The sequence below is a fragment of the Marmota monax genome, unplaced genomic scaffold (assembly GCF_021218885.2).
Source record: "Marmota monax isolate L192 unplaced genomic scaffold, Marmota_monax_Labrador192_F-V1.1 WCK01_AAM20220418_F8-fsc00004, whole genome shotgun sequence".
Lineage (NCBI taxonomy): Eukaryota > Metazoa > Chordata > Mammalia > Rodentia > Sciuridae > Marmota > Marmota monax.
In genome coordinates this window covers 23,049,191-23,337,548 of record NW_026692881.1, presented here as the reverse complement: position 1 = coordinate 23,337,548, position 288,358 = coordinate 23,049,191, and the positions used below count along the sequence as shown (strand labels likewise).

Sequence of the window (288,358 nt, the reverse complement as noted above, 5' to 3'; positions counted from 1 at the left end):
ATGCATTTCTTCTTGCATGGTGTCTATACTTTCCATCAAATCCCTTAGCATATTCATCATAGGTTTTTTTTTTTTTTAATTATAGTTGTTTTCAATTGCAGTGTGATTATTCCAATATTTCTGACATGTCTGACTGTGATACTGGCACTTGTTCACTGTCTGCTAACATATGATTTGTGTTTCATGTGCTTTGTACATTTTGGTTGAAAGGTAGACATAAAGTACTGAGTAAAGGAACTATTATAAATAGGTTTTTTAGTGATGTGTTGGTAAAATGTAGAGGAGGGTTGTGTTCCTGCCCTGTGGCTATGTATTACTATACAGATAAGCCTGTGCCTCTGGACTGTGGACTTCACCAGTGCTTCTCAGTGGGTGATTTGTTGTTTTTGCTGTTGTTGGTTTTACTGGTAGTGAGACAGGACAGCTAAAGTGCTGGAGTTGGGTATTTCCCTCCCTCCACAGAGCCCACTAGCCAAAGGATTGAGTGTCTTTCTTCTCCCATGGATAAAACTGTAGCAAACTCTGGCCTGGTAATAATTTCTTATTGATCTGACATATTTCAAAATGGTTACTTTCCCCCTCACTACTGAGAATAAAACCAAAGAAAATGAAATCAGCGTATTGAAGAGTTACTTGCACTCCTAATCTCATTAAAGCACTATTCACAATAGCCAAGGTATGGACTCAACCAATGGGTCTATCAAAGGGTGAATGGATTAAGAAAATGTGCTACATATACATAGTGGAATACTATGCAGTGGTAAAAAGAATGGAGTCCTATCATCTGTGGGAACATGGGTAGAATTGGAGAACTTGTTATGGGTAAAAAGTCAGGAATAGACAAACAAATAACACACATTCTCACTCTTATGTGGAAGATGAAAATAGAGAGTAGAGTAGCGGTTTCTATAGGCTTGGAAGGATAGGGAAAGAAAAGTAGAGAGAGTCCTGATAATGGTTACCACAATACACTTAGGAGGAATATGTTCTAGTATTGTAAGATAGGGTAGGGTGACTCTTGCTTACAATTTGTTATATATTTTATAATGAACTAGAAACAAGGAGTCCAAATTTTTCCAGCACAAAGAAATTATTATTGTTTAAGGAGAAAAAAATGCTAGTTACCATGATTAGATCATTACATATTTTATATCCATCCATCCACCCATCCATCTATTGAATTATCACTATACCCCATAAATGTACAAGTATTATGCATTCATTAAAAAAGCAAAAAATGGTTCTTATTTTCTATCACTCTGCTGGAAGCACAGTTTTCTAAAGTATTTACTGTCAGCACTTGGTTTAGTTCCTGGAGGTAAAACTCCCAAAAGTGCCCCCCACCCCATGACTGATTCCTCTTGGAGATTTTAACTCTCAGAGTTGTACACAATGGGTCTCTAGCCACTTGTCAATTAGAGGTTCAATTTTCCTACCCCAGTATTGTATCCGTGGAGGTGTCTAGTACCAGGTTTCTCATCAGGCATATTGTGACTCTTGAAATGTGCTCAACTGTCTCTAATTTTGGATGCAGTGATTTGTCCTGGGACCCCACTTCTCTGACAGACATGTTTGTGTAGCATTTTGTTTGCTGTTGAAATAGAATGACAGCTTCTTCACTCCTTATGTGTTGGACTAGGAACCATAAGTCTTTAGTACTTTAATTTTATAAAGAATTTAAAATTTGTTCAAAGCATTTTCAGTTGGAATGATCTTCATCAATTATATACCCATTAAAAATGTTTTTACTTCAAATATTCTTGTTAAAAGTGTAGCCACGTTACATGACTTGGAAAATCCTTGGAAGGGAAGGCAAACAATTTTTGAAGGCTAAATAAAGATCTTATTAGAATTAAAGGCTTACTTGCTTATGGTGACTGTAATAAATTTTTGCTGTAGTGAAAAGAAGCTGAAACCCATTTTGGTGTTTTCATTGGGCTTCAAACTTTGCTTTTTTTTCTGTAGTGTAACATAGCTGCCATAAGCCATCCCTAAATGTGCAGAATACACTTAATTCCCTTCATTATTTAGCCAAACAAGTGACTGAATTATACCTTAAAACTATATTTTAATTCAAATATCTATTTAAACATAGCTTTTTTATTGGTACTTATTAGTTCCACATGAGTGTAGAGTCCATTTTGATATAATTATATAAGCATGGGATATATATTATTCTAATTAGGATCCCAGTCTTGTGGATGTATATGATGATGAGATTCACTGTGGTGTATTTAAAAAATTCCATCTTCTCACTAGTTAAACAAAGTGGTTTCATTTCCAAAGCAATAGCAAATTTTAAAAATTAGTTTAAATGCTATTAGTCTTTAAATTGTCTACTTTTACTATATATAAGCTCATTTAATTACATTGTAATGTTTTGGAGTTTTAGAATAATGGAGTATGGGATGTCGTTGCACATTATCCAGGCCTCATTTCCATGCACATTATCAAAAGATTTTGTGAACTAACAGATTTATTTCCAGAGGAAAGACCTTCAAGGGGCCATACACTGAAAATCCAGCATATACAAACATCTGAAAATTAAGGGACACAAGGGTAAATTTAGTCATATGTAAGTAACTGGAAGGTGTGGATTGAAGCAAAAGATGAGAACTTCTAATTTATAAGCAGTACATCAGAGAAAAATAAATCTGCTGAAACTTAATACAAGCTTCTAATTTTTGTATTCAAGGTAAATGTCATTCCGATGAATTCATCTGAAGGACTGAGCAGTGTACTATCGAAGACGCAAAAGAATTATTTTCTGGGTACAAACTATATCAATGAAGCATCAGATTTATTGATTTATATTATCCCCAGGAAAAGAAAACTAATTAATTTCTCCAAATTCTGTGCTTAGCAAGGATGTAACCAATTTTACCTGGGGAAACAAATCTCTCATCTATGCATCACTCAGTGAGAATTTAAACCTGCGTAAAATCAGAGTAACATTCAAACTCAGAGTGTGACCCTGGAAAGAGAACAGGAATATTGTCTACAAGGAAGGACATGATAAATCAAGAGAATTAATGTCGATTCTGTTGGGCCTAGAAAAGAAAATGAGTAAAGTTAGTGAAAATCAGATAATATCCTATGCTTAAAAAGCAATTACTGCCATTGACTATTGTATGCGTTTCACACACATAATAGCTCAGTCAGAAGGGTACTCTTACCATCCTTCTAAAAGAAAATGAGGGAATTGAGGTGCCTGGAGTTAGTGGCTTGTTCATGCCACAGCGCTAATAAACAATGAACCCAGACAGTCTGGCTTCAGAATGGAGGCCCTCAACCACCATGAAATACTATCCCCTCTGTTAGGTGGTAGGAGTCAAGTAATTTGATATAAAAACATTGTTCTTAAAGTTTTTCTTTCTACTTTGTTTATAACTGAGTAATATTGCTCTATTGGCTCTATGATGCATAATCAGAAAAGAGTACAGAGTATAGATATCAAACAAACTCCAAGCCCTTATTAAATATTGTCTAGTCGGCAGCATAGGAATATACACCGAGAGAAGGGGAAACAAATAAGTTAGTCCTATGGTAATTCTCCTCTCTGAGGACATTTACTAAACTTTGATGCAAGCAGTCAGGTAAGAGAAACCAAATCTAAAATAAAGGTTTCTCTAAACTGAAGATATGGAAGTCAAAGAGTGACTTGGAACTAGTAGGATGAAGTTTGGGAAAAATGGGAACTATTGGGGAAAAGAATTTCAGAAGACAGTACAGGAATTTCATGTGTATGGCTTAATAGTGCTATGAGGATGCAAGCATAAGATACGGTAATGGTGCCACTTGAAAATTAGGGGCCCCACTTTGATGATAAATTGTTTTTCTGCCCTTGAGTTTCCTCATGTTGAAAACAGAAACAGGAACTGTCTCCCAAGCCTGGGTTGGCACCAGCAAAGGTTAAAATGAAGAATCATAACATATTCTCTGGCTAGCACAACTGAGCTAAATCCACATTTGTATAATTCCTGGCTTTTGTTTTCTAAAGTAAAAAAGACTTCTATAGGGCTAACATGGATCCATTAGCTGCTTTCCCAGTTTTGGATGAACTACGATTAAATTCATTTTTCCTTTTATATAATTTTCTCCTATTTGTGATGTGGGTAGAGTGACTAGATCTAGACCTTTACAACCCCAGCAGAACCTCTGGCCTCCAGTGCTGGTAACAGGAGATTCATAGGAGTCAGTGTGCGGGAAGCAGATGAAGAAGCAAACTAGGGCTAAGGGGTTGGAACCCAACAGTTACAGGCCTACAGAAGTTTAAACCACTGACTTATTAACATCAGGAGTGCTGAGACCTTTGTGAGCACCTAGAACATTCAATGGAGAACCTCAAAATCCCTTGCTTTATATCTCAGGAACAAAATCATCCTAGAATAAGTCTTTTCTATATTCACTCTAATGAAGATTAAAAAGTCTCAAAAGGATTAAGCTAATCCACAAATAAATTAACCACTAGCAAAATAAAATTCAATTTCCTTAAAAGCATATAACAAAATCTAGACATTCAACAACATACCAAAATCCTATGCATATCAAAATTCTAACAGAATTACTAGATGTTCAATGGAAAGGAAAATATAACCCAAAATCAGGATTAAAAGCAAACAATTGCAAACAGGAAAAGGAATAACAGTGGTGATCAAATCAGCAGACAAGAAATTTTTATGTCTGGTGTATGTGTGTATATGCATGCAAACTTATAGATATGCACATGTATACAATTCATACACAAATAAATTTTTCAACTACATATATATATATATGTATCTACATATATACACACACATAAATTTGAAGTAAAGGATGAATGTTATGTCAAGATGGCAATAATTATATATAAAAAAGAAAAACCTAATTTCTAGAACTGAACCATATAATAAATGAAAACAAATTATCAATAGGATTAATGGCAAGTTCAGTTGCAGAAGAAATGTTAATCATTTTAAATGAATAGAAAGTATCCAAACTAAAGAATACAATAAAGGGAATAGAGTGTTGACAATCTTGAAGACAACATGAAGCATCCTAAGGAACAAATAATTGAAGTCATAGAAGAAAAGAGGGGAAGCAAGATAAATAATTGATTAAGTAATGGCCAAACTTTAAAAAATATTCCATATGGTTAAAGAATCTCAAACAGACGTTAATTGCAAACAGAATAAAAAGAAAAGAAAGCACATCAAGCATATGACAAGTGACTTTCTGAAAAGCAGCACTAATGGGGGAAAAAAAAAAACACCTTTAAAGCAGTAAGAGAAAAAAGAAACAATGAGTGCAAGAGAGCACAGATAAGGTTTTCCATTCAGTTCACATCAGAAAGTAATGTATTTATATCTTTGAAGTAATTGGAAGAGGGAGGCAAAGGCCAAACTAGAATTTTGCATCTGTTGAAAATATCCTTTGGAAATAAAAGCAAAATGAAGACACTCTCGGGGAAACAAAAGATGAGAGAATTGCCACAGAGCAAAACTGTCCTATAGAAAATTGCAAAGGAAGTTCTGCAGGCTACAGAGGAAACATCCCACTTAGAAACAGAGCTACCCATAGCAGTGAAGAGAATCAGCAAGGTTAAATATGCATGCAGATAGGTAAAACAATCGTCATGTTAAAAATCTCAGTCATAATTTATCATTTAAAGTAAAATAATACAGCAAGTTTTGAAAAACACATAGATATTAACATATACTTGAACAAAAGCACAAACCAGAGGTGTTACAAAACATTTACATTAGTTGAGAGTGATCTTATTCGAAACAGATTGATAGAAATTAAAGATTCATCAGAATGTAAATATGCATACTTTAGAGCAATCAATAAACCTCTATAACACAAAACAAAGAACTACAGCTAGTAAGACAGCAAAGGAGAAAGGGAGATAAAGTGGAATTCTAAATACTGTTGTTTATCCAAAGGAAGGAATGAAACATCTGAAGTTAAGAGGAAAAATAAAACTTTTTTAAAAAAATGATTCTGGAACAAGCAGATATCCATCCAGGGGATAAAAGAGAAAAGAAAAAGGAAAAAAAAATCTTCACTCCTACCTCGCACTATACACAAAATTTAATCCAATATGATCAGTAAAAGTGTGCACATTGAAACCAGAAGATTATTGGAAAAAGACATGGAAGAAAATATGAGTGATGCATGGATAGACTTTGTCAGGATACAGAAAAAGAAAAAGCAACTATAAAAGTAATAAATCAGATTTTGTCAAAGTGTAAAACCTTACCTTAAAAACGATGTTAAGAAATTAATAGGAGGGGCTGGATTTGTAGCTCGGTTGGTAAAGCATTTGCCTTGCACATGTGAGGCACTGGTTCAGTCCTCAGCACCACATAAAAACAAATAAATAAAATAAAGATATTGTGTCTGTATACAACTAAAAATAATTTTAAAAAGAGTGGAGGTTTAAAAAAATTAATAGGAAAGGTGCAAGCTTGGAAAAATATGTGTAAAATATTTAATAAGACCACTATTATTATATATATTTTTAAAAAGGTGATAGGGGATGATTATGTTGAAATCCAAAACAACTGTGGAAGGATTTTTTTTTCTTTTTGCAAGTCACAATATAGTATCTTAATTTTGAGATCAATCAACATTCTTACTAAGTGAGTGAGTTGTCATTTTTAAAAACTTAATGTTTTTCAAACTTTGCCTCCAGGAAGATTCCAGTACACCTTGCACATTGCCTATGCCTCTATTCTATTCTTGTTTTTAAAGTTATGGAGGGATAACTGATGTGTAAGAACTTCTCCTATTTAATGTGTGCTATTTGATGAGTTTTAACAAGTGTATATCCCAACAAGATAATAAGCATATCTATCATCTATCATCTCTTACCTTTTCTATTGTCTTTTGTAATCCATCCCTCCTTGCCCTCTCCTTTTCTGGGAAAGCACATATCTCCTGTCACTGTAAAGTAGTTTGAGCTTTAAGATTTTATATGAATGAAATTGTTAGACAAACTTGATCTGACACTGTCTCTGTACCTTGTGTTCCTGAATAACAAAAAGCAGTGGAACTTAGTAGGGAAACAAACCAAAATCTAATTTTGGAGTAGCCATTTATTAAAAGATAGTTGAATCTCAGTTAATCACTAGCAGCTGAGCTTCTGCTAATCATAGCCACCCAACTGTTCAGACCCTGTCCAAATCAGGCAAATCCCTAGCTGAAACCAATCAAACAATTTCTGAAGTTCATTTCCATGTTCTGTACGTAAATCCTCACTGACCACATTTCATATCAGAGCTCTCTGAACCTTGTCCAATTCTGAGTGCTGCCCAATTAGTGAATCATTTTTGTTTTTATTTTTGCTCAATTTAACTCTGTTAAATTTAAGTTGTTTAAACTTTTTAAGATAATTATATTAGGTGCACTCTTTTTATTTGACTTATTTCACTTATAATTATTTTGGCATTCCTAGATGTTGGATATGTCAACTTTTTTATTTTTTACATTTTTATGCTTCATGGTATTCTATCATTTGTATATAATGCAATTTGTATGCTTTCCCTGTCGAAAGACATTTGGTTTATTTTCAGTTTGGTGCCATGAGAGACAAAATTGCTATGGACATTCATAAAACACCTTTGTGTGAACATATTTTTTATTTCTCTTGAATAAATACCTAGTAGGGCAATCACAGTGTCAAATAATGAGCATTTGTTATCTTTTTTAAGAAACTGTGAAGTTGCTTTCCAAAGGGTATAATAGTTTAATACCTACAATTGGTGTGAGAGTTTTAGCTGCTCTGTATCCTTATCCATACTTTCTATGTCCATCCTTTTGGTCTTAGCCCTTGTAATGAAGGTGTAGTGTATTCCATGATGGTTTAAATTTGTATTCCCTTAATGAGTAATGATTCTGAGCATTTTTATGTGCTCATTGACCCTTCACATGTCTTTAGTAAAATATGTTTGTAGGTATTTTGTCAATTTTTTTTGGACATCTGTTTTATTGTAGGTTTTGTTACTATTTTAGGTATGTATCCTTTATCAGATACTTATAAATATTTTTTACACTCTAGGAATTTCCATTTATTTAGTACTATCTTTTGAGGAATAAGGGATTTTAATTATTACTAAGGCCAATTTTGATTTGCTCTATTGCTGGTTACATACATCTGATTTAAGAAAATTTTGTCTAATTTAAGGTCATTGTTATTTTATCTTGTATGTTTTCAAAAAATTTCCTAGCTATATCTCTTACAGTTAGGTAATGTAAATACATTTAGATAAATGATAAATGGCAAATCTCTTACATTTAGGTAAATGGTAAATACAATTTCTTTTCTTATTTTTTTGTATATGATGTAATAAACAGTATTTATGTGAAATTTTTAAAAATATATAGCTATCCAAGTGTCCCAGAATAATTTTTGAGATAAAAATTACTATATATTGAATTATCTTGACATCTCTATTGTGTATCAATTTTACACATATGTGTGAGTCTATTTCTGAACTCTCATTCTATTCCTCTGATTTTTCAATCTAACTTATGTCAATATTTTCTTCATTATAGAGCATAAAACCCCTTATATTCAATTAGTTCAACATCTATTTTTTTTTCTCTTTCAAACTGTTGCTGTGCTATATTTTCCTTATAAAAAGAAAGTTTAGTCTCATTTCCTTCTGCCAAAAACAGTCTGGACATTCAAATCTGGATAAAGCTGTGGCCCTGAAGACGGAATAACAATTCATTACTTTTGAACATCTATCCTTCCCAAGACCAGATGGCAAGGTACCCACCAATGTTCTTCCACACTTCAAGGAGACAGAATACAAGAGATGGCTGAAGGAAACATGTTCCTGTAGTACTAATAAGACCACTTATTTACCTGTGTTGATGGTTGTAGCCAGACACAGAAGCAATTAAAAGAATAATCAAGAAGTGTTGTTCCAATATATTTAAAGCAAAAAGAATCTAGGGTGTGAGAAGAGCAACTTTTATCTCATTAGATATTAGTGTGCATTTTTCTACTTTTCTCTAAACATGGAATCTTAAAACATTACTTATGTGGAGGATAGAATTGCTGGATTGGATAAGGCAGCTCTCAGTTCTCAGTTACAAATAAGACTCAAGAAAGATGTCAGTAAATCTAGGAATAGACAATAGGTTTCTCTAAACAGAAAATAGGTATTCTGAAAATAGCAACAGGAAGGTTCCAGGTATTTCATGAAAATGCTTTTTTTTTTAACCCACTCTTAATGTCCCCTAGCATAGAAGTATATATTGGCATGTATATGAGACAAAAGTGGGCATGATCATAGGTCACAAATTACACATAGGTTGTTTCTCTTTGGAAAAAAAAATGAGAAATACATTCGTGAGAGTTTTATGTCACAAAGGTTTTGAGTTTTTCTCATCACTCTGCATGAAAGAGCTTTTTGGAAGTATAATGATTTCTTACATGGGTAACACCTAGGAGTGATATATATTTTCCATTCACATCATAAGTTGTTTTTATATCTTTAGTTATTTTTCCCCTTTCCTCGTTCTTAAAATCTTCATCCTGCATTCTTGATGTTAAACTGCAGATCATTTCATGATGTAGGTAGAATCCATCTCCCCCCAAATTGTCAATGGGCCTAAATTACCCAGCTTTCTCTTAGCCCACACAGCATCTTCTGTGTCTGTTTTTAAATCATGGCGAGTCTCCCAGCTCCTCAGTGAGTGGCCTTTCTTTCATAGTACAAGTTGTTCTTATACCACAGCAATTTTAGAAAATCACTGGAAATTATGAAGTTCCACTGAAGCTCATACCACTTGGGATCTGAATCATTTAGTATTACGGTGTTATGAATGCCTCTTCCCTCTCTCTGGTACAATACAAATTAGAGTAGTTCTCTGTGTGGGGACAGAGAGAGCCTTCTGAACAGATGCTCAGTGGATGAAAGAAATAAGATAATCATCAGGGCTCCTCGGAGACAAATAGTTCAAGATCTTTAACTGTCTTGAACTTCTGCCTTCAAACTTGCCCAAGTATTCACTAAATGGAAGTTTTTCTCCTGAGGAAAGAGTAGGACGAAAGAAGCAGGAATTCCCTGTGGATCTGGTGAGGGAACCAACTCTATGTTCTCCAGAATCATTATTACTGATTTCCAATATCACCAGCCCAGTATTGCCTCATTGTTCTGCTGATTTGTTCCAGAATCTAGTGGTATTCATAGTCACCCCGTCTCTGTGTTTCCTCTCCATAATGGTGATGGCTAGTGAAGATCCGGGCCCTCAGTCTAACTTTGGAACCATCAGGAAACATTGCTTCCTTTTCTGGAACAGGCACAATGAGTGATTGGAGAAGGTGTAAGAATCGCTCTGTGCTTTATGATCTGTGGATTAATGAAGGTATTAAACCATTCTAATGATAGATAAGGAAATTATATTCACTGTTGCTGAAAGAAATAAAATTTGTTTCATCATAAATTAAAGAGGTCTAAAACGTTGCAAGCTCATCACTAGTGCATGGGCTACAAAGAGGTACAATTTTATAACCCATTATGAAGCATCTTAATTTATTAGCATCCATCATCTTTTCCTATTTCATCACTGTTGGTACCATTCTCAAAAAATATATTTGCGGAAAAACTCCCAATTTTTTTCAGGAAATGAGAACAAATTTGGATCAGGCTATTATCCATATTTAGAAGGAATTCCCCTATTTTATTAACATGTCGCACTGTTAATTTTCATTTCATTGACATTCTCACCTAGAGAGTAGCTGTGCCCTATGCTCAAATGACATGATTTACTGCTCAAGGATTAAATGTGGATTTGTAATAAATGGTTAGAGTGTGGTTCTGAGGAGTATAATTCTTAAAATGTCATAGCAAGAGCAAAGAGTACCACTCTCATGTTGATAGAACCAGTGGAATTTGTTGATTCATCAGCTCAGGCTGCTAGAGAGTACAGTGTCATAAACAGTGGGTATGGAGGCTGGGATAAAGCCCAGTTGGTGCACTGCTTGCTTTGCATGCACAAGGCCCTGGGTTTAATCCCCAGCACCACAGGAAAAAAAAAAAAAGTGGGTGTGGAATGTCTTCACCGGGGCATCTCTTGTCTACCCCCTCATGTCATGTCCTCTGCACCAGTGATCACTGCTGTCCCCCGCTTTCTGCTGGTATGACTGGATCATTCCTTGCCATGGACCTTGCACCGTGGACCTTTTACTCTTTGCCCTGGTGCTTCTCTAGTGCCAGGATGGAAATGCCCACAGAGAGCTGCTCAACACCCACACACGTCCAACCTGGAAATGCAATCAGGGAATGGAAAAGAGTTGGCACCTACATCTACTCTTGATAAGTCTGTGATGAGAATAATTATTCCCCACTTCACCACATGACTATCCCCTTCTCCCCCCTTTTCCAGAAATACCAAGAAGAAAGCTTCTCTGCTCATCTTTCGTATTCTCTTATCTATTGTTGAAGTAATATTAGAGCTTTTTCTTGACTACTAGCCTGAGATATTTATGTGAACAATTTTCTAGGCAGGTGTTATCAACTGACTGAAGGCCTTGTCAATCGACTGAGGTTGGTATCCTTGCCCTAGCTCACTGCTCGATGCTCCAGTGAGGATTATTTTCATAGATAACCATGGATTTTGACTTTTTTTCTATAATCACTCATTCCTGTGAATCAGGAAGGTTTACCTGAGGGATCAAGCGGCGCATACACTGTAGGCAGTACATTCATGCCGTGATGTGACTCAGGAGGGTAGCCTGGGCTTGCCCATGGATTTACAAACAATGCTTAAATTAATCTGGAGAAACAATGAGAATAATTTTATGCTTCAGTATAATTGTAATCATTACTTGAAAACACAAACGTTGGTTGTGCAAATCACACAAATCTACCATTGAGAGGTACTCAGGAACAGCATGGGCACCATCAGATCTGACACTGTGTTTTTGCACCCTCAATAGACCTGACTGTTGAATTCAGAATAATTCTGGAACTTTAGCTACTGCATCCCTCTGTTTTCATAATTTTTTAAGAAAGATCTAGTAGTGGTGAATCCAGATCTACCAAATATATTATAGTCCATATATTTGTGGCTGGCTATCCTCCTCCTTTGGGCGGGGGCAAGTGGTACTGGGGACTTGAACTCAGGGGCACTTGTCACGTGAGCCATTATCCCAGCCCTATTTTGTATTATATTTAGAGACAGGGTCTCATTGTGTTGCTTAGTGCCTTGCTTTTGCTGAGGTTGGCTTTGAACTCACGCTCCTCCTGCCTCAGCCTCCTGAGCTGCTGGATTACAGGCATGTACCACCATTCCTGGCTTATTTTCCTCTTTTATTCCTTCCATAAGCAATATGTCCCTAGTGGTATCAGTCCTCAGTGATCCACAGTAGTGATAAACCTGATATCAACCCTAGCCTGGCTTTCTCTATTACCCTTTTACTACCCAGTCCCCACACTCATTTATTTATTGGTATAATTTCTTAAAATTGACTAGCTACATAAAACGTTGCATCAAGCTCCACATTTTAAGACAAATTAGGTAATACTGACACTTAATGATTTGCATGGTTTGCAACTATTTGGAGGAGTACCAGGATTGGAATTTTAACTGAAACCAATTTAAAGCAAAAAAAAAAAAAAGTTATTTGCTCATACACATGAATAATTTGGACAAAACTGGATTCAGACAAGCTTAGCAGTAAAATGTTCCTTGTCATCTTTCAGATCTGTTTTGTGTGTATGTGTATTGACTTATTTCAAAATAGATCCCTCAACTAAATACAACCTCCTCTGGCCATAGGCTCATACCTTACTAAATTCTGAATCTAGCAGAAACATGTTTCCTTCCCAATATTTTCAACAGAAGATGCAAAATTGAGCTTCTTTTTCTCAGGTTTCCCTGACTCTTTACATGTAACTATATGGCCAGGAAGATGGGGTTTCCTCTTCAAATATTTTGGAGTGAAATGTCAGCTAAAGAGGACTAATGCCTCTCCATCTTTACCACATGGTTCCAGAGTGCAAAGTTGTTCAACAAATAAAATCAGAAGGTTATTACCATAGGAAGTGAAGATGAATATTGGACAGAAAAAAAAGCACTGAATGACACTAATGGGTTTGCACACATGCCCTTTATGAAGACTCCCACAAACCTCCTTAGTGCCTTGCCTATTTACTCTTCTGTTTCTGGATAATTCACATCATGTTACCAGGAGCCTATATATTTTTTATGTTTGGATCAGGATTTGGGTATGTTTGAAAGGTCTCTCCGATGTCTGATATCTTCTTCCATGTGCTAAGTGTAGAGTTTCTCTTGTGTATAGGGCCGTCACTCTTAAAATACATACACATTATCAATATTTTTTTTTCAAATCTTGTCTTTGTGTATATTGAAGCTGTGAAGGGAGCTTACTGAGGACACTGGAATCTCTTTGATGTATTTCACCTACAAGGGAGAGTTCATGATAACCAAAGCGCACCATGTGGCACTCTGACAACTCAGTTCTTCAAGACTTAAGATAGATATGGTGGGATAATGGAGGAGACATTGTGGTGAGAAGAAAGGAACATGTTGTTGAATATGCAGAGCTTAATCTCGTACTTATTAACTCCATGAAAGAACACCAAGTCCTCTTTAGGAACTTGTTTCAGTTTAGACTTAAAACCTAAATAAATACATAAAACATGACGGGCCCATTGGGTAGCTCTGTAACTGAACAACAGTTGTACTTTCATTTATCTTAGATTATCTCAGATAATTCTCCCCTGACACATGGCAAAGGAATTGCAAAATTATGTGTCAAAAGTACTATTAAAATTAGATTGACCACCACTACTTAACAGCACGCATTCTATAGGGAAGAATTCAGTTCATGGGTAGCATAATTAACTTTAGCATGTTCCAAAGCCCCAGAGTTTATCACAAACACTTGCCATTTACTTTTCAGTTGGATATAAGGTTGTCAACACAAAAAAGGGAAGAATGGAACCCATTTGGTTCATGGTGGAAAAACTGGGAGAGGATGCTTTATTGAAGATAAACTAGAGAAACATGTTTAAATATTATACATTCATATATATGCACACATACACATAAATACAAACATATATATCTCACACAGATACACACACACATATGCATACACACATACAAATATATACAGAGAGAGAAAGAGAGAGAGAGAGAGAAAATATTAGCGCTCAGTATGGGCAAGTGATCAGACAAAACTAAGTCCTAGAAGTTGGTCAAAATCTTTCATCCTCTATTGCTGCCACAGCTGAAAACCAGAATCCTAAAGGATTTAGATGATTTTTAATTTTTTCTTTGTATCTACTATTTAGTCTTCTGCACACTCATCAAATGGACCACAGCACCTTTTTATGAACACTACTGAAAAAAATGTGTGAATGTTCTATGTCATAAATCCCTGAATAGTATAATGCATAAGAGTGGAATATAATATGTAAAATCAATCCTTCCAACCATCCAAAGAAGTAGGCACATTTTTGCTGTATGCCTAGATATGCCCTCCACAGAAATGATACAAAATTTTCTAAAGTAAGTGCTGTTAGAAAAGGATTGTCAGGGGCCTAATGTCAGGAAGCAATGTGTCTAGAGTTTGGTTGAGCTGTGGGGAGGAAAGGCACTATCTTCCGTCACCCAGAGAGAGAGAGCCAACCAAACTGGTCAGAGTCTTTCACATAGTGCTGTTTTCTTCTGCACTCTCACTGTTTCTCACATGCTGGATTTTTCTGCATTCCATTGGGATTAACTGTATTAAATACGTTGTTCAGAAGTTAAGAATAAGGCAAAACAGAGAAGTTGCAGTTTTCAGTAAGGTGCAGTTCAAACAAAAGTGTTTGGGAAATCTAGAATCAAGAATGTTGGTTACCAGCTCCGTGACCCTCAATTTCACCACCTTTACTGTGTTATCTCTGGTTTGTTTCAGGAGATTTCTGCCTCTTATCAAATTTGTTTATGCTCACCAAAATTTCCTAGACGAGGAGAGGCCATATTGAGAATACCGTGCCTGGCATTGTGATTATCATGAACATTTTTCAACAAATTTAATTAGAGATTTTTATGTGACAGACACAATCCTCAAGGCTTTATATTCATTATCTCATTTTGCTTTTTGATAATCTAATAAGATAGCTTTTATGAATGTCTTAGTTTTATATATTGTTTTTAAATGAAGCATAGGGATAGACTTTTACCAGTTTTACCAAGCTGGGAAGAGACGGAACCAGTTTTCAATATCAGATTTTTGGGATTTCCAAATCTATACTCCTTAGCAATACAACATTCTCACTTACATATGAGCACATTAAGCATCATAATGACCAAGCCATTTTATAGCTCTTTCTAAAAATATGGTCCTATTTCAAATTTTTGCCTCTCCCACTCCCCCTGTATGCACTCACAATACTCATTAAAAGTAACCTTTTATATCCTACCCACCCTATGAAATAAGCATAGCAAACTATGAAAGCTAAGATTTCCATATTCAGTATTTAAAAGTTCAAAATGTTTTCCTAAGTTGTGCATATGCTTTGGACTTCTCTCATTAAAGAGCTTAGAACTGTGCATTTCCTTTCTGTGGACCTTGCAGGATTCTGAATGTTCCTGGATTCATAAGACTCCTAAAATAGATCCAGAAATCTATTCATAGAAAGCACAAACACAGTACAAACCCATGAGCTCATGCCTATAATTGGAAGACAAATAATAAAAATCTTTAAGACAAATACATTTAATGATGAACTTAATACAACACTTCTTTTGCATTTTTTTTAACCAAAAGGTTGACCTGGTCATTTGTTCACAGTCACCACCCAGGAAGAAGGAAAGAAAATTAACCTTCAGACACTTTCCTGGAGGCCTCTCACCCATGACCACATATCTGCTGTCCAACACCCTCCTTTGCTCTAAAAGATTTTCATAGATCAGAATTATAACAAACTGCTAGAAATATTTTCTTTATTCTCTGTATTGATACATATATTTATTTGTTTCCTAACATTTCTCTATGAACTTAGGCCTATGCACTTAAAAAATTGGAACAGAAACCTTTATATTTCTGTTCATTCTGAGTAAAGAAGTGCTGAAAAGATGCTTTTAAGATAGCAGTGGCGCTGATTATCATTGAAATGGTGAAATGGTAAAAGGAGTGAAACTGAGTGTCAGAATCAACTGGACTGGCAGAGGTACTTATGCAGAGTCAGCTGCATGCCAGCTTGGGTATTACAAACCCAATCAGAGTGATAGTAAAGAAAGGATAGTACATGCACTCTTGTGAAGAAAAGAATCACCAAAATGTGGCTTACGTGTGTGGGCATACACACACACACACACACACACACATACACATACACATATACACATACTTCACATAATGCCTACCTCATCTATAAATTTCTACTATTTAATATTTTGTATTCTTTTAGCTTAAGGTTTTATTAGTTAAGTTTTTGTTGCATGTAGACAAGATATTCACAACTGACAGTCTCCAAGAGAGAAGCATGGTTATGGGTGTGGTTGAAGCAAGAGTCTCATCAGCAGAGAGATTGCAGGGAAGATTGACAAGGAGTGCCCTTTATTCCCTTTTGACCTTAATTTCCTTATCAAGAAAATAGAGTCCAAACTTGTACCTCTATGAAGGATGCCTTATAAAGTTCTAACTAAGGAAAATAATTTGACATTTTGGGTTGAAATTTAAAGTGGGCAAAGACTAATATTTATAATGAGACTTCCAGAATGAATGTGTTCCACTTTGTTTTATTTAGCGATATTAAAGTCTGGTGGAAGCTGGGGGAAGATGTGTATATGTGCCTTTTTTTAATAATAAAATATTATTTATTTAACTTGCAATGGCTTCTTTATGATCTCTTTTATAGACATCATTTCACATATTGCTGCTTTCAAGATAGCAGCTATTTCTCTCCTCCCTGTTTCTTCTCTTTCTCCTTCCTTAGTGAATTACTCAGTCAGTACCTCTTGTTTCAATTTTTTACTTTTCCTCCATCCCCACTTTTCTTTTCTAAGAGAAAGTACTCTTACCCTGAATGGATATGTTAACCATTGACAGTGACCTAAACAATTATTCTTAAATGAATATAATGCATTCTTAATATATTCATTTACTGGTGCTTCCTCCAGTCTTTTTTTCACACTGGAGCTAGCAACAATGACTCACCTGTTTCACATCTTACATAAAATTAAACCTTTCCTCATTAGCTCTGGTTTCTGATGATCATAATATATGCTAATAAAGGCAGCGTAATTGGTATAAAGCATGTGAAATTGAGTTTATAATAAGGGTGATCAACAGGTTTCCAACCCTGCATAGGCAGTAATGAAAAAGAGGTTACCAGACACAAGCACATAGTAGGTGTCCTAGTAATAGATCCTTGGTGTTTCCAGATGGAGACAACCCAGTAGGGTTTCTTGTTCAGTAGCTGTTCTTAAATTTATAAAGAGGAAATGTATGTTGGGTGAAGAAAGATGGCGCCCTTGCCATGGGCACCCCGTCCTCAGCATCCTTAAAAATGTAAGGAAAGATTGAAAAAAGTCTCATCATTATTAAACAGTTGGGAAAGTGGATCTCCAGGAAAGGTATTCAACTATAGAGTTGTTCACATAAGTGACAGAATTGGAGTGAAGTACAATTGAGAAAATGACTCCATGTGTAGGGCTTTTTTGCAAGACAAAAAAAAAAAAAAAAAAAGCACCAACTATTTCCTGAGATGACTGTGCCTAGACTTTCCTGAGATGTCTAGTGCCTAGACTTTGATTTGTCCCCAAGGAAATCCCTCTGATCAGGTAAATCAAAAGCTATAGAATGAGTAAAAGAAGCTTGTTAATGAAATTTCTTCTCTCAATGTCTTACAGAAATTCTTCTCTAGTTGGGGTTAAAAATCAACAATATTTTCATAAGATGTCTTCTAAGCACATAGAACAGGCCTTGAGGTATGTTTTTCACAGAAAGGTACAAAATGAATCACATCTATTTCTGTTGACTTACTTAATTCAGACAGGCAATCGTCACCATGTGGACATTTATCTCATGAACAGTTAAGCACAATATTGTAGAAAGGCACTTCTATAAATTGACAGACTTGGTGAGGAAAGGTTTAAAAAAAAGTCAGCTTTTCCCCTGCTGTGGCCAAAAGACCTGATAAGAACACATTTAGAGGAGGGGAAGTTTGTTTGGCACTCAGGGTTTCAGAGGTCTCAGTCCATAGATAGCCAATTCTATTGGTCTAGGCCCAAAGTAAGGCAGAACATCATGGTGGGTACAGGAACATTCAGGAGGAAAGCAGCTCAGGATATGGCAAAGAAAAAGCAGAGAGCGCTCCCCTCATCAGGTACGAAATATAAACCCCAAGACACACTCCTAGTGACTCACTTCCTCTAATCACTCCCCACCTGCCTGGAGTTACAACCTAGTAGATCCACATCAGTAGATTTACACTTTGATTACGCTGAAGCTCACAACCCAACTATTTCATCTCTAAACTTTCTTGCATTATCTTATACGTGAGCTTTTAGGGGATACCTCATATCTAAACTACAATATTAGGTAACATTACTTAAAGCTTATTAAGCACTTTTTATGTACCTGTTGCTATCCTGCACACTTTACACATATTCTCAACACCACACACATTCTCTTATTTAAGCTCCATAACGATTTTACAGCATAACCATGATTTTCCCCTTTAACCTTTGCTTTTATAGCATCTAAAAATATTTAAAACTGTACATCCATAAATAGCAATGAAGTATTGTGGTACCAACTGTCTTTCATCAATATACTTGTAGATTAGGTAAACTCTTCAGTATGTAACAATAAAGACAAGTAGGCAAGATGATTATCATTTTCAATGACAGAAATTTTTAATAAAAAAAGTAAAGAGAAAGGGGTCAAGGTAAAGAGAATGTCAAGGTATGATCAAGAGCTACATTTATTTTTCTTTATGCTCAGAGAGTACCATGTTCCATTTTACTGTTCATCATTTATGTTTGCAATAGATTTGTTATTTAATTTCTGTTCTGGAAATTATTTATTGCTCATTTTAAAAGGGGCATGTTATCAAACAAAGGAAAAGCCATGAAGAATTTTTAAATTTGACCAAAGGGTCAAGAAAAATATCCAGATCTGGATCCATTATATGGCACCAGGGATTGGGTCAGGTCTTCTCAAAATAGAAAAAAATATTGATATATTTGTGAAACAGTCACTTGTTCCTTCAAGCTGCAATGGGAGATGATATTTAAGCTAGAAAATAAGGGAAGTGGATTGCTTCAGGGAAATTAATATTTAATTTTAAGGTTTAAATTATCTCTACCTTAATAGAGTTGTCTGATTCATAATTCAAATATTGAACTCAGCCAGCTTTGAATTTGTAATTGAATGTGGCTCAGCATAATTCCTCCATTGCTACATTCTAAGAGATTTAAACATTAGCATGTGTTTGTTTATGATATTCTTTTTCTTCTGGTTTTTGCATTTTTTCTTCTTTGAGAGAGAAGGTAGGGCAAAATAAATTTAAAATCAGGTAGTAAGCTTATAGTCCTGCATTATCATCTTTTTGTTTTATGATCTGGGAGATTTACTCAGGTTATTGGGTTTTTTTATCTCAATACGAACAAAAAAGACGAATAAAACACTCCCTCTTGTCTTTGTGAGGGAGATCATGTGATTGTATGCACATGCATGTATACGTATCCATACACATATGTGTTAATTAGGCACTGTAAACATTTTATGAGATGATGAGGTGATTTCTCTGTTCTGAATTCACACAGCTCATACTTTTCCTTCTTTTTTTGGACACAAGCACAGCCCATCTGTATGTTCCTTTAGGGTAGGAGAAAATTTTTCCCAAGTACTCTCAGCAGTGTTTGTCACAAAATAGGTTCTGGATAAATGTACTTGGAAGGGGTAGGGAAAGATAAGAAAGTAAAGGTACTATATTAACTTATTTTCTCATTCACTTCTTCACCCTATTATATATATTCAATTCATACTTGTGTGTATATGTACACATATGTGAAAAAGCCATGTCATATTTTTTAAAAAGTCTCTTAACTTCCTCTTTTCCTGCTTTTCTTTTGAGTCCACACAGTTCAACCATCTAATACTTTGGGCCTGGGTCTCCCCTCCCAACTTAGGGGCCATTGCTTCTCAGATGGCCCTCCTTCCTCTAGTCATTTGATTTCTTCAGTCTTTTCATACTACTTAACCCCCAGTCCCACCATAAACACACACTCCTACTCACATACTTTTAAGTTGTCCTTCTTGACTTAGGCTATAAACAAGTCTAAGCCCCTTTCATCCTGAAAACAGAACAAAGAAAAACTCCCCATTCAGAGATTCCATATCCCCACCGAGAAATAACCTCACCTCTTGACTTTCCTTCTCAGCCTAACTTCATAGGCTACCATATGGGTACCCCCACACACTTGCTATTGAGCCTTGGCTGTGACGATAAAACTTCCCAGGCAGAGACCACTCTGGACCTGGAAGGACATTCTGCGACTTGTCCTTTTCATAGGCTGGAATAGAGTTGACAGTCCTTTCCCTTGATGTGCTTCTTGTTATCTAGCTTCCTTTTGAAACAACCTTTCAAATGTCAACACCACTGGGAAATGGTCTTTGGTTCTGTGAATAGACCATTTTCTCTTTTGTCTACAATCTGTGTTAAATGTAATCAAGTATTTAAGAAAGAGGAATATTATAAACTTCATTAGCATTCAACCCTTCCTCTATTATATATTAATCTCTTTAATATTACTTCAGTTCTTTTGTATAAGTTTACTTGGGAAAGAAATTATTATTATCCTTATTTGTCTTATGAAGATACAAAAGCAAAGATGTATAAGGGGTGAATTATTTAAGGTCTCAACTAACACATGCTGGAAATGTGAATTAAATTCCTTTTTTCTTCACTATCACACACTATATCAGGTTCCCTACAGACACCTATTAAAGGAATGGAAAGAGGTTTGGCCAATATTTAATGATTATAATAATATTCATGATAATAATTATTCATATTGAACCCATACCATCTTCTAGACAGTTTGTTAAAATCTTTAACATCTTGTATATTATATCACAGTATACCTTTAAAATAATTTCTTGTATTTTCCCCATTTTATACTGGAGGGCAAGTGGTTTTAGTAAATTTCAAACCTATGCCTGATTCCTACATCTCTGTTCTTACCACCTGTTTTCTAACTCATTATCTCCCCATAGTATAGTACACTAGTTAAGAACAATATAAAAGATTTTAGGAATTCTAAACCCACACTCCCATTGTCTAAAACACAATGCTAATCTTCTTTTCCTATCATTATCATAAAATAAAAGTTTCCGGAACCATATTATAGAAACTTTTCTCTAGTTGCAAAATAGGATTTTATTGTGGTCACATTGCTTTTATTATTTTAGATTTTGTTCTTTGGCTGTAGTCTTAAAGTTTACCTATATTAAGGCTATCTGACATTAGACTATGCAACATCAGTCTGATATAAAGGTTGCAATTCTGCAAAGAATATTAAGAATCAAGAAGATGGGTTTTCAGCATTATTCACAAATGTCAAAAGGTAAAAACAAATAAAATGTCCATCAACAGATGAGAATGAAAAAATGTAGCACACTCATGCTGTGAAATATTATTCAGTCTTAAATAGGAATGAAACCATAATACATACTACAACATGAATACTCTTTAAAAATATTTTGTTAAGGGAATAAACCAGACACAAAAGGAAAAATACTGTATGATCACAATAAAATGAGGTACCTAGAAGATTCAAACTCATAGATAAAGAGAACATGGAATATTGGTTGCCAGGAGCTGGGGGAGAGGAGAAGGGAGACGTTGTTTAATGAGTACAGAGCTTCAATTTGGAATGATGAAAAATTTCTGGAAATGGATAGTGGTGATGATTGCACAACCAAAGGAAAGTACTCAAAGCCATCAAATGGTACATTTTAAAAAGGTTAAAATTGTAATTTTTATCTAATATATGTTTTTCCATAATAAGTTTTTTTTTTTTTTAAGGGAGGTTAAATTTCTCAAACCCATATCCAACCAGGCGATTGAGTGAAAATAATCATATCTAAAAGATAAGATCCTGATCAGAGATACAGGCTGAGGTTTTCATGGGCTACGAAGGCCTGTCCTCTACCCACATCTGCAACTCACCCAGTCTTCCCTGGGCTAATGGGTTCCAGCATACATACTTTGTCTCTATTCTTCACACAGGCCCATGATATTTACCTCCTTAGACTCCAGTTCCTATTTTCTCTGACAGAATCACCATCTCTCAAGATTTTCGAATGGCTCGGTCTTTCTTATAATTCTGGTCTTCAGTCAAAAGTCATTCAAAATTCAATTGGTCATCAGTTCTTCCTTAACCATGGTTTTTAAAAATGAGATGCCATTCCTCTCATCTTTACTATCTTGGAGAATATCAGCCATCTGCCTTTCTATAACCATATTACCATGATGTTTAATTGCCTATGTGTGTATCGACATGCATGTAGAATCTCTGTACCTCTTCACATTAAAATCTAAGCACCTCCAGGAAAGCAACTTTCTCTATCAAGTTCATTTTCGATTCTGGACACCTAGAGTGGTGTCTCACATAGATCAGATGCACAACAGATCTTAAAAGAATTGAAAGAGAGAAGAGAGAAAAAAGAAGGAAGGAAAGTAAGAAGGAAGGAGAGAAGAGTAGGTTTTGATGTTTCTGTACAGTAAGAACAATATTCCAATATTCCATAACTAGTAGACCAAACATCTAGGACTCAATGCTGAGAATACCACACAGGTGAACATTTGCTTTAGAAAAATTAGACATATAAAAACTGGATTTATCAAGGAAATGCATTAGACAATCAAAGTCAAATTTCAAAACAATTGTTGTTCTGTCAGTGAGATCTAACAGAGACACCCTTTGAATGGCAGATTTCATTCTGTATATAGGGTTTGTTTATAGGCCATACACTAGGAAAACATATGAGGGAAGTTGGAAGAGTTTAGAGCTACAGTAAAATGGTATTTCATACTGAAATCTGTCTAAAGAATGATGTAGTATTGCTCAAATGTCTGACAAACTTCAGAGGTAGCAAATGCTCTTGAATATTGAAAATCAGCATATGGGGACCCTGTAATAAATAGATACAAACAAAATAAACTAAATGTCAGCCGAATAAGGTTGTGTTTCATAATGGAATTAAAAATGTCCAGGATGTTTTTTATCCTCATGTGTGGCTGGACTCGAGAGTCTACTGAGAGTGCTCATCAAGTTTCTCTCTCTCTCTGGACTCCGTTTTTCTCATTGTGCTGGTTCCCTTCTCAAACATGCCCTTCTTCTCCATATAGGATTAAATCAAGGAAGAAAGGGAAAATGTTTCCCCTGATCAACTCAGAATAATTATCTCAAAGTAGCTCCAATGTGATTGCATAAGTACTCTTGTGTGAATATTTGTAGTCAGGAATGCAATGTGTTATTGCCTGTCTCTGGAACTGGGGTGGGATTAGCCCCATTCCACACACACAGTGCAAGAGTTTCAGAGGAAAATTAAATATTTCTTAACAAATGCAGGAAAAAGTTGTTTAAGAATATATGTCCACTGTACTCATCTATATGCATGATATCTTACTTACATCACTTACAGCAGTGATGCTTAGGCCAGCATTGAGATACAAGGTGACAATACCTTTCATTTCTGATAGAAATAAGGCCTTACCATAAGAAGTTGTCAGAGTATGGTTATGAGTAGCCACTTACCACCAAAGATCCTAGTAACTTCTTCTGCAGATAAACCTGCACGTGTGTCCCGATAGCAGTATCTCACACATCATTTCTCCACTGATTACAGTTCCACAGCAGTATGAATGAGCAATACTGACCTAAGTAGAAGATGAAAAGAAAGGCAAAGACATTGTTTCTTTGGTTTTATACACAGAAGAACCCAAAGCACAAATTAATTTTGTACTGGTCTTTCAAGCTATCTAAAACTATTAAAAGAATCAAAAATCTTGAAAAACCATGTGATTCTGAATTTTAGATTTAATTAAGATGAGTGAGGTTTCTGGTTTCTACTTCAACAACAACATTTTCTGATGGTAAGCTTTGTGGGTTGATCCATGTACACACTATGGATTTCCACAGAGGTGATCCTTCATTTTCTGGAATGGGAAATTAGCCCTGCAAGATCCAGCAGGAGAGACCCACAGAGGTGGTAGCACCCTCCCATCATCATCTTTCCCTTTCTTTCATTTTGTCCTTCCCTCAGTGGAGATCTTGCCTGCCATCTCAGGGACTTCAGTCTTTCTGTTTCTCACCACATTGGGCTCATAACTTCAAAGCTCTCTCATGTCTCCATCATGGCAAGATCTGCTAGTGAAATGGTTCCAAGAGTTTTCTTAAATCTCTAACAGTTATGAGGCTGTTACGTACTCCATTCCTTTATTGATCACTTGGCTCAGGAATTCTCATAGCTCTGTGAGCCTCAGCGTTAATCAGAGTGCATCTTGTAAAGATAGACTCTAAGGCTCTTTCCCCCAGATACTCTGAAGTTTTAGAATGAGCTTGAAATATTTCTTTTATTTTTTATTGTCCTCTCTCCCTTTTTCATTGTTTTGTTTTTTGGTGTTCTGTTTTGCCATTTTTTTTTTTTTAATTACAACAGGTAATTCTGAAGCCAAGAACCAATTTCTGAAAAAACACTGCCCCGCAAACCCTAAACACTGTTCTCTCTGAAGCTCCCAAGGTGTAGGAAATACTATCTCAAAAATAACTCTGATCCCTGAGCCTAAATTATGTAGGCAATATTTGATCATACAACTGATAAGATATATTCAAAGATTTGGGGTTCAATGCCTGAAAGTAGACAAGTAAGAAGGAATATGGAGAATGCAAAGGTTGGCCACCCTTACTCATGGACTTCAGTTGTCTGGTTGTGAGGCCCAGGAAACTCCTGCAAATCATTGTTTTAACAGAGGGAAAGCTATCCACGTAGGTGGTCAATAAATTGTACAAGGTTCTTAATGGCATTCAAAAAGGAGATTGGCTGTACTTCCATAGCCATTGATTTACCTAGTGAAGCATGAAATTTGATTATCCTCTTTCTTTATACTTTAACAGTCATGGCTAATTGGACATAAAACCATCTAGTCCTATTCAGGATCAAACTGAATATATGACTCAGTGAATCTCTGCCCACGCAGGGCAACCTTCAGATTTCCCATATAAAACTCCTTGGGGGTGGATTTGGTTGGAACGGAATGTTGAAAATGTTCCATTGCTCATTAAGTGCTTAGATATGAGACCTTTCCAAATCTCCCCACCACAGAAACCTTTCACATGCAAAAGAGACTAGGAGCTAAGGTGACATTTAAGAGATTGTGGGTGTGAAAGAGTAGTATAATGGGAAACTCTGCACTCAAATCAGGAGCCTTTGGATCCGGTTACCAGACTGCAAGAAATTTCAATAAAAATTTCCTTTTAGTTTCTTTAATTTTCCCCCCAATACTGTCATATTCATTTTGCAAATGAAGAAACCACATTCCGGAAGTTCCAGAGACTTTCTCAAAACTATAGAGCTAACAAAAGTGGTAAAACAGAGATCCATTGCAGGTTGACTAAGATCCTCTAAACCACTGTGCTTCTCTGACTCTACTTGAATCACATAATAACCTCAGATAACTTACTCTGTGTATGTGCATTCATCGTTATGCAAACATTTTTGCACGTGTATATTTCAGTTCCATATCCCTTTAGTTGTCCTTTAGTGTATACAAAATTGTTCATAAAAGTTTATGTATGATACTACAACAAGGTTGCCTTACAAGCATAACTGCCTATAGCAGGCAGGATGTATGGAGAGTTTTCTGACATAAAACTCTGACATAAAGGCAACAGGTACCCTGAGATGTTGACAGGAACCCAAAGTGACAGCCTTTTGTTGGAACACAGGGCTAAAATTAGCAGGGTGTTTCAGTTCCTTCTAAATAGCTTTATGTGAAACATTATGGTTTTAACATATTCTGTCAGAAAAAGAAAGTAAACAAGAAAATGTTGACCACTTGAAATTCTGCAACCTGCTGGCCTAATTTTGTAGCAATACACAAAATGAAATGCATTATGAAAATGTTATTCTTTAAAAAGAGCCCTTGTATAGGAGGCAGGAGAATGAGATTGTTTATATGAACTTGGAATGTGTCATACCACCTAGCACAAACTCCATTGTCTTATGTATAAAATGAATCTGAAAACAGGTTGCTCTTAATGTTTTTAACTGGTCCCCAAATCTACAAATTTATATTTACATAATCAAAGGGAAGGCCTTGAGCTTGATTAGCTTGCATACGACCCAGGAGATGGGAAATTTATAGACAAAAAAAGGAGAGGAACATTTTGTAGCAATACACACACAAATATCTGTTGTCCTCAGTGTTCAAGGGAAGGAGAGATTAGAAAAAGCAATACAAAAATCCAAAAGGTGACCAGATCTCAGAAAAAAGGAAGTCTGAATAACCAGATAACCAGTATTCTAGCAGTGGCAATACATTTAACAAACACTAGGTAAGCATTAGGTTGGGATGTCAGTGTAGAATAATTTATCTTAGAGAAAGAATAATCAAGAGAAGCTGTATGTGTTTTCAAGTAACCACAAGTCTTTCCAGTTAGAATAGAGGTTGAATTTATTCCTCAGAGACCCAGGGAACATTGCTGAATGATAGGTATAAGAGATAGCTTGTTCAGGTAGTATGAAAGGGGTTATAGGTTAGCTCCAAATGGGGGCTGACTGTGATGGACTCATTTAGACTATTGAGGTAGTTACCTTCATTGGGTTGGTGTTCTTTTATTCCTTTGCATGTATTCCAGTTTAATTTCAGCATTAAGGACTACTTTTCATATTTTGTGTATTTCATATGAATGGGTTCAGTTGCTGACTGAGACCCACCTTAATTTCACTTTCATTTCTGAGAGAGTTTTGCTGGATACAGACTTCTTGTTTACAATCCTTTTTTATTCCTTATTGTGAAAATGTGATCAGTCATCTCTGTTTTTTACAGATTCTAATGGGAACTATTTGTTTATAATGTATCTAAATGAGGATCTCTTTGAATTTCTCCTACTTGGAATTTATTGAACTTTGTGGTTGTATATAATGACATTTTTCATCAAATTTGGAAATATTTTGGCCACCGGGTATTTAAATATTTTTCTGAATTTTTCTTTCTTTCCTGTCCTCCTGCAATGCCCTTGTATAGATGTTGGTATGCTTGGAAATGCCCTGTAGGATGCAGAAGTCCTTTTAATTTTTCTTTACTTTTTTACTTTCTTGAACTAGATAGTCTCAATTGAACTAATTCAAGTTCATTAATTTTTTTTTCTGACAGCTCAAACCTGGATTTATGCCCTTCTAGTGATTTTTTTTAATCTCATTTTTTATTTTTCTACTCCAAAAATTTCTATTTGGTTCACTTTTACAGTTCTTCCTCCTTGATGCTAGTCTCTATGTGGCAAGACCACTTTCTTTAGTCCTTTACATATGGCTTCCTTTAGTTCTGTGAACCTATTTAAAGTAACTGATTTATGTAGTGAATCCAGTGTCTCTGATTCCAAAGGAATAGCTTCTGTTGAATGCATCTGATTTTCTCTGTATGGGTCATACTTTCTATTTTATTTGCATATCTCCATTTTCTGCTGGAAACAGGACATTATACCTAACACAACAAGGCCACCCTGGAAATCAGATGCCCTCCCCTTGTGGGATGTGTCCTTTGCTATTCTTTGCCATACTTTTCTGTTTAGTGGCTTCTCAATACAAATGCGAAAAGTCTGTGTTGTTGTGTAGCCACTGAAGTCTGTATTGGGTTACCTTAGCTAATGACTGGACAAGGATCCTCTGAAATGTCAATAAGTCTCTCTAGTGCTGGGCGTTTCCATTTCATAGAAGTACAAGGATGCAGAGCTCAGCTCTGTTCGCCTATAGAGTTTATTTATTTCTCCAGGATACACAAACAGAAATATGAAAGCCATCCTCATTTTTACATCAAGGACATAAAATTTTGCTAAATGAAAATGGCTCTGGATATGTAGGGATCAGCCTGGTCTTGGCACTTTTTCTTCATTATCAACAAATAACATAAAACCCTTGTTGATTCAATACTTTTCCTAAACAGAGAGGAGAGGCTTGGCAGTGCCATCAGAAAGGGTCAATGATGAATATATCATGTTATAGATTTGTGTAGGGCCAACGAAAAGGCCAATTATGTAATTCTCACAGATCATGTATATAAGGTGGCACAGTGAATATACTTTAATATATCGTACCATTAACCCACAAGACAAAATAGTTCTGGAAAGAAGATTGGAATGTTGTGTTATGCAGTTCTGATTACTCAGATATTTTGAGCCAGTCAGCTCTAGGTAAATTAAAAACAAAGTAAATCAGGCGGTGACTAAGGCAAGGTGTGGAGCTGTGGAACTTATCTCTTTACCATGGTCCTAGGCTATCTTTCTTTTTTTTTTTTTTTGGGGGGGGGGTTGTAGATGGGCACAATACCTTTATTTCATTTATTCATTTCATGTGGTGCTGAGGATTGAAACCAGTGCCTCACCTATGCGAAGCAAGCACTCTGCCACTGAGCCACCACCCCAACCCCCTCCTGGGCTATCTTGATAACTTCTGTCACACATTTTACATAGACTTTCTAGAGATAACTGCTTAGAATACAGACAAAAATATAACTTTTATGTGAAATTTGTCTTGGTACTAGGATTTGTGTCTAGCAATATTAAAAGCATTCCAAAATTTTTGTTGAACTGAATTGAGTTTGGCAACTAATTTAATAAGTGAGAAGTTTAAAAGGGCAGGCTATCCATGAAAAGGCACAGGTTTGGGGGAGGTCAAAACTGGTGAGTTTGGCTTAAAGTTATTAGCTTTGCCAGTAGTACAGATCAATGTAAATTAAAGGGGGAAAATGATGTGATGTGAAAGCAAAAAAAAAGCTGTAAAATGTGAGTTTCAGAGTATCATCAAAAGAACATCTCTGCATTTGAAAAATATAGAAAATATTTTAAAAAATTATATCTACTACTTTAAAAAGCAAAGTACTGAGTGATTCAGAGGTTCAAGATTTTAAGTTTATTCTCAGTCCATCCAGATGTCCCTTTTCCAAGACTGAGCCTTCTGCTTTCCAATGTCCTAGCCCAGGAGGGGGTTGGGGTGGTGGCTCAGTGGCAGAGTGCTTGCCTCGCAAAGGTGAGGCACTAGTTTCAATCCTCAGCACCACATGAAATGAATAAATGAAATAAAGGTGTTGTGTCCATCTACAACCAAAAAAAAAAATAGCCCAGGACCATGATAAAGAAATAAGTTCCACATGTCCTAATGTCCTAATAGTCACAGAAGGTATTCTGCATTTGTCAATCATATTTATCTTGTCACACAGTTAAATTTGGACTTATGTTTTCAAAGATGTTAGTTTCAGGCTACCACTGGAACTTTCTGTAACTTAGACATTGAGTTGATTAAAGACCAGGTTTATTGTTTCATTCTGAAAACATTCCAACAGAGGGAACATTGACCATATTACTGGCTTTATAGTTTTCATTATCCCCATAACAGTGAAACACAGTTGGCACTTAGTGCCCAAGGCACTTGCTCTTCTAAAAACTGTATCACAATCAACCACAGGTGATATTATGATGGAACTGCTTGCCATAGATTGCCAGTCTTCCATTTTCCTTTATTGCTGTGTTGAGTGACAAGTGACCAAACCATTCCTCTAAATGTGCTCAGCGGGTTCTGCTGCCTTTGAGGAGGCCCAGAAAGGACAGTTTGGGGAGTAACAAAGGACACTGGAACCAGTTGCACTGCTGCTTCTAGAGGAAAGCTGGTCCTTGATAGAAATCACAAATGCAAGTCTAAGGAGCAATTCCTTCTCCTCTCCTCTATCTTCCTGTATTCCTACTGTGCCTCTCTTAATGGGACCTAAAGGAAGTTATCTAATGAAGGAGAAAGATTGTTTGCATGATCTCAGTTCAGCATGATGAAGCTGAATAAGGACAGATAAATTTTGGGTGGACAATGAATGATTTGATATTGGCATAGATTTGTTGGCAAAAAAAAAAAAAAAAACTTTTCAAGTTTTCAACATAATTGTGTATAAACTTTGGAGTTAATCCTGAGTTTAAGTACCAATATGATGTACACTGTGTTGATATGCACATTGGGAGATGAAGAGAACTAATGTGGACATAGTAGAGTTGAAGTCAGAAGCTTAGTTACCCATGAAGTGGTTAAGAAAAATGCAATGTGTGTGTTTGTGTGTGGTGGTGATAGTGGGTTCTGAGCTCTTCAATGTAGAATTAAACTTGCCTATATAGTTACAAATTTTATCCCTGTTTGAGGCAGGGGAAATATTTTATTGACCATTGCAATATAACAAGTCATTACACATAATAGAGGTAAAAAGAAAATAGTGGGAGATGGTGTGAATTCTTAGGTCAAAGATGAAAAAATAATTTTCTCATATTTGTAGGTTTTGGAATAGAAGGAAAAAAGTAGACTCAATAAAGGTGAGAGTTTTACACTGTCATTAGGATTTTGATGAAGGCATCATCTTATATTTAAAATATTGGATACTTTATTGTAAATATTTTCATAATTAATTAGTATTGGCCCTTTGTGTGTGTGTGTGTGTGTGTGTGTGTATCCGTCCATGTGGGATTTATTGAGCTACAATGGATTTGCAACTAGAAAAACAGACTATAACAAAATGCCTCACTACTGAAGAAACATGAAACTTGGCTGGACCATTGTTGTTTAGACCCACCATTCTCACAGGAAAGCTGAATCAGACTTTGAGGATCAGGATTACACCTCCAACAATCATTTTTTACATTGAGTGAACAGCCTTCACCCCGTCAAAGAAAAAATTCCCTTAGAGATTGCCCTTTCTGGGATCAGTGGTAGGGCCCTTGCTTAGCACGTGTGAGGCCCTGGCCCAAGGTTGGATCCCCTTTAGCACCTGAAACAAAACAAAACAAAAAGGAAAAAAGTGCCCTCCCCTTCTCTGTCTTTAAAAATGTGAATGGAAAAAGGCGGTTGGGGATTAGGAAGATGGCGGCGAGGGGAGTGCATTGCCCCTGTGTGCTACTTCACTGTGTGGGAGTATGACAAGTCAGGACGGCTAAAGGCTATCTTGTTAGGAATTTCCAGCAATAGTGGGGTGCTCTGGAACCTGGAGGAAGGATTTCCATCGCACGAGGATCGGCTACGGGGACTCAAACGCGAGAGGTTTGTCGCATGGAGGGTAACACTGCTTATTCAGCAAATCGCCCCGCGGCTAGAGTCTGCAGCACACGCTGGGAAACAAGGAGATAGCGACGCAGGAATACAGCGCTGCAGTTTCTGCCAGCTGTGCAAGCACCGTACTCAGGGCTGAACTCTGGGTTCGAGACGGGGGAAGGAAGCGGTCCTTCTCGGTTCTCCACACCGGTCAGACCACAGAGGAGGCCAGCGGACACCATGTTGGAAAGCTGATGTCACCATCCCTGTTTTCAACTGACCGCAGCTCATTCAGCCATAGAACAGGTAATTTCAGGCTGCCATTTGCCTGCGGCTTGCAGACAGATGGCTCGGGCTCAGTGCCTGGGTGCTTATTAGAACCTGCTCTTATCGGAGCGAACACCGAGCTCGGGGCGGCCGAGTTCCGGCTCCCGGAACCGCCCTGGCCCAGGGCTGGGGAGCCTGTGGAGGCTGCTTCTTGGACCCTGCTCCTATCAGAGCATACACCAAGCACTAAGCGGCCGAGTTCCAGCTCCCAGAACTGAGCCCGCGAGGGCTGCTTCTTGGAGCCTACTCTTATCGGAGCATACACCGAGCACGGAGCGGCCGAGTTCCGGCTCCCGGAACTGCCCTGGCCCAGGGCTAGGAGCCCGCGGAAACTGCTTCTCGGTCCGGGTCCTGCTGAGGGCCGGTCAGGACTCACCCGTTGCTTTGGTTGCCCGGCAAGGGGAACGAAATGCTGCCATTTGCATAGGATACCAACATGGCAGAGATCTGATGTCATCAGAAAGCGGCGGAAGAGAGAACTTCATCAATACCAGCGGCGACAGCAACAGTTGGTCTCCTGGTAGGGGGGTGAGGCACAGACACCTGAGTCTCCTCGATTTGTCGTCGAGCCAGAGGGGAGGAGCGGGCCGCCGCCAGCGCCCGGAGCAGGCCCAGCGGCTCGCCAGCGTGGTGTCCGCGTGACTCCAATTGGAGAGGGGGTGGAGCGGAGCCGCCACTCGCGCCCGCAAGGTGGGCAGACCCGCGACCCAGTGGTACATGGGCGTGGTAGGAGGGGCAGGGCAGAGCCGCCGCCCGCACTTGCAAGGTAAACAGACCTCTGACAGACTGGCGGGTCAGGCCCAGTGGCCTGCCAGTGTGGTACACACGTCACCCCAACTGGAGTAGGGGCAGAGCAGATCCTTCGCCCACGCCCAGATCAGGCCCTGCCGGTGTGGTGGTCACATGAACCCAATTGGAGTGGGGGCGGAGCGGAACTGCCACCCGTGCCAGCAGGGTGAGAAGACCTGTGACCAACCTGCAGATCAGGCCCAGGGGTCCGCAGGCGTGGTAGGAGGGGCAGGGCAGATCCGCCGCCCGCGCCTGCAAGGTAGGCAGACCTGTGACAGACCGGCGGATCAGGCCCAGGAGCCTGCAGGCGTGGTACACACACCACCCTAATTGGAGTAGGGGCAGAGCAGAGTCGCCGCCCGTGCCAGGAACAGGCCCAGCGACCTGCAGGCGGGGTAGTCACGACACCCCAATTGGAGTAGGGGCAGAGTAGAGCCGCCGCCCGCGCCTGCAAGGTAGGCAAACCTGCAACCGACCGGTGGATCAGGCCTGGTGGCCTGCCAGCGTGGTACACTCGTCACCCCAATTGGAGTAGGGGCAGAACAGAGCCGCCGCCAGCGCCCAGAACAGGCCCAGTGACCTGCCGGCGTGGTAGTCACGACACCCCAATTGGAATAAGGAGAGAGCAGAGCCGCCGCCCGCGCCTGCAGGAAAGATACGCAAGCAGTATGAAAAGACAAGGAAAGAAAGGACCACAAGCAATGCAGGTCAACGCAACTTTAGAAGAGGTAACAGCTGCAGCAGATGGAATGTAAGATAAAGAATTCAGGATATACATGCTTCAGATGATCTGGAGTATCAAGGAAGACATCAGACAGCAAAATCAGACAATGAAAGATCACTTCAACAATGAATTACATAAACAAATCCAAGAAGCAAAAGATCAAATATACAGGGAGATAGAGGTTATAAAAAACAAACAGAAATCCTAGAAATGCAGGAAGCAATAAACCAACTTAAAAACTCAATGGAGAATACTACCAGCAGAGTAGAACACTTAGAAGATAGAACATCAGACAATGAAGACAAAGTACTTCAACTTGAAAAGAACATAGACAGCTCAGCAAGACTGTTAAGAAACCATGAGCAGAACATACAAGAAATATGGGATAACATCAAGAGACCAAATTTAAGAGTCATTGGGATACAGGAAGGGACAGAGTTTCAAACCAAAGGAATGAGCAATCTATTCAATGAAATAATATGAGAAAACTTCCCAGACTTGAAGAATGAGACAGAATCCCAAATCCTAGAAGCCTACAGGACGCCGAATGTGCAAAATCATAAGAGATCCACACCTAGACACATTATAATGAAGATGCCCAACATACAGAATAAGGAGAGAATTTTAAAAGCTACAAGAGAAAGGAAGCAGATTACATTTAGGGGTAAGCCAATCAGGATAACAGCTGATCTTTCAACACAGACTCTGAAAGCTAGAAGATCCTGGAATAACATATTTCAAACACTGAAAGAAAATGGGTACCAACCAAGAATTGTGTATCCAGCGAAATTAAGCTTCAGGATGGAAGATGAAATTAAAACCTTCCACGATAAACAAAAGTTTAAAGAATTCGCAGCTAGAAAACCATCTCTTCAAAACATCCTTGGCAAAACATTACAGGAAGAGGAAATGGAAAATAACAATGAAAACCAACAGTGGGCGGTAGGACAGTAAAGGGGGGGAAAATAATCAAAGAGGAAAACAAACCATGTTTAGTAACAGAAATAAACAAATATGGCTGGAAGAACAACCCATATCTCAATAATAACCCTAAATGTTAATGGCTTAAACTCACCAATTAAGAGACACAGGCTAGTAGAATGGATCACAAAACAAGACCCAACAATATGCTGCCTACATGAGACGCATTTGATAGGAAAAGACATACATATGCTGAAGGTGAAAGGTTGGGAAAAATCATATCACTCATATGGACTTCGGAAACAAGCAGGAGTGTCCATACTCATATCAAATAAAATAGATTTCAAGCCAAAGTTAATCAAAAGGGATAAAGAGGGACACTACATACTGCTTAAGGGAACCATACACCAACAAGACATAACAATCATAAATATTTATGCCCCAAACAATGGTGCAGCTATGTTTGTCAAACAAACTCTTCTCAAGTTCAAGAGTCTAATAGACCACCATACAATAATCATGGGAGACTTCAACACACCTCTCTCACCAATGGACAGATCTTCCAAACAAAAGTTGAATAAGGAAACTATAGAACTCAATAACACAATTAATAACCTAGACCTAATTGACATATATAGAATATACCACCCAACATCAAGCAGTTACACTTTTTTCTCAGCAGCACATGGATCCTTCTCAAAAATAGATCATATATTATGTCACAGGGCAACTCTTAGACAATATAAAGGAGTAGAGATAATACCATGCATCTTATCTGATCATAATGGAATGAAACTGAAAATCAACGATAAAAGAAGGAAGGAAAAAGCATACATCACTTGGAGAATGAACAGTAGGTTACTGAATGATCAATGGGTTATAGAAGACATCAAGGAGGAAATTAAAAAATTCTTAGAGATAAATGAAAACACAGACACAACATATCGGAATCTATGGGACACATTGAAAGCAGTTCTAAGAGGAAAATTCATTGCTTGGAGTTCATTCCTTAAAAAAAGAAAAAACCAACAAATAAATGATCTCATACTTCATCTCAAAATCCTTGAAAAAGAAGAGCAAAACAACAGCAAAAGAAGTAGAAGGCAAGAAATAATTAAAATCAGAGCTGAAATTAATGAAATCGAAACAAAAGAAACAATTGAAAAAATTGACAAAACTAAAAGTTGGTTCTTTGAAAAAATAAACAAAATCGACAGACCCTTAGCCATGGTAGCGAAGAGAAGAAGAGAGAGAACTCAAATTACTAGCATACGGGATGAAAAAGGCAATATCACAACAGACACTTCAGAAATACAGAAGATAATCAAAAACTATTTTGAATCCTTATACTCCAATAAATTAGAACATAGTGAAGGCATAGATAAATTTCTTAAGTCATATGATCTGCCCAGATTGAGTCAGGAGGATATAGACAACCTAAACAGACCAATATCAATTGAGGAAATAGAAGAAACCATAAAAAGACTACCAACTAAGAAAAGCCCAGGACCGGATGGGTATACAGCAGAATTTTACAAAACCTTTAAAGAAGAACTAATACCAATACTTTTCAAGCTACTTCAGGAAATAGAAAAAGAGGGAGAACTTCCAAATTCATTCTGATACATCACCCTGATACCTAAACCAGACAAAGACACTTCAAAGAAAGAAAACTACAGACCAATATCTCTAATGAACCTAGATGCAAAAATCCTCAATAAAATTCTGGCGAATCGGATACAAAAACATATCAAAAAAATTGTGCACCATGATCAAGTAGGATTCATCCCTGGGATGCAAGGCTGGTTCAATATACGGAAATCAATAAATGTTATTCACCACATCAATAGACTTAAAAATAAGAACCATATGATCATCTCGATAGATGCGGAAAAAGCATTCTACAAAGTACAGCATCCCTTTATGTTCAAAACTCTAGAAAAACTAGGGATAACAGGAACATACCTCAATATTGTAAAAGCAATCTATGCTAAGCCTCAGGCTAGCATCATTCTGAATGGAGAAAAACTGAAGGCATTCCCTCTAAAATCTGGAACAAGACAGGGATGCCCTCTCTCTCCACTTCTGTTCAACATAGTTCTCGAAACACTGGCCAGAGCAATTAGACAGATGAAAGAAATTAAAGGCATAAAAATAGGAAAAGAAGAACTTAAATTATCACTATTTGCAGATGATATGATTCTATACCTAGCAGACCCAAAAGGCTCTACAAAGAAACTATTAGAGCTAATAAATGAATTCAGCAAAGTGGCAGGATATAAAATCAACACGCATAAATCAAAGGCATTCCTGTATATCAGCGACAAATCCTCTGAAATGGAAATGAGGACAACTACTCCATTCACAATATCTTCAAAAAAAATAAAATACTTGGGAATCAACCTAACAAAAGAGGTGAAAGACTTATACAATGAAAACTACAGAACCCTAAAGAGAGAAATAGAAGAAGATCTTAGAAGATGGAAAAATATACCCTGTTCATGGATAGGCAGAACTAACATCATCAAAATGGCGATATTACCAAAAGTTCTCTATAGGTTTAATGCAATGCCAATCAAAATCCCAACGGCATTTCTTGTAGAAATAGAGAAAGCAATCATGAAATTCATATGGAAAAATAAAAGACCCAGAATAGCAAAAACAATGCTAAGCAGGAAGTGTGAATCAGGAGGTATAGCGATACCAGACTTCAAACTATACTACAGAGCAATAGTAACAAAAACGGCATGGTACTGGTACCAAAACAGGTGAGTGGACCAATGGTACAGAATAGAGGACACAGAAACCAATCCACAAAACTACAACTATCTTATATTTGATAAAGGGGCTAAAAGCATGCAATGGTGGAAGGATAGCATCTTCAACAAATGGTGCTGGGAAAACTGGAAATCCATATGCAACAAAATGAAACTGAATCCCTTTCTCTTGCCATGCACAAAAGTTAACTCAAAATGGATCAAGGAGCTTGATATCAAATCAGAGACACGCCGTCTGATAGAAGAAAAAGTTGGCTACGATCTACATTCGTTGGGGTCGGGCTCCAAATTCCTCAATAGGACACCCATAGCACAAAAGTTAATAACTAGAATCAACAAATGGGACTTACTTAAACTAAAAAGTTTTTTTCTCAGCAAAAGAAACAATAAGAGAGGTAAATAGGAAGCCTACACCCTGGGAAAAAATCTTTACTCCTCACACTTCAGATAGAGCCCTAATATCCAGAGTATACAAAGAACTCAAAAAATTAGACAATAAAATAACAAACAACCCAATCAACAAATGGGCCAAGGACCTGAACAGACACTTCTCAGAGGAGGACATACAGTCAATCAACAAGTACATGAAAAAATGCTCACCATCTCTAGCAGTCAGAGAAATGCAAATCAAAACCACCCTAAGATACCATCTCACTCCAGTAAGATTGGCAGCCATTATGAAGTCAAACAACAACAAGTGCTGGCGAGGATGTGGGAAAAAGGGTACACTTGTACATTGCTGGTGGGACTGCAGATTGTTGTAGCCAATTTGGAAAGCAGTATGGAGATTTCTTGGAAAGCTGGGAATGGAGCCACCATTTGACCCAGCTATTCCCCTTCTCGGTCTATTCCCTAAAGACCTAAAAAGAGCATGCTACAGGGACACTGCTACATCGATGTTCATAGCAGCACAATTCACAATAGCAAGACTGTGGAACCAACCTAGATGCCCTTCAATAGACGAATGGATAAAAAAAATGTGGCATTTATACACAATGGAGTATTACTCTGCATTAAAAAATGACAAAATCATAGAATTTGCAGGGAAATGGATGGCATTAGAGCAGATTATGCTAAGTGAAGCTAGCCAATCCCTAAAAAAATGCCAAATGTCTTCTTTGATATAAGGAGAGTAACTAAGATCAGAGTAGGGACGAAGAGCAGGAGAAGAAGATTAACATTTAACAGGGATGAGAGGTGGGAGGGAAAGGGAGAGAGAAGGGAAATTGCATGGAAATGGAAGGAGACCCTCAGGGTTATACAGTGGAGGGGGTAGAGAGAGAGGAGGGGAGGGGAGGGGAGAGGTGGGGAGGGGGGATGGTGGAGGATGGGAAAGGCAGCGGAGCACAACAGACACTAGTATGGCAATATGTAAATCAATGGATGTGTAACTGATGTGATTCTGCAATCTGTGTATGGGGTGAAGGTGGAAGTTCATAACACACTTGAATCAAAGTGTGGAATATGATATGTCAAGAAATTTGTTATGTTTTGTACAACCAACAATAAAAAATTTTAAAAAATAAAATAAAATGAAATAAAAATGTGAATGTTGGTCACAGTAAATTGGTTTTATATTCAAATGAAAAAAAAATCAAACAAAATAGAGCTGTGAAAAATCCTAGTTAGTTTTAAATACAGGTACAATTTCCAAACAGGTGCCTGCAGTTTGCAGTCATTATTATGCAAATTAATATGTATATAATCCATGTTCAAACAGCTAGGGGGTTTGACTCCAGTGGAAGAGCAATGTCATTCTTGGTTTCACAAAATGTTGGACTAAAAAAAAACAGATGTTTTTGGAACCGGAAGTTCTTGTCACTTAAGAAAAAATGATGGCTGGTCAGAGAACTGGAGGTGACAGTTGCAGGTTGAGGAGAGGCTCTGTGTGTCCCGCTTTTATTTCCATGTTGTCTTTCTTCTTTCCTTTCATGAGGTGGCAGGCTTTTATCCCACTCTTCTTTTATTGAACATACTACTATGAAAATACAAAAAAGAGATCAGCGTTGACCTTCTTAAGAAAATAGACCAAAAGCTCTTCTATGTTGCCCCCCTCCAGATCCATCACCGGTTCTCCCTATAACCTTAAGTAAGGTTCCTGGCCCAAGGGGCTTCTTCATCGAGCACCCAGGAATATCTTTGTGGAGGAGTCCGACAGCTAGCACTTTAGATTGTAGCTCCTGGGAAGCTCCCATAGCCTGTGGTTCAAAAATATGCTCCTCAAATCTTATTGATAGAAATGATGGAAAACTGAGTTGTCTTGGTTGATACTTTGTAATCAGGCTTTCAAACCATAAAGGTCTATTAGATGATATATGTGGATGAAGTCCATTCCAATTCCTGTGAAAGGATATTAGAGAAGGAAATGAGAAAAATGTAAAATCAAGGCTTCAACCTCCAATAGCTACATGGAGAACCATCAGGCAGAGCAGAGCATTTGAATGATCTGTGCCTTCATTGCTACCACTCAACACCAATCTTAGCCTGTAAGCATCCTTAGATCCCAAAATGGTCATGAATTCCTGATATAGCATATTTGGCTTCCCTCTGGAGGCTGGCTCTGACATAATCCCGGCCTGTAATCTCAGCTTTCCTGACCAGGAATTCAGGGCTCAGTGATGACCAGCTGCTCAGCTCTTAACCCTTATCTTTGGCAGGGTTCAGATTACCTTTGGAATTCTTGTTGGTTGACAGAATCTACCCTGACAGTTCTAGGACTGTGTGGTAGACAGGCTTCTAAAATAGCCTTCATTGATTTTTGTCTACCGGCCATTCATGGTATTTGTAATCTCCTGAAGTACTTTGGGTATAATGAAAACCTATAATAACATTAAGGGATGGCATTCTGTGATTAGGTTATAAGATATTGTGACATTTGTCTTGCTACTATAGTCTCTTTGTTGTCCTCTGTACAGACAGCATGCTTTGATAAAGCCAGCTCCCATTTTGAAGAGGACTATGTAGCAGGAAACTTCTGAAAGCAGCCCTCATCCAACAGCCACTTAGAAACCAAGGCCCTTAATCTAAAAGCCTTTGAGGTACTGATTCAGCAAACAAGCGCAGGAGCTTAGAAGTGAACTATTCCCCAGGTTAGAGCATCAGGCTTAAGCTTAATGATCAATTCAGGTGGCAGGGGTAGCTTCAAACGTACCAGCCAGCTAACAGCTTGTAGCCTTACTGAACAGAATAAAGTCTCTTGCCTTGAGATCTCATTATTCCCTTGCAGCAGAAGATATGAACCATTCAAGAGGAAAAACAAAAATAACAAAAAAGCACACTATCAAGGGTTCATATGCAACCACCTCTAATGTCAACTACCTACAACTTCTTCCTCTTATATGTAGCTTCAATGTACCTGGGGTTTACTGTATCTTCATAACGAGAATTTTTCTAGATCATATATTACTATTTTGTTTGTTCCATTATTTTGTTATTAAGCAGATAGTCTATTCTATTTTGTTCAGTCTTTTTTTTAATATTTATTTTTTAGTTGTAGTTGGATATAATACCTTTATTTTGTTTACTTATTTTTATGTGGTGCTGAGAATCGAACCCAGGCCTCTCACGTGCTAGGCAAGCGCACTACCACTGAGCCACAACCCCAGCTCCTTGTTCAGTCTTAATTAACAGATGCTAATCTTAGTATCCATGAGAGCAATTATCTAGAAAGACTCAGTTTTGTTGTTTAGTTGCATGTGAAAACTAAGGGTTTAAATGTATGACATAGTTTTTAATCTCTTGATCATACTTGCAATGTTCACTAATGTCATATCGGTCTTGAGCATTTAGAGGTGGAATATCAAATATATAACTTTGATGTCCAAGAGGGTAGCCATAGAGAGCCTTTTTTGGCTTAGGTATTAAAATACTTCACCTCTGAAGTTTCAATAATTATGATTAATAATTTTAAAATGTATCGAGCTAAATCCCTTAATTGATGGCAGTTAAAGTGCACAATAAAGATAAATTCAAATATTTGACTTCTACCTTGAAATTTGCTTTACACATATTTTTGATTCTAGATGTATCTGCAATAAGTGAAAATTATAGTTCTCCTGAAAGGTTTTCTGTTTATCTTCTTTTCACAAGAAATAAGTAAAGAAATAGACAAGCACATTTATTAAGAAAAATAAATTTTGCAATTCACTTGGCACAGTTAGTTGGGATTCTGTACTCTGATGCCATCCCCAACCCCCTGCCCCAGAGGCGGAAGCAACCTTGTCTTCAGAGCTAGGACTGCGTTGTTTGAAATGCCCTGATTAGAAAAGTTTTGAATCTCTGCTTTTCTTTCCCCCTGCTGTCAGGCTAACTCCAGTGCTAATTGGCTACATGATTTGGAACAGTTTGTTTTTTATATCCTATATTTAGCATGAAAATATTAGAGATGACAAACTCAGGAACTGATTCAAGGGAAAAAAAAGAAGACATATACCACAAAATGAAATTAGTACTCAACTGAACAATCTCCATAAATAATGATGAGTAGAACTGAACTAAAAGTAATTCTACAGCAGTATAAAATTTATGTACAAACAACCAATTAACAGTTTTGAGACTTTTCACTGGGTAAACACAATATTTGAATTCCTGTAGGATTTAGTATATGGTAAGTTAAATTTTGAGTGACCCTAATGCATTACAAATGAAATTGTTTGTAAATTCTAACCTGACTAGACAGGAATGAGTTGTTACTCTGGGAAAGGGTATACAGAATTCTAGGTAGGCTAGAAAGGACTCTTTGCTAAGACAAAATAGTCCATAAGTCTTTTAAGTAATACTTATGCTCCTTCACTAGTTATCAAATACAAGCCTAGGCCAAGAAGTTTCACTATGAGTACCAACATGGAAATCAACTTAATATATTAGATATTCTACATTTAAAGGTCAAAATAGGATTATTGAATGGCACAAGTACAATCAAGTGGCAAGAGGGAAAGTGTATTTGTGCATTTTTTTTTCTTCTTTTCCTTCTCTCTTGCAATGTGTTTTCTGTAACTGTCTAGGACTAATTTTTCTTGCTTTGCTATCATTTCATGAAAATGATGGTGGTCATTACTCATCAAATATTGAGATCCTTCAGAGAATGTCTTATCACTCAGGAAAAGACAGTCTGACCATACAGAGGGAGCCAATTGAAGAAGGAAATTGGGATACATAGAATTTTTCCATAACCCAACCAGATGTAGTGCATGGAACTACACCACATCCTAAATTGATGGCAGTTAAAATACACAATAAAGAAATTGTCTTTCAACCTCTGTATCTGAAGATCCACCTTCTTATCTCTGCAGAAAACAAAAGGAAAGTAAAAGAAGAACAAATCTTTCCTTCTGAATTTCCAAGGAAAGTTTGGCTTTAGTTAATAAAGAATTAGAAAGCAGATCTTGACTATATGTTTACTTTATTGTAAAGCTGTCCAATTTGCTTTAATAGCATAGTCATTTAGGTGTGTCTTATGTTGGGTTATGGGAAACACAGAATACAAGGGGACTGTGTGGCCAAGTTAACCTTTCTACCCATCAGTGAGTAAATTCTCTCTGCCCTAGATTATCTATTATTGTTTCTCCTCTGACATCAAGGATTTGACTGCCTTGGTCATTGGCTTTCTGTCTGATCCACTCAAGCATTAGACCATAGTATTGTGTTCCAGTTAAAGTTTACTTAGAATCATAAATCTCTATTTGCTCTTCCAAAGAGTGAGTTTATAGTCTATATTGGGAGAATACATACATACACACACATTCCTAATATAGACTTATAACTCCCCTATATCTATGTCTATAGCCTCTATATATGAAGGAGTTAGTGTAAAAAAAAATGTAAAAAATTTTAAAGAAATAGAGTGGATTTGGTCAATGCATGCTTTTTTCATGTATAGAAATATCACACTGAGCTTCATTAATATGTAAAATCAATACATGTAAATTAAAAAATTAAAAATGCATGTAGTGGTTTTAGTGTATAAAGCTGAATTCAAAACTAGACCAAACTAGTGGATGATACAGAATAGGACTCGTTACTTTGCAAATTTTAAGTTTTTTATTCTGAAAAGTGTGAAAATGGGAAATGTTTGTTTTGTAATTTCCTCTATTCAAACTTTCAGAGAATCAGAGTATTACTTAAAATACATATTCCCAAATGGAAGAGTCCCATAGAGGGTAAGATTTAGGCCTGCATATATAAATCTCAATAACAAAAGAGAAATTTCTTTGATGCAGTGCCCTAGTTATTGGCATAACAATGAGTGGTCTCCTAAGATATGTATCCAACTTATCCGTTTGAGCATCAGCCATGATATGTTAGGGAATATGATGAAGAGGAAAATCACATGTTGTTTTGGCTATCATGAAGTTTACCTTATTAAAGCTGGTACTCTGAGGGATGATAGTCAAATACACAAACACAGAAGCCCACATAACCCAAATTAAAATTATAACTGCAGCAGTACATTATGTCAGGAGACAATAAAATACAATGGGTTGACTTTGGGAGGATATGCAAATGACCTGCAACCTTGAGAGTGAGTCGGGGTTAGTAAGGATGATGAGGTAGAGGCATTTGAGAGGATCTAGTAGGAATGCAAGGAGTTTAAGGGGCAAAAATGGGTGTGGCCAGTTTGATTGGATAAAAGAGAGAAAGGGGAGTCTGAAGTATGAGAGGAGGAGAGAAAGATAGGCAGTGACTGAGCCATGCATGCTACTGCAGGTCATGCAATTGTCCTAAGAATGTTCATCCTACCCATCCTAGGAACAATTATTTGAAGAAGTGGTATAAGCTAGGGAATGGCATGATCAGAGATAATTATTTTAGTAAATTTCCTTTAGGTGTAATGTGGGAAATTGATGAGTTTGGAAGGTAATATGAATAAGGAAGACCAATGTGGACATTTCTGAAACATTTCTAGAAATAAACCATGGCAGCATGGACTAAGGTGCTGTGGACAGGGTGGATTACTTTCCTATGGCTGCTGTAACAAATTACCGTACATTTAGTGGCTTAAACAATAGGAATATATATTTTGTCACAGTTCTGGAAGCCAAGTCACCTTTACTGGGCCCAACACAATCTCTGTCGACAGGGATGCACTCCTTCTGAGGACTCTAAGGGAGAATTCCTTCCTCTCTTCTTCCAACTGCTAGAGAGTGATGGTGCTCTCAGCTTGAGGCTATATCACTTGTGTCTCCTTTGTCTCTGCCTTCGTGGTACCAATGCCCCAATGCTTTCTTCTCTTTGGTGCCTGTTAAATATTCCTCTACATTTGTTTCATAAGGATATATTTATCTGAATTTAGGCACCTGGATATTGCATGGTAATATCCCCATCTCAAACCTATTTATTTATTTATTTTGGAACTAAGTATTAGACCCAGGGTCTCTTTACCACTGAGTTACATGCCAGCCCTTTTCTTCTTCTTTTGTTTTCAGTCTCTTAACATCTTTTAAAATTTTATTTATTTATTTGTTCTAATCAGTTGTACGTGATAGCAGAATTCTCTTTGATTCATTGAACACTAATGGAACACAATTTTTCACTTCTCTGGTTGTACAGAAAGTAAGATCTCACCATTCGTGCAGTCATACATGTACCTAGGGTAATGATGTGCATCTCATTCCACCATCTTTCCTATCCTTATGCCCCCTTTTCTCTCCTCCCTCCCCTTTGGCCAATCTAAAGTGAGAAGAAGGTGTTAATGCTTAATCCCAAGTTTCTGGCTTTGAAAAAGGAACAGAAATGAGTAGTGGAAAGGATCCAGGTTTGAGGAGAAAGAGCTTATATTTTATCCTGGACAGGTCAAGTTTATGGTTCTTTGAGATGTTTAAATAGCAATTTTCACTTTATAAGAGAATTCTAAACTCAGTAGAGCTGTCTAGGTTGATATGTCCTACATCAATGTCCACCCAATATTCCTCCTCTGTAATAATAGAGATGGACCCTGTAGTCTTTCACAGGTAGATTTATATTGAGTTTGCCAGTTTAGTGTTCTGGAGAAGAACCTGATGAAGGAGAAGTTGCTCTCCTAGCTCTGCCACTCTCTCCAAGAGTTCCTACAGTGAGCAGTTCTTGCACTTCCATTCTGTAGTACGAGGTGTCTGGAAATACCAGTGGCTACAGTACCATTGACTTCCCCTGGTAGCTTTTGGAACAATTTTTCAATGAGACCTGATGAGGACATGTCCAACCATAGGTTGGCCCCTATGATACTGTGAATAGATGTCTAGCAGGGTTTCTCAGCAAGTGTTTATATTGCAATATCCCAGAAAACTATTCCATTCAGTAAGTCATAGCTGAGTGTCTCCAACAAATTCTAGGTCTTAGTTTTGGGGAAATTACATCTAAAAGTCAAGTATGAAAAAGGCTAAAACTACTTATGCCTTTAATTATCGGGAGAGCATCAATGATTTTTAAGGTGATTTCTTTGGTAGAGAAATGGAAACCAGCTTAGAGGCAACTGAAGAGGGGGACAGAGAGAAAGTTGAAAACATTTGAGAGAGTTCTATAAATCATTTTGATTTTGCAAGGAGGGAAGACAAAGAGAAGCTGAATGCTTTTTCTACCAATCATGCATCTTTACTTTGGCTCTGCAATTTTAAGATTTCTTCCTCTCAATTCCCTATTCTGTAGAATCTCCCCAGATTAAAGTCTAGAAGTGACACAGGGGTAAGCCTGGTGTACACCTTAAGGGACTCAGGCTGTTTCTGAGATGCAGTTAAGCTCCTACAGGAGGCAACACATCAGATTGTCACAGGGACCAAGTACCCAGCATTCTCTCATTTCATAGTCAAAATAGTATTGGAAGGGTTTCATGAACAGGGAGATAACCTCTGACAATTCAGAAAGGTTTTTAATCTTTATTAACTAAAGTGCTGGCCCTGGGGAACACCTCATTATGAACAAATGATCTTTCTGTTAAAGAAACTAGCATTCAACATTAACAAGTCCATTCTTTAATGTGGCAAACAACAGTGACAGTCCTGTTATCAGAGGTAATCAGTTTCATTAACAGAAGCTCTTTACTTCCTTAGCAGTAACACATTTTATATTCTGACTTGCATAAGTTCAAACTGCTTGAAACTGTATATATATTTTGATATTCCTTCTGATCTCCAAACTCTGTTTTCTGTGCTTTTTGTTTGTTTTCATAGAGTGAAGTTTATAATGATAAAAAGATTGCAAACTGTCGCTTGCACTTTCTCATGACGGTAATTTAGCATCTAATGGCAAAAAATCACAAGTGGGGGAAATGCGGAAATGCAGATGCTTGGCATCTGATGCAGAGGACACAAATAGGAGAGATTTGAGGAAGAGACCAAATGCAGCTTGGGAATGGGAATCATACTGTAGAAACATCCATGTGTGGAAGGAAGGGAAATTTACAGGTGTGTTATTGATGGAAGCCGACTCTATTAAAGAGAGGCAACAGTATCATGATTTAGTTCACATGGCTTGAATGTGTCCCCTCTGAAACTCAGTGTTGCCAATGTGATTGTGTTAAAATACAGAGCCTTTAGCAGGTTACCAGGTCATGGGGGTTCCTCCCCTGTTAATAGGATTAAGTCCCTTTATTTATTTATTTTTTAATGACTTCTCACAGTGTTCAACCCTCTTGCCCTTCCACCTCTTGCATGAGAGGATGCAGCATTCCTCCCCTTTGGGGGATTCAGTGACAAGGTACCATTTTGGAAGTAGATGGCTGAACTTGTTAGCATCTTGATAATGAACATCCCAGAGTCTAGAAGTAAGGAAAAAATAAATTCTGTTCTTTATATATTATCCATTCTGTGGTATCTGTTACAGCCGCACAAAATGGGCTCTGATAAGTAGCAATAATAATAATTCTACTAATGTTGATATTAGCCCACTTTTATCCAGCACCATGCATTGTGTCAAGGGCTTTGCAAGATAATCTCATTTGAGTACTTAGATTCACATTGATTTTATAGAGTACATTCTAGGGACTGGGAAAATTACCTTCCCTGAGTTTAGTTTATAAATATCTAAAATGTAACTGAGGTCACTAAGCTGCTTTATATCGGCAGACACTTATTTTAAATCTAAGTTCAGCAGACTCTTAAGAGTAAACTGTTAGCCACTTTGTAGGATTTGGGTTGATGATAAGGGCATCTGTGAGCTCTCTTCATATGACCATGAATGAACTTGTATGACTCAGAACCAGAAAGTTAAAACAACTTTCCACAAGTTTTCCCATGTGTAAAATGAAGTGTTTGAAACAGGCGGCTTCTCTGGATTTAACATTTTTGCATTCTCTTTACTAAAAACTTTTGTAAAGAGCTTTCTTAATTTCTTTCTGCTATCATTAGGGAATGCAAACCCTAAATAGTCTTTCTTAAGTGTGGACCAGGATAAATCCATGAGAGAATGAATGTCAGAATTACTTCTCACAGCCATGGTTTCAGATGCTGTGAGGAATACAGGATTATGGTGAATATGTGAGATACAGAGCGACAGTCAAACTTTCTTTAACATCCCTGAATGCTGAGGCATCTGTTTAACCAAAGAACATCTAGGTTGCAAAGAATCCACAGATATCAGACATAATCAGTATCCAAATATTGTTGCTGAAACAACCCTTTGATTTGTTCTTCCCAATATGTAAAACTTACAGACCAGAAAAAACCACCAAGTCATGCTCAGGGTAATCAACTAGCAAAGTGAAAATGGAGGGTGCTATCAGACTCCCTATACCCCTCCTATCTGTGGCCTTGGCCTTTCCAGGTACAGTGAGCTGGATAAAGCAGTGAACTGTGACGGGTTCTACAATGCATTTTCATCTAACAACTACAGCCAACGGGCAGACTGAATTATTTCCCAAACACACAGTTATTGCAAGAACACTGAATGACATATGGGGGGAGAGCAATGGGAATCTGCATGCACTGATTTATTTACAGTAGACTGCAACTAGAGCAGGTCATGAAATAACCCAAGCAATTCTCAAACTCGCATATATGAATTTACATACTTATAGAAAACCTCATCTCCCTTCCTGTTTTCCACACAGTACATCTCTGAAACCAATCTGTACCACCACCTAGGTGGTCCACTCAGGGATGTTCTTTTTCTTTAACAAATTAAGCCTGTGTCTCCAGCTCCTTCTATCACCCCATATTATTAAGATATGAGAATGGCTTGGAGTCTTAGATGATCCTTATTCTTGGTTTCCTTTCAAATATGCTTTGACATTTATGACTGACTTTGAAAACTGAGAAGAATGAGTGGCCCAGCCAGGTTACAAGATTTCCTTTGTGGGTTCCAGTAGGGACCAGGCTGTGTGAAGTAGGGGATACGAATGCCTGGTTCCAACCAGAATAAGACCTCAAAGTGCAGAAAGAGATTACCTGATGGAAGACAACTGCTGTCCTAAGTAGGTGATATCATATACACATCCTGATATACTTCCATAGCTCTATAAGATTATACAATTATTATCTCCAAGACTTTACATTTTAGATAACTCTTCACAATATTTTTAAGTGGCTCTAACACTGATGTAAGTCTTGGCCACTGTGTTTATTTTTATCTCATCCTCTGTGTAAGTTCTGTGAGGCCATGGTTTGGGTGTCTACTTTAGAAAATGACTCAAATGGTAACTGACAAAGGTGGTTTTAACCAGAGGTTTTACTGTTCCATTTATTATATGAGTGTATTTCTATTGCCACCCCATTCTTCCTAAAGAATGCAGTTTAATCACAATCAACACAGACTGAATCAGCACAGATTACAAATCAGCAGAGTCCCAGGCAATGAGTTTCGCCAGATACACATTTGTGCTCAACTAATCACATGTCTCTGTGTGTTTTAAAACAGAGCAGGCCCTTCCATTGAAATCTTGCCTTTACATTTCCCTCAATGATGATAATAGCCAGCATTTGCACAAAAGTCTATATTCCATTGTCCTTATGAAAAAAAAAGAAACAAAGGTTAAAGAGGGTTACTTACTTGTCCATGAACCAGTCTTATAGTTATGAAATGCTAATCCTATTTTCTCCCTAGTTCAATCTCTTTTCCTGTCTCATTCCTTCAGCCGTCTCCACCTTCAGCCCTCACAGTCTGGCAGAGCAGGCAGTCTTTTTGAGGAAAGAACTTAGTAGCTCTCTCAAGCTCTGAACTTGTCACATAACCAACACATAATCCATCTACCATTGCATATCATAAAACCTCCCCCCCATAACAGAGTCCAACAGAGTTGTTTGGGCCATATGCCCACTGCTTGCTCAATGTGTTCAGAGTATTTAAATTTACTAATTCTGGCAGTACTCACTGTATGAGTATAATGTTCCATACTCTGCAAGAAACTAGGGGTACAGACCCCAGATCACAGAATGTATTCAGGGATGTTGTGAAGGTAGTAAGTAGTTGATTAAAGAATGATGATATAGATAATGAACTGGTGGAACTGCAGGCTACTCTAAAAGCATGTCCTAATAGAAATCATGTAGTGAGCCAAAAAATCCTATCTTCTCAGATGTTATTGGCAGCCAACTGTGACCAAGTAGACAAAGTTCTGGCCAGTAGGATGTAAGTAGAAGTGAAAAACATGGTGATCAATTTCTTTAAGGGAAGACAAAGGTCTTGTTATGGTTTGGATATGAGGTTCCCCGGAAACCTTATGTGCAAGACAGAAATGTTCAGAGGTGAGTTGATTAGATTATGAGAGTTCTAACCTATTCGGTGGGTTCATCTGTTTGATGAATTTGTAATTTGAAGACTACTGTACTTGGTGGCAAGTGTAGGCAGGTTGGGCATGGCTAGAGGAAGCATGTTGCTGGAGGCATGTGTTTGAGATTTAGATTTTGTCCCTGGCAACACAATATCTATCTATGTCTGTCTGTCTGTCTGTCTGTCTGTCTGTCTCTCTCTCTCCCCCACCCCCCCCCCCGCCCTTCCTGGCTGTCATAAGTTGAGCATGTCCTTCTTCCATGATGCTCTACCTTATGTAAGGCCCACAGCAATGGAGCTGATAAACTATGAACTGAATCTCTGATAACATGAACCCAAAATAAACTTTTCATCCCCTGAGTTGCTCTGGTCAGGAATTTTGGTCATAGTGATGAAAACCTAACCAACACAAACCTTTCCTTCTGTTTCCCATGCTTCCTGCTGGTTGGAATACAGATGTGATAAGCCAATTTGAACAATGCAAATGAGGGAAAGTCTCTAGAGATTGTGGAAAAACAAGATAGAAACTGAGTCTCTGAAACTGGGTCTTCCATCCTAGGCTTGAAAGATCCTCCTTCTACTGGAAAGGTTTGCAACCTTATTTCCCTTTCTCTCTCTCCCTCATCCATTCCCCATTCTGCTTTGTCTTCCAAATTTACTTTCTTTTCCCCTCATTAGTCCTACCTTTGTTCTCTGCTGGCCATGCCTGGTTCTTTTCATGTCAGTGAATACAGGGCTATTGGACTGCAGGTCCCTAGAATGAGCTGTGTGTTTTCCTGTATCTTTCCAGCCCATAAGGCTTAGAGTGTCCTCAGATCTTGTTTATATTTCTCAGATTCTAATTAGTCTTCAAGACTCAGCAGAACTCCAGTTTTCTAGTTGGCATATGCCTTGGCTTCTGAAAAGTCTATGCCACTGAGAACCTGCACCTCCTACTGGCTGGAATTTATACAAAATTTACATTCTAATAAACACAGCTGATAGCTGGTATAGAACACTTGATAAAGGCATGATAAACAGAGGCTCAATAAATGTTAATTCAATAATTCTAGGAGTTTTCAATGGAAAGAAAGAAAAGGACTTAACAGGACCACCCTAATGAGGAAACTCTACTATTTTATTTATTTGTTTGTTTGTTTGGGGGTGAGGTACCAAGTATTGTACTCAGGGACACTCAACCACTGAACCACACCCCCAGCCCTATTTTGTATGTTTGTATATTTGTATATTTTATTTAGAGACAGGGTCTCACTGAGTTGCATAGCACCTGGCTTTTGCTGAGGTTGGCTTTGAACTCATGATCCTCCTTCCTCAGCCTCCCAAGCTGCTGGGATTATAGATATGCACCACCATGCTTGGCTTTATTTATTTATTTATTTATTTATTTGTTTGTTTGTTTGTTTTTGGTGCCAGAGATGGAACTCAGGGGCACTAGACCACTGAGTCACATCCCCCGCCCTATTTTGTATTTTATCAAGAGACAGGGTCTCACTGAGTTGCTTATGTGTTGCTTTTTGCTGAGGCTGGCTTGATTGAACTCATGATCCTTTTGCCTCAGCCTCCAGAGCTATTGGGATTACAGGCATGTGCCACCACTTGGGCCATTTTTTTAAAAATCATTTTCTCATTTCTTGTTCTTTCTTGGCTCCTCATTTGGTCTTTGGCTTACTGCGAGTATCTCCCATGTGTTCTCTCCTCCAACCTCTGATAACACTCTGGCTTTGTTGGAAAGGCTCACTTTTCTCCTTAAGTTTTCCCTGTCCCTCTCTCACTCCTTTCCCTCCAAGTTTCCTTCCTCTTTCTCACCCATCCTCTGAGTTCCTCAGTTAGAAAGCAAGCAATAATAAAATGGCTTCAGAACTCAATGTCGACAAGCTCTGTCTTTTGAAAAATTTTATAGCTGAATGATAAATAGGACTTATTATGGGGGGCTTGGCAGCCTGGTAGCTAATGCATCATTAGGGATGTTTTTACAAGAGGTTCTGAACATGGGAGAGTAAAAGCTTCAGGGCCTACATAGTAAAAATAATCCAGCAGACGGGGTTATTGTGGTCAGTTAGGGAGGGACCTTTGGAATAAAGTACGTCCATTAGATCCAACTCTCAGCTGATTCAGAGATAGGACCTCCACATGGGACAGAGACTGGGAGTCCACAATTGGTACTCAGCTGTCCAGTGTTAGACAATGGTCCCTTGACTGGGGATTGTCAGGAATGGTCAGGGAGTCAGTGGCTTCTTTATCAGTTGCCAATTTCCTGCCATAAGGTACTGGTTAATAGGACTAGATTATAATATTTTACGAAGTAAACAGGGAGAAACCAGTTATTGTTTGGGGGCCCAGGAGTCAGTGTAGAGACCTTTACCAAACCATTTAATTCCTCTGCTACATTTCCTAGCTCCTCCATGATTCTGCACAATGTAGAAGGAAATAGTTTTTGAGTCTGTAAAATCAATCACAAATGAGTGTACAGTGTGTTTCCTGCTGGATGTAAAACTATTTGAGACTTTTGGAAGATATTAACCTTCCACAAAAACCATGACTTTAGGAAAAAGTAGTTTGGGTTGGTTAGTCCCTGTTAAGAAATAATTGTTCTTTACTTCATATAGCATTCAAATTGACAACTTTGGGACATTCACATATTTGTCTATTCATTTATTTATCACTCTTTACTAATCTACCTTATGACATTCACTGTTCTAGGACAACATGACCTCATTCGTACCAGAAGGAAAAACGTGCTATAAGCCATTGCAGTCAGGGTGAGGGTGGAGGTATAATGATTCTTGAGAGGAAGAGAAAGAATAAGTCATGAAGGGAAGAACTCACTGAAAGGTCATAAAAGGACACAAGAGGTATGGAGAAGAGGAAGGTGTTTATTTTGCCTTAAATGTTAAGTAGAGTTGGGGAGTATTTAGAGAAAGGGATAAAGTTGGATTTACATCTTGCAGGATAAAAATCATGAGAGAAAGTCATGGATAATACTGGTGGTGATGAGGTAGTGATGCAAAAGATGACAAAAGATGGTTAAATAATTTGAGAGTTTGTTTTTCCTGCTGTGTACCCAGGATAGATCCATATGCATCTTCTCTTTTTTAATCTTAACATTAGCACAGCCTGAAACAACATAAAAGGCAATTAGTTTCACAAGAATAAACTCATTCAATCCGTGCATGAAAATCAGACATGGAAGTCAGGATCAAACATGGAGTGGAAGATCTGCCCAAGGTCAGAGGCTAAGAGGAAAGAAATAGGGTAGAGTCCAGAAATCATCTCATTTTCCCCTCATTTACATCCCAGTATACTTTCCTCAGCTCCATGGCAGTCATGCGTAGAATCACAGCACAGTATTATGAGAAGGAATATCAGACATTTTTTTTACCTATCTCTGTAGCACTTTCTGTGCTGCCAGGCTCTCTCTTTTTCTATAACACTGTACTAAAATCTCAAGGACATAAACACAAGTTATAATTCTTCAACTCAATTAAAGGCTCTTGAGGAACGGGACACATAGGATGACTGCTTACTGCTTTCAGAACCTTGCACAAAAATGAGATATTAGTCTCATATATTCTGAATCTCTTTCAATGCATGATTTAAAATAGAAATGGTCTTTGCAGAGTTAGAACAAATGTGGACAAATTATGCTGGTATATGACAGGGTTGCTGATTCAAAGAGGGATGCAAATTTTAAATTGTTCCCCTTATCCTCTGTTCTAGATTGTTATCTGTCTCTGTATTATTTATGTGTTAAAAAGTGAGATGCCTCAGAATAGTTGAAAAAACAATAAAGTTTACATTTGGTGGGCAATTATTTTGAACTTCAATTCAGGGGAAAACTTTGGAAGATGCTATGTCTGTCTTCCTGCCCAAAACAGTTCATCATTCTTACCTAGGTAACCACATCTGATGAACACAATGGGACCTTAATGCCAGTTGTTCTCAAGTTTTCTTGGGAAGCATACCAGGATCTTAATTGTACATTAGAAAATGCTTAAATGATGACATGGATTCTGCACCCTTATAAAAAGCAAGTACCACATACACATTTTCCATCAAATAGCTGTCATGGTGCAATTAAAGGAAAAATAAATCTGACCATCTTGATGACAGCCTGAGAAACCAAAACCCTGCAATAGAGATTTCTCTGAGAAAATGGAAACTTGTATTCCTTGACAGTGTAATTATTATGCTCTGTCAAATTACTTGGCTCTTCTTCTTTAAAATCACTTAATACTTCATGTAGATATTACTTTTGCCATCAAATATCACTTTAGGGAAAGTTAATAATTTAGAAACTTTTACATTTAAAAATGGCAAATCCAGTAGATGCATGAGATGCCATAGCCAGATAGCTTTCCCATCCTGAAAGTTTTGTGTAATTGATTCAGCCTCAAAGTTGGGCTCTAGACAGAGCGATTGGGATTACATATTAAAGACTGTTTGGGATGTGGAAGTCAGAATGTCAACAATGCTTTTGCAAATATTTTGAGAACATGTTGTGACTTTTATTTAGAAGAGAGTCATTCCATTCCTGGAATAATCTTCTCTTTTACTTTATATTTTAACATAAAGATCTCATTTTTGCAAAGGCTAACATCTCCAGGCTGGCATTTACTGATGGGAAAAATGCATTTTTATCTTTATCATAGAATTTATACAGTAATTACAATCTTATCTGACACTCACTAAAAGATCCACATGTATCTTTCACAGATTTAGGTATGATTTTACATGTACTATCTTGTTTAATTTCCTTAACAAATTGAGAACATTTTTATCATTATCCCATTTTACAGAGGCAAAAATAGAAGCTCAGTGATATTATATAATTTTCTAAGGTCACACAATAAGAATCCTACTGTAATTTTGTAGCCAGACAATTGGATTTAGAGCTAAACACTCCAGCCAACACTTTTTATTGCTTTCTTATAATGGCTACCAATTACTGAATATTTGCTATTGAACACATAACCAGCATATTTTTTTTCTTTTAAAATCTAAAACAAAGGGCATACATCTTTTGATTTTCATTTTATAGATGAGGAGACTGAGGCTTATAAAAACTAATCTACCTACCCATTGTCACTCTATTAATATTACCTGATTTTGAGATACATCTTGAAATTTCAGTCTCACCCTGTAGGGTGTTTAATTTTGCTTTTTTTAATATCATCAATACTCCATTTTGTGTGTGTGTGTGTGTGTGTGTAATTCGTAACCATCTCAGCAAGCCCATAGATTTCAAAAACAGTTCATTGGACAGTCATAGAGAGTTTTCCACATTTCAAGATAATTACTAGATAATAAGATACATTTTGTAGTAAAGAGATCTTGTCTCTATCTTGATTTTATTCTGTCTTTTATTTTAGATATTGCATAAATGTACTTTTAAAGCTAAGTACATGGATTTGACATGTAGAGGACAATTTTATATACATGTCAACGTTGCCACTTGAGCACACATTTTTGTCAAGAAGATGAACATCTTAGCATTAAAAATGGTAAAGTTAGACTGCTTGTATTAGTGCCTTTTGTTATAACTGTAGAATTAGAAACATCCATTACCTAGGAGAGAGGTATAAAAGGAGATTCCTTTAGTTCTCAAGTATATTTGTGGTAATTATATTGTGTTTGGCTCTTACGACTTCAGTAAAAACTTGATATGTTTCATGTAAGTATTTTAATTTACCCACACTCTACTCAGGACTTAGATATGTCATTTTTACTGAGGCTTAGAATGTGGGAAGCAAATGTGAGGCATTAATGCCAGATCCATTGCCTGATGGAAATGAATGCTGATTCATTGTGGTAAAGGTGGGTCTCTGAGAAAGTGCAATAGGAAACGAGACCCAGGACACCCTAATGTCTGCCGTTCTCCTAGAAGTAACTAACCATACATCCTTCTGGTTCTTGGATAGTAAAATTCTCAATATATGTACACATAGAAAAATATCCACATTCCTTTCTCTGTCTTCTTTTCTGGGTTGAAGTATAGGTTTGACACGGAGGAGGGGATGTGATGAGGAATGAGGAAGTTATCTTTTTTTAAATGACCCTAAAAACTTTAGTCAAATTTGAAACCACTCTCAGTGGGCTCTTAGGCACCCTTAGGTAGATTCTCCATGTTATTGAACAGCACAGGAGCCTGGCCAGGTGGAGACTTTCTCAGAACAATGCTGTATTTTGGAACCGTTCCTTTCAGTCCTCCTTCCACGCATCTCTCCATTTAGAGGTTTCAGAACCTAAGTATGATCTGAAGATTCTTCCCATTTACTCCTCTTCTCTCGCCTTTTATCTTTCCTAATCTTTTTTCTATAAATCACTTGTACATTTTACCCATATTACTATCTGCTTCACAAAAGACCCAAACAAACCTAATCAGATATGCAAGCAATTAAAGTTTTCTATTGATAAATATGAATATTTTGCTATAAATTTTTCTGTTAATGATATACATAATGTTCCTCAAGAATTAGTGAGACTGATGTCAAAATCTATCACTCATTTAGACTTTGAAAATGGAGCATTTGGGGTCATAGTAGAGCAAGTGCTTAGCATGTGTAAGGCCCTCTGTTCAATCTCTATCACCAAAAAATTAAAAATAAAAATAAAAAATTGCTGAGTCTATTTATATGTACTCCATCTTCTATTGAAGAATCGGGAGGTTTTCTCTCTGGGTCTTTAACTCAGAACTAGTTTATGACACTGGAATTTGCTAAATAAATAAAATATTCTTTCTATGCCTTAGTTTCGTCCTGTCTAAAATATGGTATTGAGTGACTGTTATGAAAAAAGTATACTTAAAATTTGATGAAAGTAAATTTTAAGTATTCTCACCACAATAAAAGGTAGCTGTAAAGCGATGGATATGTTAATTAGCTTGATTGTAGTTGTAATTTCACAATTTATACACATATCAAAACATCATTTTGTACACCTTAACTATATAAAATTTTTTTGTGTCAGTTATATCTCAGTAAAGCTGGGGGAAAAGACTGTGATCAGCTATATAAAATACTTAGCACTATGACAGCAATTTTAAAGAGCTCAATGTGTATTGCTATTACTAATATTAAGGCAATTGTGGCTTTCAACATATAGACCTTGAAAATCTCATAACCATAGAATCATAGAGTTGGTTGAAATGCCTCATAATTATCATCTCTCTGAACTCCTCAATTACGAATGAAGCTCTTTCAGGCCACCTCACAATTCAACACAATTCACCATTATCCCAGAGAGATAATCAATTGGATGTTCAGAATTCCTTTCACTTTTTGTGTGTGTTGGTTTTCTTAAGATAGTTTATCCCTTGACTCAGCCTCTTTAGGAGAGTCTCAGAAGAGTTTTGGGTCAATATGATGACTTCTTTCCTACTCTTTTCATTAGTCCTTAGTGTGACATTATTTGACTAGATAGATTTTCAGAGTCAGGAAAAAGGAACTGGGTTGGCATTGCTGAATTAATCATTGTTAATACCTGTTTATGTGCCCAGAAAATCCCCTATCAAATCATGCTTCATAATAATTGGAAGAGAAAACTAGATTTTGGCAATAGGATCCAGGAGTACTAGTGCCAACTCTGCTCTTTGGTTGTAGCCAAAAGCAAGTCACTGAATCACTTGGACCCTCAGGGCTGTATTCTAAAATGAAAGAACCAAATTTCCCCTAATGATCCTTAGTGGTAAATATTTCTCTGTTCATTCATGCAGTTGACCTCTACTTCTTTGTTTTAATTATTTTGCTTGCAGAAGAAGGATTTTGAGGTGGTAACTGTCAAGATGTAATATGAAATGAACATAATCTGAAAGATATAATTGGAGCATGAGAGCATGGGCAGAGAATTGAAAAATAAATAAAAGACTATTTATTAGTAAATGTGATGCCCAGAGCAAAGACCTCAGTGAGTGCTGGAGAAACATTAAATACTCAAGAAAAGATAGTATTTCAAAGGTGCATAGGTATTTTTCTCTAGTTTGTGAAGGGCAATTTATCTATCTATCTAGCTATCTACCCATCAATCTACCTATAGATTATTTCAGTGTCTGGGGAGCCTTGGGCTTACATGTATGTGTGAGAAGATGGCACAGGTGATGAGTGAGTGAGCCACACATGGTTTTATTGAGCATCCTCTAAACAATTCTTGTGAAGGATGAAGCTGGAGATAGGAGATGGAAGATAAAATCACCAAATTATATAATGTGGTCCCATCTGCAGGAAATTCAGACGACTGATTTAAAGTAAAATGATTTAGAGGACTAAGAATCTGTTTAAGACATTTTTGCCTGCCCCTGTTAGACCACGGGCTCCTTCTAGATGGAAACTGGCATTGATTTATCCTGGCTTTTGTCATAGCCAGCACAGTATTTGGCACATCTGAAGGGTTATTAAAGTGAATCTGTTTAGGTTGAAATGGAATAATTCACCACACTATTAAGCTGAGTTTGTGCAAGTGTCGGGGGAGAGGGTGGGGGAATGGTGAATTTTCAAATCTGGCTGAGTTGTCCTGAGCTAAGGGAAGGCCAGGGACTTAAAAGTTTGTGTTGCTTCCTGGGGAAAAGTAGGGACCGATGTCCTGAGGCATGTACTCCTAGTGGACAATTTCCAAAGAGAAGAGTAAGGAAGTTTAATTGTAAGTTTGATTTATCACTATGTGCCCAGAAAATGGAGAAGGGACGGGTTGCATTTGAGAACTAAAGCACAGCATCTCATTAGGAGACAGAGCATAAGCATCACAAGGAAGGCCATCCTTATTGTATTGGGAAGAATGGTTTCTTCCAAGGTACAAGAGGTACAAGAGCAGAAATAGGAGACCAGCTAGCCAACTACTCCAGTCAAGACGAATGGGGCTTTGATAGGGTAGTGGCAAAGGTGAGCAGAGGCAAGCACTTGATGGCAAACCAAGAGTTGAGCTTGATATAGTAAGTGGGGGAGTAGAAAGGACACACATGACCTTTACGTTTGTCCAATCATAGCTCAGCATTGCACAAATATGTTAGTGAGAATTCAGTCAGATCAGATTTTCTTCCCAAATTCATTATGCGCTCCATTGAAAATAAGCGTGTAGACCCATTAAACCAATTCTTATTAGTCTTTTTATTCTTTGCTAATGAAACTTCCATTTGATCCAATAAAACTTTTAATAACCTTTCTTTAGAAATCCATTTTTATATGTTCTAAGTAAAATAATTACTGAATAGTGAAAAATATATTCTCAATTCCACTATTCCTTTATTAAAAATTACCTGCTTAAAAATGCTTGAAGTCGGAGATTTGCCTAGGAAATAAATTATTTAAATGTAGTGTAATTTTCTCTAGGGATTGTGGGTAAAAGGAATTAGACTAATAAAACCCAGAGTATGGTTTGAATCCTGATCTCCTGGGCACAAATTAGATGTCACTAATTGGTATGATAGTTCATATTTTGGTGGACTGGTAAGACACCCACATGCATTTGAGGTATTGCTCCTATGCAAAAATCTTTCATAATAAGATTCTTTGGATACCCAAAGAGAAAATAAAACTTTGAGAGATGCACCCCCAACCAGGGCAGCATTTCCCAGACATGGGCCCCCCTGGTGCTATTACCTTTAATGTAGATAAGGCCCCAGAACATCATTAAATGACACAATCTGGGACCATCTCTCAAATCCTCTTTCTCCTCCAACTTCTCAAGATATTATAATTTATTGATTAAGATATAAGTGTGGTGTTGTGGTTGAGCTGTTTCAGCTTGAAACCAAAAACATTCAGCAGATGCTCTTCAGGACTTGCAGTGATCTCTGGGACTAGATTCTTCCAGCCTCCCATAAAATATTTCACCTTTTTGGAGTGTGTGATGAGACTCTTCTACCTGTCTTTCAGTAACAGGAACTGTACCAATCTGGCCAACACTGTCTGATTCTAAGGACAGTAGGCCTTCACTGTGCCGAGGCTCTGGCTGCCAAGGCCCTTGCCCCTTTGTGGTAAGGGTTGGCTCTGCAGCTCCCTCTTCTCTCATGGTGCCAGGTTCTTCTTGGGCCTCCTCCTGTGAAACCCTCAGGGATTGAGGATGGATATTATGGCCACCAGCCTTCTGCTTCTCAGCCCAAGTGACCAGGAGACCCCTGCTTTAGGGTTTCTGCACCATGTTTTCAAAGAGGCAAGTGTAAATTACAAACACAAGAAGAGATATGTGAGTTGCAGCTTGAACCCCAGTGGAGAGGTTGGATGGTTAAGGGGTCAGTGAGAGGAGGAATAAGAACCATAACACAGAGGCTTTGTGGCTGCTGTGCCACACTGCAAAGCTGTTCTGCTTTATTTGGTTATATATTAGCTGCCCTAATGGACATTATCTCACTGCCCTTTGATTAACATTTCCCTAATAATCAGTGATCCTGGTCATCTTTTCATATGCTACTGACGTTTGTACCTTTTTTTAAGAGCAATATCTGTGCAAGTCTTTTGTACATTTTGCATTGTTTTTGGTAGTGGTGTTAATGTTTTGAAAGTTCCCTAAATATTCTGAATATTAATATTTTAGCAGAAATGTGATTTCATAAGTAATTTCTCCCAGAGGTGTTTCCTTTTTCTCTTTAGATAGTGTCTTTTAAAAATCTGTGGAGGGGCTGGGGATGTGGCTCAAGAGGTAGCGTGTTCGCCTGGCATGCGTGTGGCCTAATTTTTTATAAGAGTTTTATAGTTTAGGGTCTTATAATTAAGTCTTCGATTCATTTTAAGCTAATCTTTCTACTGAATGTTAACTAATCAGAATAGACTAAAAGTTTATATCCACCAAAATATATATATATTTGAACCCTATACCCTGATGTGAGGTTTCTTTAAGGAGAGGCCTGACAGAGGTAATTAGGCCATAAGAATAAAGGCCTCATGAATAAGAGTAGTGTGTTCATAAAGAAAAAAAACAGAGAGTTAGTTAGCTTTCTCTCTACCATACTTGGATACAATGGGAGGTTGGTACCCTGCAACCTGGAAGAGGGCTCCTTCTAAAACAAGACCATGCTGTCACCCCAATCTCACATTTCTGGCCTCCAGTACCATGATAAATACATTTTTTTTATTATTATATACACGCAGTATGTGTATTTTGTTACAATAGCCTAAACTAACAAAAGCACTATGGGGTGCAACTTCAAACTTTTGCATGTGGAGAACCACTTTTTCCAGCACTATTTGTTGAGAGGACTGTCTTTCAAATGTCTTGTAACCCTTGTTGAAATTCCTATGCTTGTATATGTAAGGATTTCTTTTTAGAACATATTTCATTAGGTTGTACAGATCTTTATAGAAGTACCACACTTTTAATTACTGTGTACCTCTCTATATACTATGTTTTGAAATCAGATAGGATAAGTTCTCAAGATGTTTTGTTTTCAAGATTATTTTTGCTTTCATGATTCCTTAGTGTTCCACATGAATTTTAAGATTTTTTTACTATTTCCACAAGATAATATCACATGGATTTTGATAGATTAAATATCTTGGCAGTCTAAAGTCTTCCAATTGATGAACATGGGTTATCTTTTATTGAAATCTTCGTTAATTTCTTTCAGCAATCTTTTGTAGATTTCATTTTCTTCCCTATCCTTGGTTAAGTTGAATGCCTGAGTATTTTATGCTTTTTAATGATAATAAATAGATTTTTTTCTTACATTTCCTCTTCAATTGTTCATTGTTTATGTATAGAAATGCATCTAACTGTCATGTGTTGACTTTTTATCCTATTATTTTACTGAATCCATATATTAGATATACCAGTTTTTATTTTGAATATTTAGTCTTTTCTATATGTAAGATCACATTGTCTGTAAACAGAGATAATTTTACTTCTTTCTTTCCAGTTTGGATATTGCTTATTTATTTTGTCTTACCTCCTTCCTCCAACTGAATTTCTACTATTATACTGAGTAGAAGTGTTTCAAGTGAGCATATTTACTTGTTTCTGAGCTTACAGGGAACATTTTCAGTCTTTTAGTATTGAGTATGATGTTCACTGGGTTTTTTTCATATGTGGTTTATTTTATTGAAGTAGTTTCCTTCTATTTTTAATTTGCCATGTAGGTTTTTTTGAATCACGAAAGGCTAATAAATTTTTCAAAAAAAAATTTTTTTGCATCAACTAAGATGTTCACATGCCCCTTTCGTTTTCCCTTTTGTTCTGTTCATTTGGCATATTACATTGACATATTTTCATGTATTGAGGTATTCTATTCTATAAATATACTCCACTTGGTCATAGTGTATAATTCTTTTAACATACTATCAAATTCATTTGCTGCTATTTGGTTGAAGATAGTGCAACTATGTTCATAAAGGATTTGGTCTGTGGGTTTCTATTCTGGTGGTATCTTTGGTTTTGGTTTGTTTCCGTGGTGCTGGAGATCATACCCAGGGCCTCTCACCTGCCAGGGAGCTGCTATACCACTGAGCCACATCCCAGCCCTGATGGTATCTTTGGTTTGGTGTCAGGAAAATGCTGCCACTCACTAGGATGAGTGGTGGAGTATCTCTGCTTTTTACTCTTTTTGGAAAATATTGAGAAGGATTGATTATTTCCAGAGTTTTCCTGTAATGTTTTCATATTGCAATTGACTAAGGGTGACTAAAACCACGGAAAGTGAAACTTCAGATGAGGGGGAACTCCCAGATATATAAAATGTTATATTTATACAATGTATTAGAATCTAAGTGAATAACTGCAAGCCACAGAAAGAAAAAAATAATAATGTATTTTGGAAATAAAAACAATGCTATCTATCCTTTAGGGATCTATATGTAATAGTAAATATGAGATGGCCATGAATGATAATGTGAAGTTCAGCATGGCAATTACCTTTAGAAAAGTATTAATTAAAAAAAAAAACTACCATCTAGTCCATTTATCTTTACATCTATTTTCTCATGTTGTCAATGAATAGAGATTCTTTACTCTGAATATCCCTTGGTCTAGGGGCTAAGAGATGAGAAAAGAAGGAAGTAAGATTATAACACAGGAGTTACAGTCTAAGTGGAAGATACACCAAAGAGTTTAGACTACAGTGTGAACATTTAATAGTAGAGAAAACTGTCAGAAATGATGATACTTCTTGTAGCAAAAGTCCATACAAAGCCTGACTCCTGGGACATGGCTGTGGTGGTAAGGTACCATGCATGAGACAGAGCCAGCTCTGCAGCACAAGACAGGACACCTCTTGTTGGACTCTTCACTCTTCTTTCCAAGAAGCAGTGAAATCCATGACTTGAAGATGCTCCCATTTCATGTCTGGTGATTTCAAGCATTTCTTACAATATCTGATGTACTGCACAAAGGGTTTTGTTCTAGGTAATGTGTACTTTTTTGTGATATGTAAATATTCCTTATGATGTGACATCAGTGATAGGTGTCATATAACTTAGTTACTTTTCATTTGGAAAGCATATTATTCTCCACATAATCACTGATGTAAACACAGAGTACACCAGATTGGGTGATATTCTTTTTTTAACTCAACAAGGAATGTGTTATAGCAGAGATGTATTTTCATTCTTGAAAACTTTGTGTGGTATCATACAGGGGACTTAGGGGACAGCTATACTAGCTTACCTGGAGACCTCTTCTTCAGCCCTGAGAGTCTCTAAGTTTAGCTTGCAAAAGTGAGAAATGTTTTCACAGATTGCTATATAACTAAGAATCTTCTGTAGTGGAGTGTCATTGTCAGTGTCTCCAATCCCTTGTTTAAGTTGTATTTTCATTAATTTTACTTTAGTTACTGCTTGGATGATTTTAAAAATAACAACCTTCATGCAATTACTTCATTTATTTCTGTCTTAAAATTATCGCTTCTGAAATTCAAAGAAGACTCACTAGGTCTTTCATTTCAGAAATTAGTTTTTAAATAAAGTTCTTCTCATCTGGGTTTTCCATAATTTTTATAGCTTTAAATCCAACTGCCATTCTTAATGACTTCATTTCTCTAGTATGAGAAGTCATTTCTTTTCAAGTCCAATTTTACACATTTTGGTTTCAACCTCCTCATAATAAGGTGGGAAGACCGCCTTGAATCCATTTTCCAAATGAAGAAACTAATGCAGACAATTCCCTTTTCCTAGAGTATCAGGATGACAAGACAAAACCCTGGGGAGGTCAGCTGCCTACCCCATGGTCTCTGCTACTAAGCCTGAAATGTGGGAAAGTTTTATACAAACACCTGCATGTTCATACATGCACATACCAACACACACACACACCATGTGAATTTCTGAGAATACACAAAGGGAAATAAGTTGTGAACTCATTATTGTACCTGTTTTTTTTTTCCTTAAATATGGAAAGAGTAAGGAAGGGATAATTCTAATAAGGATTTCTACATCCTGCTGTGCAATTGGGTGGTCCACATAGCATGTATACCAGAGTATTAATCCACACAAAGAACCCAAGAAACCTTGGGTATTATATACCTTCAGGTATCCTCAGTATGGGTCCAGAGATCACGGTATCTGATGAGCTGTATGAATTGGAGCTCAGAAAGGAAGGATATCATAGTCAATTAAGTCTTAGATAAACTGGGAGAAACGAAGTGGAGCAAGTTTGTGACCTGCCATACCTCAGAGCTTTTAATATGTTAACATGAAGGCTGATTTTGTAACGAGCACAGAATGCAATATTTTCCAAACATTCAAATGCAGAATTGTATATTTTATGTTACATCTTGCAAAAACCGTTTTTCTTTAATCTCTATTATTTTATTTTACCAAAGGAGAAACTAAGGAGTAGAGAGAGAGGATGATTACCCAAAGATTAATAAGGAAACTAATTTTATTTAATTATGCTATGTATGTATATATATGTATGTGTATATACTTTATTCTATATTTTGAAAGATGTTCATCATCATTACATAGTAAACATCTGGGATATTAATAAAAGCACAATAGCACATTGTGACAATAATATGCTAAAATGCATCAATATATACTTATATGTCCATAGATGTTCAAGGTGTTCACTTAGGTGACTCAGAATGCTCTTCTCATTTTGAGTAATCTGAGGCCCAGGTTGAGTTTTGGCAGATGGTGGCCTATTCCCACAATGCACTGCTTCAGTCTTATATGAGCATGTATAGCCAGACCAGCTTTTCAGAGATGAATCAGAAGACGCCCTATTCCATATTCATTTAAACTTCCTCTTGGGTTTGCAGAATAGAGGACATTTATGAAAAAAGATGACTTGCTATCTCTGAGTGCACAATTCTCCTGTTCACACAAAACAAAATAAAAGCACTTTTTTTTTTCTCTAGTGATACTGAAGGGTGGGAGTAGCTGCTTGCTTCATGCAGAATTGATGATTAAGAAATATCTGCTTTATTTACAAATTTGCTCTGTCTTCAAGGAGAATAGCCTTTGTTTCTTGTCTATGAATGTCATGTGTGCTGCAAAGCATACATAAGGGCAGAAAATGCAAGAAAGATGATTATTTCTCAGACTAAAAGAAAAAATGAATAAGCAGCACTTTAACTTCCCTGGAAATAGATGATGGAAAGAATCAGCTTGTGGTTCTCTTGTTGTTTTTTGTCTGTTGTCCCCAGGCAGAATCAGTGTTACTGTAAATGCTTTGTCATCTCACTGTTCACTTCAGAAACAGGCATTTATTCTTTCTCTTTAGGCTTGGGCAATGAATGTCTGGCTGATCTTGATTCCCAGTTCAAAAAACTCCCACCTGGTGATAGAAATGCCCAACAGTTGAATATCTAACTCCAAATTCTTCTCTGTGTGGGGTTCTTCTTAAGACTTTGCATTTATGTCTTGCCCCACCAGTTAATTAGGTTCACTTGCTAGCTTCTGACTGCCTGTCAGACTCCAAGAACAGACAGTAATCTTCAAGTTTGATCGACAGCCTGTGACATGGGCATGAGTTTGACCTGAGTGCTTTGCTTGACTAGTGAGTGGTTCCTATCCTGATACAGAAATCATCAAGCTTTGGACCATCCTGTCTAGAAGACCAGGACAGACCTGTAACATTCTTAGTTTAATCTCCATTCTCAGATACCTGCATCTGTTTCTTATGGTCTCTAGAAGCTTCTGGATTTTGTTAGGAGACTTATAGTACATTCCAAGCATCTGATTGTTGTACATAATTTCAGCTGATTTGAAACAACACTGCACAACATAAGTAATAAATAAATATCAAAGACAACACTTTTACCAAGATTACTTTATCCTGACAGCACAGGTATTCCCAAGAACTAGTTCTGCCAAACCACATCTTAAAAGTGAGTTTTTTTTTTTTTTTTTTTTTTTTTTAATAACAGTACCTCTTGAGAAATGGAAGCAACATTTGATGAACATCAGTATCAAAGCTGTGACAACATCAGAAATGTGTGAATTTCTGGTCCACAATTTCACAGCATCTCTGCTACTATTGATTTTTCCATTCCCTTCAAGGAGAAAAGCAGAATCATTTATCAGAATCCAACTCCATCTGGACTGCGTCTGAATTTTGTACTCCTAGTTAGATCATTTTGGTCCTTAGATATTAAAACATAGTGTAGGCCCAGGGCACATGAAAATCATAATCATGAAGGGAAAACAAAAAAAATGATGTGGCTTCATGTTTTGGAAAATATATCACATACTGTTGTACTTTCAGTTTTTCTTTTTATTGACTAGATAAATAAAAAGGAGGAGCTATGTGTCTGACTTTGGCTTCCATTAAAAATCCAAAGGAAAGCAGAATATCATGGCTTCACTCTCTGGGCCAGGCAATGATGATGCTTTGGATCCTCAGATAGTCTTATACATCTTGTTGGTCTCACCTGTTACACTGATGTACAGGGAACATCTTAATCTCAGGATGATGAATGGAGTCCTCTGTTCCCTGATATAAGGAACAAACTCTTCAATACTAAGAATTACAATGGAGACCCATAAAATGGGTCCTCTGGGAGTTTCTCAGCCTTACCAAGGAACTTGAGGACTCCAGAATACAAAAGCAGACAGGGTGGAACAGAGCTAACTACTGGTCCCAGGATCTCAAGCGTTCCTGGGTTTTACTATTTTTCTCATTAGCTACATACCTTTCACAATTCTATGAGCCTCAGATCCATCATTTATAAGAGGAGAATGATGAAGTTCATCCTAGCCTAGTGAGGATTAATTAAGATAACACACATACTGCATTATTCAATGTGGTGTCTGGACACAGCAAGCTTCACATAAATAGGTAGATCACACCTATTGACAGAGTAAACAGGCCATGTTCCAGACAGTAGCTCCAGTAGCAGTGAGGAACAGGAACTCTTCTTTAGCCAGCTACTCCACATAAGCTAAGTCCACAGCAAAATTTAAGACGAATGGCAAATTTTGCTGAAGTAACTGTCTCCCACTCTCCTATAAATCTGAACTTTAGAGATTAGAAATGTAGTCTTCTTAATTACTAAGTATCCTTATTTAACATAAAAGTTGATGGCACAATGGGAAAAAGGAAAACGATACAGAGTGTCACTAATGTGACTTCACACCAGGCCTTTCTGACTATCTAGAGACACATTACCCAGCTTTAAAAAGCTGTGTGCCTTGAATGTAAATGAAAAGTGATCTCATCTCTCATTCAGAGTTATTCCTAGATTAGTTACAGTCAAGCATATCATTGTTTAGAATAGGCCCTTGTTCTGCGATCTCTCTTATACAACACTCATGACAACTAAACAGAAGAGCAGTGTCTAGGTTTTCTGCCGCTATAGATTGTACATCACGGGAAATATATGTTCATTCTTCCCTCCAAAGAAAGGAGTCAGGAGTAGTGAGGCAGCCAGGTAAATAAACTGAATAAAAATGTTGAAATAAGAGGAGGAGGACAAGTTTATTCAGGCCTTAGGAACAGGACAAGAATTTAAGCCAATGTCAGACATATGCGACAGGTGCCCTGGGCTCTTTGCTGACTTTGTGAACCAAAGCCACTTTAAGCCCAGATAGTTTGGAGGTAAAGGACCAGCAAGTCCTCAGGCCCATAACTGATGGCACCTGCCTTGTCACTACACAGTGACTATGTCTCTAAAGAGAGCAAAGTGGTAGAGAGCAGCACCCCATATATTCAGTTCTGACCATAGGACATGGTGACTTTTCTCAAGGCATTGATATTAGGTTATCTTTGTACAAATGCGAATGACTGTATTTAGTCACATCTCCGTACTATAGACAGTTACTGCATACTTACAATGTGCCTGGATCTTTACTAAATTCTTCATTGTCTGACTTAATCCTCCTGATAACTTCATGCTGTAAGTACCTAGTATTACCAAAGATTCATGAGCATAATAAGTATATTACAAAAGGAAGACAACTGTAGCTAATTGAAAACCCAGGGGATCTACTTTACTGTTTGACTGGGATTAGCTCAATCACATGCCGTACAACTTCCAGTGAGCCAGCTGGGGAATCTAACTGACCTGACCTGAAAGACCACCGGGATGACCAGCAGGGACCCTGAACTGCTATTCACAAGGTTACATGCTGTGAAGAACTGAACAGTTTTATATGGAAATGAGCCTGGTCCCATAGAACTTGAGGTCTTCAGAATAGGAAGGCATCCAGGGTGTAAGAGAGCCAAGTGCTGATCCCAAGTCCTGAGCCTTCAGGGTTCTTGCAATGTCTTTCACTTAGTTAGCATAGTCCCATAATTTCTCTGAACCTCAGATCTATCATGTGTAAAGGAGAATGATGAAGTCCATCCTAGCTCAGTGAGGATTAATTAAGATAACACATACAATGCATTATTCAGTGTGGCATCTGGACAAAATGAGCTTCAAATAAATGATCATTAACTCTCAGAATATAATAATAATTAATATTTATGATACCATTGATATTATTATTGTTACTATCAAAGCATGCAAACTTACCTGCATCTATTAGATCCAGAAGTGTTTGTGGAAGGATGCTAGATTTTTCAAACCTTTCATTTTATATCCTTACAAGAATAGAGGAAATAGATATCATCGTAAATATGAGTCTTTTTTTTTTTTACTTAAATTTTCTCTGCTGCTCCCAGTTCTTTCTATCATATGGAAACCAGCTTAGGTATTCTAAGATTTGATAATTGAACATTTCTGTGACACTGAACATGTTGGCATGGCTTGTCTCCTACATCCTTACAACTTCTCAGTGTCATGGTCAAAACAAGAATCACCTCTGCTTTGTTAATGTGTCTGTCTAACCAGAAAAGAAGGCAGTCCCCAGATGGTCTCATTACTCACTATGAGCTGTCACCAATCTTACAAACTGTGTCTCTGATATTGTGACTACCCAGAAACCTGTGATCCAACTGAGCAAAAGAAGTAATTCCTCTGTAACTGCTTTCATTGTTACAAGCCAATCTTGAGCAAAGCCATTCTTTAGGGCATTAAGCACCAACTATTTGCAATGTCAAGGAAATGCTAGGAGATAGAGGCATTTGTGAAGCACAGTAAAGACCCCATTTTGCCTACCTTCCTGCTTCTCTGGAAAAACATAGGATTCCTGAAGGAAGCAGCACATGAAAAGCTTAATTTGCCTCCATCATGATAAGGAAGGAATATTGGATATATCTGGCTCTTGTGGTGGCAGCTGGTTTTTTGTGACTCTGATCCAATTTGGCTTCTGAGTTTCAAGTTCCTCATAGAAATCTTTGGTTTGTTCGTTAGACCTAAAAACAAATTAAGAATGTATGATGGGATGGGTTTGCCTGCTTAAATCTTGTTCCAACTTAGAAGAAGAGAGCTTCATTGTGAGACAAATGAAAGCAAGCCAATGGATACATAGAGTGAATAAAAAATATATAAGAAAAGGAAAACTGGATTGGAGGTGCTATTAAGTTCAAAATACTGCAATGCTTTTTAATTTATTTATAAATTTTAGAAATTTTTTTATGGCCAAAACCAATTAGAAGGGTCCATACCTGCTTGGGGCTGGAATGTGAGACTTATTTGGAATGGAACTAGAAGGTGTGACGTATTTCCTGTCACCCCAGAATGTTTGGATAAGCTGTCTTCATTCCCTCACTGTGCCTGGGACATGTTGAGGGTAAAAGGAGATGAACCTTTGAGAAAATACTGGCAAAAAGTGTTTGTGAGTTGACATCACACCCTGAAAATTCTTACACTGAAGTTGTAGCCTCCAAGACCTCAAAATGTGACCTTATTTGTCAATAGGGTTGTTATAGATGCCATTAGCTAAGATGAGGTCATACTGGAGTAGGGTGGACCCCTCGATGAGTATGATGGAGTCTTTATAAAAGGGGAAACTTGGGCACAGGCACACACAACAAGAGCACCATGTGAGGATGAAGGGTAATGCTTCTCCCAGCAAAAGAATGCTCTGCAGCCTACTAGAAGCTGGAGGAGAGGCATGGCACTGCCTCTATCACTGCTCTCAACAAGAACTACCAACATCTTGATTTTGAATTTTTCTAGCCTCCAAAACTGCAAGATAATAATTTTTGTTCTTTACTTCACCAAGTTTGTAATACTTTATTATAGCAACCCTAGGAAAATAACACAAAGGGGAATTTGCCAAAAATCATTGAAAGCCACTCACATGAGTGGATTCATTTACAAGGTAAATTGTTGTGTGTATAAGAAAGGTGTTTGGAATCAAAAGCTCCTCAAAAGTGGAAAGTCCTAAGTATATTCATAGCTGTCTCATCAAGGTTTAGATTTTGCTTTAGAAAAAGTTTCAGAGTTTTATTTCAATTGAATGCCTTTACCCAATCTGTGTTGTATTAAGATTCCAGCAGGTAGAACTCATTGGGGAAAATTGCTTTCTGCAAAGATGCATGACTCATTCATTTATATGTCTGAGCTACTTAGAGGAAATTATCCTTGAGTTTTTATGCTGAGTTTAAAAACTACTGCAATTGTGTGTGTGTGTGTGTGTGTGTGTGTGTGTGTAATTTTCCACTGTAAGAGCATTAGTTGGAAAAATATGTTTGAAAAGTGACCAACACATTCCATTTTGCTAAACGTGATTCAACGATCATCTGCTTCTCCTCTTTGTGACCGACTGCATGATGGGGTTGAAAACAGAGCCATCCCTCTTTCACCTTTGGCAAGGCTATGATTCTAGTTTTTTTCCTCCCTAAGAAACTGTTGTCTAGTAAATAGGAAATGTCATTCTGAACCAAGCTTGGCTTGTATGTGCTGAGAAGCAATTGAGGCACTTTCCTGATAACTGCTCTGAAAGTGACCTTGTGAGAGTTGAGTCTTGGAGTTCCATGTGCATCTAGGGAAGTGTCTCCAGATTCCATAGAGACCACACCTCATTCCTCTAAGTTACATGAGAAATTGTTTCTTCTTTCTCTAATGAAGGAGCTAGGATTCTGTAGTCATGTGAGCTTCCTTTAATGAATGAGAAAGTGTAACTATATCTAAAACCTCATAAACCTGAAATGTCCAAAAAGTCATTATGATAAGGTCAGAACATAAGAAAGATAGATCATGGAAGAACAGTCAAGAGAGATGCTCACACATCAAATCAAAGGAAAGGACACACTTTGCTTCAGATAAATATAATTTTTTTTTCCAATTTTTTGGTTGTGGTCAAATACACATAACACAAACTTCACCATCTAAACATTTTAAGTGTGAAGTTTAGAGTTACTAAGTGCATTGATACTGTTGTCCAGCCATCCTTCATTAACTCTTATTATCTTGTGAAACTGAAACTCTTATCCCCATAAGACAATGGCTCCCATTCCCTGGGCTCCCAGCCCTTGGCAACTATCACTTTAGTTTCTACTTTCTAGAATGTTGACTCCTCTGAGGTTCTTAGATATGTGGAGTCTTACAGTATTTACCTCTTTGTCATGGATTTATTTCACTCAGTGAAATGACTTTGAGGTTCATCCAAGTGGTGGCTTGTCAGAATTTCCTTCCTTTTTAGCTAAATCATATTTAATCAAGTGGATTTACTTATCCATTTGTTCAGTGATAGACACTTGTGTTGCTTCTAAATTTTAGCTATTGTGAATAATTCTAGCATGAGCATGGGTAAATAAATGTTTCTTTGAGACCCTGTTTTTGATTTCTTTGAATTATTTGAGAAATGAACTTTCCAGATCACCTGACAATTCTATCTTTAATTTTTTGAAGAGACACAGTAATGATTCATATAGTAGTTATGCCATTTTTATATTACCATTAAAAGTTCACAGGCTTCCAATTTTTCTTCATGATGTCAACACACATTATTTTCTGCTTTTTAAAAAATGTGTCTAGTAGCCAACATAATAGACATGAGATGCTATCTCATTGTAATTTTGATTTCTTTTTCTCTATTGATTAGTGATATTTCTTTTGTAATTATTGACTACTTGTATATCTTTGGAGAAAAATCTCAAATATTTTGCCATTTTGTAAAAGCCAACAAATGATCTTTTTTAACAACTGATAAAAAAGACAAATAAATATAAATGTGAGTGAGTTCTCTCTGACTCCTTAATTGCAAAGACATTTTTCACTATATAACATATTGAAATACTTTTCCCAAGATATCCTTATATTTTTCACATAAACAAATTTCATGTTACTTAGGTGTTTGCTGTACAAATCTATCATTATTGATTTAAAATTATTAAAAGATATACGTATTTTGATTAAATAAAACTAGGGCTATAATGTACATCTTTCTAGAAACCTTTGATGTACGTCTGTACATGAATTTAGTAAAATAAATTTTTAAAAGAAATATCATTAGGTCAAATACTTTAGATACATTTAGGATTCTTGATGTGAATACATGACTTGCTTTTCAGGAATATGATACTGATTTGTATTCGTATCAAATGTGCATAGAAGGACAAACACTAGATATTTTCATTACAAATAATCTCAAAAATATCACTATCGATCCAATAAATGAACTAATCTTATGATCCGTGAGAAGATTACAGAGGATTAAAATATAAAATGTGTTCATAAGCATTGGCATCACATTTTTGAATTTTGGTGTATGTGTTTTGGACATTTATACAGTGAGAAAGTATACATGTTTGATATTTTAAGGGTAACTATTGTGTTTCACATATATTTAAAATATTTTTCCAAATTTCTTTTCACATTGGTGATTGGTGATTGGTGGGTTGTGTCTATTTAAGTATTTATTATATATATATATATATATATATATATATATATATATATATATATATATACACATACACACACACATACACACACACGTATATATTTGTAATTAATATGGAATGGAATGTTTTCCAAAATAAATATTTGTGATACTGAAAGTCAATGGTCACATGCCCACATTGCCAAAATCTTTATAGAAAGATAAAATATAAATAAAAAGACAAAATAATATCTTTGCAGACAGTGCAGGTGTGTGATTCCTTATCTTCACAACATTTTCTACAAATCGGGTACTTCAGTTTGTTTCTGCTCAGCATTTGTAGAGGAAGATTTTAAAGAATAATCTCACAGTAAAACTGCCTAAACATCTTCTTAGCGATTCCTAGAATTAGGGAAGAGTGTAACATTCATGTATTAATTCTGAGCCTTTGACTTGATCTCTCTGAAGTTTTCTTATGAAAATTCTAATAAGCTGCCTCTGGGTCAAGTACATGAAGTGTTTTTTTCTAGGTATGTGATCTCCTGCCCCCTGGAGCTAGGTTCTTTCTTCTTGAACTTGTAGACATTAGCTGCGTGAAAGAAGTAGGACAGGAATATCAGGCTCAAAACAAAATGAAACGAAGCAAACACACAAAGTCCTCATCTATGAAAACTCTACTTTAATTCTAGTTCTTAGCTATTTTCAAAGGTCTTTGTAGTTTTGGGTTTTTTGTTTGTTTGTTTGTTTTTTGCTTATATCCCTGAACTGTGGGTAGCTAAATTTCCTGTACAAATAAGAAAGCAACATTAATGTGGGTTTTATAATCAGTACTGCGCCTTCCAATTTAATGTCTATATTTCAAAATGAGATTGAACCTAACATCTCCACCGAATCTTTCCCACACATCATGGACTAATCATTAAAATCATGGGCTCCCAGAGCCAGAAGGCACTCATCAGTCCTCTGAATTAAAGTGAAATTTAAGCAAGTTTAATAATTAGAAACACCTGAAAGATGTAGATTTCCCTCTAAAATACAGGAGCCTGAACCTCAAGCAAAATGAATCACAAAGGCTGTAGTTGGAACCTGAACTAATAATGTAAGGAAATAATCCATATCATTTACCTGAACATTCTAAAATAATGAAGCACTGATCAATTTTTATGTTTTGTCAATAATAATACAAAATAAAACACATTTATTTAATGTTAATAATGTGCCCCAGGGTATGCTAAATGCTTTCTCTGAGTTAGTTTTCATCACAACTATGTAAGATTAGAAATTTAGGTCGGTTTATTCACGTAGTAAATTCAACCAGCCTCTCAACACTTAAAGCCTGGATCTCCACACTTAACCATTACAGTATTCAGCTACATTGTTACATAATTCACCCAATAAGTGACAGAGCAGAACATAAAATCGACCCTCTTGACTTTTCATTGAAAAGTCTATTAATTATTTTCTAAAGGGATAAATGTTTTAAGATAAGAATATAAGACTTGCTTTAATACTTTTGTTTTTTTTATGTTTAAACTTTTAATAATAAGATATTTTTCTTGGTGCATTATAATTATACCTAATGGTGGGATTCATTGTTTCATATTCATACTTGAATTTTGAATGGAAATGTAGATGCTTGATTTTCTGATTATATTACCTAAATATAGTTTTTAACTTGAGAACTTTCCTTCCTGCCTGTGATTGTAATTAACTAGGGTCATTTGGGTATTAATGACATAGCATGCATAAAGTTCCCAGCTTGCAAAGCACCTGCAGGCACACAGTAGGCCTTTAGTTCCCTTTGCCTTCCTTTTTGTTCCCACACTCCCTTATCATGCTCAGCAACAGTGAGCATAATAAGGGAGTGTGGGAACAAAAGTGTGGACAGGCTATTAAAGTGAGTCAGTGGCTCTGTTGACCAAGACATACATTGCTGTAGCTCCCTAACCATGTGGTTAACTATGCAGATTAGCATACTTCATATTCATGCAACTCCACTGGGATCAAAATGACCCACATACACTGGCTCCTGTACAACACACCACAAGTAAGAGGCTCAAGACAAAATCAAAGAAAACTCATGAGCCATGAAATAATTCTTTCTTTTGCAAATGTAATTGTCTAAGCTGTTGAATACCAATAGAGCATTTAGAAAGGACAAACAATGGATAAAACTAAGAATAATTTGGGGGCAAACATAAATGTCTTAAAATTATAAAAAAGGTTTGCATCTCTGATCCAAAACTCCAAAATCTGAAATGTTCCAAATATGAAATTCATGGAGTGGCAGATTATTGCCCCTGGTGAAAAATCCAACACTTGACCTCATAGATTCAGTTATAGTCAAAATTCAGTCACACTGGCTGACCTGAAGGGAAGCCCAAGCCCAGGGTAGACCATGGTCCGCCCACTCCCAACCCCACCTGGGAGCCCAGGCCTAACCAATTCCATGTTGGGACACTGCAGCAATCGCCATAGCCCTCCCCATGGAGTAGCCTCTTCCTTGCAACAACAGACAGGGCCTAGAAGCAGCTGCATCTCATAGCAGGCATCCCCAAACCAGGGTAAAGCCCACCTTTCAGCCCCATCTCTGAAAAACATTGCATCCATTTTGGAACACCTCCACTGCTGCGGCAGTCTGGCTGGGCAAAAATCACGAGCCACTCAAGCAGGAACAAACTTTATTTCTGAACTACCCCGAACGCCACCCATGCGGCCTTCTCCGGGATATACCACACCAACCAGAACTCCCCCTGAACACCACTGGGCTGCGCGCACGCACTCACTCTCAGAACTCAATGTGAACTCCAAAGTAGCGGTGCCTGAGGCGGACAGCAGGGGTCTATATACAATTGAATCAATCCAGCATCATCTTAATGGCTGGCCTCTCAACCATTACTTCTGGCAAAATGCCAGGGGTCATTCCGACTCAGCTGTGGCTCTCAACACACTGCTATGTCGAGTTACCTCCACTATTGCCACCACCACCTTTAGTTGCAGTAGCATCCATCCGTGGAATACCAGCAAGGTCTGGAAGCCCAATACCAAGGTGAGGTACAGATAATCTGCATGAATGCTATAAGATTATGTGGTAGAAACTGTAATATCTCAGATCCACACTGCAAGAAAGGAAGTCACATAGACAGCATGAAAAAACAGGGGAGGAAAATGCCCCCCCCCAAAACCAGGACACTACAATAACAGAACCCATGGACAGTGAAGTTGATGAAATGTCAGTAAAGGAGTTCAGAATATTCATAATTAAAATGATCTGTGAATTAAAGAATGACCAAAATGAGCAAATATAGGCAAAATTGATCACTCCAGCAAAGAGATAAGAGAGCAAATATGGGCATTCACTGATCATACCAACAAAGAGATAAGGGAGAAAATACAGGTAGCCAAAGATTTCTTCAAGAAAGAGAGAGAGACTCTGGAAAAAAAAATCAGAAATCCTTGAAATGAACAAAACAATAAAACAAAGAAAAAACTCAATAGAAAGCATCATCAACAGACTAGATCACTTGGAAAACAGAGTGTCAGATAATGAAGGAAGAGTATACAATTTGTAAAATAAAGTTTAACATACAGTAAACATGGTAAGAAATCATGAACAGAATATCCAAGAATTATGGGACAGCATCAAAAGACCAAATCTAAAAGTTATTGGGATAGAGGAAGGCACAGAGTTTCAAACCAAAGGAATGCAGAATCTCTTCAATGAGATAATATCAGAAAATTTCCCAAGCATGAAGAATGAATTGAAATATCAAACATAAGAGGCTTAGAGAACATCACATGTACAAAATCACAACAGATCTACACCAAGGCACATTATAATGAAAATGCTTGGCATACAGAATAAGGACAGAGTCTTAAAGGCCACAAGAGAGCAGAATCAGATCACATATATGGGAGACCAATTCGTATCTCAGCAGATTTTTAGTCCAGACCCTCAAAGCCAGGAGATCCTGGAACAACATTTACTAAACTCTGAAAGAAAATGGATGTCAACCAAAAATCTTATACCCAGCAAAATTAAGCTTTACATTTGATGATGAAATAAAAACCTTCCATGAAAAACAAAAGTTACAAGAATTTACAACAAGAAAGCCTGGACTGGAGAACATCCTCAACAAAATATTTCATGAAGAGGAAAAGAAAAACAACAATGAAAATCAGCAAAGGGAGGTATTACACTAAATGAAAAACTAATCAAAGGAGAAACTAAGTCAAGTTAAATACCAAAAATAAACAAAAATGGCTGGGAATACAAATCATGTCTCAATAATAACATTGAATATTAATGGCCTAAACTCACCAATCAAAAGACATACACTAAAATATTGGATTAAAAAAAAAAGGACCCAACAATATTCTGCCTCCAAGAGACTCATCTCCTAAGAAAAGACATTCAAAGGTTGGGAAAAATCATACCACTCACATGGACTACGGAAGCAAGCAGGGGTTTCCATCCTCATATCAAATAAAGTAGAGTCCAAGCTAAAGTTAATAAAAGGAATGAAGAAGGAAACTTCATACTGCTCAAAGGAACCATATACCAAAGGAACCATATACCAATAAGACATAACAATTATAAATATATATGCCGCAATCAATGGAACAGCTATGTTCATCAAACAAACTCTTCTCAAGTTCAAGAGTCAAATGGACCATAACACAATAATTCTGTGTGATTTCAAAACACCTTTTTCACTACTGGATAGATTTTCCAAACAAAAGCTGAACAACAACAACAACAACAAAAAAAAAAAAAAACTATAGAATTCAATAATTAATCAGTAACTTTGACTGAACTGACATATATAAAATATTTCATTTTTTAACAAGCGAATACACTTTTTTCTCATCAGTACATGACTCCTTCTCTAAAATAGACCATATATCATGCCACAAAGCAACTCTTAGCAAATACAAAAAAGTAGAGATATTACCCTGTATTCTATCAGATCATAATGGAATGAAATTAGAAATTAATGATAAAATAAAAAATAAAAGCTACTTTAACACTTGGAGACTAAATAACATGCTACCAAATTAACAATGGGTTACAAAAGACATCAAGGAGGAGATTCGAAAATTCTTAGAGGTAAATGAGAACACTGACATAACATATCAAAATCTCTGTGACACTATGAAGGCAGTACTAAGAGGAAAATTCATTGCAGAGAGTACATTGCTTACAAGAAGAAAAAGTCAACAAATAAATGACCTAACAATACATCTCAAAGCCCTAGGGGGACAAAAAACCACCCAAATTAGTAGAAGACAAGAAATAATTAAATCAGAGATGAAATCAATAAAATTGAAACAAAAGAAACAATTGAAAAAATTGACAAACAAAAAGTTGATTCTTTGAAAAAATAAATAAAATTGACAAACCCTTAGCCATGCTAATTAAGAGAAGGAGAGAGAGAATACAAATTACTAACATACGTGATGAAAAAGGAAATATCAGAACAGACAATACAGAAATACAGAAGATAATTTTAATTAGAAATTATTTTGAAAACGTGAACTCCAATAAATAGAAAATATCAAAGGCATTGACAAATTTCTAGTATCACATGATTTGCCCAAATTAAATCAGGATGATATACACAATTTAAACAGATCAATTTCAAACAGTGAAATAGAAGAAGCCATCAGAAGCCTACCAACCAAGAAAAGCCCAGGACCAGATGAATACACAGCTGAGTTCTAGAAGACCTTTAAGGAAGAACTAATACCAATACTTCTCAAATTATTTCATGAAATAGAAAAAGAAGGAACACTTCCAAACTCATTCTATGAGGCCAATATCACCCTGATCCCAAAACCAGGCAAAGACACATCCAAAAAAGAAAACTTCAGACCAATATCTCTAATGAACATAGATGCAAAAATTCTCAATAAAATTCTGGCAAATTGAATACAAAAATATTAAAAAGATCGTGCACCATGATCAAGTGCAAATCAGTAAATGTAATTCATCACATCAATACACTTAAAGATAAAAATCATATGATCATCTCAATAGATGCAGAAAAGGCATTCAACAAAATACTACAGCCCTCCATGTTCAAAACACTAGAAAAACTAGGGATAACAGGAACATATCTCAATATTGTAAAAGCTATCTATGCTAAACCCCAGGCCAACATCATTCTAGATGGAGAAAAATTGAATGCAGACCCTCCAAAAACTGGTACAAGAGAGAGATGCCCTTTTTCACCACTTCTCTTTAACATAGTTCTTGAAACACTGGCCAGAGCAATTAGACAAACAAAAGAAATTAAAAGGATACAGATAGGAAAAGAAAAACTCAAATTAGCACTATTTGCTGATGATATGATTCTATACCTAGAAGACCCCAAAAATTCCACCCGAAAACTTCTAGAACTAGTAATGAATTCAGCAAAGTAGCATGATACAAAATCAATACCCATAAATCAAAGGCATTTCTGTATATTAGTGACAAATCCTCTGAAAAGGAAATGAGAAAAACTAACCCATTTACAATAGCTTTAAAAATAATAATAAATAAATTAAATACTTGGGAATTAACTTAATGAAAGAGGTGAAAGACCTCTACAATGAAAACTACAAAACACTAAAGAAAAAAGTTAATAAAGACCTTAGAAGTTGGAAAGATCTCCCTTGTTCTTCATTAGGCAGAATTAATATTATCAAAATGACCATACTACCGTAAGCACTATACAGATTTAATGGGAATTCCAATCAAAATCCCAATGACATTCCTTATAGAAAAAGAAGTCATGAAAAATAAGAGAACCAGAATAGCTAAAGCATTCCTTAGCAAGAAGAGTGAAGTAAGTGGCATCACTATACCAGACCTTAAACTATATTATAGAGCAATAGTAACAAAACAGCATGGTATTGGCACCAAAATAGACTTGTAGACCAATGGTACACAATAGAGGACACAGAGACAAACCCACATTACAGTTATCTTATATTAGACAAAGGCACCAAAAACATACACTGGAGAAAAGATATCCTCTTCAACAAATGGCGCTGGGAAAACTGGGAATCCATATGCAACAAAATGAAATTAAACCCTTCTCTCTCACCATGCACATAACTCAGCTCAAACTGGATCAAGGACCTAGAAATTAATCCAGAGACATTGTGTCTATTAGAAGAAAAAGTAGGCCCAAATCTCAATCATGTCAGATTAGGCCCCTACTTCCTTACTAAGACTCCTATAGCGGAAGAATTAAAATCAAGAAAATGGGATTCAAACTATAAAGCTTCTTCTCAGAAAAAAAAAAAATTAGTGAGGTGAATAGACAACCAACATTTTGGGAGCAAATTTTTACATCATGCACATCAGATAGAGCACTAATCTCTAGGATATGTAAAGAACTCAAAAATCTTAACACCAATAAAACAAATAACCCAATCAATAAATGGACCAAGGAACTGAACATACACTTCCGAAAAGATGATATACAATCAATCAACAAATATATGAAAAAATGTTCATCATCTCTAGCAATCAGAGAGATGCAAATCAAAACTACTCCAAGACTTCATCTCACTCCAGTCAGAATGGCAGCTATTATGCATATAAACAACAATAAGTGTTGGTGACGATGTGGGAAAAAGGCACTTTCATATGGTAGGACTGCAAATTGGTGCAGCCAATATGGAAAGCAGTATGGAGAATCCTTAGAAAACTGGGAATGGAACCACTATTTGACCCAGTTATCCCACTCCTCAGTGTATACCCAAAGGACATAACAACAGCATACTTCAGGAACAAAGCCACATTAATGTTTATAGCAGCACAATTCACAATAGCTAAACTGTAGAACCAGCCTAGGTGCCCTTCAGTAGATGAATGGATGAAGAAAATGTGGCAGATATACACAATGGAATATTACTCAGCAATAAAAGAGAATAAAATCATGGTATTTGCAGGTAACTGGATGGAGTTGGAGAATATAATTTTAAGTGAAGTTAGCCAATCCCAAAACACCAAATGCTGAATGTTTTCTCTGATATAAGAATGCTAATTCATAATGAGGTTTGGGGAAGGGAGCCTGGGAGGATTAGATGAACTTTAGATAGAGCAAAGGGGTGGGAGGGAAAGGGAGGGGGCAAAGGGAAAGGAAAGAAAATGGAATGAGGTGGACATCATTACCCTAAGTACATGTATGAAGACATGAATAGTGTGCCTCTACTTTGTGTACAACCAGAGATATGAAAAATTGTGTTCTATATGTGTACTATGAATTATAATACATTCTGCTGTCATTTATAACAAACTAGAATAAAAAAATTTAAAAAATTAAAAAAAAAACATAGATACAATCCAGAACTGTAAAAAAAAAAAAAAAACAGGCACACTAAAATTATTGTATAAGATTACCTCAGGCTATGTGTATATGGTGTATTTGAATCATAAATGGTTTTAGTGTTTAAACTTAGTTCCCAGCCTCAAGATCTCTCATTATGTATATACAAATATTCCAGCATCTTAAAAGCTGAAATCTGAAACACTTTTTTTCCTAAGCATCTTGAATAAGGGATACTTAACTTTTGTTAGTTATAATATTAAAATCATAATTAGTTTCAATATTAGTTGAAAGTGAGAGGTCCTCACAGGCACTTTCCTTCTGATATTTATAACTTAACAGCTCTGGAAAATGAAACTTCAAATATACAAACTATCTTTGTCCTCTTGAGCTGCTATTATAAAATACCTTTGGCTGGGTAGCTTCAAACAAATATGAACGTATTTGGTGTAGTTCTGGGGGCTGGGAAGCCAGCATATTTGGTGCCTGAGGCTCATTCCTCCTAGATGATGCCTTCTCCCCTTGTCCTCTCCTGGTGAAAAGGGCAAGCCACTGTTCAGAGCCTCTTTTAGAGAGGCAGTAATCCATTCATGCAGTCTCTGCCCTCATGAGTTAATTACTTCCCCCAAAGCCTGAACCTGCTAATCCAATCTTTTCCAGGTTTAGGATTTCAACATGCAAATTGGAGGTGTGTGGGGGGAAATGTCGGGGGGGGGGGGGGGGCATAAACATTCAGATCATGGTATAAGTTCTCTGAAAAGTAAACAAAACCAAGTGGATGGTGAGAAGAGTGAATACGTGGAGCACATATCTTGAGGGACACACTACCTTGTTACTTTTGTTTTTATTTATTCTGAAGGCTTTTCCAAATTCAGGGCCCAATGGAGAAAGGAGACGACTCCAACAGGCAAGAATTTGAAGGAGAAATCTCAGAGAAGAGACACAGAGAAAAGAATTCTCAATTCCATGTATGATACACAGATCTCTCAGCTGAACCTCTGATTCCCCCAAAAGGCCTACTGAACTGGGAACCAGGACCATGAGCAGTGGACGACTAAACCAGGCAGATGCAGAACAGACTCAGTCCAACAAACATGGGCAAGACATTGAGAACTGAGTTAAGATTTAAACAATTCTCATTTATATCCAATAAACACCTTGATTATGCCTGCATAGCACAGACCCAAGCCCAAAGAGCAAAGGCTCTGAGAACCGAATCAAATTTGGACACACCTCCAACTCAGTTTCACCTATGAAACACACATACACTGGACAGCAACAAAGCAGAGTAGTGAAGTCTCTTGAGAGCTGAATTCAGGCATGAACAACACATATGGGAGGTGAGATAGAACTTGTCTGAATTTCTATCAATGGTCTGGTAAACCGTCATTATTCAGCAAAAGATTATAAAGGACTTAAAGAACTGCAGAAAGAGACTTTCATAGTATCTGCAATGTAATATAAAATTAACACTGAGCAAGGAAAATATGATGTGGTCTTAAGATAAAAAAAAAAACAAAACAAAACAAAAAAAAACTAAGGCCATCCTTGAGATGATAAAAATTATACAACTGAGTCAGAATTTTTGACAGTAATTCCAGGAACTAAAGGAAAATATCCAGAAAATGAATGAACTAATAGGAAATCTCGCCCGAGAAGTAATAAAAACCAAAATACAAATTGTAGAACTAATTCTTTTGAAAGGAGTCCAAAGCCGAATGAAAGCAGCAGTGAAATTCAGAGTTCAACCAATGGTGGTAACAAACTGTGTGTTTTGAATTCTGAAGGTTAGGGAAACCCTCTTGGGACATTCCACCAAAGTTTTGCCATGTTGCCCTTAGAATGAGGTCATGTTCAGTTCTCTAATGGAAGTTGGGCCATATTGCTATATGGGACTGGGGCTCTGCTTAATTGAAGAAAAATAGTTCTGAAATAAAGAAATTGATGTTAACAGAATAATTGATCATTTTGATCATTCATGTGTCTTATCCATTTTATACAAAGGAATGTTTTTTTGGTTTCATAGCTATGGTTAATCCCATTTTATGCATAAGAAATTTGAAGTTATGAGGTCTTCTGGCCAAGGTCACAAAGTGGGTGAATTAGGGTTTAAATTCAGGGAATTTGATTCAAGGTTCTATCTAGTACCCACTGTGCTGTTTAGGCCTATCTACCCGATAGAACATAAGGAATGGTAAGAGCAGATAGACAATGCAGAGGGAGAACATGACAAAGATAAACTTATGAAGCCACCCGAGTGCCCTCCCTTCCCTACCAGAATCTAAGAGTATCTGCCAAGGACTGAATTAGATATGCAAGTGGCACTTAACTATAGAACCCTTTGAACAGTTCATATGTCCTAGAATTAATCATGATTCCCTGGCAAAAGGTCACCAACCTTCTCTAAAACAACAGTTGCCCTCTTGCAAGAATAAGAAAACATTTTTATAACATATTTATATTTATAACTTGAATTCTGAAAGAAGGAAAATTTGCAAATGATATTTTTATATTCCTTTTTTATAACATTGCCATCTTTGAGAGCAGAGACACAGTATTTAAGATTGTTGTAATTAATGCATATGTGTAATGTCTTATTTTATTCCATATATAGTTATTAAGCTCCTGCCAAGATGCAATAAAAGAAAATTAAAATGGCCATGGAGGCATAATATATGACATTTCCCCTCCTGGAGCATGCTTTGAAATAACATTCAGTCAGTGCAATGTTATCTAGAGCCTTTGGGGATTACACATTGTATTATTAATGAATTGTTTGGCTGAGATGAATTGAGCAAGTGAAGGTGGTACAAATTTGGTATATTTTCAAAGAGCTTGAAGAAACTGATGTATGTGGAAGGATGTGGGAATTCATATTACTTGAGGACAAATTAACCCAAAGGAATATGCTGGGTGAGGAATATGCTGGTCATCCTTGATGGGAAAAAGATGATTATTAGGAAATAACTCCTCCCTGCACCTATTTCCCATTACCCTCTGTATACATGGACAACTTGTCTTCAAGGCACATTTCTTGAAGGCAGTACCCAAAGATGGTGGGGTGCTTTGTCTAGGCACCCCACCATCTTTGGATACTGCCTTCATAGGGTCATAGGGTTCTACCACTACCAGAACCATCCAGGTCATGAGCTCAAAAAATCCATGGTTGTAAATTAAGCCTCTGATCCTATTGACAACCCTTGCTCTTGCGTATTTCTTTATAAATTTCTGAAAACATGGCTAGGGTCCAATTTTTTTTCTTGCATGTGAAGCCCTGTTTCCTTTTGAGAAAATATAGAGTAGAAAACATTATATATGAAGAAACAAGGTGTTACAGGAATCATGCATTTTCTTTCAGTATTTGCTAAAATGAGGAGAGGCGCCATGAGAGATTCAGGAAAGGAGCTACAGAAGGTCAGTGCTAAAAAGAAAAAGAAAAAGAAAAAGGCAATGTCTCCTACAGAGAGCAGAGGACATGAATAGCAGAGGAAAATGTGGCCTGTAGAGGGATTGTGTAAGGGTGAAAGCAACAGGACCAAACATCAGGAGGCTTTGCAAACTTTTCTGAAGTTAGAATATACATATGAAAGAGTGTGCATATTGTAGATTTACAACACAAAGGATGGTAGAAATTGGATGTGCATATCTAACCAGAATGGAGTTCAGAAACTAAATATCACAATTTTTCTCAGAAACTCATAACTTGCTTAATAATCATCTTTATCCAACCAAGGATAACTGTTATTCTGATAGTTAAGATCACAGATTGATTTTGCCTGTATTTTTTTTACTTCATTTCTTGATTGTACTTAGGAATTTTATTCATATTATTACATGTTGAAAGTCATCAATTTGTATTGTTGTACAGTCAAGTCCTCTCTTAGCATCTGTGGGGAATTGATTCCAAGACCACCTGCAGATACCAAAATCCAAGGATGCTCAAATCACTTAAATAAAATGGCATAGTATTTGCATATAACCTCTTCTATACTTTAAATCATCTCTAGATTAGGAATAATACCTAACAAATGTAAATGATATGTAAATCGTAGTTATACTATATTGTTTAGAGAATAATGACAAGGAAAATGTCTATACATATTCAGTACAGAATCATTTTTTACATAGTTTTGATTCAGAGTTGGGTGAATTCTCCCATGCAGAACCCATGAATCAAGAAGGCTATTTTATTGGTCGAGATTACGACACTACATTTTTTCATCTTTCTGCTAATGGAAATTTGGGTGATTACTTCTAAAGGATTTTAAAAATCATGCTTTTATGAAAATTCTAACACAATGAAGATATGCATTTATTGCTGCGAGAAGAAAGGCTGACCCACCTAGTATTGGGAGATCACAGGTGACAACCATAAAGAAATATACCCACATAGCAAAATGACTGCAGTACTCAGCATCCTGACTAGTAATATCTGAGAACTGTCAATGTGCCACACTGTTGCTGGCATTTTCATTTACACCATGTGTTTTGTAGTGACACTCATAGATGTTTAGTTCAGCTGATTATAATTTTATTTGCTTTTTCCTGATGACTTAAGAGATTGTGATTTTTTACCATATTTTATTGGACATTTAGATAATTTACAAAATGTTTGCTCAAGTTTTTTTTTTTAATTGAATTGCCTGTTTTAATGTAACCCATTGATTTGCAGTTATTATTTGTAGGTTTTGAAGGCAGTCAGATAAATGTATCTGAAAATGTCATTTTTCAAACCACCAGTTGCCATTTCAGACTCTATTTGTATCCTTTCATGAACAGAAGCTATTTTTTTAACATGTAATATAATTTATATTATTTTCTTTTGAACTTAAGGTTTTTGTGGCATTTTGAAAGAACATTTATCTAGTCAAATGTGGCAAAATCTTCTAAATCACTTACAAGAAATAATAAGCTATGCTGTTTTAAACCATTACTCATTTGAACAATAAATATGAGAATATTTATGTGTGTTTATGTGTGTGTATATGTATGTGTGTTAATGCATGAGGTGCATTCAAATATGTTTTCCAATAGGTTAATCTAATTAACCCAGCACTATCTATTTTTTTAAAAGCCTTTTCTCAGTCGCCCAGGAGGGTGTCATATAAAGTACCTCCACATATTTGGATCCAGTTCTAATGTCTCCATTCTGCCACAGTGATTGATTTGTCTGTTCTCTTTACTGAAAGTACAGTATTTTAATTACTATTTTTTTTGTAACAAATCTTCATTTCTGGTAAGGTGAGCTCTACAGATTTCTTTTTCATATTTATCTTAGCAATTCTGGGCTGTGTATGATTTCACATGAATTTTTAAATCACCAATTAAAACTTTGTTTTAAAAACTAAATTAAAAGCTTTAAAAAATGAAACATTTAAAAAATCTAACTTCATTAATGAATGCCAACAACATTTTGTACTTATCAGTTCAGTGGTCTTATGTGTCTTTCTTTAAATTTATTATTGGACACTCATTTGTGAAACTATTACTAGTTGTATTTTTTAAATTGTACCTTTGATTTATTTTATTGTATTGCAGAAATCCAATATTTTTATCTATTAGCCTTATACCCAACTAACCTGTTAAGATTGCATTTGACCAGGTGTGATGGCACATGCCTGTAATCCAAGGGGCTCGGGAGGCTAAGGTTGAAGGATTGTGAGTTCAAGCCAGCCTCAGCAAAATTGAGGAACCAAGTATCTCTGAGAACCTTTCTCTAAATAAAAATACAATAGAGGGCTGGGGATGTGGCTCAGTGGTCGAGTGCCCCTGAGTTCAATCCCTGGTATACACTCCCAAAAAGAGATTACACTGATTTATATTCTTGGTAGACAAGCAACCCATGAATGATAATAGCTTTTATTTCCCTTTACATTCTTGATTTCTCTCTCTCTCTCTCTCTCTCTCTCTCTCTCTCTCTCTCTCTCTCTCTTTCTCCATATATATAATTTTTTAACCTTGATTTTTAAACTTCAATAATTTTAAATTTTAAGAATTGTTTTAATATTTTAAGTATGTTTAAAATTTAATAATTTTAATTTAAAGAATTTTTTCCTTTTATTTTGTAGATACCATTGTGTGTGTATACACACACACACACACACACACATATTTATCTTCCTGAGCTGACTAGCCTTAGCTATCTATTGGAATGTTGTATAAAAATAGTGTTAATAGACATTTTCTCTCATTAACATTACAAAGAAATCCAATGAGTACAACATTTACTATACATATTTTACATTTTTCGTAATTTTTAAATTTGAATATCTTTTGACAGCCAGAGACTAGTAATAAGAAGAAATTTGGTTTTCAAGTCCAGGAGTTCTTAGCTTATTTGCATTTTGTATAAATTTTTGTAAAAACTGAAGAAGTTTTTGTTTTCTGGTTTTTTTTGCTATGCATTTTATCTCATTTCTCTATATACATATCTTGTTTTACAAAGAAACCTTTCTGTATGTATATGGAACAATGAATTCCATTGTTATGTTTAATTATATGCACCAATAAAAATTAATAAGCAAGCAAAATAAAATTGGAGAAATAGTGAAAACAAATCAAAATATTAAAAGAAACCTTGCTAAGAATTTCCTTTTTCAGATCCAAGAGTGATTAGGTTCATGCTCTCTTTTTCATGTTACTGTAGATGATAGTTTGGTTAAGCATTGTGCAATGACCTAATGAGTATCTGGTTCCTGGAAACAGCAGGCTTGTCTTTCTTATGAGGAGAGGTTGAGTACACAGTAATAATTGATAAACTAGGAATGCCTAGTTTATTATTTGGTTGGTTACGCCAAATCATAAAAAAAAAAGAGTTGCAGCTTTAGATGAAATCTACATATATTTTAATTTTCAAGAACTTGAAATTGAAGTAAATCAAGATGTTTCAGTTGAGAAAGTCCCACTATCTAGTTAACTCTTCATATCCCCTGCATTTAATTGTAGTTGTGGTTTGGTAAGCTCGTTTTGTGGGTCTCCCTAATAAAATGTAATATTCAATACTTTGGTTATCATTATTCAAACCATAGTGAATGACCAGAAACGATGCTGGAAAGGAAGATGCATAGCTTCTGATATTTCTTCCATTTTATTTATTTTATATTACCTTGCATGAAAATATTTACATGCAACAGTACTGTTTCTGTGGGAATAAAAGAAATATTTTCTATGAAGTCTTGGCCTCATTCATACTCTCCATTGCATCATTTTGTATGGATATACAGTAAGCACGATGATTACATGTACATAAATTCATATATATGAATATATACATATGTAATCAGCTCTGCATCTCTGGCAGTCTCTAACACAAGTGTTTTATAATAGCTGTCATTTATCTGAGAAGGCACAGAAAAACATACATGAAAATGTTAAACAACATTGCAAGAGATACATAAAAATTTAAAATAGCAATGTAAAAGGACTCTAAGATAATTCATGCTGAACAAATTTTTATTGAATTGAACTGAGTAGAATTTTTAAGGGTGATAAAGGAAATAGGATGCTTTCTTCCTCTTCACATAGATTTTTCAAAGTAATTCAAAGTGTGGCAAATAAGCCCTTCTAAAAAATTCTAGAACATCTATGTGGAAAATTGATAGCACATGTAAATGCAAAGAACAGGTTGTGGAAATTGTCTAGTTACCTGCTCTTTATCCAGATATTTGCAATTTTATTATTTATACATAGGCAGTTCACACCCTGATGAATTCTTAAGGAGTCAATAAGTTTTGCTGGGTTTATGTCAGAGGCAGGAGTAAATCTAGTCTACAACATGTATCTTCTTAGAATTAATTCATATTCCTGAACATCCTGAAATATTTTTGAATGATTCTGTTTCAGTATTTAATAGTCAAACCTTGTCATGGGGAGGAAGATATCAGGAGCTTCTCTCCTCTTGCTTCATTCCTTCACTTAAAATTTATTTTGAGTTATTAAAATAAGTTTTAATAGATAGCTAGTTATTTAGTCAGCTAAATATATTTAATAGATAGATACTAGGTAGATTTTTTTTTTTTTTACCATCATATGTCATTTCAAATTTGACTGTGTGTCAGCTGTTCATTCTGAATTGCTTTTGTAGATAGCAAAAGAACAAAATCTGTGATTTTCGTTTTTGGTAATGACTAAGAAAAAAAAGTCAGTAATGTAGTCATTGTTTTGTTTTACTCTTCATTTAAAATATTCCTGGTCTTCTTGGATTTTAAATTATCTACTCTTTTGAAACCTACTTTTCTAAAAACAATTTTTCTACTTAACTTCTTCCATAGGGTTAGGGTCCAATGACTATGCAAACTTCAGGGTATTGCTAAAATATCTTTACCTACTTCTCACAGAATTGTTTCATCAGTGATTCTGTGCCATCCTATAAGCAAAATTCAATAGTTTTAGTTTGGCAAACCAAATTTTTCAATTTGGTTGACTGATTTTTCTTTGATGACTGCTACTTTATCTTCCCAAGAATATTCAGGAGAGTTTGGAAGTTTGAAAGTGGAAAGAAGGGCTGGGGATGTGGCTCAAGCGGTCATGTGCTCGCCTGGTATGTGTGCGGCCCAGGTTCGATCCTCAGCACCACCTAGAAACAAAAGATGTGTCCGCCTAAAAAATAAAAGTTAAAAATTCTCTCTCTTTCTCTTAAAAAAAAAAAAAGAAAGAAAAGAAAGTGGAAAGAAGGTATGGAAATGGGTGAGGAAATGATATAATATTTATAAGGTCTTAATCATAGCAATTTGGGAGACCTCTTTAAAGAGAAAGTACAAACTGAATACTACACTTAGTTAAAAATGAAAAAAAAACAAAAAACATTTCTTTAGAATAAGGAAATAATGACATGAAAGGGGCTGTTAGAAATTGGAGACCCTGAAGCTTACTATATATTAGTTCACACTGAAACCTTTTAAGGATGAGATGTGTAGGTCATGGATTTGAAAAGGTATCAGCATATTCTCTTCTCTTGAATCTGCAGAAATAAATCAGCTTAGATTTGAGTCTAAATGTGATTTGATGGCAATAATTTTATTTACTATGAAGCTAAAAATAAATCATAAAAATGAATCTTAGAATAAATGAATCTGAGCAAAGGTCTATAACTTGGAATAAGCCACATGATCTGAGCACTTTGAAAGATCATAGTTTCTTTTACTGTGAGACAGAAATGTGAGTGTATCCTGAGAGCAATGGTGAAAAAGATGAACTAGATGAGGAATTTAAAAGGAGGCAAGATAAAGATGCTAAGAAGGAACTTAGTTCTGTCCTGGATGAGTCAGATTAAAGGTCCCTGATCAGGAGCTGGTCCATGGGTCTATGAGGCAGAGATAGAGGGACACTAACTTTTGTGCCCTCAACCCCTGCCTCTTTTGATAGATGTGACATGTGTTTCTCACCCAGCCCCTGCAGTTCAGGCTCATTCCCAACTGTATTGCTCAATAATTCCTTAAATTTGCTTTTTTTCTGCTTTCTTTTTACCATTGTTCCAGCCAAGAAGAGACTGTGTTATAGTTTCATGAAGAGCATAATGTACATAAAGTATCTAGTGATTAGACATGAAACTGTAAGAAGTGGAGAGAAAAATTATCCTTCCTCTATTTAACACTAGAGCATTCCTTTCATGTTCCATTAGCCCCATTTTATGGAAGGAAATGAGAACTCACAATGTACATACATTGCCAATGCATGTTAGACCAGAGCCTGTACATACCTCTGTATCCAAGTCCAACTCCTCCTCTTTGCCTGCTTACCCCTCAGCCCCTTTCTTTACCCAGAGAAAATGCATCTCTTACTTGCACTGAAATTTGAACACTACAATCCATCTGGTCAGAGGGCTGAATCCAAAGAGGTCCATGAGTATCAAAGTATGCAGAGCCTTAGGATTGTCTAAATCACAAAGGGTGAGCTTCCTGGAAGCAGTACACAAGTGCAGAGCAGTCGGGAAGTCCTTTTGTGAGCAACCTGAAAATATTAAGCATTAATATGATTCGTTTGTCTTCACAAATTTTATGATCAGAAGAAGAAAAGAGAATTGCATTTCCTTTGCTTTGCATGTTGGTGATCAGAACTCACTGTTTAAAGCCTTCTTTAGTGTACACAACAATTTTCACCAACTTAATTGAATAATGAGTCATCCTGTCTTCCCTGTCATGGAACAAACTCCTTCCTGACACCTTTTAACTTAATCACAATGTTTTCTGCCATATCTATTTGGACCTAATAGAAACAGGATTCACACAAAGGGACAACGGAGGAAATACAAGGTTGCCATGAATTGGAATCCAGTTGAGGCACAGTGTCCCAGATTTCAGAGAGCAGAGCAGACATAAAATAAGCTTTGAGAAAGGAGCACATCTGCAAAAAAGTCTGTAAGTAAGCTCTTTATTTGTAGTCTAATGGCTAATTGCAGTTCGAAGTTACCATTTTATTTGCATGTAAGATTTTAAAATAAACTTTATTTTGTATATTTAAGGTATAAAGCATTGTGTTATGAAATACACACACATAAAGTGGCTACGATTGTGAAACAAGTTGATAGCTATCTCTTACTTCGATATGTAGGATCTTAAAAACCTGAATTATTTTATATTTTCACAGTTAAAGTCTATTCTTTATACCCAAAGTTACAACTGTATTTTCAGATATGCCCCTCTATATTTGATGTGTATTAGGCTTCTGTAAGGCCAAACTGATTCTAAGGAAGCCAGAATTAGACAGGCAGTCAGTATAGATAGGTAAATCAAGTCAGGTCAGATCAACAGGCCAATTTTGAGTGAGTTCAGCAAATTGGAGACTGTTCCCTAAAGAATTGAAACATTAATTCCTTCAGAACCCTTCCTCCACCCTCACCAAGAACCTCCCCCGATCCAACCTGTTGCTAAGGTAACCTGTTCCAGGAATTGCCCTTCCCTACAAGAAGCTAAAAGGTTGTTAATTAATGTGTCCTTGGCTGCTCCATCCTGCCCTTCCTCTTCAGCCCACCTGTTTCCCACCTTTTAGCCATCTCACCAGCATTTCCTAGGCCTGGTCAAATGCCTAGTCAAGTGTGCAGGTAGGAGAAAGATAAGGGGAAGGGGGCAGGAGAACAATGGAATCCTAGGACATATAAAAAGGGCAGAGCACATCTCGCTTCTGGGGATACCAGGACACCACCTATGGCCCCCTTCTCCCTCCTGGGAGAAGTCTATGTTACCCCTCTTTAATAAAACCTGCTGTATATGCTTGCCTCCGTGTGCTTCTCTAATGCTCAAACTCCAACATGTGAGGGAGCAGGACTGTCAAGGATAATCAGTGGTATCACTAAGACCCAGCAGGGTTCTTTTGTTCCTCTAAAGAGATTCACAAGATGCCACCTTATTACTTTCAGAGATATTAGTATTTGACAGCCATACCCTTGATGAGGTCTTTGTCTTGATATTGTGTCTTGACAGCAATGTTCTGGTTTTTTGTTGATGTTGTTGCTTTTTATGTGCCTGTTTTTAGCAGATTAAAAATATCACAGATTTATTATCCTCCACTTTTATGAGTTAGGAGTCTGGATACTGCTTATCTGGATCCTCTTGCTTCAGAATCACTCATGAGGGTGCAGTGAAAGTATTACCCAAGGCTGGAGTCCCATCTGGAAGTTTGAATGGGGTCAATCTACTTCCAAATTCACTAGGTTATTAGTGAAACTCAGAATTTTAAGGTCATTGGATTAAGAGCCTCATCTCCTACTGGCTGTTGGCAGGAGCCCACCTCCAGTCTCTAACAATGCGGATTTTTGCAGTGTCAAAGCTTATATATAACCCAGGCAGGCAATAGAGATTCTGATCACACAGGGGAAGCTACAGTCTGTGTAGGCCAATCACAGACATGATACGTCACCTTTGTCATACTCTAATAACTATAAGCAAGTTAAGGATAGTCTACACTGCAGAGAAGAGGATTATGTAAGAATACAAACACTAGGAAGTGGGATAGAGTGCTCCAACCTAAAGTCCACCTGCCATAATAATTGTGCTTTAGTATTTTAATATATAGTTAAATTACCATTGTAAGCCATTGATTTAAAAGTGAAATTGAATGCTTGGTCCCTGTCCCCAATGCCAACCAATGCCAATTTAATAATGAGGACACAGTTTTGAGAAAAAGGAAAATTGCAAAGGAGAAACACAGGGGACTCCTGTCCCAAAGGATGTGACTCTCTGTAGGGACAGGGAGCTTTTAAAGGAACTTCAAGGATTATATTCCAGGTGTGCTCTAATAGGGAGCCCAGGGGGCCTGGAGGTCTGTTAGAATTCACTTGTTAATTTGGGAGATACTCATTTCCCAGATCCTCAGCAGGCATCTCCTTCCAGTGGTGGGTGTGTGCAAGGGCAAATAACTAGGGGAGGAAAAGATAACACAGTCTCCCTCATCTTGTTAGGGAGGGGAAGAGGGAAGAGAGAGAAAAAAACATATATATATATATATATATTTTTTTTTTTTTTAAATAAATCTTAGAACAATGAGGGCTTTATTCAGAAGGTGAAGGGACCACTGTCACAAAAGTATGAAAAGAAGGTTGTTCACATAAAAACTGCCATAAAATTTAGAAAGATGATAAAAAGAATTCGCTTAAGATAAAGGTATTGATTATGTATGGGCTAGACTACTTTAAAAATCAATAATAATCTGTAATTAGGCCTGGAAAGTTTTTCCTGTGTCCAAGTTTTTCTTCTACTCTAAAGTAATGGGAATTAGAATTATAGATGATTGATTATGGATGTGTTGTTATGCAACAAACACAATGTGGAAATTCCATCTGCCATCCTCACAAAGGCATGAAACTGCATCAAAAACATAAGTAGCACCAAATGTTTTCACCAAATTGATTTTTATGTGGATATGAAAAAAAAAAATCGTGGGGTTTACATAGCAAATGCTAATTAGGGAAAGTTACCAACTGAGATAAATCCTCCTCAGAGATTTACATAAGAGTTAAAGACATTTGTAAGTACACAAAAATTAGATTAAATAGTAAGTCTGCAAATATAAGGAATAACATAACATGCACTTACAAACAATATTACATGTACTTACAAAAATACAATGTCATAAAAGCAAGCAGAATCTAGATTCAGAAAACCAAAGTCAGCAAGAGGTAGAATAAGCCTCAGTCCCCACCCCACACACATTGCACAGACCAGCATGTCCTTTCAAAAACCCTGACAACTAGAAAAAAAGTCTGAGACACACATGTGGTCTGTGGAACTGATTGCAGTCTGAATGACAGGGTTAGAAGAAATCTTACTTAGCCACTGTTCCCTCTCCCTTAACTTGTCACAACTTCCGAAGGTTTTCTTGGATCTGTGTTTCTATGAGGGTAAATGGTAAAACTGGTAGAAGAAAACATGGGGAAACTGCACAACACTGGTCTGGGCAATAAGTTTTAAATATGACCCGAAAGCATAGACAACAAAAGCAAAATCAGACAAATGGGACTGCATTAAACTATGAGTATCTGCACATTAATTCAAATACTTAACCATGTTCAGAGACACCTATGGAATGGGAGAATGTATTTCCAAGTGTGAGGAACTCATTCAAAATATATAAGGTGCTAAAATATCTTAATAGCTAGAAAACAAACAACAAAATTATAAAATGGGCAAGGCATCTGAATCTATAATTCTCAAAAGAAGACATAAAATGGCCAACAGATAAGTGAAAAAAAATGCGTAACATTTTTAATCATAACCACAATGAGATACTGAAAAGTCAGCCTCTACCTCAGAGCAAAGCCTGTCCAAGGAAGCGGGCGGGACCTTTGTCCTTGGAAAGACCCCACAGAGCACTCCTAGGCCCATACCCACCCTGCTGAGTTGTTTATCTACAAATACCAGGAGAGATCTGCTGTGCCAGGTGTTTCTGACTCAGTCAGGCTAGGTGGGGATCCATAGCAACCCCCTAGCAGCCACCATAAAGCATGAGACAGGGAAATACCTGGGATGCCAAATGACCCTCCCAGTAGTTTATGGTGGTTGATAACATGTTGGGAAACCATGTAGTTTAGCACGTACACCCCTCGTGGCCTAAACCAATCAGTTCAAGCGAATCCCCGTCTTGTACTAACCAATCACCCCTACCCAACTTGTTCCTGCCAGTGAATGTGCTAATCATGTTTTAGAGTTGTTTTATGATTTTCCCTTGGTGTGTGATGATTTGCTAAGAGATGCTATGATGTATGTGAAGTCCCTGCCTTCCCCAAAGAGTGTATAAAACTGCTGCAAACCCTGGGCTTGGGGACCCAGCTAGCTGGCAATAAACACCTCTTTGCTGCTTATATGGATCTTGGTCTCTGGTGGTCTTTTGGGGGTCCCGAATTCAAGCATAACAATATCAATTTACTTCCCAGAATGGCTATTATCAAAAAGATGAAAGGAAACAAGTCTTTGTGAAGATGAGAAAAAAACACCCATAGACTATTGTGGAAATGTAAATTAATACAGCCAGTATGGAAAACTGCATGGAGGCTCCTCAAAAATGTTTTAAATAGAATTACCAGATGATCCTGCAATCCTGCCTCTGGGTGTTTACTCAAAAGATTTGAAATCAGTTTTTCAAAGAAATGTCTGCACTCTCAAGTTCTTCCCAGCACTATTCACAACTACCTAGTAACCACCTAGTTTTAATCAAACTTAATGTCCACTAAGGGATGAACGGATGAAGAAAATGCAGTATACTTCCCTAAGACGACACTGGTCAGCTCTGAAGTAGAAATTCTGTCACTTGTGAGAACATGGATAGAATTAGATTATTAAGTGAAGTCAGATGAGCACAGAAAGACAAATACTGTCTGTTCTCATGTATCCATGGAATCTAAGTCAAACTGGCAGAATCAGAGATAAATGGTGGTTACAGAGTGTTGAAGGTGGGAGAAATGAAACATGATGGTCAAAGGTACAAACTCTCATTTAAACCCAAAGAATATGTGTGTTTGGCTGACTTATTGAATCTTCTGCATGGTGAGGTGAATATAGTTAATAATAAATTGTTATATATTGCAGGAAGCCACCCATGAAATGTGTGAGGACCTTTTCTGCACTGAAACCAGTGAGGGGGTAGCTCTAGTATTTGGGAATGTACAGTGGCAATCCCACTATAAGATCGCCCTTTACATGTGAGCTCCCCCTCAGCTCTGCCAGAGACCCCATGCAGCACTGGAGATGGGCATGACACGTTAGGAACCCAACAGCCTACCTGCTGCTACTTCTATCTTATTTTGGTGAAAAACTTTCTATTGAATCTCTTTGATCTGTTCTGATATAAATTAACTGGGCACTGGCTCCATTTGTTGCTAGAAGCTATACCCATCTGGTCAGCTTGGCCCTTCACTGCCCCCACTCTGAAACTATATTTCTGTGTCCTGTGGCTATTTCCTAGTACTAGTTTTCTTAGCTTTTATTTTTCAGCCAGCCCATCCCTCTGGAGGGGAACCTTAACCCTTGCCCACAAGGGACATGGTGGGAATATATTGGAAAATTGCTAAAAGAGGGCTGGGGTTGTGGCTCAGCAGTAGAGCGCTCACCTCACACATGTGAGGCCCCTGGGTTCGATCCTCAGCACCACATAAAACTAAATAAACAAAATAAAGATATTGTGTCCATGTATAACTAAAAAAATTTTTTTAATTGCTAAAAGAGTAAATTTCAAATATTATTAACACAAAATAATGTTAAGTGAGATAAAATGTATGATATAGCTTGATTTAATTATTCAAAATTTTATATTAATAAATCCTAACATCACTTTATACACCATAAATATAGACAAATATAAGTTGTCGATTTAAAATAAATATCACAAATTTCTTGTTGGTCCTAAAAGTTAAATGATTTTAAATATTTGGAAACAGTTTTATTTCACAACATTGAAACTCCCAGATTTGTAAGTTCTTTATATTTCATCTCTATTCTGGTTTTGTAAACCAGAGATGCTTTTCTTTCTTATCTCATCTCTTTTTTAATGAACCTATGATATTCAGCTGTTCATGTGCAGGACTAGCTTTCCTTTTCAATATTCTACTTTAAAATACAATTTTTTATTGTTGTTGTTGTTATTATTTTGTACCATGGATTGACCCCAGGGGCATTTAACCATTGTGCCACATCCCCAGCCCTTTCTATATTTACTTTATTTTGAGACAAGGTCTGGCTAAGTTGCTAAGATAGTTTCACTAAGTTGCTGAGGCTGCCCTTAAACCTAGGATTCTCCTGCCTCAGCCTCCTAAGTTGCTGGGATGATAGGCATATGCTACTGTAACTGGCTCATTATTCAATTCTTTATGTTCACAAGGAACATTTTATGTCTTCACCTTTTGCAAATTTACTGATATTTTTCTAGCTTGCTGTAATAGTTGTCTTATACTTGTTTATTCATTCTCAGGTTCAATGCCACATATTTTAAGTTTTGTTATGGCAGCAGCTCATTTCTGTATTATAAGTTGACTAGAGTTTAGCTCATCTAGACTGGTCTCAGCTTCAGGACACAACTTCAGTTCATATTTGCCCAAGATCGTTTTTGTTTGGGGGATGGGGTTGGGGGCAGCTAAAGGTACAGTAGCTACCTGGAATATGTTCTCACAATAGATCATCCGAAGACAAGAAGCCCACACATTCAAAACCATTTCAATTCTCTACCCGTGTCATGCCTGCAAGTATTCCATTGGCAAAACCAAATCGTAGGACAAATCCTGAACTCCAAAGGGGGAGGGCTATATATTTTACTAGTCATGTGGCCATAACAATAATGTGAGATTGTAAATCCATTACATGTAGCAATAAAATTGACCAAACAATTAATCTATCATAGTGTTTGATACAACTTTCCTCAATTAGAATCCTTTTTTTGGAAATGGAGACTAGTAAACCTGCACTAGTTGACAGATATAGTATACCACATTTTGCCTTAAGATTTAGGCAAAGTGACCCAATCTGAAGAGAATATTTGGAGTTTTTTTTTTTTTTTTGCCTCTGAAATATCTACAACTTTGTCATATTTTTTTTTAAATCTTAAACTAGTTCAAGTAATCTAGTATAGTTCAAAATGAAATATGCCAAACTAGTGTAGGAAGGCAGAGTGTTACTGGGGCTGTGTGGCAATTAGATTTAGATCCCCACGGAGGGAAGTTTTCCTGCCCTAAATAGTCAGAATCTAGATTACATAGATCTTTGGTCTCCTTTATTTCTAAAATTCTATGGAGGGAGCCACTAAGTTGACACCACCGTCCTGAGGACATCCATGTCTTCTATCAGTAGCATGTTAGGAAAGAGTGACTTATTATTTAAAGACACCACAACTCCATTACTGCAGAAGCAACGAATTGTGCACACTATAGCAGAGCACAAATGAACAAATGTTCAGCATTTGCTGAGTGCATTCTTTCCAGTTCCCTGATCACAACACTGACTTCAGATTAGTGAGCACTTCTTCTTTATGTGGAAAAAAAAAAAAGAGTAAGCCATACAGTGAACAGAAAGCAAATTGGCATTACTTTATACATTATATAGACTTCACAAGTAGCAGTGACTGTGAGTAAACACTGCCCCTGAGGTTGGATTACTGAGTCCTATTGTGATATATGTGATGCTTTCAGTCCTTCCTGTGGTAGCTGGATTAGGGAGTCATCCAGGGTGCATCTGTCCCATTAAACTCAATCACTTACTGCAATACTTAAGAGTGGCCCTGAAAAACATTTCCTGTCAAGAGGTAGTGGTTCTACTTGACCTTGGATTGGATAAAGCACCTTGTGCACTCTCTGCAGTAACATACCCTATGCAGGAGTTCTGGATTCAGGGCCAGCCCTAAGAGTACCTACTAGTGAATCTGCTGTGTGTTCCTATGTGTATGAGGTAGGGAAATGTAGTCTCCTGTCTACTGAATCCCAGCAGCCAGACTATAGACAATGCCTTTTCTTTAGATAGTAAACTTATAGAATTTTATTCCTACAATTTAGTGTTTACAAAAAAATCCTTGTTCTAGGTACGAATGCCAGAAGGTGAGTTTTAATTTATTTGCTCAAGCAGGGGAGGAGGGGGTTTCTATTAAATCATAGACCCAATTGAACAGAGGATGGTAAGCTCTTCCCATCACAATGATATATTAAATTAGATGGATAATATAAAATATGAAATGAAAGCACTGTAGAGTGTTCCATACTCAAAAAAAAAAAAAGAAGAAGAAGAAAAAGAATCAGCTGTTCTTACGTATCATTCCTTTTAGTGTTTGCAGAACCTTCTGAGTTAAGGTGTGTTGAAAGTTCAAAACCTTGATTTAGTTCATTCCAGATAAAGTTTAGGAATAGTGGTTTTAAAATTAGAAAGATGTGATTCTTAATCTAGGAACACTACTTAAAAGCCTTGTCACTTTACTATCTCGAAAGCTTCATTTATTTGTTTATGAAAATGGGGATAATTGGACCTGTTTCTTAGAATTGTTACAAAGATATAATAGGATGCTATAGGGAAAAGTCTAGCATAGTGTCTGTCTCACAGTAAATACTTATTTTTGTGGTTACTGTTTCTATTTTATTTTGCTTGGTTTGTAATGTGACATTGCAATATGAATGTCCCACTGGTGAAAATTTATTTTTATAGTGGAAAATGAAGGACATTGTCTAATTGCATTCCATTTTTTTTACTTACCTTTATTTTATTCATGTATTCACTTGAGCCATGTATTTATAGAATTTTAAGCTAGAAAAGGTGTTAGAACAGGTTTATTTAATCTAAACTTTTCAGTTTATAAAAATAAAGACCTCAAGAAATGGTTTAATATTGTTTAGGGAAATTTAGCTGGATAGTGATAACTGAATTAGAATCTCTGAGAAAATGATGTAGTTATGATACTCAATTTGTTGATTCCCCTATTCCCATGCCCATGTCCTTAGGTGGTCCCTTCTCATTGTGACTAGGCTTTAGCCAGTTGCCTTACCTTCAGTCCTTCCCGTGGTCGGTGGATTATGTGTAATATGTGAGGGTGGCCCCAAAAGCTGTCCTCTCTCAAGAGGTGGTGGTTCTATGTGGCCCTGGATTGGTCAGAACCCATTGTACTCTCTTTGAACTTGCCATCCCCTATGCAAGAGTCCTAAATAGGGCCAGCTCAAGGGCACTGCCACAATGGGAATGTAACCTAGGCCAAGACTTGACAAGGGATTGCTTATTAGTACTTGATATGGTTAACTCCTACCGTACAAGTTGAGTCAATATTCCACTGTCTCTATACATCATTCTTGCCACTATGATAATGAAGTCCATCTATTGTGGGATACAAGACTATGTGAGAGAGACAAATCATTTTAGAGATCTTAGATATTCCAGTCATCCTAGGATTATTTAGCAATCAGTGGTGTATAACCCAGACTCATACCTGTTCAAAGTAAACAAGAGAAAAAGAAAAACAAGTCCACCATTGTAGTTCCAAGAGAAATAGGTTGTTATGATATTCTCCTGGAGGGTATCAGCCACAGATGGCTATATCAGAAAATGTACAGCTGTCCTGTTGACTATCCAGTCCTAGAACCAACACTATGGAGCGAATTTCTAGAACTCCACTTGCAAGTAATGGGTGTGACCTGGATGTATCACAATAAGCACACTGTGTTTTATATGACATGTCTTGTGTTGGCCAAGAAAATAATGGATGGATGGTAATCTCTTTGACCATAGTGGATAGAAACATCAGGCTATACTCTAAAGGTAATGATCTCCTAAAGCACCAAAACATTATAGTGCTTAAAATTAACAATAACATGTTGTACACATAAAAATGTGTCAAGGGGGTGAATCTCATGTTAAGTGTTCTTACTGCAAACAAACCAAAAGCAAAGGAACACAAGGAAATTTGGGGAGATATTGGAATATTTATACCTTGATTCAGGAATGGTATAATAGTGGTTTGGCTGCTGTCAAAACTCATATAAAATTATACATATTACATATGGACCAGATTCTCTGTATTGATCATATCTCAATAAACTCGTGAAAAATGCAGTGAGTTCAGGAGGGATACAGATGAGAAACACTGAACACCTGGGGAAAGGAAGAGGTTTTCATGGACTTGACTAAGTTTATTATTCTCTGTGGATCCCTCCTTTTGGGTCCTTCCTTGCCCCTGTGGTCTGGTGTGTTTGTACATGAGCCATTGGGATTTCTATTTACTTTTTCCTTTTACTCATAAATTTGAACAAAACAGCTTCTCAATGATACACGATTTTCACCTATCTATAAAATATCAGAGGATCTCTTCACCCTCCTAATGCAGTTGTCAACTTGGATTTAAATATCACCGTTGTCTACCTACTACATCAGATAAAAGCATTCTGAGAGCCTCTTAAATTTCCCAAGACAGGTGTTGTGGTTGTTATTCTTAAGTAGTATTGTAAGCAGTATTTAATAATTCACTGACGGCTTTAAAAAATAGCTTGGTCCTTTCTCTATACATTTACATTTAAGTTACAAACAAATTGTTAGAGATAGGAACAGCACAAAGCACAAATGGAAGAATGCTGATGGGAAGTAAAATTAATATGCAGGGATGCTGTAGCTATATGCAGGGAGGTGTGTGTGTGTGTGTGTGTGTGTGTGTGTGTATTCTCTGAGGACTTAAGCAGTCAGCAAACTAGTTTACATTCGAAAAATGCTTCATTTACTAATTTTGAAGCAGGTAGTTAGTAATGATTCTACTTGTTTTTTCTATATGTATCATATCTTGCATTGGCTTTTTAAATTATAAGCTGTAACACAGTATTTTTTTCAACAAAACATGTAAGTTCTCTATAATACATAATGCATAAATTATATATAATTGTTTATTATGTTATACATTATATAGATGTAAGGACTAAACTTGAATTGAAGGATGTTTAATTTTGGTTGGCAGAGATGAAATATTATTACTATGAATTTATCTTTTTTGGATGTCTTTTCCCTAAGAATGGTATTTGTGAGAAAGCAGTAACTTTATTACATCCTCAAAGAGAATTGAGTTGCTTCACCTACTCCCATTCCAAATGCTGATGTCTAGATTGTCATGTCTGTTAACTGGAATAGGAATGGATTTTTAAATCAATTAAGTATTCATTGGAAGTTAACAACCTGAGAATTAAACAAACCCGTAGAGGTACTAAAATCATTTCAGGCAGGGGATTCTCCATTGGTTCCGCTGATGGTGCTGCCTCTTCAGATTCGGTTGGAAGGCCTGTGTTTTTCTCCATCTAGACCTTTCTTGTGATGTGACCTGGCTCTGTTCACCTCCATCCTCTCCTAGCCGGAACTCGAACAGTGCCGACTTTTCTGTACCCCATAACCCTCTCACACTGTCCATCTCTGAGAGTTTTCTTTTTCTTTCTTCCCATTGATTTCTTTATGTAGGTAAAATTGTGCAGAGGAAATTTTCTCATGAATTGAGCCTAGGGATATTATATCAAGAAGAACTTCCTAAAACTCAGGTCTATTACATGACAGAACAAGTTCCCAGGAGCAATAATAAGAGGCCAATCACTTGAGTTATTTAAAACTCAATTGGACAGTCATGGGAGATGTGTTGGCGGGAATTCCCTAGCTTCAACCACAGAAAAATTATAGAGACAAAAATATCATAAAAGGATTCTTCTCTTTAGCTAAGTTTTTCTCTAAGCTGGATTCTGTGATTTTTGCTGAAACCAGCTATATTAAATTGACAACAAGATTCTCTGCTTTTCTGCTGTCATATTGACCAAGACCTGGAAGAAAAGAATAGTGAGGTACTAGGGAAACTCTGTAACTGGGAAGAAATGGCCTGGCCTTATTAGTGAAATTCTAAACTTGGTTTTTAGAATTTTGGTAATAATTCTATTTTTCTTTCTGATTATGTGATCAAAGAAAATGTTCTTTTTAGAACAGGGTACAGTAGTACTAAAGTCATGAGATAAACTTGACTAATTATATATCACTTCCTACAGTTTCTATGTATCAATTTTGTTAACCAAAAAAATAAAATTTGCCTTAAATTAGCATGTTTATCATTAAGAGATTAAGGTGATTTTTCTCATATCCATTCACTGCTACTACTACTATGACTACAATTATAAAACATATCAACCTTGAAGAACTCAAGAAAATCCCCCTAAATCCAAAACGTGTATGATAGTCACATTGCCATTTTTGGATACAGCTGTGTTCCTACCACAATAGGAGTATAGCTTTTCACAACAGTATTATCAGAAATAAACCATATTATTGGAAAGGCATAAAACTTCAATAAAATATCATAATCAAATGCCCAATGTAATTTGGAATTTCATAATCAAATTTCATAATCAAAAGCCCAATGTAAGTGGAACTCATAGTTTATGGAGCATTTACACAAATATACTCTCATTTAAACCTCAGGACATCCCTAGGTAGTGGGTATTATTATTATTAAGTTTATTTGACCTATAGAAAAAAATTCAGAAAGAATAAGAGTTTGCTCAGAGTGAGAATAAGGTCAATAATCCAAATTTAGCTCAGAGATTCCAGAGCCCTAAACTCTTCTCTTTCTCAAGCATTTTTGAGGCAGTCTCTGAAAACATTCAGATGACAAATCTTACATGCTAGTTCCTTTCTCGTTTTTCTATTCTCCTGTACACATTCTGTTCCAAAACCATGTGTGTGTGTGTGTGTGTGTGTGTGTGTTTAAAATATATAGTAATTTAAAATAGTGGCCCAGAAAAAAAAAAAAGATGTTCATTTACTTACATGTATTTTATCTTCCTTCAGAGGAGAGCAATCATCCAGATGACTTTGGATGGTCTGACTCTTGGTTGAAATAATTGACCATTCAGCTCATCAGCCAAGTATTAGATTCATTCTGTCTGTTTACTTAGCATGACCCTCTGACTTTTTTGCCTCTTTAACCAATCCATCCACCTACCAGATCAGACCAATAAAATGTCCCTCTGTAATTTGAGAAAAGACCCTTGGAGTTAAGAAACAACTGTATTTGTGTATAGTTGCAAATAGCAGGAATGGTAATGTGGATCCTCACTAACTTGTGAGCCCCAGAAGCTGTCAGAATAGTACTCATTGTTAATGTCAGTGAACCATCAGCAACTCTAAATCCTCATTTTAATAATGAAAAATTGAAAAAGAAACTCGTGAACAAAGAAATAATGCTTTTATTAATGTGAATACAACTCAAAAGTTTAGCTCAATAAACTTCTCAGTAAGATTCTTCTCCATTGTCAGAATGAGCATGTAGTTCTACACACAAAGGAAATGAATGTCACAAACATTATGTTCAATCAAAGAAAACAGATGCAAAATGACATAAGGATTATCTTTAAGAACCAATAGAACTAAGATGATTGAAGTCAGAATAAAGGATGTCTCTGAGGGAAAACTGACTGAGAAAGGGACCTAAGTTACTTTATGTGGTACTAGAAGTACTTTCCATCTTGGTGTAAGAGTTCACCAAGGTATATGTGAAATAATTCATTGAACTTCGTAGCCAAGATTTGTGCAGTTGGCTCAATTTTTAAAATATAATTAAGAGGAAGAGGGTCGATCATGAAAGGCCTTTCATTTATGTTGATGACTTTGTCCTTTGGGAAATGAAAAGCACCAACAGATATTAATCAATGAAGTGATTAAATTTGCACTTCAGAAAGACAGCTTGTTGGAAATCTGTCACATTGACTGGAAGCCTACTTCAGAGTCTATTTAAATAGAGTGAGAAATGATGAGAGCAGAGAAAGAGAGGAGACAAGCACTATTAGAGAGCGTTGACTCAAAAAGTTAGTGAATAGCTGTGTGTGGAAAATGATTCACAAGGAAAGTCAAGGGCTATTTCTAGTCATTTGTCATTGTCTGGACTGAGTTCATTTAAGATGGTCCCATTACTCCTCAAATTTGAGGATGAGTTAGTTGTTGCCTTCCCATATTTACTGTGAAGTGCATAAATAAATATATGAGTTTGGATCAAAAAAGGAAATGTCTCGGCTGGTGAGGTAGGATTGGAAGTCATTAGAACATATAATTTCAAGCCATTTTCATAGTGAAGATTATTCAGGAATATTGTTAAGCTAAGGAGGGAGGTAGACTAAGCACAATGAGAGTTTGAAAGTACAACATTGAAAACAATGAACAACAACAACAACAAAATTAAACGAATCAAGTGAGGAAAGAAAACCAAGAGGATAAACTAGGAAATAAGACTCAGATGGTTACAGAAGTTGAAAAAAGGAAAAAAAAAAAAAGGAGAGAGAGAGAGAGAGAGAGAGAGAGATCTCCAGAGATTAAATTGTCAATGGGTGTTAAATCCACAAAGTCAAAGCATAGATTTTATTTGGGCATTAATGATTACTGGTGATACTTACAAGTAAAGAGAAGTAGGACTAGTTAGTGTGGGTAGTGGTGGATACAGTGCAGTCAACAGCAATGGGCTTTTTTTCAAAATTTCATAGAAATTATAAAAATGACTCTTCAAGTAAGTTTGGAACTCCATCAAGGTTAAAAACTAAATCCATGATGTTTTCAATATTTTTAGAATGTGGAAGAACTTGTGTAACTGTACTTGAGGCCAAAATGTAGTTGAAAAAAACAATAAAAGGAAAAGATGGAAGAGCATGGGATTCACCTGTATTGCCTTAAAATTCTGCCTTACATCCTTCCTCATTGTGAAACAGGTGTCCCCTCAAGTCCACTATTGTCAAATATTGGAGCATACAGATTATTTATGCTTACACAAAGAAGTTTTGATAATATCTCATTGCTACTCAGATATGGAATGTCCCTACCTCTCCATCAAAGATTAATTAATGCCAGTCACCTGAGAGACAATAGTCCTCACTCTGTTTTGATCCCATGTCCATTTGCTTTACCCCTGAAGGATCATCTGTGTCCATGTGAAAGGGGAAAACAACTCCTTTCCCCAGGTAACATAGAAAAGTCGGAAAATGCTCCTTAGAACCACTTGTCCTCCATTCAGTGTCTCTGGATTCTATAACTAGCAGGCTATAGAATGGAGTTCTTGTGGAATACTAGTAAGAGAACTAGGATTGTACTTCGGCCATCTTGAGGTCTGAACTCCCTTGCTTTTTGAGATTGAGTATTTCACCTATCTGCAGAGTATTTGAGTATTTCATATCTTCAGAGTATTTCGCTTCCCTGAATACCATTTTTATTTTCTATAAAAGAAGAGAGTTGAATTAAAATATCTCAAAGGGATTTTTCAGGTTAAAAAATATGTAATTCTGTGATTACATAAGAGGTGAGTAAACTTTCTTTTTCTCAAAAACTTTCTTTTTCTTTTTTGCTCATAGAAGCTTGATACCTTAAATACACCTGTGTCATTTGTAAGGTTGCCTCTTATGATATAATAGTGTCACCAGTAGTGTGGCATGACAGTTACTTAACCTCCCTATTAATGCCTATTAATGTGTCATCGATTTATTTGTGTGCATAAAGTTAGTGAAACTCAAACACCTGGCATTAACAGAAAGGCACGACTTTGTGTGTCAGAAAATCAAGGGATCAAATCTAGGCCATGTCATGGAAGGGCTACTTGTATAATTTAATCTCTGTATGCTTCAATTTCCACATTTGTAAAATTAGAGTACTTATACCTATTCCCTGAGCTGCCATGATTATTATATGAGATGATCAATATGAAGAATGGAGAAGAATGCCTGGAATATTGAATGTGATGGAAGTCTAATTTTCTTTGCTTTCTTCCTTAGCATTAAATTAGGCCAAATCTACAAGATCAGTGATTATACAGTTCTCAAATAAAATTCCTATCATTAACATTTAGGCAGATTGAACATCTCCATCTCCTGGCTTCTCTATCCCAGGATGCAGAGATATGAAATCACTGAAAAAATACTAATCATGCTCATCCCCCAATATGCATAAACAGTAAAATATATGACTTTTAATGTTTGGTATGAAATGCTGTAAAATACATATTTTTGTGAATTGCATATTTAGAATGTTTGAATCCAGAATTTTTGATGCAATGTTATAAATACTATCCCTCGACAGTTATTAGTTTGCTGATTTTGAAAATTATGTTTTATGGCAAGTGTCTATATTTCTTAAATGTGGTATAGTGATTCTCTGCCATGCCCACATCTTAATATATGTTATATCAGGACACATGTTGATATTTCCCTCTATTTCAAAACAAATGAACATTTACAAATATCAAAAGGTAAATGGTAGTGCCTTAACTATTAAGATTCACAGTCATTATGTGTTATTTATTCTGGAAGGTTGCAAAACTCAGGCTGTGTGACCATACTCTTGAGATTATAGCCACCTGAGCCCCCTTTAATAGTCAACATTAACCTTGGTTCATGTTGAGAATGCATTTCCTATAACCTTTCCTGTTACATATCCTCATTCTTGACCCTGGGCATGAACAAATGAACAGCCAGTAACTAACAAGTTCGGGTGTCAAGTACCGTGAAATTATTCCCTCAAGGATTCCAGCATGACTTTGATATTTAATTTAAATGCCTTTGTGTCAAATGTTTAACTGTTTTAGACGTTCTACAGAGATAAAGATCTCAATCTGGATAATAAACTATGGAGAAGGAAAATCACTTTCTGTATTCATCTAGTAAAGTCTATGAGAGCAATCTGTTGGACAGATGGGGATACATATTTCCCCCTTCTGATTTCATAAAGGAATTGGACTAATTGACCTTTGCCATTACATCATTATCTAATAGTGTATGACTCAAAGAATGTTGGAATAATTCTATGTGCCAAGTTGCATGGGTTTTTAAAGTGCGTAACTCTTCCCTGGCCAGAGGTTAAGTAAAGTCTCCTATTCCATATAAGGGTACTCAGGTTACAGGGCAGTTGGCAGCCAAGAGGAGAAGAGAAGGTAGAGGTAATTGTTTCAATTGCCTCTTTTTATCAGCCTCTTTCTCTGAAAGCAGCAAAGGGAAGTGTTCAAACATGCTAGTCCTGCCCATGCAAATATGGTACTTTTATTTCCTTGGTGAAAAGAGACAGTTAAATAGGTGCCAATGTGAGTGTGAGCTAGATGGTCTTAAGAGCTTCCTGGACCAAAATATCCTCACTACTTGTACACTTCAGAGTGAGAGATTCAATCACCACCCTCTGTGCATTCAAAATCCAAGTCCAAGATCACCCTTGTAGGAGACAGCGTTTGTACATTAGCTTTGCATGTTAAAAGGGCATAAGCACTAATCACAGTTTACCCCTTTCCATCTGTTTGATTTCAAAACAGTTACTAAACTCTGGAGTCTCAGTTTTCTTAACTAAATACTTGGTTAGTAATAATGTATTTCTTTCATAAAATTCTTGTAGAAAGCAATGAGAAGACAGAGCCCCAGGGAATTATGATAGATCATCCTAGAGTAGGGAAATATCATGGAAGCCAGGAACAGTTATGGTTTAGAGGTCATTTATTTAACATTCAAGGTTGAAAGGAGTGGTTGATTCTGAATGGATACTGAAATCTCTTGGGGGCCTTAAAATACACTAATGCCTGGTTTCCACTCACAGATGTATTGCCGTAATTAGTTTAAGGTTGGGCCCAGCATAACTATTTTTAATCTCTATAGATGATTTTATTAGACAATGGTTTTCAACCACTGGCTACTCTCTCATAGTGATGATTGCTTCAGGGGGTAGGTATTCAACCTAATCAGCAGTGATAGGATAACCTAGGTATTTGTCTGATTCTGATGGAAAGTTAATTTCTTTCTTTTGAGCTGGAGGTAAAGCTAAAAACATATAAGATTAAGTACAGCTATATACTTCCTGGTACAAGGATCATACTTGCCTGAGAGCAAAGCTAATACATGGGAGGGAACAGAGCTAAATGAAGTGGGAAAAGGTGGGTCTTTGTGACCCTTTCCCAACTCCATTTCAAGTCATTCCTGAGATCATTTAACCTTTGTGTTGGTGCTCATGTGAGCTGGGAAGGTTCTCTGGGGCCTATACTCAATTGGTTCATCTTTTGGTTTTGTGCAGTAGCAAGTGCCTTAATTAATACATAGGCCAATGATGAACTCAGACAAGACCCTCCATGCTCGATTCAATCCTCATAGCATAATATATTGAACCATAGTGAAGTGAAAGAATATAAAACTTTGCAAGGAACCTATTGAATTTCAAGTTCATAGACTAAGGGCTACAGTGGACAGTGGATGGGCTCACTGCAAGGGAGGAACAAGTTGTTTGTTCCGAGCTGGTTACAAAATGGCATAGGTGTCCTAATTATAGGACATTTGTACTCTTCTCTCTGCAAGAGTTTCCACATCCTTGGAATTTCCCTTATCATAAGTTTTGTGGGTATTGTAACTAATTGAGTTTGGAAATTCTAATCATCATTTAATAAACAGTGCTCTAAGAATCACCAGCATCCTGGTAGAAGAATACACAACAAAAAGAGTCCTTTGATCAATGAAATTTGGAAAACACTTTTTAATAAACTCTGCCTTCTCTCCATCTACTTATCATTCTGATAAATGCTTCAGTCAAGAATTTTGGTGAATGAAATCCTTCTTCTCCATAAATAGACCTGTTAACATAACTCTTTGAATTGTGGTTAAGAACTTAGTTGGGGTCTACTAATTGGCTTTAGAAGAGTTTGAGAAGCTAAGAGAGAAATACCTTGCTTCAGTTTCCCTCAAAGCATGCCTTCAGCAAAATATTTTTATAAGACACTTGATCTATTTAGGAAGTGATATCAGGGAGCAGAATACACATAAAAAAGGAAGTGAATGAAAGAGTAGGGGTAATAAAACCCTAGATTTAATGCAGATTGATGAGCAAATTTCTACTGCTGCCAACTGGAGTTCTGTGGAAAGAATGGGATGGAGGGTTATCCCTGATTGAGTTCTGTGTCTTCTAGTTCTGGTCTGCTCTGAACAGTGCTGAGCAACTCCCATGTCACTGGACAAAACCCTCAGCCAGAGAAGCAAAGAAACAGAGATCTTAGAAGCTGTCAGTGTGCCAGGAACTGCTCCTGTGGTGGAGAACTTATTAGTGAGGAGGGGAAGTCTAAGGCATTAAGCATCAGTGCTGCCTACTACAACAGGGGGTACCATAAAAGATCTCCATCTTTTTAAATTGTTTGGAGGCACATGTCCAATTAGTAACTTAGGTAAACCTTACTAAAAAATCTGAGAAGAATGGGAAAATGGGTAGAAGGTGTATATGAAAAATTGTAGAAAGAAAGCTACATGCTGATATGCTGTAATTGATATGCTGTAATTTCATCAAACACGAGGTTCTGTAAAATTAGACTAAATAATATTTCCAAAATTTTTGGGGTGCATTATAATTATACATAATGGTGGGATTTATTACTACATATTTGTACATGTACATGGTATAATGACATAATTCGGCCAATATCATTCCCCAGTAAGACCAAATACATTTTTATGACCCATTTCATAATTTGGGGCATCAGTAAGCCAAAAAAAAAAAAAAAACCCTGCAAATAATTAAACATGCTTTCAGTGAGTGTTTCTTTTTTTAATTCTCTGTGTCATGTTGTAAGGACTGCACAATTAGCATGGAAATGTCAACATGAGAGCACATCTCTCAGCCCTGCAGGATTTTGAGGCTATAATAAATTCTACAAGAAGACTTAAGGATTAATGTTCTGTTCCTTATTCCCCAAAGGTAAATGCAGACTTATTAGTAAGTTTCACATACATCAGTCAGCAAATAGCCATTACTGTTTACTAAGGTCCTCCTTTCACCTTGGGGATCCCATTCAGAGAATAGTTCTGCTCTATGCCATCGCTTGGCTTGGTACATTTTCAAATGATTAGCAGGATCTAATAATTTTTGGTGAGATTGGTTTGAGATTGACTTAGCTTATTTTATGAATATTTATATTTATTTTATAAATAATGTATTTTTAGGGGGAAAAATGAGAAAGACATATAAAAATGATCAGGAAGACTGATGTTCACCAGTAGCATTTGACTGATTCCCTACAGTTTTTCTTCAAGGAATATTTTAGCATATAAACTATGTCGTTTTATTTTGAATAACATAAATATATAACAGAGACCTAAAGTATCTACAAACATCATCTAAAATGAACCTGAGAAAACTACTCAAAAATCTTTACCAGATAAATAAAATACCATGTATTCATTCAACGGAAAACTATTCAGTGTTGAGAAAGAACGATTTAGAGCTAAATGTAAGAAGGGAGTTGATTCTCACTAACTTAATGTTGATTTAATAAAAGCCAAACCTAAGAGTACATACAAGCACATTTCATTTATATTAATTAAAAATAAACAAAAAGAACAAGCACAATTAATCTATGCTATAGCAAGTAAGAAGAGTAGTGTATCTGTGGGAGAGAAGTGAACTGTAGAAAAGAAGATGGGGTTTCTGGGGCGTTGGTACTGTTGTTTATACAAGGTGTTCATTTTTTTAAATATTGAAGTTGTCTACTTGTTCTTAATTTATGTATACACACACAGTCATCCTTCATTATCCTTGGGATATTAGTTCCAAGCTAATAAATTCTGTGTGTTCTCAAATCCCTTATATAAAATGCATGTGTTTTCATGTAAGCTACTCACATTCTATATACTTTAAGTCACCTGTAGATTACTTGTAATATCTAATGCAATGTAAATGCTATGAAAATAGCAATTGCATTGTTTAGGGATGAAAACAAGGAAATATCTGTGCATGTTCAGTAAAGATGCAATTTCCCCCCAAAATGTTTTGGATTGTAAGTTAATAGTTGAATCTGTAGAAGCCCAACCTGCAGGTGAGGAGAACTGATTTTCTGCATACACAATTTTTTTTTAAAGCCAACAAAAATTGCCAAAGCAATTTTGATCTCCTTCAAAAAAGATTAAAAATTTGTCTTTGGTATCTTACCCCTGATTTTTTTCACTTCTTCATTCACCATTACCACTAGTACCAATTAAAATACAATATTTATCCCTTTCTTATAGTGTTAGGACACAGAAAAAAATTTATTTTGTTAAGAACATTGACCATGAGATATATATACCCTCTTAGCAAATTTTCAAGTGTTCACTATACTATTGTTGAATATAGATACCATGTTATATAGCAGATATCTAGTACTTATTCAAACTAAACTTGAATAAAACTCTATATCACATTATTGATTGTTTCCTTTGCTGAGAAGACGCTTTTTAGTTTGAATCCAGCCCATTTATTAATTATTGATTTTATTTCTTGCACTTTAGGAGTCTTGTTGAGGAAGTCAGGACCTATTCGGACATGATGAAGATTTAGGTCTACTTTTTCTTCTATTAGGCACAGGTCTCTGATCTAATTCCTAGGTCCTTGATCTACTTTGAGTTGAGTTTTGTGCAAGGTGAAAGAGAGTAGTTTTATTTCAATTTGCTGAGCATGGATTTCCAGTTTTCCCAGAACCATTTGTTGAAGAGGCTATCTTTTTGCCAATGTATGTTTTAGTCACCTTTGTCAAGTATGAGATAAATGTATCTATGTAGGTTTGTCTCTGTGTCTTCTGTTGTTGTCTATTGGTTTACATGTCTATTTTGGTGCCAATACCATGCCATTTTTGTTTCTATATCTCTGTAGTATACTTTTAAGGTCTGGTATGGTTATGCCTTCTGCTTTACTCTTCTTGCTAAGGATTGCTTTGCCTATTCTTGGTCTCTTATTTTTCCAAATGAATTTCATGATTTATTTTTCTATTTCTTGAGGAATGTTGTTGGAATTGTAATTGGAATTGCATTAAATCTGTATAAGGCTTTTGGTAGTATGGCCATTTTGACAGTATTAATTCTGCCTATCCAAGAACATGGGATAACTTTCCATCTTCTAAGATCTTTTTCAATTTCTTTCTTTAGTGTTCTATAGTTTTCATTGTAGAGGTCTTTCACCTCTTTTTGTAAAATTAATTCCAAAATATATTTTATGTGCTCTATTTGTGTACAATGAACTGAAATGCATTCTGCTGTCATGTGTAACTAATTAGAACAAATTTTTAAAAATCAGATTAATTGACCACTTGAGGTGGGCATGGTAGTGCACACCTGTAATCCCAGTGGCTCCAGAGACTGAGGTAGGAGGATTGCAAGTTCAAAGCTAGTTTCAACAACTTAGCCAGGTCCTGAGCAACTTATTGAAACCGTGTATCAAAAATTAAAAAAAAAAATAGTAAAACAAGCTGTAGATAGAGCTCAGTGGTTATGTGCCTCTGGTTTCAATCCTTCATATGAAAATGAATGAATGAATGAATGAATGAATGAATAAAATAAAAAAAACTTTATATCAATTGATTAGCAACTCCAATTTACCCTCTTCCCCCTATTCCTTGTAAACACAATTCCATTCCCTGATTCTATTAATTCAGCTATTTTAGACACTTCATATAGAAGGAATCATGCAGCATTTGTCTTTCTATAACTTTCTATGACTATCTTATTTCACTTAGTAAAATGCCCTCAATATCCACCCCTGTTATTACATTGCAGAATGTACCCTATTTATTTTCAGTATTAAGGTTTGATCTCAGGGCACTCTACCACTGAGATACATCCCCAGACCTTTATTTATTTATTTTTTTATTATTTTGAGAAATAATGATTTCTCTAACTTGCTGAGGCTAGCCTGAAACTCCTAACCTCCTGGCTCAGGCTTCTCAGTTGCCAGGAATACTGGCCAAATGCCCTTTGTAAGGCTTAATAGTAGGCCGTTCTACATATTCACCTGTTTTGTTTTCTTAATCTATAGTTCATCTTTCAATAGACATTTAGGTGTGTCCACATCTTGTCTAGTTTGAACAGTGCTGTGATAAATATAGGAGGCTCACCTGTCTATTCCATACCATTCCAACGTGACCACCCCGTTTTCCTTCCCATCAACAATGTGCAAGTCTTCTCATCTCTTCACATCCCTACCAGCTTCTCTCTCCCTTTCTATGTCTCTTTTAAATAATAATGCAAAGTGGCATCTCATTGGGGATTTGTTTTGCATTTCTTTGATGATTAGTGACACTGAACTTTTTTTTTCCCCCTATATTATGGTCATTTCCACTTAGGTCATCTTTAGGAAAATGTCTAAGATCAAGCTCCTGGGTTTTGTTTTATCTTTTCACTATCAAGTTTCAGGAATTCCTTATGTATTTTGGAGATGAGCCCTTTGCCAGCCATCTCATGGGTTGCCTTTTCACTCTGTTGTTTCCTTTGCTGTGCAGAAGCATTTTAGTTTGATGTAACCCCACTTGCTCTCTTTTTTGTTGTCTGGACTTTAGGTATTATGTTAGAATAAATTTAATTAATATATTAAAGTATTTGTGATGAATTACCCTTTCTTGTATTCTGAACATGGACTCAGTTCTCTGATTTGGATGGTAACTTTTTTATGTATTTCTTAATTCTGAATTGAAGCCATGAATAAAATTAACCTATCCTTGCATAGGATAAGATTACAGAGTTTTATTCCCCATCATATTTAAACAGTGTTCCAACCTGTAGGAGGACCTAGGATAACTGATATAAAAGCTCTTGTTTCTATTTGACTTCAAATTGGCTCAGACTGCATGTATTTTTTAGTCATATTTTATGTTGATATCAATGAATGTTTCTGTCCAGAAAGAAAGATTCAATGTGGAAGGTTTACATGGATACAAATTAACTCTGGGGACTTCTTTCATGTAGATTAATTATGATATGAAATGTTGAGCATTAAAACATTGTCAGTTGCAAGGGTAATGGTGCATTTATCCCAATTCAGATTAAGCTTTATGGTTTGTGTCGAAGTGCTTCCCTGAAGGTAGCTTGTGACAGTGCTGTCATTTTTAATGCCTAATGCCAGCAAAATCATTTCATGACATGTGTTGTCACCTGAAATGACTGAGAGATGTATTCTTGGGAGAGTCCTTCAAAGTGGGGGATGTATCCTTGATGATAATAAATGTTTGGGTGAATTTACCTTGTGTGAGAGCAGTTCCTGCCTTCTTATCTGAGGGTGGAGGTGACATTCTGATTTAGAGTTCCTGGTATTCTTTCAGGGACACAACACAGGGTCCTCCCAGAAAGTCCGCCAGTAGATGCTTTCTGTTGGGCCCCAAGCTATGAAGTATGTTTTTACTCAGCTTAGAGAAGCCTTATAGGGAAGGTGTTAGTAAATTATCCACTCAAAACTTATAGACAGAACATATTTTTCTTGCTGAATAATTTTGAAAATTTTTATTATATATTTTATTATATATTAACAAAATACAGTAGTTCACCCATGACAAATCTGATCTAATTATTATTAAATTGGTAAGGAATGTAACCATAGTAACAATAATAGTAAAAGCAAAAAAAAACAAATAATCTATCTATAATAATTTCAACATATTATCATCAAGAAGTAAGTGGACTAGCTGTTATAAATACTAACATGATATTATGACATATCAAATTTTAGAGAAGGTGACACATTTTACTCAACATTTTATATTTAACTTGATTTGTTGAAAGGGAAGGTAGCTTAGAGGAAATGTACCCAATGTATCACTGATACTTAATTGACCCAAGGATTTACTAAAAGTTACCCTATGTGTATTGTTTCCTAAATTACATAATCAAAGACAAATTTTGTTTAGACTACCATAGAGCAGAAAAAAAACTAAAATTATGTTAAATTTGGGGAGGAAGAGTAATCTTCAACATTATTTTTTAAATTAAATTTTGGATGTAAAAGCAAAACTAGACATCACATTGTTCCTTGCCTTTGCGACTGGGGTGACTCATGAGGGCATGAAGTGATATACCGAGAGCAACTAGAAATCAAAGCCTATACCTGTCTCAGCTTCGAGGAAGGCTCATCTTCCCTTAGAAGACTGTATACATACAAACCTTAGTTTATAATAGAAAAATCATGGATAGGTTTTGAAGTTAAGTGAGGAGAATGCTTGAAATTTAAAAAGTAAAATCAAAGATATAGAGAAATGCACCGGTTGTAGGATCTTTAGTCCGTGCCTGGGTGTAGACCTTCATGCACACCTGGGCAATGAGCTTGTCCACACCTGCCCACTCTTGTACCTCAGGTAGAACCACATCATCTGGATGCTCTTTCAGTGGGGAATACAATTCTTGTGCAGATGTTACTCAATCTAAACTTTTAAACTCCCTGTTTCTCCCTGCACTCTTCTCATTGAATAAACCCAAAGCACTGTTTTCCTTAAATATCACTAATAAGATGTTTGTTTAATCATTTTATTAAATGAATGCTTGTTAGTTACCCATTATGTGTGAAACTTTGCATGAGATGAGGGTAATTTTATGGAGCTTTAACTGTCTAGGCCAGCAAGAGAGAAGGATGAGTATAAATATATCCAGTTGGCACGTACCTTATATTCCTCCTTCCCCATCCTTACCCTTCCAGGATTTTAATGGCAAGAGAAAAATGGCCCAGCTAATCCAGTTATAGTGCATGGCATCTTTCCTTAAGCCTACAGAAGAAAATAAGTGATTGTTTCCGTGTTGTTCCCATATCCATAAATATATGTGCAGTAAATTCTGAATTGAATCTGTGAAAATAAGTTAGATTTATGAACATTTGGCTATCAGTGGTATCATAATTCTTGGGCAAATTTGGGTAAGCAAGTACTGGTCTTAGAAGAAAGACTCAGATTTCAGAAGCAGACTTACCACATAAAATGTATGCTTGTGGCAGAATGAGTGTTTGCAAATATTCTTGAAGTTTTGGTTTCATTTCAAAGTGTGTCTGCATTTTGCCTGATCTTTCATCTCCTTATATTATTTATTTTACTTAAAAACAAAATGAACACAAATAGTATAGCCAGAGCTTTTTGGTTTTGATTCACTGCCCAGTGTTCCCTTATTTATTTACAGTTCCTGATGAGCAACTTGAGGCTGGGCATTAGAGTTTTCACAACACATTCCTGTTCTATTGATGAGATGTCATAGAATTTCTCACCAATGTCCTCTTTGTCTCTTTGGGAGAGTATAATAACTTCTGACATGTACATATTTTGTTGAAGTTGGAAGACATTTTAATATTCATAATTTACTACTCCAACATTCTGTGAGATGGAAAGCTCAGTCAATATTATCTCATTTTAATGAGGAAAACAATTATTCAACCATTTTTTACTGAAGGTCTACTAGTAAAATCAAAGTTAAGCAAGACGCAATTGCGTATTTTTAATACATTTACATTTACACCCAGTGGGGTCAGGAAGCAGGTAGATAAAAAAAAAAGATTATGATTAATGAACCCAATTACCACCACAACATTTTATATCCCCAATATAAATGTTAGAAGTTGTCCGTAGTATTGATGAAGATATTTTACAGTGAGCTGTATCTAAACAGATCCAGAGACGGTCTAAAGCAAACACTTGAAAGAAAAGAAATAATATACTAACTGGAACATAGGGAATGAGGAGGAATAAAATTTATACAAAAGGAATGTTTGTGCAAAGGCAGGTTGACCTTTCAATGGCAGCGCAATGCCAGTCATAGAACTTGATGATATGGGTATATGACTTGCCCAGGGCCAAGCAGCTCTTCAAGGATAGAACTCGGGGTCAAAAGTAGTTTTCCTTCCATAGCTTCTTTCTCCTAGTTCTAAGTGTCTGGGCTCTGCCTTTAACATTCTCTGATATAAGGGAAGTGACTCAAAACAGAGTAGGGAGGAAGAGCATGAGAAGAAGATTACCATGAAACAAGGAAGAGAGGTGGGAGGGAATGGGAGGGAGAAGGGGAATTGCATGGAAGATGTAAGGAGACCCTCATGGTTACACAAAATACATATACGATGGTGTGAGGGGGAAGGGAAGGAAAAAAAAGAGAGAGAGAGAGAGATAAGTGTCACAGTAGAATGTGTAGAGAGAGGTGATGGGAAGGGAGGGGAGGGGAGGGGGGAATAGGGAGGGCAGCAGAATACAACTGACACCAGGATTGCTGTATGTATACACATGGATGTATAACCGATGTGATCTTGCAATCTGTACACGTGGAAAAATGAGAATTCATACCCTATTTGAATCAAATGTATGATATGTCAAGATCATTGTATTGTCTTGAGCAACTAATAAGAAAAAAATTCACCTTACTGAATGAAATGTTTCCCAACAGCTAGAGGCTGAGAACAAAAAGTCTTTGATATTCTGGATTTTAACTAACACTTCTTTGGGTAAACCTCTTTTTATAGTGGCAATTTAAGTAGTTTTGATCAAAGAAATTGGGTCAGAAGGGTAACAAATGAATTGAAATGAAGACACACCATTTTAGCCCAGTTTGCTATTCTTATGCTATAATTTCACATTTAATGTCTTTTATGATAACATGGAAAACCCAGCTTCCTGACTATGATCTAGTTTAGAAAATAATTTCCTTACCCCTTTCCCAAAATTCTAGAGGAAGGGAAACCAGCCCTATCATATGCAAACAGACTTACAGTGAAAGGTGAAGACAATTTGTAAATATGTAAATATCTAAAACAGTATCATCATAAAGCCAAAACTGGACTATTGTAAAATGCTGTGTAAATTAATCTTTATTTAACAAGGACTTAAATAATTTGTTCTTCTTATCCCTTTATGAAGCAGGACAAATAGCCTGATGTTCTCTATCAAGTTCTACCTCTTTTGATATTTCACTTGTAGTGTTCTGAGAAACAGCATCTGTTAGACTTGTGAATGGAGCTATACATTTGTTTGGAAGTGAATGTCCAAAATTGTTGTTGTTTTGTTTATGTTGTTAAGGAGATCTAATGAGGCTCTGCATGTTTTTAAAGGCTGTGTGTTTACCTGAAGTGTTTTGGGAGCCTGGGGTGGTATAACTGGAAACCTCCCAGGTCACCCACATTGCATGCCCTGGTTGAAGGCTAGCTTTCCTTTTCTCACGTAGTGCATGCAGAGAGAGTCCTCGGCAACTGACTGCTGACCGTAATTGAGGCACAGCACGCACATCTTATGCTGAACCCAGCAAGAGACAGCACTTAGACTTCATAACATTTTACATCCACAAATTCAGATCCAGTGTTTCCTCCTGGTTTTGAAGGCTAGAGAGCAGATATTTGTTGGCAAAACTTGGAAGCTGCTGCATGAACTGATGTTCTAAAACTCTATTTTTCTCAGTGAGTGGACCTGAGACTACTATAATGAACAGTCTGAAAACTAAAGTTCTTGATAGAATGTATGGATCTACCTTGTATCGGGTAATGAATTGGCCTTGACTAGATAGTTGGAGACTGGTAGCTTCCTGGCTAAGGACATGATCTGTGTTGTGATCCAACAACTTTTAGGGACAAACAGAAACTTTTCCTAGAAACACCCTGTGTGGTTCTTCATTTGAACAGTATAGTATCCCAACTGAAATTCAAGTCAGAGGTTAGCTTATAAGTTCTCCTTCTAAATCAGCTCTGCACAGTGACTTAAGATATCATCACACAACTTTAAAAAAAAAAAAAAAACAGACTTTGCTTCTCAGAACAATTTTAGGTTCACAGTAAACCTGAGATGAAGGTATAGAGAGGGCCCCTGCCTTTTGCCCTCACACATGCACAGCCACCCTTGTTGTTAATGTTCCCCTCCATAGTGTTGTATTTGTTACAATAAATGAGCCTGCAGTGACACATCATTACCATTACCATGAGTATCATGTTGGTGGTGCACATTTTATGCATTTGGACAAATGTATGACACATTCACTAGTACAGTGCACAGAGCAGAATTTCATCGTCTCATACATTCTGTGTGCTCTGCTTTCCCTGCCAACTCTTGTCAACCACTGAACTTTTTACTGTCTCCATGGTTTTGCCCTTTCCAAGAAGTATTGTAGATGAAATCTCATAGTGTGCAGCTGTCTCATTGGCTTCTTTCACTTAGTAATATTCTTGTAAGTTTTCATGCCTTGATTACTCATGTCTTTTGATGGAGGAATGATAGTCCATAGTCTGAATAGATCATAGTTTATTCATCCCATATAAGGATATCTTAGTTGCTTCCAAATTTTAGAAATTATGAATAATGCTGCTTTAAACATCATGCAAGGCTTTCATGTGGTCATTAATTTTAAGCTCCTTTGGGAAAATACCAAGGAGTATGATTGCTATGTCATATGATCAATTATGTTTAGTTTTGTAAGAAACTACTAAACTACCCTCGAGGGTGGCTGTACTACTATATTGCTTTCCCAGGAGGCAAGGAATGAGAGTTCCTGTTCCCTATCCTCACTAGCATTTGGTGATGTCTCTGTTCTTTATTTTGGCCATTCTAATAGATAGTCCTATTTGCTATTTGTCAGTTATCTGGTGTGGTACCTGTTAAAGTCTTTGGACCATTTTTTTAAAAATTGGGTTATTCATTTTTTTTAATCAAAGAGATCAAGAGTTTTCTGTGTATTTAAAATATAAATCCTTTTTCAAATATGTCTTTTGCTTTTCTCTCATTCAGTGGTTTGTCTTTTCATTTTCTTGGCAGTATATTTGCAGAGAAGATATTTTAAATTTAATGAAATCTAGCTTATTAGTTTTTTTTTTCATAGATCATGCATTTGGTATTGTAACTGAAATGTCAGCACCAAATTCTAATGACAAAATTTTGAAATTGGTTTTGTAATCCACATTTTATAGAGGAGAAAACTGAAACTTAGAAATCAATTATAACCTAAGAAATATTTATTTGATAAACTCGTAGAGTCAGAACTTGAGCCCAGATCCACCAAACCACATTGGCCTAACCTGTAAGGACAAGTCAAACCTGACTCCACAGAATGGAGTTTTTGTTAAGTTTGGCTCTATTGAAATTCTTATGGTTTAAATAAATCAAATAAATTATATTCAAGGCATAGTGCTAGGCATTTGGAACACAGAAACATGAATAAGCACCATGTACCAAATAAGCTTTATTTGGAGTTTAAAAATGTTCTGTGTTGGAAAGTAGATGTTCAGTAAATGCCAATTCTTCCGACTCAATCAGTTTGGACTGTTCTTCCTCAGTGGTTCAACAAATTGATGTGCATCTGAATCACCCAGAAGACTTCTTAACAGACTACAGATCTATATGCCTCCACCCTCAGCTACTGGGATTTTGCCTGATGATTTGCATCTCTGAAAAATTTCCAATTAGCAGTTTGCCGATGCTCCTGGTTCAGAAAGCACTTTGTGAACTGATGCTTTAAGTGTTAGCTGATTAAACTAATCCCCATGTATTGTTTAATGTGTGGGAGTTTTTTTATTGGTTGTTCAAAACATTACAAAGCTCTTGACATATCATATTTCATACATTAGATTCAAGTGGGTTATGAACTCCCATTTTTACCCCAAATACAGATTGCAGAATCACATCAGTTACACATCCACATTTTTACATAATGCCCTATTAGTGACTGTTGTATTCTGCTACCTTTCCTATCCTCTACTATCCCCCCTCCCCTCCCCTCCCATCTTCTCTCTCTACCCCATCTACTATAATTCATTTCTCTCCTTGTTTTTTTCCCATTCCCCTCACAACCTCTTATATATAATTTTGTGTAGCAATGAGGGTCTCCTTCCATTTCCATGCAATTTCCCTTTTCTCTCCCTTTCCCTCCCACCTCATGTCTCTGTTTAATGTTAATCTTTTCTTCCTGCTCTTCCTCCCTGCTCTGTTCTCAGTTGTTCTCATTATATCAGAGAAGACATTTGGCATTTGTTTTTTAGGGATTGGCTAGCTTCACTAAGCATAATCTGCTCTAATGCCATCCATTTCCCTGCAAATTCCATGATTTTGTCATTTTTTAGTGCAGAGTAATACTCCATTGTGTATAAATGCCACAGTTTTTTTTATCCATTCATCTATTGAAGGGCATCTGGGTTGGTTCCACAGACTAGCTATTGTGAATTGTGCTGCTATGAACATCGATGTGGCAGTATCCCTGTAGTATGCTCTTTTAAGGTCTTCAGGGAATAGTCTGAGAAGGGCAATAGCTGGGTCAAATGGTGGTTCCATTCCCAGCTTTCCCAGGAATCTCCATACTGCTTTCCAAATTGGCCGCACCAATTTGCAGTCCCACCAGCAATGTACAAGACTACCCTTTTCCCCACATCCTCGACAGCACTTGTTGTTGTTTGACTTCATAATGGCTGCCAATCTTACTGGAGTGAGATGGTATCTTAGGGTGGTTTTGATTTGCATTTCTCTGACTGCTAGAGATGGTGAGCATTTTTTCATGTACTTGTTGATTGATTGTATGTCCTCCTCTGAGAAGTGTCTGTTCAGGTCCTTGGCCCATTTGTTGATTGGGTTATTTGTTATCTTATTGTTTAATTTTTTTGAGTTCTTTGTATACTCTGGATATTAGGGCTCTATCTGAAGTGTGAGGAGTAAAAATTTGTTCCCAGGATGTAGGTTCCCTATTTACCTCTCTTATTGTTTCTCTTGCTGAGAAAAAACTTTTTAGTTTAAGTAAGTCCCATTTGTTGATTCTTGTTATTAACTTTTGTGCTATGGGTGTCCTATTAAGGAATTTGGAGCCTGACCCCACAATATGTAGATTGGAGCCAACTTTTTCTTCTATCAGACGCAGAGTCTCTGATTTGATATGAAGCTCCTTGATCCATTTTGAGTTAACTTTTGTGCATGGTGAGAGAAGGGGATTCAGTTTCATTTTGTTGCATATGGATTTCCAGTTTTCCTAGCACCATTTGTTGAAGATGCTATCCTTCCTCCATTGCATACTTTTAGCCCCTTTATCAAATATAAGATAGTTGTAACTTTGTGGATTAGTCTCTGTGTCCTCTATTCTGTACCATTGGTCCACCCACCTGTTTTGGTACCAGTACCATGCTGTTTTTGTTACTATTGCTCTGTAATATAGTTTGAAATCTGGTATCGCTATACCGCCTGATTCACACTTCCTGCTTAGAATTGCTTTTGCTATTCTGGGTCTTTTATTTTTCCAAATGAATTTCATGATTGCTTTATCTATTTCTACAAGAAATGCCGTTGGGATTTTGATTGGCATTGCATTAAACCTATAGAGAACTTTTGGTAATATCGCCATTTTGATGATGTTAGTTCTGCCTATCCATGAACAGGGTATATTTTTCCATCTTCTAAGATCTTCTTCTACTTCTCTCTTCAGGGTTCTGCAGTTTTCACTGTATAAATCTTTCACCTCTTTTGTTAGGTTGATTCCCAAGTATTTTATTTTTTTGAGGATAGTGTGAATGGAGTGTTTTTCCTCATTTCTGTTTCATAAGTTTTGTCGCTGATATACAGAAATGCCTTTGATTTATGCATGTTGATTTTATATCCTGCCACTTTGCTGAATTCATTTATTAGTTCTAGTAGTTTTTTGTACACCCTTTTGGGTCTTCTAGGTATAGAATCATGTCAACCGCAAATAGTGATAATTTAAGTTCTTCTTTTCCTATTTTTATGCCTTTAATTTCTTTCGTCTGTCTAATTGCTCTGGCCAGTGTTTCAAGAACTATATTGAATAGAAGTGGTGATAGAGGGCATTCCTGTCTTGTTCCAGATTTTAGAGGGAATGCCTTCAATTTTTCTCCATTCAGAATGATGCTAGCCTGAGGCTTAGCATAGATTGCTTTTACAATGTTGAGGTAAGTTCCTGTTATCCCTAGTTTTTCTAATATTTTGAACATAAAGGGAAATACAGAAGACAATTAGAAATTATTTTGAAAACCTATATTCCAATAAAATAGAAGATAGTGAATACATCGATAAATTTCTTAAGTCATATGATTTGCCCAGACTGAGTCAGGAGGATACACACAATTTGAACAGACCAATATCAGTGGATGAAATAGAAGAAGCAATCAAAAGACTACCAACCAAGAAAAGCCCAGGTCCGGATGGGTATACAGCGGAGTTTTACAAAACCTTTAAAGAAGAATTAATACCAATACTTTTCAAGTTATTTCAGGACATAGAAAATGAGGGAGAACTTCCAAATTCATTCTATGAAACCAACATCACCCTGATTCCGAAACCAGAAAAAGACACCTCAAAGAAAGAAAACTACAGACCAATATCTCTAATGAACCTAGATGCAAAAATCCTCAATAAAATTCTGGCGAATCGGATACAAAAACACATCAAAAAAATTGTGCACCATGATCAAGTAGGATTCATCCCTGGGATGCAAGGATGGTTCAATATATGGAAATCAATAAATGTTATTCACCACATCAATAGACTCAAAGATAAGAACCATATGATCATCTCGATAGACGCAGAAAAAGCATTCAACAAAGTACAGCATCCCTTTGTGTGGGAGTTTTATACTTTCTGAGGGTAATAAGATAGAGTTAGAAATTTCACTGATGGGAATGTGGAGAGGAGTGATCACAGTGTATAGAGCATGGGAAACTAGTGTAAGAACTAAAAATATTCTGGAGGTTGAAGTGGTAGAAAACAATATGAAAATTCTGGGAAAGGACAGCACAAGGACTATTTGAGCTAGGAATGGGGATAGGTGTCTGTCAATGTCAAAATCACCCACTAGTTATTTCATCCAGAACCAGATAAGGTTTGGGTTGAGGAGGAGAATGGAGATCAGCACTCAGTGGGTCTCCATTGTATTTTTATGTGATGTGTCCCATGACTAAATATCTGTGTGAGCTCCTGAATGTCCAAAGCCTCCACCTGATGTACTTCAGGTGAGAAGGCTAACACAACTGCCCTTGGGGATAACCTCAGTGTTGCTGTCTTGGAAGCATCACAAGGTGGAGTGAATCATCCCCCTCAGCTATTTGCTATAATCCAAGGACACAGATCTGAGACTGGCTTTTGTTCTGTTTTGTTTTGTTTTACATTCTCTGATGTCATCAGGCTTCATTTGTATTGATGGGTTAGACTGAAGTATTCTGAATCTCATCAGAAGATAGCAATCTTAAGCCCAGGACTCTGAAGCCACCAAGATGATTTTAAATTTAAATAAGACTCAGATAAAAATAGGACATGTTGGTGTAGCCATCAGGAGAAATGAAGACTGACAGTTTAATTTCTCTAAATACTATAAGCAAATAGGTGTTGGCTCCATTGACTGGTGGGTTTACCTGGGTTCAATATAATAGACTGTGGTGGAGAAATTTAATAATAAGCATATTCCTACAAAATTTTACATTCTGAAATCAGGAGAAACTCTTCTGGACAAGAATTGCAGGCTATATTTTGCTTCTGGTCCCAGCCTTTAGCACAGTTCAATTGAGTTAATTTACTTACTACTGTTTACCACCCTAAAATCACCTATTTACAAAGTGGTCCTTGTGTCTCACACTTTTTAGGCAGTTCTTGTGTCTCACACTTCTCAGGCAGTTCCATTTGAAAGTATCTCATTTTATAATCTATCAAATACTTTGGTTGGTGCAAGAGACCTGATGTTATTGAAAGAGATAAAGGCTACATATTATGTCTGAGTTTTATTTTGAGACGAAGATTGGAATCTTGTAATTATTTTCATAGAACAAGTTTATTCAACAAAGAGAGCAGTATCTATTTTGAAAAGACAGCCTAGGATAGAATCCACATGGGAGAAGGTGATAAAGTTAGGAAAGTCTGTTTGTTTTTTTTGTTTTTGTTTTTGTTTTTTTTAGTTTAACTCTAGTCTGATTGAGAGAAGAATTCTACATTGTGAATGAAGTAATTTGGAGAGTAGAAGGCAGAATCACCTATAAAAATTCAAAATATTTCTTGTTTGTTTTAATTAAGAATGTGTAGACTAAAATGCATACTACCATCCTTCAATTCAGGTATGGTGCACACCCTTATGATGACGATACATAGTTAGAATGCTCTGATTTTTTTAAAATCAGAAATTAAGGAAGTTAATTTACCTATGTTAATGCTCATTTGCATTGCAGACAATCTATTGTCACATAAAGGTTATAAAATGAGGAGAGATTAATTTCTTATTCAAAGAAAAAAATTATGTACACCACTTTATTTGGAATTAGTACTCTTAAAGAAAGCTTTATTATTTTACAGTTTACTACTTGCTTAAAATGGTTTAAGATTAAGGATAAAGTATCATGCCAACTATTTTTTTAAAGTATAACATAGTTTATTCGAGGGTAAAGGAAAAATGTCCTCCAGGGAGAGAGTGGGTCTTCTCAGAGAGGAGAGTGATATTATACCTGCTCTGTTCCCCAGTTTTATTGGGGATTTTAGGAAAGTTTCTAGAGAATCCTGCCTAGGTACCATCTCTTAATCCTGGACTAACAGTAAGGTGGTATCAGATGCTTAAGTCTCTACTGAACATGATCTTATCCACAGGTACCCAATGAAACCCATGGGGAGATGTTTTAGTCAGCTTTTCATGGCTCTGGCTAAAAGACTTGACAAGAACCACTTTCAAGAAGGTGCCCATGGTTCAGAGATCTCAGTCCATAGATGGCTAACTCCTTATCTTTGGGCCTAAAGTGAGGTAGAACATCATGGTGAAAGAGCTTGGAGGAGGAAAGCAGCTCAGGACATACCATGCCAACTCTAATGGGTCATTTTAAGTGTCAACTTGTCTGAGCTAAGGAGTGTGCACATGGGTGGTAAAATATTATTTCTGTGAGGAATTTCTGAAAGATATTAGCATTTGCAACAGTACAGTCAGTGAAGATCTGCCCTTACCAAAATGGATGGGAATTATCCAATCCATGAAGAGCTTGATGAGACCAAAACCCAATTCTCTGCCTCACCTGGGACATTTACCTCCTACTTTCCTACCTAACACACAGATGACAATATCCTGAGAAATTAAGGCAATGATTTTTTTTTAACCAGGTAAATAAGTTCCTAAGAAAACCTTTTTATGTTCTATGGGTAACTAAGAGGTGGTGATCACTTTTGACTCTAAATCCCATTGCCAATTATGCTATTTAGCATGTAGTTGTTTCCCACTAAATGTTTTTCAATTAGGAAATGAATGTATTGACTAATTATTTAACAGTTTGTTAGTCTTCTAGCATTGTGTAACAAATTACAACAAACTTAATGGTTTAAACACCCATTTATTATCTTGCAGTTTCCATGAATCTGGAGGGCATAAGCAGGTTAAGTGGATACTCAGCTCCGGGTATGAACAAGCTGAAATCAAGGTGTTGAACAGAGTTTCAGTTTTCCTTGGAGGCTAAGGACCCTTTTCTAACCTCAAAAATTGTTGCCAAAATTCATCACCTTCCAGCTGTGTTATTGAGTCAATTTTCTTCTTCATTGTCAGCCAGCATCAGCTCTAGGCTCCAAGAGTTTAGCTTCAACCCCTTCCCTCAAGGTTCCTGTAAGAAGTCCATTCACTAAATAAACATAACCAAGAAATTAACTATCCCATCATATTCACAGTTTCTGCCCACCCAAGGGAAGAGGACTAGACAATGGGAGAGACCTATGGGTTCATCTACTAATTTTGGCTACCATAAATGAGATATATCCTTTACATATTAAGGGTACATCTTGTATCCTTGATATGATTTATATGTAAATTTTGCACATATATATGTATGTATGTATATATGTATATAAACTGAAATATATATATATATATATATATATATATATATATGTATGTATAATATATATATATATTATTTACCACTTGTCGAAGACCCGCTAAATGAAACATTTGAATGATGGAATACAGATGCAGGTATTTTTAAAGAGTACAAAAGTTATTTAAATGTGTAAACAGGTTTAAGATCACTAAAACAGATGATTTTTAAGATGTAGTCCATGTCTAATATTTTGGGTACCAAAGACTAATTTTCAGAAAGAATGAATAGGGGTACCAGTGGGGGAACTGCAAGGAGTCAATACAAATTGAAAACTCCTTAGTTTGGGAGCCATTTGTGAGACTGAACTTAGCAGAGTTAAAATCATTTTTAGATAAACCCTAGAATTGGTAACAAACTTAGAAATGTTTTTTCTAATAGATTGATTTAATTTATGTATTTAATAAATGTTTTTTGACCATCTACTATGTATAGCCTTTTATTGGGCATCATAGTAGAAATGGGACCCATTTTAAAAAGAACCTAACATTTGGTGGTGGTTCATTATGAGCTTAAAAGAAGTATTAAATTTCTTTGTATGAGCATCTAAAAATACTTCATGGAGGGAAGAGGTGATACTTGAGTTAAGCATGTTAGAGAGAGGGAAGACACATGCAGACATGGAAGTTAGGTTTAGGGAGACAGATGAAAGAACACCCAAAGCAGAAGTGTATACTAATTAATGCTTTTGACTTTTCTTTGAACAATAGTGAATCATGTTGTCTTATAATTTTTTAAAAAATATAATTCCATACCACCAATCACGCTATTCACCACATTCTTTACTCAGGGCCTCGCACATGCTAGAAGAGCACTCTACTGCTGAGCCACACCCCCAGACTCACCACATTTTTAATGCTCTTCTCTTTTTCACTTTCAAGTCAGTTGAAGGCTACTTCCTTCATGTCCATGCTTATCTCTATCATCATATTTACAATGTAGTATCCCAACTAAATGCAAGGTTGAGACATATACTAAGCTTCCCTTAGAGGACTGTGCCTATTATATGACCTGGTTCAAAATAGGCCATAAAAACGCAAGTGAATTAGACTAAAAAAGCAAACAAATTAGACTAAAAAAGTGTTAAATATGATACTTTTGTAATGATGTAATCCCTAGAAAATTCTATATATTTTTGTACCTCCTGTACTTCACATTAAAACCATTACTGAATTTGAATTGTTTTGCAGATAGCATTCGTATTCTTTCCTCAGCCTGTGAAGACCCATGCAACTTGTGTCCTGAATATTTTCACTCCAGTATCATATCCTTCTCCTCATTTTTTATTCTGTACCCCCTGCACCTGTTCTTCTTTCTTCTGGAGCATGCAAAACCTGTTTCCATCTCCTGATCTTTGTACTTGCTCTTTTTACTTACTAAAATATATTTGGGGCCAGGTGGTTTATCCTTTCCAATCATTCTTGTCTCAGCTTAAATAACATCTCCTCACAGAAGGCTACTTTCACTTCTTTCTACCATCCAACCCCTCTTTAATTGTATGTATTACCTTGTCCAATCATCGTTATCTATTATAGCACATCTTCTTACTAGAACATAAGTTATGTGGCAACAAGAATATCATTTCTTTCACTTACTCTCACATCCCTGTCCTTGTGCAGGACAAACTGTTGGACCTTGGTATTTATTTTAATAACTTTAAATAACATCATAGGAGAGAATCACTTTCCCTCTTTGTTTACCCACCAGTTTGGAAAGGAAAATAATGAAAGACACAAGTGAAAAGTTTGACCATGACAAATTGGTTAAACATCTAACAACATTAGATGCTAAATATGTACATTGGTAACAGGTTTGTTACCTTTTATTGGCAAAAACAATGGCCCAACATGAGAAATGAAATGAACTCCTGGAAAGAGGTGTAAATCAATGGAGTTTTCCAAATGTTATATTTCTCTCTCTCTCTCTCTGTCTCTCTCTCTCTCTCACACACACACACACACACACACGTCTTTCTACCACCATGAGAAGTGCTTTTTGGTTGCCGTTTATTTGCTAGCCAAAGCCAGATGTGTACACAAGATAGTTGTCACTTAAACAATGGGGACATTTATACTGCATTCTCAGAATCTTCCTTCAAACATAGGAAATGTATTTGTAGAATGTAGAGAATAGTAGGTACAATCTTTTCTTGGCACTAAATTAATACAGAATTTAAGAACAATGTCACAAAATATTTAGGTTATCAGAAAATATCTACTGTTGTGGCTTTTGTTATTGCCAGTGTCTTATTTTTGGCATTGCAACGTTTTTATTTTCTTCAGCAGCCACCAAGTATAAGTTTGCTGGTATTAAAGGGATAACAAGATATAGAAAAGATACTGCCTTTGCCCTGTTTTTATGAAGCTGATAGCCATCTCTTTTTTCATAAACCTCAGCACTGGCTATACGCTAAACACAGCCTCGGATTCATTAAATATGACACAGACAGGAATACAAATAAGAAAGTTCCAAATTATATTTCTGGTAAGGAAATGCTGACTTACCTCCCTTCCCTAGAGAATAGAAATCTGAATAGATCAGAAAAGCAAGTCAGATTTTGCTCATAAATCTGATTTCACCATTTCAATGAATGAATAAGGGGTACATGTTTTACTATTGTCTATACTCCAGCACAGGATAAAAGACAAAAGGATTTGATTGTGTCTAAATGTGTGGACTTGTTATGATATGATAATAAAAACTCAGAACCCCAAACCGGTCTGAATTTTACTCCTAATTCTTCCCCTAAGTAATCCTGTGACCTTGAATATATTACTCAAACTTTTGAAGCTATAGTGTTCTCATCAGTGAAATAATAATATTGGGATTCCTAAATCCTTTTTAGCTTGTAAATTTCAAGGATATGGTCCACACATATGCCAAAAGTCCTCAATATTTGTAAAATAATTCATAAGACACATTCATAAAATGAATCTCGGTACTTTAAGAGAAATGAATGCATCCACACCCCCAAAGTTGTAATCTTTATTTTGCTATTGAATAAATGGAGTTTTAACTAAGCTAAAGGACACATGTGAGTTAAGTCAGTGACAGGTCTGCTCTGGAATTCAGCAGGCTTTCCTTAAGAATGATCAAAGGGACAAAAAAGTGGTATTGGACGATGTCCAGGAAGTACTTCTGGCAGAAAATTTTGAGGGACACCCTTAAATGTCATATAATACATGCTTTGACTCTGCTGAAGACTCTCCCATGTAGTTACTTTCCTTGTCTATTCTATTTCTCACACTCTTTACACCAAAGTAAGACTTGCTTTCTGACAAAGCCTTTTACATTGGTGGACATCTCTGTTCCTCCTCTATTTTATAAGGTGGAGGATAGAACATAGAATTCAAAGAGCTGAATTCTGGCCTGTTTGTGTCAGACTGGGCAGCATACTAAGTTTTCCTTTAGCGGTGATGTACACCAAATGTCTATTTGGATAAAATCAAAGAAATATAAAATATTCCTGAGGATAGAAGCAAATTGGGAAGCATTTATTCATTCTTCTTTAAAACAAGATAGACAAGCATTAAGGTTCCTTCTAGTATGGAAGATGATTGGAGCCATTAGATGACTCTGAGTAGTTTTACCTTTCAGTGATCACCATCGGGGTTGATATTCCTCTGCCATCCATCCCTTGCCATCAGATTTGCTGATGAGTCTCCATTGTGAGAACAAAAGGACAGCTGTGTTATTCTAACTTTGAAGAAAGTAATGCCAATTTGGAACATCTGCACATTGTCATTTTGGTCCTCTTAAAGGGAAAAAGAGTTTATTAAATAAGTTTCTATTATTAAGAAAATGGGGGTTGGGGATTGGGACTGTAGTTCAGTGGCAGAAAGCTTGCCTAGCATGCATGAGGCACTGGGTTCAATCCTTAGCACCACATAAAAATAAACAAATCAAATAAAGGTATTCTGTCCATCTACACCTACAGAAAAATTATAAAAAGAAATCAGTATTTAATAAAAATATTTAATAACGGGTATTTAATAAATTGGGGATATCATTGCTTTAGTATTTTTCCTATGGTGTTTTTACATGCCTATGTCTTCTTGCCATGTACTCATTATTCACCTATTCATATGACACAGGAGTGAAAATATTCAGGATACAAGTTGCATGGGTCTTCATAGGCTGAAGAAAGAATAAGAAACTTATCTGCAAAAAAAGTCAAATTTGGTAATGGATTTAATGTTAAGTACAGGAAATAAAAATAGAGAATTTGCTAGGAATTGCATCATTACAAGTGTCATATTTAAGAATTGCACACTTTCTGTAGTCTAATTAATTTGCTTTCCTGGTTTGGCATTCTTAACTCTATCTTCTAACTTAATTCCTGATTCTCATGGATATTAAGTATTCTATCTGTGTCATATTAACCTTTATGAATTATTTAACCTTTCTCCTGTCACTTGTACAATTATTTCCTGTATGATAGTTATTTCCATATTGTTTTTTCTCCCATATTAAATGCTACATTTTTCAAGTACCAGATGGCTTTTACCCTCCACAGAATTTGAAATTAGGGGTTTGAACCAACATTATCTAAATCACCAATGGGCCAGGAGACCCCAGTTGACATCCTGATTAGACAAGCATTCTTAGATACTAAACAGCTTTAGACACAAGTGATCAAAATATTTGCTGAATACTGATTACTAATTTTCTTATTTGCTTTTCCTTGAAGTTACTGTGTAATGGATCAAACTTTGCTATATCCAAAGAGAACTTATAGAACAGCTGAGGAATTTCTATCCATATTTTTAAAACATGTACTTCTAAAGGGAAAAATAAAGGAAAGGCTATATAAACTTTGTAATGCCTTATTCCCTTTATTACCAAGGAACTTGGGCTTATTTCTAACGTATAAATAATAGAATTGATGTGATATACTCTAAAACTTACAAAATATTCATGGTATGAATGGAATAATTTTTATTTCAGTGCTTGAAAACATTATTCAGCTAAATATTTATCCATATGCTTAATGATCATATATGTTTCAAGGCATAGAATATTTACAAGACTATGCCTAATATGGATAGAGTATAGCTTGAGTCACTCTGCATTCTGTTAAACTATGAAGAGTCAAATTGATGTTTTTACATAAATAATCATGCTTTTGCAAAAAATAAAATTCCCTATCTGGACATTTTTATTTGAATTTTGTAATATTCTGTTTTCTGCACCACTTTTAGGAGACATAAATAAATCTCAGCCGCAGCATGTTCTGACAGCCAACATATTCTGCTTTTGGTCGTCATCATTTGTGCACATATAGTACTACACTGCTGCTTCTTACAGAATATGACTGACCCCTGAAAGGGTACTTCTGAGAACATACTTACTAAACCAATAAAGGATGTTTCCCATTGAAATTCACTTAAGTCTGAAACAACTCTGCTCCGGCTTTGCTTCCTCAGAGCAGGTGCTGGCCACATCAAGAATATTCCAGGCGCTTCTCCTTTGTGGATTCCAAAGCCATGTTCTGTTTTTATCTTCTATTTTTTTGTCTTTTCAGACTATGGGTTTCTACTGGTTATTATTTCATGTTGTTCTTCATGCAACCCAGGATCCTTGTTTTCTTACTTCAATATTTATTGCATTCAATGGTAGATGATCAATTCATATCTATTGAAGAAATAGGAAATTATTTTTAAGAAATATTTTAATAAGCACTGAATACAATAGTAGGAACTGGAGGTAGAATATTGATTAATACACCTGTTCCTGCCTCTATGGATTTGGTAGTCTAAGAGGAGAGAAAGACCGTAACCAAATCAACAAGCAAGTTCAATGCAATTTTAGAAATCATGTTACAATAGAAGGAATGTACAGGTAGGTGCATGGTCAAAGGGAGAAATATTAACTTGAGTGTTATAGTAAGTTATTACCTGTTAAGAAGCTACTATGAACTGGTTTCTGCCAAACTGACATTCCTATTCCTAAACTAGTAGGCTTTATTTTTTAATTATTTATTTTTTGATACTGGGGATTGAACAATGAGTGCTTTACCACTGAGCTAGATCCTAATATTTTTTCCTTTTTATTTTGAGACAAGGTCTCACTAAGTTGCTGTGGCTGGCCTGAAACCTGCAATCCTCCTGCTCCAGCCTCTGGAGTTGCTAGAATTACAGTCATGCTCCACTTTGCCCCACTACTAGTCCATTTTAAATTAACTCTTCAGCTCAATATCCTGTCATTATCAGTGAGGTTTCAGAGATGTTAATTTGCAAAGCAAATCATACAAAGAAAGAAATTGCAGGTAAATATCCAGGCATTTGATATGTGACAAAGATCCCATTAGTTACTTAACTCATTCATCAAGAGTTTAGAGATCATATAAGATAAATAGTCTCTCAGCAGAAGGGATGTCCAGTTTCAAACACAGTCCAGCCCACTGCATACTCTATTGCTATATAGGATGATCACTATGCTGTGTTATGGTTGCCAGGATACCACATGATAGTGTGTCAATCTGATGCCTACTACAGATATGATTTATTAACCTTGGCCAACAGCATTAGTTTTGCAAAGAAATAATGTTCCATTTGTTTATCAAATCTGATGGGTTTCAATGACATACCTCACTAAGGCATTGTGTACTTATTTCAGCCTATGAAAATATCTAATATGATTTATAGCATTAAACAAAAGAATGCTACCTATATTCATATTCATTAGTAAGGAAATATCCTTGGATGGGTTGCAGTAAAATGTAGTAGCTACCATTTTGTTGTGAGTATTCTCTAAGTACCAAAATTTTCTGAATGTGACTAAGACTAATTACTCTTAATTTCTCTCTTCTCATTAATGAAGTGTATTTTAAGAATATGATCTAATTGACACATATACCTTTCTAATTAATTCAAACAAAACTCTTTACCTTATTTTTCCCTCTTGCACAATTGATAAAGTACCCAGTCTTCAAGACTTATCACTTTCATGATACCTTGGTCCTTGAGCATTCATGTTTACTGTCCCTCAAGTGGCACATTTTGCTTGGCTTTGCTTTTTGTCTCCCTTAATCCTCCTAGAGCTTCTATATCTTGTTTGTGAAATACACTCTATTTTGCTTTCTATAATTATGGCCCACTATGATGTAGGCTCCCTATTTACCTCTCTTATTGTTTCTCTTGCTGAGAAAAAACTTTTCAGGTTAAGTAAGTCCCATTTGTTGATTCTTGTTATAAACTCTTGTGCTATGGGTGTCCTATTAAGGAATTTGGAGCCTGACCCCACAATATGTAGATTGGAGCCAACTTTTTCTTCTATCAGACGCAGAGTCTCTGATTTGATATCTAGCTCCTTGATCCATTTTGAGTTAACTTTTGTGCATGGCGAGAGGAAGGGATTCAGTTTCATTTTGTTGCATATGGATTTCCAGTTTTCCCAACACCATTTGTTGAAGATGCTATCCTTCCTCCATTGCATGCTTTTAGCTCCTTTATCAAATATAAGATAGTTGTAGCTTTGTGGATTAGTCTCTGTGTCCTCTATTCTGTACCATTGGTCCACCCTCCTGTTTTGGTACCAGTACCATGCTGTTTTTGTTACGATTGCTCTGTAATATAGTTTGAAATCTGGTATCGCTATACCGCCTGATTCACACTTCCTGCTTAGCATTGTTTTTGCTATTCTGGGTCTTTTATTTTTCCATATGAATTTCATGATTGCTTTATCTATTTCTACAAGAAATGCCGTTGGGATTTTGATTGGCATTGCATTAAACCTATAGAGAACTTTTGGTAATATCGCCATTTTGATGATGTTAGTTCTGCCTATCCATGAACAGGGTATATTTTTCCATCTTCTAAGACTCCTCACACTTCAGATAGAGCCCTAATATCCAGAGTATACAAAGAACTCAAAAAATTAGACAATAAGATAACAAATAACCCAATCAACAAATGGGCCAAAGACCTGAACAGACACTTCTCAGAGGAGGACATATAATCAAGCAACAAGTACATGAAAAAATGCTCACCATCTCTAGCAGTCAGAGAAATGCAAATCAAAACCACCCTAAGATACCTTCTCACTCCAGTAAGATTGGCAGCCATTATGAAGTCAAACAACAACAAGTGCTGGCGAGGATGTGGGGAAAAGGGTACTCTTGTACATTGCTGGTGGGACTGCAAACTGGTGCAGCCAATTTGGAAAGCAGTATGGAGATTCCTGGGAAAGCTGGGAATGGAACCACCATTTGACCCAGCTATTGCCCTTCTCAGACTATTCCCTGAAGACCTAAAAAGAGCGTACTACAGGGATACTGCCACATCGATGTTCATAGCAGCACAATTCACAATTGCTAGACTATGGAACCAACCCAGATGCCCTTCAATAGATGAATGGATTAAAAATGTGGCATTTATACACCATGGAGTATTATGCAGCACTAAAAAATGACAAAATCATGGAATTTGGAGGGAAATGGATGGCACTAGAGCAGATTATGCTTAGTGAAGCTAGCCAATCCCTAAAAAACAAATACCAAATGTCTTCTTTGATATAATGAGAGCAACTAAGAACAGAGCAGGGAGGAAGAGCAGGAAGAAAAGATTAACATTAAACAGAGACATGAGGTGGGAGGGAAAGGGAGAGAAAAGGGAAATTGCATGGTAATGGAGGGAGACCCTCATTGTTATACAAAATTACATATAAGAGGTTGTGAGGGGAATGGGAAAAAAACAAGGAGAGAAATGAATTATAGTAGATGGGGTAGAGAGAGAAGATGGGAGGGGAGGGGAGGGGGGATAGTAGAGGATAGGAAAGGTAGCAGAATACAACAGTTACTAATAGGGCATTATGTAAAAATGTGGATGTGTAACCGATGTGATTCTGCAATCTGTATTTGGGGTAAAATTGGGAGTTCATAACCCACTTGAATCTAATGTATGAAATATGATATGTGAAGAACTTTGTAATGTTTTGAACAACCAATACAAAAATAAATAAATAAATAAAATTTATATTTAAAAAAATAAAATAAAATAATTAAGGGAACAGGAGCCAAACATCTAATTGAAAACTGAGCAAAAATCATGACGAGACAATTCACCTAAATAAAGTGAACTATTACACTTATAAGTTGTTCAACTATAAAAAAATAATAATAATTATGGCCCACTCTCACTAACTTGCAGTACTTTAAGGACAGGACTTCGTGTTTGTTCATCCATTTCTGTAACCTTTGAATTATTCAACCCACCTTCTAGCAGATCCACAATTGAATGGTGTTAACTTTCACAGTACACAGAACAATTCTGGAAAACTTAAAGTTGAATCTTATCTCTACTGCAGCTGTTTTGAAAATGTGTGAAAATATGTTTTGCATGTTGTAGCTGTCACTACTGTTAGTGGAGCTGGATCTCCTTAGTGATAAAACAGTAAATATGAATCCAAGCTAATCAAGTAAGAAAAAAGTTGGTTTGTTTTGGTTGTTTTTAATTTTGTTTTATTTGGTTGGTTTTTTTACTAAGATGATATTAATCTTAATTGTGAAATATGCTAAAGATTGTAAGAGACAAATATTGGTCAATAGATGGAAACTTACTGTTCACACATTATATGCGCACTGTATGTTATGTGTGTGTGAGAGTGTGTGTAAATATGTACAAATATAAAATTTATGTTTCCTCAAATAAAATGTAGAACTAATAGCTCATAGAGATCAATGGATAAATTTCAAGTTTAGTCTTTTAAAATTGCATAGCAGAAATGTAGTGTAGCTGAAATTTTCGGGTAGTCTGGGATAGACAACTTGCCAAAAGTTTACATTGCATTTGCATGGACAGAAGGAAGAATTCATATTCCATTTAGCCACTAATATTTTTATTAGTTTTATAGAACTGTATCTTATTAATATTAAAACTCATAGACCTGTATAATGTATATGTTCCATGTAATTGTACTAATATATGGCAAAGCAAGATCTCCAAAACAGAAGTGGAATGAAAGGCCAAAATTCTTCATTCATTATGCTAAATTTCTAAGCAAAATTACTTCATATCATTACAAATGATTTTAAAAATTAAACTCACAGCTGATATTGCCTGTAAAATCTGGCATTCATTCATGCGTAGACTTGCTGCTAGCTCAGCTCTGGCTCATTAGACAGCCTGAATCTGAAGCAAATTGCTTAAGATGTAACATATGAAACCAGTATGTTGCTTAAGTATGACTCATCATCAAAACACATCTTTATTTTTATCCCTCACTCTTCCCTTAAAACTGTGTTTAAGGGGTGATCATTATCTGACTCCGAATGAAAATTTCCTGCTGAATATTCATCTATTATATGAACATATCATATTGTTTATCCATTCACCAGTTGAACAGTATCTGGATGATTTTCAATATTTAGGCTACTATGAGTAATGTGAACATGGGAATTTGCATACAAGTCTTTTTTTTTAAATTGATTTTATTTTTAAATACGTGACAGCAGAATTCTTATTACACATATAGAGCACAATTTTTCATATCTCTGTTTGTATATAAAGTAGGTTGACACCCAATTCATGTCTTCATACATGTACTTTGGATAATGATGTCATCACATTCCACCATCATTGCTAACCCCCTGCCCCCTCTGTTCCCCTCCCACCCCTGTAGAGTTTGTCTATTCCTATTTGCCCTATCTAGAGTTTGTCTATTCCTCCCATGCTTCCCCTCCCTACCCCACTATGAGTCAGTCACCTTATATCAGAGAAAACATTTGACATTTGTCTTTTTGGGATTAGCTAACTTCACTTAGCATCATCTTCTCCAATGCCATATATTTACCTGCAAATGCCATGATTTTATTCTCTTTTATTGCTGAATAATATTCCATTGTGTATATATGCCACATTTTTTTTTATCCATTCCTCTACTGAAGGGCATCTAGGCTGGCTCCACAGGTTAGCTGTTGTAAATTGTGCTGCTATAAACATTGATGTGGCTGTGTCCCTAGTATACTGTTTTTAAGTCCTTTGGGTATAGTCCGAGGAGAGGGATAGCTGGGCCAAATGGAGGTTCCATTCCCAGTTTTCAAAGGATTCTCCATACTGCTTTCCATATTGGCTTTACCAATTTGCAGCCCCACCAGCAAAGTATGAGTGTACCTTTTCAACTACATCCACGCCAACACTTGTTGTTTGTTTTCACAATAGTTGCCATTCTGACTGGAGTGAGATGATATCTTAGAGTAGTTTTGATTTGCATTTCTCTAATTGCTAGAGATGATGAACATTTTTTCATATATTTGTTGATTGATTGAGTATCCTTTTCTAAGAAGTGTCTGTTCAGATCCTTGACCCATTTATTGATTGTGTTATCTGTTTTTTTTTTTTTAATTTTGAGTTTAGCTTTTTGAGTTCTTTATATACCCTAGAGATTAGTGTTCTATCTGATGTGTGAGGGGTAAAAATTTGCTCCCAAGATGTAGGCTCTCTATTCGCCTCACATATTATTTCTTTTCCTGAGTAGAAACTTTTTAGTTTGTGTCCATCTCATTTATTGATTCTTGATTTTAATTATTGTGCCACAGCAGTCTTGTTAAGAAAGCTGGGGCCTAATCCCACATGATGGAGATTAGGGCCTACTTTTTCTTCTATTAGACACAGAGTCTCTGGCTTAATTCCTTGATCCACTTTGAGTTGAGGTTTGTGCATGGTGAGAGATAAGGGTTTAATTTCATTTTGTTGCATATGGATTTCCAGTTATCCCAGCACCATTTGCTTAAGAAGGTATCTTTTCTCCAATGCATCTTTTTGGTGCCTTTATCTAATATAAGATCATTGTAATTATGTGGGTTAGTCTCTGTGTCCTTTATTCTGTACCATTGGTCTACCAGTCTGTTTTGGTGCCAATACCAGGCTGTTTTTGTTACTGTTGCTCTGTAGTATAGTTTAAGGTCTGGTATACTGATACCACCTGCTTCACTCGTCTTGCTAAGGATTGCTTTAGCTATTCTGGGTCTCTTATTTTTCCAGATGAATTTCATGATTGCTTTTTTTATTTCTATGAGGAATGCCATTAGGATCTTGATCAGAATTGCATTAAATCTGTATAGTGCTTTTGCTAGTGTGGTCATTTTGATAATATTAATTCTGCCTATCCAAGAACAAGGTAGATCTTTCCATCTTCTAAGGTCTTCTTTGATTTCTTTCTTTAGGGTTTTATAGTTTACATTGTATATATCTTTCACCACTTTTGTTAAGTTGATTCCCGAGTATTTTATTTTATTTTACTTTTTTAAAGGCTATTGTAAATGGGGTAGTTTTCCTCATTTCCCTCTCAGAGGATTTGTCACTGATATACAAAAATGCCTTTGATTTATGGATGTTGACTTTATATATAAGTTTTCTGGTGGAGTTTTTTGGGTCTTCTAGGTATAGAATCATATTGTCAGCAAATAGTGATAATTTAAGTTCTTCTTTTCCTATGTATATCCTTTTAATTTCTTTCGTCTAATTGCTCTGGCCAGTGTTTCAAGAACTATGTTAAATAGAAGTGGCGAAAGAGGGCATCCCTGTCTTGTTCCAATTTTTCTTCATTTAGGATGATGTTGGCCTGGGGCTTAGCATAGATAAGGTTTTACAATGTTGAGATATTTTCCTGTTATCACTAGTTTTTCTAGTGTTTTGAATATGAAGGGGTGCTATATTTTCAAAATTGGTGTTTTATAGATATGTTTGTGAGTATGCGTGTGTGTGTGTGTGTGTGTGTGTAATGCACTGTGTTGTACTCATATAGGTACATAGCATAATTGGGTCAATTTCAATCTTTAGTTTTTCAGTTCCTCCTTTGATCCCCTCCCTTTCCCCGCTCCCTGAATCCCCTTCCTGTACTGAAATCCCTACAATTTTTTTAGGATCCCCTTCCACTTCTTTTTTGCTTATTTTTTCTAGCTTTTGCATATGGTGCAAGCAAACATTTTGCCCTTGTCTTTCTGAGTTTAGCTTATTTCACCTTGCATGATGTTCTCCAGTTCCATCCATTGATCAGAAAATGCCATAATTTCATCCTTTATGACAGAAAAGAACTCCATTACATACATGTACATATTTTCTTTATCCATCCATTCATCTGTTGATGGGCACCTGGGTGGTTCCATAACCTGGCTATTGTGAATTGCCCTGCTATGAACATTGATGTGCCTGTATTGCTGTAGTGTATTGCTTTAATTTTTTTTTTAGATAAATACTAAGGTGTGGGATAGCTGAGTCATGCAGTACTTCCATCCTAATCTTTTCAGGAATCTCCATACTGCTTTCCAAAGTGGTTGTATTAATGTGCAGCCCCACTAACAATGTATGAGTATACCTTTCGCCCACATTCTTACCAGCATTTATTATTATCTGTATTCTTCATAATTGCCATTCTAACTGGAGATGAAATCTCAGTATAGTTTTTCTTGTTATTGTTGTTTTTTGTTTTGGGGTATTGGGAATTGACCTCAGAGGCACTTGACCATTGAGCTACATCCCTAGCCCAATTTTTGTATTTTATTTAGAGACAGGGTCTCACTGAGTTGCTTAGTGGCTGGCTTTTGCTGAGGCTGGCTTTAAACTTGCAATCCTCCTGTCTCAGCCTCCCGAGCTGCTGGGATTACAGGCATATGCCACCATACCCGGCTCAGTATAGTTTACGTTTGCATTTTTTTGATTGCTACTGCTGTTGAACGTTTTTTCATATTAGCATTGGCTATTTATATTTCTTCTTTTGAGAAATGTCTGTTTAATTCTTTTGCTCATTTATTGATTTGGTTATGTTTGTGTTAAGCTTTTTGAGTTTTTTATATATTCTAGATATTGATCAACATGTCAGAAGAATAGCTGGCAAAGACTTTCTTCCATTCTGTAGGTTTTCTCTTCGTGGTTTTAATTGTTTCCTCTGCAGTGCAGAAACTTTTAAATAAGCTTCTGCAGAATTAAGATTGACAAAATGGCCATATTACAAAAAATGTTAAACCAAATTCAGTGCAATTCCTATCAAAATACCCACAAAATTCTTCACAACTAGAAAAAAAAAACAGTCCCAGAATTCATTTGGAAGAATAAAAGACCAAGAACAGCCAAAACAATATTGAGTAAGAAGAAGGATACTAGAGACATCACAATACCTGATCTCAAATTATACAACAGAGCTTTAGCAACAAAATCAGCATGCTGTTGGCATCAATACAGACATGAAAACCAATGGATTAGAATAGACACAAAGACAAATCCACATATGATTTGACAAATGTGCCAAAATCAAATGTTGGAGAAAAAACAGCCTTTTAAGCAAATGGTACTGAAAAAACTAGATATCCTTATATAGAAAAATGAATCTAGATCCCATCCTTCACTCTGCACAAAAGTCATCTCAAAGGGGACCAAAGACATAGGAATTAGATCAGAAATTTTGTAACTGCTAGAATAAAACAGAATTGACAACCAACATATTAGTTCAGGCACCAATTTCCTTTACATAACCCTTAAGCTTAAAAAATAAAACCAAGAATCAGTAAGTGGGAAGGCATCAATTTTAAAAACCTATGCACAGCAAATGAAGAAATTCTTTAATCCAATATATGAGTTGTAAATATTTTCTCCTTATTATCTTTCCTGTTCATGTTTTAATGAGAACATTTGAAGGCAATTAAATAATTGATGAAGTCCAGTAGATCTTTTTTTTTTTTCTTTCATGGATTGTGCTTTCTGTATATCTTGTTTTTAAAAATCTTAAATTAAGAATTGATAGCTATTTGCATGTTGATATTTTAATCTGAATTCTTACCATGGAATAATTCTTACACATTTATTCTAGCTAGAAAGGGATTCGTAAGACTTGTAGAAAAGATATTACATTTTTCTGCAAATCTCTGAAACATTTGTGATAGGATATAAAAAGAATTTTGCTGGACTTTAATGAGTAGCATTTTGTTTGAACCACAAAATTCTATCTACATGTATAGACCACATGCAGCCATCATGTTGCTTTATCAGTAAGACACAGGTGTGTTTTTCAAGGTGTGTTTACTCATGGGCAGGTGTGTTTTCCAGGTGTGTTTACTCATGGGCAGTAAAGGTATTTTTGAACTATTAGTGGCTGAACTAGCCAATGTATGATTTAGGAATTTTTATAGAAGCACTGAAATTTATTGGTTGAGATACCTGCTTGCATTTGCTCTTGTCTTAGTCTTATCTATAGAATCATCCAGAAGTCTCTTCCAAAAACAAATCTTAGGAAAAGTAATTGTATAAGAGAAGTTTCTCTTGGACATGTTCAAAAAGTTTTAATTATTAATAAGTAACATTTACTCTGTTTTCTTCAAAGTACTTCCATTATATTATCTTATCTTATATTTTTCAATGAAGTTCCTATGAAAGGAAACTAATATAGATACACACAACTACACACATATATGTCTTTGTACCATACATATTACATGTATATCATATATGTCACCTATATCATAAACATAGTGTATATATATTAGTGTCATGTATACATTATATATAATTTTCATTATTATATTATTATACTTCTCACCTTTTTGATACTCATTTATTGAGTATTGACTTCATGTGCCTACAAGAGTATTATTAGTTTTATAAAGACTATAATGGAATATTATGACATTTTTTTCTTAAAAATAAACTCCGCTTGAAAAAGTTTAGATTTCAAAAACAATTTGCAATTTTCAAAGTACTTTCTCTTCCCTAAAATCTTCAGTTAAACTTTATAATGGCACCAGTAAGAGAGCTGGTTTGGCAAATATTATATTCATGCAATGGAATAATTTTAACTCAGAAAGAATTTTAAAGGTCATTCTGTCCAAAACTTTTATGTTATTTTCATCATATAAAAATTGTTTTTCATGTTCATTTTCAAATAACATCAAAACATTGCCAAAATAAATTTCTTATTTGTCCCTTATTCAACAGATATAAACATCTTAGACAACCGGAATCACGGAATAATTTTAAAACTCATAAATTCAAAGTGACATAACACTACCACTATTCTACAGATCTTAATCAAGTTTTGCAGTTGAACCGCAGATGTCCTTTTGCTGTCCTAAGATCTACTGCAGAATCACAGAATTCATTTTCTTATCTCCTGAATCTCCTTTAATCTGGGACAGGTCCTCAGTCTCTTTGTCTTTCATGATGTTGACACTTAAATCAAACTGATTTCTTATTTTGTAGATCGTTCCTCAGTTGTGGCCTTTTCAATATTAGGCAATCAAGTATGGCGATTCCCCAAGACCCCATAGCAAGTTAATGGTGAGCACATTGCACATAAATAGAAGACTGACTTCTGTATGTAAACTTTATCCCAAGATTTTGGAAGATGTATCAGTTGCCTTAAGGGGACGAGGGTGGGGACTGATACAAATAAATAAATCAGTGCATTTGTTCAACAATTGCAAAATCTGTGCAACACAGATCTGTCTCCAGTAACTTACCGTTTTCCTAGGAAATCTTTGTTTTCGTGCTAAGTCCTGAAACTGCATGCAAAGGTGTGTGAAAACTAAAAGAGCGCAAGTCACAGTTTTGAGTTTCTTTATTGCTTTTACCTTCTAGTACTTGGTAGTGCGGAGCAAGTCCTGTGTGCTACCACTAAATACTTACAAGGCTAGTAGCAATGTGTCTTTCAAATGGCACTGTGCAAGACTGCTTTTAGTCAGAATGAGTGCTGTACAAGGTCAGGAAAAGGGAGTTAAGTGTGGTGACTGAAGAGAGAAGCCGCAAACAAACACACAAGATCAGACATCAGTGGACTCTCTCTCTCTTGCTTTCCATACACAATCCCCATCGGATATGGGCTGCTGTTCTTCAGTGTCTTTCAGCCAGGACACATTGTCTGTGCTGTGTAGCTCAAGGTGTCCATTTACAGAGATCAAGAGGGGAAAAGTAGGAAAGTCCCCACCTCCTCCCCAAGAGGCTGGCAAGAGTCCACAACCAGAGGTGCGGAGAGCACATGGGGAGGGTCCTCGGCTGTGCACTTGTGTACCAGGATCTGGTCTTGCAGCGGTGCTGAGCTGTGTGCCGAGCCAGCTCAGCACCTGGGTCTCCGCAGCTGGCGCCCCAAGTGTGAGCTGTGCTGGCACCCACGGTCCCGAGACTGAGGCTGCAGCCCGCAGCCCGCGTGGCGGCGCTTCGTTCTGCGCAAGCGGCAGCGACCTGCCCGGCGCCGCCTCCGCCCTCCCCCCACAGTGGCCCAACTTGGACAGAGTTGTAGAGCTGAGCATCTGCCCCCTCCGCTAGCCGAAAGCCGAGAGCCCTGCGCTGCCGCTTGCGGTCTGGGATTCCCTCTCCTTCCCTGGGATGGGAGACGTTGACACCCGCCGCGGGTCCCTGGCCGCGCTGAGCGCTCTCCTGCCTGCGCTGGGCTCCAGAAGCTCTGCGTACCTGGCTTCAGCTACTCCTCATGATCCTGGGCCCCAGCTCAAGAGCCCCTCTTTGGTAGCTGCGAGGTGAGTGAGCTCTTGCTATTCCTCTCCTCTCCCAGAGGGCCGCCAGCCAGGATCCGGGAGAGAGCAAGCAGGAGCCCTAAAGAACTCGAAGCCTGTGGGACCATGGGAGTCTGGAACCAGGAGCCAGAGTAAGAAAAAGCCTCGGCCTCAGGCCTCCAGATGGAGGAGCCGAGGTTGGCAAACACCCTGCTAGCAGCAGTGACAAGATGCTGTATGCAATAAGGAGACTGCAGCTTTGGTGTGACCACAACAGCTTGTGAGTAGAGAAGCTGGACGGGCGGGGTCACAGAGCTGAGGGGTGGCAAGTGATAAAGTGCGTGCGCTGTGGGACCATGCTTCTGACTTAGTATGTGTGCAAAATAAAGGCTTTGCCTGCGTCCTTCCAAAAGTTGTATCGATTCTAGGATATGTCTCTGTCCTTCCAGGACCTCACCTTAAAAAGAACTTCCAGTTGAGCAGGTAAATGCCTACTTCCTGTCACTGTGGCTTCTGGAGCTGGAGAGACCAGGCAGAGTAGGAGGATATTAAGTGCCTGAAATGTGGTGAAAGGGTTAACTTTGGGGCAGTGACATCCTCCCAAAGATTTCCCTTTACATGCTGTGTGTAAGCCCCAAGTGACATATTTACAGAGTCATTCAGAAGGGGTACAGAGATCTCCAGTGGATAATCACTGCCTTTCCATGCAGTCCCTGTTTGTAATCCTCAGAAGGATTCAACTTAGAGGGTAGCCTGTACTCTCTTTCTCAGGACCCCAGTGTGTGTGTGTTTGTGTGTGTGCATATATACTTGTTTGTTTCAGAGTTGGGACTTTCCAGGTGAATTATTGATTGTTTTCAAATGTGATCCACTCTTGGAAAACGTCAATATCCAAGTGACAGAAACTCATTGCCCCTGCCCCTTGCCTGACCTCCACTAGTGAAGAGCAAAGAGATTGGACATTTTTTATGGAGAAGAAAGGGATTGCTAGATTATAGCAGGCTGACCCTGGGGAGAGAGATTGTGGTGGGCTTCTGTGGACCTAAAGAAGCTAGCAGAGATGAAAGTTGGGGATTTTGAGCCATGACCAAACTGAAAAGTGAACCTGGAAACTCATTGGCAGATTGTTTAAAATAACAACTTTGGTTTTGATGATTATAGACCATTTTAAAAGTATGTCAAAATTTTAAAGGCTGACAAAGAAGTAGATAGTAAGAATGTTGAAATTGTGAATAGGTAAAAATTAAACTAAATGAATACTTATTTATTTAGTTTAATTAAAAGGAAATTGAAAGCTTAGTCTGAAATGGTCACTGATTACCTACCCCAACACCATGCACCCTATCTTTATTTATAAGGCAATTGCCAATAACCTTCCCAGAGACATGTAACTTTAGTTATGCTCATTGTTAGCTTTTGAAATAAAAGTTTAGAGCATTTAACATAAATATTTACTCATTGGGAACTATTTTGGAATATAAGAATAGATTGTATTGAGGCGAATTATAACAGCAGCAGCCAGACTTGATAGTCCTGTCCTGAGAACTTCCACACATATTGAACCTTCAGGATACAAGCTTTGCTTTATATGTCCTTCTATACAAGTTTGTTGAAATAAATATAACAGAGGCTCCATCCAGCTCCTAGAGACCTTGACTCTCATTCCCTATCTTAACAGTCGTATCTTATATATAAAACAGTTAATATTATTAAAAACCACTAAAATCATTGATCCCAGTTAAATTTGAATTTATGAAACTGTTTTTTCCACTTTTTTATGTAGTTAAAACTTCTGACTTCAAACATATCAAGTATGTAAATCTGGGGGAAAAGGAACTTGGGGTTCAACAAGCTACAAATTATCTCGTTGTCTTGGAAGATTTTTAGGCTGAATGAGACAGAAAGAAATGCATCTTTGGCAGACCAAATTCTCATTTGTTCATTGAAGAAATGACTGAAAAAATGCCCAGTTTTTAATGCACACATTTGTGCTCATAGGCCTAGTAGACATGGTGTGGTTCAGGTTTGTGTAAATGGAGCAATCTATAAAAGCTAATGACTGTAATTAGTAATGAGGAATGATTGAAGGTTTGAGCACCAAGTTTGCTAACTAGTGAGCTCTTGCCTCTGAAGCCAGTTTCTTAATGCAACCCCAGACACACACACACACACACACACACACACACACACACACACCACACAGTACTTTTTCAATATATATGCACATATGGTCAGAAACAATGCTTATCAGTTTCATCTAGCTACATTTATCAGTCTGATCCTCATGGAAGAGGGAAAATTTAGAGTTATTGGTTTTGTGAATTAGGGGGTGGAGAGTCCAAGGCAACCTCTTACTTGGAGGCAACTTAATGAAATGCAAATCAGACTTGAGACCTGAGTTCTAGGCCTATGTGTTTGTCATGTGCCTTTAACAAGTTATCCTCATAATCTCAATATGAATTTCCTCATCTGTAAAGTGAAGTCAGTGCCACTGAAGACTAATGCACAGAATCATATATCTTAATACACATAAAAGGACATTATTGTCATACACTTTCTCTCAGGTAATGAAAGGAGACATAAATTCCAAATCTGAAGATGAAATCAGAGACTTATATTTTCTCACTTAGATTTCTCTTGAAGATAGAAGTGGGGTGCACAGCATTGTGCACCCTTCGGACTTGTCTGATCTTTAGCTGAAAGCTGTAGCTAAGGAAGGACTAATGATTATGACCCCACCTGCAGTAGAGGTATGAATAAGTAGACTGCCTCTTTAACTCTTCAAGAATTCTGGATGCTCTCCTTGTCCTCTTTTGTTCACTTTGCCTTTTTGCTCATGTTTCTAGGATAGAAGTTTGAAGATAAAACTTTTCCTTACACATATTGTGTGTGTGTGTGTGTGTGTTGTGTATATGTCAAGAAGAATTCCCCAAATTGAAATCCAAGTACAAGTACTTGCAGCCTTGTCATGTGGGACAGCCTTTTTGATGGGAACCTTTGCTAGATTTAGACCAATTGTGGGGATCTTGGGGCATGAAAGGTTCTGAGAATAGATGATTTGTTGAGACCATGTTTCCTCTGTGTCATTCACTTAACAATGTTCTGTGCTATGTTCTAGTTGTATTTGTAATACTTAGTGCTTTGTGTTGTGTGTGTGTGTGTGTGTGTGTGTGAGAGAGAGAGAGAGAGAGAGAGAGAGAGAGAGAGAAATACTTCAACTGAGTCCCAAAATGCTAACCAGCATTTACTTATTGATTCTTGTGAAATTGCTATTATGTGTTTGCCAACCCAAAGATCATATCAAAGAAATCAATAAGGCTTAGATGGTAAATTTTAATGACCCTCTTCATATTTTTTGCTGCATGTCATTTAAATGTTTCAGTTTCTCATTCCCAGTGTCTTTAGCATTATCAATGTTGTTCAAAGAGATATTAGCCAAAGGCAGTTATCTGTAGTACATGACTTACATGATAATCATAGCATTGATGTTTTTATTTATCAAATTGCATGACTCACGGGTTTTTTGATATGCATGTTTGCCTTCTGCTATTTTTAGACCTACATGTATTAATAACAGCTTTGGTAATTAAACCGGGCCAATTTATGGTAAAATGCCTAATATTTTAGCTTTTACAATAATTTGTAAGAGTGTGATTATCAGTCCTATTGAAGAAAACAAGAAACCAAGATTCAGAAAAGGTAAGTCATTTGGCCAAGGACATATGAAAGGTTAAGTATAACCATGATTTAGAATCTGCATTGATCTGACTCCAAAACCTACATTTGCTTTGTAGACTTTAATGTAAGACTTAGAAAGCTGAGCCTTTTAAGTTCTGTCTATAATAATATTCACCTTGTATGGATTTCAGAAGATGTTGGGAACAGGCAAATCCTAGATATGGAAACTCCATCTTTTTGTGAAAACAGAATGATTTTAACACACACCTGTCATATTTCATTGCTAACTCTAGTGGTAATTACTCTGTTCTTACATGCTCCTCCTCATCTTTTAAGTCATGAAATCAACACTTGGATGAGTCATTGAACATGCAGTCATCTGCACATTTTGAGATCTAACCTTGGGGATTAACACATTCAGTGTTTACAATAAAATCTGATTTTAGTTCAAAATTGACTAACTTATTACCTTTTTATAGAATAAGGTAATTGGCTTTCTTTAGAAAACTTGAAATTTTCCTTTCATGCTCAAGGCTCTGATTCTAATAAAAATGCTAATGTATAGTAACACTTACTTTCTGTAGAAGAAAAGAACACATATGACTTCCATTTGAATCTCCGCTCTTCTTACAGTCTATCTCTCAACACTAGGGAAAATACCTGTTTTCTGCTTTCTAAGGACACATGGTAGGTAACATCAATGAAGCCCCATTCAGGTCTCAACCAATGTATTAAGGTATCCAACCCGAAACTGCTGAGCACCTGTTCTTGCAAAGCAAAGTTCTGGGGAAAAAAGATGCCACTGTGATGGATACCCTTGAGAGTGAGCAAACCTTGCATCTCACATGATGAGGCTTTTTCCTATTGTTCTTATACATGTGTGTGTACAGAAATTCCTAAAATTTGAAAGCCATTAATTTACATCAGGTACTGATATTTGTACTAAAGCCTTATTGATTTATTTGATATGATCTTTGGGTTGGCAAACACATAATTTTTGGCAACAAAGTGCTTAACCTGAGAATAAATATTACCTCTTTGACATTTACTTACATCGTTTAGAAAAGATAAGTAAATATTGACTCTGAGAATGATTCATCTCTCTCTTAAAAAGGACTTTTAAAATCATAGAATTAGTTGCAAAAATACATGGAGTATTTTACTAATGATAGCAATAATTACAAACATTTAAGGGGTATTAACTCTGTCAGAAATAGTGCTGACAATTTAATAACATTATCTTATTAACTTTTAATTCTGCAGATATTTTCTGAGCACCTAATCTGTCCCAGGTGCTGATCTAGGAGTGCATATGAAGTGGTATAAGTTATGAACATTCGTTGAGACAGTAGAAGATGCACATCCTCTGAATGTCAAGAGCACGAAAGAAGTAAAGGTGAGGGGAGAACCTTCTGGTTGGGGTGGCTGGGCAGGCTTGTGACAAGGGTGGTGCTTAAATTGAGCCATGCATAGTAGAGAAAAGTTTAAAAGGAGAATTTTGAAATAACTATAAGCATGTAAGAGGAATAGCAAGAACAGATGTAGGAAGGCGAGAGATCCCTAATCTATAACATCAGTTTGGAATGAAGGTAGTATATGTTATGCTCATGAGAAACTGAAAAGCTACACACACACACACACACACACACACACACACAAATCTGTGTTGTCTCATATGCAGATTTAGAAAAAAAGGGGGGCAGTCTTTTTTTTTTGGTAAACTCCCTCTATCAAGTGACATCCCCAGCCAGGCTGTTCAGACTAACAATTCTCTTTATATCTCTAAATTTACTTATGCAATTTCTGTGGCCTCTCTTAATGTGATTCTTAATTTGTTATCATATACTTCTAGAAACTGTGTAGAAGGCATCTGTTCTCTGGTGGGAAATGGGCCAAACAATATCCTTGAAGTGGAACCAGACTCCACGCATGTCACCATCACTCCTGAGGAGCCCGGCTCTGCTCTGATCACATGGGTGCAATAGTCCAAAGGCTGACAAGAAACAAAGGTGAAATGTTATCATGCAAGGTTTTTAATGAAAGAACAGAGCCCAATTCAAAATGTAGGTAGGGGAAGAAAAAAATCCTCTGTAGGAAAACCTACATGAACTTTTGCATGTACATAAAAGATTTCTACAGATCTCCTAAATGTTTTTATGCCACTTTAAATCAGTGAGGTGCCTTTTTTACTTTTCAAAATGGTTCACTTTTGAAGAATTTTGTCACATTACTTTAAGGTTTATTCTCATGACAGGCCTGAGAGAGAAAAGAGAGATCATCATTACCTCTATTTCACAGGAGATGAAACAGAGGAAGGAACTACTGATTTAGGAGCATGATTTACACATCAGTTGTGGGAGGAAGAGGGACTGAGATTTGAGACCCAGCATTCCACTGATGCCTGGGTGCTCTCAGACTTTGTTGTTTTTGTTTATATGTCTGTTTTGCCATATGCTAAGGAAGAGTTAGAGCTGAATTCACAGTGTGTGCTTTGGCAGAAGCCTGTGCTCCTGCCCATAAGAAACCATCACTAGGAAATGTAGAGATTGGCACAGAGTTCTAGGAGAACCTACGCAAGTTATATGTACTGGCCTTTGGAGCAAGATTCTTAGTCTAGACTAACTCTGAATCATTTATTAGTCTTTAAAAGATGACCTTCCAGGGTGCTGATAAGACTTATTGCAAGTGAGGTGCCTGCCTGCCTCCCTGCCCCCATTTATCCAACTTACGTTGGACTCTGATACACCTCACTGATAAGATAAATTGTAGCTGATGTTATTGCAGAAGGTATCAGGGAGGTGAATGCAGTAGAGTCCCTTTGTTGCCTCTCTAATGTAATAGGTGAAATCTAGTTAAGTCACGAAGCTTAAACATAGGCAGCACTAATCACAGTGAGGGATGTTATGAAACTGGTCATGACCTGGAAAATTAAAAGCAATGAAGTGCATGCTGGTCCTCATGGGTCAGGATCCAGCAGGAGGAATAAGATGCCAGCTCCCACACATCCTCCCCGATAACAGGCTGGGCATGACAAGCTTTGGTAATGCTGTGCAAACCACACATTGCCTATTGATGCAAATATTTTATAGGCAGATACAATTAAATTTAAGTTATCAATTATTCCCTTTGTTGTTTTTGAACCTAAGGGGTGCTGGAGGTTGGTAATGGGGCAGGGGTCAGTTTGCTAACCAGAACCACTGCTCTAGCCAGTTGGGCCAATAGAAGCTGAATTATAACTACACTAGTAAAAATCATCACATCTTTTAAACAATTCTCTGTAAACTCACTGCAGCATATCAGCATGTTATCTAATGTAATCTTCATAGCAATCCTAAGTTGGTTTTATCTATATTCTAACATTGTGAAAATCAAGACTCAAAGATGTTAAAGAAACCTACCCCAAACTACCTACCAAAAAGGGGGCCCAGCAGAAATCTGAGTGGTGTATGGGTTTATTTTGGAGTTTCTTAGAGATGTTGTTAGGTCAGTTGAATGTGATGGTGGGGAGAACTCTTGGCATGAGCATGAAAATCTGTGTATGACCTTGTTTTCAGGTCACTGACCTGGTTAATTCCTTTGATAGCTTGTATTCATCCCTGTGAGTAGCTCACATAGTGTCACCAATGTGTATCACCTGAAGCTTGTTATCCAAGAAGGCTATGGTGGGGCCTGATGCTGGCCGTTAAGCCTAGAGAGACTTCATGTGCATATTCCTTTTAATATATTGCTACTAAGACAGGATATCAGGTGATTGGCTAATCAGACTGTTCCCATGAGCCAAAAATATGGGCATATTCCTTAACCAGGATAGCAGAGCATGTGGGAACCCACACTCATGGGCCAGTGGATAGAAAGCTCTTCTATTCTGCTCTTTACTTCTTACCACACTCATTAAAGAAGGATTTGTAACTGTGCTTTGGAAGTATTGTCCTCAGTTCTCACCTGACTTGCTCTGTATTTTGCTGAGCAGTTGGAGAGATTTTGAGCTGGGTAGCCATAGACTTTCTAATGGGCTAGCATTGAGGTAAGACCCTGAGTTACCTACATTTGAATTTAGGTAAATTAAGACTTCAGAATTAGTATTTTGTTGGAGGGGGCAGGGGTGTGAACAGGAATACTCATTCTTTAATACCCCTCAGATGATCTTTATGAACACTGGAAAGAGGGAAAAACTTTTCCCAGAGGGTTCCTTTGAAGGCTTCGGAGTCTGAACCTCCTGGGATTGCCTGCACATCATGAGCACATGAGCATTTTTTTAAAGTTGAAGTTCACTGCTTTCAGTCACTTCTTGAAGGAGTATGTGAATGCAGCAGGGTGAAATCCTCCCAAGCAAGTGGTGGAGAGACACTGCTGAAGAAGAAGAGACTGACCTTTCCGGAGAAAGGGCCCTTCCTCTGGAAATAGTCACTTTGCGTTGTATTTCCCATAATGGGAATGAGTTTCAGGGAACCATACTTCCTGGTTAACCACATAAAACTATATGCATTATGAGGAAAAAAACAGTGCAGTCTTCAAACTATAATGTAATGATTAATAGCAAAGACTCTGGAAACAGGTGCCTTGGGAATGAAATATTGCTTCATTCTTTATGAGCTCTGTAACTTCATGAAAATAATTTGGCAGCTCCAGGCCTCTATTTTGTCATATTTGTTCAGGACAAATACTAAATTTTTAATAACTTTTTATTGTTTTTCTTTACTTTTTTATTGCACAAAAGGAAATAAAACCTGTGACTTTGTACATAAATATGAGAGAATATTATATACCCATTAAATATTTATATAATTACATATTACATATTATTAGTTATATATTTTGTATAATATCTCAGCTTATGCAGCTAGGAAAATGTATTTGGCAAACAAAAAATTGAAAACATAAATTTCAAATATAGTAAGATTATAAATCCATGGTGGCAGAAACATATTTATTGAGTTGCCTAGTGTATATCAAATATTTAATTGGGCATCTGGTACATAATAGGAGCTTAGTAAACTTTTTATTGAATTCATTTATATTTTTCTAAACAAAAAATGGAAGACGTGAAGTAAATCTGGAAAATGGAGCTAAAACATTATCGATTATCAATGAGCATTTTGATTATAAATCAAATTGTATTTTATGACATTTCTTTTAGGATCATGGACAATGTGTATTATAATGTGTATATAATTTCAGAAATCTGAAATTAAAAATAATAGTGAACTTATCTTTATTATACTTAATTCAAGGCAACTGAATTTGACAAAAAAATAATCCCTCTAATTACAAGTCTTTGTAGATAATTTTTAAGGCAAAGGCAAGAAAGCCGCTTTTTTTCTTCTTTTGAATGTGTAATAGCAAGTGTTTTCAAGCATTTCTTCATTAGATTTTTAAATTAGAGAAGAGATAGGTTTGAAGGTAATTGTACCAGTAAAACTAGGCACAGTTCTTAGACATCCTAGTCCCTATACTTTCAAAAAACAAAATGAAAAAAAAAAACAATACATATGTATATAATTCAATTTGAGTCTCAGACACTAGGTTGACCTTGATATTTATGTGTCTGTCCATAAAATTCATGCACACACACAGACACACATACTATGTATGCATAGGAAGGCAAGCACTTGCTCAGTAATGGAGGTGAGACACTAAATGGTCTTTTACTTCAATGGAAGGAAATTTAGAACAAAGGGAGACAGAAGGAGAAGTAAGATAGAGATATGGAGAAAGGAGGAGACAGAAAGAGACAAGTCTGAATCAGGAACATGGGTTCATATGTGCAAAGAGAATCAGGAGTTAAAGACAAAGGAACAGCATAGCAATGCAAAACTTGAAATTCATCAATGTTTTAAAAAAGTTCAAGAGCAAAGCTTATTCTTTATTCATTAGAATCTTTCCTAATATACTAATAAGCATTTTTAATGATTTGACATGAATTCTGAATTTTTTGTTCTTAGGTGCCCTATCACCGTCAAGGCCTTATGAGATGTGCACCAGATTCCAGGGCTAACCAGCAATCACCACATTTCCTTTGCAAAAGTTTGTACAGTGGCTCCTGACTTTACAAAAAGTGGTATTTCATTTTTTATTTTTTATCATAATATATTTTGCCTTTTAAACAGAATTTACACTAGTAGTTAGATTTCTAGGTCAGCCCACAAAGACCAAGGTTCTCATATTAAGATGATCCTGTGCTTTAGGTATCCAGTGACTTTGAGCATTTAAAAGCTCATCTGGACATCAAACTGGGGTTGGTCATTTCATTTCTGGCAGAGTATGCCTTGGAGTCCATGCTGATGAGGAGATATGACGGTGTCAAAGACTTGGACACATTTGCTTTTTAGAACGTGAGACTAATGATCTAGTACAGGGACAGGCAAACTATGTGTGGAACAGATGTGTGTTTTTTCCACCTGCTTTTTTCTAAATGAGTTTTTAGTGGAACACAATCAAGCATTTGCTTTTCCTATTGTCTTTGGATGTTTCTGTCCTAAATAGTTGATTTTGGTAATTGTAATAGTGATCACTTGTCCTACAAAGTATTTCCAGACTGTCCCTTTATAGGAAAGTTCAATGACCCCTAAATGGCCTAAATCAGGAGGACACCTTTTTTAACTATGCCTTTTATATTTGTGCTGATTTGAATTGTTTGTCTTTTGCTCTACGTTATAAAACTATTAAAACATCTCAAATGTTTGTTCTACATGCAAATATGGGGTTTTGATAGTCATGTCTTTATTAAAAATCAGTAGATGAATGTGGAGCAAACTACAGACAGACAGACCTCCTATCTTGGAGACAAGGAGAAGAGTTAGGGGGATAACTCAGGCAAGAATTTTGTTGTTGTTGTTGTTGTTTTGGTACTGAGGATTGAACTCAGGGGCACTCAACCACTGAGCCACATCCCTAGCCATTTTTATATTTTATTTAGAAACAGGGTCTCAATAAGTTGCTGAGGCTGGCTTTGAACTCAAAATTCTCCTGCCTCAGCCTCCTTACCCAGTGGGATGACAGGCACAGGCAAGGAATTTTGATGGCTAGAATTAGCATGGTAAATATAGAGATGGGTGAATATAGGTTAAAATAGATTTGATACAGATTTTAGGATGTATATCCTTGGGAACCTAAGAAGGATGATAGGAAGAGTCAAGAAGGATAAATACCCACAATTCTGACCATGACAATTATACAAATGTGTATTATGAAAGTTAGAGATGCAGAATTTGTGGTTCCCAGTAAGGAGGAGGAAATGCTGCTCTGCTGTACCGTTCTCTACCTCCATTTGTACTTGCAAGGCTTATGGAGCCCCAGTACCACTGAGATATTGTGTGTATGTGTTTATGTCTGTGAACTTGTGCACATGACTTTAGATTGTTGGCACTTGATCTTGACAGTACAGTGCCTTCTGGTATTTTAAGTCAGTTGGTGGTGCTATAACAAAGTACCATAGACTGGGTGGCTTATACACAATAGGAATATATTTTTTCATAGTTCTGGAGACTGTGAAATCTAAAACAAGGTACTGGCAGATTTGGTACATGGTGAGAGCCTGCTTTCTAGTTCATAGGCACACATCCTATTTCTGTGTCCTCTTATGGTAGAAGAGGATGGCTGAGCTCTCTGATAATTCATTTATAAGGGCACTAATAATCTCCAGTCACCTGCTGAAGTCTCCACCTCCAAACTCCATCACATTAGGGGCTGGGTTTCAATATTCAAATTTTGTGGGGACATAAAGGTTCAGCATAAGGCATCTTGCCTGTGGACTTATTGTTGGATTTTCAATTAATGATGACTGTACAAAAAGCTTCTAATAAGTGAGGCTTCTGTTGCTTGATTGAGGCCTCCGTGCTAAGTAAAAATTCCATATAGTTTCTTACAGTGTTGATCCTAGGTGTCAAATGCAAATCCCATATGTTCCCCTATAAGTCATTCTGAGCAAAAGCAAGGACTTGTGCCATGACTTCTCCCTGAGGAAGAAGCTGTAGGTCAGGAACATGGCCAGCATTGTCTTGAGCAGAACCATCCCCCCCGTTGGTGACCCCACTGTTGTTCATTATTATAAACTCCTTCCTAGTTCATGGCAGCACAGAGATGAACGCCACTCCTGATCCCTTCCTTCTTCTGACCAATGCCTCCTGAGTAAGATATATATTATTAGTGTAGGTGGTTAAGAAAAACATGAATCAATTCTGCTGTAAAACTTAAATGAAATTCTTCAAGGCAAACAACCAGAGTTCTAGGTGAGATTAGCCAGTTATAGCGTCCTTGTCTGTTATCACTGAAATTGTTTCTGATGCTTTTCCAGCCTTTATTGAAATATCCTAATATGATCAAGTTCTCCTAAAAGACTGTAAGATGTACGTATTAGCTTCATAACAAGGGTTTTCTTTTTCATGTTAAAAAATAAAATCAGGGGAATAATTCATAGTCTTCTGTCCTAACCTAATAAACTATCCATTCATCTCCTTTCCTAACAAATATCCTAGGACTCCTATGAAATAAAGGTCATTTGTTCAATTTGGAATGAATTAAAAATGAATGAGAGATGAAGGATGTCCCTTCATTGCCAATTTTCTTCTCTTGCAACTTTCTTCCCTCAAAGTTATCCTTCATGCAAGTATCTGAGGTGAGGATCTGAGATTCCTCCTGGGCCTTGATATGAGAGACAGTACAGGGTGCAAAAGTGGTGTGTAAAGAGCATATAGAATGTGTGACTGATTGGTAGTGATTGACTGATGCCTTGCTGTGGTGACTTAATGTCCCATTCCTATTGGAAATTCTTAATTTCATTAACCTAATTGCAAAACCAGTTTAAGAAACTATAGAAAGTAAAACTTTTGATTGAATCAGTGGGTGGCTATTCATAGACACGACATATTACCGAAAGTATTGAGGCTACGCAGGTATTGGCAGGATGGATAGTAGCATCATCTTAGGAGGTATCAGATTCTGTTTCCAGATGTGTGGTGAAGTTGTTCCAAGAGTTGGCACTTCTGTATCCCTGGGGTCCCTACTCAGTGAATTCTGGTACCACTGTATTATGAAGAATTAAGTTCTAGTTCAAACCCATTTCTTTTGAACACAGACCCCTGTTTTACCCTGACTTGAGGTTAAAGTCTTCCTCATGATCTGATTTCAGATCTTCACTGAAAGTGTCCCTGGTAAGTAAGCAATTTAGTAAGTACTTGTGGCTGCCTGAGTTCATTCCTGCTGTGCTGGCTGCAAGTGGGATACATATTCTTTCTCCCTTTCTGTCTTCTTAAGCTCATTTTGATTAAAAGTAGTCTCTTTTCTTCTTTGTGAAAATCTTCCTGTCACCCATTCGACCTGGGTTTGAGTTTGGATCTCTTAGTCTAGGAAATGGTAACATGGAAGCCAAAACTTACAAAAGGAAACTTGGTTCCTGAAGACAGACATTACTTCAGTGAAAAGTAATCAGTAAAATTATATGAGGGAAAATAAAGCAGCTCATTACAACAGGGTCAGCCTTATCTAGTTTATGAGCACCACTTAATTAGTTATTAAAGGCTAAGATATTTGAGAACATTTTAACAGTGTTCTATTAAGGTCAAAGTGACTTAGGATAAATTTAAATGGTGTTAGCCATTATGCTGTGTGAAGAACTCTTGATTTGGTGAGTTGAAGTGTGATGTGAGGCAGTGAGTCCTGAACTGAGTCAGGGGGAGACAAGCTTCATATCCCGCTTCTGCTTTAACTGGCTCTGGGATCTGAGATGAGGTTAGAGTCAATACCCGGGTCGTTTGTGAGGAATTCATGCAAGGAGAGCATTCAGCACAGGGAGGGCTTCGCTCTTTCTGGGTGCCCTGTGAATTCTCAGTCTCTGTTTGGCTCAATCTGTCTGTCAGTCTTTTCTACTGAAGTTTGTTCAGGAAGTTTCTTTGAACCAGGGAGTTTCATAAAATGCAAGTGACACTGGGGACACTGTTCTATTCCAGGATGTTCTTTTTTAGGTTTGGGCATTGGACCTGATCCAGGAGACTGGGGTGTTTGTTCTGATTTTCTCTTCATTAGTTGTGTCAATTCTGACCTTTTTAGAGCATAATTTCTTCCCCTGGGCCGTAGGGATAATACTACTGTCTAGGGACGCATGGGCCCTGAGTGGGACAGCCCCAGCTTAATTCTCAGTTCTACCACTGACTACACGGTAGGTAACCTTGGGCAAGTTACTGACACTGTGTTTCCTCATCTTAAAAGAACGTAATAGTAAGAACCACTTCCTGAGATATTCCAGAGACTGATATGAATCAATATAGAAAAATGCTCTTAGGAGAATGCCTGACACAGGATAGTTGCTTAATAAATGGTAATTGGAATGATTTTTATGGCTTTCTTTCCTTCACTCTAAGGAAATCGCCAGTCATCAAAACTGGAATGCTCAGGGTCCTGCTTATACAGTGTTAATGATTCAACAGCTCTCCCAAGAAAATAACTAATTCACCCATCTTTATTTTACCTTTTCTCTCTCCCTTCTCCCACCCCTGATTTCTCCATGCAGAACTGAGAAGCATCAGCAGCAACAACTATAATTCAGAGCCAAACTGCCAGAAACTAAGGATGGACAAACCTCCCCTCCCAAGCCCCTTCTTTGACCCTGGATTTCACAGGTAGAGAAATTCCACATACTCCTTAAGAGGGACAGAGCTGGGAGCACAAGGTTTTCTGGGAAAACCAGTGGCAGAGGCTCCCTGCTTTTCTACAAGACACTTATCTTCTTACTCAGGGAACCAATATTTTCTTCAACCAAGTGGAAGTCCATGGGCTTTCTCTTTTATTTGAGTACCCACCCCAGCCTCAGAGCCAGTTGACCAACGGGAAACTGTATGGGGCTTTTCTAAGCCCTCTGGGGGAACTCAAAGTAAGTCTCAGTGGAGAAAATGTAGGATTGGCCTGTGGTCTTGGTTGTAACCCTGTCTCTTATAAAATTGTGGTATCAGATGAAATATGAATATAGTCCCTGAAAAGTGTAGACTTGTCACAAAGGCATGATTAACGGTAAGTCACCATGATTGCTTCCTATCTGTCATTCAGGGGTCTGTCTTCCTGAATCATTGTAAAAGTTGTTCATATTCTGGCTTCATGTATGTGTGTGTGTGTGTGTGTGTGTGTATAAAGGCTCAACCCTCATATCATTAGTTTCAAAATCAGTTGTTTTGCCAGTGTCTAATTGTGTGACAGTAAACATTCACATAATCTCTAAGCCCAAATTTTCTCATTTACATGCCTACTGTGCATTCTTGCTCAAATAAAATCTCAACTTTAATTTTGGAACCTCAGGGTCTCAGGGCTAGGTGGGAAGCTTGTATATCATCTGATATGGCCTTTACCTTATGCTCGCACTCACCCCTCACCAGCCTCACAGACAAATGATCCTGCAACTTCAGACTGAAACTGACCTGGCTGTGAGCTAACTCCCTCAGGAGTTCTGATTGGTAGGAAGTTCTTTATTGTGGTAAGATGAACTCTATACCCTCTAGTTACTATTACCTGTTGGTATCTGTGTTACCTCTGGATCCATTAACCTAATTTAATCACGACATTGAATAATTCTGTAAATGCCATTACATTTTTTTTTTAACATAATCACTCAGCTCCTTTGCTGGCTCCACCTTTGGAGATTCTGATCTGAGTTGAGTTATAAAACAGCATCAGGTATTTCTAAACATTTCCAAGTGTTCTTGTTGCTTTGTTCTGATGATCCCCCAGAGGCATGAATTCTACTGCCATGAATGGAAGAGCAGGTGTCTTAAACTTGGATTATTTTATTTTATTTGGAAGTGATTTCTCCTTCTTATGACCTTCATTTATTTTTTTTTTAATTCTAAACAAAAAAAAAAGATGAATACAATTTTAGAAGAGAACTTGAAAGCTTCTAAGTAACAAAATGAAAGTCATTTGTAACTCAACTATTTGTAAAAATATAAATAAGACTGTATTTTATGCCTTGTATCTGGATCATGTTTCAGTATATGTATTTATATGCAATTGTTGAAACTGGCAGTCCATGTGGTTCTAGGTGCTAACCTGGTACTGAGCATTATGTTGTCTTTTCGTAAGTATTATCATAATGGTTGCATCATAATATTTTGTTGAATGAATGCACCATAATTTACTTAATGAATCCCCGATTGTAATCCCCACTTTGGGTTCAGTTTTTAGGAACACCAAGGCTATTTTCTTTGAAGAGTGGAAATATGAGAAAAGGTAATGCCTGTAGGTTCCCATCACAAAATATTTTTTTCCCAAGTGTTAAAGTAACCCCTTCACCCTTTTTTTTTCTTTTCTTTTCTTAAATTAGAGTCACTAGGGCAAGTGTGTCCAATCCTGTTGGAGCTGGAAAGTTGAAAACACAGGTTGATGTGCATGTGTGTGTGTGAATTGTACTTCCCAAATTCAAGCTTACAGTATCATATTGGTGATGTCTGTGACAAACAAGACTTCTTTGGTTTGTCCCTTTTACAGATTCAAAAGGCCCACCCAGGGCTGGAACAACCTTTTCCTCTGATATTCAGAATTTTCTTGGAAATTACTATCCCTCTGTGTGAGGAAGAAAGCTTTTAATGCACTTGAACCCAGAGCAGAAATCAAAATATTCCACGTGTGCCTCGTATTGACATAATTTGGATCCACTTATTTATAAGCACATCACCCTGGTGGCACAAAGGTTCCACCTTCAATGATCAGATCAGTACCCCAGGGTTACTGTTAAGAGTGGCAGTATCCTCTCTACTCTGTAAACATAATCAATTCTAGTTATGTTCTTCATGTGTCCATTAAAAAAGGTGGATGAGAGCTACCAAGATGACTCCCTGGTTTTGGTAGTGAGGTACCCATATCGGGTGGGCAGATCCTCCTCGTGGTTGACTATGATAAGTAAGAGTGAAGCATTTTGCTCCTCTGCCGCAGTCCGGCTGCAGCAAAATAACCGGGGGGGGGTGGGGGGGGGGGGACAAATAACTTGTGTATGTTGATACAGCAGGAGTAGGAGCCCTTTATTGCAGGACAGGAGCAGTATTTATACATTCCACACAGCTTATCTAATTAGCATAAACTAGATACATCAGTCAACCAATAAGGAATCTCCACACTTAATGGCTTGTTTTTGTTACTTCTCAAACCACTCCCTCTGGCATTTTGCCAGGCACCATCCAGACTTGTTTACGAACTTTAACATTCCCCTGGCAAAATGCCAGGTGTTATTTTGACTTGTTTACAGACTCTAACACTCCTCCTTTCCCACGATATAACTTTAATAACTAGGAAGGCCAGGACCTTTTAACTACTAACTTTGGTTCAAATACAAAGAAAAATGATTATCGAGATTGATCTTTTGATATACCAGGGATGAGAGAAGCCATGCAGATTAGGAGGAAAGGGTAGTGATGGCCAACCTTATCTATAGTTCATATATTTAAAATTCAGAACTGTGGACATCCTGAATCGAAAAGTTTTTGGCCACTCAAAATCAAAATCAGCTTCTCAAAAAGAGACAAGACACTCTGCTCATAGAATGGAACCACCATAATCTGTCAGTGAATTTCTCAGCACAAACGTTGCAGGCTAGGAGAGAGTGGGATGATGTATTCGATGTCCTGAAAGAAAAAAAAATTCTGCAAGCCAAGAATACCATGTTTAACAAGATTGCCCTTCACAAATGGAGGCAAGATAATGATATTCCCAGATAAACAAAAGGTGAGGAAGTTCATCACCAGTAAACCTGCCTTACAAGAAATGTTAGAGTGAGTTCTTAAAGTGGAAGTGAAAGGATTCTATTTAGTCATGTGAAAATATATGTAAGTATAAAATTCTGGTAAATATATAATGCATTTCAGAATATTTAATTCTATATTGGTAGTATATAAATCACTTTTGTATAAAGATTAAAATACAAGTATTGTAAATACTTATAGCTATAATAATTTGTTAATGGATAGAAAATACATCAAAGATCTGAGTTGTGACTTTAACGCATCAAATATGGGGTGGCTAAAAGTGTATGATTTTTGTATGTTCTGAAACTTAGCGGGATAAAAGCTATTATAGGGCAATAACCACAGCAAAAATGTACAGTAGATCCACAAAGATAAAGAAAAAAGAATGAAAACATAACCACCGAAGAAAAACATCAACTCACAAAGGAAGATAGTCATGTTCTTCATGTGTCATTAAAAAAGGTGGATCATAGCTACCAAGATGACTCCCTGGTTTTGGTAGTGGTACCCATGTCGGGTGGGCGGATCCTCATCATGGTTGACTATGATAAGTAAGAGTGAAGAGCAAGGAAGGAAGAAAGGAGAAAGAAGGAACAAAGAAACTACAAAACAGTCCTCAAACAAAAACAAAGTGGTAAGTAGCAAGTTCTGACCTTTCTGTCCTTAATTGCTTTGAATGTGAATAGGTGAAATTCTATAATGCAAAGACTAGGATGGCTGAACAAACATTAAATAGAGAAAAAGAAAAGATTCAATATATGCTTCCTACAAGACACATACTTCAGACTTAAATAAAAACATAAGCGAAAAGGGAGGGTATGTGAAAAGACTCCAGACAAATTAGAAACCAAAAGATAATAGGGATAGATATGTTTAGACTAAGTAAAATGTAAATAAAAAATTAACAAAAAAAGAAGGTAGTAAGGAATGGAAAAGGGGTCAGGTAATAAGAGGGTATAATAATTGTAGTTATATATGCAACCAGCAGTGGAGCATCTAAATATATTAAGCAAATATTAACAGATCTGAAGTTAGTAATATCAGTATTATGAAAAGGGCCAAACACCATGATCAAGCGGTATTTATTTTGGGGAATGAAAGGATGGTTTAATATATGCACATAAGTGTGATATTCCACATGTCTAGAATGAATGATGAAAACCATACAATCATCTTAATGGGTGAAGAAAACATATTTGACATAAACCTTTTCAGGACAAAACTCTGATGATGTGTGTGTGTATAAATAAATGCATGCACACAGACAATACAATATTATTCAGCCATAAGAGAGAAGGAAATCCTGCCATTTTTAACAACATAGATGAGCACGGAGGGCATTATTGCTAATGAAAAAAGCTAGACAGAGAAAGGAAAAATGGTGTATGGTATCACTCTCATGTGAAATTTAAAGTAACAACTGCAATACACTCAGAATAGAATGGTAATTGCCAAAGGTTGAGGAAAATGTTGAGATGTTGGTCAAAGGTTACATACTTTAGTAATAAGATAAACACATTTAAAGTTCTAATGTACACCATGGTGATTGTATTTAATAGTGCTGTATTTCATGCTTGGGATTAATTTTCTATAAGGATAGATTAAGCATTCTTAACAAAAAAGAAAAAGTTAACTCTGTGAGGTGATAGATGTGGTAATTAGCTAATTAACTTGATTACGCTAATGACTTCATAACATTTATGTGTATCAAATCATCACATTGTGCACTTTAAATATATACAATTCTATTTGTCAATTATAACTCAATAAAGCCGGAGATTAAAAAAAAAAAAAAAGAAGAACAGTAGCTTCTATTTTCTTTTTTCTATGTGCAAAAGGCATTCCTGTTCTTTGTTTCTTAAGAATTGAGGGGCTATTGGATTATAGGATGAGAGATATAGATATAAGTAAGAGATATATAGGTGACTTAGCCACAACACAATTTGGTCAATTCTCCATGGAAGTTTTGCCCCCCACAAAAAAGTGCAGATGGATCTCTGGGTCAGTGGCCTGTGAAAATATCGGATTTTTTTCCTTCATTTTTCTAAAATATCAAGGAAATGAGAGACAGGTTTCTTTATCATGTGCCCAGTTCTCCAATGGAAGAAGACAGAGGTGCCATTACCCTAGAAGATACTCCATATCAAGTCATGCTATGGCCTATAAGCCTTCCACAAAAGCTGTTGGTCACTCCCAGAATTCCATGTCAGTCAAATACAGAGGGTTGCACATTTTGAAACCTTATTCAGTAAAGCATTCAAGCACTGAAGAGGGGGTAGAATGATTGACATAGACCGGGGCTGCTGGAATAGGTAGGTTCCAAATAAGAACAGAACCATGAATTACAACCAGGGCAGGTGGTCAGCACAAGGCAGAAACTGATTCAAACAGGAAGACAAGCCAAAAAGACAAAAATTTCAAAGGCAGACTAAAGTAGGTCATAAGGTCAAAAAGCAAATGACTGTCAGAAGTCACAAGGGCAGGGCCAAGGTAGCAGGGTGAGCCAAGAATAAGCCATCTCCTTCAATCAGAGGGAAACCCTTGCTACATTCCGAAAGTGTTTGTTTACTTCATAAGGCAGAGGTACCTGTTTGGCTCTTGGGGTTTATATGGGCCTTATGGGTGGTGTTATAATTAAATAGCAGAGTAGTACTTTAACACTCTGCTAATTCTCAGGTTATATTTGTAAACAAGCCAGGGAAGCTTGAAGTGATGTTTCACATTAGCAGTATACATTTTGGTACACTAGAGATCATTTTAAGAATAATTTTGATTTATACTTGCGCACTCACCTCATTTATTTTATAAGTCTAGACTTTAAAGGAGGATCCTCCTCAAATATTTAGGAAGAACAACTTATCACTTGTTCAACACCCCCTTTAAAAGTCTAGAAGCCTTCCTTTTGGGACTTAGACTGTTGTCTCTGTGATATGGCCCCTCCTTTCCCACCTGCTCAGGAAATGTGAGCTGTGAATTGCAGCTGATTTGGAATTTAAAGAGACTGCAACTCAAGTGTGACAGCAACTGCGCTATTTGTTCACCAGACTGTTAAGCCTGTCATTACCCAAGGCGACCTTAGAGCAAACTCTTATTTAATTGTTTAAGCACGAGAAGCAAAAATGTCTAGGTACCCTGCTTCTCTAAATTTTTTTTTCCTATTGGGGCTTTTTTTCTCTACTAGTTAGCATTTAAATCAAAGAAATATAAACTAGGTGAGATGACCTCTTGAAGACTGAAGATCACAATAAAATTGTAATATGCAAGATCTCAAGGGGATGATTCAGGAAAAATGTGGCATACAAGAAATGTTCTTCCACACTTTTCTACAAATAATTTTAAACTTTATTTATTTATTTATTCATCTATTTTGGGTTTAAATGGCCACATGGCTAAAGTAACAAAATCAGATGAGTAGGCCCTATTTCTTTGGCTCACTCCTTGATCCTTTTAAAGCTATAGGTACAAGACTGGCAATTAGTTCCTGAGTGGCATGAACAGTGCCATTTTGCTTATTTTCAACAAGTATTATCTGTCATCCTTCATTAGATTGACCCAGAAACTGTGGGAAACCATGACCCAATATTTAAGGGGAATCAAGATTATAATCACCAGTGTTGAACATGATTTTATCATTGGTGCTCCTCATCAGTTGGTATGTTTTCAGTTCCCTGGGGAGAGGTTACAGAATTCCCAAGAAGATCTTCTATGAGCAATTGGAAGGAATTTTTCTCAATATCTCTAGTATGTTTTGCTTTGCGGAACATGGCTGCATTTGAGAGGAAGGTGTGTTTGACTTTTCTCAAGGCTGTGCTTTATTGTTCTTAACTCCAATGGTATTTAAAGGTGAAAGGATACAAATTAAATCACATGCATATTCTGTAAGACCATAGACGATAGGCAGGTAAGGTTCAGGGGTAGGCTGAATGTCGGCAGATTTCCATCTCCAGCTCAGTGTTAAAATATTGCAGCGAGAGTACGAAGAGGAAAAACTGGTATTTTTTCTATTTTATCTGTAAAGCTCACTCTGGGCTCAGGCCAATAAAATGTTTGGCCAATAAAATATTAACTCATATTCATGCAAAAGCTTCAAAAATCACTTGCATGATATGTTCACCTTTTCTTGGAAATTTGCTACCATCAGTGTGAGTATAGGTTAACATGCCTAAACCTTGGCATGAGAAGATAGTAAAGGTGTTTTATTCAATTAGCTGACATCCTGACAACTTCCAAATAGGAGGGAGCCTAACCAAGACAGGCAGAAACATTTAACAACCTTGTATTTGTAGCAGAGTAGCTGAGGGCAGACACAAAATGAGCCTACCTGAGCCCAGCTTAGATCAGTGTAATTGCTCAATCACCCTATAAACTCATAAAATGTAAGAAATGTTGACTGTTGTATAACAATGATATTTTATGTTGTTGATCACACAGCATTAATGTGGCAATAGATACCTGACACACCAGCCCAATGAACATGATCAGTGAGTGTTAGCTATATACATCTCATCTCATTGAATCTAACGTGCTTTGATAATGGTATCTCCTTGCTTTTTCTAGAAGCTATCTATAGAAAGCTTCTTTACAATGGCATAATAATCACCATATGGCAGGCAGTGACTTTTATATTCCATGAATTCAAAGATGCATCTTTAATTCAAATATGCTATAGTGCTAAATTTCTGGTTATTGTGGAAAATTTTGTTAAAAATCTTTAGGATACCAGTGACCTGTGAGTGCAACTGGGTGCAGCTCCTTGGGACTTGAGTGGCTGTAGATGCAAAGATTGCAGCTTGGTATATTATGGCATCAGAGTCTCAGTCAGGCTCACTGAGGTCAGAGGCACCTGTAACTGGCCAGTGGACCTCTCCATTGAAGCAGATCAGTGCTATCCTTATTTTCCTTAGTGACAGGAGCAGTGTGGGACTCTCATGAGAGTTTCCAGTTTGCCTAAACACCACAATGGCAAAGCCTTCACAAATAAGGCTTTCTTCCACATTTACAGTTTGAGGGGTAAACTATGCCCCCCAGGATCTCTTAATGCTAAACTGGGGTAGTGTTTAATTGTGCTGCATATAAGTGATATGAGACAGCCAAGAAGAGTTTAAATACAACAATTATGGCAATAGTCAGGGAGACTTTAAATACTACAATTAAAATTACTTGTTGTGTGTTTTGCATGTTATGTTTTGTCGGGGTCTGTATACCAGACACAGATTAATATTTTATTCCCTATATCAATATTTTATAGTTTTTAGTAGAATGAGGTAAACGAGGTTAGTATTTTGTGTTTAAATTTTAAATGGAAGTTTACAGACATTGCAAGAAAATTAATACTGTTATTTCATTGTTATTGGACCAAAAAAAGGAGAACACAGGTTGAGCCAATACTTGGCTCCAAATAACTTTCACCTGCAATTTTTCTTTCTTTCGTAGAAATCGTACTCATCTTTAAACAGAAGTAAATAAAGCAAGGTTCTCTAAGCACCTTTCATATCCTCTGAGGGCCACTACAATGAGGAGTCACCAAAGTATTACAGAATTGATGGCACAACACAGGGATCATGCTTGTGCCTTCCATGGTGAAAGCCCTAAAGGGAGAAATTATTGGTTCAGAGGAATCAGCCTGCTCTAGCTGAATGATGAGCTCATTCGGAATCTTCTTTCTACCAAGGGATGCCCATGACTAGGAAAATGTCTTTGCTTTGTTAAAAAGGCCTCAGCCAAAGCTACCGAATGACCTTCCATCTTAAATCCAGCTTTGGTTTCCTACCAAGTGAACCCTTCATGGTTCACTGGGAGGTCAGTGGTACTGACCAGGTAGTTTGGAGAGAGCATGAGTTTGGGAGTCACAAAAACCTTAACCCAAGTTCTGGCCTTTCCTGTGAAATGCCAACCTGATTTTGCTAGGCTCTTTACTCTGAATGTCAATTTCATCCTTAAGTAAAGGGTGGTTAATTTTCACCTTGTAAGATATGATGAAAATTAGGAAAAATGAGATACAGCAAACAACTACATAAAGAGGTCAGTTTCAATTTCCACCTTTCCCTTCCATTTTATTATTTTTATTTTGGGAGGTACCAGGGATTGAACTCGAGGACAATCAACCCCTGAGCCACATCCCCAGCCCTTTTCTATATTTTATTATAGACAGGGTCTCACTGAGTTGCTTAGTGCCTCACTTTTGCTGAGGCTGGCTTTGAACTAGCGATCCTCCTATTTCAGCCTCCCGAACTACTGGGATTTCAGGTGTGCACCACCATGCCTAGCTATTTTATTATCTTGCTATTTTCCAGTCTTGAATGCCTCTCTTTGGAACTGGGTATTGCTAGTACATTTGCCTAAATGTTCAGGTTTGCCCGCTACTAAATGATAGAAGTCTATTCTCCTCTCCCTTGATGGAGCATTCCCCCTTCCAGTGGACTTCTCTGAAGTGACCACCAGCAAAGAGCACAAGTATACACCTCTGCTGTTCACACTACTCTTCCTGATTTCTCTGTCTCTGTCAATGCTAATGCCATTCAATGGTCATTCTGTGCTCTCTTTCCTTTCCCAGGAGAGTCACAGTACCACTGCTTACCCCTCTTCAGCGCCAGACTCCGTAGCAACCAGGTTGGGAAGAATGTGGATGGATCAGTGCAGCTCATCACCATGGAACCTCATTTAAAGAGAATTTGGTATGAGAGGTGGTCATCTGCACCATCTTCATATAATAAATGAGGGACAAATGCATCAAGGCCCTTAGGGTCCATTGAGACTACTGTAAACATGGACATAAAGGTCTCTAGAAAGTTCATATGTTAAAGAAGAACACAAGTGACCATGAATCTGCCACGTTTTATATGCCAGGCTTTTTACTAAAGGCACACATCAATTATTTCATTTAATGCCTCACAGCAGGCCTGTGATGTGGGTACCACTAGTAGCTCTCTTTGTGACATTTTCAGTTGTAGAGAAATTCAGTGCTTGTGCTTCATAGAAAGTTGTATACGTACCGAATGGCTAAGCTAGAACTTAGCACCTGTCAGCCTGACTCCATAGGTTTCTCTGCTTGCCTCCAGTTGAAGCCTTCCTCAGTTGGGCATTGGCCATTTTCGGATTCTGACTCTACAGATGAGCTGATGTGTTGGTGGAAGGAAGAACATCTGTGTTTCTGTTATAAAAGGAAAAGCTGTGATCACAGCCACATGCAATCAAATTCAGAGCCTTAAGGATTCCTCAGGGGTTATGGAATGTAGTTTGAGGCACACAAGTGTCAACGTCTGATGACAGGGAGGAAACATAACACCCACAGTGGCGTCTTTGGCCACCAGTGCATGAAATGTCCTATGAGTAAGTAGATGGCCTGCACTGCCTTCCTGCTCCTGGAATTCACCCTTTACACTGTCGCATGGGATGATAGGACAAGTGTGTGTGAGTAGAGCCAATGATAATTAGAAGTCACTCCCCTCATTGCCATGTGAAGACAATGTTAATTAATTAAAAGCGGATTACCTCTGTGGTTGGAGAAATGAAATAAGGGCATTGTGGATTGCATCTCCTGAAGCAGAAACACAGCACAATTATTTCTGTTCTTGTATTTCAATATCAAAACTACCTTATTTGAAATCCTCTCACTCTAGATTTTAAGATGCCTCTGTCTTTCAGAAGGCATCATGCTTAGCTTTGCAGGGTGGGGGTGTGAAGTTGCCTAACTCTTTCTCTTGCCTCTGGGCAATGTCAGGCAGGGGCAACTGACTGATTTGTCAAACATTTTATTTATGTCATTCATGAAATAGAAATATATAAAGGAAAATATGCTCTTTGCTTTGAAAAATTAAGATGTACTGGGTGCATATGTGGTTATATGACTCAATACAGGCCAACTGTGCTTGTGTACAAGCCAGAAAAAAAATTTGTGTATATGCACTAAAAAAAATGAAATATACAATCAAGCTAGTTAATATACCTTTCACTTTACAGAGTTACCATTTTTGTGGTAAGATTAATGAATATCAAAATAACATATTTTAGGCAAGTATAGGGGCAGATGCCCATAATCCCAGCAGCTCTAGAGGCTGGGTGAGACAGGAGGATCACAACTTTGAGGGCAGCCTTAGCAATTTTACCCTTAGCAACTTAGTGAGACCCTGTATCAAAATAGAATATAAAGGACTGGGGATGTGGCTCAAATAGTTAAGCGACCTTGGGTTCAGGCTTCAGCATAAAAAAATCACATTTTACACTTTGAATGTGTACAATTATACATTGTACACATTCAAAGTGCAAAATGTGGCAAGTCAGCTATACCCCAATAAAGCTGAAAATAATAATGAAAAGCAATACATGATTTATTTAAAAAGTATGTGTTTATGTACTTTTTAACGGTAGAAAAGAGATATTGTTTTAAAAATATATATTGTAAGTTATCATAAGCTACGACTAGGAACAGCAGGAATCACAGATAAAATTCTACCAAAAAGACATTATTATTTGTGTACCTCTTACTTTTATACATTCCTTTACTCTTAGAAAAATTTGATGAAGATTCAAAGTCTTATTTGATCCAATATTCATTTTGATTAAGAATATGTCTTCAAACCACATTTGAGCTTTTCCAGAAAGTGGAAGAGAAAAAAATCTGTGGCTTCCTTTGGCTCTCACAAGGAGTAGGTTGTGAAGAGGGCTTGGACTTGCCTTCTGCCCAGGACTTTCACCTTGGAGAATTCATCAAAACAGGAGATGGAGATGCTATGGAAACCGGGAAAGAGAGTTGTTGCATGCTAGCCAGTGGGAAAATAACCACTATTCCCTTCTGGAAGCAAATTTAAAAGCAAAACGTGTGTGTGTGCGCGTGTGTGTGTGTGTGTGTGTGTGTAGCCTTAAACAACACAGGCTTTGGAAAAGCTGCATTTACACTGCATCTCTTACCAGTTGTAAAAGGATAATCATCTATTTACAATGATTTGGTCGCTGCATCTTTTGCAGCTATTAATTCAAAACAGCCTCAAACTGTTTAAAAGTAGAATTGTGCTATAATGACTTTCCTCAAGGAAAGAGACTGAATATGAAATTGAGTTCCTTGGGAAAGCACATTCTGAATTCTGCCAGCAGGAAGCCCCTCTTGTGAATTGACAGGGATAGGAGGTTCCATCCCCATCACTTCAGCTAGACAAATATTCCTCAAGAGCTGCACGTTCTGGCCCACTTTTTCTCTTTTCTTTGTCTTTGTGTGTATGAGCTTGTGTATGATTTCTCTTTGCAATAATGCATGCTGCTCCAACCATCATTAAAATGATTGATTTTATCCTGTTTTCCTGATCATTTTGTTGGTTCAGTGACTGGTAAGAGCACCTACATTTTCTTTGAAGTCTTTTCTTGTGATGAGGCTTCCTTTCAGGACTGTTAGCCTTTTTCCAGAATTCTCCTGAGCATTGTATATAAGGCAACCACCTGTTCGATTTCCATGTCTCTTGTCTCCTAGGGATTACCTGTCCAATTCTAGTGCACACTTTTTAGAAATCCTAAGGGTTTCTGATAAGACTGGAGGGAATTGATACTGTTTGCTATTTATGGATGTGGATGACAAGCCACCCCTAAAAGAGTCCCTCCCTTTCCAGAAATATCAATATTTGTTAATTGTGGGTTTTGTGGGCACCTCTGAGAATCTACCTACATGAGTTGACAATTGCAACTTAATTTAATCACTACGCAGGATCTGAAAATAGCTTTTAAATCAGAGCCTAGAAACTTACAAAGCTTCCAGCACCCATGGAACCTAAGCTTGGGGATTTTTAAGTCCTAGTGACATTTTTTTTTTGGAATGTTAAGATTTAGAGTTGGACTTGCTAAGCTAACACATTAAACTGAAAAAAAAAAAATAAAAAAACAAATTCCCAGCAATTAACAATGATCTTCAAGAAGTAAAGAATATTTTATCATCAATAAGATGGAAGAACATGATGTCAAATGAAAGGATAACCATTTATTTTTTGTAAGTTTAGCTTTAAAATGAATATCTTTTTTTCCTAATTTTTAAAGCCTGTATTATTGAATCTTCATCATACTCGCCAATGTGAATAAAATGCATGAAATTAATGCTCAGTGAGAGAAGCCAGACTCAAAATCATCATAAAGAAAAGATGTGAAAAAATGGGAAAAAAGAAAATCTGAGCAAAATTTATTCATTGCAGGTTCTAATTCCCATCACAACAGATTCATGATTTAACTCTTAAAATAGCTTGGCTTTACTAACAACTAAAGCCAGATATTCCAAGGAAAAATTTTCAGGTTCTCCCATATAGCTGGTTAATTATGCAAAAGTATTCCACACAGCAAAAATAATTTATTGGTCTTCTTGAGGAAATTCAGCTTATCCTGAAACACTTGGGAATTGGGTTATCAGCTCAATTTCAGAAGGCAAATATTTACTCATTGTAGCATTGTTTCCCACAGGTAATTGGAATTCAAATATGAAAGTATTTAAGGTTTAAATCTAAGACAACTTTTTGTGTCTTGATATCATAAAATCTTTCAATGAAAAGATATCCTTTTGTTCAGTTTTCTGTATTTAAGATTCTATTTATTTATTTATTTACTCTTAGAAATGTGCCAGGTGGTATTCCAGACCTCAGGACAACAGAGACAAATACCTCAAGAAGTTCATACACCAGAGGAAGACAGGCACATAAACAGATAAGGACCACATGGAGGAATCTATGCTGGAATGAAGATTTGTAAAAAGAGTTGGAATTGATAGATATGTGGTTTAATAAAAACATTACTGTGAATTTAACATATGGAGGGACTGCCAAATGATTTTCAAAAGCAGCTGTACTATGTCAAAATCTCACTAGCAATTTAAGAGAAATCAACTTTTCCACATCCTTGTTTACAATTGTTACTGTCTTGTCTTTCTTTTTAGCTATGTTAGGGAGGTTGAAGTAGCACCTACTTGTAGTTTTGATTTGCATTTCTCTGCTGACTACTGATGTTGAACATTTTTAATGTGCTTTTTGATTATGTGTATATCTTCTTTGAATAAATGTTTTCATAAAAATAAAAAAGAAAAGATGTGAACAGGTGACGTGACTCTCTGCTAATAGAAGTCAATGTAGTGAGATATCCTCAAGGGGTAGATGGGGGTATCTAGAGGGGACAAGGGAGGAAACGATTCCAGGGCATTGCTAGTGCTACATCAATTCCTTATGAGAAAATTCAGCAACCTGCACACTATCTTATATGTACTTTTTGCTACATCATTGTCATTATCATTAAAGTAAATAAATAAAAGTTATTTCATCATGGTCCAGTATGAACCTATTGGCACATGGAAACCACAGAACTGGTTCAGTTTCCCTTTGGACAGATTGGGAAACTGAGGCTTTGAGAGCAAAACTGTCTCATTCAATGTCTTCTCAATCCATCAGTGATGCGACTGGGAAGTAGTTCAGGCATCCTAAGTCTGATCCTCCTAAGTCTGATCCTGGGACCTTGCCCTCCTGCAGGCTTCTTAAGCTGAAATAATCACTGTGTTTGATTTACCTTTTACCTCTTTAAAGAAGTACCCAGCTTAACTGAGGGTGTTTGCTCAGCTGCTTGGAACCCAGCACATGTACAATTCATACTTCCCCAGGGTGACTTGATGCTTACTGTGGTCAGCCAATCCTTGTCAAGGGACCTGGACATGTCCTACTACATAGCCATCTTCCTCATGCATGTACCTCTCCAAGCATTTCATTTTTTCTTAAGAAAAGACATTACTTTTATCTTTTATGAAACACATTTTTTTTTCTTGGATACTTGAAACTCTCCAACCCTTTATTCTATTTTCCACTCTCTATCTTTCTTTTTCTTTCTTCTGGGTCTTTCCCCTCTGCCTACATATGTGCTCACTATCCCTCTGCCTTACAAAAATGAGCAAAGTAACAAACAAAGCAGCCTCTTTCCTGGTCCCTGCCAGCAAGTTGGTAGATATTTGTTGAGAGCCCACTGTGTGTCCATGTACCAGCCCTGCTCATAGTCAGGCAGGCCCAGACTTCCTCTTTAGGTACTTACGTCTGCAAATTTTTGAAAAAGTCAATTTATCCTTGATTTTTTCTACTTAACGCCAATTTTTAATTTTTTTTTTTCTCACCCAACTGCTCGTTGGCTTCCAGTCTCACTGCTCTACTACTACTGTTCCTTTAAAGAATGCCCATTTCTTTGTCTGGAAAAATTATAGCATATACCTGTCATTATGGTACGCGCATCAGTGCACCCATGTATCTTCAAAATGTCATAGAGAGGAGAATAAATTAGGAGAGCAACATTACCTTTTAGTGACCTTATAAATTACCATTACTGAGTCCTCCTCCTTTTTGATACTTGATACATTGGGCACAGTGTGTATAATGGTTAGGGACATTAGCTTTGACATAAAGCCTAGGCTCAATCCTTGGATTTCTTGTGTAGGAGCTGTGCGATCTTAAGCAAGTTACTCACTCACTCTGACCCTGGTCTTCATTTGCAAAAAAGGGCTTAACAATAGTAACATCTACCTCATATTATAGATAGACCCAATTCTAAAAAAAAAAAAAAAAAAAAAGCATCTAAAGACATTGTACAGTGCTGGCATAGAGGTTAGCTTTCAGTAAAGGGAACTTTTTCTCACCACGTTTTCCTGGTTGAGTTTACTTCATGCTCTGCACATTCTGGTGATGTTTCTTGGGCTACTTCTGTACTTTACCTTTACTCACAGCACATTCACTATGGTCTTGTGTTTATCGTTTCTCTGTTTAAAACAACATCAGAGCCTTATGGTGAAGCAGGTGGGCTGAACCAACAAAACTTATGGGTTCATAATCGCAGCTGTGTCTCTTACTAGCTAAGTGCACTTGAACTTCCAAATTGTACTTTCCCTTGTGCTTGTCTTTGCTATTATCACTATTAAATGAGGCTTATAGTAGTATCTACCTTCATAGCTTCTGCCCACTTCAAAACTGCTGTGTGAAGATTCAATGAGCTAGGCATGTATCACGTAATTAGCCCAATTCCTGGAACAGAATAAGCACCTACTAAATGTTAGTCCTTCTACTCTCAGTCTCCATATTAAAGGTTTTGTCCCTGCATTCATTTATTCTCCGTTCTCCCTTGCCCCCATGTAAGAACATCTGGTCAACCCCGTGCATATGACCTCTGTGGAGCCTTCATACCAACTTCACCCCAGTCCAGACCTTTGTTCTTTCTTTCTGATCATAAGAACTGCTTCATAGCTAGTTTCTCTGCCTGCAATATGCACCCCTTGATCTACTGTCAACAATAAAGTCATTGAATTCCCCCAAATCACATTCCTGATCCTGTCTCTTTGACACTGAGAACTCCTGTGGTTCCCCATTGTTTGCAGATTAAATTCTGAACTGCAAGTCATGCTATTCAAGAGCTCCCCTATCCAGACTCCACTTCCCTTTCAAGCATTATCTCTCCCCTGCACACATTGTTGTCTCCAGTGACCCAGATGAAGAGAGCATCCTCTCTTCCTAAGATCTGACTACGATTTCCCCATCAGGGCCATGGTTTCTCTTGTTCTCTCCATTTCAATATCCTCCCTTTTCTAAGTGCCATATAACTATCACTCTTTAAAGTTCAATGCAGATGCTATCTTCACCAGGATTTGACATCTCCCCTACCTGTACACAGAAAAGATACACACTTCTGGGATGTCATCTGACTCTTCCCAGTAATGCCACATTTTCTACCTTATGTTCTGTCTAAAAATAATTTTCTTTCTTTCTTTTCCTTTGTTTTCATTCTTTCCACAAGATCAAAATCTGTTAAGTACTCATTTTGTCCCTCTGTCTTCTGCCCTTCACCTTATAGTTTGCATCAATATTTTCAGGGTAGATAGGTGGGTATCTTAATTAACCCCTCTGGGCATTGAATCAGGCTCTGTGGAGGACACAGCAAAAACCATAAAGAGCTCTCTTCCTATCTTGCAGGGACATAAAGCTGAAATGAGAAGAAAGAGCATGCACACATGAAAATGACTGAGTAACCTTCTCAGAGCAGCTCATAAATGGAAGCAGCTTAATGCAGTGCCCTAGAGTTGGTAAGTCCTGGGGGATGCAGAGTAGGGAGAGTGCATCAGCCTTGCAGCTTAATGGGTGAAGGTTTGGCAGAAGAGGGCAATTTTGCAAAGGGCTTGGAGAGAAGAGAGGCAGAAGGATTGGCAGAAAAGGAAGGGAAGGCTATCCCGTGGGTAGGAGTGACTGGGCAGAGTGCAGCAATGCCTATTTCCTCTTTTGCTTGAGGGGCAAGGCTGGCTTTGTCCTGAAAAAATTTAGGTGTATTCATGTCCCAAATCAAGATACCCTCAGGACCCAATTTAATGAAATAAATCCTCCATGTTCAGTAGCAAAGACCTGTATTTTACAATCAAACAAGCTAGGTTGTCATCTTCTTTTGTTTACCAATTATATGATCCTGAACCTGTGACTCTCCCTGTCCAAGTCCCAGATTTTACAACTATTTTTAGCACACTCATATCCTGCCTTTCTTAAGAATTGTTAGTGTAAATTTGGAAAAGTACCTTATTTCTCTAGGTTTTTTCATGTTTATAGGATGAATATGAAAGTGACTGAAGTAGTGTATATAAGGATATGCTGCATCATAAAAAATCAATGTATGTTAGATTATATCAATATTATTTATTACATTCTAAAAAATCAGATTATTGTCTATAAAATGGGTAAGCTAATAGTCACTTGCTAAGGGTGTTATATGAATTTAATAAGCCACCATCCAAAGTATGGGGCATAGGTAGGCACTCAATAAATGATGAATTGATAGTATGCCAAGACAATATATGCCTGGGGTTAACCAGAAACATCAATCACCATTCTGTTTAATAGATCATGTAGCCTTGTGTTTACTATCTATTTTCCATGTTAGAATAAAACCTCAGAAGTTCAGATTATGCCTGACTTATCTACAATTCAATATCTGGTACTAAACCCAATTTCTGCTACACAGTGTGGACTAATACGTAGACAAAGAGGAAGGACTAGGAAAAAAACATTTCAGTGGTAATTATGGCAACACACACAGCTGGTAAATAGTAGATTTTTATGGACTAATGAATTGTGCAAATTATTTCCAGAGCTGTTGGAATGAGGCCATTTGCATTAAATATGCAGAGTATTAATAATTAAGCTATAGATTCTTTCTGCAGCCTATGTTCTTTAGTTTTATTTCCACCTATTTGCGCACATTCATGGTATTGCCCTCCCATATACCCTCTTTGTCCACTGATTCTTCTATTTTATCTTATAGATCCTATTATTCACTGTAAAATTGAAAGATTTGTGGACAAAGGATAACCTAAGGCATAGGATGTCTCCTGACACTAGTGTAATTATTAGAAATCCTTAATTAGATAGTGAGAGGAGGAGAACTTTTTGTTAAGATAAGTCACATAGAGAAAAATAATATGACCGCAAAAAAGAAGGAAAGGAGAAGTGATATAGTCATAGAAACTTAATCTGCTTAGTGACTTTACCAGTGTTGAAATTGTCAACATCTTCATTTTAAACACTTATTGAGCACCAATGGCGTGCATTATTACAAAGTTCTGAAATAGGAAGTGTGGAGATTAGAGAATAACAATCTGGCAAAGTCTCTCTGTTTTCAAAGAACCTCTCTCTCCCTTAGTTGTGAAAGAAAAACATAAATCAATAATTCTTGAGTAAGTTTCTAGAGCACCTTGATTTTAGCCCTAAAGAAAGACTAGGGTATTGAAGGAGTTTGAAAACTATTTATCTAAGAAATGACTAGAAGAACCTCAGAGGTGTTGTCTTGGAGAAATTAAACAGGAACTAGCCAGGAGCTTCAGGGAATAATTAGCTAATTTATAAAGGAGTTTTAGATTCATTTTGTGGATGGTTATGAATGGTTCCAATGGTCAGAGTTAAAAGTGATTATTATTTCATTCATTATTTTATTAATTCAACAAAACTCTAAAGAACACTAATTAAATCCTAAGAATTGTTGTAAGTGCCACAGAGGGGGAAAACAATTCCTAAAAATTAGTGCCCTAAGGGAAAAGGATTCCCTATAGAAAGAGCTTTTCAAAGATGAGCTTCCTCTGAAATAAGGTCAGAAGTTTCACTCAGACCTTTCTAATTATTAGTACACATAAAGCATCTAAGGCATTTGTATTTGGCAAATGTTACTGCTTTCTGTAAATCATAAACCACATTAAGTTTTGGGAACATAGGAATAAATGTGGCAGTTCCTTTCTAGATTAAAAGAGAGAGATAGCAAATATTTACAAAAATAAGCAGGATAGTGTCTGGAGATTATCAACGTAAAACTTACAAATTTATAGTTATGATACTGAGAGTCTGACTGGGATGCTTTAGGCTGGATATCAGGGACAGTGTTTCTCAGAGGTGGTATTGGAGCTGGGGGATAGGAGCAGGCACAGTGGCATGGAATTTGTGTTCTCCCATTCTAAGACCGACACATTTCTTCACTTGCTAGGAGTGGTGGCAGTTGACACTTTGCAGTTGAATTCTTCCTCCCAGTGATTCTCCTCAGCTGAAGAAATCTGTCTCATCTAAAGCCCTTCCCCTTTCAGGGTGGAACTCAAATCCCATGGTTTATCAAGTGAGCAAAGCCTGAGTACTTCGTCCCCAGAAAGGACAACTCTGCACGGCCTTCCAGCTCAAAAGCGCCCACAGGGTTGACTGAGATTTTTGTCATGATTCATTGTATCTCAAATTCTCCTTTTGCCCATCTCTGCGTTATTTGCTCCCTGACAGGGTTTAACTCTGAGAATACACCCACTAAATTTCCTGCACACAAATTTCTGTCCTATGGTCAACTTCCCAGAGTCTGCTTTCACATGACCCAAGACAGATATAATTGATAAGGTGTAGCTGTCATTGTCCTATGCAGCCATTGAAATAAAATGTGAAATTTAATGACAGCAACCATAATTAATAACCTCTTATGATTTGGATCTAGAATGTGCTCCCAAATACTATATGTCAAAAGCCTGGTTCCCATTTCAGTAAGGTTCAGAAGTAAAGTTTTAGGCAAGGATTGGATCATAAGAGCTGTAATCTTTTCAGTGAATCAATTCATTTGATGGATTAATAATTTGAATAGACTACTGGGTAGCAATTGTAGGCATGTTGACATGGCTAGAGGTAGTACATTACTGGGGGTATACCCTTGGGGATTTTACTTTGAGTTGGCTTCTCTCTATTATTGCATGTTTTCTATTATTGAGCTGACACTCTGAAATTTACCTCTCTCTCTCTCTCTCTCTCTCTCTCTCTCTCTCTCTCTCTCTATCTCTATCTCTATCTCTCCTTCCTGGCTGCCATAAACTGAGTGGCTTTTCTCTGCCATGACCTTCCACCATGGTTCTGTAATAGAGTTAGCCAACCATGGACTGAAACCGTGAACCAATATAAATGTTTCCTTCTCTAAGTTGTTGTTTAGGTATTTGGGCCACAGTGATAAGAAATTGAAAAACACAGTACCACTATTAATACATGGCAGTCCAGGACTACGGAATCCTTCTCTGATTCCCAAAACAAAGGTGACCTCAGACAGCTTCCCTCTCATGGGTGTTCTCTCCTGCTCAAGAAAAATCTTACCGATTACATTCATTTTGACAAAACTTAGACATGTTTCTTCCTGGTTATAGGCCCCTGCCCTCCATTTTTCTTGTACTATTTACTTTAGAAAACACAATTGTAAATTATTTCTTAGCCTCTGAGATATAAATCTTCTCTCAAGTCTCTTACCAGTTGTAAAATATTTTACAACCCCAAAGGGTCTTTGCCAAGGATCTGAGAGCCATTTCTTTGAAATGCAATAGCATCTCTTCCTCCCAGTCTCTGTCAGAGTGTAGGAACTTAACTTCAATAAGTGCCAATTAGCAAATGAGAGGCCAAGCTCTCCTCTAATGCCCTCTAGAACTTTCCCACCAGCTCATCCCTGGGCTTAGAAACTTCCTTCCTTTCATTTCAGTTTAAGGGTTGAGTAAAATCTCTGTACCCCATTGTGACAGTCTAGAATAAAGTTTTCCTTCCCTGTTTAACTCTGGTGCAGTTTACCATTGACACTTCCTTTCTCTATTAGTGATTTTGTCAAGCAGGTCATCCAGCAAGGAAAAGATGGCTGGAGTTAGTAGTACCCGTTTATACCCAACAGTAAATACATGTTCTGGATTATTCTTTTGAATTCCAGCTGGCCAGGACCACAGGAAACGCAAAGAGGTTCTTTAGTTACACTACTGGACAGACAGCACAACATATCTGCTGATACCTCAGAAACTCAGTCTGATAATGAACTGGCTAAGAGTTTGCCTTGGAGAGGAAAGCCAGCAAACCAGGTCTGAGCTCCAGCATAATCTGAATGAAAAATTGCAAGTTCAGGCCTTGGGATCTGCATTGTCAAGCTCCAGAACAATACTGAGCATCTTGAATATGACCTTGGTTATTACTAAGGGCTCTTCCTGCTCAGATGACTTCATATCAACTTCTCTTAGCATCAACACAGCACTTCAAAGACCTTGGCTGTTCGGGATGCATGTTTTCTATTATTGAGCTGACACTCTGAAATTTACCTTTCAAATTTCTACTGGCATTTGGGCTGTCTCTGGACTTTTTGCTAGTTTTCTTTGTTTATTTTAAGGTTATTTTTTTCATTAGGATACATTCCCAATCATGAGATTACTAGACCAAAGGGTATATTGTTTTATGACTCGTGTTACCCATTCAGATTGCTTTTAATGATGAAAACAATTTTACTGCCAAAATTGACTTAATGTACCAATATTCCACACTTTTTTCAATTATTTTTACCAGTTTAAATATGTTGTTTTTGTTGTTTTGTTTTGTTTTGATGGCATCTGATACATAGAATATATTTGTATGAATGGAATTACTACATAGTTTACATTTCCCTTTCCAGGTAGCATGACAAAGTCGGCTGAGATGCATTTCAGGTATCTGTCCCTATGCAGAGTCCTCCCACTTCATTTTCTCATTGTCTGGGTTAAGGATTTTTTCTGCAGTTATTTGATTCCTGTGGTATGAACAATATAAAAGCAGAGCTCTCAATGGGATTGTTGGTAGGTGTGAAGAAGGTCTCTAAAATACAGTTGCCAGGGAATTCTCTAGTCCTAGGAAGATGTATATTGAGTTTGGTCCTCATAGCCCATCCCTCTAAACCCACAACTTTGAGATGTTATATTAAAATCAGCTACAAGCAGCTCGAAAGTTAAGTAATCCCTGAAAGGTAGCTGCAGGATGAGACAAGTAGGTAGGAGCGGGGAAAAAACATATTGACTGAATGGTCATAGGCTAAAGTGGGTACACAGAACTTAATCCCATTGTGTTAAAAAAAAAAGAGAGCCAGATTCCATGTTACACACCTGTAATCCCAGTGGTTCAGGAGTCTGAGGCAGGAGGATCATGAGTTCAAAGCCAGCCTCAGCAAAAAGCAAGGTGTTAAGCAATTCAGTAAGACCCTGTCTCTGAATAAAATGCAAAATAGGGCTTAGAATGTGGCTCAGTGGTTGAGTGCCACTGAGTTCAATTCCCAGTACCCTGAAAGAAAAAAACTTTATTGAGTTTAAAATGAAACATTTTGCAAAAAGTGTACATATATTTTGAAACAAATTGAAATAATATGCAAGCATACAGATTATTTATTTATTTATTCATTCATTCGCCTATTTATTTTTTAGTCATTCATTCATTCATCTATTTATTTATTCATTTATTTATTTATTCATTTTAGTACCGGGAATTGAACCTAGGGGTACTTAACCACTGAGCCACATCCCCAGCTCATTTTTATTTTTTTTATTCTGAGACAGGGTCTTGCTATGTACTTAGGACCTTACTATATTGCTGAGGCTTTCTTTGAACTTAGATTCTCCTTCTTCAGCCCCCTGAGCTGCTGGGATTAGAGCTGTGTGCCCGCCCATCAGGCAAGAGTACAGATTTTAAAGTGATAGATCTCTGCCATGTTTACTTCTGAGAAGTATTCTGTCTTAAGGTTTTAATTTTTACAGAGATTTTTAATTATTATTCAAAATATTATTTTTCAAAGTTCTAAACATAAAAGGAACAACAGGGAAAATGCAGTAAACATTTATTTACATTACATTTGCCCAGATTTATAAAATTTGTGTATTTCTGATTTTTCATGTTTATTTTTCCATGTTTATACACATTGCAATGTTTTCATTCTTTCTCTGGTAATGCAGTTATTATCTTCATACAATTCCTCTTCATGCACTGATAATTTCCCAAGTTATCCCTGAGTATATGTGGGATAGTAGTTCCCAAACTGAGTGCACATTATAATTGCATAGCTTTTTAAAAATATCTCCACCCCAGAACTGAAAAATGTTATGTTAAATGAAATAGGCCAGGCATAGAAAGACAAATAATGCATGATCACACTCATTTGTGGAAGCTGAAAGAGTTGATGTCATAGAGGCAAAGAGAAAAATAGTGGTCACTAGAGGTTAAGATGTGTAGGGGAGGGGAGGTAAAGGGAGGTTGAATAATGGGGACAGTTACATGGGAGGAGTATGTTCATTTGTTCTGAAGTACTACAGGTTGACCATAGTGCACAATAATTTACTGTCTATTTTATAAAGAATGAGAAGAGAGGGATCTGAAGAAACAAGAAAAAATAAAAGTTGTAAACCTTTAAGGAGATAAAAATGCGAATTCCCCTGATTTGATCATTACACCTTGTATACATGTATCAAATTATCATGCTGTACCCTATGAATATGTGCAGTGATTACAAGTCAATATAAATATCTCTTGCCCAAAGTATTTGGTAACATGGAATTGGAAGAAAAGCTTTTTCAGGATCATTTGTGTTTGTTTCAACATTCCTTCACCTTATCACCAGCGGTGAGGATCTCTTGTACCCCCAAGACATTCATGTTGGCTCCCAGTGATTGCTCCTGTCTTCTCTCCTTGCTTCCTTCCTTGAACTTCTTTAGTTTCTTCCTTCCTTCCTTCCTTCCTTCCTTCTATGCACTTGCAACTCATCTACATAGCAATTAACTGTGGAGTTAGTCTGACAAGTGTTTTTGGAATATGTAGGTGGAATAAGTTCATATTTAATTACTAGAGCAGATATTGCCTGACAATCCCAGTTACATTCATTATTAATAGACTTATATTTCCTATTTTCATTTGGGGTTTACGTTTAATAAAACATTTGATATTTATAATCTTTCATTGGATTAGAGCCAAAATCACAGAGTTGCAGGGCAGCTTAAAGATCACCCTGTCACATGTTAACATTTTTTATTTAACATGGTTTCCAGAGGTGGGTTGTGGTTGGTAGAGGTTCACAAATTAGTCTATGATAGAGCCCAAACTACATACCAGCTCATTTTTGTTCTTAGCATAAAGTTCTGTTTGCACTCCCTGTTCCCTGCTCCCTATTTTTTCTCAATTGTGATTGGTAAAAACCAATAATTTATGCATTCTTTACTCCATCTTTTCTGATTTCAAGATACATTGCAAAGCTACTAAAACAACATAGTACTGGTATAAAAACAGAACACAGACCAATGGATCAGAATAGAGAGCCAGAAATAAATCCACACATTTGTGGACAACTGTTCCTTAGCAAAGGTGCCAAGAACACACAGTGGTGCAAGGACAGTCTCTTCAGTAAGTGGTGTTGCCTAAAGTGGAATAGCCACATGCAGAAGAAATGAGATTATATCCTTATCTCACATCACAAACAAAAGTCGAGGTGAAATGGATTAAAGACCTACATAGAAGACATGAAACCGTAAAACTACTAGAAGAAAACAAACAAGAATTTCTCAACTTGGGTCTAGCCAATGACTTTTTTATATGACACTAAAAAACACAAGCAAAGGCAACAAAACAAAAGTAGACATGTGGGGTTGCATTAAACTAAAAAGCTTCACACAGAAAAGGAAACAAGAAAGTGAAAATGACTTTTAGAAAGGTAAAAACTATCAGCAAACTATCTATCTGATAAGGGGCTAATAGTGAAAATACACAAGGAACTCATATAACTCAATAGCAAAAACAAAAATAAGCAACCTGATTTAAAGATGGGCAAAGGAGCTGAAGAGATATTTCTGAAAGCAAAACATACAAATGGCCAAAAGTATATGAAAATGTGTTCAATATCGCTAAGCATCAGAAAAATGCAAATCAAAACCACAATGAGATGTCACCTAACACTTGTTCTGTGGACTTTAGAAAAAGAGAGAATGCAAGAAATGTTAGAATATGAAGAAAGTGAATCATTTGATACATCGTAATTGATAGCATAAAGTTCTTCCTGCACTCCCTGTTGATATAACAATTTTAATAAACATTTCTAAAAAAAAAAATAGAACTACCATGTAACCCAGCACCCAGCAACCCCACTTCTGGGCATATATCTAAAGGAGATAAAATAAATATGTTGAAGATATTATTTGGACTCTATTGTTGTTCATCAAAGCATTATTCACAATAACCAAGATATGGAATCAACTTACATGTCCACCAATGGATTAATGAATATAAATAATGTAGTATTTACCTACAATGACATTTGTCACCCATAAGATAGAAAGGTATCTTGCCATTTGTTCAAACATGGACAAACGTGAAAGGGATAATGCAAAGTGAAATTAATCAGTCACAGAAAGATAACTATTGCAGGATCTCACTCATGCACCTATGTGAGGTATTTAAAATAGTGAGATGTATAGAAACAGGAGAATGGGTAGGGAACTGTGTCTGGGGGGTGGTGAGGAGGAGCTATTGGTCAAAGGATATGATGTTTCCAAAAGGTGAACAAGTTTTCAACTATATTCATCTGATGTGAATATAGTTAGAAGTACTCTATTAAATGCTTAAAATCGAGGATAGATTTCACCAGACACATTGGCAAAAAAAAGGTTAGGGATATACTAACTGACTTGAATGTGGTGATTATTTCACGTGAGTACATGTATCAAAACATCAACATGTACACCTTGATGTATATACTATCCTTTTTTCAGTTATATCTTCATAAACTTTAAAGAAAATAACCATGAAATCTCAATGTTTATAAACATATCTACTTTTTTTGGAGTGGGGTGTATCGGGCATTAAACTCAGAGGCACTGGACCACTGAGGCACACCCTCAGCCCTATTTTGTGTTTTATTTAGACACAGGGTCTCACTGAGTTGCTTAGAATCTCCTTTTTGCTGAGGCTGGCTTTGAACTTGTGATCCTCCTCAGCCTCCTGATATTTTTATTATTTTATTTTTTTCTAAATAATCAAATTACAAGTAATACAATCTTAAGAATGTCTTCATTTTTCCTTTATTTTTCTTACTTTCTTTTTTCCTCTTTCTTTTACTGAATAATCTTAGCAGAAAGAAGGTGACCATGAAACTCTATAATAGCAAGGCATGTTTGCAATTCTGTTTTCTCTAGATTACACATACACAACTCTATATAATCTGGTAACATCTCTTTGAGACCAGGACATGGAATATGTCACCTGGTCTCCACTTCACTTTCCACCTTCGGATGCAAGCGCCACACTTTACCGGCTTTCCCACTAGCAAAGGGCTCTCTGCTCACTTGAACCCTGGAACTCGAATGCTCTGGAAAACATTTCCTCAGCATTCACTGCATATCAGGCTGTTTGCCAAGTTGATTTTACCTGCATTGTCTCTTTTAATGCAATTTGTACTACAATCTCATGAAGGTAAAGGTATTATTCATAGATGTGAAAAACTAAATGTCAGAAAGGAAATGAAAGTAGGCTCAAGTTTTACAAATGATGGCAGATAATGCAGGATGGACCTAGAATTTGAAGAACAGTTTATAAGATTCAGAATCAGCAATATCGTAAGACCTGATTTCTTCCCTTTTGAGTTTGGTGTGTGTGTGTGTGTGTGTGTGTGTGTGTTGTGTGTGAATGCATGTGTCTGAGTCTCTATTTGTGCCAGGCATGTGTGCTCATTGGTCTATACATGCACCTGAACAGGTGTTTTAGAATAAGACAAGATGATATTGTCTTTTCAAGAAATGTGGCCACTGATGGGAAAAAGAAGTGTCCTTCCAATAGTTTGAACATTTCTCAACACAAGGAGAGCAGTGCTTCTCCTTGATCTTTCCAGGGGAGGAATGGCCTCTCATTTCATTTTTTTTATAGGGACATCTATCTCCATCCCACGGTTTATGAGCAACACTCTGCCGGCAGGCAGGAGTGGTGGCACACTGTAATTAATACACTTCTCGCCTCCACAGCTCCGAGAGTGAGAAATGAAAGGGCATGAAAGGGAGTGCAGTTACATCACACCAAGGGAGCACATAAAATGCTACCTTTTGGCTCAACACATTGCTCCCTTCAAAGAGTTCTGGTCATGAGTTTCCATCTCAACAGGACAGGACAGGGTTTATTGCTGGCTGAGACCCAATCAGAGATTCCTTCACAGTTGGTCGGCAAGACATGGTAGGAGTTATTAGTTAAAACTTAACTGAAAGCTAAATGTTGAGTCGGAGGCCTTTCCTCATTTTCTCCATGTTACATGGAAGGCAGACAAAGGCAGGGAAGCAAGATGAATTGTCATTTGAATTTAAAGTTGAGTGTGAGTTCCAGTGTTTCCCTATAGCAGTGAAAAACAGGGTTAAGTTACTTAACTTTTCTGGGGCTCAGTTCTCACACCCCACTTGCAGTCGTGATTTATGTCCCCTAATGTTTGGAGGAAGGGTAAGTCAGTAAAGAAGAGTATAACAGAGTATCTGGCACATAGTCAATTCTGTGGGCTGATGATCATGTCACCTGAAAGCAATTAAATCTCCCCCATTATCTTTCCATGTGTAATTTGCAAAGCACATTTGCACCATGTCACCTCATCCTGGCAACAATCAATTAAGGTAGGCATGCACCCTTGTTTCCATTTGCACACATTTCACAGGTTGAATGGCTGGTTTTATTAGATCCAGTCCAGTGCTCTTTCCATCATGACAGCAGTCACCTAAGAGGACTCTCCTAGCCCTTGAACATGCTAGATGGGTCTGTGAGGGACGTCATCAAAATACAGGCCCACTGCTCTGCTTCAGTAGAACAGATGGTCCCAAGGAATGACTCCTTGCAGACAAGAAGCCTTGCAGCAGCCCTTCAGTCTGCAAGAAGGATGCTGTACAAAACCTCAATCTTATTTCACTTCCTTGAGAAATTCTAGAGTGCTGGTGTTATTGATTTTTCTATTTCTTAAAAAAAATATATGACAGCATTTTCTCTGTACAATATGCAATTCAATGATCTCTCTTCTTCTAAGAAAGAGGAAAATAAATTATGGACACGGTCGGTGCAACTCATAGGTTTGAATTTGATTTTTGATCCAGAAGGACATGGGCTAGGAAATGCCACATTATGAATTCATGTGCACCCAAAAAGGTACAGAAAAAGGGCTTAGAGACTCCGAGGAGGGATATTTCTATAGTAAAATGCAGATATCCTTTCCCTAGGTCCCTATCACTCTTTGACATTACTTTAGAAATAACAAAAGGAAGAAAAAAGTTGAGGTTTTTTTTTTTTCTCTTTTCTCTCTCTCTCTTAAACTGAGTGAGGGGTGGGAGGCAGAACTGGGAGACAAGGGGAATATGAGAAACTCATATTTTTCTGTCATTTTGTGTCATCGTTATAGTCTTGAGCTTTACATTCTATATTGCCAACTTGGAAGACTCACTACAGAGTAGTCTTAGTTACTTTTTAATCAGAAAAACATAACCATCTACCCAGCTTTCGTTGGCTAAAACTAACTAAAGCTTGTTATGAAAACATCTGGTCCAAGCTAACCATCCTATAAGCCTGGAGAACCGGCCTCTTTCAATGAGTTTAGCTAGGTGCACAGTCACAGAGCCAGGAGGAAGGGAGACACTGAGTAGAACCCTGTTCCTCTGCATTCATCCAACATTATTAATTTAAAATTCATCTAAGCATTTGCTGAGCATCAACTCCCAGAAATCCCATCATTACCGTATTCTAGGATAGTGAGGTAAAATATGTGTTTCTAGAGAAACAGAATCTCAGCACAAGCAAGAGCTGCTTTCTACCAATGGGACCCGAGGAAAGTGTGTGACTAGACCATCCCCAGAAATGGGAAGGCAGCAAGAGGTGTGTGGAGGTCAGGTGGTGAGTGGACAGCACCCTCCATGTCATGAAATTATTCTACATTCAGGTGCTCTGTCTGGAATGTGGCCGCCAAGTGCTGAGAAGTACTCAGAAATCCACATCAACCCTAAATGCTGGCTGGGCAACAGGAACCATTCACATCTTCAATGAAAGAAAATTATACCATCCAAACTACAAGAGCTTAACAGTCTCCCAGCACAAGAGCCTTATCTGGAGGTTAGATCTGACATCCACAGAGGAAAGGCAATTTTATCTATGTCACCACATTTTGTAGCAGCAGGCATAAATAATATGTCCTAAGTCCATGCATGCTTGATGCGCTTTTCCATCAATGCAAATGAAGAGAAAGCCCTGAGAAGAGATGGTATTAGCTGTGTCTTTCAACCATACAAGCTTCACCTCTCCATTGCTTCTTAAATGAAATAGCTGGATGATGTCCTGACTTGGTGGTCTTGAGTCATCAATCAGGATCAAGGAAGCTCTAAGAAATCAGGGCTTTTCTTCTTCCCAAGAAACTTTCTCTCCTTTCTCTAGGATACTTTCCCAGACAGGCCATACAGAGCCCTAACAGGACTATGGACTCACTACTTAGCTCTTTCCTCACTCCAGCCCAAGAAGTGGTCATTGCTCTGAGCTCCCACCCAATCTTTAGCAGCTCCTGAGGCTGACGAAGCAGTATTCATTCAATGTTACAGGTTCACAAAAGAAACTGCCAAAGGAGCAAGGGTTGGGCAAGAAGGCCTGGAAATTATAACTTCTTTTGAGGTCTTTTGTACACACCATAATTTTGGTAGTGTCCACTTTTTGACCCTTTGAATATGCAAATACTCCTCCAGCTCTTTAATGGAGTGGGAACTCAAAAGAAGTTTATATTGTTTCTCTCCAGGACAATAAGTATCAGAACAGGGTTTAAGCATCTTTTATCTATAACATGAGAAAGTATCCAATCTGTTAACCATGGTTGTCAAGTAAACAATTTCAGGTGCTCACATTTTGGATATAAGAGGATGCAAAAGAGATAAGGTTCTCTGCACATTGAACTTATGCTGTTTCATCGATATTCACTGAGTAATTATCAATTATAAATATTATGTAGAAACACAGGGTAATTTGAGACAGAATCACAGAGATAACTAAGTTAGTTTGGGAAGGCAAAGATAGGTTCCTAGAAGAAGGAAGTCTGAAATTGAGAGCTGATAATTAAGTAGAAATTTAGCCAGGTGGCAGGCATCAGGTGGCGTGGAAGAAGTCTGAGGTTGGGGTGTGCAGGTTCTCCAAGTAGAAATATTTTAGGTTTAATTTCACAATAAACTTGTAGTTTTTACCTTTTCAAAAAGAAAAAAAAATTAAAGAACCATTAGCAAGTAGTTATTTTCATAATTATCTGTGGAAGATGGCTAGTGAGGAATGCAGGCTGGGAGGAAATCAGTCCTAGCATCAACCCTGTGAGTAAGCTTGGAAGCATTTCCTTCTAAGGGTTTGAGGTGACCACAGCAACTGGCACAGCTGGATTATGGCATTATAAGAGACCTTTGATCATATACTCCCAGATAAGCTGCCCAAATTCTTGTCCCATAGCAACTGTGAAAAACTATCATGTTTTAAGATGCCCGATTTGGAGATATTTGTTATGCAGCAATAGATATTTAGCACACCTTTACCTGCTAGGATCAGGACATGTTCTCTCTCGTTTTTGTATGTCTTCTTGTTCATATTCTTGTCCTGAAATTCTCCTTATGATTATATTACCAAGGATTTTCCCAGCCAAGACAGATATTGAGTAAACCATGAGTCATACATCTCAAGATGTATTGGCTTTTTCATACTTATAAAGTTTGAATCTAAGGTTGATTGATATGGAAACTTCCAGTTATTCAGTAACCACACCTTAACACTGATTGATGCCTCCTATTACAAGGCCGTTAGGGGTTTTCAGCCTAGGGCTCACTTTGGGCTAAAGAAGATGAACTGAGAAGTTTGGAAGCCAATTCCAGGGAAAGAGCTAAAGCTGCTGCCATGTAAGTCTTTTCAACATACGCTTTTCTACTGTTTAGTTCCCGATGACCTCCCCTTGAGAATCTCCTTGGGTATTCCATGGTTCCTATGAGCTTATTTCACTGGCTTCCTTTTCCAAAAAAGATCTTTAAAAAAGAGGACACTCGTCTCCTGGCTGCCTGTGCTGGCCGTTATGTTAACAACTCAGGAGATCTAACTAAGGACATCTTCCTTCCCTTGGGTGTTCAAGCTCCTCCTTCTGCCTCTACCTTCAACTTGCCTAAGGGGAAAATTTTACTGCCAAGTATATTTTAAGAGATCCTGAAAAACCCACACCCAGCAACATGTTCTGGCAGAAATAAAGACAAGAATGAGGATAGGCTATTTCTAGGCAAAAAATATCAGAAATCTGTGCATCAAAGAAAAAACAAGCTAAGAAGAAGCTTCCCCATTCACTCAAAGTCCTAGGGGTTAACATCCCAAGAGTTTTGTTCTCTTGATGTTTGTTTATCCTAGCATTTTAACTTTGGAATATTTCAAACTCATTTAGAAAGAGGAGAATTATATGATTAACTCCTATGTATCTTATTTTGCTCTTAACAGTTTTTCAACTCATTTATACTTCTTACCCTGAATTACTCCCACCTGCAACACACCAAGTCGACCATATTTGATACATTTCTGAGAAAACATACCCTCAGTCTGAGAAGAGTTATAGAATACCTTTTAATAGCGTTTCTTCTTTCCTTGGACTAATATCTGAGGCAAATCTATAGTTACTGAGGCAATACGACTTTGTTGGGGTCTTTGGTTTGTTAAGCATTATTTTATGGAAACTTTGCAAAGATATCCTGATACGAATGTAGAAACTCCTCTGTTTAAATAAGGTCACTTGCTGAAGGTCTTGGGGCTGGTAAGAGGGCTAGCCCATGATTGGAAGGGAGTTCCTTCAGAAAACTTCAATCAATAATTATTCTGTTCCTTCAAGTGAGTTATGTTTTCTTCTTTCCTAAAGTGGATTTGTTGCTGTCTTCCATGCGAAAGGAAGCAATCCAAGTCCTATTTTTTTTTCCCTCTCTTTGCTGAAGTAGGAAAGTGAAATGCCCCGGGGTCTGCAGTGCTCATGCTGAATGTACTTTATGATTAACAGACATTGGTCAGCTCAGAATGTCCAACTGGAATGACTGTGACAGAAATAGCAGAACAACAGTTCATTCCAGCGCCAATCAGAATAAGAGCAAATGGATCAATGTTTACCAAATGAAATTTGTCTACAACAGCACTTATTTCCTCAGTCCCACAGGTATTATAAATTGGAACAGGAAATGAAACACTATTAAAATAAATGACCCAATTGTGCTCTTTAAACAACTTTCAGCACTTTGATAAAAAGGAAACCCATCACCCCTCTTATTTTCCCTAAGTTCAAACTCACATATCTTTCTCTGTACATCAGCACTAAAGGGGGATAATGGCTGCCAAAGCCTAGATTTTGCAATTTGAAAAGAAATAGAAGTTTAAAAAGAAAGAAACATAAATAAATCAAAAAGGAAGGATGGTCACTATATATATGTGGGTGCCACACTCAAGATAGTTTTTTGTTTGTTTGTTTGGTTTGTTTTGCAGTCCCTGGAGGAAAGTTGAAAATGAAGTTATAAAAAACACCCAAGTGTTTAACTCATTGTGTTGAATATATTTTAATTTATTGTGCTGAATAAAAATTAATTTGAGTTTTCAGAAGATTTTCTTCCCATTTCCTCGTGAGATTTACAGAGGATTTTCCTGCTTCTATTAGTTTGATTCTCTCATGTTCCAAGGAAGCTTCTGGCCAAAGAAGTATAGAAAGATAATGGCAGGGTTAAAAGGGGGGGGGGGCGATCTCTTTATTTCTTTTTTCTCTTTTTTATTGTTAGTTCTTATTTGTGTCTAGAGTTTTGATTGCTATGCAGTTTTACAGAGTTGGAGGCTTTATACAGGAGTTTTTATACAGTGTGGAATAGGGATTATTAGAGTAGGTGTTTTTGTTTGTTTTATTTTGGCTTTTTTTTATTAGTTGCTCAAAACATTACAATGATCTTGACATATCATATATTTGATTCAAATGGGGTATGAATTCTTATTTTCCTACGTGTACAGATTGCAGGATCATATTGGTTATACAGCACATTTATACATACTGCCATATTAGTGTCTATTGTATTCTGATGCCCTTCCTATCATCCCCCCCCTCCCCTCCCGTCCCATCACCTCTCTCTACCCAATCTACTGTAACACATTTCTCTCTATATTTTTTTCCTTCCCCCTCACACCATCTTATATGTAATTTTGTATAACAATGAGGGTCTCCTTCCATCTTCCGTGCAATTCCCCTTCTCTCTCCCATTCCCTCCCACCTCTCATCCCTGTTTAATGATATTCTTCTTCTCCTGCTCTGCCTCCCTGTTTTGAGTTGCCCAAAATATATGGAGAGAGGTGGGGTTGGCTCAGTGGTAAAGTGCTTAACTAGCAAGTGAGGCACTGGGTTCCATCCTTAGCACCACATAAAAATAAGTGAAATAAAGATGTTGTGTCTATCTACAACTAAAAAAAAAAAAAGTAGAAGCAGTCTTTATAAAATATGTATATATGTATATGCATGTTTGTGTGTGTGTGTGTATATATATATATATATATATATATATATATATATAGAGAGAGAGAGAGAGAGAGAGAGAGAGAGAGAGAGATTAGCTCATTTAATAATTACTTTTGCATGTCTGGAGTATGTATTTTTCTGTGGCTGCATGAAGGTGTTCTGGACCAGAACCACATGGGTCACAACTTTCATCAGCAGTGTGTAGTGGTCCTGACCCTTCATTTCTAGAAGGAATTTCATTTCTCCTCTGCTTTTTTCCCTCTTGTGCTGATTTTCCCTGGCAATAAAAAGAGTTGATTTACATGCTTATTCAGTGTATGGAAAAGTCTTGAATATGCTAAAAGTAAAATTTCCAAAAAGTAACAAGTATTTAAAGAAGGACTAGCAGTTTTGAAAGACTTTGGCTTCCATTTTTGAAGCTGTGCATGAGTTTCCTGCAGTCAAGCTCTCATATTTTTTTTCTCCGAATTGGAATCTCCCTAAGAATTCCCCAAACAGCCCTTTCCCCAGAACCTGATTGGTTTGTTCCCATGAGAGGACTAGGATCTACTCAAGAGGTCAAGAGGTGATGGCTATTTAGCAGAGTTTTTGACATCTTGTTTTTTTTTTCTTCTTTTCCCTGAGCAGTTGTTAACCTTGGAAGAGAGTTCAACAGAAATATTTGTCACTGAGGCAGAAAGCAGGGAATGCTACTGCATCATACTAGTCTTATTTTATGTTTGATTGACACTTAAAAATTGTACATATTTATACAGTAAAATAAGATGTTTTGATTCATGAATGCATTGTGTAATGAACAAATCAAGGCAATTAGCATACCTGTCACCTTAAACATTTACCATTTCTTTATATGGAGAACATTCAAAATCCTCTCTTCTACTATTCATATGTATATAACACATTACTATTAAGTGTATTTACCCTCCTGTTGGTTAATGCATCAGAGATTACTCCTGTCTAACCACAACACAATACTTGTTGACCAACCTCTTCCCATTCTCCCTTCTCCCTCCCTATTGCCCTGGTTTGGTAGCCATTATTCTAGTCAACACCTATGAGCTCCACATTTTTAAGCTCCCACATGTGAGTGAACTCATGCAGTATCTGTCTTTCCATTTCTGGCTTATTTCATTCAGCATAATGTCTTCCAATGTATCTGTCTATGCTTTTTCAAATAACAAGATTTAATTCTTTTTCCTGTGTGAATATTTTTTCATTTTATCTATCTATCTATCTATCTATCTATCTAATATATACACACATATACATTATATATGCATACATTATACTAATATTTACATATATATCTCATAATATTTATTTTATATATATATATATATATATATATATCACATTGTTTTATTCATTCATTAGTTGATGGGTATTTAGTTTGATTCAATAACTTGACTATTGTGAATAGTGTGGCAGTAAATATGGGAGTTCATCTTCAACATATTGATTTCATTTCTTTTATTGGGAGCCAGAATCTCTGTTTTGCTAGGTGATTGCAATAAAGCCACCTAGCACAATATCTTTATTAATTTATGCTAGCACAGACACTTAGTTACCATATGTGTTTGAGTATGATCCTCATAAATCTTAAACTCCTATTGTTTTAAGAATGTGGTAGGAGCTAGGTGCAGTGGTGCATGCCTATAAACCCAGCAACTGAGGCTGAGTCAGAAGGATCATGAGTTCAAAGCCAGCCTCAGCAATGTGAGGTGCTTAGCAACTTAGTGAGACCTTATCTGTATATAAAAGACAAAAATAGGGCTGGGGATGTAGTTCAGTGGTTTAGTATCTCTGAGTTACCTGAATTCCATCTCTAGTACCAAAAAATTAATTAATTAATTAATAAAGAATGTGGTCGGTTTAAGAGAAAACATATTGACTACTAAGTGGCAGCCATTTGTCCAAATGTGAGCTCAATGTGGTAAAGAAACACGTATAACAGTCAGGGGTCGGAAAGGTGGCTTAAAAATTAAAACAAAATCCTTTCCCCAAACTTCCACCTAACTGCCATGGATCCAGCTGTTTAGGAACTTTATCCAAAAATCACTGTTCATTAGATTATTCTATATTTTATTGCAGACTTTGCTATAGACCTGAATGAGCTTCAGCACTCTAATTTTCTCACTTAGCAAAATCCTATCACTGTCCAGCTATTTCAATTTGAAGGAATATACAAAAAAATATCCCTTTATGTTTTGAATCCATCAGATTTCAGCTGGGTCTGAGTGTGCCAGTCTGGGCCTGGCAAGCCAGTGGGAAGCCTAAGACTAGGAGCATTTTCCTGGGGGCAGCCCAGGTTGGAGAAACTGGAGAGAACCCAGATCTCTCCCAATCAGCGAGTCCTGAAGTGTGCACAGACAGAGGGGGCCAGGCTTCAGCAGGTGGAAAGGCTGGAAGAGGGTCTGAGACATCTTATTATTAGCTTGCCCAGCCAACAAGTCTACCACCCATACTGGAGCTACCATCGCACCTCAGACACCTACCTTACCTATCAGCAGAGAAGGGAAGCTGTGAAACATTTGGACACTAATGGAAATACTTGTTGAATTTTCCATTGAGACTTTCTTTCCTTTTTGAGCTTTTCTCTTATTTTAAGAGTTCCAATTTGTCAAAGCTCAATTTCTCTAAATAGGTGTTTGTGGGTTTTGTTTATTTCTTTGTCTAGAATACAGATAAGTTATGAATCAGAGTTGGCACATGAAATTGTCTGAAGAAGAATCTTGTGAGAAAGCACACAGGTTACCTCTAGGCTTTAAGCTGACTTTATGCTGTTTGGCTAAAAATAAATAAATAAATAAAAGCTTGCCCTTTAAGATTATTTATCTCTGACATAATATGGTGATGATACACTGATTTGTTAGAAAAATAGGCACCTCTTTGCTGATAATGTGATTGATTTTCTTAATAAAATCACATGGTAATGTGCTGATACCCTTAGCGTGTTACTATTTTTGCAAGACACAATTTGCCCAAGGACAGGCTGTGGTCCCATAACTTGGTATGTGCTTATAGAATGATAATGAGTTGGCACTTCTATTACTACTTCTTCATGTCCTGCTTCTGTGAGTGGGGTGGTACTGAACAGTTGGGATATTATAGGTGTTGCTCAAATATGTTTATGTACCACGAAGTGCCTGGAGGTTATGATGGTCTTGGAATATATATATATATATATATATATATATATGTGTGAGAAATATATATTTACACATATATCCATATCCATATATGCATATACATATGTTTGTGTATATATTACATAGTAATATTTATACATTGTATATAATATTTCAGATTATACCAGGTACCATTTTATAATACACACAAAAAATAGCAAGCTGGATTAAATTTGGAGGATTAAAGGCTTATAAAAGAAAGACTTTAGGTTGAAAAAACATAATTCATTAATTTAGCTTCTTGATGACATTTGGGTAAAGTGCCATTTTTAGATGTTACCAGCAGAAATATTTTAGTCAATTTTCTTCATGAATGGAAGTGGCTGATCTCCTCCCTGCTAATAGGCAAGGTGCATATGCCTGTGTTTGTTTTAACCAGGACCCCCATTTCCACCACAGGAAGAATCCAAAGGCTATGATTGTCACCAAGGCTGTTTATAATGAATCCTTTTCTTCCTGTTCTTCTGGGGACATTGTAGTACTTCACTAAAATTTAAGTGTAGCTTTTGAGCCAAACACTACATGTATATATGTGTGTGTGCGCCTGCATGCCGGTGTGTGTGCAGAGAAGGTTCTGCCTCTTGGGCCTCTCACTAAAACTGACTTCGAGTAGAGCTCCCAGCTAATAGACCACTATGAAATAGAAAAAAGCCTTTCAAGCCACTGAGATTTGAGTGACTTCTCAAATGTCACTGTTTGCTAGAATCACTTACAGAACTTTTAAAATAAATTATTGGTTCCATGACCAGAGATTCTCAATTAGCAGGGGGAGGTAGGGGCTGAGAAATTGAATCTCTAGCAATCTGTCAGGTGATGCCAATATCACTAGCACAGAGTCACAAAGTCTAGGCTCTAAAGTGCAACAGCCTTAGATTATCCTGGTGTGTGTGTGTGTGTGTGTGTGTGTGTGTGTGTGTGTGTGAGAGAGAGAGAGAGAGAGAGAGAGAGAGCGCTCTCTAAATAACAAATATGTGTTGGTCATTAATTGGTCATTATTATATACCGGGTATTGTGATTCTTCACAAGAACCATAAAATTATATGCACTAATATCCTTTATTTTACAGATAGAATACCTGAGATTTAAAGAGTTTAAAACTATTTTTCATGGTGTTTCAGGTAGTAATCAGTGAAGCTGAATGTAAGTTAAAGGCGATCTGCTATTAAAGTCTATGCTTTTATAACTTTCTTTTTCTATTATTCAGACTGTATGGGTGATGTTTGATCACCTAAATGATGCTAGCTATCAAAGTACTATGTTCTGGAAACATATCCTCATTTAATAAGATTACATTGACTTACTTCTGTGTCAGGATCATCCAGGTGTGGAAGAAGCCACAAAACTAAATGAAGCACAAAAGCTTACATATGGATCTGCAGTCTATCAGAATGAGCATCTCCAAAGCAAGGCAGGCTATAAATGGCATAGAAGAAGAATAAACAAAGGGCAAACAGAGTTTAGAAAAGGGAGAGATTCCTTCAGGAGAATGAAATAGAATTTGTGAAATGGGCTATAAAAAGTCAGTCTTTACAGTAAAATGAGAAGGAAAGAGTACAGTCAGAATATTGAGCTGAAAGCCACCACTGAGCAGATTGGTTTGATCCATATTTTTTAATTGAAAAATATCCTTGGAGCATATTAATCCTTCTAAAGGTTAAATAATGGATGCATTGAATTCTACCAGAAGGATTAATTGAGGTGATGCTAGAGGGATGATGAGGAATTGAAAGTATTATGTAAATTTCCTGCTAGGTCATTTTCCTATGAGATAGCTAAATTTTATGGCACTAACAGTATCACATTCCTGATGACATTTCTAAGTAAATTTTTTAAATCCTTACTCAAGTTACTTTGTACTCTGCAGATATAATAGCTCATATCCTCAGAGAGTTGCACACTATTGGAAGTGGACCCTATGGATTATGATTTAAAATGTGTTTTGACCTTGGGTCAGTTTTAGAGAAGGAGCTTAGGTACCCCACACAGGAAAGGAATTAAATTTTCTCCTGAAGAAGGATCTTCCAGCAACTTGTGTCTTCCAGAAAATAACTGGCGCTTGGTAAAGAGCTAACACTTGCCAGGAATAAATGTAAGAGAGCTATTTTCTTGATGCTTTCTTCACACATACATGTCACAGTGAAGTCAACGTGTAAGCTGCCCCATAAATTTGATTGGACTTTGAATCTCACTTCAGAGAATCACTTGCTTGGGGCATGTCCAAAATGTTGCTTTGAAACTGCCAATAAAGCCGCTAGTTGGCCATCTATAGAGATGCTACTGTGAGGTACTAAGAATGACTTTTTTTTTTCTTTAAATCTTCTCTACAGGATTCCTCTATGCACTTCGACAACATTGCAATACCTGTAAGTGAAGACTATGTGAAAGCAGGTAAATTTCATTCACCAGAGCCTGAACACCACTCTAGTGAGCTCTCTGCAGACCCTAGAAATCTAATTCATAAATGGCATTGACTCTGCACTCAAACTAACTGGTTTTAGGATTTACATCTCTATCTCTCACTATGAGCAAGAAGAATGTTATTGCTGATGAGAGAGTTAGGACCTTCAATGGACTTTGTAGTTAGACCTTTATTCAAATCTGAGACCCTACTACTCACTAGCTGGTATCCCTGGATAAGCCTGCAAACTTTTCTGAGGCAAGTGCAGGGAGATCCAGGGAAGACCTGTTGGAAGTGATAGATGTAGAAAACCTGAAATAGGGAGAATATCCAAGTGCATACTGTTATTGCAAGCCTGCATCTGACAACATAGGATTAGAAGAATCTGATTAAATATGAATGTTTTGTGCTATAGAATCGGGAAAGAAACTTGATTTCATTGCAAGAAAAGAAAACAAAGAATGTTGATTAGTTTCAGGTGAGATTTGCATTAAATTATCTTCATGATTTTGTGCTCAGATGTGTATATGTTCAGTAGATTTTTCTGACTTTTCTGAACTTTCAAGGTTTCCATCCCTGTGTGAGATCATCACTTATCCTGTAGCATCCAATATCAGAATGAGAATGAGACCCATAGGAGGAGAAAAGAGAAGGTAAGAAAAGCATTTGTGTGTGTGTGTGTATGTGTATGTATATATATTTATTTATTTTGTTGTTGTTACCAAGGATGGACCTTAGGGGCATTCAACCAGTAAGGCGCATTCCCAGGCCTATTTATTTATTTATTTTCCATTTTTATTTTGACACAGGGTCTTGCTAAGTCACTTTGGACTTCTCTACATTGCTGAGGCTCGCCTCACAATCCTCCTGCCTCAACTTCCTGAGTAAATTTAAACTCTAAAACACAAGTGTGCATTTCTTTTTTATAGTCAAAATTTATAGTGAAATGCTTCTAGGTCCTAAGACTGACTTTCTTGATTGGTTTCAGTTTAGCATCTGTGGGGAGGTTATTGGAAGTTGGGAAGAGTCCTGACACTATTATAAACCATCTCTACTAGATAATTCATCAGCTACCCAAACTGTTGTCTTCTATAATCTTTGTAATGTGAGGGGATTCTTGTGATGATTGTATTAGACTCTTAGCCTCTTCTCATCTTCATTCCTGAACAAAGTAAAGGTTTACCTGGCCAGTTTGACTGTGAATGTTCCTCATGTGTGCCCCTTTAAGATCACGTTGCCCTTACCTCATCCCTTGAATGTTGGGTGACAGTGTTCAGAAGAGAAAATATAATGTCCACTAGCATGTCAAGTCATGGATTTTGTCATAAATGACACTGAGCCCCACGTCGTTACCTGTAGTGTTTGGAGTATTCACTGGGGTTTGGTTGCTCTAGGCCACTGGATAGTGGTAAATGCCATTATTTCATTCTTCATCATGGCTGAGTCGAACTTCATTGTGTATATATATCACATTTTTTTGATCCATTCATCTATTGATATGGGTTAATTCCATAATTGGCTATTGGAAATTATGCTATAATTCCAATATAATTTCCAAATTATGCTATAAACATTAAAGTGGATATATATATATATATATATATATATATATATATATAACTTTTTTGTAGTATGATTAAACAAATCAAAGACTTCTGAGAAATTAACATATCTTCCTCAAAGAAATTGTGATAGAAACGCTCTTTTAAAAAATAAAACAAAGAATGAAATATAAAGAGCAAATGGACTTTATTATGTTGAAGTTCATTCTTTCTAGACCTAATTTTTTGAGAATTCTTATTATGAAAGGATAGTCTTTTATAATTCTTTGTACTTGGATGATGTCTGTTGTAATGTCTCCTCTTTAATCTCTTATGTTGAGTTACATTACCTGCTTTATCTTCATCTATTAGGTCATATAATTTTTAAATTTTTTTTAGTTGTAGATGGACACAATAGCTTTATTTTGTTTATTTATTTTCTGTGGTACTGAGGATCTAATCCAGTGCCTCACATATGTCAGGCAAGTGCTCTACCACTGAGCTACAACCCCAACCCCTGGATCATATGTTTTTATGCATTCTGTTAATGTGGTATGTCAGATACACTGATATATTTACATTGAGCCTTCCTTGCATTGCAAGGATAAACCCCACTTGGTCATGGTTTATGATAACTTTAATATTCTATTGAATTCAGTTTGAGAGTAGTCTGTTAAGGAATTTTATTTCTGTTTCATGAGGGATATTGACCTACAATCTTTTTTTTTTGTTTTAAGTGTATTTATCAGACTTTGGTATGGTGGCAATGACGACTTTGTAAAATGAGTTTGGCATGTACTACACTCTTCAATTCTTTTGAAAGAATTTAACATTTGCCATAAATTCTTACTTTTGTGTTTGATAAAATTTACCAGTGAAACCATATGGTCCTAGACTTTTCTTTGTTGGGAGAACTTCTTTATCACTGCTTATATCTCCTTACTCATTATTGATTTGTTCAGTTTTGTATTTCTTACTGATTCAGTCTTGTTAATTTGCATGTATCTAGGGATTTATCCATAATGATTACCAACTCATTTATTGTAAATTGTTCAACAAAGTCTTTTATAATTCTTTGTACTTGGATGATGTCTGTTATAATGTCTCCTCTTTAATCTCTTATTCTCTTTAGGTTTTCTCTTTTGCTTAATCTAACTAAAGACTTGAAATAAAATGCAGAGGTGCTGGGTCATGCTGGTATGTGCCTGTAGTCCCAGCTATTTAGAGGATGAGGCAAGAGAATCTCAAGTTCAGACCAGCCTGAGCAGTATAGGAAACACAATGAAACCCTATCTAAAAAAATAAAAATAAGGCAAAAGCACCCTATGAGATGGTATAAAATATATGCAAGCCAGGTATTCAATAAGGTGTTAATAAATAGGGAACTCACACAACTCAAAAACAAAGCACATAGATTAAAAAATGAGCAAAAGGGGCTGGGGATGTGGCTCAAATGGTAGCGCGCTTGTCTGGCAAGTGCGGGTCGCTGGGTTCAATCCTCAGCACCACATAAAAATAAAATAAAGATGTTGTGTCCACCAAAAACTAAAAACTAAATATTAAAAAATTCTCTCTTTCTCTCTCAAAAAAATGAGCAAAAGACCTGAGTAGACATTTCCCCAAAGAACACATGAGAATGACAAACAAATATATGAAAAATTGGTGACCATCACTAATCATCAGGAAAATGGAAATCAAAAGAATCATGTATTATCTCATTATCTAAAACAGCTATTAGAAATAGTCAATAGATAACAAATATTGTTTAGAATATGGAGGAAAGGGAACTCTTATGCAATGTTGGTACAATGATTAAGGAAGGAGTATAAATTATACAATCATTAAGGAAAGTAATATGTACATCCTACAAGGAAGAAAAAAGAAAAATGAAAAAGGTAGAATACAATATGGTTCAGCAGTCCCTTTTCTCAGCATATATCCAAAGGAAATAAAATCTGCATGTTGAAGAGATCTCTGCACTCCCATGTTCATAATGACATTATCCATATGGGTCAATATTTGGAAACAACCTTAGTACTTATTGAAGTATGAATGGATGAATGTAATATGGTATAAACATACAACTAAATATTATTGTTATTCAGTTTTTTAAAAAAATAATAGAAACCCTGCCATTTGTGACAGCTTGGGTAAAATGATAGTATATTGTGCTATGTGAAATAAGCCAGACAAAGACAGATAGTCACAACATGATATCACCAATATGTGATATCTAAAAAAGTCAAGCTGACAAAAAAAAAAAAAAACAGTAAAATGGTATTTATTGGGCTAGTAGTGGAGGAAATGAGAAGTTGGTCACAGGGTACAAACTGTTAGTTATGAGGGTTTCTGAAGATCATGATGACTACATTCAATGAAAATGTATCCTGCATTGAAATTTGCTATGAGAAATCTTAAGTTCTAGCACAAAAAGAAAAAAGAAACGGAGGGGAAAGGTTAACCATGTGAAATGATGGATATGTTAATTAGCTTGATTATAGTTAAGTATTTCATACTGTTTATGTATACAAATCACCACATTGAACATTTTAAACATATATAGTTTTGTCAATCATAACTTGACAATACTGGGAAAAACGAAAAAAAAAGGGGGGGGGGAATGAACAGCATGTACTATATACAAAGGCAGCTGAAAAATTATGGACATTATTCATTTTTTAAAGCAGTTATTATTGGTTAAAGCTTCAGATTTCCTGGGATGATTTTGAATAGGATTGCTCAGATAGGTTGTCCATAACCTTTGAAGAAACATTTCAATCATGTTGTTTTCTGTCCTTTTTTCGCTCTTTTCCTTTCTTCCTGTCTTTTTCCTTCTTCCCTTGCTCTTTTTCCTTTTTCCTTCACTCTCCTCCCTTCTTCTTCCTCCTCTGTCTCCTCCATTTCAATTTGAGTAGTAGTAACTGACTTACCTTTACACCTGCTGATTCCTTCCTCAGGTCTTTGAGTCTTCTGATGACCTATCAAAGGCTGGCCTCATCTCGATCGTTGTATTTTTCACTTGACGCCTTAGTCTTTGAATCTATATTGCGGTTTTCTTCTGTGTGCTACAACTACCCTCACTTATACCAATTAAGCCTACGTCTAAGCAGACACCATGGCCCTGGGCCTGTGGTCTACCAGTGTTCCTGATACTCCTTGGATGTAGTTCTGGGTTCAGCATCTATAACTGGCCCTCCTCTTGTAGTAGTTGCTTTTTCTTTTCTTTTTTTCTGTGTTTCCTTCCTTCAGCTGCAAACCAGACTTTTACTAGCATTTATAGAGTACTAGTGTCTTTTACCCTCTGTATTAGTATCTTAAGGCTGCTATAACAAACTACCAAAGACTCGAAGGCTTAAATTAAACAGTTCTAAATGTTAGATGTCCATTATCCGTGAGAATATGCTCTGTGCAGGTTTTCTATGGAAAAATCCACCCATTGCCTCTTCCACCTTTTGATGGCTGCCCTGGACATCCTGGGTTCTGCCTTCTCTCTGCCTCTTTGTTTACATCACCTTTTCTTCTGTGTATCTTCTCCTCCGTGTCCATCTTGTAAACATTTATCTTATTGTGTTTAGGGCCCACCCAAATAATTCAAGATGAAGTCTTTCTTTCAAAACCCTTCATTTAATCACACCTTTTGCCATATAATGTAGTAGTCAGAGGTTCTGGGGATTAGGTCATGGATACACCTTGCTGTAAAATGACACTTTTCTGTTTTAATTTGCACATATCTGATTACTAATGAGATGACAATGTTTCGTTTTGTTTACATTGTTGAAAATTCCATTTAAATTTTTGTTTAGAAAGAAGAAACTTCGTAACATTTAAATAAACAATGAACTGCTGAGGAAGGCCATTTATTTAACATTTCAGGAGTTAAAAGGACATGGGCTAAATTGCTCTAGGAATATTTCAAAGCATAATTAAAAAATAATACTGGAATAAAAGGCTTCAAGTGTCTTTGAATCCTAAGTCTCTTAGGAACTTTAAGGCTCTTTGGGGTTACAAGACTGCATAGAAATAAGGTCTACTGTGTCTCAAATTAGAAAAATAAAATTCACTTTTAGATTTTGCCTCTGTTTCCTCATTTCTACTCTATTCTGTCTTCATTTGCATGATCCTTCCCATCCCAACAAGTTGTTGGTATCTTTTATCTAATGATTTATCTCAGATAAGCACTTTCTGTAACCTGCTAAGTTTCATCCAAGAAGTTTCTGTTTCTCATCTCCATAGTCTCAAGATCATCATTTTTGTCCCCTAAGGGAGTTTGCTCATTAATATGTTGATGTTCCATCTTAAAGCCAAGGAGCCACAAGTGGTATTAAGAAAGGGAGAAATATGTGTGTGAGATAGCAGAAAATGTCCTTAAGATAAAAGCTGGATCTAATTGAAAGTAGGATCAATTGACAAAATTTTTGTGCTAATTTCTAAAAGTGACTTGATTAAAAAACTGCATAACACTGCATGAAAATACTAAAATCTTTGTTGTTTCTGGAAAATATTGAAAAAACTCAAGAAAAAAAAATCCTTTATGTATGATTTTTGTTTGTTTTCTTTTATAGGCAGTGATGTGGAGATTAGCTGTTGTTAGAATATAAATTTAACCAGCCCTCCCATTGCCTCCAAAGTCTATCACTCTAAGTCACAGGCCAAAATAATGATGAAGGCTTTCCCCAAGGAGGCACTTTAAGGGAGACGATTGTACAGGGTTAGGAACTATGTTATCAATACTAAGATCCAGAAAAGAGCAACATTCTAGATTTCCGTTTAAAGAACAAAATGATCATTCTATTAGAAATTTATTTTGGATCAGTGGAGTCAACGGTCTGTCTTCCCACTTCTAAAACATTCTCAAGAAGAAGAGTAAACAATTAATATTGTCAAAACACCTGTAGTTGGGGAGTTGGCAGAAGTGAGAATGCATCTTAATTTCATCATTGACTTATTTTTTAACTATACAGATTCATCCACATCTATTAAATTCCTGAATGACACAATGACAGAGGTAGCCCAGAACACTCTCAAGAATAACCATAAAGCTCTGTGAGTAAGCCATTCTTTCCTGTTTTAAAAATTGCAATATCATACCTTACAGACCCCACATATACTGTTATGTTCTACTTGAGTATCTTGAGGCATGGTGTTTAAGAAAGTGAATCAGAAACATTTCAAGCAGTTTCCCCCCAAGCTTCTCTACTATGTTCAGTGATTGTTCTGTTAGTCAATATCAATGTTTGTGATGGTATTTTGCAACTGGTACTACTGTAGGTGAGAAAAGTATAGTTGTTTTTTTTTTTAATCATATGAGTTCTATAGTCAACTAGCCTGAGTGAGAATTTTCAATTCTATCTCACTAGTAATGGGACCTTAGGCAAGTAATTTAACCTCTTGAGTTATTATTATTATTATTATTATTATTATTATTATTATTATTATTTGTAAAATCACGATCACACTAAACTAATCTACCTAGGTAAATAATAGTAAAGAATGAGGCCTCCCATGTAAGGCACAATAATAGCACAGAAGTTTACTCGAATAGATATTAGTGATCATCTTAATCCATTCTAATCTTTTAACTGAGTTATATTTAGAAGCCAACAAGTATTGTTTAAAATATGATGTTCCAGACTGAACTGTAGTATGAAGATGTTTCTCTACTCTGTAAAAATGGGCATCATTAAATCAGGCTAATAAACCCTGGTTCACATTTTATACCTCTACCTCTGTCTTATTAGGGTTTTGAAGTTCTTTTTAGGAATACTTGATTTCACTTAGTGGTCCCCTTGTGAGAAATTTAGACACCTAAGAGAATATTCTCTCTAGCTTTTGGGATTTCATTCTGTGGAAGAGAAAAACCTCTAGATAGTCTTTCATATCCACCAGGTGTTAATACCAGACCTGTCACTTAGTCCTCAGATATTTATTGAGCACTTCTATTCACAGTAGTGGATGGTCAGAATATTAGGGAATCTGATATTTCTCTTGTCTCAATAAGCAAGAGTCTGTGTATCTACCTGAATCCTCATTTGTGCCAGAATTTAAGTCCTCAAACCAGAGAGAGAGAGAGATCCATGAGTGCTGCCTAGGGTGACAGGGTGGGTCAAGGTCAATGCTCTCTCACTCCAGAATGCCCTCCCATCATTTACTTCATGTAGAATCTGCAGCTGCACAATAGGTCTATTTCTTTCCTAATTCTCATAAAGTAACTTTATTGTCCATGGACATCTCTCTTACTCTCAGGGTTTAAGTGTCTTGAGGTTTGTTTGCTCCTTCCTTCTTCTTAGATTTTTAACTTTAGATACTTATTCCATTTTCTCATTATCTTAAAAAAATTGATACATTATTGGTAGATAAAGATTATAATATAGTGTAAGTTTCCAATGTCCTGATTTCATACATGTATTCATTGTCCATTAACCATCACAATTAAATAAGCATGTCTAACACCACGCTGTACATTAGATCTCAAGACTTCTTGATCTTAAAGCTGAAAATGTGTGCCCTTTGAGCAGCATCTTCTGTTTCTCCCACCTCTCAGCCTCTAGCAACTGCCTTTCTCCTCTCTGCTTCATAAGTCTCACATTATTATTATTATTGTTGTTGTTGTTGTTGTTGTTTGTGGTACTGTGGTTTGAAACCAGAAGTACTCTACCACTGAGCTACATCCGTCCTCTATTTTTTATTTTGAGACAGAGTCTTACTAAATGGCTTATGTTGGCCTTGAACTTGTCATTCTCCTGCCTCAGCCTCCATAGTCCTTGGGATTACAGGCATGTGATCAAAGTGAGATCATTTTCTCTTTCATGACCCTCTTCCTGGAAGGGATGTTGCAAAAACATGCATTTTTTTTTTCAAATAGAACACTTTGTTTATTATACTAATAAATCCTCTTTGGGTTTGCCAAACACCCACAGAGACTCTGAAGAATTTATATGGAAATTAAGGCAGCACTACATCTGCTTAATTAGACAGATGTGCTCATAAAAGGAGATGAGTGTTGGCTGGAAGGGAAGGAGACCTGGGCTGAGAGGGGAATTCCTTTTTGGTTGTTTTCATGGGCTAATTTAGGGGTTGTTATCATACAGCTCCTGTCTCCTGGGCTACTTCCCTGCTCCACAGGAAAGGGGAGGAGAAATTCTCTTTCACATCAAATAAAATATTCAAATTAACTTCCCTCCCTAATGTCAAATTTAAGGAAAGACCATGGAAGATTCCAGAATGGAAGAGACCTAACATTTTTATGTGTTAAGGTACCCATTAAATCCCTGAGGAACAAACATTAAACATCCTGATGACTAGGGCTGGTCATTCATCCTCCTCTCAAAACAATTTTGAGAAGTGACATATGGATCTCAGTGTAAAAAAAATCAGAATGTAAAAATCATTGACCCATTTTACTATGGGGCCTGTTTGTAAAATTTGGTAATATTAACAGGCCAAATTAAAGTCACTCAACCTTATCGTTTGTAACAGAATTGTTCATACAAGTGCTCCAAACCTGATATGGACACATACAAACACATAACATGATCATGCTCTGACTCTGACACAAAAGGGCTAGGGATGTGGTTCAGTGAAGGAGCACCTGCCTACTGTGCATGAAAGACCCTGGGTTCAATCTCCAGCATCTCTCTCTCTCTCTCTCTCTCTCTCTCTCTCTCTCTCTCTCTCTCTCACACACACACACACACACACACACACACACATTCAGGCACACAGACTCATTCCCAGGCCTTCAGGAATAGGCTTATAGTCAAGCACACCCTCAGATATATGTAGACATGGGAGTTGTAACAGGAAAGAGATCTCAGACAGGCCCACACAGACTTAGGTGTTGTAAGAAAATAAACACGCATCCATATGGATGTGTGTTTACACATGTAAACATGCCTGATACACACAAAAAGAATATTAGTGATATAAAAGGTGACATATGTAAGATTTATATAAATTTTGACAGAATGAACTTCCTGGTTTGTAAATTACATCTTAATAAAGCTGTTGAAAAAAACATAAGATAAATAATCACTGAGGTACAGTTACACACCCAGCAAACAAAGACAAAGGAGGAGGCAGAGGCATGCAGGAATTCTCCTTCACTGGTTTTGGGGTTTTTTTTTTTTTTGTGTGTGTGTGTGTGTGCATGCACAGGTGCTTGGAGAGGCTCTGTAGAGTTATTTGCTGCCTGTCAGGGAGTATATCTTTGCAGTGCTCACTTTAAGCTCCTTGGCTCTTGCCCAGTTGGATCATGAGGAAGACAGTTGGAATTATAGCTTCCAATGAGTATAGAATTATACACATTTTACTGGGTAAAGAGATTCTTTGGATATTTTTCTCTCATGGGAACCTGGAAATTTAAGTAGCAAATAAAGAAAATATTCCTGGGTTTGGATGCTGACAGAGTGGAGACAGTAGAGCAGAACAGCCTGCAATAATGAAAATTTGTCTGTGGCCTCTTTTAATATAAGTTCCGATTTACCTACTAACTCTGCTAATCATATCATAGAGTTGTTCAGTGTGATCTTATTTGATCTTCAGAGCCATCCAGTGAATAATAATTATTATTGTCAATATTTTTTTACCTGCCCAAACTAATGCCTAGAAGCTTGCATAACATTTTTGAGGTCATTTGGCCATTAAAGTGCATATTTGGAAATCAAGTACATGTCTGATGCATTCAAGTACGTGCTTTCCACACCTATCTGACAGCCTGAACACCACTGATCTTGGGATTGATCTTATGGCTATTCTTACTTAGCACATGAAAAAAATTGAAGATCTGAAAGGAAAACTTCCCACTGCACATACAAAACTTGAATCTGAAGTTCTGATGCCTCATCAGGGCTGATTTTACCAGGGAAATGAGCCTCTAGATCATTCCACGAGCTTCATGTGAATTGGACTAGGAGAAGAAACTGAAGCCTAGGAATATAACTGAAGTAAACTGAAGTGGACTAAACTTTGCATCTGCATGCTTAGATGGAGACTGGACTCTCCAGAAGGCAATGGGCCAGATCCATCTCTACATCTCCCCAGTTCTTTGTTCCTTCCCTGAGGACTACGAAACGGCTCTGCCTGCCTTTGGGCCTGGTGATTTCTAATGAAGCTCTGGTAGAGGACTGCATTTTAGCCATTTAACAGTGGCACAGCCTTGACTTCAGGAGTAAGTCTTGTATATTTGCCATTTTCTTAGGGTGGAGGTCTGTTTGGAATGATAGATACTGTGCAAGTAGAAAACTATCTTGATCATATTGTAGAATTTCCTCCGAATGATCTGAATGTAATTATTGAGCATATGCCATACCTTTGGTAGGCTGTGGTAGGCTCAGTGTGCATCTGAGTAAGAGTCCTGGTCTCAAAGAGCTCCTGACTGGATTGAGCAAAAAAATTACAAATTATAGAATAATTACAAACCATTCCTGGGTTCTAAATAAGGCAAGAATTTGCTCTAGGGACAGAAAGTAAAATTTACTGGACACTACAATGACTGATGGTCCCATCACCAAATCTCAATCCTATCTGATAAAATTCTATTTTATTTAATTCCATGAATATATAATTAGGGGGAAATTGTTTAACTCTCCTTCAGAAGGCAATAATTGGGGAAAAAGGTCTATAAACCCTTTCTAGACTGTATATCATTATACATCTCCACATTATTCACTTAAATATTTCAAATTGTTGACAGCATTAAAAAATCAGGAGATTTTATATTAAAATAAAAAGTCCTGGTTTAGTTTAAAAATGAAAATCCTATCTGGCAACTCTGGTTCCCTCATTCCCAGGATAATACTTGGCAAGGTTTGTGTATGCCATGTGCTTTTATGTCATGTGCTTCATGGTCCTTGATAGGCTGCACTGGTCTCATGTTCATTCTGACTTATTTTACTTATTTAGGTTATTTGTTTTTACTACTGTAGATATCTACTTATATTCTAAGTACCCATTCAATGACAGATATTTGCTATCTGCAAGAGCTTAAGGTTGTTGTTGTTGTTTTAGTTTTTTGTTTGTTTGTTTATTTGTGTGTGTGGTGCTCTTTGGATCAAACCCAGGGCCACACGAAGATGCACACTAGGCCAGTGCTCCACCAGTGAGCCGAATCCTGAGCCTATGGGCTTGAGTTTTAAGTGATGGCACAATAAAGGAAGAGAGAATTAGATTTCGCATAACAAGTCGAGATTTAATGAGGAAATAAAAGAGCATACTTAAGTGGGGGACCATCCAAAAAGAAAAATTTTAAAGCAAAATTTAACTGTTGTACACAAAATACCAACTGTACAAAGTAAAACCTTTAAATGTCTAGAATAAAATGCAAGACATTATACTTACAATCTTAGGTTTGGAGTGTTTTTCTTTTAAACATGACACAAAAGAGGACAAGTCGTAAAGGGAAAAGTGGATAAGTTTGAATTAATTCAATTAAAAACATCTGTTCATCCAAAGGCATCATAAACAAGGTAAAAAGACAAGCAACAGATTTGGAGAAGTTATTTGCAATGCATAAAGCTGACAAAAGATAAGTATCTAGAATTTATAGAGAACTTCTAGAAATCTAAGTGAAGGAGATAAACAACCCAATAAAAAATTGTGGAAAACATGAAACTATTGTTCATAAATGTTAAATATTAATGGTCAAATTAAGTACATGAGAACCATATGATACTATATCAGGAAAATATAAATTAAAATAATATTAAGGGGGTTTGGGATGTACCTCAGTGATAGAGTGCTGCCTCGCTGATGTGAGGTCCTGGATTTGATCCCCAGTGCGCTGAAAGTACAGAAACAAAAATAGCAACAAAATTTAAAATATCATTCTATATCCATCATACTTACATGACACAAAAGTCAAATGATTCCTAAGGAGTAGGCAAGGATATGACAAATTTGGAAATGTCATACACTGAGAGAGCTGAGGACACTCCTTTTTTGGTGGACAATTGACAATATTTAGTTAATTATTGTTGTGGTTTCAGTATTAGGTATTTCCCAGAAGTTCATATGTGACACAATACAAGTAAGTTTAGAGGTGAAATGACTGGGTTATGAGAGCCTTAACCTAATCAGGGCATTGATCCTCTGATAGTGGCTAACTAGGTGGTAACTGTAGGCAGGTAGGGTATGGATGGAGGATGTGGATCCTTGGGGTGTTTATGTGGGGTGTTTTTAGTCAGTTTTTCATTGCTGCAACTAAAAGACCCAATCAGAACAATTGTAGAGGAGAAAAAGTTTATTTAAGGGCTCACAGATTCAGAGGTCTCAAACCATAGATAACTGGCTCTGTTTCCTTGGGGCTCAAGGTGAGGCAGTACATTATGGTGGAAGAGTATGGCAGAAGGAAGTGGCTCACATGATGATCAGGCAGCAGAGAGACTCCACTCACCAGGCCCCCAATGCCCACCTCCTGCAGCTACAACCCACCGGCCTTCAATTACTACTCAGTTAATCCATACCAGGGGATTAATTCACTGATTAAGACTCTCATAACCCAATTATTTGTCCTCTGAACATCCTCGCATTGTCTCACATGTGAACTTTGGCAGACACCTCATATTTCAAACCATAACACTAGTTATGCACTTTGAAGAAATTTTCAAATATGTGCAGTAGAAGATGTATACTTGAATGCTCATCATATGATTATACATGATTGGGGAAAAGAATTGGAGACCTCTTAAATGATCCTCAACATTTATTTAATGATGATCATTAAATAAATTGTCACATTCACAGATTGAAAAACTATATAAGACAGGTGAAAATTAATGTACTAATGCGACTCATATCAACCCAGCTGAATTAAAAAAATATTCAAAAATTAAAATGTTGTGAAATGTGCAGAGTATTAAATATTTTATGAAGCATAAAGGCGTGTAAAACTAAGACTGAATAACAAGAATGGTGGGTAACCTACTGGAATCGAAATAGGTTTGTCTTGGGCAAGATAAAGTTGCCAAAATCTGGCTGAGAGTCCTTTTGGGTCTAGAGTAGGAAAACATGTGAAAAAAACTGCACTTTCCTGTAAAACTTTGGAAAGTCGCTGAGCTTTCATTGTCTGATCACACAACCGTTGACAAGGCCTGTTTCAAGGCCCTTACCTGGGCAAAAATTGCTATTATAAATTCATATGGAAACCAATAGTTTGTAGTTTCAAAAATTCCATCTGAAGAAGTGAGAGGCAGTCTGAAGAGCTAACCCTGAGAGAGAAGAAGTCAGTAGGTATTCTCTTTAATATACATAGGGCATAACTCAGGTTTCCAAAGATCAACATCTGAATTAGATAAACTTGACTTCTATGCTCGCATGCTTGCCACGACCCACTTGCCCTCTCCTCCCTCTGTCCAGGCCTACAGTCTCTGCCTCTTGTGTAACTATGGATCTCCCAAAAGCCATGTTTATTTTATGTCTTGACAATCTTACTCCCTACTTTAGAAACTCACAGATCCTCATTATCCTCTGAATAAAGTCTGGATCCCACAACCTGACATTATTTATTTGTTTTATATTTCCTGTTCTCGTTGTTTAGTTTTGTTTTTCTTTCAGATAGAATATTTTATAGAGCAGTTTTTGGTTGGACAGAAAAACTGAGCAAAGTATAGAGTCCCCATATGCCCGTTGTACCCATACATGAACAGCCTCCCCTTGATGTCAACGTGCCCACATCAGAGTGGTGCATTTGTTACCATCAGTGCACCTGCCTTGACACACCAAAGTCCAGAGTTCACATTGGAGTTCATTCTTGGTGTTGTACACTCTGAGTTTTGACAGATGTAGTGAGAGGCATTCAGTATTTAATATCAAGTGAAAATCTCACTGCTCTAAAATTCCTCTATGCTCCACGTATTCATTCTCCCCCGCCACCTTTAATTCCTAGCAACTGTAAATATCTTTATTCAGTGTTTTGACTTTTCAAAACTAAAATGACTTAAAACGTAAATGTCACAAAACTTGGAATCATACAGTAAGCATCCTTTTCAAATTGGCTTTCCCTTAGTAATATGAATCCAGGGTGCCTCCATGTCTTTTAATAGGTTGTAGCTCATTTCTTTTTTAACAATAAATAACATTCCATTCTCTGGGTGTACCACAGTTGACCTTTGCATGTTGTGAAAGACTTCCTGGCTACTTCCAAGTTTGGGCAATTATGAACAAAGTTGTAGAAACATCCTTGTGCAGGTTTTTGTGTGAACATAAGTTATCAAATCATTTGAGTAAAAGCTAAGGAGCCTGATTGATGGGCTTTATGGTAAGAAATCATCAAACTCTTTCCAGAGTGCCTCCACCATTTTGTCTTCCCACCAGCAACGAATGAGAGTCCCTGTTGCTCCACATCCCTGCCAACACTTGTTGTTGTCTGTGTTTTGGAGTTTGGCCATTCTCACAGGTATGTAATGATATTTCATTGTGGTTTTCATTTGAATTTTCCTAATGATATATGATGTGAAACATTTTTTCATGTTTATATCTGCATGTCTATTTTATCAATGTATCTAATCAGGGCTTTTGCTCATCTTTTAATTGGGTTGTTCATTTCCTTATTGTTGGGTTTTAAACTTTGTTGTTGTTGTTGTTGTTCACTTTGGAGAATAGTACTTTATCAGATATATCTTTTACAAATATTTTCCCCAGTCTGTGATTTAAGTTCTTGTTCTCTTGACAGTGTCTTTTTTAGGGCAGAAATGTTTAATTTTAATGAAGTCCAGCTTATCAATTATTCCTTTCATGGATTGTGTTTTTGGTGTTGTATGGCCTCTGACTTTTGACTAAAGCTTTATCTTCTACCTTCCTTCTGTGAATAGTAGGGACAGAGGGAGTGAGATCCTTAAGGTCACTGTTGTCATGTAGCTCGTATTCCAGTATAGAGACAGATCATAAATATGAACAAATAAGATAATTTCAGAGAATATAAGTGTAACGATATATATGAAATAAAAACTTGATAGACTATAACTGTGAACATTGGCCATGTGGTGAGGGAAATCCATACCGGGGAGATAAAATCTGAGCTGACACCATCACAAGATAAAAGACAGTCATGCAAATATCTGTGGGGGCATGGGTCAGTCTTCAGACCTCTCTTCATGCTGGCTTGTTTTCTTATTATTGTTTTGGGTTGTTTTTTTTTTTTTTTTCTGCCATAGCATTTCTCCACTCATACCTGTACATGGAAGTTCCATCCTGCTTTGAATGCCACCTCCTGTAGGAAACTTACCTGAGCCTCCTAATTTAATGCCTACCTATATTGCTGCTGATGATCCTCTCAGTAGTAAGGACAGCATATTCTCTCTGTTAGTCTTGGTTATTTTAATTACTGGAAATTGGACCACTTAAATGGCCAAAAGAAATAAGAGGTGCATATATTGGTTAATAAACATGCCCTTGGAAATGAATCACTGGTAATACCTTTCCCAGCTATACTTTCTAACTTTGATGCAGTTTTTGAAGGGAGAGTTTTACTAACTATGACATCATCTATCTTTGTGCCATATATACATCAGGAGCTAATAACCTGTCTGTTGAATAAATCTTTGCATTCTGCTTATCATTGTCATGAATGGTATATCGTTCTAATATTTTTGAGCACTAATAATGTGCCAAATCCTGTGTGAGGAATTCCTTATGCATGGTCTTTTTAAATCCTTGTAAGTAGCCTGTGGTTATTTCTGCTGTACAGGTGTTTTCAGCAAAATAGTTAACTGTAACAATAACATCAAGACAAAAGTTATTCTTTGATCTTTTAAGGGGAATCCGAAAAACTTGGGCAACAATTGCCCTTTTAAAAACTTTCAACTAGTCTTCCCTTTCCTGTTAATCAAATGAAACACATTGGTGGTGGCCTGGGCTGATACTGAGTGACAGCAGTCACACCTGTAACTATTTCCAGGCCATTGCAGTGCTTGGAATATGTGCAACATTTGTTTCTTGGTTCCTATTGATTTTTTCTTCCTTGACCCTTCCCCCCGCCAATGCAAGCTTCCAACTTTTCCCCAAAATTATGGGATGTGCTTCACCATTGCTTTCCTCTGTGTTTGGCATTTCGAGCTGCTTTGCTTAATGGAACATGAGTATAGGTGACAGGGCTCCATTTCTAAGCCTTAAGAGAGTCTGGTGTGTTTCCAGTTATCCTCTTATACCCCTGGCATCTCCCTGAGAAGAGCTTTCCCTAGATTACTGAAATCGTGAAAAATAGCTGACCCAATGACCATCCACCAGAGACTACAGCATGAACTAGCGGGACAGCAGCCCCCAGAAACTTTGAGTTGAGTCACAACATGAGAAATAATGTGCTTTTTATACATCACTCTTGTTGTTGGTTGACTACTCAGCAATAGTAAATTTATATTGATTAGAATAAAATAATGAGTTATTTTCTTCTATTTACATCCCTCCTACTTCACAGGCAGACCTGAGGAAGGGAGGTGGCAGTGCTCGGAGGAGTGGCCATTACAAAAATCAGTATTTCCCTTCATTACAGCCTGTTTAGTCCTGGACACATTGTCATTTTCCCCTTTGATAGAGTTTTCTCTTTTTTTTCCCTAGATTACTTATTTTGCCTAAATCAGTTTAAGTAGGATTGTTAGCTTAAGCAAACATGCTCAGTATTTTTTTTTCTATTAAAGAATATTATCTTAAACACTCTAAACCTTAAAAAGAACAACAAAGCCAACAGGACAAAAAGATGTAGAAAAGAAGCCCCTGTGGGCTGGAACACTCTATTTTGCTGTCTGGGAGAGGATACAGTGGGGAGATGGCTCTAGATGAGGTGCAGGCGTGAGTTGGTTTCACTCACTTTTCACCGTGGCCGGCTTTGTCTGCTTGTCCCAAATTTAGAGCTTCGGTTTCACAAAGTATCTTTGAAAAAGAGGTCTTCAGAGGCACTTGTCTGTTATGAATAACTAGGGCATGGCAAGACCTTATTGGATATTGATAGAGCGAATGAACAAAAGAGTAAATGAAAGAATAAATACTCCCATCCACTAACCAACCGATCAATGAATCAATGAGTGTGAAGAAAAGAAAGGCCAGGTGGAAGATTATCAATTATAACAACAATACAGGCTGAAGAAGCAACACCTTAGACAGGCTAGACTTGTGGCATAGGGACCATACTGGCCAATACAGAAGAGTCAAATGTTTTTTATCAGTTAATCCTTGAAAAAGACACATGCCAATTCCACTCACATTCCATGTTTGGAAAATCAAAGAACTAGTCCTGCTGTCAGTCCAGTGGAAGAGTAGGATCCTATCAGAGGGAAAGGCAGTGAATAATTGGATACTGTAGTTCAATCTTAGCAGAAAATATAGGTATTCCTTATAATGTCTATCAGGATTAGAGCCATGTTTTCACTATCAGCCAAACCCAAGTTGGACTTATTTAGCTGCAATGAGATGTAAATTTCAGCACACAGACATGTAAAAATATACACTGAGGAGAGAAACTGTTCATAGAATTCCAACCGCATGTCTTGGCCTCTGTTTAACATACACTATATAATCATATCCCTTCAAGAGTAGGTTTAGCCCTTTCAGAAGAAAATGGAGAATAAGCAGGAATTTAATGTAGAAATTAATTAAATTTAATGTCTAGTGAAGAAGAAACATTTTAAAAATAATATTATGTCCATATAGAAGATCATTAAACAACTATGAGATTATAATTTTAAAAGCATTAAAAGGTTCACATTATAATAAGCACGGGGAAAAAGAAGGATATTACCCACATACATTTCTATACATATTATTGTAATTTGGCCAAATGTGCATATTTATATAGAATAATAATTGAAAGATTATATCAAAATATTGACAACATTCATAGGTAGTAAGATCATAGACCATATAAAATATACCCATTTCCATGTTTCAGTTCTCTACAAAATGCTTTATGTTACTTTAATATTAATATGTAAAAAAATGCTTAAATAAAAGTTGAAAGTTATATGTGCCATATAACTAATCCAAGCATCTTCAGGCAAATGGGTCCGCTGAGATTTAAGTCCAGGTCTGTATGTTTTACTCATTATGTCATACAACCTTCTTAAAGCATTTTTGCCAGTCTCTCATTCTCTTTCCAAGACATTTGTCCTCCACATTTCATTCTGCTCTGAGATAAGGGTTGGTTTCCCTAGTCTCCCAGGCAGTAGGGGCACAGAACCCAGAAAATTTAGCTGTTGCCTGAATACTCTTGCAGTCCTTATGAGATCCTTCTTTACTTAGCTGGTATCTTTGGATTTGAATTTTTTACAGTAATAGCAGTGTCTGACAGCCTTTTCATCTCTGTAACCCTTTCACATTCCAGAACTTTCTTCAATGACATGGCCTTACTTCTTCCTACATTAGTATGACACATAGAAAATACTTCTCTGAAGAGATTTAGAATTGAGTAGAAAAAATGAACCTCCCCCCCCCCCCCCACTTGGTACTAGGAATTGAATCCAGAGGCACTTAACCACTGAGCCACATCCTGGGCACTTTTATTTATGTTTTATTTTGAGACAGGGTTTTCCAATTTGCTGAGGGTCTCACTAAATTGTTGAGGCTGATTTTGAACTTGTGATCCTCCTGCCTCAGCCTACCAAGTTGCATGTGACACCCCAACCCCCCAGCACTAAAAGCTACTTCTTTTTTTTAATATTTATTTTTTAGTTGTAGTTGGACACAACACCTTTATTTTTATTTATTTATTTCTATGTGGTGCTGAGGACCGAACCCAGGGCCTCGCACATGCCAAGCAAGCACTCTACCACTGAGCCACAGCCCCAAACTTCTTGATGAAACATATTTAGCCAAAAATTGGGGTGAGCATTTTATAATACAGGACCAATTCTTATATTTAAAAAAAATCTTTGCTGCAACCCTCTAATAAAAGCATTTCCAAAAACAAAAATAAAACACTTCTCTGTTAACAATTTTTAAGAACTCAGCTTTGCAGGGTCATAATTTAGATAAAAGGCTAACAACACTCAACCTAAAGTGGACTGTCAACAATTTATTTTCCTTAAAAGATGTAGTACTCTGCTATCGAACCTCTATTAAGACTTAATTGTAAGGTGCTAATAGATTTGGGAAAGGGGCAGTTTTCCATTACTTTAATTAAAGAGTGAAGATTGAAGAACTGATCTGTTTGGCTACCTCAGGCTGTAAGTGCTGTGTTCGTTGGTTTCTAGGAAACAACCAAGTTCATTGCATTTTAGGCATCTCTTGGCCAGGAGGGCATTTTGGGGGATCCTTGTCTCCTTGGGGCAGTTTTTTTCATCCATCAGGCCTTCTATTGTTTATATCTACCATTCTTCAAGATAATTTTTCTCTGCTGGCTATTTTTTATGATAGATTTTTTTTTCACATTTCACTGGTTCTAAGGAAGAAAAATGCCATTTTTGACCATAGAAATATCATTTTTTGCCCATATCATAATTCTGTGATGGGTCTATTAGCAACTAGAAATGATACCCAGCAGGTAGATTCTCCTGAGAAAAAGGGTTTACCCTTAACAATATTTTCCATTGGATCAGAGAACATACTTGTGTTGAATATTTGAAGAAACTAAAATGCTTGTTTTAAAAATTCTTAAGTATTTGCCTTATTCATATTCCTTTATTTTTATCATTTTCCTTCTCTATGCATGTGAGTGTTTTCCCTTCTTGTAAGAAGATGAGCTTTTCTGAATAGGTATCTCCACTTTATACTTTAGGAAACGGGTTCGGAATGGCTTGTTGACTTGCTCTGTTTAGTTCTCACTCCTCCTGTGCCTTCCTGAAAGACTGCCTCAGGGCTGCCACAGCAATGCACCACTGAATGGGTGGCTTAACGACTGAAATTTATTGCCCAGTGTTCTGGAGGGTCTAGTTTGAGATCAAGATGTCAGCAATCTGGCTCTTTCTAAGGGCTTTGTTGGAAGGTTCTGTACCAGGCCTCTCTCCGTGGCCTAGAGACAGCTGCCCTGGTGTTCACACCGTGTTCTTCCCAAATGGGAGTCTTTCTCCAAATATCCTTCCTTTTAAATTTAACACATAATAATGGTACATAAGTAGGGTACAATGTGTTAGTTTGATACCTATTTATATAATACGTAATGTAATCAAATCAGTGTACTAATTAGCATTCCCAGCCCTTTCAACAATTACTATTTCTTTTTTTTTTTTGGGGGGGGGGAGTCTCTTTATTTCTTAGTAAAAATAAAACAAATTGCTATATAGCCACACTACTATGCTGTAGAACACTATCTATCTAACTGTATGTTGGTACCTGTTATCCCATTTCCTGCTACACCCCTATGCCTCCCCTGCTTAGCCTCTAGTGACCACTAGTCTACTGTCTACTTTTATGAGATCTACTTTGGAGCTTGTTCAAATGAGCAGACACATAAAATATCTGTGTTTCTGTGCCTGGTTTTACATATAACTTTTTTTTTTAATGAAGATACTAGTTACAAGGATTAGAGTGTGCCCCTAGGACCTCATTTTAACTTGATTATCTACAAAGATCCTGCTCCACATAGGAGGTCCTAGGGATTAGGAATCCAGCACATGAATCATGGAGAGCACAGTTCAAACTGTAACAGTAAATTCATGAAAACCAATGTGACTAACCACTCCCTATGGATTATGGAATAAAGTCTGAGTCTCTTCTTATGATCAGAGTCTCTTCTTTCTGGTGTGCTCAGCCTCTGCCTAGTCTACCAATACATAGCAGAAACTGGCTGTACTGAACCTCTGGGGAAATGGGCTAATATTTATTGAGCACTTAAGACATTGTGCTAAGTGCTTCACATTTGTAAATAATGTAAATCTATGACACTGATCCACTAATGGTCACCTTAGCATAGACTCATTTGTCCAATTTACTCATTCGATTCATTCAATAAAATTTTAAATGCCTAATCTGACCAAATTTTGTTCACTTTGCTGGGAGTACAGCTGTCATCAACAAAATGGGGGAAAAACCCGTAGTTTCATAAGCTTATATTCTAATTGGAAAAAAAAACAGATACTAAAAAAATTAAACCATTTTATAGCATACTCAAGGTAGAAAGTGCTGCAGAGAAAATTGGGACAGGAATGGAAGTGCTTCAGAAGCAAGATGCAATTTTTAAATATTCTTTGAAATAACTTTATATATTGAAAAGTCAAAGGAATACTCTGAATTCAGATTTCTCAAATGTTATTCTGAAATAAATTTAAACTTATAAAGAAATTGTAAAAAGAGTACAAAATGTCACATAGACCCTTGATTCAGATTCCCCAATTGTTCATTTGCTAAAGTTTATTCACAATTTCTCCCTCTTCAATCTCCTCTTGGTGTATCTCTCAGACTCTCATGAATTCCCAGTATGATTCCAATTCCAGTTTTCCCACTGTCCTTGGATCCTGGACATTCCACTTTTGCCTGCTCATCCCGAGGACCCTGCCCATTGTCTTTCCCACTCCTGTGGCTCTCTCAGGACCCTGCCTTGACACTCCAGCCTCTGAAATACTTCCATCTCTTCCATCCACACGCTGCTAAATTTCAAAGGCATGAAAGGAAATAGACAGGAAGAAAAGGAGAGCCCGTTGACTCTCTAAATACAGTTGTACAGATCGTAGCTTAGATGATTAATTTATGCCATCTCACCCAGTGAGTAGGCAGTAGAACCTTTCCATGCAACGTGAGAAATACAACTCATCTTAGCCACCGTTCTGTGTTTTCTTGTCTTGTCATGAAGAAACTAAGGAATATAAATAAGAAATTTTCTGGATCTTTTATGCTATGTACCCATGCAGTGTCTTCAGCAGGAAATCCTCCTTTTCTGCTGCCTCAGAAAACACATACTCTCTGAAACTCAGAGCAACCCTGGTGTTGAGTAAAAGTGCTTCTAGTGCTCTATTACTAGAATAAAATGGAACACTCCTGTCTCCTCTGTCCTGCCCTGTGCAGGCTTCAGGCCCATCTCCACTAGTGCGCAGGCTCATGGCCATCTACCCTGCAGGTGGCCTCCCTACAGCAGTGAGAGGGTTTGTCACAATTGTTCCTTATATCTTCAGGTACTCACTGGGCACTAAGAAATGGTTATTGAATCCACAAAACAATTTAAAAGAGTAGCCAAGTCTTACCATTTTTCTTTCCTGGAAGAGTTCCTGTATATGATATATAATAGGTCGTGTATTAACATTTTATTAATAAGAGAAATATTTGCACTCCTGGTCTCACAAGTGAGGTATTTAAAATGGGATTTTATTTTGTTACCCAAACTCTCTCTCTCTCTCTCTCTCTCTCTCTCTCTCTCTCTCTCTCTCTCTCTCTCTCTCTCTCTCTCTTTTAAAGAGAGAGAGGGGGGAGGAGAGAGAGAGAATTTTTTAATATTTATTTTTTAGTTTTCGGTGGACACAACATCTTTATTTTATTTTATGTGGTGCTGAGGATCGAACCCAGCGCCCCAAGCATGCCAGGCGAGCGCACTACTGCTTGAGCCACAGCCACAGCCCATCAAAACTCTCTTTAAACACAAAACTGCTCACATTTACACGAAGAGAGGGAAAATCTCTAAATCAGTCTTTCTGAGATCTTCATGAGAGGAAAAATAATTCCTATCTCAAGGAACAGGATATACATGGCAGAACTGAGAGACAGTGACTACCCATAAAAGTGTGAGCTGTGGCTGCTCTTTCTAGGAATGGATGAAGCCATCAAAGACCAAAGGAATGCAGCCCAGAACTGTGACCCACACCACTCAACCTGCCTCTGAGACCTCACTCCTGCCTGGTTTTAGTCTCCATGTGAGCCATGTTAGGCTAAGGTCTGGATTTGGTGTCTTGATTAATATTAGATGCATATTACAAAGTGCACATCCATATTTTGTAGACCATCAACTACAGGACGTGGAGTACTCACCCTGTGGGATAGAGAAGTAGGTTTAGCTTTACCCCATTAAAAATGGGTATTCTGAATCTAGATTGCTGTGATTTGAATCCTGCTTCTGCTACCTCACATAATTGCCTTACATAATACTTGGTCAGCAAGAGGCAGGGCTGGGATGGACCCAGGCTTGACTGAGCAGAGCCCAGACTCAGCCCTTGACCCTGAATATATGCCGGCTGAAGCCCACTCTTGCAACTCCAAATCCTTCTCTTTGGTCACTTTGTGACCAAAGGAAGATGGTTCCCATTCTGCTACACTATAATTTTTGATGGCTAGAGCTATTCATAATGAGCACAACTGAGAATTATAAAGTCCTCCCATCCCTTTCCCAATGGAATTCATTAGGCTGCAAAATATGGAATTCAAATAGTTATTATCCAATTTCTTAAAGATGTCTTGTCCAAATTTACTCATTACATGCCAAAGACTCTCCAGCTCCTATTTAAAATACTCATCTATTTTATTCACCTAAACATAATGAATGAATTGTTGATAAAATTTGTAATAATCCTGGACTTAATATAAATAATGCAATTATAGCATGTTTTGTTGGGCCCTCATTTCCTCCAAAACCTTACAGCCCTTATGTATTAGGCTATACAAAGTACTGGAGTATTTTATAAACAAAAGAGGTGTATTTGGTTTATAGTCTTGGAATCTGAAAGTCTAAGATCAGATAGTCCACTGGTTCAAGTCTCTGGTGATGGCCTCATAGACCACATGTGGTGAGAGAGCAAACCTGAGAGATTTAGGAGCCAAGTTTGATTTTGATTGTAACAACTTGCTCTTGTGTGAATGAACAAGTCTTGTAAAAGCTACATAATTTCCTTCACCAGGCAGATCCCTCAATACCTAATCACTTTGTATTAGGTGATACCTCTTAAAGGTTCTACCATCACAGTATTGCCTCACTGATGACCAAGCTTCTAGCACAAGAACCTTGGAAGACATTCAAATGTACCCAAACCATAGAACTTTGTATCTTTAACACATGTATGTGATACTTTAGTGTTTTCCTTCCTGTTGGATTACAGGTCTGATAACCCTTGCATAGTATCTATTTGTTACTCCAATAAATCACTATTCTTGAGAGTTTTTATTAGGGTAATATTAATTTTATCTCAATAAGAACTTGGCTATGCTTTTACCCCATACATCAACATAAAAGTTCAATTAATTTTCGAAGTATTGGGCACTGAACTCTTCTAGTACAAATCAGATCCTAATTAATGCTTCTCTTCTTGCTCATTTATGTGGAATCTTCTATTTTTTTTTCCTGTCAGAGCCTATGAAAGTGTGTAAATTTCATTAATTGTTTTTACTAACTCATTAAATGGGTTGTAGAACAAAGTAGCAATTTGGAAAATTATAGGCATCCAACACCTACATTTGAAAGAGATTCAACATTCTAAAAGATACTGTTAACTAGATGGTAATTAAAAACTGCAGGGAGAATGCTTCACAGCAAGATCTGCAATGATTTATTTTGATGAATTTCTGAAAGGAGATAAACAAATTCCTTAAAGAATACATCTAAGTTCCATGAAATTACAGCTGTAGAAATGGTGGAAATAACAGGTAGTGCATGGTGGAAAGGAATATGCCATTTAATATGTTTCAATACAAAGGTTATTAGAAGATATTTAAAAATATTTGAACATTTTGAGGGAAACTAAATATTAATAGAATATATTTTACTTCCAAGTTTTAACAACTCTGATCTAAAGTTCCTTTATGCTCATTTTAAGGGGAAACAACTGAGGCCTGGGGTTATTAAAGTAATCTGTGCAATGCTCCTCTTCAGGCATAATTCCCAGGGGAGGGTCCCAGGTGAAAATGTGAAGCCAATGAAACTGAAAAGAATTGAAGGATGGTGGACGTGCCTGGAGAAGAGGAGCTGAGGACCATGTGGTCAGGACAGCACATGCAGAGTTTTCTAGGAAGTATCAAGGATCTGGGGTTTTATCTGCCATGTTTTTAGAGACTCCCTCTCTCCAAAATATGAAGAAATGCTTGGAGAGAATGAGTGACAAGTCTTTGCAAAGTCCTGGGACATATGACTGCATGGGCAACAGAGGGCAGAGAGGAGTTTCTGAGCCATTGATTATGTGAGGGTGATGGGAATCACTCAGCAAAGGCTGGTGATGAGGAGAAGTGACATGTGAGGGTGACTTTCAGGTTTTCAGACTTGCTCAACAGCAGGAAGAAGGACTCTTGAGAGAGCATCGGCAAGAGAAATTAACATGCAATTATCTGAGTTTGCTTCATGTCAACAAGAGTTACATTATGACAAAAAAATGTATTTGAATATTCAGACATGGAGATCAGAGAAGATATCAATACTGAGGATATATGTTGGAAAGAAAATTAAGGAATATTTTTAAAAATTATTTCAGTTTCTCAAAGCATTCTTTGATTTCTTATATCAGAAACTCTTGCATGACACATGAATCCATGCTTTTCAGACTTTAATATGCCTTGAATCACCTGAGATTGGTGTATTGAGGAACAGGAAGGCTCTAGAGTCCGGTTGCTTTGGTTTGAATCAGTTCTGACACCAGAAAGCATCAATCAATTTAAGTAATTTAGTGTCTTTGTGCCTCTGTAGTTTTCTCTTCAAAACAGAGTGGAAAATAATATTTACCTCAGATTTTTTTTTAAGATTAAATAAGATAATGATGAAAAAAAAGTACATTAGTTTATGTGACATCTTTAGAATACTTATTGGCAAGTAATAGACAGTCAAAACAGTCTACACTAATCACTACTGTTTTCCAGAGGAATTGTAAACATGTGGATTCACAGACCTCCACAACACAGGATTTGGATGTATAAACATTAACTTCTAGAGTAAAGTAGACATTGCAGTGCCGGTTTCAATTCCAGTCTAAAATGCAACTGGAGACAGATGACAGGGTGATCCTGGACTTTATCACACCTGTTAAATCAATCTTTTATTTCATAAAATGGGAATCTGAGAATCTAAATAGACTTACCTGGTTCTAGTGCCAGTATTCACCCATGAATGTGAGAGAAAGTGAATTGTGTCACCTTCCACAATGCCTGTAAAAAGCAAGCACTCCTTTCTACATTCTTCCCCCTTTGGCTTACCAATGCAGGGTCACTTCATCTCAGTCCACATGCTAGACTCTAATGATACTAGGAACAAAAAGGGTTTTTGTTTGTTTGTTTTTGTTCCTGGAACATAAGTCTACATCTGAACCACCTCAGTTTTTTTTTTGTTTGTTTGTTTGTTTGTTTGTTTACTTATTACTAGTTGATTGCATTTTTAAAGTTTTTATTTATTTAGTTTATACTACTTAGAAAAGTACAGGGTGCATTTGGGAGACTCTTTTAAATTTTAGTAAAAAGCATAGCAGATTAGTGGAAATCAGCAGATTTTTGTTTGGTGTCATTGTTTTTTAATGGCCTAGAAAAGGTTTTGTCTGAAAGAAGGAGATGGATCTCTGCTCTGTATCTCTTCAGACAACTAAGCACCTCTTTTTGTAAAATACAAGAATGTCGTTTGTATTTAGATCATTACTTAAAGTAATAAAAACATTGGCAAGCAGTGTAAACATCAATACTCATGAATTATTATTCTTTTTAAATGTTGGCTAAATTTACATATAGATTAAACTTAAAATTTATGAAACGTGATTTTCTTTCATTCTGATGGCTTAATGCCACCATATTTTATGGGTGAGGTTCTTTTCACAAAATGTTCTACATTTTTCCCATGTCGCTGAGAATATGGAAGACCCCGTATTTGGCCGACCCCATGGCGTTAAATTGCAAATTGAATTTGAGATGGCAGAGAAGAATGTGTTGGAGTGTGACTGAGGCTTGGAAATTGGAACAACATAGAGCCAACACACATGGCCAAAGGAACTCATAATGAAACTTCCTCCTCTCCAGAGGGGGTTTATCAAGAGCCAGTTTCATCACTGAGGACATATGTTTCATGTCAGCTTCTGATCAACACTCACACAACACGTTCCCTGCATGGAGACCTTGATTTCCTTTCTTGGAGCTTTATTGCTTTTACACAATACATGTGTGCACACATCAAGTACAAATATAACCCTACGCTGAGAACTTCCCCACATATCTTGACTGTGGGTAAAACTGAAAATATACATTGAAGATTTATTTGCAACACTAGTGACAGAATCTAACATTTTTGGTGGCTCCCACAACATTAAGTTGCAAAAGGATTTTGAAATGTAACAACAGGATATGGTGAAAAGTGGCCAGAGTCTGGAAAATAGGATAAGGTTGAGTTAATACATGGGAAACTTATAATCGTCCTTCCTGCTTGCTAATGAGGGTTGACAGACACAGGTTTAATTATTGAGGACACGTTTGATGTCAGCCTTTGATCAGTGCTGATTCAGTCTGCTCTCTGCATGGAGAAGGCCTTACTCTTCTTTCCTGGGAGTCTATACACATACACATGTGCATGCACGTGCACATACACACTCACATTTCCCATATGCCTGATTTTGGGTAAAAGAGAAACCACATCCTCATCTTTTCATCTCCATTCCTTTAAGCTGTACATCTCCAGGGTTTCTCGTTGTGGTTTTAGAAACAAAATCTGACTTCTTGCTTCTCACCTCATTCTGTATTTTCCCCTCATGGGCATGTGCTGCTACACAGTTAGCCTCTTACTGATCACGCACACCCAGAGAAACAACCACATATAACAAGAGCCACAGGCTTTGCTCTCCCTCCCTCTTCTCCTCACTGAGACACTGCCCAGTCTCTCCATCCTCCCAAATACTAATTTTCTCATCTGTTAACAGTAGTTTGTAATATACTGTAATGCAGACATTCTGAAATCATTGGGATTATTAAACGAGTCTGTGATGTCTGTTTCTCTATGTCTGTTTCAGTTACTTCTTCCACCTCTCTCAATTAACAAAGAGAAACCTGGGACAGATGTCTATAGTCAGATTAGGAGAATTCTCCACTAGCTACTAGCTTAAATTCCCCAAATGGCCTTTTTAGGACATCAGTGGGAAAGGGAACTGAAGTCAGTGGGAGAAGGAATAAAAATTGACCAGTGAGGCATGCACAGAATATCATTAAGACAATCAGAGAGTTTTGATCAGAATATTATTAAGTCAATATGAGAATCTGGGTTATTTCTGAAAACATGGTTTGTGGCCTGGAAGATTCACCTCAGGTGCTGGTTGAATATTGAGATTTCTGGATCCTAATTTCAGACTCATTAAAAAGGAGCTTTTGAGTTGGGGCCTGAGACACTGCGTTTTTTTGTTTGTTTGTTTTTGTTTTTAATTTTTTATTGTGGGTTGTTCAAAACATTACAAATTTCTTGACATATCATATTCCACACTTTGATTCAAGTGGGTTATGAACTCCCACCTTCACCCCATACACAGATTGCAGAATCACATCAGTTACACATCCATTGATTTACATATTGCCATACTAGTGTCTGTTGTGCTCCGCTGCCTTTCCCATCCTCCACTGCGTTTTGAACAAGATCCCCTATAGAAGCTAGCACATCAATATGTGTGAGATCCACTGGCCCAGTGTACACCAACTGCAGGTGAGTTTCAAATAGGATGTAAATTAACAAGATACTCAACTGTAAATTATATTCCAATTTGATATATTAAAATATCAAGGAATAAATATCCCTCCCCCTTTCCCTTAGCCCTATCCAGAGCTATTCTCAGCTGGATCTCAAAAAAAAAAAAAAAAAAAAAAAACAACCTCAAATTGATCCCCCATAGCTGAGAGAGTGATAAAATATAGCCCTGGCAGGTATAGAAGCCAGTGTGCTCTAAATCTTCACAAATTCCTCTTGCAAGTACAAAGGTATAACTTATCAAAAAATGCCTTGAAAATCAACATCAACCCCATGAGCTCTAAAAAGAGCTCGTGTTCCTCAAGGCCAAGAGCAGTGGCGGAATTGGCAAAGTAAGTCACAGTTCTAGCATCCTCTTAGCATTATCTCCTGCTCCACAGAGCAGGCATGAAATGAAAGCCTTTCCTTGAGGAAAATATTATCTCATCAGTTCCAAGCCAAAAGCTACAGCTAAAATACCTCATTCCTTCTGCTCAGTTTCACATGTGTTTTAACACCTGCATGATGCGATTCTCTTTCACTCCCAGGGTCCATGTTAACCAGTGATGTGTTTTTGATTTTTGTTTTGCAGTAAGTTAGGAGTAAAGATCAATGTATCCTATGAATTTGTTTTCAACCTCCAAAATCAGGAATGAAGTTTTATTTTTCTTGCTTCGGTTTTGAGCAGGGTACCAAAAAAAAAATCCTTCTTTCTCACTGATTTTTCCTATGATGCTGATTTGTACAAAAATGGCAAGGGATTCAGAATGGGGCTAGTACAATCACCTGGATCATATTGTTCTTGCATTCTTCATGTACCATATATATTCCATGTGCTTTGATGAAGAAGTTTTGTATTAGGGCATGTTAGTTGTACAGGACAGTGGGCTTCATTGAGGCATGTGCATATATACCTATAATGTATCTTGATAATTGGCAAGCCCCATTGACCCTCCTCACCTTTCCCTCACCCCTCCTTGAGCACATGTTTTTACCTACAAAGCACAGGCCAACAGACATATACTCTCATATGCTTTAGTCTATGCATAAACTGAATAGATCATTGTAGGGAAGCAATCTCCATAGCTGGACTTACTGACACTTGGTTCTGCAAAATACAAGTTTAAACACTAATTGCATTTAGTATTAGCCTGATTCTCACTACTTTATTATTTTCCCAGGAAGAGGGTCAAAATGCAGAAACTTGTTTTTGATTTTGTTTTGTTTGTAATAGATGGGTCTATAACATGGCAGAAACTCCAAAATGGAAACAGGTAACCCCCTTCTCCTTCGGCATGTGGTATATCCTAAACCCTGTACAATGTGCTTGATGAAGCAAGGCAAAAGAAGCACGTGAACTTAGAAAAGGAATATGTTTCTCAAGATCACGAAGCTAGTAAGCAAAGGAGTTGGATCTCCTATTCATGGTTCATTGGCTTACTGATACCCCCAGTGCCCACAACTCACTGTATGCATCACAGTCCTTCGCCCTGGGATGCAGTAGTAGATTGAATAGGCACAGTCAGTGCCTTATAAAACTTTCATTCTAAGGAAGTGATACACACACACATAGAGAAATACATAAGTATGGACTATAAGTGCCATGGAGAACAATAAAACAAGATAAGGACTAGAAATTAATAAGGTGACATGTAAACTTAGATAGGGGTCAGAGGAGGCATTTATAAGGACACAATATGGGAACAAAGGAGACTGAGTGATGGGAAGAAATGAACCACAAGAGAATTTGAAAGACATGTGAATCTTAACATGACCACCAGTCCCTCCATGATTGCTTCCTTGTCCTCCCTTATAATCTCATGTTTCCTATTATACCCTGTATGCTAAGCATTCCTGTGTTTTACATTGTCACCTAGTGGGCTATTTACCATCTTAATTAACAATTTTCACCCGACTCATCCCTTCTTTCTGCTTTTAGGATTCCCTCTACAAAGGCTCTGTCTGGCTGTTTTCTACTCCCCAGTCACTGAGCTTGTGTCCTGCTAGCACAATCGTCTCAGGGTACCATTTTTCTGTTCTCTGTATTTCATGTTAAATGTAAGACCTATGGAAGAATATATAGCCAGAAAGAGTTGAAAATAGAAACTCAGTTAAATGCATCCATACCAAGGATCAAATAGGATTTTGCAAAATAGCCCAAAGATGAGTGGGTAAACAAATGCACTACCTACCTACAAATGCAATATTATTTAATCATGAAAAGAAATGAAATTCTAATACATGCTACAGCACAGAAAAATCTTGAAAACATTATAATTGAAGTAAACCAGTTCAGAAAGAACAAAGATCATGTGGATATCACTTATATGAAGTAAATTCAGAGAGACAGAAAATACCATAGAGCTTCCTGGGGAGAAGAAAGAGAAATTTTTGTTAAATGAGTACGGAGTTTACACTTGGTAGGGTGAAAACTTTCTGGAAGTAGGTTGTAGTGATGGCTATGCAACATTGTGAAAGTACTTAATTCCCCTGAGATGTACACTTAAAATAGCTAAAGTGGTAAATTTTATTACATATATTTCAGCACAGTAGAAAAGGAACCATGCATGAGAACCACAGTACCACGCACACACACACAAATTGCCCGTGCAACCTTCCAACACAGAGGTGCAGGCAATTGCTTCCTCGGTAGTACTCCTAAAACTGAGGAAACAAGGCCAAGAATTAATAATGGGATGGCATCAAATTTAAAAGCTTCTTCATGATAAAAAAAGAACAAACAAACAAACAAACAAGGGCATGAAGTGAGATTTTACAGAACGAGAGAAATTTTTATCAGCTACTCTTCAGAGGATTAAAATCCAAAAAAAATTTAAAGAACTCAAAAAAAAGAAAAGAAAAACTTAGCATCTAAAGTATAAATAACCCAATTTGTAAATGGGTAAATGAAATAAATACAAATTTTCAAAGGAAAAATGTTAAATGGCCAACAAATATATAAAAAATGTTGAGCATCTTTAGCAATTACAGAAGTGCAAATCAAAACCTCACTAATATTTCTTCTCATGCCAGTTAGAATATCAACCATCAAGAATACAAGCATTAATAAATACTGATGAGGATGTGGGGGAAAAGGAATATTGATACCCTGTTGGGAGGATTATAAATTAGTACAACTCTATGGAAATCAGTATGGCGGTTCCTCAAAAGACAGGGAATGACCCTGCTGTAGGATTCAACTATAGTACTCCTTGGTGTTCTTCCAAAAGAACTGAAGTCATCCTACAGCAATACATACATTCTCAGGTTTATAGCAGCACAATTCACGATGGCCAAGTTATGAAACCAGCCTAGGTGTCCATCAACAGATGAATGGATAAACAAGATGTAATATGTATTCAAAACTGAATTTTATTCAGCCATAAGGAAGAACAACATTATGTCATATGTAGAAAAATGGATAGAACTGGAGAGCATGGACTCAGAAAGTCAAGGATAGTATGTTCTCTCTTATATGAGGAAGCTAGAGAGAAAGGAAAAAAAAGGGGGGCAAGGGGTTTTCATGAAAATAGAAAGAAGACCAGCAGAGTAAAGGAAGGGGATTGGGGAAGGGAGGAGGGAAAGAAAAGGGGAGGTACAGGGAGTGAAATGGATCAAATTATATGGATGTATAAACACGTCATAGTGAATCCCACTATTATGCACAATTATAATGCACCAATGAAAATGTTTTAAAAAGAACCCATGAATAAAGTTTCTTTTAGTTTTTTTTTCACCATTATGTGCCTAGCACTTTGTACAGTGCCGGGCACAGGAAGCAAGGAACTAGTGTACTTTTTCTTACTGAGTGAGCCCACACTCAGTCCAGCTCTGAGTCTAGAGCCAGCTGTGTAAGTGATTTTCAAAGAGTGTTACACATGGATCTTGCAGACAATTTCAAGTGGAGTTTGGGATCTTCTTACCTGACAACACCACCACCCTTACTGTGTATATAGCACTGTATCTCATAGACAGAAAGTTTTTATTTACTTTTTAATTAGTATTACTCTTTAAAATTGCTACAGAGACTCTGTTGCTGTGTCTTCCACACTTTTCCAAAGCTTGTTAATCTCTCTGTTTTGTTCCCTCCTTTTTCTCTCCTTTCTTTCCTTAATTTTTTTTTGTTGTTGTTTGTTTCTTTGTTTTTGTAACATTAAAACAAAGCCTCAGGCTCATGCTCAGATTTTCCCATCCTCCAAAGGTAAAAACACTTGGATTGCAATCTTGCAATCATATAAATTGTAATACTATTTTGAAGGATTTTTGTTTTTTTGTTTTGTTTTGTTTTGTTTAGTGTAAAAGTGATCCTGATTCTTCATGGGTGGCTCTAGTAAAACATTTACATGAAATATTTTACATGATTTGATTTTTAAAAGTGTAAGCAATAATAATACAGATGGACAATAGATATTGCAAAGGACAGGAAGGCATTACCAGAATGAAAAGTGAATTAAAGCTGCCCTAACTCTAGGACCTCCCCATATTCCCAGGCTTGAGTCTACCTTTCTTTTTGTCTGTAGCAGTGCCCTTAAGATCTATCTCAGCACCTGCCCACCTTGCTTTCTGGCCCAGACTCTCTGCAGTCCCCTTGAGGTACATCTCACACTGGGCACTTACATAGCTTTGACATACCTGGCTGATATTGGGAGAAAAGAACTGAGAGAGTCTGAGAGTGGCCCTCAACATGGTATCATTGCTGTTTTTCTTTGTTCCAGTGAGATCCCTGAAGAAAAATAGTTATTGCTGCTTTTCATATTCACTGTCTCCTACTTTTCTCCCCCAAACTGCTAAGTTTTCCACCAACTTACTTTAATTTTCAGTGTCGATTTCAAATGAATCCAAACAGTATTTAAAAAAATATGAAGGACAATTTGTATCATGGGGGAGTGTTGCCTTAAACTGTAGTGCAGTTAATGATTTTATCTCATCCACCTACCCCAATACACATGTGCAGATGCACACATGCACAGACATGAACACACACACACACACACACACACACAGGCACACATATTGTCCCTCTTATATTTTGGAATTTAGCGCAAATTATAGTTTATATTTGTTTCTCTTTTTTTAACGTGGCGCTAAGGATTGAACCCAGTGCCTTACACATGCTAGGCAAGTGCTCTGCTACTGAGCTACAGCCCCAGCCCCTAAATTACAGGTTATAGATACTAGACGAAAATGAGTAGGCAGTTGGTTAGCTGAGTTCTCCATTGGAAAGAAGATTCAGACATCCTCATGGCAGTGTGAACCCAGAAACCACGTGGAGTGTGTATGTGTGTATGCGCAGGTACCATATTCCTACTAAAAACACGTTAACATGTTTTTTCCTTCCTTATTTTTCCATGAACTCTTAGCTCCAGAGCAGCTCCCTAACTTCCTAACTGAATTGCTAGGGAATGAGAAGACTTTGGAAAGTGCAAACTTTATTTCTACTTCCGTGTCATATTTGATCTAAAGCCCTGTGATAAAATAATTTTTAAAAGTATAAAGTGCACAGAGGGCAGGATGGAATGTGTGCAGACATGTAAAGAAGGGTCAGACATACAACAAAACTCTTAAGCCTGACTTTTTTCCTCAAAAGCTCATTACTATTGAAAAAGAGAGGGAGAGAGAATAAGTAATGTGCAGGGCCACTCTGAATTAATCTCCAAGGAGAAAGCATTCAAGCTTCACTGCAGACAGCTCCTTGCATCAGGCTTTCCGCTTCACAGGAATCAAAACCATCAGCAAAGCTCTGGAGGGAGCAGGTACCTTCTTCTCTAGCAAAAGAGCTGTGATGAGTGATGAGAGAGTGGTCCAGGTTTCCAGGGTCTTTTCCTGCAACTTATCAATACACATTATTTTATTGGCCAGCATTCTCCTTGCTCTTTGTCTCTGACTCCACTTTATTGAGTAGAGTAGAAAAAAATACATTTTTTTCTTGCTATGCTATTTCCCAAATCTCGGCATTACCACACTATACCTGACTTCCAGTCCACTAAGACCAGCATTCTCTTTCTGTCAGAAATTATAAATGGAATGACATATTTGTCACTCTTGCAATGTTAGAACTCTGTCCCACTGTTGTCTGATGTCTCTCAACCTTCATGGTTCAGTGGCTCACTTATGCATGACTTAAAACAATCTTCAATCAGTTTGTATTTTCAACCTGCTTCATATCTTACATCAGTATCCCTAAGGGTAAGATGCCCTTCTTTTCTTACCAGTTGCCTTAGTCCTTTGGTTCTAAATACCATATCCAATGAGGAGGCAAAGAAGAGGACTTTAAACTCAGAGCCAAGCATCTCAGATCTCTGCTAATTACTAGGCCCCCAACCTCTGAGTAATATTGAAGGAATATCCAAAATCTTTGAATCTATTTTTTTTTTCATTTGATGAAATGAAACAATAAATACTGACTTTCCAATGTTGTTGCTATTGTTCCCAGTTTAAAGGCAAAGAATGGAAATTGGTATTATTAGTTAATACTCTTAGTTCACATTCTATCCAAAATTGTTTTTTTGAAAAATAATCTAGCCATATTTATAGAATCTTTATGAAATGCATGTATCCACATGGCATGATTGAAAAACTCTGTGACATTAAAAATAGAAAGTGAGAATTTGTCCCCCATTGCTGCTTATCCTTATCTATTCCTTGAAAACTACTATTTTAATAATTACTGGATTTTGTTTTTACTAATTTGTTAAGTATAGCATTTTAGTCTTTATTTTATAGATCTTAGGCAATATTCTTAAATTTTTATATCTTCTTTTATTACTAAGACATTTTTGTCTTTATTTTCTCGATTTTTCCTTTTTATTTTCTCAGAATAGTTCTAACTATTTATTCATCCCAAACTTCTCACAAAAGAGAAAATGAGTAAAAGTAAAAGAAGAACCTTCCTCCATTCTCCTCCTACAATCCAGACTCTACTGGATCATTGTACCTGCCCAGAGAGAGTGCTGACCTGAGTACAAAGGTCACCCTGCACACTCCTGGAGGGGCCTCCATAGAAACACTGGGTCCCTGTGTGGCAGCTGTTTAGAGGTTTACTTATTTTTTCCATCGCAAAAGAACATCTGGAAAATTGTTCTGAATTCCCTTCCTAATCAATATTTTGCCAGGATCAAGGAACATAGTTTGGTGTCCTTCTCTGTTTAATAGTCTTTCAGCTGCAATGGGAGTTGGTTTGACAATAACATATCTTTCCCTTTTTTCCCAGCCTCTGCCTTCAGTTTTAATAGCAGCCTGACTGGACTTGGATTCTTGCAACTGTCAAGATGAATGAAATGGAGTATGAATTCCATTGCTTTGTTCTGCCGCATCTCGGGCTTGTTTTCTAAACTAATTATCCACAGGGTGTAGCACTTTGTTTTGTTTCTCTGTGGCTGAGGATGAAGCCTCACTATAAATCAATGCCCTATTCTTATCTAGAATTACATAGTCAGAGAGCTCTGAAGATGATTGGAGATGTTTGGAGGAAAGATAGATTTCTTACAAGGAAGAGTGAAAAGGACTTCTTAGCTTGTGCTTGAAAACATTCAGGAGAAATAGTGTAAGGAATATAAATTAAGAACCCATATGTAGAAAGCTAATAGCCTATCTCTGTTTGCTGAAGAGTAATAAATATTTTTAATACATTTAATTTTGACTAAAGCAAAGCCTTTTGTTGGGTGAAGCATTTACTCTACAAGAGTTACTCTCCATATGATTAGTTACAAAACTTTTCTTCATCAGAATCAATAATATGTAAGACTAGAATAGAAATTAATGGGCACATTAGCCCTTCCAATGGGTCATAAGTCTAATAAGGCCTCAAACTAAATCCTGCTCTGTTATACATTGATGATCTTCCATAAGTTACCAAATTGCTCTGAATTTTAGTTTTCTTACCATAAGTTAGTGAAACAAATATACCTCCAGGTAATAGTTACCTTTTTGTTCTTCTTCTGTCTCCTTCCTCTATCAGTTCTGAGCTAAGAAATGATGGGACCCCATTTCCTGAGCCTTAGGTTTGGTTAAGTGACCCAGGATAAGCCAACCAGAGAACTCTAAACCTCTGGCTGTGATTATTGATACACAGATGGATATGTGACCCAAGGAAGTTTCCCCAATGCTCTTGCCTGGGCCTTCCCTGCAGAATCAAGCATAGGAGAAGCAGTACTTGATTCACCTGCTTTTTGCCACTGTTTGCCCACCATTCTTGTCACTGAGAGGAAACACTTCTATGGAACAGGGCACAGGAGACCAAGGCACAAAGAGTCAGCAGGAGGAGAACAAGCAAGTAATGGATTCAATAATGACTAATCTATAATTTCTCTAGAATGTTTTTCCTGTTAGAAACCTTCAATTATTATTACTGATTTTAATGTTAATATTTATATCTTCAACCCTTTTCATTATTACTTAAATGCATAACTTTAATGTTAGTATTTTATTTTTTATTTTGCTTTTTGTAACTTGAGTTGTTAGACTTTGTTTATATTTTAAGAGCTCTGATTAAAGATTACTCTACAGAGTTGTAGAGGGTGTTAAATAAGGTAATAAGTGGAAGGAATTTAGCAGAAAATACCACCCAAATGAAGCACTTGTTTCACTATTACTTCCAATATTATTTTACTGAGGCTCAGAGAACTTAAGTAATGTGCCCAAGATTAAATAGCTCCAATAACACAGCAAACCAAGTTTTAAACTGAGATCTTTTTGACTCTAAGGTTTATGTTTGGGACACTGCAGTAAGATGTTACATTTATTTTTGTGTCATTTAGAAGCATGTTGTGGAGCATATGGCTGTGTTTCCTTGTTTCTTTCCCCATTATCTTGTCATATTTCTTGACTGTTCTTAGGAAGTATAGTGCTAGTGTGGCCTTGCTGGAGTGGAATGGATTTCCTGACCTCTGAAGAGTAGCCTGTTTTTCTTAGTTGATAAAGAAAAAAAAAAAAAAAAAAAGCTAAGTCCAGAGAGATCTCTGGTGAGTAGGTGAAACTCCAGAGGTTTACATTAAAGGGTCTTCATCGTGGTTCTTCATCATGTAAAAGCTGCCTCCAATCCCAAGCCCTGAGTCTTTCACCACACCCTGGCAAAGGTTCATCTCACACCAGCCTTTTTCAATGCAAACTGCCAGCCCAGCCAAGCAGCCATTTAATGGACCTCAGGGCTGCCTTCCTAAGAGAGTTCTATCAGGGACAGTTTACTGCATGTATGTTTTAGACAGTTTCATGGCCTGCAAAGGTCCTTGATAAAAGACATACCCTCCTGCTTTTCAATCCAGAAAGAAACATTGATTTTTGTTTTTTATCCTCAACAGTATTCCTTTCTCCCCATACCTCCCCATCCTCCCTGCTCAACTTTCTATTGGAGAAAAAAGAAGTAGGGATATAGTCTGTTCCCTTATGAATGAAAGTCAGATTTTAGTACCAAGACTGAAACACGTGTGCAAGAGACTCTGAAGTACAGGAGGAGTGTGCCTGTAAGTAAACATGAGGAGTGTTGCAGTGTGTGTATGTGTGTGTGTGTGTGTGTGGTGTGGTGTGCATGTGCACGCACATGCATGCTCACAAACCTCAGGGTACTTAATTCACATGCTTCAAAGTCCAAAAGTGAATAATTCCCACTTGATGCTCATACCTGTCTAATATGGTGGACAGAGTTTAGAGTGGCTCCCTAAACCCTGCATCCTCGGCCTCAGACCTTGTATAATCCCCTTTACTTGACTGAGGACAGTACATTTTCTTTCTTCTAGAACAGAAGGTAGCCAAGGTGATGTGACATGGTATCAGAGTCCTCTGCTGGCTGACTTGCTCTTGCTCTCCTGTTCCCTAGAAGCAAGCTTCTGTGCTGGGACTTTCCAGAGGGCTACCTGGGAAGGAACTTTGGGCTGCCTCTGGGAGTTGAGGACAGTCTTCAGTTGACAGCAAGAAATCAAAGCTCTTGGTTCTATAGTTCTGTAGCCACAAAGAAATGACAACCTGAGGGACTTTGCAGGCAAGTTCTTTTCCCGTCAAGCCTCTGTAGGAGGCTCACCCGGCCAGTTCCTTGGCTGGAGTCTAGTGAGACCCTGAACCAGAGGACGTAGTTCAACAGGATCTGAACTCTTTATCCATGGAATCTGGGATATCTAAACCTGCGTTTAGCAAATTTAGCCAATAAATTTGCAGTCATTATGCAGCAACACACAACTCAACAGATATCAAATTATGAATGGATTGTTTCAATCTGCATAATTAGTATAAAAGAAGGAGTTTGCTGTCAAATCTTTCTGGTTCTCAATGTGTCTGACTACAGCTCTTATTTTTATGTGTATTTTGGGGAAATTTATTTAAGGTCTGAGTTTAGCTTAAAATTTTTAAGCTGTAAAAAGTAAACAAGCAAACAAATAGTAAACAACAACAAAAAATACATAGCCTTAGTACTGAGCTCACAGGATGGTTATAACTTTAAGGGAGTTAATTCACACAGTGAGCTCTCCAGAAATGTTGTCTGGATTTAACATCCTGGATAACCTCTGGCCCAGTTAACCTCTTTTTCCCATAGTACTTTATTGAATCACCTTTATTTCACCTCAGGACTAGACTGTGAGTTCAAAACGAAAAAAAAAGAACCTTGTTTTCTTCATCTTGAAATCTCCAGCAAAAACATCCAGTGCAGCTAGCAAGTAGACATAATCAATAATTGTCAGATATGCAGATTCCTGGGTCCACACTAGAGGTTCTGAGCACAACAAAATGGTATTTGTTGGAACTTCACAAAGTGATGAATCATGTTCGTGTTTACTCCTTTAACCCCAAGGATAATTGATGTGCCAAGGATTAAAAACTAAGATGGATAAAGATTCATTTTTTTTAATTAAAAGCAGAGATTCTCGCAAATATACTTTACTAAATTGCTGACAACTAGACAGTGCATTGATGGCTCCTGGACATCAATGTTGTCTGATAAATAGAAAATTCTAGGCACTTACCTTAAAAACATCTAGGTTGAAAGATCTAGAAGAGGCCTAAGATATCATGAGCCTCAATCAGGGAAGCTTTACAAATGTCCATTTTGCCTGAAATGTGAATTGTGACGGGGTCACACTGGGAGGACTGAGAGATCACAATGTGACCCCCTAGTCTTCCTATCCCGGCATATATACCAGGCTTCAATGAGACTTCACCACGTCCTTCATTAAGAGTCTATTTACTCCACTTTGAAACTGTGCTGGCTTATGACTTGTACTGACCAGCAGACGTTGGCCAGAGTGGTATGAGGAGACTTCCAAAGCTGAGTCACAGATGGCTTTGGGCTTCTACCTTCACACTCTTGGGCACAGTGTAATGACCAGCACACAAGCCAGGCCAGCCTTTCAGAGAGTGAGAGGCGACGTGGGAACTGAGACGACCAGATAACAACCCACAGTAACTGTGAGACCCCTAGATGGCCCAACACCCCTGCCCTGCTCATGCAGCCTCATGAACAAGACCAAGGAAAGCTTATCCAAGAATCGCACAATCATCCACCCCCAGGATCATGAATAAGAACTGATCACTACTGTGTGCAGGGCAGCTCTGGGTTGTTATCAAGGCAGTGTAGCTGGCATCTAGGACACATGCAACAGGGCTGTGCTATCCAAAGTGAAAACCTAGTCATTTATCCACGTTGCCATTTTGTAGCCAAAGCAATCTAGTTTCTAGTCCTGTATCTAATTACCATATTATATGGCATACAAATTTGTACTTGAAAATATTCAGGAGAAATATGCTATACCTCCTTTTTAAATTTAATTACTGTACTTCTCTTCTCTTAAGTGACTTGGTATCATCTGCATCAGATTAAATTTGAACACCTCAGAGAGCCCATGTGGCTTTCACTTTGAGTTCTGGGCCCTTCCATCTCTCCAGGGTATCTTTTCTCATTGTGTTCCACTGACCACAGCTCCAACCCCAACCCCAACATACTCTTCACTTCTACTCCAGATATGCCTGCTGTTTCTGTTTTATCTAGAGCACCCTCTATATCATCTCCTTCCCTGCCCAGTGCCTACCCATCCTCCAAAGCTCTGTAGGATCGCCTCCTGCAGGAAGTCCTCTGTGTCTCCTTCAGCCTCAGGATGCCTCTCCAAGCTCCCCTGTATTACATGTGACATATAGTAATTCCTCACTAAAATTGTGTAAAATTCATGAATATTTTAAATGTATCCTTGGTGTTCAGTAGAGTACTTTATATACTCCAGGTAACTATAGAAGAATTATTTTTTCTTTTCTAAAAATTAAGATACAATTTTTTTCTTTTTTTATCTATATATGACAATGGAATGCATTACAATTCTTATTACATATATAGAGCACAGTTTTTCATATCTCTGGTTGTATACATAGTATATTCACACCAATTCATGTCTTCATACCTGTACCTTGGATAATGATGATCATCACATTCCACCATCATTAATAACCCCATGCCCCCTTCTTTCCCCTCCAACCCCTCTGCCCTGTCTAGAGTTTGTCTATTCCTCCCATGCTCCCTCTCCCTATCCCACTATGAATCAGCCTTCTTATATCAAAGGAAACATTCGGCATTTGGTTTTCCAGGATTGGCTAACTTCACTTAGCATTATCTTCTCTAACTCCATCCATTTACCTGCAAATGCCATGATTTTATTCTCTTTTATTGCTGAGTAATATCCCATTGTGTATATACGCCACATTTTTTTTTAATCCATTCATCTATTGAAGGGCATCTAGGTTGGTTCCATAGTTTAGCTATTGTGAATTGTGCTGCTATAAACACTGATGTGGCTGTGTCCCTGTAGTATGCTGTTTTTAAGTCCTTTGGTATAGACCAAGGAGAGGGATAGCTGGGTCAAATGATGTTTCCATTCCCAGTTTTCCAAGGAATCTCCATACTGCTTTCCGTGTTGGCTGCACCAATTTGCAGTCCCACCAGCAATGTATGAGTGTGCCTTTTTTTAAAAAAAATAGTTAAAAAAGAAATAGAACTTATTATTGAGCCATTGACTTTTGGGATTATTTGTCACACAACAAAAGCTAAATGTATGTGTATGCTTCTCCCCAAACTCATCAACACACACACACACACACACACACACACACCACAAGTGTGTGCATACACATGGCATTGTTTATTGCTACCTATTCAATGACAGTATGCTTTCCACACTGTAGACATATTTGGGTCAAGGGAAAAAGCAAGCAAATGAACAAGCGAGAAATGCAAACTATGTGCTTATTTGCTGTGGCTATTTACTTCTAGGTAAAATAAAATGGCACAGTGCCATCCTCAGGGTGAAATGCAGAGGGTATGGAACACAGGGCAGGCTCCCCTGGTGTCTCCTTTGCTTCTCTATATGCCCATGTTTCCTAGGCTGCTGCTTTACTCTTGCTTTTTTATCGCATTATTAACTTATAACTCCCAGTTGCTGCAGTTTCTCTGTGTGTGTGTGTGTGTGTGTGTGTGCATGTGTTTGTCTGAGTTTCTGTGTGTGTGGCTTTTGTTTGTTTTTCATCCAAATCTCTTCCCAGGAAGAAATGAAAATGTCACTCAAACTCTAGTGAGAGTGTCAGTCAATGTCAAAGACACATTGTTCACTTCGTCTTTCCCTCATTGCTTCATTTTGTGAACCAGTCTCTTAAATGCAATGTGATAAAGAAGGGGTCAGTCAAAGGGCTCTGCTGCCCAATCAGGTCAATCTGCTGCCCAATCAGGTCAATCAAAGGCTTCTTTGAAGAGATAAGTTTAGATGCCACCAGAGGCAGGACCTCCCTCCTGAGATCCTGATCGTGAGTAATCATGTGAACTTGTAAGTCTCGCTTCTTCCTAACAGGAGAGAATCTGCCACAAAATTAAGGTATCCCATAGGAAAGTCGGTGACGGGGATAATGCGTTGTGTTTCTGCATTTGTTAAAGATGTGACTTGAAACCTTGGATTCAGTCATTTCATGTGTGTGTGATATAATATATACATATATTTTGATAATATGATCAAATTATTTTTTTCCTTTCAACAAGCTCAAAATTTTTTCTCTCCAAGTAAAAAGACCTGCAGTTAATATATAGACACAAAATTTTCTGGTGTCTTTGTACTGTATTTAAACCCTTGTCTCTAATAATGGGATGGAAATGCTATTTTTCTATTAAAGGCATTTCAGCCTTCAAAATATCAAAGATGTTTACATGGGAGTACAGCAAAAATTACATGCATAAAGTATGTGAATGCTTCTCATATGTGTGTGTTCCAGCACAGTCCTTTATGTGCATTCTTTTAACCTAAGATTATTAAGTATAAGGTGCAAAATTTAATGTGTATGCATGTGTGTGTGTGTGTGTGTGTACATATGTGTTCTGAACAGATGGAACAATAGGCTCTAGGAGCTGTCTAAATCTTTCTTTGATTCCACAAAGGTATTGCTGTGTGACATTAGGCAAATCACTTGTCTCTTCTGAATACCTAATCTTCCCCATTGCTAAAATAAAGCTGTTCATGGTCATTTGCAGTGCTATAAAGACAGTCATTGGGAAACTTCTACCAATTCAATAGTAAATAATTTCAAAGAAGTTAAAAAGGAACTAACTCTCTAGAATATTTACTCAATAAGCACTGACTAGTGCAAAAATCATGATTAATATGGAGAATGCACACTTGGGCCCAGAAGTAGGACCTGAAGTTCTGCAAGGAAGTGAATTGAACAATTCCAGACTCACCGAAGGGCAAGGCTGAGTGTGCATCTCCATATGGAAATGTAACTGTGGACTTACAGCTGCTGCTGCATAAAGCCTTTGGATGCTAATAGTCTTTGTGGTTTTCTCCCTTTTATTTCCTTCCTTCCTGTAGGTTGCAGCTTCTATCCCACCTCCCCCCTAATGAGCCTGTGGGAGGGTGGAAAGCAGGACTCAGAATGTTGGCCATCAAGTGGGAGAGGAACTGTGGAAAGAGGGAAGTGGACTGGAGGAAGCTGACCAAGATTTTTCTTGAGACAAGAAATAAAGGCTACCAAGTTGGTGAGAAGGAGAAAGAGCTATACATCACCTGATTAGAACAGGTAAGAGGGTCCTGACCCCGTCTTAGGTAGGCTCCCAAAGAAAAATGTCTGTTTTTGACATTTGGGAGATAATCTGTGGACAAGGAAGGAGGAATGCTCTCCCTAATGTGGGTGGTTCTCATGTAATCAGTTGAAGGCCTAACTAGAACCAAAGTTTGACCCTCCTGTGAGTGCGAGGGAACTTCTCCCACATGACTGCATTGAGGTGGGTTATGTAGTTTTTAATTTTTTTTTAAATTTTATTCATGTATATTAATTGTGTATATTAATGGGTTTTGGTGTGATGTTTCAATACATGTATATGATGTGAATTGATTAAATCCAGCCATTCTTTATCCATTTTCCCTCTCCTTTTCAATCCCTAGTAATTCCTACCGTACTTTCAGGTCAACTTTTTTAACTTCCACATATAACAGAGAACATGCATTGCTTGTCTGTCTGTGTCTAGTTTAATTCATTTAAGATAATATGCTGCAGTTCCATCCATTACACTGCAAAGGACAAGATATTCTTTTTTATGACTGAGTAATATTCCATTGTGTGTATACACCACTTTTTCTTTATCATTCACCTTTGACGGGCACCTAGGTTGATTCCCTATCTTGGTCAGTGAATATTGTCGTGATAAACATGGGTATGCAGTTATCTCTTTGTTATGCTGATTTCATAACCTGTGAATATGTACCCAGAAGTGAAATAGCTGGGTCATATGGGAGATCTGTTGCACTTCATACTCTTCTCTACACCAGTAGAGTATAGGGCTCCCTTTCCTCCACATACTCACCAATATCCGTTATTGCCTTTTTGATAACAGTCATTTTGACAGGGGTGAGATGATACTTCATTATAGTCTTCATTTTCATTTCCATGATGCTATTGAGGGCTTTTTAAAATAAATAAATATAGATTTATTATCCATTTGTGTTTCTTCTCTGAGAAGTGTCTATTCAGATCATTTGCACACTTTTAATTGGATTGCTTGTTGTTTGATTGGTGAGTTTTTGAATGCCTCACATATTCTACATGTGAATTCTTTGTCAGATGAATAGTTGTCAAATATATTCTCCCATCCTATAATTTATTTCTTCACTTCATTTCAATAGGGTTTTGTTTTGTTGTGTTTGTTTTTCCTACCTTCAGACTCAAATTAAAATATGAGCTTTTCCTGAATTTCAAATCTGCTCTCCTTGCCTGGAACAAGAGCATCAGCTCTCTGGGGTCTTCACCTTGCCAATTGCAGGATCTGACTCTTGTCAGACTCCATCACCATGTGACCCAATCACTTCATATGTTGCTTACTGCATTGGTTCCGTTTCCCTGAACCTGACTAAGGAAGACATAAAAGACCATCACAACAGCTGCTTCTCCCTTACTTTCCTCTAATATAAAGGAAGAAACTTTAAACTCATTTACCTTCCAAGGCTTCCTTATAGTTAGTGGAACCTGAATGACTCATTTTTGACCAATGTGCTGACCAAGTGGAAGGCTTTAGGCAGGACTTCCAAAGAAGTGTTTTAAAATAAAGGAACTATGCTGATGAAATGCTCTGGCTCTGGCATGGAAGTCAGCACCCCCAATGTGACTGTGGGCATGACAGACACCCACTAAAAAGGGCTGCGTTTGAACATGGGTGATGTTTGGCGGTTGGGGGCATAGATGAGTTGCCATATAATCCTATAATTAACTTCCTTGAGGTTTGTCTTTCCTTGAGGAGAAATAAATTAAGTCTTCTTTACATTTATTTTGTATTTTTGAAGCCAAATTTATAGTTGACCTATGTATGGCAAAATTTTGAAAATTTATACAATGTATTTATCTGGCAGTTGGGGCTTAATTAAATTTAAAATGCTATAAAGATTATCATCTTCAAAATTTATGTTTTCTTCTAAACATGAATAGAGAAGCAACTCTAAATAGATCTAAAGTCCTTGATGTGATGCCTACTAATGAGAATCTACAGCTGCTATATACAGATGTTCTTTGTTGTAGATTTCACTCTCAGTTGGGGCCAAAGTCATTTTTCATTCCCAAGCAATGGGCCTTGATGTCCTGGGCCTCCAAACGTGGTCCGTCTTTTTTGACAGACAGTGACTCTAGGTCTTTCTGGGTAAGAGGCTGATCCAAGAGATCCAGGGTTCAGGTAAAAGACTGGTATCAGTGACTATCCAAGGGATTCCAGGGGAAAGACGATTGTCTAGACAGCTTGCAGAGAACTTTATGAGAGGTTGAATGGAAAGGTGGCCTGCTGATTTATAGCAAGGAATTGAAACTAAAAATCCATAAAAAAAAAAGTGGTTATTGTGGTGCTTGAGTCAAACACAAGCCACTGAAATCATATTTGATTAATAATTCAAAAAGCAGGTAATTAGAAGCCTCACTGGTAGTTTAAAAATGTAGGGTAAGTTTATATTTTAAAAAAGGGGGGTGGGGTGGGCTAGAGATATAGCTCAGTTGGTAGAGTGCTTGCCTAGCATGCACAAGGCCCTGGGTTCAATCCACAGCACCACAAAAAAAGAAAAAGAAAAAAAAAAAAGGAATAGAGAAATTAGATAAGGAATGAAGAGATTAGGAACTACCCAATAATATCACTTATAATGAATTAAATTAATTTAAACCCTTTTTCCCCTTTCCTACTTCCTACTCTACTAAAGTACCAAACCCTGCAAGAGAGGTCAGTCTTTCCCAAGTCAAGTTTAAGTCAAACTTCTCCCATGGCCCAACAAGTTTAGTGAAAAGATGGACTATGGAAATCCAATTTTACAGAGGCTCCGAGGAACCAAATCAGCTTCCTTTTGAGAGGACTGAGCTTCCTGACCAGCAAATTCAACAAGCCTGCACACCAAGCCAGGGACCAACAAAGAAGGAGATCTGAGTGCTGTGAAAGGCTAGAGCGTAGGAAGTTCATGGAGTTACTGCAGTTCATATGAGCTGCAGTAAACATCCGTGTACACGCTTCCTTAGCAAGTGACTAACATTTTCTCTAGTGTACCTGCCAAGAAGTAGAATTGCTGAATTATACAGTAAATGTGTTTAAAATCTAAATTATCCCTGTTGGACCACCCCCACTACGGCCAAGCTATACCCCAAGAGCTGGTAGAGTTCCATCTGTTTCTACTCATTCTTGCCAAGAGCTGGTCCTACAAGGCTGTGTACTTTTTGCCAATAAATGCCTTAAAATCTTTTAAGGGTCACTGAATCCAGACAGGCAGAGATTTGTCTACATGAAAGACTGAGCATGGTAGACTATTACTACAGGGCAATACACTGCTGTGGTGCTGAGGCAGCTGAAGAGGCCTCTTCAAACCCTGATCATATGATCATGCCACAGAGATGTCAGTCATGTCAATCAGAGTAACAGACATGAGTTTATTAGAAGGGATAGGAAAGAGGGAAAGGCGACATTCAAGGGAGAGAGTGGGTCTTCTCATAGGGGAGAGGGACAGTGCAGCCCTCCTGCCCTCCAGTTTTATTAGGAGTCTCAGGGATGTTTCCAAAGAGCCCTGCCCAGGTCACCTTTTGGCTTTTGACTGATAGCATGGGAACTGCAATGTCTACCTCGGAGAGGAGGGTGTGGTGCTCACAGAGCTGACATTTAGGAAACTGAGTTCCCTGTTTGTGCCTCCTCCTCAACAAAGTTTTCTTGGGAGGGTCTCGATGATTTGATTGCCAGGGTCGGTGATTATGGTTTGTGATGGGTGTTGGTAAGGGAGGATCTGGGTCACCTAGTAAGGTGTAAAATGATCTTAAAACAACAGTTTTTTTTTTTTTAAAGGGGGTGTAATTATGACCAGGGGAGGTTCTAACAGTCTAGCTTCTCATCTCCCAGGTGCTTATCTTTCAGATGGGGCTCCTGTGCTTTTTAGCCCAGCCTCCTTGTCCTTGTCCTGCTCACACATCCCTGGCTGACCAACCACTTCACAAGATGAGAGGAAGAAGGCAGTGAGAGGAGCTACCATCCTCAGACTCGCATTGCCTGAGGGAGGGAAGGACAAATACTAACTCTCCCACAGTCACAGAGTCGACCAAAGCACATTGTATGATGGTCCATTTCCATCTTGGTTTGATCTGTTCCTAGAGAAGGTATTTATCTACCTCTTGATCCATCCATTTCTCCTGAAGTGTGCCTGTAAATGCTCACTCTCCTAGGGGCTATAAGGAAAGAAAGAGGAAGCAGGAAACGTCTAATTTCAAGAAGTTCCTTAGTCACGGAGATTATAGCTCAGCAGTCCTCAAACTTAAAGGTGCATTTTTTTTTGTTTGATCAGCAAAATGTTTCAAGTTTTTAAAAATGGTTGTTCCATAATTAACACTTAGGTCATTTTAGTTACTAAATAAAAATCTACCTTCCTTTAAAAATTGGAAGACCTGGTACCCTTGGGCTTGAATTTTGCAGACGGTCATGCACTCTTCAGCTTCTCACAGACTCCTGCTCTATGCTCAAGCTGCCTCACTCTTCCTTGTTGACTGTAGGCACTTAAAAATGCAACACTCTGTTTTATACTGTTGGTTCAGATGACTTCATAAAGCTAGTATTAACTGGAGGAAAAGAATTCTCTGGAGCCCTAGTCAAATTGTGTATCTATCAAATCAAAGCCATGCCAAAGACCCTTTCTTCCTTTCTTGCACTTCACCAATGTGTGGAAATAATAGACTTTCAGGACCAGTTAAAAAAAATTGCAATGGAGAGGGAGAGGATAAAAATCTTGCTTAAGTATACTATGAAAAATATACCTTCTTCACAGACTTATCTTTAGCTTTCTTGTTTGCTTAGTCTTATAGTCCCCCTGTTATCTGCTATTGAAATGATAGAAATGTTCATGGAGTGAAAGAATGAAAAGATTCTTCAAAGGCATATGACAGCAGTAATGAAAATTAACATGAGGTTCTCACCTAAACCTGAGCTTGCCACTTAGAAAAAATGCGTGACAAGTGTGGAAATGTACATTCCCTGTCTTTCCCCCTTTCTCTTGAGATAAATAATGCTGTTTTATGATCTAGAGGAGACTATCAACATGCTGCTAGCATTTTTATCTCAACTACTGTCTTCTATCTCTGCCTCATGCGAAAGAAGGGACTGACTATTGTACATTTCTTCATACTTTAAAGAAAAAAAACCTGCACTTTGGGTCAGTGACAGCTAGACACAATCGCAATCAGAAATAATACAGACTTAAAAACATAAACTCCAGTGCCCCAAGTATTTCCCAGGTCACTTTGGAGAATCACAAAATAGTAAGAAGTTCTCTGATCACAAGTCAGTATGTATAGATAATTGTTGGTGGCAGGGGTTGCTTGTTTTCTTGTTATTTCCTGTTGAAAAATATATGCAGACTGTGGCTTCTATCCCAAAGTTTTCCAAACCAAATGCTGGCCTCCTATACCTCCTATATAGTGGAAGGATTATCTTTTTAGGGGAAGATCCTTAGAGAATTATGGGTTAGAGAAGTTAGATAAGTTGAAATGACATAATGTTTAGTTCACAATCAGGACTAAAAATCAGGAAAGAGAGTTGGAGGAAAAGATTGACAATGGTCTTTAAAAGGAATTCACAGTGCAAACCTGCACATGGAGAACTGGCCAACTGTAGGAGAAAATGGGTATGTTTATAAGCTCTGCCTATGGTGCATTTCTCCACCTGAAGTAGACCTTTTCCTACTGCTGGATGGGTGGCCCACGGTCATATGAATCAATAAGATAAGCTTTGGGCTGGGGATGTGGCTCAAGCGGTAGCGCGCTCACCTGGCATTCTTGCGGCCAGGGTTAGATCCTCAGCACCACATACAAACAAAGATGTTGTGTCTGCCGAAAACTAAAAATTAAATATTAAAAAATTCTCTCTCTCCCTCTCTCTCTCTCTCTCTCTCTCTCTCGCTCTCTTTAAAAAAAATAAGATAAGCTTTACCTCAACATAATCAGCTTGACATGATGTTCACAGTATGAAACTCTCTTCCAGATGAACATTCCTATTTGTTTAAGATGCCTTTTTTATTGTTCGTTTGTTTGTTTGTGGATCAAAATAAATTAATTCAGATTACAAAGTCTACACATCTTTTGAATAGCTGGTGAGGATTTGGATCCAGATCTGTCTTACTCCAAGATGAGGAACCATTTCTTCTCACATCCAAATGATATTAATGATAATAATTGCTCAAGAATAATACTCTGTACTTCAATAATACTCATTGAAGAATGATATGGGCTTCATAAATGATATTTTCTTATTCGCTCTTTCCTGGTTTCAATCAGTATATTCAATTCATTTTGTATTTCACTGTCTTAACTGTGAAGGAAAGACACCAAACACTCAGGAACATTTTGTTCTCACTTTCTGCATCATCTAGTTACGAATAACCACCAAAGATTTTTCTGGAGAGTTTGAAGACTGGTTGAGGATTTCCCTTAACCTGAGGTTGTACAGCAAAGGTAAAGTTATCTGAAAAGCACAAGGAGGGTAATGTCATGGTTCTTCCCTGCCGCCTCCCTTGGAGTGCAGTTGGCTTTCACACCCAATTAGTCACACAGTGTACAAAGATTCCACCAGAGTGAGTGATAACTCTGGCCTTATTTCCTTTTCAAAGATTATTTTATGCCTGGAATTAAAGTCACTGATCCTAGCTCCCTGGCAAACTTCTGCTGTTCGTTGATAGCACCATCAGGCACTCATTTCAGCTCCTTGCTCTGCTGAAAAAGCATCTGTGCAGCTGCCTGTCAGATCTTTATTCTGAAATGACATGCTTGAAGTACAACATCACCGTGTAGGTTTGCTGAAGATGGCAAACTAATTTTCCCATTCCCCGTTCCTGAATAGACTCTCCTGATGCCTTTACCTGTCTGTGGACAAAGTATATTTGTTTATTGTATCTGAGAAAATACATATTAATGTGCTTAGTGAGCAGCTTAAGAAGAAAGGTGCTTATCAGCATTTTACTTAAAGCAAATGGGCATGTTATTTCTAATCTGAATAATTTATTTAGAGGAATGATTAGACTCGGTGGGGTGAGTTTCAGCTGTCACATGACCTTTGATAATGCTTCTTAGAGAAGTGATTCTTTTTAATACATCCATAAATGCTGCCCCATTCAATTAGGGCTTCCTTGAATTATTGATCAAACACTTAAACTCACTGAAGTGACTTGATGTCTCAATGGTATTAAAGGAACTAAATTAGACTAGTATAATCAAAATAGCATTGCATAGGATAATTAACTAGCCGAACGACCTTCAGTAAGTCATTTGACCACACCGAGCCTCATTTTTTTATTAATAAATAAAATTCCTGATCCATGTTGCCCCTAGGTAATTATGATACTTAAATGAGATAATAGAAATGAAAATGATGAACAGTGTGTATAACATGAATGTTTGATATTACTCGATACCTTTTGTATTTTATGAGAATTTGATGAAATAGAGTAGAACCCATTTCGTGAAGTGGGAGAACATTGACTACATATTTGTAGTAGGGAAACACCTGTTTTAGGAACAAATTGTCTCATTCCAGCTTAATATCCGTAAATTGTCAGGTAAAGAGCACTACAACCTCTAAAACTGTGAACTCTTTATAATTTGGGCCACATAATATGCTCATAGTATTTCACAGAAAGAGCACCATTATCTCGTGAGTGTTAATTCTGAGTCCACCACTGGTTGGTCAGCTCAGGAATAGGAACTGGTATGTTTAACTTCTACATCACAAGTAAAGAAATAAATCTCTTAAATGGTGGCACAACAACTATTTTGGTTATTTTATAGTCAGGGAAAATAAAGAGAAATTTTAAAGGCATCTTTAAGTTTCAGTAAATATTTTTCAGAATAGAAAACCATAATCAAAGATTCATATCAGATTGATGTGAGAAACTGAGGACATAGTTCATTTACTTCCAAACTACATGCTTTTTTAAAAAAAATAATGAGCTCCTGGAGCCAAACAACTTAGATATCTCAAAGCATGGACATGTTTAAACTGAAGCATTCCATTTGACTCAAAGTTCTGTGAATAAAGTTGGGCCTAGGAATCTGAGAGTGTCTGTTGCCTGTTAATGAAAGAGCAATGAACAGCTCAGGTCCTGATAATGATGTCTCATTGGAATGTGGGGGCGTGGTACATAGCAAAGGGCCTTGAATCCCTGAAGCTTATGAAGAGAATGGAAAAATAATAGGAATGTTCTAAAACACTGAGCAATGTGGGAATCAGAGTACATTCATCCTGAAAGTCAAGGAAGTAATGATTGAGTAATGAGTGAGAAGAAGAGAATTTCCAAGTTCAACACTAAGACCCAAATTCACAATCAGCTTCAAGGAAAGTAAATCTAACTATAATTAAGATGCACTGAATTAGGTAAAGGTGATGGGGAAAAGCTAGATATTTCCCAATCCCATTTTAATATAAAAATCCAGACAGGGCTCAACTTCAAATGCGGAGATGAGAGGGCCTTATTCTTGTGAACTGGAGAGGTTAAGTTCAGGGAAGCAAGATGGCGAGAGATGCTGCTTGACTGAGCATACTATTTCACCAAGTGGGTTTGCAGTCTAAGATGGGCGACGAGCCTGATTGAAATAGATTGATGTTTTATTAAACAGAAGAGGCAAACACAGTGTTCAGACTGCTGAGACGGCTTGGGAATGGCCAGCAAAATACTGTGGAAGAGAAAGCTATGCAGAGTCAAGGACAATAGAGAGCATCATGATCCACAGAGTATCCTGATGTAGGGCTAGGCTGCAAATGAGAAAGACAAGACACTATGAGGCTGAGCACAGAGCTGCTACTGTGTGATTTTGAGGCTTGAGAAACTTACCAGAGGTTGGAAGGTGTTGGAAGACAGTGGAGTTGTGGCCAAACCAGTGAAGGGACCTCATGAAGCACTTGAAGCTTTAGTTGAGACTTCAAAAAGCCCAAACAAGAACTAAAAACTATTCCCAGGAAAAGGGATATGGATTAAAATTAGGAACAAAAGTAAAACCACAATTATAAAGCAAAGAAACAGAATCTATTAACCATAATTTTCTGCTTTTAAATTACTTGGCAAAATGTAAAATCCTGTAGAAGAAAATATATTTTATATGCTGTACATATTTTTATATGGTGTACATTTTCTTTAGTAAAGAAAATCATAGTACATCATATGCATTGACAATTACTAAGCATGGAAAGAAGCAAGACCCTTATTTAAAGAAAAAAACAGCAGTTGGTTAGAAAAAGAACTGAGTATAAACCTCATTATAACCAGAAGGCAAGAACTTTCAAGCAGCTAATGAATTTGTTTCAAGGACTTGAAGAAAATGCCATAAAAGTATATGGACTGATTGGGAATCTCAGCAAAAAACACAGCTGTAATTCTATTCTGGAACAAAAAATACAGTTTCTCAAAGGGGAAAGATGTGATTAATAACAACAGATATGACTTTGCAACAGAAAGGGTCAATTAGTATGAATATAGAGAAGTAGAAAATTTCCAATTTGTAGACAAGAGACAAAGGTGATTTTAAAGGAAAATAAACAGATTTAGTAAATTGTACTGCAATATTAAGTAATCTAACATAAAGAAAATTGGGGTCCTAGGAAGGTGGACAGAAAGCACAGATCAGGAAAATAAGAGTAAAAAAGGGTGGGGGGAGCTTCAGATTTGGTATAAATCATCAAATTCTAATGTCCAAACTACATAACTGACTTCTTGTCAAAAGAATCAAAAAGAATAAATACAAGGAAAATTTTATATGGCATGGGATACACGAACTAATGGAAATTTAAATAAGGAGAAAATATAAAAGGTAGTAAGAGAATATAGGCATAATACTGAGGATAGAGAACAATATAATGGACTTCTCATCAGGAAACATAGATACATTCCTGGGTGAGTTCTAGCAACTATTGAAAAAGAAATAATAGCTACCTTACCCAGATGTTTCTCAATATTAAAGGCAGAAACACCTGCCAACTTGCTTTACAAGGCCAGAATTGTCCATTGTCAAATATTGACAAATGTGGTTTTAGTAAAGAAAATCACCCATAGATAGCCTTTATGACCATAGGTGTAGAAGTCGATGACATAATATTTGCAAAATAAATCTAACATATGAAAAATATAATAATAGGACCAAGTAGTGTTTTAACACAAGAATACAAAAATTTAGGCAATTGACCATATTAACAGAATCAAAGAATAAGAACTCTTTCAATATATGTATCAAAAAGGAAGATAAATTGTGGTTGGATAAAAAGGGCAATTGATGGAGATATATACGATAAAGCTCATGAGTAAAATATTAAAAAGGTAGAATTTATTTAGCTGTTGCAAGCTATTCACCATACAATGCTTTAAAATTTTCTTTAGTATAAGAATTTTCATAATCAATTGTTGAGAAAAGGTCACTGTAAGCATTTTGGTATAGACTTTTTCTTTCTTGCTTAGAATTATTTTTTGGGGAATGAATTCAAAAGAATGGGATTACTAGATCAGAAGCTAAACAATAAATAAGACTTTAAGTTGATAGAATTTTGACCATAAATGCTGTTTTTTATTTCTTACTAATGCCAACTAAACTGAGCATATCACACTTGATTTCTCATCCATGGATATAGAAAACTGAATCTTCTAAAGGATATTAGCACATTTTCTGGAGGCCTAATAATAGGTATAGGGGGGAAATCTAGAGCAAAAATCTTCTGGTCTCAGGACTTTCATATAAATTAGAAAACAAAAGAGAAAATTGTCTTTTCCCTTTGTTTTAAATTTGTTATTGATTGCATTCCAATTTTTGTAGTATTATTGTGTTTAATTAAAAGATTTGAGGGAAATGTGTCAAGAGAGGAGGGAGAAGAAATATATTCAGTGGTTTTAATGTACCTCATTGAATTTTCTTAAATACGTTTTTTAGTTGTTGATAGACCTTTATTTTATTTATTTGTATGCAGTACTGAGAATCCAACCCAGTGCCTCACACATGCCAGGCACATGCTCTACCACTGAGCCACAGGCCTAGCCTGTGAATTTTATTCAATAACAGTGAAACTTTGATTTTATAGACTATTCAGTTCCAATGTATTGTTTTCAAGAAACATATCATTGAATTCTATCTAAAATCATGTAATGTTTTCAGTAAAAGATATGAGAGAAAAAGAGACTTGGAGAAGTGATATAATTTCCCAATATCACATACTTAGTATGTTGCAGAATTATGGTCTTAAACAGTATATTTGAAACATCAGAATATATAACTTAACCACAAACTTAAGATCTTTCTTCTATCTTGTATCATAAAACAGTGTGGAGAGGTTAGGAATGTTCCAGAATTATTCGAACATATTTTGTATTGTGGGTTTGGTTTTTCCTTGTTTTGTCAACTATGCATAAATAATGGATCTTAGCATTAGAACAAATATCATGTTTTCCTATAGCAATCTAGTTGAAGCACTTGGGGGGAATAAGGTTAATAGCAAAATTTCCCATTTTTATCAGTGAGTCAGTCTAGTGCCCTGAGGGCATGACAACTTGCCCGGAAGATCATTAAATGTGTCCCCAACCATGCAAATATTTGAGTGTCTATGATAAATGAGCTCAGAGCTCCAAAGGCTATGTCTGGAGTAACACAGCTGGATGCTCAGCCTCCTTGAGGAGTGGAGCTCCATGAAACTCCACCACGACTTATAATAAATGACGCGTATTCCCTTAACATAAAACTTTGCTCTCTCCTTTAATGATAGTGGAGTTGGTAATGTCACTGTTCCGTATTATATTACTCAGTTATTCAGGAGCCAGGGATTTTGTTTTTGTTTCTGTTATTTCATCTCTCTTCTAGTTCCAGATGGTTTCCATAATTGCTTTATTACCTTTGCAGATGTTTTAGGAAAATTTTAGGGCATAAGCCGATAATGGATCACTGCAGCATAGGAAAGGAGCTCTTGCATTATTTACTGTGAGAAAGCAAGTATGCTATGTATGTCAACTGCAGGTTGAATGGATTTCAAGCCCAGAGTATCTGGTGTTTTAGAATAAGCTGATGACTAGGATAGCAAGCTCTACTGTTATTTCCTAGAAGACTAGGACTTGTAAATAATGAACTTATTAGTCAATAATCAGATCTTTTTTTCCAGCTTTCTCTGAAAATGTTTGAGTAATTATAATCCCTTGTATATGTTTAGTACCACCTCCTCTTTTATAAGTGTTTGTCGACATTTTTGATTAAAAAAATAAGAAAAGGTAATATCGTCCCCTCATTTGTAAAGTGTAAGATGAGACTTTGAGAGGTCCTGTGACAACATAAGATCATAGTTATTCTGTAAAGCAAGAACCCAGGTCTAATGTCCCAAAGTCTAGAATTATTATCATTATATATTTTATATATCATGCTGTATCTGCTGGATGCAGAATTCCTGATTCATGCACAGAGAATAGATATTCCTTTCCCACATAGGGCCAGTCCCAATACCAGACTTAACAGTACAGCAGATGATTTACTTTGTCAAGATGACTTTCTCATATAATCTAACATCACTTCACAGGAAAGAAGGCAGGGACAACTTTGACCTGAAATATCACCAAATCTGTGATTAGGGATGGGTTGCAGGGGTTTCAGTGTTTGGAATACAGTTTGAGCTTGTCCTCCAAAGCTTTGTGTGCTGCAGACAAGGTTCCATCATTGAGGTGAACCTGTGGGTGGTGCCTACTGGAAGGTGGTAAGGTTCCAGGAAACTACCCTCAGAAGGGATCATTGCTGGTCTCAACAGGTGAACTGGTTCTCTTGAAAATGGATTGTAGTAGAGCAAGTTCAGCTGTCTCAGCTCTCTCGGCTGCTTCCGGTCTCGCCCTGTGAACTCCTTTCCAGGTGCTCTCACCATTGTGATGCCCTCGTCCTGAAACCCTCACTAGAGCTGAGCAGATGCTGGCACAACTCTGTTGAACTTCCAGAACTGTGAGCTAAATAAACCTTTTTTTCCTTATACGCTTATTAGCATCAGAACTTTTTTTATAGCGACACAAAACAGACTAATACAGAGCTGCTTGTCCTCCCATTCAGTATTGAAATATTTACTGGAGTAGCCTTAACATTCCTAATTAACAGCTGAGAGTGAATGTGTGCTGTCCTATACTCTTAGATTAATGACCCAGAATAAATGCGGCCTTTTAGAATTTAGACCGTCCTTCATAGGACCTCGTGACCTCACGTCTTGCTTTGGCTAAGGGACCTTAAGAAGTCAGACAGCAGAGGCTTTATGGAACACACCCTATAGCTATTGAGCTATTGGTATTGGAATGTGTAATTTTGGAAGCTAATTAATATGTGAGAGGTCTAACTATCCTAAAAGTACCCTGCTTGAGTAAGTTCAATTTACCATAAGGAAAGGACAGATTCGAGTAAGATACCAGATAGTCTTAGCTCTTCTGACACCAGATAAGTTAAATATTTGGGATTAGTTTGACTATGACCATCCAGGATAATGTTTTTTTTTTTTTTTTTTTTTGCCTATAGGTCTGGCAACTCCTCTTCTCTGTGTTTGCTTTTTGAGGCTGTGATCTTTTTGAGTTCATAGTCTTATAAGATGTGAGAAGTTTAGATTTTGTCTCAGATGTCTGTGATGGCTCTGTTGATCTATCATCTTGGCTAGGTTACATTTATGGATATTAAAAATTGGGGGGATATTTTGCCATAATTTTTCTCTTTCTCTATGCATCACATTTCTTGTTTGATCCAATTTTTGCACAATTGTTTTACAAATATTTCTTCTATCTTGTTTTTCTCTCTTCTCCCTCTGTGTTACAATTGTATACGTGTTACATGTTTTAATTGTCCCCAAACAACATCCCACAGTCCTTTAAGCAATTTATGGATGCAGTGTAATTATAACATGTTCTTGTGACCACTTGGGTGAAGTTTTAGAGATTTATAACACAGCAGAAAATTGCTAACTCTGAAAATGTTTTTAAAATAGAAAAATCCACTTGTAAGAGAAAATTACATATAAACACTAATTAGCAATGATACAATCTGAAGTTTAGCTTGCTTAATCTAAAAGAAACTAGGGAAAAATTCAGAAAAAATTCCCATAGCAAAGAAAGTTTTCACAAAAATCACAAAGGATTAAAAGAGTTGTATTAAGCTTGTGTTCTAGAAAGCCTCTTAAATTTGGTACACATGCTGAATTTCCAAATGACTTGTGTCAAAAGGAAGATGGTTCACAAAATGGTTTGTGCATTCACATTTCTTCATGTTATCTGATTGCTGCCATTACTTTAGGAAATGAGATGCTAGAGAAAAGAGTTTTATTAATTTGAACTCCACAGGTAAAAAGATACTCAGGAAATATGTTTCATGTTTCCATGACTTTAGTGTCAAGAACACCTGTTTAACAGGTTAAAAGTTAGTACAAGGGCTGGAATTGTGGCTCAGTGGCAGAATGCTTGCCTCACATCTGTGGGGAGCTGGTTTCTATCCTCAGCACCACATAAAAATAAATAAATAAAATTAAGGTGTTCTGTCCATCTACAGCTAAGTAAACATTAAAAAAAACAAAGTTAGTGCAGGGCAGGTGATGATAAGGATTCTTATCCTCACCCTCAACTTCTCATGTCTTTCAATGAACTTTGGAAGATAAAACTACTAAATAATAGTTAAAATTTGCATAGGTGAGAAATGGATTATGTGACATCTATTTAACCTGCTTTCATACTCAGTGGTTTCTGATTAATCCCCTTTAATTAATTATTCTTCTGAAACAGGGTTTTTGTAGCTGAATATCATTATTCATCATTCTTATGGATTGATATTTAGTTATCAAATGCCCTCTTGTTGGAATTTGGGGTGTATTCAGGATTTTCATAATTCATGATTATAAATACTTTTGCTTATTTGTAATTTCCTATTTGAAATATATTTTTATATGTATAATTCTTAGGTTAAAAATATTAACAATATTTATCTGGGCATGGTGGCACACGTCTATAATCCCAATGGTTTGTGAGGCTGATACAGGAAGATAGAGAATTCAAAGCCAGCCTCAGCAAAAGTGAGGCACTAAGCAACTCAGTGAGACCCTGTCTCTAACTAAAATATGAAATATAGGGCTGAGGATGTGGCTTAGTGGTGGAGTGCCCCTGAGTGTACACACGCACACACACACACACACACACACACATGCATACACACATACAGACACACACACAGTGTTTGCTTTTGAAACATATTGATGACTTTTTATTCTTCTTCTCAATGGATGAGAATAATTATTTACCAAAACACACATATACTTATTCACATTTTAGAGTTTGCTGACAACAAAAATTTTTGATTTAATATTCTGTGACTATTAGGATTGTTTCTATTATCATTCTTTTTGTCACTTGAATAATTTTATTTTAAAGTGCCATTTATTCATTCTTGTCAAAAATCCTGACAATTTTCGACTTTGCTTTACACCTGTTTTGACTAAGCCTGGATTTATTTTCAATCAGCAGTAATTCAGTCAGGTAAAACTTAACCTGTAAATCAGTCATCTGATTACACGGCAAGAGACCTTCACAAGATGCTGGTTTGTGTGAATTTCTTATCCTCAATATATCTGTAAGTCAATAAATCTCTGTTTTTTATAAATTACCTAGGTGTGGAAATTTTCTTACAGCATTATGAACAGACACAGACAATGGTAAGCCGAATCCAACAGTATACTACACAGAATTATATGACATGACCCAGTTGGATTTAATCCTGGAATGCAAGAATGGTTTAAAATAGTAAAACTAATCAATCTAATGCACAACAATAATAGAATAAAATACAAAAACCACATGATAATCTCAATTAATGAAAAAAAGAGACGAAAATCTTGACAAAATTCAACTCCTTTTCATAGTAAAAAACTTTGAGTAAACTAGGAATATAAGAAAACTCTCAATACAATAAAGATCATTCTGAATAACCCACAGGTAACATCATATTCAATAATGAAACATTGAATGCTGTTCCTCTAAGACATGAAAAAAGGCAGGAATGCCTGGTCTGATAACATTTATTAAAAATAGTTATGAAATTCCTTGCTATAGCAATTAAGCAAGAAGGACAAAAGGCATATAAATTACAATGAAAGAAGTAAAATCTCTATTCATGGGAGAAATTATTTTTTGTAGCAAACCCATTAAATGGCAGAAAATATTTGAAAATCATGTCTTTTAAGGGGTTTGTGTGGTTTACAGCTTGAGTGTTAAAGACTTGATCCCCAGGGTGGCCCATCTAGGACACCTTGAATCCCTTAAGAGGTGGAGCCTAGTGCAAAAATGTCTTTTTTTAAAATGTCTTTTTGAAAACTTTTACTGATAATTAACTACTAAAATCCAACAAAGTTGCAGGATAAAAAATAAAGACACAAACACAGTTGAATTTTTGTACATTAAAATTAATAATCTGAAAAATAAATTAAGAAAAGAAACTATACCAGTAAAGAAATGAAATACTTAGGAATGAATCTCTCTAAGGAATTGAAAGATTTATACAGTAAAAGGTATAAAACATTGCTGAAAGAAATTAAAGAAAACAGAAATGGAAATACTTCTCTGTTAATGAAGAGAACACTTAATATCTATAAGATGTTCATCTACCCCAAACAATCCCTACCAAAATCCCAAAAGCATATTTGCAGATATAGAAAAAATATTCTATATATTATAATGAAAATGTATATATAAAAATGGATATGTTACAATTATATAAAATTACACACACACACACACACAATACATATATATTAGTCAGCTTTGGTGTCACTGTGACCAAAATATCCAACAAGAGAGACACTTTATTTGGGGCTCACATTTTCAGAGGTATCAGCCCATAGATGGCCAACTCTATTGCTTTATATTCTGAAAACTACATTCTTAAAAAATAGTTCAGATTATAAATTTTACATCATGTAATATTTTACAGTTTTTAAATTTATATATAAGGATATTTGGCTACTTCCTTACAGTTTTTTTTTTTTTTTTCATTAGTGCCTTGGGGATTTACATAGTGGTGGGATTCACATATGTACATAGGAATGTTAGGTCAAGTTTATTCCACTGTTCTTCCCTTTTCCTGTCTCTCCTCCCTCTCCCCAATACTCCTTGCTGTGTTCCACTGATCTGTCTTGTATTTTGATGGATTTCTTCCCCTGCCACACACACTTTTCTTTTACTTTTTCTTCCACCCTTATTTTGAACTAGCTTCTGCATGTCAAAGAAAACATTCGACCCTTGACTTTATGTGTCTGGCTTATTTGGCTTAGCAATCAAGTACTTTTATCCACAATTTTAAAATGCATTCTATTAAGAAATATGATGGACTTTGTTTTTTATTATTAGTACTTACAAATGTTTCTGCTTGTTTATTCCATGCTTAGAAATTGAGGAGTGATTAAAGTTCATTCTCATCCTTAACATTTAATAAATTATTGTGATAGATTGAGTTCATGGTGACATTGATTTTTTTTTATCCTATCTTACATCCATGTCTTTGCTTTCTGACTTTTCAATTTCTCTTACTTAAAAGGCAGAGTCTATTATTACACGGTAATGGCTGCTTTGGGTAACTTGCCAAGATCTCCTTCACCAAGCTGCTGTGAACATTGGCTGCTGATAGCATTCACCTCTATCCCTTTTCTGGAGAAGTGTGCTTTGTAAATAAGACCTGAAGGTCACCTTATAGCCAACAGTGATTGACAAAGAAGGGGTGTCCTAAATGGCTACAAGGCAGAACCAAAGATCAGGTGCAATTTTGCTCTACAGCTCTCTATGGAGCTGTTGGAGCTAGCTTCAAGTTAACACCATATTCTAAGCCAACTTTGTTCTGCTTAATCGTGGTGTCTTAACTTTCCTTCTACTAAATCATTCCTTCAATAAACATTTTCACAATAGTTTTTTTTATTTTTTTTGTGGACAATAACTCAAGGATATTGCCATAAGAAACCACTCAGTTTTGTGGTGCTTTATTATGTAGCATTATTGATTCATATAAATATAACACATACAAAAAACAATAATATTGAGCCATAAAAAATGATGATGGAAACCCTAGTTATTGATTACAAAAGATGCCAACAAGACATTTTTCCTTGGAAAAAAGTTAGTTCCAAAAACACACATGGCCAGGTGTAGGGGTACTTGCCTATAATTCCAGATCAGGAGGCTGAAGCAGGAAGATCATGAGTTCAAAGCCAGCCTCAGCAAAAGTGAGGTACTAAGAAACTCAGTGAGACTCTGTCTCTAAATATAATACAAAAAAGAGCTAGGGATGTGGCCCAGTGATTGAGTGCCCCTGAGTTCAATCCCCAGAACCCCCTACGAAAGAAAGAAAGAATGAAAGAAAAGAAAAGAAAAAAACATTTTTTAAAGAAAATTAGTTAATTATTTTTAAAAGAAAATTAATAATTTGGACATTCAGGAGTACGCAAATGTTGAGCATGTCTATGGGTTAATTGTGTTTATCCAGGAGTAGTGGGATTATATATGTTACTTTCGTCTTTGAACCTATTCATTATATGATCAAAATATAGTGCTAGAAAGTTCCTGAAATTTTAGGTTCCTCAAGATATCATATCTCTCTGTGCTTAATCTAATTATTGAGGGTTAAGTAACAGTGCCCAGGTAGATTTAAAGATATTCAAATATTTGGGAGTAACAGTCTTGGAAGGGAGACAGGCTTAGAGAATGACAGTTCCTCAAAAAGTATGTGGAACTTCTGAATTAAAATCTTATTTTCTTATCCTTCCTTTAAGTTTCCTTTCTACCTATTTCTTATTTTTTTCTTCTACCTCAATTTTTATTGTGTGTCTTTTTTAATTGTTTCAATAGTTTTATTAAATATACCAGTTGGGTTTATCTCCTTTCCCTCCATATGTAATTTCTAGAGATTTCTCATTGGAAATTTTTTTGACTCTTTTCTTCATATATTAGATTTGTATGAAGGGGAGTGGAACTTTGGTGTGTTTGTAACTTAGACCTGAGAATTGTAAAATAGTTTCAAAAGTTATAGCACACACAGTTAGTGTGTCAGACATACTGGTTATTTCAATTTCATTCACTTTGGATGTTCTCTGATTTAATTATGTAAATGTTCAAATGGTTTTAAAAATATGAACAACTGAGAGACAATAAGATGCTTAGTTAAGTACAACTTGAAAGTAGATTATCTAAAATGTTTGAATTTTAGTGGAGACAAGGTGAACGACACCCTGAATTTAGGATGGGAAGTAGGAGTTACAATCCAAATTCAGAGAATAAGTTACTTCACATCTCTGTTCTTCCAAATTCTGTTAAAAAAATGTAAGAATAATAATACCTGAGATAAGCAAATTCAAAAGACAGAAGAAAGTGTTGTGAATTTGCTCAAGGTCACAGAGTTACTAAGTAGTATATTTTCTACTTTGATCTTGGCCTCTATGATTCCATAGCTCAAATCATTCCTTTCTATCAGATAATATCCCCTGGGTTCAAATTTCGTGAGATAATTTGGAATCAGCTAGATGATATAGACATTCTTTAGAAAAATTGTATGTACTTGTTCATGAATTACTTTGAACTTATCCTAGAGTATATTGTATGACATTTATCTATCTTTCCCTATTGACAGTTACAAAAATGGCATTCTGATCCACCTTGCATAGAAAATTCTTATCTTCAATTTTTTTAATGGAAAGGCTATTCTCTAACCTCCTTTTATTTTATTTTTCTGATGTAGCAATTGAAACTCATTTTCCCATCACTGTCTATAAATGAAAATGTCTTCTTAAAAACCTGCCAAGGGCTTCCAGAACAAATCACTAATATTGGCAACAAACTAAATCTAAAAGGAGAAAGAAAGGAATTTCTTCTTATAGTGTGTGAGTAAAACTAAGACATGTTTTAATTGGACAATGTTTCTTAAGTGACTCAGCATGAGACTATTAAGGTTTCTCAGGCTCAATGGGTTTCAGTGCTACATCGACGATTAGCCTTCCTAAAAATTGGGAATGGAAGAGATTCCACTTTGCATGCCCAGCCTCCTGCCTCCATTTCCTCCACTGTGCCTCATCATAGCCTCCTTGTTATCTCTCATTTTCCTCCAGGCTCTCAGCGTCTGTCTCTCCTATAATTGCTTCTTATACAAGTCATAGATTTTGCTAGATGCAGTAAAAAATTATTCCCAACTCTTATTGAAATATTTCAGAGAATTCTGCATTCCAGTAATGGTGGCTTAGCTTAGAGAGACTAACTTCCTGTAGGTGCACTATTATAAAAATTCAATTTAAAAAGTGAATTGCTGGAGGAAAACTAAGAGTAGGCATGGAGTGGAGAGAAATTAACCCTTAAAAGACAAATTTACAAAGGCTAGATTTGCAAGTTTTGGACTTTTTCTCATTTACAGACTTACATGTGAATCCTAGGTAAAGAAGCAGAATTAGTTTTGCAGGATGTCAGAGGTTTGCCATGGAGCAGAGAGTTAGAGAGAGAGAGAGTTCTAGATGTCAGGAAGCTGCAGTGCATGTGAGCCCTAAAATGAGCATGTGAATTCCTTTTACAAACTTATCTGGTCATGGATCCCAGAAGGATTGATGCAAAAGAAACATCTGGAAGCTCATGGAATGGAGAGAAAATTTCCATTACTAACTTGTGCAAGAGAAGCAGAGTTCATTCAACCAAATTTACTGCTCTTCAGAAAGTATCATTATTTAGAGAAACCTAACAGAGAACACCAAGGTATTACAAGAAAAAAATATAATCTGTATGTGTTTTGCAAAGAGGGGGTTTGAGTAGGTAAATTGACTGGAGAAAATGATTGGGGAAGACCAGCTAGGTTATGAAGTATGAGGAGGAGGACCCAAGTATCAGTCAGGAAGGGGTGTGAGGTGAGAAGACCACACGGCTTGGTGTACATGTTGTCTGTAGTTAATACTTTCAATCAGGAAATCAAAAAATGTCATTAGTGACAAACTTGTTGCACAAATAAAATCTTCAGAGATGATGGGGCTGAGGATGAAGCCAGAACAAGTTTCAACCTAGTTTGTATAAGACTGCAGGATTTCAGTGAATCAGTGTTTGTGGTGTGTGTGTGTGTGTGTGTGTGTGTGTATACACACTCTTCTGAGCTCAGTCACAATCTTTTCCAATTTTTTATATTATTATTAATTTTGTATATATTAGTATAAATTAGTAATTTTCTCTGATGTTTATCTAATCCCTTCTGCTAATTCATAAGCTTATTGGGCTCCCCTATGCCAGCATTTATGAATCAGTCTTGCTTTGTGACTATCTTCAATATTTGGGTTTTTTCTGAAATTCAGTGAATGTGTCTACTTGGTCCATATGTAATCCTGGACTGATCCATTTCACAGGTTTTCAGTTGTGATCTGATGACTTAATGACTTTCATATTATAATGCCACTACAATTATTTAAAGCCAGAAAATTGATAAAGGCAGGAAAACTCAGAGAGGTAAGTTGGCTTCCCCTGGGTCCCATTTAGTATTTCCTCTACAACATCCTGTCCCTTAAAAACTGAATGTTTCACAGTGGCAAAAGTGTGATCATTTGGAAGACAGCATTCTTGAATTGTATGGGTACATTATCCCCTTGTGATCTAACATGGGAGAATTTTGCTTCATAATAACAAGAGAGAACATATTGTGTGCACCTCCTGTGTGCAGTACCATGCCAAAACATCCAACTTGACTTCATCTGACTTGACTTTTACTACACTCCTATCAGAGGAAGAGCTATTAATATCACTGTTTATAGGAGATGAATCAAGGAACTCATCCAAGGACACACAGAACATCATAGAGCCAGGACTCTCTCAGCTCTGTCTGACTCCCAGGTCTATGTGCACAGCGTTACATTACTGTCAAAGTCTTTCCTAACAAAACTGTTTGCTAGTTCTAGAGGTAACAAGCATACCCAGGATTATGAGATGGGTGGAAAACAGAGGGATCTGAGTGCCCCCCTTGGAAGGTAGTGAATCAAAGTGAACAAAGTGCTCAAGTCATAAATAGATGTTACAGGTAGCAATTTGGATCTTTGTCATTAACCTTCAATTCTGGCTCTTGGCTGTAGACAGTACTTCAAACCTCTCCTATATCCCTCAGTGCATTTTGTTCCCAATCTGGCCTCCAGAAAAACATTTCCTATTTTTAATGGATTATTTTGAAGTCTCTCTATCAACTTTCTATTCTTTTTGTATTTGTTCTCATGAAGTATCAAGCTTTCATTTTTATCTACTATATTTTGTTCTGTACTTTTAAAAAACAGTCATTTAAACTTTAAATCTGTAATCATTTTGTAATTAGATACTTGGATATTTGGCTTTCTTGGCCTACGGGTATATCTTAGAACTCAGAAGTAAATTGGATCATTTGTCTTTTAACCCTCATTTAATCACTTTGAGCTATTAAAATAGGTAGTTATAAAAATACAAGGCTTATTTTTTATATATATGGAGCCCAGTATCCTTCTTTGTAAAGACTTTTAGTAGGCAGAGCTCTGGCAAGCTTCATATTTATTACTGAAGAATTCTTCTTCTTGGATAAATCATGTGAAACTGGAAAAATCATTAATTACTGAGCCTCGTTTTTGAAATCTTTTAAATTGTCCTGAATCACTTTTGAATTTTGTGTCAGAGCCAAATGGAAACTCTTCTTAGTCACAGGGCAATCTGTATCTGTAAGAAAATGTGACAGTGCCCATTGTGCCCACGGATTATTTATTGAGTACTTGTTATGTGCCAGGCTGTATGAGACATCCTGCATGTATTATCTCATTTGACCTTCCATTGAGACATAGACTTGAATGCTCAAGGTCATACTCTGGGTTCAGATTCATATTTCAGAACATGATCTCTTAACCATTAATGCTATGTGACCCTCAAAGTATGTATCTTTAAGGTGTATCTGTCCAGTGTTTATTATGTGTCATGAATATCTGAGAAAAGTAGACAAAAATTACTGTCTTAATAGAGCAGGTTTTCTAAATAAAAATTAAATGATACATATTTTTATGTGTCTTGATCACTTGGATTTATAATACTGAGTGAGAAATGGACAAATTAATTCCCCTCTCTTGTTCCCAGTTTCTTGATCTATACAAGAAGAGTGAAGGACTGACCCTTGCAGCTAAGACAATAAATATTAATGGAGCACCAAAATATTTTTTCTCCTCTCAGCTTTTGCCCCAACTCAAACCATCTTTATGCTAACTTGGTAATTCTTCTGTAATTCTTTACATTTTTTTTTCTTTTCCTTTTTGTATTAGTTCCTATGAATTAAGCCACAAGTGGCTGTGGAGAGTTGCAAAGGGGCAATCTGCTACTGCTCTGTGACATATCCTGGAAGCCTCTCACAGAGTTCCCTCCGCTCAGCTCACCTAGCTGATAGAATTTTTGCCTGTGCCAGATTACGATGACCTTCTCGCCGGCTTGTGGGCTATTTGCCATTCCCACAGATGGGCCCAGGGTGATAAGAGTCAGGAAACAATCTAGGAAAATTAAATGTAGTGACTAGAAATTATTACTGGCTCACAATGAAATGAAATGGCCCACCCAACTGGATCCCAGAAGAAATGTTAGGTCTATGTAGTTGAATCTTTATACAATATGCTATAATTTAGAAATTTTTCAGCTACTTAAAAAGAATTTAGGGGGCACTAGGATTAAAATGGAAATGCTTTCCTGCAAAAAAAAACTCTGTGAGCCAGTAGATAGTTTAGACAGCTCAAAGCATTCTAAATTTGATAATGCCTCTGTATGAATGCTTCATTCATCCAGGCCCATAATATTATTGAGGGGTTTCCTACTGTGTATCAGGCATCTTGCTAGGTTCTGAGAATATAGAAACAATGATTAAAAGACGACCATATCTTTTTTCTCTCAAAAACGCTCATATGCTTTTAAAACATACTGGTTTATAAGATTTTTGTATCATTCATTAAACATAATTTTTGGCATAGATAGGTAGAATACCAGAAAATCTATAATTTTCAGGACCACACATAGAGAAAAATAGGGGTATAATCTTAAACTATTCTTTTACTAACCAAAATATTTTTGCAGTTTATAAATGTAGTTGCATTGGGAAGAAAAATGAATAATGTTTGCATGTGCAGTAAGGGAAAAGATGGAGGGTATTTCTGGCTTCATGTTTTAATGTATCTTGTTAAAACCAAGGGCTTTAGAATGACTTATAAGAGAAATAAATCATACAGATATTCTGTCCCATGTGAAGCATAATTATGGCTTGCCACATCCTCAATAAGTGCATTTATTTTTCTATTTAAACAGGACATGGAGTCCCAGTGTCAATTTGCTCTCATTTTGAACAAACTGACTTCTTTTTAGCAATCCATTGTCTCCTTGAGGGGCAAATGAGTAGCTGAAGCAGAGAGAGCCATTGCCCTGTCCAAGAAAGCTCTAAGAACTAGAAATTAGTACAGATTTCTTCATAGTTCCTTGGGGTGAAAGAATAAATAAATAATCACCAAATCCTTACTTTACCCATAACATTCCCTATTGGTGCCACATATTCCCCAATATCCTGAACAATCAGAATTCTTTTTTTCTCTCTCAAAGTCATTTTTGCTTGCAAGTAAATGATAATGTCATGCAATTACCTCACCCCTCACCAAAGTTCTCTGCACTCCCTCACAGCTCTACAGGATTCAAAGCAATTCTGGTGTTCCCATACATGCCAGGAAAAGATTTAGTCACTAAAGGAAACTATATCACATCCAATCCTATTTACTGTCATTACATTCTTCTACCAGCAGAGATATTTTCATATACTCTTAAGCTCAGTATGGTAAGCTTAGAATAATTGGAATTGGTAGTCAATAATACAATAAAAGGAAGCTCATTGGCATATTTAAGTAAATTTCCATGACTCAGAAAAATCTGCTATGCTTTTAACAGGTCATGGCTATAAGTTATATGTCCTTAAAGGGTGTGTCATCCTTAAAAAAAAAAAAGGAAGGCAATAAAACACGATGTCCCTGAATGCTCCTTTCTATTATCAAAAACCTAGCCAAACTGAGGGAAAAATGAAAGTGGATGTGGGCTGGAACATCCAGTTACATATTATCTTGAAGGTCACTGACTTTCTCTCAATTATTCTGGGAATTAGAGCAAATTAGTACTATCTATAGCAGGCTACTTTCTTGCATGCATGCAAAGGTCCTCTGGGTGCTAATAATAAAGCTAAACTGATGTTCCGTAAACTAACTGATAAAATCTCCCTCCCTGTGGTAACTGGGATGGACCAGAATGCTGTAGAGAAGAAGCACTCATCAAGGTGGCCACTTCTGGACAAAACATCATTAAGAATAAGAGACACTACTTCCTGGTAGGGTAATGGAGGCAATACATAGGTCAAAGGTACACCTACCGAGTCCATCACCCTGGGGGTTTCTGGCAGGGTGCCAGAGACACTGAGTGGAGCAGAGGTATACCTACTCAGCCCATTGCCCTGGACTTTCTGGCAAAATACCTGTCCAGTGTGTTGGCACTGGACCTTCCTTCTAAAGATGTCTTAATGAACCCTATATCTCACATCCCATCTCTGGGTGTCTTCATTGGTCTCTTGGCAAATTATCCCACTGCCCTGTCATACATGGTTGGTAAATATTCCAAAGGACAAAGCAGATATGAATAACAATAACATGCACAATATGTGCTTTCCAGTTTGGACATGAAGCTGCCTTTCTCGAGCATTGGGCTACTCAATTTCTTCCTGGGAGTGAGGCAGGAAGGAGGACTTGGGCACTCATTCTATAATGGGGTAGCAAAGTCACCTTGGGTGAAATGGAGGTCATCGTGAACCTCTCAGAACACAGACTTGATTCTAGGGATCAGCAGATAGAAAGTGTCTGACAATCTGAGAAGAAAAAAATGATCAAAATAATGAATCAGTGATGACCCCTATGCAAGGGGTGACAACATGGGCAAAAGAAGATAAAAGCAAGTGAGAAAGAGAAGATTTTGGAATTATCTGAAGGTCTAAAAAATTAATGGGAATTTCTGGTTTCCAGGTTGGCATGTAGGGAGCTGGAAAGTTGTCATTTCTATTGGAAAAATTAAAAGTTGATTTATCACATATTATTGGAAGTTTAGTCTGTATTCTTTCTAAAGTTCAAACTTCAGGGGCTTCAGTGTTCGTATTACTAAAGGATTAATTTTGCAGCCCATGCGAAGATGAAACCTTTTGCATGGAAGTGGATAAGATAACTGTGAAAATGTCATTTCAAGTCTTTCATCATAATATTGAATAGGGTCACATAATTGGAAAGTTATTTAAGCATAGCAGGTGTTATTGGGTGATGGTATGATCAGATACCATGGTTATCTTCCTACTTTGCAAACCCAGGCCATTTCACAGTGGAAAGAATACCAGTCTTTAAAGGGACAAAGAAAAAGAAGTGCTGTGAAAGAAATCATTCTGCAATGGCGAGTCTGCTAATGCCCTCAGGAAATTGTAGCACCAATCAGAGTGTAATCCAACCAAGGCAAATACTACAGGACACGAGAAGGTAATGTCAAATAAGAGGCTTTATTGGATTGGCCTCTGAAACAGATAAATGTGCAAATGCAAAGCTGATGAAAAGAAATAAGTTTGCTACAACCCATTAGAAGGATCAATATCAATCTGCTAACTCTAATCTTTTTATGGTAAGTTTTCATTATAAATCATGACCTGCACTTTTTAACAATGTACCACCAGAAGCCTTGCTTTGAATGAATTTAAGATTTGCCTTACATATTACTAATGCACTTGCCACTGAATATTAACTCAAATTTGTCATTTTACACAAAGGCTCCTCACCCTCATGGCCTTTCAAGATCCTTATATTTGTAACATTATATTCAGTTTTAAGTCATCTGATCTTTTTAAAATTGGAAGAAATCACAGCAGAAATTCATGAGCTTTAGAAAATCTTACAATGCAGATGGACTGTGATGTATTTATGGCAAATCAGCATTTTAAACTTATTTCTCTATTGGTGTCAATATTTCATTCTTATCCACCTATGGGCAACTTGGAGAACAGGATCAACAAAGGCCTACAAAATAAATTTTTCATAAGGAATGATATTAGGTGATAGAAATATTATGGAAACAAAAAATTGCATGATCTTTAAAAATATCTCATTTTAATAGAATATTGAAAAAGCATATCTGGTTTGATGGAGAAAGGGTATTTCTTTTTTATTAGTTTTTTAGTTATATATAACATTAGCATTTATTTTGATATAATTATGCAAACATGGAATTTAATTTGTTCTAGTTCAATCCCCAATATTTCTCCTTTTCCTTTCCTTTTCCTCCCCCTACCCCACACTTCCTTCCCTCTATTAATCTAAGAAAGGGAGTTTCTGCAAAAGTAATTTGATTATTTCTGTTCTAAGATGTTATTTCATCATGTGATATCTTTCTCCCAGTTAGGAAACCATAGTGGAATTTACAAGTATTGAGAATCCTTTATGTGTAAGTAAAATATGGCTAGGGTAACAAAATGCTTTGATATATTTCAACCAGCCGTTTTGAGATCAAGATAGTTTTCCTTGTCTAAACTTTAATGAAAATTCCAAGGTGGTGCAGACACACAGCAGAGACTTTTGGAAAGAGGATACTGCATTAAATCCTAATGTTGGGAAACCTGAAAAAGGGAAAGACAGATATTCTATAATAAAACAAATTATTATGAAACAGGCATCAATAAAAAAGAAGATGGGCAACAACTAAAGAAACCAATAGGCTTGGGAAAGAAAGGCCAGAGATGAGAAAGAGCTATGTATGAAATATTATATAATATTTCAGATTGGAAATTATTTCCCAAGGAGGTTTCAGATTGCTAGCCTCAAAACTAGCTAGCAGGTATTAGCATTAGAGGAAAGAAAGACTGGGCTCTCTTCAACATCAGCCAGTGTATGAGTGATGTTTAAGAAACAAAAGAGAGGGCTGGGGATATAGCTCAGTCCATGTTCCCTGTGGTTTCATTGTGTCCTTAAGAAGAAGAGCACTTGCAAATGAGTTGAACATTTGAAGTTTTGCCAATCAAGTCTTTCTGAGAGTTTACAAACCCTGAAATAGTATTTTACATATGATATTTGAAGATGGTTGTGTTTAAATAATTCACTCCTAACACTTGGCTTTGTTCTTCCTGTTTTTCACATTTCCATTCTAAATTGGTGTTTTAATTCAGAAGCAGGAGATTTGGAGTAACTGAATGTATAAGGTAATATACTTATTTGGAATTGCATGCAGAATTACATATAGTGGTGGAGGAGGGTAGAAGATGAACACATCTTGGAATTAGAGGACATAATTTCTTGCTATTTACTCAAGACCTTCAAAAAATGTTCAAATTCTCTCTATGTTCCATTTTCTTTTCTATTACCTAAAGGTTAAAAAAAAAAAATTGATGTTTGGTAGACCAAATATGCTAACACATGAACAGTGCTAGCTGATCATTATGAAAAAATAGGCCCTCAAAAGTCAATACGATAAATTTTATTGAAAAACTTCTATATTTTTTTATTGAAAAACTTCTATATTATTGTTGTTGTTGATTGAAATTTTCTACATAAGCATGCTATCTGTAAACAATAGCAGGCTGTGACTTTACTCAGTTCGTTTTCTTTACTGGGTAAAACCTTTTTAGTTTGGTTTGACTCGGTCTTTCTTTCTTTGCTTCTATTACCTGTGCTTTTGAAGTCATATCTGGAAAATCATTGTCTGGACCAATGTCATAGAGTGTTCTATGTTCTCTTGTAGTAGTTTCATAATTGGGGGTCTTAGTTTTAAGTCTCTAATCCATTTTGACTTTTGTATATGGTGGGAGAGAATGATTTAATTTCATTCTTCTACATATAGATATCCAGTTTTTCCGAAACCATTTACTGAAGAGATTATTTTTTCCCCATTGTGTGTTCTTTGCTCCTTTGTAAAAAAATCAGTTGATTATAAATGCATGGGTATATCTCCGGGCTGTTTATAATTGTGTTTAATTGGTTTGAATATCTGTTTTTATGCCAGTACCTTTCTGTTTTGGTTATTCAAGCTTTGACTACATTTTGAAGTCAGGTAATATATTGCCTCCAACTTTGTTCATTGCTTCAAGATCCTTGGCTATTTGGGGTCTTCTGTGGTTCCTTTTGATGTTTAACTTATTTTCTATCTCTATGAAAAATATCACTGGTATTTTGATAGCTGTTCGACTGAATCTGTAGGTCCCTGTGGGTGGTGTACACTTTTTAGCAACATATAATCTTCGAATCCATGAATAAATGGTCTTTTCCCATTTATTCATTTATTTTTCAACTTATTTTATCAGTGCTTTATAGTTTTCAGAATACAAATCATTTTCCTCCTTGGTTAAATTTATTCCTAAATTTTAAAAAATTTCTGGCTATTATAAATGGGATTTAAATTTTTTTCTCTGTTAGTGTATTTAGATACACCTCTGATTATTTCATGTTGATTTTGTATCCTGCAATTTTGCTGAATTTATTAGTTCTAGTCGTTTTTTGTTGGAGTCTTTGGAGTTTTCTGCATATACGATCATATCATCTGCAAACAGAGAAAATGTATCTCCTTTCCAATTTAGATGTCTTATATTGCTTTCTCTACTCTAATTGCTCTGGCTAGTGAAGCCAGATTTAAAGTTAGGTAGTCAGTGTAGTTAGATAAATCGGGTCTAATATCGAGTGAAATCTAAAATGGAGACCATGCGGAGAATGACTCAGGGAAAACAGGACAACTCATGGAATGTTAATGAAGTCCCAAAAAGGCCCTAGGCCAAAGTCCACCTCAAAGAAATGTTAATGAACAGCCCCCAGCAAAAAGGTGCTGACTCAGAAGTCCTTCCTGACCAGATTACTTCTTTGGCCCACCTGTGTCCCACCCCTCGGGCCTTCCAACCTACATTCCATCACCAAAACTATAAAAAGGGGAAACAACCGCACTTCCATGGATTCCACCTCTTGGGTCCCCTTCTTCCTCCGGGAGAAGTCTTTTTTGCTGTCCTTTAATAAACTTCTAATTTCTACTCTGACCTTGCCTCGGCGTGCTTCTTTGGTGTTATTCTTCAACATTGGGAAGCAAGAACTCGTCACCGGTCAACAGCGGTAACACTAGGACATTCAGTTCATGTTGAATAAAAGTGGTAAACATGGGCTTTTTGTCTTCTGGATTATAAGGGAAAAGCTTTCAGTTTTCCCCCGGTGAACATGATGTTAGCTGTTTGTCATCCATGACCTTTATTGTGTTGGGGTACTTTCTTCCCAGTTCTGATCTGTTGAGAGCTTTTAATCACGGAAGGATGTTGACTATGTCCATGGGCTTGCTTTGTCTATTGAGAAGGTCATCCTCCATCTATTAATGTGGTGCATCACATTTACTGAATTGCATACGTTGACAAATCTTTGCATGACTGTGATGAATGTCACTTGATCATGATAAGTAACATGATGTAATATTGAATTTGGTTTTTGTTGAGGATTATTGTAACTGTGTTCATCAGGGATGTGAGCCTGTAGTTTTCTTTCTTTTTTTTTTTTATTATGTCCTTGTCTGACTTTGACATCTCATGAGATAAATTTGACCAAGATAAATTTGAAAGTATTCCCTCTTCTTCAGTTTTTTTTTTTTTTTTTGAAGAGCTGGAGAAGAACTAGTATTAATTTTTTAAATGATTGGTAGAATTCAGTAGTAAAGCCATTGGGTCCTGGAATTCTCTTTGATGAGAGACTTTTTATGATCTACTAAATCTATTATCTCATTATTGATCTGTCCAGATGTTCTATTTCTTCTTAACTGAATCTTAGTAGGTAATATGCAGTTTGGAATTTATCTATTTCTTCTCAGTTATGCAGTTTTTGGTGAATCTATTGTTCATAATAGTGTCTTATGAGCCTTTGTATTTTTATGGCCTCAGCTGTAACGGCTTCTTTTCAATTTCTGATTTTGTATTCTTTCCTTTTCTCATTCTAGATAGAAGTTTATCAATTTTGCTTGTATTTTCAAACCTCTTTTTTCAACTTTTCTATTATTTTTCCAGTCTCTGTTTCATTTATTTCTACTCTGATATTTTGTTCCACTAATTGTAGAGTTAGTCTGCTCTTTTTTGTTATTGTTATTGTGGTTTCCTAGTTCCTTAGGTTACATTAGGTTGTGGATTTGAGATCTTTTTTTTCTCTTTTGATATAGGCTTTTATTGCTACAAACTACCCTGTTAGAACTTTTGCTTTGGTACATTGTATTTCCACTGTTGTTAATCTCAATAAATTTTTAATTGCTCATATTTTAATAGATTCATTCGTTCTTCACGAACATGTGTTTTATCTGTTTGTTGTTTTTTGGTTTTTTTTGGTTGGTTGGTTGGTTGGTTTTGTGGTTTTATGCCTTTCTCTTTTGGGGATGAGAGTAACCATATGTGGCTCAAGCTGGTCTCAAACTCCTGACATCAAGTGAGGTTCTTGCCTTGGGCTCCCAAGTATACCACCACACCTAGGAAGATCATCTTGTTTAATTTCCATCTATTTGTGAATTTTCTAAAGTTCCTCCTGTTCATGACTTCTAGCTTTTATCTGAAAGCAACTTGATATGATTTCAACCTCCTTAAAGGTGTTAAAACTTATTTTGTAGCCAGATACATAATGTATCCTGGAGAATGATCCATGTTTAGTTGAGAAAAATGTCTGTTCAGTTCTCATTTAAATACAACATTGAGTAAATTTCTGTTGAATAGAAATGGATTATAGTTCAAATATGATGTTTTCTTATTGGTTTTCTGTCTGGACCATCTGTCCATGCTGGAAGTGAATGTTGGAGCCACGCTATTATCATAATTCATTCCAGCTCACCCTTTAGAGCTATCATTTGCTTAATATACGTAGGTGCTCTCAGGTTGGGTGAATATATATCCTTGGCTAAATTAATTCCTTCATCAGCTTTAACTTTATCTCCTTCTTCCTCTTCCTCTTAATAAATCTATTTTATTTTATCTTGTATAAGTTTTGCTACTTCTGCTCTCTTGGTTTCCATTTGTAAGAAATATCTTTTCTACCTCTACACATTCAGTCGTATGTGTGTGTGTGTGTGTGTGTGTATGTGTGTTTGTGTGTGTGTGTGTGTGTTTAAAAGTGAAATGTGGGCAAAATATGGTTGTGTTTTATTTTTATCCATTTAGCCAATTTATGTCCTTTGATTTGAAAATTTGATCCACTTATATTCAAAGTGATTATTTAAATTATCTAGTCATTTAAATTATATTTTGGGGAGTTTATTAAGTAAGTATTAAAATTTTTAGTAGCTATAGCAATTTTCAAATTATCTATTTATCTTCAACTTATCTGTTTATATTTTTTAAGAAATCAGTCCACTTCAAGTAAATTATTAAATGTCTTTAAACTTGTTCATAATATTATCTCATTATCTTTTGATATCTATAGATATTTCTCTGTTTAATTCCTGATATCATTGACTTTATTTTCATTGTATATATTGTTTCTGATATTATTGCTTTTCTTTTTTTTTCTAAGTCTTATAATTATGCTAATTTTTAAAGTCTTTATAGAAAAACTATTTTTAGTTGATTTTCTCTGTTTTTTAAAATTTCATTGATGCCTACATTTCTCTTTATTGTTTCATTTATTCTTCTGGTTTGGAGTTTATTTTTGCTCTTCTTTGTTTTGAGGCACATATTTAAATTGTTGAATTTTGACTTTTCTTCTTTTCTACTCTACATGTTTTGTATTGTAAATTTCTCAATTTTTGGCTATCACAAAAATTTTGATAGGTCCTGCTTTTATTTAACTTGTAATTTTTTGTTTTTGTTTTTATTTTATAATTTCTGTTGAGTCTTTTTTATTTACTCATAAAATACTTAGAAGTTTTTGTTTTCATTTCCATTGTTTGGAAATATCTCTGTCTTTCTGCTATGGTTGGACTCCATTGTGACTAGGGATTGCACACTACATGATTTCACTAGCTTTAAGCTTGTTTAACTGTGTTCTATGCCTAAGATATGATTAATTCTGATATATATTCTTGCTGGTCACAGTCCATATGGCCTCCCTCTTGGCCTGTCTTTGCTCAATTCTTGCAACTTGGCAGATACTCCACATTATTCACATCACTTAATCTCAAGGGTCTCTACTGCAACTTTGACTTCTTTCTCACATCTTTATGCATCACCTTCTCAGAGGCTGACTGCTGGTATTGTAACCATGCTACCCATGATCCCTAACTCCAGCATCCTACATTCCAGCAGAACTAGCATCACATGGTTGACAAGGTAGTTTGGAAGGACCAAGGCTGGGCTGCAGTGGCCTCTGAGTGCCTAGGTGGCTGAGCACAATGAAACATCTTCCTAAGTTCCCCTGTGCAAGCAGGATACTCCCATTGTCTCTTCTCAAAGGAAATTTTTACCTTAACATCCTTGAACCTGAGATGAGTGTGATCTTCCCAATTTCTGAGATACCTTCAAGTTATCTTTCTTATTGTTTCTGGGTAAAGTACTTAGCATTTGTTTTGTGGGTATAATTCCTTTAACAACCACACCATCCTCAGTCCCAGGTTTACTCACTGTTTTCTGGACAAACTGCAAGTTTTTCAAATATTTGTGATTTTCTTTCTACTCCTGGTTGTCACAATAAACTTGGCTAAAAGCTGACAGCAATATCCATGGCACCACTTGAATGCTGTACGACCCTGAAATTCCTCGGCAAGATTAATTAGTTCATCACTTTTTAATTCAGCCTCACATAAAATCTCAGAGCATGGACAAACTAAATAAATCCTTTGCCAGAATGTAACATGAATGGCCTCTAGTCCAACTTCCAATAGGGTCTACCTTCTTGTCAGAAACTACGTAAGCTCAATCTTTACTCTCTGGTATCCTATCAGCCTTCTGGTATTCTGGCCCCCCTCCAAAATTGTTCAGTAAACTTCACTTAGAACATTCTAAAGCTTTTCCAGCCTGAACTCTACACTTCAAAATTCTTCCCGCAAACTTCAAAAAGCTCCCAAAACTTCTGAACCATATAGTCAGGTTAGTTACGGCAGTGACCCCGCTTCTTAGTATCAATTTCTGTTTTAGTCAGCTTTTTTTTGATGCTGTGACCAAAAGACCTGACAACAACTGAAAGGAAGAAAATTTTACTTTGGCTCATAGTTTTAGAGGTCAATTCATGGTCTGCCTACTCTATAACTCTGGGCCAAAGTTGAGACAGAAAATCATGGTGAAAGTGTGTTACAGAGGAAAGCATCACAGGACACAGCAATCAGTAAGCAGAGAGAGGGACAGCTTCTCTTATCAGGGGCAAAGTATAAATCCAAAGGGCATGCCTCTAATGACCTAGTTCCTCCATCTGCTCCTTACCTGCATCCAGTTATCACCCAGTTAATTCATATCAGTGAATTTATCCACTGATTAGGTTACAACTCTCATAATCTAATAATTTCACCTCTGAACATTCTTGCATTATCTCATTTTGGGGGGACACGTAATATCTAAACCACAACATTCCTGAAATATATTTTTATTGGATATACTGTTTTCTAAGCAATTGAAAAGTGCCATGCCTTTCCTTTTTACCTTAATGTTTTCTAATGAGAAAATGTCTGTCACTCAATTTGTTGCTCTCCTTTACAGATTTGGTGGCATTTTTCTAGCTGTTTTCAAATTCTTTTTTCTGTTTCCTCTTTAGTTTTCAGAAGTTTGACTATTTTGTGTGTTGGTGGAAATTTGTATGTGGGAGAGGTATTCTATTTGTGTTTTACTTAGCATTTAAATATCTTAGTTTTTCCTTTGCCAAATTTGGGAGATTTTAGCTGTTATCTCTCAGAATAATATTCAAATCACATTTTCTTTCTTGTTTTCCAAGACTCCAATGTCATCAGTTAGACCATTTACTATAATGTTACAGGTTTCTAAAGCGTTTTTTTAATCTATGTTTTCTCTGTTTTTCAGATTGTATAATTACTATTGTTCTGTCTTCAGGTTCACTGATTCTTTACTATGTTTCTTCTGTTATTTTCTTAAAATATTTTTGCACTTTGATTTCAGTTATTGTACTTTTCTGTTCTAAAATTTTCATTTTTTTTTCTGTATGTTTACTTTTTCCCCCCAGGAACTTTCTATGTCATTTGCTGAGACTCTCACCTTTTTAATTTTTTTCATTTATTCTCTAGCATGTTTGTGACTGACAGTTGAAGTGATTTTGAATAACTATTTTAGAAGCTTTCACAGATAATGCTGTCATGTTTGACACCTCAGTTGGGCGTTTTATTGATTTATTTTTAAATCAAGTTCAAGTTTTCCTAGTTTTTTGATAGCATGAGTGACTTTCTATTAAAACTTATACCTTTTGAGTATTATATTATGAGACCTTGGATCTTCCCTCAATGTTCTGTGTTATCTGTCTTTTAACCAGGTTTCAACCAGGAGAGAAAGGCAAGTTTCACTATTGTCAGATGATGGGATAAAGCCAGACTTTCTCATGGACTTCACTGGCAGTGCAAGGCAGAGACGGAGTGAGCGGATGGGAAGGTGAGAAGAGACATGTAAGAAGGGAAAACTTGTTAGCAACTAGTGAGGATCAAAATCCTCCCTCTCCTCTCAACCTTCTCTGATGCCATGTGCTCATCTTCAGGGCACTTGAGGTGCTATAGCTAGCAAGTGAGGACATGTAGTCTCTCTGCTCAGTTTTTGCTGGGAAGGGTCGGGGAGAGGAAGAACACTTTTTCTTCTTCTTTTGAAAAATTTTTGTAGTGTTTGGATGCAGTAGAGTCATTGTTATCTGAAAGGTTTTTTGCCTTATCAGGATGTCTCTTTGCTGGCTCTTTGACTAGAGGAACAACTTTGTTGGTCGTTTCCTTTCTGTCTATTGGTGTTTTCAAGTTGCCTCCTTCAACATCTTTGCTTCTGGCACATGTAAGACAAAGATCAAGGGTCTCAGCACCACATTATCACACTAATTCTTGGGTCCTTAGCAGAAGTTTTACTTTCTACACTTTCAATGTCCCTTTATCTATATGATTTAAAATGTCTAAGATTCTTTCATGGTGCCGAATAGGAGGAGAAGGTAATCATCCTGTACTTTCATTTGCTGTGGAGTCTCTGGCTACCTTTGGTATCAGGTGATGCTGACGTTATAAAATAAGTTTAGCAGTGTCCTCACTTTTAATTTTATAAAAATTTAAGACATATTGGTATTAGTGACTGTAGGGGTTCTGTGTTCGGGATTAGGGTCTCTAATAAACTTGGTGATTGTGGCATGCTTGGTGGTTAGGCAGTTTCTGTGCAAAGGCACAGAAGGCCTGGCCTCTGGGAAAGTTCTGTGTAAAGACACAGGATGCCTGGCTGCCATAGCAGTGTCCTTCACCAGGAAGGTCTGTGTAACAGTCTTATCAGCTTTAACCTTCATCTCAGGCACACAGCTCCTGGGAATATAGGGACTCTCTTACTAGAAAACCACAATGTTTCACTGAACCTATATCTGTCCACATAACAGTGACTTTATACAATGGACTTTCTTGAGAGCGGCACAAAGCTCTCAAGAAATAAGCAGCATAATGTTGCTCAGTCTGTAACCTGCCTAGTAATACAATGAACAGTATGTACTAATGATGCCAATGACCTTCAATGACCTATAGATATAAATAAAGCTGGCAGCTTGGACATTCTGCCATTCCGCCAATCTTTCCTTCCTCTGCATCTTGTCTCTGTGTCTCCCTTTTTATTTTCCTTACAAGTGACTTTCTGAAATTTGTGTAGAGTTTACCTTTGAAACCATCAGGTCCTGGGCTTTTCTTTTGGAGCAGCTTCTTCACTGATTTGATCTCTTTATTTGTTATTAGTCTGTTCTGGCTCTGTATTTCTTATTGATTCAGTTTTTAATAGGTTGACTATTTCTAGGAATTTATCCATTTCTTCTGGGTTATCAGAATTATTAATGTAAAATTATTCATAATATTTCCTTATGGTCCTTTTATATTTCTGAGACATTAATCATATTATCTCTTCTTTCATTTCTGATTTTATTTATTCAAAGATTTAGCTCCCTTTTTATTTAGTCTAGCAAAGGGTATTTATTTTAACATATAAAATTTGAATTAAATCTTTTTTAATTAAACAAAACTCAGGTCCTGTTGATACTTTCTCTTTATTTTAAATTGGTATTTGAATTATTTCTTCTCTTATATTTATTATTTCCTTTCTACTGCTAAAATTTGGACTATTTTTTTCTTCTTTTTCTTATTCTTTGAGGTGTAAAGTTTGTTTACATCAACTCTCTTGTATTTTTCATTTGGGTATTTATAACTGTAATATTAACTCTTATTGTTATTGTTCATGCATCTCCTAAGCTTTGATATGTTAAGCTTTCATTTTCATTTGTCTCAGGATGTTTTCTAAACGCACTTTTGATTTCCTTTTTGACCAAGAAATATTTTAGAGTGGGCTATTTAGTTTCTATGTATTTGTGAATGTTTCTATTTTCTTACTGTTATTGGTTTTGGGTTTCATTCCACCATGGTAAGAAGAAGTACTAAAAATGACATCTGTTTTCCTCACACTTGTTGTGTACTTTTTGAGCTATGGAGAATGTTCTGTGTGCTCTTGAAAATAGTATTTATTCTGCTGTTTGGTTAAAAACTTTGAATATGTCTGTTAACATCATTTGGATTATCAAATTGTTTTAGAAAGCTGTGTCTTTACTATTTTTGATCTGGATATTTTATTCATTATTTAAAATGGGATATATAAATATTATGATATTATTGTATTCCTATAAATTTCTCACTTCAGCTGTGTCCAAAATTACTTTATGTATTTAGATGGCCTGATGTGTGTTATGCATATATTTATAGTTCATATACCTTCCTGTGAGTTGGCTCTTTTATTATTATATAATGATATCATTCTCTGGATATGGTTTTGAGTTAAAATCTATTTTTTGCAGATATAAGTATAGCCAACTTACTTTCATTTGGTTATCATCTGCATGAAATACCTTTTTCCAACTCTTTACTGTCAGCCTATGCACGTTCTTAAGTCTAAAGTGAATCTCTTGCAGATGGTATATTGCTGTTTCTTTTAAAAAGTCTATTTAGCTATTCTATAACTTCTATTTGACAAATTCAATTCATTTACATCAAAAGTAATTATTGACAGGAAAGTATTTATTATTAGTATTTTATTTATTGATTTTTCTCTGCTTTTCATTGATTGCCTCTTTCTCTCTTATTGTATGACTTGGGTATGATAATTGTAATGATTCTTGTTTTGATTCTTTACTTTTTATCTTTTGTGTATCTTTTAAAGCCTCAACTTTTTCGGTTACCTCTATGTTTACATAAATTTTAATTTGTATCAAAGTAGACTTTTCTTTTTTGTTCAATCTAATTGGAATTTCCTAGGCTTCTCCAATACTCAGTGTCTCTCTCCTTTCCCAGATCTGTTTTCTGCCATTATTTGTTTAAATAAACTGCCTACTATTTTTTCTTTTCTCTCCTTTTTAGAATTCCATAATTTGTATATTGTGTCCCTTGATGGGTTTCCATGAATTCTATAAACTTTTTTCACTATTTTTCATTGTGTTTTCTTCAGACTGAATAATAATGCCTTAAGTTCAAAAGCTCTTCCTTCAACTTTTTCAAGTCTGCTGTTGAAACTCTTTATTACATTTTCCATTTCATTCACTGTATTCCTTAGTTCCATGATTCTGTTCCTTAGTTCCATGATTTCTCTTTTAATTGAATTTTCCATTTTATTTATGTATTTTTCCAGATTTTATCGAGTCATCTGTAATTTTTCTGATGCAGCTTGCTGATTTTCTCTGAAATAATTATTTTGAATTCTTCATCAGGCAATTTTTAGGTCTTTATCTATTTGGATTCTTGGTAGAAATTTATGTGCTACTTTGTTGGTGCTATGTTTTTCTTATTTTTCATATTCCCCATAGCTCATTGTTTATTGGCATCTGTACAATTAAGAAACTCTTCTTCCCCAAACTGTACAGAATGGCTTTTCCTCTATGTGGGTGCAAGTGTGATGGCATGGGGAGTAATATGACATTGGTTTTAGTGTCTGGTAGGATCCTGGGGCATGTGGTGGTGCTAGCTGTGAACTATTGTTAAATCACTGTTGCTCTTAGGGAAAACAAAGGTTTGGATCTTTTTCTCTGCCATCTTGCAGACTTCTGTCTTGGTTAATTTTAGAGGTTCTCATATAGACTTTATCACTTATTCCAAATGTTTCTGTATTTCTATATATACTCTTCTATGAAATTTTGTAAAATCCAAAGACTTAGACTTGTATTCAAAGGATGTTAAACTCAAATTGCAAGTATTACTCAACCCATGATGAATATCATTTAAATGTTTATGGAATGGTGATATAGCTTAATACTATAGCATTTCCAAAGAATGTGTGAGGCCCTAGATTTGACTGCTGGAATCTCAAAAATTAAACAAACAAATAAATGAATAAATACTAAAGTAAAATGTTTACAGTAGAAAGTTAGTGATTCTTGATGCCTCTGCCCACATCTTTCTTTTCTCTCTTTCTTCCTACTTGCTTCCTGGGTCCTTTGTAGCATTATTACAACCAGCATTTCTCAGCTGATACACTATGCTACCTGAATCCATGAGAAAGCAGGAACTTACGAACCAAGATATTATGTTCTGGAAGTTGTAGTAGCAAGTGTTAAATGAGGTCAGAAAAATCTTCAGAGCAGTTACCTTGGCCATGACTGGCATTTTGAAAGTCCTGCAGAAAGACATTGTATCAAGCATTGACATTTTTCCATATTACTTTCTGGGGGTTTATTTTTCACAATTACTTAATTTTCAATGCAAGGTAATTACAAGCCAACTTGTGGCATGAATCTAAATCTTGTCATGGTTTGCAGAAGCCACAGTGGGGAATGTGACTCATTCAATTTTATTTCCTCTTCAAAGAGAAGTGGTCTTTTTGAAAAGGTAAATCTCGTGAACACCTACACATCTTTATAATTCCACTGCCTGTTTAGGATCCTTCTAACAGACCATAAAAACCAATTTTCAGATTACTCAGGTTTTCTATTATTGCCTCAATTCCTTTTTAAAATAATGCTTATTCTAGCAGATAGCACTGTATTGTGATAACAAAGGCATTTGTGCACACCTCAGGTTCTGCCTCCCTATAGCTAGGACCCCCGTGCCAATTTTTCTTCATACTAAGTTTCCCAAAATACTCCTTTCTTTTTACTTATTAGTGTCAAAGAAAAAGTTTGATAGCATACTCATTACTGCTATTAGGAAACAGCTTTTCATGTTAAAAAATAATGAGACCATGAGTTCTGGGTGTCTTATCAGGTTGGATAAAACCTTACAGATATTAAGGGAGAGAACAATTCCACATTGTGTCAAGGGCTGAATCAACCCTTTTTCCCCTTGCAGTCACTTCTTAGATCCTATTATGATGGAAATTGGCTGTGAATGAGCTCCAATAGGGTCCAGACTTGAAAAGCTATTTCATAACTCCATTTAATCTATTTAAAATTATAACCTCCAGATGAGTTTCTCAATCTATCTCCTATATAGAAATAGAAATTATTAATAAGAAAAGAATAGTTATTCCTCTTATGCCTCCTGTTACATGGAATCATGGAATCATGCTTCTTTCCCTTGGGCATTTAAGAAAGAGGGTACATGTCACTGTAATTAGAATCACACCATCTGACTTACTCATGCTGAAAAAAAAAAAAAAAACAATCCAAAAGTTGCATATTGATGGCTTACAATTAAATGTGTAAATAATATGCTTAAAGAATGTTAACACAGCCCTAATAGGGTTGCAATTCATTTCCTTTTTAAATATATACAAAAAGAAACTTTAATAGTGGCTACCTTTAATGTATCCACCATGAAGAATGAAAGTTCACAGTAATGCAATTTAAAAATCTAGTGCTGCCTGAAAATTGCAGAAGAAGGCTTAAAAATAGCAAAAACTTATATAGCAGAGACCCTGGGTTGTTCTTTTCCTGAAAACACTGAATAGTTCATCAGCCCCTATTAAACATTTTCTTCCTTTCTTGTAACTTATGTTTCTTTTCTTCTGATGAAGTCAGTAAAAATTATTGCTACAAAAGCAATGAGGTGTATTTATTTTTGTGTGTCATTTATCAACCAGTTAAGACCATTAACAGTTTTGTGAGATTCAGTTTGGAAGATAACCTTGTCTCTTTCTTTACATCTCTGCATCATTATTTTTAAAGTCCATTGATCTAGTGTGGTGTTAGTGAAGTAATGGGTGGTCTGAGGTCCCTAAGTCAATGGACCTCTTTACAGCAGCCAAAATAGAGCTCACTCCAACTAATAGAGTCCTCCTCTCTCTTCAGAAGGGAGTAAAGAGTTAATTATTCCATAGCACAATGATGACAGGAAACTGTCAAAGAATCATTTTCCAATACATTTATTGGATAACAAAATCATAACTATATCTTGACAATATAGCTTGAACCTCTTCATTTCTGCTTTCCTCTTTTTTTTGAGAATCTTTTTGCATTATGAAATATTGTTGCTAATGAGGTTTTAAATGAAAAATGCTAAATTGGGACATCATCTTACCTTTCATTAAAAAATCATCAAGGCCTAGGCTACTGGCCCAATAATTAATGCCAGGTATGGAATATTCATGATAGTTATCATTGCTCCATTACCTGTGCCTGTGACTCTGTGAGTGGCTATTGATATCTATGGGCTGGCTGCTACTTAATTACTATGATCCTTCCATTAGCACTGCATTTTTTTTTTAATTCCAAAAGCTTGAGCCTATGACTATTCATGAGTCACCTTTCCTGTATGTGAGATGTAGCCCAAGATGAATAACCCTGTTTCATTTTATAAGGGGCTTAATTTTACTAGTTATCTTCAGAACATATAAAGGAAGAAAAGTAGTGAAGTTTTTGTTATTGACAAAAACTGTATGTGTTTTTGATATGAGATATTTTGGGCCACTCTCCTCGAAGTATTCTGTAAACTCCGAGTGAAGTGGCTAGCATGGGGTAGAACAAGCTACAGAAACTACTTAAAGAAGTAATTAACAACACACTGATATGTTTAAATTGCAGTGTCTTGTTTTATATTGTTTACAGTGATTTTATGAAGTTTTTTCTGTTATGTAATGAAGCCAATTTCTAGAATGAGCTCAAAGCTAGTTCTTTCCAAACACAAAGTTTGGGGGAATAGGTAGATAAAAATGAAATAAACTAGGTAAGGTGAGGGGGAAAAAAGAAAAGAAAATGTAGCAAGAAAGGAGAATGCTCAGAGTTTTTAAAGGGCTAGACAGAGTTAAGCATAAGGACTCTCTAGATTCTCCACTCTTAAAACTTGCTGAGGATTTCTGGATAAATATAAAGGCAAATTCAGTCTCTATGTGATATTTTTTATTTCACCTAATTTTGCTGTTGCCAGATGTACCAAAATACAAGGCAGGGCTGATAAGCAAAACAAATGATGTTTACTAGATAAACTGTCACATGTTGTCTCATAGGAGAAAGAAGAGAGAGAGAGAAAGAGAGAGAGAATTCCCAATGCATCCAGAAGCTGCTTTTCATTAAAAAAAAAAAAAAACCAAGGAAACAGTGTGTCATTCCGGAAGATCTATAATTATTCCAGTAATAGTAAGAGCAAAGTTCTTAAGAGGCCAAGCCCACAGTACATGATGGATGGAGATGATGTTCTGAAGATATGGTTCTTTGTCATTTCTTATTCACAATTATTTTATGACACCTGAAATATTTGCCAACAAGGATTAAGTGTCTTCCTGGAACTTTCCAGAATTGGTGACCTGTGCTTGTGTATGTCTGTCAGACAATAGGCTAAGAATAAAGTGAAGGAAAATAAAATACAGACTTTCAGATTCTGCAAGAATCTCTGAAAGTCTTTTCCTAAGGATGGAATTAAATTCCCCTGATGATGCAAACATTGCTGAGAGGAGCGAATTCTGTTGCCTTTGTGATTCTTTTTAATTGTCTATGTTAACCCTGAGGCAGGCAATTAGTACAGAGAAATTGGAGAACATGAAATGGTCCATTAATTACTAATAAAGTATGTAGATCTAGTCCTAGGACACACAGGAGGGTGGAGTACTTCTTGCAATTGTTCTCACCTCTGCCTGAGCTCATCACTGCAAGGTTTTTCAGCCAAGGTGCACCAAGACTCAACATTTGGACTTTAGTCCTCATAAGAAGGTAGAGAAAAAGGAGGGAGGGTAAAAGGATTAAGGCTATTGTAACTGTGGAGCAGAGATAGGAAATGTTTCCATCACAGCATCATCCCCTTTATGATGACAATCAAGACTGAACCCTAATGCCCCCCATTTCCAAGTAGCTGCTCATCTTTGTTGCCTGCATGCCTAGCCACAGTTCTCTCTGATACCTACTCTGTGCTATCTGTGCTTATTTTGGCCATCCTCTAAATAACGGCGACAATAGCAATGTGATTCCATCTTAATTTTGTGCCAAGAGTTGTTCCAGGTTTTAGGATTACGGGAGAATAACAAATCAGTTTAGTATTTAAGAGCACTAGATTCAGGAAAATCTCTTCAAATACCTTTGTCACCAACCAGTGTTGTAAATAGGAGCAAATTAATCTTTCTATATACATCATTTTCTTGTCTAGAAATGTGAATAAGAATAGTACCTCCATTAATAGTGCAGTGGACATTAAATAATGGGAAAAGAAAGCAAGCAAGCAAGCATCCAGTAAAGTGTGACCAATGTCTATATTTTGGCAAATGTTTAATATTGTTTCAATAAAGGTTAACTCTGTGTCGAACTAAATACTGGGTTATAAAAATGCATGCATCCTGGTTTTTTGACCAGGGTGAATCCAGGGTCAAAGTGAGTTCTCCATAGAATGAATTTTTTTCTGCTGTGCAGCTGTTTGCTTTTGTGGGGTTTTTCTCTGGTGATAAGCCTCTAATTCCAAAGGGACCCATTGGTGTTAACATTACTGGGTGTCTTGTATTGGATCCTGCCAGCTACCTAGAAGCTTTCATAATGTTTGTATTAATGCAAAGTCTTATTTATCATGTGAATGAAGGATTTTCCCCTTTACCCAGCAGCTCTGTCCACCAGAAGACCTGGAGAGTTCTACACGCCTCTCTTCCCTCTAACATGTGGCATACAATTTCAAAAGACTTAAAGTAGGGTACATAGACACGTAAGTTAGGACAGCACAGGATGATAAAGGAAGAAGAAAAGCTTGGATGAGGAGAAGTGTGATATGTGTGAATATTTCAGCTTATTTCCAACTTGGTGTCAAATTCAAGTTAAGAAGGGGTGTTTTTACATCTTGCTGGCTTCTAGCTCCTTGCTTTACCATTAATATGCTGTTCAAAGTAGGTACCTCAGTTATACTTGATCTCAGTTTCTGCAGGAGTACAATGGAAATAATTACAGCACTTCCATCTGAAGGTATTATAAAGTGATGTACATGCTCTGGTCTGAAACATAGCGTCAGATGTACAGTAAGTTTTCAATAACCCACAGGGACGGGGTTAGGGGCTTTTAAATGTTTTTCCTCCGCCAAACTTAAAACCATGCAGCATAATTTCCACATACTTGTAGACTAATTTTCATTATGTCTGGATGTGTTTGAAGACTCCCCATCTTACAGATTCCATGAAACATCTCACTCCATTAGCCATCCATCATCAGGATGCTATACACAAAAATCTGTTTTCTTTCCTTTCTTCTGGTTTTATTCTGTTAGAAGCATATTTCCCAGATGAGGACTTTTTTTTCAATGATTTTAATCATTTCTCTCATCCATAGAGTCATCTTAAAATAAATGAAATAAATATCAGTGAAAATTAAGTAGGTATGTAGATAGATATGACTATATCTATTGAATTCCCTAAGCTTTATATGAGTTTCATCTCCATGATAAAACAGGGAGGGTACATAATGGAATGGGTCATCACAGGAGAAAAAAAAAATTGTTCAACAATTATGCTAAGGCTACAATGGTCTAATACCACTCTTATACATAAGAAAGCTCTTTTCATATTACCCAGGAAAGAAAACAAAAAAAAATTCCAACAGAAATCGCCCCTGGTTGTTGGAGTGTTAAATTGTCTCTGGCATTATGAAATGACTGCTTCGTGATCAAGGAGCCAGGGTACACCAGCCTAATTATGTTGTTGGTTTCCAGCCAGGAGTGACTTATTCTTACAACTTATTAGTGAATTTATTGGACTGCTAAATCAGGAATTTATTAAAACAAACTATGTTTTTCCTTAATTTTGCAGAGCACCAAGGTTATAGAGGAAAATACTTAAGGCTATAAAATGTTGAATAAAAGATCATAAGCTTGACTTTCTAGTTAAAGCAAATCTAATTTGATTTAAAATTAGCAAAGCTTTAGTTTCACCACTGGAATTAACAAAATAAAGCACCTTATGTGGAAAGATCTCATTTTGATAAGAAAATTCTGTCCTGAATTAAAGTGCAAAGGTTGGGTAATGTAGGGAAATCAACTGCTGCTAAATTTCATAAATAGAAGTAGGTTCCCTTTTTTAGCCCTGACTTCTAAGTGCCAGGTAATTTCAGCATTATCTGTCTTGGGAACCACTAATCCCTTATTTTCCATTGGAATTCTATTTTGAGCTGCT

The 288,358-nt window shown here is 36.8% G+C and overlaps 2 long non-coding RNA genes and 1 pseudogene across 4 annotated transcripts; 2 read left to right on the top strand and 1 right to left on the bottom strand.

The window, feature by feature from the left end:
* Positions 1 to 58,924: 58,924 nt before the first annotated feature.
* Positions 58,925 to 59,653, bottom strand: LOC124096364 (melanoma-associated antigen F1-like; annotated as a pseudogene).
* Positions 59,654 to 154,602: 94,949 nt separating this feature from the next.
* On the top strand, positions 154,603 to 173,305 carry LOC124096190 (uncharacterized). Of its 2 annotated transcripts, none has more exons than XR_009227326.1 (3): positions 154,603 to 157,146; positions 159,037 to 168,924; positions 172,831 to 173,305. It is a non-coding gene; the product is annotated as an uncharacterized LOC124096190 (long non-coding RNA). The 2 variants fall into 2 exon arrangements; XR_009227325.1 differs by having other exon boundaries at positions 154,603 to 157,681.
* A 1,237-nt stretch (positions 173,306 to 174,542) lies between these two features.
* Positions 174,543 to 278,789, top strand: LOC124096189 (uncharacterized). 2 transcript variants are annotated; one of them, XR_009227323.1, is made up of 6 exons: positions 174,543 to 176,312; positions 198,576 to 198,636; positions 199,062 to 199,124; positions 199,213 to 199,299; positions 242,506 to 242,713; positions 278,130 to 278,789. It is a non-coding gene; the product is annotated as an uncharacterized LOC124096189 (long non-coding RNA). The 2 variants fall into 2 exon arrangements; XR_009227324.1 differs by lacking the exon at positions 278,130 to 278,789 and adding an exon at positions 246,555 to 246,964.
* The last annotated feature ends 9,569 nt before the right edge of the window (positions 278,790 to 288,358 follow it).